The 276,322-nt window shown below is 33.9% G+C and overlaps 33 protein-coding genes, 1 long non-coding RNA gene and 2 pseudogenes across 72 annotated transcripts in view; 17 read left to right on the forward strand and 19 right to left on the reverse strand.

The window, feature by feature from the left end:
• Positions 1–291, forward strand: part of LOC123228855 (E3 ubiquitin-protein ligase UPL2-like) — a 16,252-nt gene extending 15,961 nt beyond the window's left edge. For both annotated transcript variants that reach the window (XM_044654338.1, XM_044654337.1), the window contains exon 17: positions 1–291. This exon is cut by the window's left edge and continues 225 nt beyond it. The gene's annotated coding sequence lies outside the window, so the exon portion shown is untranslated.
• Positions 292–580: 289 nt separating this feature from the next.
• Positions 581–6,202, reverse strand: LOC123228856 (kinesin-like protein KIN-14R). Of its 3 annotated transcripts, XM_044654340.1 has the most exons (19): positions 6,120–6,199; positions 5,905–6,008; positions 5,423–5,724; positions 5,167–5,338; positions 4,992–5,062; positions 4,728–4,911; positions 4,418–4,527; positions 4,218–4,317; positions 4,065–4,151; positions 3,793–3,969; positions 3,360–3,633; positions 3,103–3,264; positions 2,738–2,953; positions 2,627–2,664; positions 2,090–2,253; positions 1,673–1,924; positions 1,509–1,574; positions 1,274–1,381; positions 581–1,134 (listed from the first exon to the last, which is right to left on the reverse strand). In XM_044654340.1, exons 2-19 carry the CDS (start codon positions 5,996–5,998, stop codon positions 724–726), a joined length of 2,988 nt encoding a protein of 995 aa, XP_044510275.1. In that variant the 5' UTR covers positions 5,999–6,008; positions 6,120–6,199; the 3' UTR covers positions 581–723. The 3 variants fall into 3 exon arrangements, with proteins under 3 accessions (XP_044510275.1, XP_044510274.1, XP_044510276.1); XM_044654339.1 differs by having other exon boundaries at positions 5,905–6,202; XM_044654341.1 differs by lacking the exons at positions 581–1,134; positions 1,274–1,381; positions 1,509–1,574 and having other exon boundaries at positions 1,808–1,924; positions 2,116–2,253; positions 5,905–6,198.
• Positions 6,203–12,926: 6,724 nt separating this feature from the next.
• On the reverse strand, positions 12,927–15,111 carry LOC123228837 (coiled-coil-helix-coiled-coil-helix domain-containing protein 10, mitochondrial-like). Its single transcript, XM_044654305.1, has 5 exons — positions 14,855–15,111; positions 14,201–14,263; positions 13,952–14,032; positions 13,666–13,853; positions 12,927–13,148 (listed from the first exon to the last, which is right to left on the reverse strand). Exons 1-5 carry the CDS (start codon positions 14,874–14,876, stop codon positions 13,050–13,052), a joined length of 453 nt encoding a protein of 150 aa, XP_044510240.1. The 5' UTR covers positions 14,877–15,111; the 3' UTR covers positions 12,927–13,049.
• Positions 15,112–17,845: 2,734 nt separating this feature from the next.
• Positions 17,846–24,965, forward strand: LOC123229920 (GATA transcription factor 24-like). 3 transcript variants are annotated; one of them, XM_044655963.1, is made up of 11 exons: positions 17,846–18,002; positions 18,198–18,541; positions 21,569–21,655; positions 21,762–21,874; positions 22,001–22,111; positions 22,238–22,352; positions 22,938–22,997; positions 23,330–23,395; positions 23,485–23,556; positions 24,016–24,096; positions 24,544–24,965. In XM_044655963.1, the coding sequence occupies exons 2-11, from the start codon at positions 18,233–18,235 to the stop codon at positions 24,622–24,624; spliced, it is 1,095 nt and encodes a 364-aa protein (XP_044511898.1). In that variant the 5' UTR covers positions 17,846–18,002; positions 18,198–18,232; the 3' UTR covers positions 24,625–24,965. The 3 variants fall into 3 exon arrangements, with proteins under 3 accessions (XP_044511898.1, XP_044511896.1, XP_044511899.1); XM_044655961.1 differs by having other exon boundaries at positions 17,851–18,002; positions 18,195–18,541; XM_044655964.1 differs by lacking the exon at positions 17,846–18,002 and having other exon boundaries at positions 18,030–18,541; positions 24,559–24,965.
• A 1,717-nt stretch (positions 24,966–26,682) lies between these two features.
• On the forward strand, positions 26,683–29,676 carry LOC123229113 (neuroguidin). 3 transcript variants are annotated; one of them, XM_044654698.1, is made up of 9 exons: positions 26,683–26,843; positions 27,073–27,150; positions 27,360–27,447; positions 27,544–27,723; positions 27,825–28,013; positions 28,094–28,267; positions 28,363–28,517; positions 28,623–28,746; positions 29,222–29,676. In XM_044654698.1, exons 2-9 carry the CDS (start codon positions 27,101–27,103, stop codon positions 29,222–29,224), a joined length of 963 nt encoding a protein of 320 aa, XP_044510633.1. In that variant the 5' UTR covers positions 26,683–26,843; positions 27,073–27,100; the 3' UTR covers positions 29,225–29,676. The 3 variants fall into 3 exon arrangements, with proteins under 3 accessions (XP_044510633.1, XP_044510632.1, XP_044510631.1); XM_044654697.1 differs by having other exon boundaries at positions 29,270–29,676; XM_044654696.1 differs by lacking the exon at positions 29,222–29,676 and adding an exon at positions 28,902–29,115.
• Positions 29,677–29,939: 263 nt separating this feature from the next.
• LOC123229112 (protein CLT2, chloroplastic) lies at positions 29,940–33,015 on the reverse strand. The gene is made up of 10 exons (XM_044654695.1): positions 32,525–33,015; positions 32,294–32,439; positions 32,183–32,220; positions 31,583–31,698; positions 31,375–31,474; positions 31,257–31,292; positions 31,088–31,138; positions 30,825–30,948; positions 30,285–30,410; positions 29,940–30,182 (listed from the first exon to the last, which is right to left on the reverse strand). Exons 1-10 carry the CDS (start codon positions 32,938–32,940, stop codon positions 30,034–30,036), a joined length of 1,302 nt encoding a protein of 433 aa, XP_044510630.1. The 5' UTR covers positions 32,941–33,015; the 3' UTR covers positions 29,940–30,033.
• A 1,656-nt stretch (positions 33,016–34,671) lies between these two features.
• LOC123229114 (GATA transcription factor 25) lies at positions 34,672–39,248 on the reverse strand. 3 transcript variants are annotated; one of them, XM_044654700.1, is made up of 8 exons: positions 39,069–39,246; positions 38,646–38,916; positions 37,895–37,978; positions 37,677–37,810; positions 36,513–36,623; positions 36,167–36,272; positions 35,287–35,346; positions 34,672–35,187 (listed from the first exon to the last, which is right to left on the reverse strand). In XM_044654700.1, the coding sequence occupies exons 2-8, from the start codon at positions 38,901–38,903 to the stop codon at positions 35,080–35,082; spliced, it is 861 nt and encodes a 286-aa protein (XP_044510635.1). In that variant the 5' UTR covers positions 38,904–38,916; positions 39,069–39,246; the 3' UTR covers positions 34,672–35,079. The 3 variants fall into 3 exon arrangements, with proteins under 3 accessions (XP_044510635.1, XP_044510636.1, XP_044510634.1); XM_044654701.1 differs by having other exon boundaries at positions 37,916–37,978; positions 38,646–39,248; XM_044654699.1 differs by having other exon boundaries at positions 38,646–39,245.
• Positions 39,249–40,172: 924 nt separating this feature from the next.
• On the reverse strand, positions 40,173–66,576 carry LOC123230076 (BEACH domain-containing protein B). 8 transcript variants are annotated; one of them, XM_044656185.1, is made up of 41 exons: positions 66,353–66,576; positions 65,658–65,859; positions 64,979–65,042; positions 63,330–63,564; positions 62,442–62,588; positions 61,452–61,778; positions 60,639–60,861; positions 59,973–60,041; positions 59,258–59,707; positions 58,826–59,114; positions 57,224–57,652; positions 56,974–57,132; positions 56,734–56,883; positions 54,604–54,759; positions 54,366–54,407; positions 53,876–54,220; positions 53,200–53,373; positions 52,857–53,017; positions 52,419–52,734; positions 51,897–52,329; positions 51,388–51,724; positions 51,072–51,260; positions 50,474–50,735; positions 50,144–50,335; positions 49,846–50,064; positions 49,570–49,746; positions 48,631–48,746; positions 47,618–48,064; positions 47,252–47,462; positions 46,530–46,751; positions 45,926–46,399; positions 45,531–45,848; positions 44,993–45,445; positions 44,849–44,895; positions 44,657–44,750; positions 43,631–43,837; positions 43,309–43,434; positions 42,825–43,196; positions 42,443–42,674; positions 40,998–41,743; positions 40,173–40,561 (listed from the first exon to the last, which is right to left on the reverse strand). In XM_044656185.1, exons 2-40 carry the CDS (start codon positions 65,777–65,779, stop codon positions 41,046–41,048), a joined length of 9,684 nt encoding a protein of 3,227 aa, XP_044512120.1. In that variant the 5' UTR covers positions 65,780–65,859; positions 66,353–66,576; the 3' UTR covers positions 40,173–40,561; positions 40,998–41,045. The 8 variants fall into 8 exon arrangements, with proteins under 8 accessions (XP_044512120.1, XP_044512119.1, XP_044512115.1 ...); XM_044656184.1 differs by having other exon boundaries at positions 40,173–40,723; XM_044656180.1 differs by having other exon boundaries at positions 40,173–40,609; positions 65,658–65,811; positions 66,353–66,575.
• A 9,381-nt stretch (positions 66,577–75,957) lies between these two features.
• LOC123229000 (serine/threonine-protein kinase CTR1-like) lies at positions 75,958–84,493 on the forward strand. Its single transcript, XM_044654543.1, has 15 exons — positions 75,958–77,195; positions 77,668–77,966; positions 78,063–78,207; positions 78,587–78,702; positions 79,663–79,850; positions 80,190–80,636; positions 80,751–80,791; positions 81,784–81,852; positions 82,132–82,232; positions 82,316–82,400; positions 82,481–82,579; positions 82,672–82,740; positions 83,387–83,518; positions 83,651–83,745; positions 83,941–84,493. The coding sequence occupies exons 1-15, from the start codon at positions 76,455–76,457 to the stop codon at positions 84,035–84,037; spliced, it is 2,724 nt and encodes a 907-aa protein (XP_044510478.1). The 5' UTR covers positions 75,958–76,454; the 3' UTR covers positions 84,038–84,493.
• A 1,648-nt stretch (positions 84,494–86,141) lies between these two features.
• On the forward strand, positions 86,142–88,624 carry LOC123229820. Its single transcript, XM_044655798.1, has 2 exons — positions 86,142–86,993; positions 88,135–88,624. The coding sequence occupies exon 1, from the start codon at positions 86,346–86,348 to the stop codon at positions 86,982–86,984; it is 639 nt and encodes a 212-aa protein (XP_044511733.1). The 5' UTR covers positions 86,142–86,345; the 3' UTR covers positions 86,985–86,993; positions 88,135–88,624.
• A 160-nt stretch (positions 88,625–88,784) lies between these two features.
• Positions 88,785–95,473, forward strand: LOC123229813 (annotated as a pseudogene).
• LOC123229822 lies at positions 95,079–96,178 on the reverse strand. The gene is made up of 2 exons (XR_006504944.1): positions 95,699–96,178; positions 95,079–95,603 (listed from the first exon to the last, which is right to left on the reverse strand). It is a non-coding gene; the product is annotated as an uncharacterized LOC123229822 (long non-coding RNA).
• Positions 96,179–97,253: 1,075 nt separating this feature from the next.
• LOC123229821 lies at positions 97,254–98,175 on the forward strand. Its single transcript, XM_044655799.1, has 2 exons — positions 97,254–97,504; positions 97,601–98,175. The coding sequence occupies exons 1-2, from the start codon at positions 97,393–97,395 to the stop codon at positions 97,819–97,821; spliced, it is 333 nt and encodes a 110-aa protein (XP_044511734.1). The 5' UTR covers positions 97,254–97,392; the 3' UTR covers positions 97,822–98,175.
• A 622-nt stretch (positions 98,176–98,797) lies between these two features.
• Positions 98,798–103,214, reverse strand: LOC123229814 (geranylgeranyl transferase type-2 subunit alpha 1). The gene is made up of 8 exons (XM_044655790.1): positions 102,941–103,214; positions 102,691–102,853; positions 102,300–102,460; positions 102,104–102,208; positions 100,912–101,715; positions 100,643–100,823; positions 99,919–100,102; positions 98,798–99,330 (listed from the first exon to the last, which is right to left on the reverse strand). The coding sequence occupies exons 1-8, from the start codon at positions 103,054–103,056 to the stop codon at positions 98,945–98,947; spliced, it is 2,100 nt and encodes a 699-aa protein (XP_044511725.1). The 5' UTR covers positions 103,057–103,214; the 3' UTR covers positions 98,798–98,944.
• Positions 103,215–103,576: 362 nt separating this feature from the next.
• Positions 103,577–106,097, reverse strand: LOC123229818 (double-stranded RNA-binding protein 1-like). Its single transcript, XM_044655796.1, has 3 exons — positions 105,772–106,097; positions 105,053–105,315; positions 103,577–104,667 (listed from the first exon to the last, which is right to left on the reverse strand). The coding sequence occupies exons 1-3, from the start codon at positions 105,794–105,796 to the stop codon at positions 103,789–103,791; spliced, it is 1,167 nt and encodes a 388-aa protein (XP_044511731.1). The 5' UTR covers positions 105,797–106,097; the 3' UTR covers positions 103,577–103,788.
• A 214-nt stretch (positions 106,098–106,311) lies between these two features.
• LOC123229819 (protein SICKLE) lies at positions 106,312–108,478 on the forward strand. Its single transcript, XM_044655797.1, has 3 exons — positions 106,312–106,471; positions 106,838–107,159; positions 107,569–108,478. The coding sequence occupies exons 2-3, from the start codon at positions 106,844–106,846 to the stop codon at positions 108,279–108,281; spliced, it is 1,029 nt and encodes a 342-aa protein (XP_044511732.1). The 5' UTR covers positions 106,312–106,471; positions 106,838–106,843; the 3' UTR covers positions 108,282–108,478.
• A 170-nt stretch (positions 108,479–108,648) lies between these two features.
• LOC123229815 (VIN3-like protein 2) lies at positions 108,649–113,969 on the reverse strand. Of its 2 annotated transcripts, XM_044655792.1 has the most exons (5): positions 113,885–113,969; positions 113,665–113,719; positions 110,993–111,650; positions 109,933–110,255; positions 108,649–109,668 (listed from the first exon to the last, which is right to left on the reverse strand). In XM_044655792.1, the coding sequence occupies exons 2-5, from the start codon at positions 113,711–113,713 to the stop codon at positions 108,833–108,835; spliced, it is 1,866 nt and encodes a 621-aa protein (XP_044511727.1). In that variant the 5' UTR covers positions 113,714–113,719; positions 113,885–113,969; the 3' UTR covers positions 108,649–108,832. The 2 variants fall into 2 exon arrangements, with proteins under 2 accessions (XP_044511727.1, XP_044511726.1); XM_044655791.1 differs by lacking the exon at positions 113,885–113,969 and having other exon boundaries at positions 113,665–113,832.
• On the forward strand, positions 113,810–117,887 carry LOC123229640 (annotated as a pseudogene).
• A 363-nt stretch (positions 117,888–118,250) lies between these two features.
• LOC123229817 lies at positions 118,251–126,027 on the forward strand. Its single transcript, XM_044655795.1, has 9 exons — positions 118,251–118,808; positions 118,896–119,088; positions 120,801–120,887; positions 121,113–121,499; positions 123,172–123,319; positions 123,421–124,817; positions 125,196–125,278; positions 125,596–125,691; positions 125,875–126,027. Exons 1-6 carry the CDS (start codon positions 118,735–118,737, stop codon positions 124,125–124,127), a joined length of 1,596 nt encoding a protein of 531 aa, XP_044511730.1. The 5' UTR covers positions 118,251–118,734; the 3' UTR covers positions 124,128–124,817; positions 125,196–125,278; positions 125,596–125,691; positions 125,875–126,027.
• Positions 126,028–127,330: 1,303 nt separating this feature from the next.
• Positions 127,331–133,605, forward strand: LOC123229816. 2 transcript variants are annotated; one of them, XM_044655794.1, is made up of 6 exons: positions 127,331–127,858; positions 127,947–128,139; positions 129,861–129,947; positions 130,172–130,558; positions 132,239–132,386; positions 132,503–133,605. In XM_044655794.1, the coding sequence occupies exons 1-6, from the start codon at positions 127,785–127,787 to the stop codon at positions 133,381–133,383; spliced, it is 1,770 nt and encodes a 589-aa protein (XP_044511729.1). In that variant the 5' UTR covers positions 127,331–127,784; the 3' UTR covers positions 133,384–133,605. The 2 variants fall into 2 exon arrangements, with proteins under 2 accessions (XP_044511729.1, XP_044511728.1); XM_044655793.1 differs by having other exon boundaries at positions 127,334–127,858; positions 132,488–133,605.
• Positions 133,606–134,440: 835 nt separating this feature from the next.
• Positions 134,441–137,717, reverse strand: LOC123229081 (protein NETWORKED 2A). The gene is made up of 2 exons (XM_044654659.1): positions 137,586–137,717; positions 134,441–137,344 (listed from the first exon to the last, which is right to left on the reverse strand). The coding sequence occupies exons 1-2, from the start codon at positions 137,677–137,679 to the stop codon at positions 134,601–134,603; spliced, it is 2,838 nt and encodes a 945-aa protein (XP_044510594.1). The 5' UTR covers positions 137,680–137,717; the 3' UTR covers positions 134,441–134,600.
• Positions 137,718–139,099: 1,382 nt separating this feature from the next.
• Positions 139,100–143,029, reverse strand: LOC123229915. 3 transcript variants are annotated; one of them, XM_044655955.1, is made up of 3 exons: positions 142,882–143,029; positions 141,383–141,879; positions 139,100–139,718 (listed from the first exon to the last, which is right to left on the reverse strand). In XM_044655955.1, the coding sequence occupies exons 2-3, from the start codon at positions 141,843–141,845 to the stop codon at positions 139,669–139,671; spliced, it is 513 nt and encodes a 170-aa protein (XP_044511890.1). In that variant the 5' UTR covers positions 141,846–141,879; positions 142,882–143,029; the 3' UTR covers positions 139,100–139,668. The 3 variants fall into 3 exon arrangements, with proteins under 3 accessions (XP_044511890.1, XP_044511889.1, XP_044511888.1); XM_044655954.1 differs by having other exon boundaries at positions 142,738–142,976; XM_044655953.1 differs by having other exon boundaries at positions 142,754–142,975.
• A 4,567-nt stretch (positions 143,030–147,596) lies between these two features.
• LOC123228829 (kinesin-like protein KIN-4C) lies at positions 147,597–155,094 on the reverse strand. 2 transcript variants are annotated; one of them, XM_044654291.1, is made up of 13 exons: positions 154,942–155,094; positions 154,708–154,832; positions 154,103–154,216; positions 153,916–153,981; positions 153,741–153,821; positions 151,604–151,675; positions 151,344–151,437; positions 151,229–151,260; positions 150,553–150,626; positions 149,468–149,530; positions 149,219–149,360; positions 148,182–148,553; positions 147,597–148,047 (listed from the first exon to the last, which is right to left on the reverse strand). In XM_044654291.1, the coding sequence occupies exons 2-13, from the start codon at positions 154,825–154,827 to the stop codon at positions 147,913–147,915; spliced, it is 1,365 nt and encodes a 454-aa protein (XP_044510226.1). In that variant the 5' UTR covers positions 154,828–154,832; positions 154,942–155,094; the 3' UTR covers positions 147,597–147,912. The 2 variants fall into 2 exon arrangements, with proteins under 2 accessions (XP_044510226.1, XP_044510225.1); XM_044654290.1 differs by having other exon boundaries at positions 154,708–154,857; positions 154,942–155,082.
• Positions 155,095–156,483: 1,389 nt separating this feature from the next.
• LOC123228842 (kinesin-like protein KIN-4C) lies at positions 156,484–164,509 on the reverse strand. 2 transcript variants are annotated; one of them, XM_044654310.1, is made up of 28 exons: positions 164,450–164,493; positions 164,162–164,334; positions 163,878–164,024; positions 163,639–163,791; positions 163,302–163,555; positions 163,039–163,205; positions 162,830–162,954; positions 162,597–162,633; positions 162,412–162,503; positions 162,212–162,328; positions 162,025–162,138; positions 161,851–161,934; positions 161,555–161,762; positions 161,148–161,248; positions 160,656–160,754; positions 160,451–160,564; positions 160,264–160,380; positions 160,101–160,181; positions 159,616–159,687; positions 159,435–159,528; positions 159,319–159,350; positions 159,132–159,217; positions 158,844–158,915; positions 158,530–158,757; positions 158,040–158,184; positions 157,865–157,948; positions 157,204–157,773; positions 156,484–157,076 (listed from the first exon to the last, which is right to left on the reverse strand). In XM_044654310.1, the coding sequence occupies exons 2-28, from the start codon at positions 164,285–164,287 to the stop codon at positions 156,741–156,743; spliced, it is 3,855 nt and encodes a 1,284-aa protein (XP_044510245.1). In that variant the 5' UTR covers positions 164,288–164,334; positions 164,450–164,493; the 3' UTR covers positions 156,484–156,740. The 2 variants fall into 2 exon arrangements, with proteins under 2 accessions (XP_044510245.1, XP_044510244.1); XM_044654309.1 differs by having other exon boundaries at positions 164,162–164,509.
• A 6,295-nt stretch (positions 164,510–170,804) lies between these two features.
• LOC123229393 (mechanosensitive ion channel protein 3, chloroplastic) lies at positions 170,805–177,011 on the forward strand. Of its 2 annotated transcripts, XM_044655174.1 has the most exons (14): positions 170,805–170,952; positions 171,551–171,714; positions 171,828–171,887; positions 172,157–172,314; positions 172,532–172,655; positions 172,750–172,847; positions 172,933–173,046; positions 173,302–173,368; positions 173,808–173,957; positions 174,078–174,188; positions 174,402–174,569; positions 174,657–174,770; positions 175,346–175,402; positions 175,879–177,011. In XM_044655174.1, exons 2-14 carry the CDS (start codon positions 171,637–171,639, stop codon positions 176,698–176,700), a joined length of 2,121 nt encoding a protein of 706 aa, XP_044511109.1. In that variant the 5' UTR covers positions 170,805–170,952; positions 171,551–171,636; the 3' UTR covers positions 176,701–177,011. The 2 variants fall into 2 exon arrangements, with proteins under 2 accessions (XP_044511109.1, XP_044511110.1); XM_044655175.1 differs by lacking the exon at positions 171,828–171,887.
• LOC123229394 (O-fucosyltransferase 31) lies at positions 176,996–181,154 on the reverse strand. Its single transcript, XM_044655176.1, has 10 exons — positions 180,952–181,154; positions 180,805–180,867; positions 180,648–180,729; positions 180,492–180,562; positions 180,068–180,156; positions 179,767–179,970; positions 179,075–179,345; positions 178,136–178,363; positions 177,794–177,991; positions 176,996–177,484 (listed from the first exon to the last, which is right to left on the reverse strand). Exons 1-10 carry the CDS (start codon positions 181,081–181,083, stop codon positions 177,275–177,277), a joined length of 1,548 nt encoding a protein of 515 aa, XP_044511111.1. The 5' UTR covers positions 181,084–181,154; the 3' UTR covers positions 176,996–177,274.
• A 760-nt stretch (positions 181,155–181,914) lies between these two features.
• LOC123229797 (probable ubiquitin-like-specific protease 2B) lies at positions 181,915–190,080 on the reverse strand. 8 transcript variants are annotated; one of them, XM_044655755.1, is made up of 16 exons: positions 189,837–190,080; positions 188,542–188,852; positions 188,361–188,451; positions 188,215–188,282; positions 187,472–187,663; positions 187,308–187,386; positions 186,828–186,936; positions 186,107–186,163; positions 185,404–185,550; positions 184,911–185,111; positions 184,765–184,820; positions 184,600–184,693; positions 184,030–184,120; positions 183,658–183,777; positions 183,119–183,547; positions 181,915–182,803 (listed from the first exon to the last, which is right to left on the reverse strand). In XM_044655755.1, the coding sequence occupies exons 1-16, from the start codon at positions 189,973–189,975 to the stop codon at positions 182,087–182,089; spliced, it is 2,901 nt and encodes a 966-aa protein (XP_044511690.1). In that variant the 5' UTR covers positions 189,976–190,080; the 3' UTR covers positions 181,915–182,086. The 8 variants fall into 8 exon arrangements, with proteins under 8 accessions (XP_044511690.1, XP_044511694.1, XP_044511692.1 ...); XM_044655759.1 differs by having other exon boundaries at positions 185,404–185,535; positions 189,837–190,079; XM_044655757.1 differs by having other exon boundaries at positions 181,915–182,806; positions 188,542–188,843; positions 189,837–190,078.
• A 3,402-nt stretch (positions 190,081–193,482) lies between these two features.
• LOC123228816 (MADS-box protein SVP-like) lies at positions 193,483–201,400 on the reverse strand. The gene is made up of 9 exons (XM_044654268.1): positions 201,243–201,400; positions 200,748–200,940; positions 196,175–196,253; positions 195,778–195,839; positions 195,604–195,703; positions 195,470–195,511; positions 194,166–194,207; positions 193,926–194,083; positions 193,483–193,729 (listed from the first exon to the last, which is right to left on the reverse strand). Exons 2-9 carry the CDS (start codon positions 200,930–200,932, stop codon positions 193,711–193,713), a joined length of 687 nt encoding a protein of 228 aa, XP_044510203.1. The 5' UTR covers positions 200,933–200,940; positions 201,243–201,400; the 3' UTR covers positions 193,483–193,710.
• A 12,493-nt stretch (positions 201,401–213,893) lies between these two features.
• Positions 213,894–215,028, forward strand: LOC123230027 (transcription factor bHLH30-like). The gene is made up of 2 exons (XM_044656120.1): positions 213,894–214,370; positions 214,474–215,028. Exons 1-2 carry the CDS (start codon positions 214,125–214,127, stop codon positions 214,993–214,995), a joined length of 768 nt encoding a protein of 255 aa, XP_044512055.1. The 5' UTR covers positions 213,894–214,124; the 3' UTR covers positions 214,996–215,028.
• Positions 215,029–215,353: 325 nt separating this feature from the next.
• Positions 215,354–220,485, forward strand: LOC123228846 (AP-4 complex subunit mu-like). Of its 5 annotated transcripts, none has more exons than XM_044654318.1 (13): positions 215,354–215,611; positions 215,778–215,872; positions 215,966–216,169; positions 216,275–216,391; positions 216,487–216,615; positions 217,488–217,614; positions 217,867–217,970; positions 218,065–218,169; positions 218,341–218,435; positions 219,035–219,122; positions 219,266–219,323; positions 219,471–219,544; positions 219,643–220,110. In XM_044654318.1, exons 1-13 carry the CDS (start codon positions 215,554–215,556, stop codon positions 219,676–219,678), a joined length of 1,290 nt encoding a protein of 429 aa, XP_044510253.1. In that variant the 5' UTR covers positions 215,354–215,553; the 3' UTR covers positions 219,679–220,110. The 5 variants fall into 5 exon arrangements, with proteins under 5 accessions (XP_044510253.1, XP_044510251.1, XP_044510252.1 ...); XM_044654316.1 differs by lacking the exon at positions 219,643–220,110 and adding an exon at positions 220,175–220,485 and having other exon boundaries at positions 215,359–215,611; XM_044654317.1 differs by having other exon boundaries at positions 215,359–215,611; positions 219,266–219,326.
• A 5,702-nt stretch (positions 220,486–226,187) lies between these two features.
• On the forward strand, positions 226,188–227,790 carry LOC123228644 (AT-hook motif nuclear-localized protein 17-like). The gene has a single exon (XM_044654097.1). The coding sequence runs from the start codon at positions 226,680–226,682 to the stop codon at positions 227,565–227,567; it is 888 nt and encodes a 295-aa protein (XP_044510032.1). The 5' UTR covers positions 226,188–226,679; the 3' UTR covers positions 227,568–227,790.
• A 9,113-nt stretch (positions 227,791–236,903) lies between these two features.
• On the reverse strand, positions 236,904–244,682 carry LOC123229482 (ubiquitin carboxyl-terminal hydrolase 17-like). Its single transcript, XM_044655326.1, has 11 exons — positions 243,953–244,682; positions 241,492–242,935; positions 241,304–241,392; positions 240,739–240,824; positions 240,469–240,631; positions 240,240–240,360; positions 239,912–240,069; positions 238,775–238,859; positions 238,481–238,693; positions 237,976–238,037; positions 236,904–237,888 (listed from the first exon to the last, which is right to left on the reverse strand). Exons 1-11 carry the CDS (start codon positions 244,231–244,233, stop codon positions 237,189–237,191), a joined length of 3,402 nt encoding a protein of 1,133 aa, XP_044511261.1. The 5' UTR covers positions 244,234–244,682; the 3' UTR covers positions 236,904–237,188.
• Positions 244,683–247,216: 2,534 nt separating this feature from the next.
• On the forward strand, positions 247,217–251,089 carry LOC123228633 (universal stress protein PHOS34). 4 transcript variants are annotated; one of them, XM_044654069.1, is made up of 5 exons: positions 247,217–247,571; positions 247,722–247,825; positions 248,832–248,950; positions 249,894–249,987; positions 250,622–251,089. In XM_044654069.1, exons 1-4 carry the CDS (start codon positions 247,361–247,363, stop codon positions 249,979–249,981), a joined length of 522 nt encoding a protein of 173 aa, XP_044510004.1. In that variant the 5' UTR covers positions 247,217–247,360; the 3' UTR covers positions 249,982–249,987; positions 250,622–251,089. The 4 variants fall into 4 exon arrangements, with proteins under 4 accessions (XP_044510004.1, XP_044510003.1, XP_044510006.1 ...); XM_044654068.1 differs by having other exon boundaries at positions 247,219–247,571; positions 249,894–249,991; XM_044654071.1 differs by having other exon boundaries at positions 247,221–247,571; positions 247,725–247,825.
• Positions 251,090–252,275: 1,186 nt separating this feature from the next.
• Positions 252,276–253,157, reverse strand: LOC123229641. Its single transcript, XM_044655563.1, has one exon. The coding sequence runs from the start codon at positions 253,155–253,157 to the stop codon at positions 252,276–252,278; it is 882 nt and encodes a 293-aa protein (XP_044511498.1).
• A 4,874-nt stretch (positions 253,158–258,031) lies between these two features.
• On the forward strand, positions 258,032–259,258 carry LOC123229096 (mitochondrial uncoupling protein 5-like). Its single transcript, XM_044654676.1, has one exon. It carries the CDS (start codon positions 258,187–258,189, stop codon positions 259,171–259,173), a length of 987 nt encoding a protein of 328 aa, XP_044510611.1. The 5' UTR covers positions 258,032–258,186; the 3' UTR covers positions 259,174–259,258.
• Positions 259,259–259,470: 212 nt separating this feature from the next.
• Positions 259,471–274,110, reverse strand: LOC123229095 (rho GTPase-activating protein REN1). Of its 2 annotated transcripts, none has more exons than XM_044654674.1 (24): positions 273,841–274,110; positions 273,706–273,760; positions 273,492–273,611; positions 273,091–273,127; positions 272,623–272,699; positions 271,781–271,851; positions 271,580–271,658; positions 270,881–271,025; positions 270,577–270,693; positions 269,702–269,779; positions 269,334–269,389; positions 269,170–269,239; positions 268,644–268,731; positions 267,934–268,177; positions 267,009–267,218; positions 265,331–265,651; positions 265,130–265,179; positions 264,640–264,700; positions 264,479–264,562; positions 261,551–261,664; positions 261,317–261,477; positions 260,968–261,034; positions 260,703–260,876; positions 259,471–260,246 (listed from the first exon to the last, which is right to left on the reverse strand). In XM_044654674.1, the coding sequence occupies exons 2-24, from the start codon at positions 273,733–273,735 to the stop codon at positions 259,809–259,811; spliced, it is 2,892 nt and encodes a 963-aa protein (XP_044510609.1). In that variant the 5' UTR covers positions 273,736–273,760; positions 273,841–274,110; the 3' UTR covers positions 259,471–259,808. The 2 variants fall into 2 exon arrangements, with proteins under 2 accessions (XP_044510609.1, XP_044510610.1); XM_044654675.1 differs by having other exon boundaries at positions 260,703–260,873; positions 273,841–274,109.
• Between the last annotated feature and the right edge of the window lie 2,212 nt (positions 274,111–276,322).

Here is a 276,322-nt window from a genome sequence, read left to right on the forward strand (position 1 = left end):
ATAAATGACAAAATTCAGCAATGGGAGGGAGATGGGAGGATGTCATATACACATGTTTATAAATTGTACAGTCATATTGGCTACTGGAAATGCTTATGGCAGTTTTAAATTTGCCAACCTGCCCTTGTTTTCTTTTCTTATTTTGTTTAGCTTTATTTAAATTTATCTCAATTTTTTCTTTTTCGATTTAGTTTTCTTATCTTGTTTTTTAGACTAGGTGATATTGATGTTTCTCCAAGAAAATATTGGAAAAGGTACAGAAATGACAAAATTGAAGATTGTTGAGTATTAGCTGCAGCCAATTGTAGATGAAGTGTATTTGTCATGTGGAAAACATACCGTAAAAGCGAATTATTCAAGTATATTGATGTTGGCAATGTGCTTATCACCAATTTACCTCATGAGGTAGGTGTTAATACTCCATTTATATCGTCTATTTCAGTCCCTTTCCATGTCCCACGAATCAAGTTGCTTCGCAGCTTAATCCATCTTTCTTTTTGGAACTATGTAAGCTATCCCTATTTTTGCTAATAGTATTAGGCCATAATTCAAATAAACGTCACCAATGAAATCGTATGCGTCACTTCAAATATAAAAATGAATAAACATTTAATATATGTTATAAAATGATTAGATGATTTTGAAACTTATCTTTACAATTCATTCAAAAAAGATTTCTTATGAATCCCATCTAGAAAAGACAGAAATGTCTAAGAATAATTCTTATCTTAACCACATTTTCAACTTGTTGCAACTCTCCTTGCTTCCGGTGGGAAATGTCCTTTGCACGGTAGCACTCCTTGTCATCCTCGCCAATGCTTTAGATGAATCAACTTGTTTTACTTTATTTGATTCACCTGTCAATAGCTTCTTCTCAACTAACAGCACGTTGTTCTCTGCCCCTTTGCTTTGGATCTGTCTTTTCCTCCTTACCTCACGAAGGGGCTCTGTTCCTTTGAGTAAATCAGAACCCATACTCATTCTTCTGTTATCATAATTGGATTTTAAACTTCTAAGACTTGCAGGATCCATGTCCTGTATAATTTCCACTCTTGAATTAAGAGGTGTGACTTCAAACTTTTTAGAATCAGTTAAAGCTACTTGTCTTCTTAACTTCCCTTCTAGCTCTTCAATCTGTCCAAATATAGAACAAATTTAATTAGATGTTAAAAGGGTCATCTTTTTTTTGGTGTTAATATTGTGTTCTTATAAATACTAAATTATTTAGTACATATCACATTAACCCATATGATATTCTACCATGTTCAAGTACCTTTTCTTGAAGAATCCCTGATTGAATCTGAAATTCTTCTGTTTTTTCTTTCAATCTGCTCTCAAATTCTCGTGTTCTCTCTTTCAATTTGTTTTCGGCCCCCTTGACCTGCGGTGCAAGAAAAGCTTGCAGTCAATTTTTTATTTTTTTAAAAAAGTCACTAACATCAAATAACCTCCAATCAATTTCTAAGTTGCAAACAGACTTCCGTGAAAAACAAAATTTCTGCAAAAACCTTGTGTTGAAGAGTCATGGTATCTATTAGCTCACGCTGCTTCAGCTTGTTCTCAAGTTCCTTCACCTTTTGGCAACAATAAAAAGTAATATCATATGACACGATTTTAGTAACCGATTACAAGGAAAGAATATGATATCAAAATCACAAATCTGAAGAGCAACCTTTTGTTGAACATTTGAGCAAGTTTCTTCCTTCCCCTTCATTCCTTCTGAAAGTTGCAACAACTGTTTTTCAAGCTGTCTGATTAACTCTGTCTTTGACTCAAGTTGGCTCTCGAGTTCATTGACCTTTCCTTGTTGATTTTTTAAAAGTTGATCCTTGCCTTTGGCCTTAGCTTCTAAGTTTTGATAGTTCTCTTCCAACTTATGTAATGCATCATCCTTTGATCTTAATTCTTGCTTTGATTTCTCAAGCTTCAACAAGGGAAAAAATTTATAAAATAAGCAAGGATAAGAAACAAATATCTATAACTTTAGTACATGTTAAGATAACAGCACTTCGGTTAGGTAAAGATTAAAGATCTATACTTTAATCTATGTAACGAAAATAGCACTTCGCCAAGCCATCCATGAACATACCATCAACTTCAGCCTTTGAAGTTCACCTGTGTCTATTTGTTTTTTTGCAGGGCCTAACTCAACGCCCCGAGCCCGAGTTGCAAAATTTAATGAACTTAGTGTCTCACCCAAGTCCTGCTCTGAAGGGCTGATTTGCAAAAACATCAACGTTTTAGAATCACCACCTGCAAAACAATTGATGAAAGATTTAAACAAGAAATGCTGCGCATTTTAACTTCCAAACTACAAAACTTGTCAATGTCATTCTATTCACACGGATGGATGCAAGTACTTAGACTGTGCATAACAAGTGCAATTGAATTTTTGAAACCTTCGTAGCATTTCAGTCGGCTCTGTTTTCTTGCATGTAAGAATATAGTTTAGGACTTTAATACATAAATTTGTTAGTAAAGCAATACTTTTGGTGAAAGAGGAGGACGCTCATCTCACAGTGAAATAGAGGAAATCCTCATCGTAATATTGTATACTAATGCACTCTTTCATTTGAAACACTTATGGCAATTCAAACATGAAACTATTTTTCAAGCTGCTTCTTACCTAAAGAATCTTGAAGTAGATGCGTGAGCTTGGAATTCCTATAATGGCATAGTGAACAAATCAATACAAAAGAACTGGCAAGTCATGTCTAAATGGAAGAAAGATAAAAACCTGTATGGAATATGGCCACTTTTGGTTGCCAGAGAAGAAATCACATCCCCAAGAGCAGAAAGTGATCTATTGATATTCTGAGCCTCCTTCAGCCGTTCCCCTTGAACCTCAGTTTTTGCTAGCCTCTCACTACCAGCCAAGTCCACTAGCCACAGCTTGCTCTGGGTGCTATCACCGTTTACCAAATTCTTTGCTCTAACTAATATACGAAGCATGCTACACACAAAATATAAAAGACAAAAATATGTGGAGTGAGATTCAAATTTCAGGCTCTGGCTGTTAAGCATGGCGATTCAGAGAAGATTCAGGGTAGTACTCAAACAATATCTAAGCATAATAAAAATAAAGATTAGATGTATACCCACCAATGAGATCGGCTGCTATGTTCATTTACATTATTTGATCCAACAGCCCTTGCATTGCTTCCAGCCTGCAGGACATCCCAAGCTTCTTTAAGGTTTTCAACTTTGGCTTCAGTTATCCCTGGCACATGATGGACCCCTTCAGAAGCTTGCCTTATTTCCAACCTAAAGTAAACGACAAAAACACAAAACCATATCCTAGGCTTATCACTTGGAAACTTCAAAGCAATTGTATGGAGTGATCAAGGTTGTGAATTTACTTCTTTGATGTTGGAGAGATGGCCAGCAAATCCCTGATTTGTTCATTGTAGACTTCAAGGGCAGTGACAGAAATGCTACATGTAAAAGTTTCTTTCCTCTCTTCAACAGTTTTGAACAACTGCTCCAAAGTCCTATAGTTGACTCCTCGATTCAATTCTGTGCCCTCCATCGTGAAAGTCTTTCCTGTACCTGTTTGCCCGTATGCAAATATACAAACATTGTAGCCATCTAACACCGAAATTACCAAAGGTGAGGCATCCGCAAATACGTCAACTGTTACAACCAAAGAAAGATTAGAAAAAGTAACTATATTTCTCCCATTAAACCAAGAGTCTAAATAATTCTAATAACGTGTGATATATTTTTGCAGTTTGCACAACATCTTTTATAAGAATGGAAAACATTTTCAAAAATACAATTATTGATTCATGCCTTGATCATCTTTAGGTGTATAAACTCGATCAAATTTAAAACTTTTTTTTGTGGCAGCACCCGTAAGTATCCCAAGTTCTCCATCCTTCGCTGCACTAAAATCTACAACTGTTGCACATCCACTGGATCCCTCCTCCATATTTAATGGGCGGCACCTACAGAACACACGAATGTTCCCTGAAATGTAGAATTAGATAAACAAGGTTGAGTAGAATCAATCTACACGCCAATGATGTTGAAGAAAAACATCAAATTTCATGTATCAAACATGCCTTTTGCTTCTTGGACTTGGTTGTAGAGCTTCTTCCTCTTAGCATGCTCCTCATTAAACTTCAACTTTAGGTCATCACATTGTCCAACTACAAAATGAACTAAGTATTAGTCAAAACTTCAGACACAAAGTTTGGGTGTTGAGGCAAACTTACCTAGAGATTGAACTGCAGATACCATCTTATTCAATTCAGGAACTAAATCAGCACATTCATGGGCCTTGAGGGAGAGCTGAGAATGCTCTTCTTTCATGGTCTGTGATTGAAACCGACAAATAAAATAGGCCATTAAACGAATTTCTGAAGAGGTGCTCCAAACAAAAAAAAAAATTGTAACATGCGTGTAAATATCTGACCTTTATTTTCCTCTCTAATTCATTGATGGCAACAGCCCACCGCTGCTTATCACATTCATATTGACTAGAAACTTCTCTAATTTGAGCTGCCCTTTTTTGTAATTCTTGATCTAATCAAATCAAAGCATAATCAGAAGAATTTCAAAAACTTGTAACCACTAAATATTTAAGACACATCTTGAGTGACAGAACTGGTTTACTAATAAGACCACAAAAAGAATGTACATGGCAAGATTTTTTTTTTTTTAAATGTAATCAACAATAACCAACCATGTGTTAAAATGGCAGATCCAACCAAATCACACCTTACCTAGACACATGTTCTGGAAGAACCTATTGTCAAGGTCCATCCTGACCTTCTCTAGTTGCTCATTTGCGGCTGTCAGTGACATCCAGGCTTCATAGCATTCATCTGCTTTGTGCTGACACTGAATTTTCAGCTCTTCTATATTTTTTTCGTATTTGGTGATCCATTTCATCCTAATAAGTTTATCCTGAACATCAATTTCAAACCAATATGAGCATGACTCCTAGTTCTCAAAATTTTACCCTTAATTATGAAAGTACATCCAACCTGAGCAGATGAAATTTCAACTTCACTGCCGCATCTGTTACATGTGAGAAGACCATGTTCCCCTTGCAATGCTGCCATCAATTAACAAAATAAAGCACATAAATGTTGAGAGCAAGGACCACTCAAAGTATTAAAAGCATGCAAGTCAGAGGTGACTAGACACTTGAGTACATACCGGGCATATTTGTGGCACGCTTTATGCAAATCCCATTAACCATTGGGCTTCCACAAACTCCATCAAACCTTATGAATAATTCTCCATCCTTCTGAACGGAAACTGTAACATCCACCACTTGTAGCGGCTGGTTAGCTCCAACTATAGAGTAGATATCAACCTCCGATAATACCTACCATTGTCCCCCAATATAAATAATTTTTAGAAATTACTCGATAAAATGATTCAATCAAATGGAACAGCAAAATTTTCTCACCTTCTCATTTTGCATAAAGACATCAAAAACCCTCATCCCTTTAGGACCATTTGTATTGACAATTTCTGCAAAATGAAGATCGACCAAATAGTTTCCAGGACATAAGTTTCTGAACCGGTAACTGAAATTTCCAAACCTCGCACACTGATAAATGGTGGGCATATCACCACCATCAATTATACTCTCATTTGTTCTCAAAACCTCCCCTCCTTCAAAATAGCAATCCGACTCCAAGTCGACGCTAGAATCTCCTTCCTTCTTTACAGCCCCACCTCCGGCATTGACAAAAGTTACAAGGTTATCTGGTTAAAGAAACAAACAGATATATAAAAATTTGGCAGAAAATAAAATTACTCCTGATTTCTAAGGAACCAAAAAAGAATCAAGGTCTTGGTTTCTTTTTCCATCGTTTAACAAAAATCCAAAAATGAGAGATAAACTAAAATTGAGAATGAAAGAAGACGAGCTTAATGAATATAAACCTGTTATGTTTGTATTGAGTAAACCCGATTTAATCAATCTTGCACCTGAGACGCAGAGCACCGCATCAATTGAATCGGTATCGTAATTCTCCATCTCTTTTCAGCTTGTTGATGTGATTATTTTACACGGTGAAGAACAATGTAAGACAGAGAATTCGGAATTAGGGTTTTTAAGAGAAGAAATTTTATGACGAAACAGTGGGGTTGTCCTCTACCTTTTCTTTTTCGATGGGGAAGTAATGAGTCAAGCAAAAATGGCATTACTACGTTACATTGGTTTCGAAATTCAAATTGGTGACTCCCGCTCCGCTTCTATTTAATTTACCGTTACTTAGGTTAAAGGCTTCCAGTTGAGTCGTCTGGTCTGGTGGGCCGCTCCGTTGTTGGTGTATTCCGCACATGGTGAGGTCCACTCAAGCAAAAAGGCCGAAAAACTTAGTGCCACCCAAGGTTTACTCCACCCCTCAACTTTTATTCGTGAAATTTTGAAAATTCAAATTTTTACCCATCAATGATTAAAATTAATAAAATTTGTTAAATCTAAAGATATAATTTTTATTCAACTTTTAATATTAAAAAATAAATTTGATTTCATTTTTTCACCTTAGTTTTAAAAATTAAAATTCTCTCCAACTTAAGTTTTGAATAATGAAAATTTTCCCCCTAAAGTTTTCTTTTTCCTTCTACATTTCTAGCCACAAAACCATTTTTGGTTGCTTCTTAAGTAGGATCTCTCTCCCTCTCGATGTTGAGCAACACAATCTCTTCGACAATTTGGTTGCCTTCTTCAACATGAAATGAAGCGATGGAATGCATCTCTGCCTCTTCGACTTCGTTGTGTCGAAGCCATCTTTAGAGATGAATCTTGCACAGATCTTCAACCAAACTTTGGAAGTCTGACATAAATAGAGCTTTGATAAAAGTTTTTGGCATGTGTCTCTATTAATCAAATTGCGGTTGCATTGCTTCAATTCATGCTAAAAAAGGAGACCAATTAATGAGTTTAACAAAGTTTTTATCTAGTCAAATTGCAAATTAGGCAGCTTGAGGGTTAGATCACTATCCATTCTGATCCAACTACTACAACAAGTTTTATGATTTTTATTTGGCCAAAAGATTTATTCCCACCACAAGTTTAATGATTTTTGTTTGGCCAAAAGATTTATTCCCACCCAAGGTTTAGTATAATTCCAAACTCATACCCGTGAAATTTCAAAAACTCAAGTACTCATCTGTTAACCAATTTATGTTAAATTGTTCAGTTATGGTTAAAGATAAAATCGTTATTTAATAGTAATATTTAAAAAATAAAAGTTTATATCATTTTCTCCTATTAGTTTGAAAAACTAACAATTTGTTTCTATAATTAAGTTTTGAAAAGTGACATTTTTCTCCTAGGGTTTCAAATTTCTTCAACGATTTTTCGAGGAACAACCACCGCTTTCTCTCCCTTCAGTGTTTTCTCTTCGTCCAAAGTTCTCTCTCTTCAACAAACTACATCTAGTTTCATCGAATCTAGATGAAACTCTTCATTTAAATGACAACAACTCATCCAGACTAAGGTATCGTCTTCGTCTAATGACGTTTTCATCATCCAGATAAACAGTTTTGTATGGATTCAATAAATCTAGACATTGTCTATCAAAAAGAGAGACTTCAAACTGAGATAAAGTGTTAGAGGGAGAGACATTGCTAAGAGGAAGAGACAACGGTTGTCGTTCATTGAAAAATTATTGGAGAAATTTAAAACCTTATTGGGGGGAATGTTACTTTTTGAAACTTAATTATAGAGGAAAATTATTAGTTTTCTAAACTAAGAGGCGAAAATGATATGAACTTTTATTTTTTTTAATTATTACTATTAAATAACGATTTTACCTTTAACTCTAACTAAGAATTTTAACAAAAATTGACAAATATATAAATATTTCGATCTTTGAAACGGGTGGAAGTACAGTAAACGTTGGGTGGGAATGAGTCTTTTGGCCTTTTTGTCTTGCCTAAAAGTTGATAGTTAACGGTGTCGATTCGAAGATAAGATGCAGTTGAAAACTATTTGCTTACACCACAGTCCACAAGCTGAGGCTCAGTTAGATGTAGCCATTGGCAACCTTTTCAAGATTGTGGAAACTCCGACCAATAGAGGTTGAAGTCATCAGCTTCGCAGAGGAAGATGCAAGGTTGGTCCACCATTCACCTAATGAAGCCTTGTTATAGTCATCAAAGACAGTTTATTTGGATCCCAGTTGATAATGATAGCGCAATTAATATCCTATAGTAGACTTAGCCACAGGCCGGTTTGGCCCACGAATCAGATTGAAACAAACTTGTATAAAATTGAAATTAGAACTGATTTGAACCAGAATTGAAACTGAATTTTGATGGTTCGGTTTTGATTTTTCTATTTTTGAACCATCAAATTGTAGGTTCATAAATTGGTGGTTAAACTGCGATTTAAAGATTTATGAATCGGATTTATTAAATTTTTTTATTTTTTAAATTTAAAAAGGGAACCAATGGTTCCCTACAAAATATCCTTTTCCCTCCTCTTTTTTTAAAATTTTTAAAATTTCTCCTATCAATATTCATTCAATCTCTTAACTCTCTCACTCAATCTTTCAAACTCTCTTATTTATTCTTATTTTTCATTCTCTCAATTTTTAATACTCTTTCCACCTTTCAATCAAATTCAATTAAATTCTTTCTTTATTTTTTTATTTTTTTTTATTTTAATTTCTATTAGACAATTTATAATTAATTATAGAATTTATCTCTATAATTAATTTTATTTATTATCAAAAAATGATAAGTAACGAAAATTTTTCAGATAATAGAATATTTGACCAATATTCATATATATCAAATATGAATGAAAATTAATTTATAGAAGATTTTTCAACACAAGAAAGTGGAAGTCAGTATGTAGAGGTGGAGTAACAACAAGTGGGGATGAAACAACAACCCCAAAAAGTTTTTACCTACGATATTTTCAAAATTTATTTCAAGAAAATACAAAAAGAAGATGGTAATTTTGAAATTGTTTGCAATTATTGTAAGAAAATTTATAAATTTAAGCAAGAAGGTGGATATAGGACGTTCAAAAGGCACTTGGAGTTAAATTATCCAAAAACAATTCAGCAAAATAGAAGTCAAACACAAATAACCGAGTATAGTTCTCCACATAAATCTCCATTTATTTATAGTGATAATAAAAATAAAGAAGAATTTACAAAAATGATAGCAATATATCACTTAGCGTTTAGTTTTAGTGAAAATTTAGGTTTTAATAATTATTGTAAAATGTCATTAAATCATGTACATAAAACTATCTAAGAAACACATTAAAAAGATCATTATTAAATTTATATAAAAAAAATTAATTCAATTAATTACAAATTTTGATGAACATGTATTTATATGTAGTGATATTTGAAGTGACTATTAATAAGTTCACTCTTAAATGGATATAACTTATCATTGGATAGATGATGAATTTCAATCACAAAAAAGAATTTTAACATTTAAGGTGTTTGATGATCGACATACCGCTGATAATATTTATAGAATAATTAAAAGAATATTAATAGAATATAAAATAGTTTTTAAAATTTTTTCAATTTCATTTGATAATGCAGCTGCAAATAGGGCTAGATTCGAGCTGAGTCGAGTCGAGCCGAACTTGAGCTTGGCTCGGTTTACATATAGTTGAGCTCGAGCTCGTGAAAGTTAAACTCAAACTCGGCTCAAATTCGGCTCGACTCATTTTTCGTTATTAAAACAATGTTGTTTTAATACATATTAGTCAAAACGACGTCGTTTTGTATCAAAATTTTTAATTGAAAATTTTGGCAAGTAGCTCAAGCTCTATAGGGTTGAATCGTTTTGTGCTCGTTCGAACAGAGCTCGAGCTCGAACACGCTTGGTTTGAGTCTAGCCTTAGCTGCAAATACAACCTTAATTACTTATTTAACAAAAAATTGTAAACCCAATTTAGGTGGTAGATTTTTCATGTTAGATGTGCATGTCATATATTAAATTTATGTGTACAAGATTGTTTAAAATATCTAAATAATTATATTTGTCCAATAAAAAACAACAATTTTATTTTTATGGACACATCCCCAAACTATGAAAGAATGAGAAAAATTTTATAAACTACATAATAGAAGACTTAAAAGATTTTCTAAAGATATGCCGACTTGTTGAAATTCAATATATGAATTACTCAACGAGTCTTTTGATTATAAGAAATTATTGTGTACATTTATTTCATAAAATGTATCACAAATTACATTATATCCTCAATATTGAGATATTTGTAAAACAATTTTAAACGTATTAAGAAATTTTAATAATGCAACTTATACTTTAAGTAAAGTTTATTATCTCACTTCTCATTTGTTTTTAAATGAAGCTCTTAATATTATTAGGGTTTTACAAGAGGCCAAACAAGATGTTATTTTAAAATAAGCGATTTTTTTTTAATGAAAACAAAATATTTAACTTACTATAAAAAAATTTCAAATTTTTTTCTTGTTGCTTGTTTTTTTGATCATATGTTTAAATTAAATGGTGTTACAAATTATTTAACATTATATTATGAATGCATGCAATTAGATTATGAGGATGAAGTTAATATTTCATTAATTATAACTATCATTATGAATTTAATTAAAGAAATTTATGTTGAATATTCATTAGTTTATAGTAACTAAGGTGGTTCTTCTTCCCTTTACCATCTATTGCCCTATTATCAACCCAAAATATTAGTTATGGTGATCATATTATGATGCAAAAGGGCAAAAGACCAAGAGTAACGTCAGACTCTACCTCGGAGCTTGATATTTATCTAACCACTACTTTTGAGTTTGGTGATAGCAATATAGGTAAAAACTTTCCAATTTTAGAATGGTGAGGTCAACATGCATCAACATTTCCAATATTAGCAACTATTGCTAAACAAGTCTTAGCAGCATCAGCATCAACTGTTATAGTGAAACAAACTTTTAATCAAGGAGGTAATATATTGAACGAGAGACGATTAAGTTTGACTCATGAATCTATTAAAACTCAAGTATGCATAGACGATTGGACAATAACCAAATTATGCCAATAAGATATAAAAGTAGACTTCAATGAAGAACCCCTTGATTTAACTATCAATAGTTCGATAACGGAAACCAATAGTTAAGATAGTGGAGGTGAATGATAAGATAAAAAGGTATCACCGGTTATCGGATATGTGAAGGTAAGATAACTACATAGGTTTTGATTTTTCTAAACCCCAAGAGGATATGTAGGAAGCTTAATTGAAAAATTAAGTTCAAGTTTTTTTTAAAATTTTTAATTATTATAATTATATACTGATTCAGAGTTAATTTTAGATGGGAGTTGAATGCAATGGCGCAACTCCCAGGCTATATAAGGATCTGTTTTCTGGCTCTCTACAATTTCACCAACGAAATTGCCTTTGATGCTCTCAAACAACGAGGACTTGACATTATTCATTTCCTAAGGAAAGAGGTATGCCTCATTCTTTTTTTTTTTTTTTCCAGCTCCTTTGAAACTCATTACCACTACATAAGGTTTGTTCTGATATTTAGAATCTCTCTCTTTTACCTCTTAAACTATCATTTGAGACTATAATTCTTTTATTTTTCTACATAAAAAATTTTAACGAGAATTTAATTTTATATTCATTATAAGTTGTGTGCACAAATGATTCAGTGGGCAAATTTATGCAAATCCTACCTAGTGGAGGCAAAGTGGTTCCAACCCTTTATGAATACATAGAGAATGCATTGGTTTCAGTAGGAAGGCCTCTCATCCTTGTCCATGCCTCATTTTCATTGCCAACCCAACAAGAAAGGAGGCGTCTGAGTTCTTACAAGAATATCACAACATATTTTGCAATGCATCAATGATAATAAGATACGAAACGATCTCGGAACATCAACGGTAAAGATTCATCAAGTAGTTTAATTTTTAGATTTATGAATCTTATAATTTGTGGTGGTGTTTTCCTTGATTTGTTAGACTGGGTTGGATAAAGAAGACATTCATAAATCAATCCAGTGTCACATACATGAAATTGGAACTATAGAAGAAGAGGCTCGTCAACACATACAAAAATTAATTGCTTATACATGGATGAAAATAAACAAGGACAGAGCTGAAAACCCTCACTTGTCCGATGCTCTTGTTGAATATTCGATGAGCCTGGCTAGGATGGCCCAGTACATGTACCAACATGGAGGTGGGCATGGTGTTGAAGACTGTGAGACTGAAGATCGTGTATTGTCATTACTTGTTAATTCTTTTCCTTTTGGATGTAGGGTTCATGAGCAAATAGATGAATTAAAAACACCACTTCTGTATCATCAATCTCTGTTTACTATTCTTTGAAGTTGATAACACAAAAGTTTGCCTGTTTGATAGAGTAGCTGTAAAATCTTCTAAAGAGGAACATCAACAGGCTTGAGGGAAATCATTCCAATTAAATAATGTGTAAGTGATGGCTTCAAGAATTATTAGCTTTGGTAGCTTTCTAATGGAGAAAGGTTTTGGTGGCTGTGACTGTTAGATTTAACAGAAAATTATACAAAGATAATAAGAGTAAATTACAATATTCCACCAAAGGTTTGATTAGAGATGATAGAAACAACACTCTCACTCAAGAAAACTTTGATAACAACGGAAAAAGTTCTTTAAAATGGCAAATCGGTAACTTTGTTTTGGCCAAAAAGTCGGGTAACCCAGGACGGAAAAGTTTGTTTTCCATTGTAAACCGTCATCAACTCATCCAATTGTGTATGGAATTGAGTAAAACAAGAGAATGACTCAATTATGTACCCAACTCATCCAAAAGACAGTTGATGCCGGTTCAAAATGTACCCAATTGTGTACGCAACTCATCCTCATCAACTCATGCAAGTCATTTATGTACTCAAAAGTATCTGCATGACATTGCTCATTTGAAAATACATGTCATCAACTCATCCAATGATTACTGGCAACAGAAGTTAAGAAATTTTAGCCATAGCAGTAAATTCCCTTGTAAACTTTTTAACAGTCAAGTCTCTCATTTCTCGATAATATCATCAAGGCAATAGAATAAAGATTATTAATCTTATTCACAATAAAAATCAAGCACCCAGGGTAGCCCCAGAGCCCCTGCGACATTCTTGCAGCATATCCATGTAGAACTGGCACTTGCTGATATCACTTTCATAGTTGGCCAGACACTGCAATGACAGGTACCAACATCATTAACTGTAAAGCAGATACAACCATAACATACCAAAAACTTAAAAAAAAGAATCATCACACAGTTATTGACTTCTCATTTTCAGGAATCAGGTAAAAAAAGGGTCAATTTCTGAAGTTGGATATCCAATGGAATTATACCTAAAGCCATGAACTAGGACACAAAGAGATGATTGCAATCAGATCACCCAAAGATCCAATAAAATATAGATTTGAAACATCTTAAAAACTTGAGAGGCCTCAATAAAAGTAACAAAGAGTTCTGGTTGACAATGAGTATATGTTGTAATCTTATACATTTGAGTTGATAAGATCCATAACTTTGACTTGATGGGGCAAATAGCCTGAAATTTAAAACTATAAAAATTTAACCAACACCCAACACAGACCAGAAAGCAAAACATGGCAAAGGAAAAAGAGAAATCTTAATAAAAAATAATGCTATGCAAAACCAAAACCAAGCCAATCCACAAACTAGAGTAGAAAGATTCATACATCTTGCAGAGCCTTGAATTGACCACCACAAGCATTAGAACCAAGACCGCCAGTGTTAGATGCTGGTGCCGGTGCCGGTGTGGCTGCAGGGGCTGAAGAAGAAATGGTCTCATGATGGATAACACGAGGGCCCATCACAGCATCAACAGCCCTGTGAGCTACCGCACTGCCAGTACCAAAGGCCAGGCCTGTTAATCAACAAAAAAGAACAAAGCAATCAGTAGCTAGGTTACTAGAACCACTTATATAAATTTGTCCATTATACAATAGAGACTCCTGAACTCACCATCTGCAACAGCAGCGCCGAGACCTCCCCCCATGGATCTATTCACACTTTGTGCAGGTGGTGGTGGAGGAGCACGAACGGCTACATTAACCAATCCATTTAACCATCAGAATTCAGAAAAAAATAAATGATAAACAACTCTGAAAGTACCATAACTAGTTGAAACCACTGTTTTGCCAATGAAAACATGTTATTAAACCCCACAAATGAACAAAAAGTCTCAAATACCAGATCACACAAATATTTTACCAGGCTTCGGAGGATCATGCACAGGTGCATGGGCAGCAGGTCGGTTACGAGGAGCAGACCTTCCTGCAAAGATGAGATGCCAAGGGTTATGTTTAGCACTGACCAATAATATTCATAACTTGCTACACACAGCCTAGTTCGGATTAGCTCCAAAATTTCACATGAGTCTAACAACTTGGTCCTTAGGCTTTAAAAGGACACACTAGTAATACAAGGTAACACAACAAACAAACCAAGCACGAAATTTGGATATCAATTTTGCCCCCAATTAATTATCTTCTAAATGAACCCTTACACAAAGACGAAATTCTCCACTCCCAAGTTTAAGTCCTAGCTGCTTTGATGACATCAAATTGGCAATTATAATGGATTCCTTAATACATCATATGACCAAAAAACTGACGAAAAAATGGCCATAAACAGAGACCAGGCAGGGCCAGTTCCAGCAACCGAACTGGCCATATAAACTTTTCAAAGTAAACAAATAATAACAATTATGATTTAAGAACAGGCTACAGACAATATCTATCCAGCACATAAAATGAACAATTTAATAGAAAAGATTCCGTGATTGAAAACATGGATAAAGAATAAAAAAAACGAAATTAACTAGAAAAGTTGAGGACCGGGAAGATAATCGGGATCAATACTCACCTCCGGAGCTTCGTCGAGGCATTGTCTTAAGGCGGTTGGAGATGCGAAAAACTAACACGCAAAGAAAAGAGCACAGCTTCCCGCTATAAATTGTAGACGAGAGAAGGAATCTACGAACCGTTAATTATATAGGGTGAGGAGAACGCGCCTGGCTTGAGCTACAAGTTCTGTCTACAGCCACGTACCTGACAGATGCTTCTAGAAGCGGTTGCTTGGATACAAATAGTGATATATTAAAGCAAAGGCCAAAAAACTTATTCCAGCCAAAGTTTTATGAAACTAGAGTAGAGTGATAATAATATACTTGTTTATAAATTATTAAAATTAATAAAATCAATTAATTTAAAATAAAATCAAAATTTAATCCTAATATAATAAAAAAGTTATTTTATTTTATTTTATTTATTTAATAATTTAATAATTTTGTTTTATGATTAAACCTTAAAAATTCATTTTTTGTTTAAAATTTTAATTTCAACCTATCTTTTTTGGTGGCCAAAATTTGGCCGTAACTTTTTCATCTTTGTCATCGACATTACATTTCCCTCTCTCCTATCTGTTGTCCATCTTTGCCTTTGACCCGATCCCTTGCTTGCATTTTCACTTGTGTTAAAACCAAAAACAAAAGTATTAATCCATAAATTTCATACAAAGTTAGAATAACTTCCGAAGGGGTTTGGAAAACCACCGCCGAGGTTCAAAAATAGCTCGGCCATGAGATTAATTGGGACCTTGATCACTATTAAAATTGAATATTTGCTCTACTCCTTGCCCAATCTCATTTTCAACAAAGCGAGAGACATGATAGAGTAACAATAATATAATTAATAAAACTATTTGTACATATTTATGAATACATAAATAGATATATAAATAATTAACTATTATATGATTAAATAATTTTGAAGAAATAATCAAATAATATATAATTACATAATAACTTATCATTTATGTATCTATTTTACACAGATTAAAGGACTTATTCTTATCTAAGTTTTAATGCATTTCCAAAATCTCATCTACAAAGTTTTAAAAACTCAAACATTCACCCATAAGTATTAACTTTAACCAAAACCGTTAGTTATAAAGGATAAAATCGTCATTTTATCGTTAAACCCTAAAATTTTAAGAGTTTATATTATTCTCCCTTCTCATAGTTTGAAAAACTAACAATTCTCCGTTATCCAAAAGTTTGAAATTTTTTTTTTTTCCCTTAAAATTTTTTCTTCTAGTAAAGGGAATTCACTGCCATTATCGCTCAACCACCCCAAATATTCTTCTTCGACCATCGGCCTTCTCACCAAAGTAGGTTCATTAGACGAAAAGTCTTTTTGTCTCTTCGGTCAATAAATCTGCTTTAGTGGGAGGCTTGATGATGGAAGAAGAAGATGCTTGGGTAGTTGGCAATAGCAGTTAATTCCTGTTGCTGGAGAATGAAGAAAAAATTTTAGGGGCAAAAGTGAATTTTTTAAACTACTGAGTGGGAGAAAAATTGTTATTTTTCTAAACTATAAGGAGAAAATGATATAAACTCTTAGGTTTTAGAGTTTAACAATAAAATAACAATTTTATCCTTTATTTTGGTTAAGGTTAACAATCCATTGACGGGTATTTGAGTTTTTGAAATTTCGTATGTAAGACTTTGAAAACACATCAAAACTTGAGCGAGTTTGTCCTGCTATTGTAGTAGAAGAGCTAAACCTATGGGCCTCTTAGGTCTAACCCAAGACAAAAGGTTAGAGGGACAACGTAACTCGACCCATTAGTATTTTCATAATTATTAAAAAAATTAAATTAATAATTGATTAATATTATAATATAAAATTATTTTTTATTAAAATTAATACAACGGCCAATTATTATTAGGCCTGGTTTAACCTTACATATAAAATTAGGTCATAAGCTTCATATTTATTATAAGCTCGTCTGCTTGCATAATTATTGGCCTTCAGTCCAACCCTTTTCCACCTCTATCTCTAATAAATACTATGAGAACCTACCTTTACTATCAACACCACTTATTTAAAGACATCACATAATTAGAGTAGTTGGTAGTGATTAGGATAATTTTATCCTCTAAAGGTAGCATGAGCGACCAAAACGTGACCTCAAATATAAAAGTATAAATTCAAATTCTTGCCTTATTTATTATAATATTTTGTAAAACCGTTTTCCTTAATAAAAAAATTGTGTGCAATTTACTTTAACATTTAAAAATTAGCCATTTTGACTACATACGTTGTGCTGGGTTCGGTCAAACAAAAAGGGAAAACATTTCAATTTCCACTTTGGATGAACGAACAAGTGCCAAGAGCACTGTAGACTCCATTTCATTAAAAAAGTACAATCTACCTTTCAATATCCCATTTTAGAATTTTTGTTTACTGTTCATCATACTTGACCGTTCTTATTACAACACACCAGAGATGATAATAAGTTGGATTGGCTTTAACATGGCTTATTAAATCTATAAATTGAACAAAATTTAAGATCCGTATAATAATAAGTTGGATTGGCTCATAAAAAAGGTAAGACTTATAATCCGGTCTTATAGTAATAGATTAAGGTAGATTTTATAGTGATGAATCAACCTATTAATTTTAATAAAAAATATTTTTATATTATAATTATTAATTAATTTTTTAATAATTATAAAAACAATAATGGGTTAAACCGGACTGACCCATAAGTCTTGTGTTTAATCCAAAACTTGACTCGAAAGGCCTATTTGCTGGGTCCGCCCTTATCATTTTTTTGTGCATAATGATCCACTCAATTTATTTGATACCTCTACAACAAACTGTTGGATCAAATTCGAAATCAACAATTTTTCACTGGGTCCCACACTCATCAATCCCCCATCCTTAATCATTAGCATAGCTTCCCATGTGAACGAATCATCAACCCCATGGATCCGGCATTCCATAATAATATTAAGCTCCTTATAGTACCGAATCACATCTAACACCTCTTTTGTATGGATACAGTAAAATGTGAAGCCTCGACTCGACAAGCCGACACTCTTTCAATCCAAAAGTAACAATAGAAACTAAAATTTAGAAACCTGGATATTTTTTTAATTCCAATTTGAGCCTCGTCAAGGAAACACGAGCTAACGGTCTTCAAATCTTAGCTATATTAATTTAGGGTACTTTCCTTTTTTAATTTTAATTTTTTAAAATCTATTTTAGATTCTTAATATTATTTTTTATTTTATCTGTTTCTATATTTTCCATTTCCATTTTCGAAGCTTCTGCTATCTCTTTGACAATTCAATTTCAAAGTTAGGGTTTATGACCTTAACCGAAGCGTAAGCGATGATACTTCTTCCGTAAAACAGCAGGTAATAATCGGCGGAGAAGCTAGGGTTTATTTGTTATGGCGGCTGCGAATCCTCAGCCGCTGCAGGCGCGGCCTTTTCAGGAGCATGCGCGAATACCAGTACAGATCGAAGACGAAGACGGCGATTACGAGGACGCTGACGGCATGGACGACGTGGAAGAAGGAAACATTAATTCTATGAATATTATGAACAATTGCAATAATAATAATAGCAGCAATACTAGTAGTTCAGTGGTTAACGTGGCAGAGCATGGTGTTGTTGTGGCTGCGGCTTCCAGGACAAGTGAGCTCACGCTCTCTTTTGAAGGCGAAGTTTATGTGTTTCCTGCTGTTACACCAGAGAAGGTACCTTTTATTTTTTTAAACATTTTAGTTGATTATTGGTAGGTATTGATTGTATTGATAGTATGTTGGTGGATATTGTGAATTGTAAGGGTTTTTTTGGACCTTTTAGTAATTCGCGGTTTATTGGAGTTTGTGGACAGTTGTCTCAGAATCTTAGTTAGTTCTTTGGGAGGTTTCTGGTTGTATCTGCAGTGTAAATGATTGCGTGCTTTTTCAGTTTGTGGAATGTAGATTGTTAATGAATTTGATATATACTAAACTGAAATTCAATTGAAAAGAGAGAGTTCGCATATTGAAGAAGAAGAGAGAACAGTTAGAGAGAGAGAACAGGACTTCATTGAGAGAGCGAGAAGATTTTGAATCAGCTTTTACATAACAAAAATGATTGCTCTTCCCCACTTTTAAATCCGTTGTACACCTTAACACTCATAATTCCCTATTACGAGTGAATTTGTTACCATTTACAATTGGTCAAAACAACACCATTTGTTTCTTATTACAAAGTGTAGAAAGACATCTTAAAACAACATTGTCCCCTTAAGTGGTTTCGCCCCAAAATGCAATGTTTCTTCCAGCTTCTTTGTCCTCATTGGGAAAAAGGTGGGAAATTTATTTATGAATTCATCAGTGAATTCCCATGTTGCTGCTTCCTTTGGCTCATCTTGCCATTGTATCAAGAGCTTCACAGTTGGAACATTTCTTCTCTTGACCAATTGACAGTCGAGAATGGTCTGTTGGCTATGGAGAAATTGTTGAAATTGTGAAGGAATAAGAGAGGAGGCCTGACTATTAGCATGGATGGGTTTCTAGAGGGAAACATGGAAGAAATTGTGGACTTTGGTGTCAACTGGCAGATTGAGTTTGTTGGCCACTTTGCCAATAACATCTTGGATCTGGAATGGTCCAAAATACCTTGGCTGCAACTTCAAATTATCATGGTGCATAAGTGATTGTCTGTAAGTCCAATCCTCATTATGGAATTGGCAATATGTTCTCTTCCTCCCTGCCATCATTTTCATGCAATGTTGAGCCTTTTCTAGATTATGCTTAAGAACTTGCAATGTTGACTCTCTAGCGCTCAACATGGTGTCTATTGCCACTACTTTCTAATCATTAGGCAAATAGCGAATGTGTAGTGGTGGTGGATAACTGTATAAGTCCTTGAAAGGGGATATTTGAATGCTGATATGGTAGCTAGTGTTACACTAGCACTTAGCTAACAGTAATCACTAAAACCATGAATGTGGGTGGTCTCCAACCATACACCTCAAGTAATGTTGAGACAACGATTAACTAATTTTGTTTGATTATCAATTTGAGGATGGTACAAAGTGGAGATTTGCAAGCAAACTCCATACAATTTGAAGAGGTCCTGCCAAAATTTGCTGATGAATACCATGCCCTTGTCACTTGTAATTATGTTTGGTGAGCCATGAAGCTTATAGATTGTATCCAGGAACACATAAGCTATCTTATAGACTGAAAATGGATGGCTAAGTATCATAAAATGGTTGTATTTAGTTAGTCTGCCTACAACTGCCATAATGAAGGTTTTACATGGGACTAAGGGAGTCCTTCTATAAAATCCATGGTCAATTCAGTGAATACTTCCTTTGGAACTGGCAGTGGCTGCAATAGCTTGGGGAAGCAATATTCTCAGGCTTGAAGTTTTTACACACATGACAACTACTTATTTAGTTTATGACTTCCTTTCATAGGCCTTTCCAATAGAGCACAACAACCATTCTTTTTGCAGTGACTGTAATTCCTTAGTGCCCACCAATGGAGGAATCATGGAACACTTTAATGAGGCCATGTTGGAGCTGTGGAACTTTTCCTACTACCAACTTCCCCTTCCTCCTTAATTGCCCATTTAACCAAGTGTAATGCATATGGGAGTCTAGATTCTCCTTATTATGGATTGCAAGTGTTCATCCTATCTCCAATTCTCTTCAAACTTTTTTTTTTCCTGTTGGAATCCTAAATGCAGGGTATGAGTTGAATCTCATATTGAAAAATATAAGCTTCTAGTGTGAAATTTATGTGACTTTGGGCTCTCAAATCTTAATAGTTAGTTTTTGAGGTGTAGTTCTTCAAAGTTCATATATTTTGGTATCAAAGTCATCATTGCATCTGCTAGTTGAAATTGTATGACATGGGTGGTGATGTTGACATTGCAGTGTTTACTCAAGGCTAGTAGAGAGTTAGCACACAGTCAGCCCAACTGGGCACCAAGGCTATGGAGCGTGTTGATATGTTTGAATCTCAAGTGCAAGATATGAGATTTGGACATCACATTAGAAAGTATGATCTTTTAATATGGGACTTGTATGACTTTGGGCTATCTAATCTCAATAGCCAACTTTTGAGATGTGATTCTCTCAAAGTTTATACCATTTTCCAACAACTCTAAGGACTGTATAGTGGTAGTCAAGTTATGTAGCTCCAATTGTGAAACCTTGCTAAGGCATCAACAACAATGTTATCCTTTTTTTGTATTTAATGTCATAGTTGAATTGCATTAATTTTGCCACCCAAACCTGTTGAGAAGGAGCAGTCAATTTTTTCTCTAGGAGATATACTTAAGGCTTTAGCGATCAGTTTTGATTGTGAAATGTTGATTTCATAAATAATGCTTCTAATTCCTTGAGTTGATTGCATCATTGCAAGATATTCATATTGATTCCGTTAATATTTAAGGTGTTTTATTGGATACTCATTGACCGCATTGAAAGGAAGGATGAACACTGGAAAGTACTTTTGTTCCTTCTTTGTCCTTTCATTTTTGTGAAATGGGATGTCCAATTCCATGCTCTGGTGTGACGTCCTTTACATAAAGCATATAAAAAGTTTTTGGATTCTTGCAATTAAATTTTTTAATTTGCTATATCACGTTTGTCGTTCTTCTTCTTGCCTCTAATTGTGTTCCTGGTTGGTCAAGTTTGCCATCCATTGCTTTACTACAATTATTCTTTAAGTGGCTGCTGGTTTGGAGGTTTTCATGGGTTTATTGAATTCTAACAATAGGTGCAAGCTGTGCTCTTGCTTTTGGGAGGACGTGATATACCTACAGGTGTTCCTACAGTTGATGTACCTTATGATCAAAATAACAGGGTCAGTGCTTGCAAATTATGAAATTTGTGAGACTTTATTGGATCATTGGTTTTTATGTTCCTGTCTAACCTGCCATGTTCTGTATGGTTTTGGTGACACCCCAAAGTGCTCAAATCTTTCAAGACGAATTGCATCCCTTGTTAGGTTCAGAGAGAAACGGAAGGAGAGATGTTTTGACAAGAAAATTAGGTACACTGTGCGAAAAGAAGTTGCACAAAGGTACACCTTCTGTTCAAATTCCTAAATAATGCTTCCAAATAAACCATTTGAGGTGTTCATTTGCATCACTATATTATTGAATTTGAAGGATGAAATTATTGGATTTTTTGCTTATTATCCCTGTAGGATGCACCGTAAGAATGGGCAGTTTGCATCTTCAAAAGAAAGTTCTGGTCCTTCACATTGGGATTCTTCACAGAGTGGCCTTCAAGATGGCTCTTCTCAGCCAGAAACTGTGTGAGTTCTATATATTCTCTGTCACAACTATTTTTTACATTTGAACATAATTATCATGAACAATTGTTTACATGAGGTGTTTCTGGTGACATACCACTGATCTGTGTATCTGTTAATAATATCTAGTCTTCGGAGATGCCAACATTGTGGAGTTAGTGAAAATAACACTCCAGCGATGCGTCGTGGGCCAGCTGGACCAAGAACTTTATGTAATGCATGTGGGCTTATGTGGGCAAATAAGGTTTGGCTATTTCTGATTTGTTAAGTATTTTTTGTTTGAATCTCCTGAAATGTATGATATGATAAAAGATGTTTATTCTCAACCATGCATGTTCATGAAGATATATTGTAATCATGTTTTTCTGTCAATCCTCAAGAATAGTTGATGTGGATTAAGATGGAATGATCAGATTCTTTCCTTCTTTCTATATATGCACACAGTTCTTTTTTTTGGTAAGTTATGAACGCAGTTCTTAGCTTTGCCTAAACTTGTGACACTGTTGCACTCAGCGGTTCTTTAGAATTGACAAATGTTTAGTGTTTTCTTCAGTGTATAAGTCTGGACATTTTAATGCAATCAGGCTCAGTTACAGCTAGCAAAGCATCTTTCCTGCCTTATACTAGTAAATGCATTTTATTCCATCTAAAAATTCAAATATCTTCATGGAAGTTTGATCTATCCCACATGTTTGATTGATATTTTGAATTCAGATCAGGCATCACTGTTATCTGAACATGCCTTAACAACTTCTTTTTATTAGCATTGCTGAGTTACATTTATTTTCAGTGATTTGTTATTTCTTGAACCAGTTTATTGGACATGCAGGGAACACTGAGAGATCTCAGCAAGGGGGGAAGGAGTGTATCAATGGACCAAACTGAACCTGTATGTACAGTAATTATGATTAAAATATTTTGTTTCTCTCTTTTTTATTTTTATGTAGAAGCTAAGCCCATGTAAAATGGTATATTCTAATTTGTGAGCTTAGATTTTAGTTTAAATATATGTTTTTGTGGAGTTTAAAAAAAATGGATGTGTGTGCACACATTTGTTGTTACAGTTTGATGGCCTTCATTTTTTAATCCCTGTCCTTTTATGACTTTCTTTTTTTTCTTAAATTTCAATGATGTTTTGTGGGATTAGAAATGCTGTGCACTGTGATGCTTTTTGCCCAATTCCATCCTTGATTAATCTACTGTTATTTACGGGATCTGCAGGAAACTCCAATGGATGTTAAGCCGTCAATTATGGAAGGAGAATTCTCTGGAAATCAGGATGAGCGAGTAAAATCTAATCTCTATCTCTGTTATAATTTCCTTTCAAATTGGGTGGACTCAATTCTTGCTTCTAAATTGTTCTATCATGTGTGCAGGTAACTCCTGAAGATGCTTCTAAGGCTGTTAACAAAGGGTCAAATGATCCTTCATTAGACCCAGCTGAAGAAGTATGTGTCAGTTCCAGCATTAGCCATATAAACCAGTGAATTCCTTTGTGCAATCTTTCTGTCTCACATATAAGCTTGACTAGAGTCACCTGCGCTTCCAAATAAGGAGGTTTGCTAGTGTGGCTTCTGTAGGTTTCATGTTTATCATTTTTCAAGCAAGGCTTGGCATGTGGATACCCCCAAATATATTAACCTAAATATAAATGCTATCCAACTACAATTTTATATTGATAAAAGTTTTAATGGCTACATATTTAATGTTTCATTCTCATATAATTTGTGATTCCTGGCGGACAATGTACTTGAGGATAGGTAATTATCAGAGATGGTGTTTTAATTCTTAGGTTTTCCCATTTTCATTACCAATATTTGCTCTTAATAATTGATACAAGTGATTTTTCTTCCAATTCTATGAGGGATATTTGCTTTTAGGTAACTTTGCGTTTCGGTATGATGTAGGATATGGATGGAGCTGCTGAAGATCTCACAAATACCTTGCCTATAGGAATTGTCCATTCCTCAGCTGATGATGATGAGCAGGTAAAACATCTAAATTGATTGTCAAGTGAGATGACATGTAATTCTTACAGGGCTTTTTAAAAAATATATATATATATATATATATATATATATATATATATATATATATGATGATGAGCAGGTAAAACATCTAAATTGATTGTCAAGTGAGATGACATGTAATTCTTACAGGGCTTTTTAAAATATATATATATATATATATCAGGGCAACAGTTGTGCTCTAACATAGATGTTGCATAATATCTCCTTAAAGAATTTTAAAAACTATAAAAAAACAAGGAAAATGAACTTCAAACATTTTTATCTATGAAATTTGCCCACAATCTTCTTTACGTTCCCACATCCAGTATCTTCTCTTTTATTTTTTTTTTAGTACCATACTTTGGAGAGGCTTGCTTCACAATGATGAATCTCTTCAAATTGATATACATTATCTCATTTTAGTAGTTCTGGGATCTGCAGGAGCCTCTGGTAGAGCTTGCTAATCCTTCAGATTCAGATATTGACCTTCCTTCTAACTTTGATTAGAAGGTGATGATTTGGTTTGTTCCATAAATGTCTGGAGATTTGAGTTCTTCATAGGCTTCTTCATTTTAGTGTCGCTCACATTGAATCTTAAGTACATTGATGCTCTCTTGACCCATAGAAGGTGAACTGCTGCTTCCAGCTGACATTAGATAATGTGGTGATGCCGGTTGATGTAAGTGCTGGGATCTATTTGTGTACATTTTGATATGAGATATGCCTGAGTGCTTTTACCACTGTATAGTATGTGATTTATTTGCCTAGTCATGTTGAGATAGTAATTTACTGCAATCTTGACCTTCTTGTTATATGTTGTTAAAATGAACCGAAAAATGTGCTTTTCATGTTCTCCCCTCAAAAGAAAGCTCAACCTGGCAAAAACATGGTGATTTCTTATCATTTTCTAAATGCAGATGTCAAATGGTGTAATATATACAGAACATTCGTAATCAGTATTAAAGAGATCTAATGTAATATATACAGAAGATTTACCAAGAGGTATATCATACCCATGTTGCCTTTAAAGAGTCTGAATTCAAGAGGCACGGTATACGAACTTTCATTCTTTTCTTCATAATTGTTTCGGTAATTGTTGGAAGTCTTTGCAAATCATCAATGAGCTCCAGCTGATGTAATGGATCCACCACTTCGTCCAGCATCATACGGACATCTTTCTTGAGCTTTTCCGCTCTTTTGGCATCTGATTCTCCTTACACAATACAGATTATATCATATTCACTTCTCAACGGTTGAACATAGTCATATTCCCAAATGGCTGGCTGTAATTGGCAGATCGCCCAACTATCGCCATGCATTGGAGTACTGCTCCGCCAGATACGACAGCAATGCTGGATGATCCGACTGGGATGCGACTTCTCGGTGGCAAGCGCTATCTAGTAGAAGTGCATGCACCTAATGAAGCTCGAATGCATAGAAGCATATTTTAAGTAAATTGATCATTAAGTGGGCTACTTTGGTGATAATGTCGTGAATCCTTTCATGCTTGTATATTTATAAACGGGAAATTAGTTAAAATACCTAATTTTAATACATTTAAATGATTTCAACCAATTTTTATGGATGGCTGAGATCTTAATTTAATATCCGTTTTACCCTCATCCTTGACCTTAAGAATCGTAACCTTTTATTATCCGAATTTTCACCTAAAAATTATTAGTTCAAAATCAAAGATATCTTCTATTAATATCATTTTAATCTAAGTGATCATTTATATAAAATTTTAAAAACTTAAATACTTATAAATTAACTGTTGTTAAAATTTTCTATCAGAACTAAAAATAAAATTGTTATTTTATCAATAATATTAAAAAATATATATATTTTTTATTTTCCCCAGGTTTTGAAAACTTGCATCTCACCTTAATCTAAACTTTAAAAAGTAATTTTTTTCTCAAATCTGTAGGATTTGTTACAAACTCCGGTAACAATGATGGTGGCAGCTAATTGGTTACAATGTCAACCAATTTTTTGTGTGTCTCCCTTTGATGTCGTTGACAACACCAAATGAAGGCGGATGAAGCCTTGATGACAATGACGACGCTCAAAGACGAAGAGACTTCATTGAATTGGCTCCGAACAATGACAATCCGTCGCGTTTGTAGCTAGAGAACAAGACTTCATCGATGGTTGTCCAGATCTGAATCTGAATTGATGAAAAGGGCGATAGATTTTCATCATTTGAAGCTAATTCAACGAAACCTCTTCGTTTTTAGGCTACTGTCACTGTCATGACTTCGTATGAGATCGTCAGTGATAGGAGAGAGAGATGCACAAAAGGTACATCGTCGTCAGAGTTTACATTTTCAAAGTTGAGATTAAAGTAGAATGTGAGTTTTTAAAATTTAAAAGAGAAATCAGCTAAAATGATATATTTTTAATGTAATTAATAAAATAATATTTTTATCTTTAATTTTAATACAAAAATTTAATAATAATTTATTTATGATTAAATATTTGAGTTTTAAAAAACAAGTGACGTTGCATTTATCTTCACCACAAAACTTTGTGGGAAAATCTTTTGCCCTTACTAGGAATATGCTGTGATTATATATACCTAACCCAAATCGACGTAATTCATTGTTCTCTTCTCAAGCCGCTCAAGCTCCAGTGACCTAATCCTTTGCATATTCCCTCTTCACTTACTCCTTCACCGTCTGACTTTATCTTCGCCGTTCTCTTAATTTTCAGTCTCCATCTCCAAGGTAGTTGCCACCCCTATTTCCAGTAGATTTGCTTATTCTTCATATACATAGTACACCAATTTTTTCACAAATTTTCTCCTTTTCACCTTCCAACTCTTTCTTTATTAAATTTCAAATTTTATATATAAATATATATGTGTGTGTGTGTGTGTGTAGATTTATCTTTAACCAGTTTTGTCTCAGTTTACATGATATCAAAATATTTAAATTCTTTACCATTGAATTGCAGTATTACTGCTGATAATTACTTGTAAATCATGGAGGGTTCTACCGATAACAATTCGGGCTATGATGAAAGAGTAAAGAAGTAAGTTTGCATCTGTATTTAACTCCTTTGTTTAATTCTTATATATTGTTTATCAGAACGTTGATTCTGTAACGGATTATTTAGTTTACTTCTAATTTTTATTTTATTTTTTTATCGAAACACAAATTCTGTAACGGATAATTGGGTTAATTTACTGAAAATCATTTGTGTATTTTTTTGATTTCTTGTTTCGTGTATTGTTGTTTCAGAGAGGCGCCTCAGTTGGCAGCATTGTTGAAAGAGATGAAAGAAGGATTAGATGCAGTGAGTAGTAAAGTGCAAGCTTTAATAACCAAGGTAGAAATTGTTTTCATCTAATTTTAAGTTATGATAGAACTGTCGAAAGATCAAAATTTTATTCAAAAGTAACTTTATATATTTTTTGGGTAATAGGTGAAAGAGAATAATTATCCAACAGCAGATGGACTTAGCTATCTTGAAGCTAAACATTTGCTGCTTCTAAACTATTGCCAGTCCATTGTTTATTATTTGCTTCGCAAGGCCAAAGGTTTATCCATTGATGGGCATCCTGTTGTTCGGAGTCTTGTAGAAATTAGATTATTTTTAGAAAAGGTATGGAATTAATTTTTTTACTGTATCAATCAGTCTTTCAGTGTTTGTGATTTTTATGAGATTGTTAATGCATTTCTTTTTCTTTTTTTTTTTGTTAACAGATTCGTCCAATTGACAAGAAACTTCAGTACCAAATTCAGAAGCTTACAAGCACAAGCATTTCTGTTAGTGGATTGGGAAAACTTGATCCAAGTGAAAAGGAATCTGATGAGCCACAGAAGACTGAAGATCTATTCAGATATCGTCCTAACCCAGACATGCTTGTTAGCAGAACAGATATGACAGTTGAGGTGAGTCTGCAATGATAAGAGTACAGTCAAGGATTGAAATTCAAATAAATCTGTTTCCTAAACCATTTTAAATATTGTAGGACAATGAAGGCATGTATAAACCCCCAAAATTTGCTCCCACTTCTATGGATGAGGATAAGATGTCAAGAAAGGAAAGAAATGCTTTGCGAAAGGAGGAAGAGACACTGCGACAGGCTAGGCAGAGTACTTATATGAGGGAATTGATGGATAATTTGGAGGGGAGACCTGAAGAGGTTGGTTTTAAATTGTGACAGAATTGGACGATTTCTTGCATGGATTCAGCTGATTTGTTTGTTTGTTTCTTTTTGGTTGATGGCGGAAAATGCAGGTTAGAGAAACTTTTGGATCTGAGAGTCGAGAACTTACTAGATACAAGGAAAAGATGGAAGAGCGTGCACGGCAAGAAGAGGAGCTTTTTACTCGTGCTCCTCTTACAAAGATGGAGAAAAAGAAGATGAAACACTTGAAGAAGTCGAGAAATGGGTATGCAAAATATAAAATTCAGTAAAGGTTTCAGAAGTTTTCATACCAATTTGTGGTGGTTTGTGATTATCTTGCCTTGACCATTTGATCATTTGTCTGTTCCAGGTTGCTAGGTCTAACTGACAGTTTCTATGATGAAATAAAAACTTTACCCATGGAGGATAATGATGAACAACCAACAAGCATGAATTATGGTAGAGGTGGAATGGGGAAATTAAAGAAAAGGAAGGTATGTCATCTTGAATTGTGACAATATTTTCCCTTATTATATCCACATTGCTCCTGTGTAGTTGTTACTTTATGTGCACAGTACTGATTTTGATTTATTATCTTGTGAGTTTACTAAAACCAACCTTTAGAAAGTTTGATTATTATGTTATACAGATTGGATTAATCTCGTGATCAGTTTCATTATGCCAAAAATGTTGAGATTAGTCAATCTTTGAGAAGGGGCGGGGTTATTTTGTATTTAAAAGTGGCAGGGCTCTTTCTGTTCTAGCATACAAACAAAGACACATTAATGTTGACATCAAAATTGGAATCTAATAGCTTTCTGGAAAAAGGGAACTTCTTGTTATCACAAGAAACTTTAGTGGTATTTGTATTGTTAATTTTTTCTGCGTGTTCTTTATGTATCACCCAAATCCAGTCAGATATCCTGGATCGTTTATTTTAAGGTTTAACGTTTTTGTCCCTTTTGGCAGTGATATTGACAATCTGAATGACAAGAAAAATAATCTTTGGATTTACAGATCAAACAGATTTGAAGCTGTAGAACAGCAACAGCTCTCTAATTTGAGTTGTCTAATGGGGAAGTATTTTGAGCGTATGAAGGCTTGCATGATGCAATGTTGTAGAATAGTGAAACATTGTTTTGTTGCTTTTTCTTGGGCTCTACTTGAATGAAGATGTTTGGCTTGCAATCAAATTCAATCATTTAATTTCACTCTGAATTTTGCTGGTTGGAAATATAGATATTGATATTTTATTTTATGTATAATTGAGGTGATGTCATTTACACGTGTTCGTCATAGATTATCATTGTTTTACCTTTTGTAACTTCTAGTTGTTAAAGCATGTAAATACCAGATTTTGTTGCAGAATTTTAACACTATTCCATGAGGCTTATGTGCCCAATATCAAAACACTTTTGACTTTACATTTCACGTACTCCTATGCTGCTAAAATATACTTCAATTTTCTGCTATGCCTAAATCTTTTAATCTTCACTGTGTTAGAACCATATCGGTAATATTTCTTCACCAAACTTACTAAGCAAACTATTGAAAAATCTACATTTCATAGATGGTCCATTAATTTGTACAAGTTGAGTGAAAAAGCTGAATTATAATTTCCATTACAAAAGAAAAGGATATTTTTGTGGTGAAATAAGATGATAGAGGAGTTTGAGACCACTAAAAATATTAGAATCATTTATGATCTTTAACAAATCAAAATTCAATATGCATTAAAAATGCAATGAATCTTACGACCAAGAATAGAAAAACTTGGCGATTTAAGAACTTTGCTTGACAGGTTGCGGTATGTTGTATATTATGAGACCTAAAACAAGAATCAAACTGCCGAAGAGGAAAAAGGGGCTCAAGCTCATGCCATCGGGAAGGTATGGCAGCGGAAGGGAAAGGGCATAGATCGAAAGTGGCACTGCAAATAAAACAAAAGGGCCTATTAGTAAACAATTGTGCAGAAACAAGGTACAGGACTACACATACATTCATGTATGACCCAGTATGTTACAGAGAGCACCTGATAGCATCACAACAAGTGAAGCAACAACTGCCGAGGAAATCTTAAGTAGACTGAGCACTGATATGTTAAAAGCCATGTTGGTACTCATATACAGTAGTGGAAGTAAGGGAGCTCCATCACAGCCTGAACCATTTACATATTAATTGATGAGCAGAACGCCTAGAGAAGATCAGCCCTCATAAAGTCTCAAGTTTGTCAAAAGATTAAGAAAACAACTATAAAACGTTTTAACAGGATATTTTTAATTAAACTAACAAATTAACAAATATATGCACTTTGTATCAAAATTTCATGTCTACTCACTAGTAGTTAAGTTGGCAATGACAAAAATTAAATCAGTATTATCGCTTTCAAAGTCAGTATGTACAGTTTTCCTTTGAAGGTCTCTTCTAAATGAAAAAACAAAAGCTTGCTTGTCTTTTCACTATAGTTTCATTTTGTATTCATTGCAAATTAACCTATATGATAATATCTGTAATATACAAAGATACCCATATGCAGAAACATATCAACTAAAAAATAAGACTAATAACTTGCCTGTTGTAGTCCTTCCCATGTTTAGAAAGCAGCCAACACCGCTTTTGAGATATGAAGGAAGTTCAGCAAAAGGAATGCCTTTTAAGTTTGACAGAAGAGGTAAGAAGAAAAGAACAAACAGCGCCTACAAGTTTGAAGAGATGTTCAACTACCATGAAAATATCTCATATTCATATTAAGATACCTCAAGTTCATATAAAATGTTTGCAGAACAATATGTATAAATTCACAGAACAACAAATTCTAGTAAGGAGAATGATTACCTGAAATCCAGATCCAAAGGAATTTACAACAAATATGTCAAGTGATTTTCCCTGCATGCATCCAGACTGAGTCAGAAAATTTCCAATAATACGCAGAAACAGCTTGTCAGCTACAATAGATTCCATGGCCATTTGATGTTTAAACAGGCAATAGATAATAGGGCATCACCTTTAGGCGCTTTTTGGCATCAACGAAAACAAATTCCTGTTCAAACAAAGATTCAAGATTACTTATTTTCCTTGTATACAGCACACTTAAAATATGACCAGAGATTATTATTTGTGACCTTGATGATAGAAGCACCAGCTTGAAAAGCACAAGATGCTATCATTATGGCTGGCCATACAAATTCAACTCCAGATAGCATCTGACCAGCGTTAGACCCACTGTAATCACAGAATGCACAAATAACCATCACTGGCCTCCCACAGAATTAAATTACAAGGGCTTTGATTGTTGGAATAATAATTTAAAATATTTATGTATAAGGAAACCTGGCAACTGCCAACACTACACCAGTAGCCACAAGCAGGCAGCCAGCAATTTGGTTCAAAGAGTACTTTTTTCCCAAGAGACAAGCAGACAAAGCCAACTGCCACACTAAAAATGTCTGCCAAAAAAAAGAAAATCCTGAGGGCTTAACCATTTGGATTTGCTATGCACATTTAACATGAACAATGACATCCATTATTTTATATTCTTTTCCAATGAAAAAATATAAAGAAAAGAAATTGTATTTCTAAAAAATTTCCAATTCATTCCTTCATCAAGATCAGCGGTTTGATAATGACTTTATGGTTACACAATGTATTAAGTAATCAGTTGATTCAAAATAAAAAACTAAGCATTAGTAGTAATTCATCATGATCTAACATTACTTATGTTAACAAACAACGCACAACAAAGGCAATTAAGAACAACGGCAAGAGTAGTGTGTCAACCATGCACATAGTTTTGAAACTGAAAAGTTTTCAACTGCCAACAACTCCATATTAAAAAATTTATAAACAGAAACCTCAAAGTTCTTTGTCAATAAAAAACCTAACAACAACAAAAAAACAAGTTTGGTTCCTCATTTTTACCATGAAACATACCTGATTCAATATAGGTATAGCAGGCCCAGGAAGCATTGCTGTTAAAGATACATAACATTATATCAATAATATATTAAGCCCAGAAACAAACACCTCAACTATCAATTTTACCTGCAGAAGCCATTCCGCTCGCAGCTCCAAGAGCCTCCAGAATACCAATGGCCATAAACCGAGATTTGGGAACACCTATCATTTCATCGCTTACGATACCCATCCGGTACCGTGTATACAATATTGAAAAATAAATCACCACATACCTAAAATACAGATTTTCCCCACAAAAATAAGCATTACTGTCACGTCCATCACATACATAAGGTCATAGCAATAAGAAAAACTTACCCGAAAGTGGTGAGTTGAGCTAAGAAGAAAGGGTATTGTTTCATGGGAACGAGAGCTAGCTTGTAGAGCACGCGGTTGGCAACTGCTAGTGTCACCGTGACAGCAGAGGTAATTATGATGAGTTGACGGTTAGGTGACGATGGTGAAGGTGCTTGTGGTGTTTTGCTGGTTGACAAGCGGACGGTAAGATTAGAGTTTCTTGATGAGTTGCGAACAATATTGGTGTTTTTGTGGGTGAAATTAGAATTGTTGATGGAAGGTGATTTTGAAGGGAGATGATGAGAGTGTCTGCGAAGAGACAATGAGATGAGAGGATGAGAATTTGAACCATTGAGGATGTACTTGTGGCTACGGAGATGGAGGAGTGGATGTTGTAACGAAATGGCATGAAACGACGACGTAATGGAAAATCCCATGATCAGGAGAGACGAAGAAGAAGGGAGAAATGCTAGCAAAGGCGAACTTTCGTGCGGAGAAGACCGTAAAATTTGGAGCCAAAAATTCTGTTTGGCAATTGGGGGATAAGTATATCCTACGCTGGTTTAGTCTTGCACCCTTCTAAGATTAGTTTATAATTAATAACATTGTGTGTATAACTTTTACGCATAATCGTATAAGCAAATAATGATATATTATTATGTAATTATGTGTTGTTTTATCTCTAATTTTTAACTGTTTAATCACATAATAACACGTTATTATTTATACATAAAATTATACACAAAACTTACACACAAAACACTACTAATTAATAATTGTTTTCAAAATATATTAAGACATGTCATGAAGAATGAATATCAATATAAAATTTACAAATCTACAAGATCTAAATGGGCGATAAAATGTCTTTATGAATTATGTTGATGATGTGTACGAGTAATAAAGTTAAAGGGTTGTGACTATTTTTAATATTGTCGTATAGATATTAAGTACACATGGTAAAGAAATTTGATAATGGCATATCGTAGATAAGCATGGGTCTAGATATTAGGATAAACATTGAAGAACATTTGAATAATCATTTATGTTACCCAACTATTATCACAATTTAACATTCAGTAGTTACGAGACTATCATATATATTGAAACGGATGATGAACAATAGTTTAAGTATTTTTTCATATCAATGAGTTGATCTATTGTTAGAATTATATCCTAAGAGTACAATGATTTTATGAAATAATGTAAATTATTGTTTTATAAATAAAAAGTGTTTTATATATAATGTGATTTCCCTTACTATAACTATTCACGTGTCAACATCAATAATCTAAGTTTGTAAATATATATTTTTTGCGTTTAGATGAAGAAATCATATATAAGAGACGAGATTTTTTCATAACTTAAAATTATATTTACATCCATGAAATAAAAATTTGGGTTTTTTGGTTTAAGTAAGGTTACATCGTTGTTTACCTCTGTTGGGTTTAAGTAAGATTTTAAAGCAGAGACACTTGTGCGAAAAAAGATACATTGACAACTTAGACCATGTGAAGTTTATAATTATGTGTAACTATCCAAACAGAAATATAAACTTCATACCTTAACAACTTTGGCATATGCACTATAATCCTTCATTAATGGTGTACATTTGATTTACATACTACAATTTTTAATTAGAATAAAAGGTGAAATCCAGCCGATACTTTAGCTAGTTGGGATTGTAGTTAAGTGGGTTTGCCAACATTATTCCATATATATGAAATTCATGACTCTGAAAGATAAACGACAGAGTCTTATAGGGTTTTACAAAGGGGTGAATGATGAGTTTTGGCTGGATGTTAGTGATGAGTTCATTAAACATTGTAATTCATTAGATGTAAAATCTGATCACAAGATAAAAGATTTAATCAGAAGGCATATTAGTAAATTGACCTAGTTTTTTTAAATCAATGTTTAATGAGCATACATGTATGATCATTACCCATGGTCAATAGATTCTAAATGCAAGTGACATATGGTTTAATATTCAATATAATAGTGGGTTTAACTGAGAGATGATTACTCAAAGATGACTAGCGGAAGATGAATAGCATGAGAATCATGACAAGTTGGGGACTAAATTATGTTTAGCTAAATTCACTTTATGGGGGTGACTTTTCCATTTTCACAGGCGAAAAAGAAACTCATATCCATAAAGAAAGTAGTAAAACAGCTCAAAACTAGACTTACATGCAGGGGGTCAGAAGGAATATCTGCCATCTGGGACCTGCATATCTTTATATACTTTGCATCTGTTTCCGTTAACAAAATTTGATTTACTAGAACGTCTTTACTTGAGGGAAATGAAAGGAAGAACAACAGGGCTTAAACTTAAGGGCCCTACCTTTTACAAAGATTACCATCTAATTGAAGCTTACTTTTTTGATGTGAAACATCTGAAATAAGTTGCTTTTCAGGTGACCTCATGCAAAGTAGCAGCAGATAAGAGACTACCTCATATATTGAAGGGGCTATGATATCTGTACATATAGAACAAGCTAAATGAAATCACTAGAAAAACTTCAATGATATAGCCAACGCCCGACCACTGTAACCATTTTTTGTAAGAAGACTCAAGGCTCAGTTAGTAAAGCAGTGTCCTCATCATTTGAGAAAGAAACAAGTTCATTGTCTGTATGGATGGCAGCTCCACAGCCTGAGTCATTTGCTTCTCCTTCACCCTACATCAGGAAAAATGCCATTCCACATTTTTATATGGGAAGGAGGCCAGAACATAACAGTGAACCAAAATTTATGTACTTCAGCTAGATCATACATACCTGCTCAATTGGAATAAGAGAATGGTCCTGGGTTTTCTTGGAAAGATCCCTCAGAGTACCCTGCATAGTTCCATTGTCAAAAAAGCACATCAGCAGAGGATGTCATCAAAAACTCAAAAACACAATGGAAACAAAAATCTCCACTTGAGCCTTCTATAATACAACTTATAACACTAAACACAAGAAATGAAATGAGAAGTGAAATTTATTGGCATCTCTTAAAAATAGATTCAGCAAGTGTTGGAAGTCAAATGATGAAAATCAATAACTTCGACAATAGAAAGTCATGTTGCACAGGTGTCAAGTTACCACAACATTCACCCATGCCCAACAACTACAAGACACTGATGCATTAAGATCCAATAATTCCATTAATATGAACCATGCAAATGAGTTGATATTATATAAGGTAAATTAAACTATCATGTATCTTCGTCAACCAAGATCCATTCTCATGAATTAATATTCATTTGTAATTGTGGCTAGTCACAATGAATAACATATCTGATGGTTTTAACTCAACAGTATCAATCAACCCTGATCACATCAAATTAAGATTAGTAATGTGAGACAGCATGCATATTTCTGTAGACAATTACCAGCCCATAAATACTCCTGACCACGTATCGAGGAAAGAATGCCTAACAATGTTTTCAAACCAACAGCAAAATAAGGCAAGAGTATATACATATCAGGGATATGGCCAGGATAAAGTAAATTCTGTTAACATGCCAACTTTATAAGTACTGGCAAATATATTGTCAGAACCAGAGCAATACTTTTTTGAGAGCAAATCAAAATCCTCACAGAAAACAAGTACGACATATGCACAAAAAAATGCAATTGATAAAGAAAAGCATAAAAATCATTGAATACTGACCCTGTTTGCCCAAAAAAGTCCACATGCATTGCAGAGAGACCTTGGACCAGATGGACCACGTCGCATCATGGGAGTAGACTTTGAACTTATACCACAATGTGAACAACTAGGAAAACATGCAAAAGATAGAACTGGTGAAATTTTTAACATTGAAACTCGCTTGACTATTATAATTTCAAGCAACTAGATCGGTAGGAAGTACACCTCAAAATAGAAAGCCAATGGCAATAGAATAATTCAAAATGGTCTTCAAAGAAAGGGTTAAAGAAAACACAGTCTAGAGAAAACTCGCATTCGTGTTTCATGGAAAGAAACGGATAGAACTTGGAGATGGAATGAAACTCACGAGGTTTCTGATGGACTGTCATCCTGCCCTGATTCCTGGGAATTGCCCCAATTAAAGGCTCCCCCTTCAGACTTCTTGGCTGAAGTAAATTGACCCTTATTCCTCTGCATCCTGAAAACCAAAAAATATATATATATATTATTTTGTGAAAAGACTAAAATTGATTTATTATTTTATTTAGAAAATAGTTAAAAAAATTGTAGTGTATTAATGAAGGAAAACGAGAAATACATGAGTTGATTCAGTAAATAGAATAACATTAAGTATCATATGTAGAAATAATACACAAATCATTGACAAAGGTTGTTCACAAAACATTGTATTCTTCCATAGTGAAAACTGTCTTTAACAGGTAAAAAGGATACAAAAACATTCCACAAGGAAAACATGAGTACAATTCCTTTGCCATTGATATGAAAAATCATACCATAAAAGTCCATGTCTACTAGTGCATATAAAATCTGCACAGTAGATCCTAATCTCCATCCCTCTTTTCAACTTCCTCTTTCAAAGAGACCAAATTAAAAAATAAAATAAAAACCATCCCAATAATGGACTTGCATTGTAACAACCATCTACACAGAGCTCCATGCCAAGAATGCAAGAAGAGCTGATTTGTAACTGATATAAACCATTAATATAGCTTACTAAGGAATATGTAAAATCTTTGCAAAAGCAAATGGTATTAATGGTTCACTACCACTTTAACAGATGCTTACACCACACTAATGTCAATTAAGAAAACACTATGGCCAAGGAAAAAGTATTCATAATGATTTTCAGATGAACTAGATATCTTGGCTCTTCGCTTTACAAGGCTTCCTGGCAGCAATATCGCATATATACTTCACTTCTATACACCATAGTTTCAAAAGAGAATATACGCAAGTTCAGAGACAACCCAGAGTGTTATATTTGGAAGTCCTTAAAATGGCTGTGTTATCGAACAAGAGAGAAAATGTACTGGTTTGTTGGTCCATCCAAGAATAAGAGCAGATAGAATCCATATTTAACCAGCAATAAAAGTCAATAATACTAGCTTGTCCAATGACATAAATATTCAAATTGAAAAACAAGTACCTAGTGTGCATTTGCCAGCTAATTTAACTCAATACACAGAAAAACTTATCCAGAAGAAATATCAATTCAAATAAATTGCCAAACCTAAGAGCAACTTCTTGGCGGACACTATATCTGACTTTCTTGTCAAAACAGCGTTCTTTCCTCTTCTGCCGGAACCTATTTAATGAAGCAGCTCTCTGTGGTTGGTTACACCTTCCTGGAAAGTCAGCAACACCCTAAACACAATGCCCGTAGAGATGTAAAAGATAAAATAAAATAAACAGATAGAACATACATTACGCAGTTGAATAGTTAAATACCCTCTGATTTTGAGGAATCACCTCCATTCCTGGTGGGCCTGATGATAACTCGCATCCTCCCAGCAAAAGCAGCACAGCTTGAACCTATAGATACAAGATAATAAGAAAATGCACGAAATATACAATCAAAATCTTGAAACGTCTATAAGACGGACGACCATAACTTTAAAAATCTATTTGCCTGTCAAGATATTAACCATGAAACCAGTAAACTTGAAGTGTTACACAGTTTTAATTTGATATGGTTTGGAATTGTTTTGAATTACCAGTTTTAATTTCTCTTAAATTAAAGGGTAAATAGAAAGAACTGATTGGAGTTATTAATAGATACCAGGTATATGCAAGACGATGCCGTTTACATATTAAAATTGTAATTCGGAGAGTGAGAGTTTGTTATAAAATGTAAAGGGGCGCCACTATATACTCATGCTTATTGTGCAGATTTCAATTTGGGGAATATAAAATCAATTTTATTTCTCTATTTCTCTCCCAATGTATTCTATTTCTTCTCCTTCTCCTTGATTCTGGATTTTCTTCCTCTGGTTTTGCTCTCTATCTTTTTCTTCTTCTTCTTTCAGTTCCGTCCATATCATAATTTCATTCAAAAATAAAATACATCAAGTCCATATAAGCATCAATCAGAGGTCCAAACCAAAAAGATTCATAAACTTCAATATAATCATTTAATTCTAAAACCTAAGTAACACAACAGAAAAGAAAAGATATAAAAATGTGCAAATTGCTGTATTACCTTATCGGGAGTAACGGAGTCGAAGACATAGACCTGGCCGCGAAAGGAGAGGGTGAGCTGGCTCGAATTACCCAATTCGGAGCCAGAGGATGGACCGTAAACAGAATCAGGAGCAGCGTCTTCTACAACGACGCCGTTTCCGAGGGAATGAGTGTCGTAGGAGAGATGGTGATTATCAGCGCCAACGGAGACGTCTTCGTCGTCTGCGCCGGCGGACATTTGAGTGGGGATGTTCATTGGCTGAGAGTGACCGTACATTGCAGTTTTTGAGCTAAAATAAGGGGGTTGTGAAGCATTAAAAAAAAAAACAGAAAAACAAATAGAAAGATTAAAATTATAAATGAAACCCTAACCCTAAGTATAAGAGTGTGAAGAGTGAGATAAATAAATTAAAAGAGGGAGGAAGAAGAAGAGGGTTCTAACAGAGAAATAAAAGGAGCGTATGATTTTGTGTTGCGTTTGTGAGAAGAGCGAGAGAGAACACAGAGTGAAGGACAGGACAGGGACAGCTCAGGACACAAAGGAAAGTGACCAGGGTAAATTACCCTCAATTATGCCTATATTAACGATCAAATGCCCTTTGGCCCTAGCCCAAATCCATTTTTTATAACTTTTCCCCGGTTATACCACTTTTTCAGTATGAAAATAATAATGCCACCACATTTTAGGAAATTGAATATAAAACTTGGTTTTTATATATACGTATTAATTTATCATTAATTTTAAATTATTCAAATAATATTTAATTATATAATAATATATTATATATAATTATAAATTCGTTTATATATTCAACAGTAATAGATATTTGTATAATATAATATTCATAATTGAAAAATAAGTCATTGTCTGTGAACTGTTTATTTATTTTTAAAAATTATGAAAGAACGATGGTAGATTTTATATATACAACACACACACACGAGCTGCTAAAATGAAAATTTTGGCGATCATTTTGGATGCATAATCATAGTACATGGAGCCTTTTATTTATGGACATGACAGGGACCAAACCGGCCCACATCCAAACCCATGTCCCTCATCTTTAGTATGGCCTGCAAACTGTATGATCGTTAGGCGTCTAGGTCATACAAGCCTTGAAACAAGGCCAGCAGAATGGCATGGCCAATTAAAAATTAATAAAATATTTAAAAATAATAAAGAATTAGAAAAATATATATTTTTACGAACCTATCAGCAAAAAGCCCACAAAGACGGCCTTGATATTTTAGTGGGCTGACCTAATCTATTACACCTACCAATTGGCAGATCAGGGCACAACCCAACCCTATGACATAGTGGGTTGTGCCAGGTCGGCCGACACGGCCCATGGTCATGTAAATTGACAGATTATTAAGTAGCTGCTTGTATAATACTAGAAAACACTTCGGCGAAAAATCTGCCCACAAATATGGCATCGTAAGAAAAGGAAGGAAATAAGGGCCAAAAAACAAATGCCATTTACTTTAGACGAGGCACAATCGCCCATCAGTACAAGTAATTGATAGAAATAACAACAAAAGAAAATTTCTAATCAATTATCTGTTATTACGGTAATGATGATGTTATAGTTAATACACAACATTTTCTACTGACCTTACAAGATTACAATGTACATGTATGTGTTAATACCTGATTCTGAATCCTAACTCTGCCCACTATAAAGAGGATGAAACTTAAGAATTTAATCAACGTAGCAATTGTCTACCAAATTATGTTGAACAGAAAAAAAATAAAATAAAAGAAAAAACTGCACCTTCCAAATTATTCAAGCTGTATGTATATCGGACAATGAAGTTCCTCTGCTTCACATCTGTCAAAGTGAACCTCAGGAAAAACCTCTCAGTATGATCAAGTTCAAAAAGAATAATTCTTGATGGAGAGTCCAGGCGTCTGAAAATTCCGCTCTTTCAGCTCTAATAAGGTTTCCAGCAGGAGAAAATTAGAACCCAGCAATCATGAGTCTGGTTTTAACACACAAAGCTCATTACAATGTCAACGCAAAACCCCCAGCCATTAAGATGCTTAGTAAGATTGAAATGGCAAAGAAATCTTTCAATGTTATGTTCAATCAGAACCTGTGCATTTGAAAATGAGAATTATTATACATACCCACTTTGGATATATAAATATATACATACTTATATTTGTCATCACATGAGTAGATATTATTTTATCCTTAATTCAAAATTAATCAATCATGTGATGACACATATAAATGTGCACATATTTATGTATCCGAAATGGATACACATAATTTCATTGTTTGAAAATATGCTCTTCCAACGTATAAAACAATCATTTTCTTCATTTCAGGCAAAACAGTTCCAAAATTAAGTGCAGCAGATATACCTGAGGTTGAAAATGCCAATTTCATAGCTCCTTTTATGGAATCAAGATCTATCCTGCCCCAGAAGCTTTGACTTTGACGTTCCGAGGAAGAGTAGTTCTACGTTGAGGGTTGTCTATAGAATAGATCAGAAGGCATCCATCTTTGGTCCCAGCTAAGAAGCATTCTTCTGGAGTCACAGCCAGAGATGTAATTATCTTTCCAATTCCGCCATACTTGTGCACAACCTCAAGTGTATTCATAGACCGGACAACTATTTGTCCTTGGTCACCAGCACAAACCAAAAACTCACCACATGCACTGAGTGCAACACAGTTGAGGCGGCCATTGGACTCTGAAGTAGCAAGATGCTTCCCATTAATAGAAAATAGGTGCAGACTGAGATCATCATCACCATAAAAAACAATCCGTCCATGTGAAGAGGCAACAAGTTTTGTCAATGCAATGCCAGATGGGTGATGTAATGATCTCACGTATCTTCCCTCCCGCAGGGTATGGAATACACAAGTTCCATCTTTCGACCCACTGATAATTATATCAAGCTCCACACTAACATATAAGCACGTAATTATGTCATCATGCCCACAGAGAATGTGGAAGGGAGTTTCCACGATGACATAATCTTTACGGGGTAGTTCTATCTGTGTGTTTCGAACCTTCTTTTCTGAGGCTCTGGAACGATGAACCTCCCACACCATTACAGTTGTGTCATAACTTCCAGTTGCCAGCACACTTCCATCAGCAGTCACTGAAACAAATTCCATTTTAAGAGATTAAGCATTAAGAACATAACTTCCACAAGGAAACAGATAATTACTTAAAGGAAATTCAGCAACATGAAATAAACACATCAATATAACAATGCCACATTGCTTACAAGTGATTCACAGGTCCTTACATTTCCCCTTCCCACATCAGTGCAATAGCTAAACAGATGCATAACCATTTTTTATTTTAATAACAAAAATCCCTCAAACTTTTCACCACTCAATACAAAGTAGGGATTATTGTGACCTTACAACTTATAAAAGTAAAGAACTCAATGGGATATATATCCAAGTAGATGGTTCCAAGCAGTTCACATTCAGTAAGTATAACACTCCCTCTTTGATGAGAGTGCATTCTCTACACTACGAATGCCTAAGACACCACAGCCAAAATTCAAATAATGTACACACCCAATCCCTCAAACTGTGCACCTGATTTGAAAATGGAAGTTATTGTCAGACCTTATACCAGTCAAGAAATACGTGGGATACAATATCCCTAGTAGGTGGTCCTGAAGGATTCACATCAACTGAGTAAATAAGCACATGCAACACTTTGCCTTTGATATAGGCCCTATACTATTAATTCCAAAGTCAACACCATTGAAAACATTCAAATAATCCACAAAGCCAATTGGTGTTCACACTTCTTTGAGGGAACCTTTACAAATAGAAAGTACCTGCAACACAGCTGACAACATCTTTATGTTGTCGTATGCTTTGCACTATTTTTCCATCATTCAAAGATATTACTTGAAAACTGTTCTCCCAGTTCCCACATGAAATCAAAAAATTCTCTAATGGAGTTTGCATTGTTGCAAAGCATTGTGCTCCAACTTCAAAACTCTCAGCTAATGGGCTCCCAATATTACGGGGAGAAAGAATGTCAGAACCAATTCCAAAGAAAGGATCCTGCAACAGTTTGCAAGTTGTATTAATAATAGAATATCAGGATCCAGACACAAATTGTTTAAAAAAAGTGTGCACTTAGAAAATATTTCTATCAGAAAGATAATTCAAAATTATGATGATAAGATCCAGTGAACAAACTACAAAACTGACCTGGGAACCAGAGAAGGTAAGGCTTCCACCATACTGCAATTGTGTTGTCAGCCACATCTTAACTGACAAGGTAAGCCCCTGGTTCAGAAGAACAATGGTTGAATCCAGCATACCAACATACACAAAAGCTGATGGTTGAGTACTTGTACTACTAATGATGGAAGTCAAATTAATGGAACTAGGAGCAAATTTCAAGGGATGAGCAATTGGAATTGGTGGCCCTCTTCTAGGATGTTTCTTACGGAAAACCTGGATGGGCGTCTGGCCAAAATTGGCAATTTGGTCTTCTATAGCTGATCTTTGCAACTCATCTTCCATGGTATCCAGATCAACAGCACCTTCATAAGTTAGATAGTAAAAGATGTTTGCAGCCTGTAATCCAATTTTCGTTCAACATCTAAGTAAGTTGTTGAAACTAACAATCAATACCCAATTTACAATAACTTACAGACCATCCAATCAAACATTAATCATCAAAGGATACCTCAACTGCTGGTTTTCCACGTTGCTTGTAACCGAAAACCAGATCAATCCAGTGGTGAAGATTTGAGCTAACATATTCACTTTCAAGTGCTTCCCTGTTTCTATTTATAAATACTTCGGGTGAGCCCTACACAAACAATGAGAAGTAAAAATAACAAAGCAGTTACAAAGGAGCATCTAGTTGCAATAAATCAGTTCCAAACTACTATACATCCTATCTAGATAAATAAATTACAAACTCAAAAACAAAAGAAATGGTTCTGAATAAGATATTGTCCTCAATGCATTCTTAACTGAGAGATGCATAAAGTAACTACCAATACCTTGGCCCAGGGAGGGAGACCAACATCACCAATAGGTTCTCCATCTTGTTTCACTCCAAGATGATAAGAGTTTGAATTAACAAGAAACTCTGGAATGTAAAAGAACTCAGGGATTAACTCTTTCACATCACTTGTATTAGTGAGGCAATTCCTGTATGTACCTTCAATGCTTTGGAAAAGACGATCCGCATGGTCAAATTTACCTCCCTAACCAGCAACAGCATAGTTATGCTTTTGAAATACCAATTAAAAACACGCCACTTAAGCAATATGCTAGAATGAAAATTAGAAAAGCATACTGAAACTACATGGACCTTAAGATCAATATGTCACCATCTTGAATAGACGAGGATTAATTAAGTCAAAACGCTAGCTCATACTAATTTTTCAGAGAAAACCTGTTGATTCAATGGCAAATATTTTCTTTTTTGCATATACAACACCCATCATCAATAAATCTTTTCTTTTTATTTTAAACAATATATAAAAATGAAAAACTAGCACTTGAAATTTAAAAGGTACAGAAGCATATGAGTCTCATATCCTTAATCCTTGAAATTTAATTTAAGTATCAAAGTTCATATAAATAAATACAGTACACAAGCATGCAATTATCTAGATTGTACTTTTATATCCAATGTAAAATCTTTCAAGTGCCTTCAATATCGATAGTAGTTCAGTTATTTGGTCTTCATAAAGAGAGAGATTATTTTGTTTTTTCTTAGGCCAGAAAACATAGAAATAAAAAGCTACACACCTACAGCTCAATTAATAGGAAATTTTTTTCATGTGTATATATACACACACACACACTGTACTCAAATAACAAAACAAGAAATCAAAATAGCGAAAGTTTTTTAAAACTTAACAGAAAAAGGAAAAAAGGTCAGATGTTGATTTACATGTTGATTTTTACTGTAAATGTTACAAAGATAAAGATAGTTACCTGCACATGCATTGCATTATAACATGCCACATATTGTGCCAAAAAAGGGACTCATTATTACAATTCTAAGAAAAGAGTACCTGCAAATTACGGTGAAGAGATGTGAATGGTTCTAATCTAAGAAGGTAATAAAGCACGATCCCCATGCTCGAGTAATGAGACCCATAGTAAAAACTGCACAAAAGAAAACAAGTATATTGGACATGATAGAAATCAAGTTAAATTATATACCAGAGAAATTTTACAAAATTCAAAACGGGTCTGAAGATTACCTAGGTATATCAGGATCACAGAAACTACGATATCTGTCTTCAAACACCTATATAGGTAAGCAAATGCTTTTATTAGCGAAAAACTAATCCAAAGAAATCACATTTATTATGTAATTCAATAAACTAAAAACAAATAATTCTAACCTCAAATCGCTTTGAATCTAATGCTCCCACAGGTTTGGAAAGATCGCGAAAGGTTGAAGATTTATTAAAATCAAGAACGTCTGAAGAATAGTCAGCCAAAACCCAAGGAAAGACGGGATATTGTGTTAAGTCATTATAAGATCTTCCCGCAAGAGTGTTAAGAATCATCAAATATTCAAAGTTTGTTATATCCCTTCTCCTCCATCTCTCCTTAGCTGTTTCTGCCATTTCTAGTGCTACACGCCTATCAACAAAGGAGATAGCTCCGCTCTTGTCCCTATTACTTCCTTTAGGGAGTAATATTTCATTTCTGAGAGAAACCATCAAGGTTCCAACCTCTTTAGCCTCCCTCTGTGAAGCAAAGTTCAAAAATATAGGAGCAACTGAATCACTGAAGAAAACCTCTATCGCAGTGTATCTAAGCAAATACCGTGTCCAGTGCACAGCTCTTATCTATAATCAGCAGAATCAATAAGATTGAGTTAGACTTTGTGTAGAACATACAAATTAAATTCATATACAAAAATACTTTCCCAACCTTTCCAATATTCCATCTTCGGTGACGCTTAACATTTTTTAATGATTTCAGATTCAAGTTTTCTGCCTCTGCATTATCGGTTGGAAGCCCTTTCTCAGAATTTAAATCAATATACTCAGGCCATTTAAGAAATTTCTGCTTTTCAGACTTGTTTAAATCAGAACTGCTAGAACCATGGAAGTCCTTGAAAACAGATGACCCTCCAGTACCTTCAACCAAAAACTCACCAAAAAAATGTAGAACTGTCTTCATGACAGCCAAATGTCCGGCCAATTTTCTCTTTGGCGTTACCAGAACACATCGAACCGATAAAAGAACCTGAAACGGCAAGCCTAACATTAAGATATACATTATTGTATTTTAACTGCAGTCTCACAATTAAAGGTCAGAAGTACCTCACTAGTTTCCATCTCTGGTGAAGAGGAGGAAGAATCTTTCCTGTCAACAATGTCCTTGGGATCACAGCTACCTTTAATTTGTTCTGACCACTGACTGTCCAAGGGATTCTCTGGGACAGAGACCTTCTGCCCACTTGGTTCAGTATCACTCTCACTGGGTTCTGAGGTCTCTTCATCAGTTATTTGGCGTATTCCTTTAAGTAGAAACCGCTTCATTTGCTCAGGGATATGCCCAACAGAACTGGATTTGTTTTCATTAATAGGAACAGTGGCCTCATCAATAGGAGTGTTGGATGCTGGATGACACAGTTTTTCATCAAAATGATAATTCTGCCGTAACTTTGGTCTACGCCGCCATGCATCTTCTGTCTTGTCCAGTTTCCAATGAATTACAGAATGATTTGGAAAAGGATCAGCAGACCATGGACCCCTTTCATCAATTAAAGCACGGAACATATGTATCCATTTTTCCTATCAACAAAAAATGATTGTTGCAGCAGAAGATAAAAACTCTATGAATTCAAGAAGAAAAACTAGCCTGAGGCTATATCAAAGAGTAAAAAATTAGGATGCCCAACAAAAAAGAAACTTATACACATACGGCGACGTTTTGCTGCTCCTCCTCGTGAATAAGCTGGAATGAAGCTCTTCTGAAATCATCTGAAGCAAGAATAGCATTCAAGCCACTTTGTATCTCATCTTCAAAAGATTTTGCACTACTTAATTCTATAGAGGAATTTTCATCCACCCTAGCACGAAGCTCATGCAACTGCCTGTTGCGGTCCAATTTTAATGTCTTTACATATTTTGCCTCATCAGAAACCTGAAAAATGAAAAAGAGAGGTTGAATATTAATCAAAAAAATTAGACAGAAAGAAAAGAAACACAATCTGGACACATCAATTAACAACTATCTTATACTAGATGCTAGCAAAGGTAAGCAACCTCCATACTGTATCATAGTAATCCAAAACAAGATTTGCAACAATAAGGGCAGAGACACATTCAATGCAGATGTAAGATCTTCATTAGTATTTTCAGTACATTGTTAATATTGAACCAGATATGGAGAGTATGGATAGTCTTAAAACTATGACTGCATCCCAGTCATTTATCCAAGTCACCTTGGATCGACACTATGTAATGCATTTACAGGGAAGGTTCTCCACAAAAACACAGTTAGATGACATATCACCTTCCCTGTATTATACTAGATATTTATTTTCATTTTTGTGCAAAAAATTTGCCTATTAGCACAAAAATCTTCAGCATATAACAAAAATAAATACACATAAAGAAACCAAATTAAAATGCGAAGCATACTGCCGCAAGCACTCGATCCTTCTGAATTAGATTCCAAATGGAGCTTGTTTCTTTTATGTTGCTGCTCAACTCAGACTCATCTCTACCCACAATGGTAGTAGCAAGCATTGATTTCCCACAACTGACTATCTCTCGAATTAAGTGTGCAATAACATGAAAACGTGCACCATCATCCAAAGTACCAAACTTGGATCTCACAGCTAGCAGAGCCCTGGAAAAATATTAAAGAACAGTCAAATATTTATGGCAAATGCTGGAATGAAGGGAAACAAAACACCTATCTAAGAAATTGTAGTAAGCCAAGCTGTATAACATCAATATGCACAAAATATACAGACATTAATCAAATGTGTAAAGAAGTAGTACCAAATAAAAATCTGCAATCTACTCTTGCTTTGCTCATCATCGGCAGGAAGAAGAGAAGGCAATAGTGGAACAACCTGTTGGACACATCGTGAAGCTCTTTCCAGAGAAGCATGGCAAAGATATAGGACTACAAGTCGAAATACAATTCTTGGGCACCTCTCTCCTCTCAATAGCATGGCTTTGTCCACGTTTTTGTTGGGTTTTCCACCCAATGCACTCCCAATCCCTCCAGATACAACAACTGCAGCCATTTCAGCAGCAGGAATGTTCAGTGATTCTACCAAGCCACGCGCTCTTTGGCCAATTGACGGGGTCACTAATGCTGATGATTTGGGTAGCATCTTACTTGGTCCCTTCCCATTCATCTCACTAATGATGACCCATAAATTATCATATATATTCCACCACTTGTGATCGACTACGACAGCTTCACTTGTGATTGGCTGCCTGCAACCATGAATAATTATCAATACTTGTAAAATCTTTGAAGTTGACAAGCTTTCAAATTAATTATTTCACTTCCATTTTCTTTTTTCTTTTTTTAAAGCAAAGCAGATTTAATTCCAGATAATAACAGATAGCATAAATATTTATATGTATCTCACTCATTCAATAATTTAACTAATCATAGAACAGAAACCAGAATATTAAAGGGAAAAAAGGAAGCAACAAGAAAACTTTTCAGTGACTACACAAACAGCCATGCGTTCAAAGCAAAATAGAAAAAGCAGATTGAATTTCAGAGAAGTTAACAGACAGATAGCATAAATATATACATTCATCTCGGTAGCCAACTTCATTAGTTCACAAATCAAAACCAAAGTGGCAGTACTTAAGACTGACAGCAGATACAGGCCTTTGGCGAGAGAGAGTTCAAATTATCAAACCTAGTGAACCAAAAGAGAACATAGACCTAGTTCAGAACAAATTACAGAACAGATTTATGGTATAAACATTAACATAGATTTTATAACATCACAACACAACCAAAAAACAAAAAAAGTTGGTAGTACCTAGATGCTTGACCATCAGCTTCACCCTGCAAAGCCTCATATAATGCAGAGCTAAAATCAGTCACACCGTCTATTTCTAAGGAATCCAGAGAAAAACAAGAGATATTTGCTGGAAACTGCAAGAAAGACAAACAAAAAACTGTCACTTTATCTCATTGGCTTATAAGAGACTTGGGCAATAAAGCAATTCCATTCAGTGACTGATAAGAGAGTATGTAAACATGAAATTAAAAGCCTATTCATTGCATTCAAAAACTAAAAACTAAGGCATACCATTGGGTGCATGCATAGCAGCCAAGAAATTAACATGTCACTACAATACCAGATGTTTCCACAAGAGGAACTAAGTACCAACACAAGCAAGCAATATTGATAAGCACAATAAATGAAGGAAATCTCAACCTGCTAGGTACAGTCAATACTTCATTCAAGCAAAAGGCATCTCACACCCACAATATTATTACAACTGCTAGATTTATGTAGTATCAAAATACAAAAAGTTGAAACATGTAAATGAGTACAAGCAAAAAACCAAATAAAATTATATAATAAAAGAAAGTCACACTTTCTTGAAATCTAGCATAATGCATTAGAAGTAATAAATCCAATCATTTAAATGCAATTTATGCCCATATTATTGCATCTGCCAAATAAACCCTTCATAACACAAGTCATCAAATGACTACTCAGGCCTTCTCATCACAGATTTAAAACTTGAATGGTGTTGCATTCAGTCACAATCCAAGAACAAAAATAAAATGACTTTCCCTATCTAGGGAATGATCTAAGTAAGATATGGAGGAAAGCAAATTTGATAAAAACAGTGTGCCTATAAAAAGTCATATGATCATAAGTTCACAACCACATAAGATGAATTTTTTCAAAGATGGCTAAAGGCAATCAAGGACCCAGAAAAAATTTCAGAGATCAGGTGGATACCAGAAGTTTATGATCAATATCAGAGATTAGCATTTCATCAACAAGTCGTAGAAGAAATAATGTATTGTCCCGACATGGTTGCAATATAAAAATATTCTCCCCAGATGATAAGTCTGTCAGCCTCCTAATCAAGTCTTCATAAATATCATGGAGAAAATACCAGTATGAGATGCCTTCCTGTGTGAGGAAGATGTCGAGTTACCTTGGATTGTTAAACAGATAAGAAAAAAGAGTAAATGACAAATAGTTATTTACAGTACAGAGAAATAAACATACTTGCTCATAGTGCATCAGAAGGAAGTTAACTGTCTCCTCCAACTGTTGCCAGCCTCCTTTTACCGAATACATATAGTGACCAAGAACAACACAGAATAAACTCCTTACAAATGTTTGTTCATTAGTCTCATTGTCATCTAGCCTAGGTGACTCAGGTTTGTAGCCTTTTAACACCTCAAGCTTTATAGAAGCTGCTAACCAGGCATTCCAACCATGTTCCTATATACAACATTTGTTGGTCAGATAGTAGTCCAATAACTACACGTGTACAATAAACGTTAATAATAAGTATTCATACCATGAGAGCTTCAACATTTGAAGGGTTTGAATCAAGAAGATCAAGTAGATCACCCATTATTTTCATTCTCACTGATGCATCCTTACAGCCAGCTAAGAATCTAAAAATCAGAACCAAAATTTGAGGAAGGAAAAAGTGGGAGTCATTTCCTTTGCTTCGATGCCTGTCAACCTGGTTATATTTTTGCAACACCTACAGATATCAATTTTGAATGAAAGGACTTCAAAAACAAATTTCACATGGAATTGTTATCCAACACCACAGTTAGGAAGCTAAATAATATGCTCAATGAAATGAGAAAACTAATGCAACTCATATTTCATTAATAACCTGTTTAGGGCTAGCACCACCAAGAAGAACATCAAACAAAGAGGCACACAAATTGTCTGTCTGCTGAAATCTGAACAGCCTATCAGACATAGCTGAGAAAATAGGTTGCATCCTTAAATTGATTTTCTTGTTGACCTCTGAAAGAAATTTGGATCTTCCAACAGCAAGATTGAAAAACCTTGGCCCCTTCTTCTCAGACGGTATACCAACCAAAAGTCTTCCTAGAAATTGTAAGCCCAGCAATCTGACAGGTTCGTATTCCCTGTTCAAATGATGGAAATCCAATATGTTAGTTTAATATAAAGAAGTAATTCCACGATAATTCCCCATTTATTGTCCAACTCAATTGGAGCTACTCAATTTGTTTGAGGGGTGACAAGCACTAGGATTTCAGGTTTTTGAATATAGCCATTTCATACATGTTAATTTGCATAGATTTTATCCCCTCAGTGCTATTTGGTGTTATGTTTATACTCAGTAGACTCCTGTATATAGATATTGAAAAAGTAAAGCTATTCTAGAACTTGAAAAGACAAACATGGTCTTCGCCATGCTTCAAGGAAAAATGATGCATTAAATCCAAACATAGGAGACATACCTTTGAAGAAGATTAACAAAAATTTGACAGCCACCAACCAAATTGACTTGTTCAAGGAAACAAACAAGCACTTGTTTTTGAGAAATAGCACGAATAATCATATGTAAAGCATCCTCAATGCATGCCATATCCTGACTTGTTTCAAAAAAGGCTATAAGAGCCTTTATATCAGCTCCTGCAATGTTCTGCCTGCATATACCACATGACATTTCAATAAAACATTAAAAATCGAAAAGAAAATGCAAAGCTGCCATATCAAAAAAATTATTTTAACAATTAAAAAAAAAAAAAAGTTCAATGTTTAAGTATACCATACCTCAAGCTCATTTCACCAAGACTTAGTAAAAGAAGACGAATTTTATGTATTTCTTCTCTACTAGGTCTCTCTCCAATAACATGTTTGGTAATAGGATGCAAAAGAGGCTTGCTCCCAATAGCACATCGAGATTTAGCAGTATCCCAGTAATATTGGCGTATTATATCAATAACACGAGGAAGCCTACAAAAACTCTTAAGCAACCTAGGATCATTATCAAATTGCTGAATAAGAAACATGTACAGTTCTCGCTGCACCTTGTAAGCTGTGTAGAGCCAGATAAGAGGATTAAGAAAAATGCTTGATATGACCTCTTTCACAAGGAGCTCGGCTAAACCTGAAGGAGAAACAAAAATACTCTAAGAAAGAAACTAAAAGTTACATTATGTTCATTCAAAAGTTAATCAGAATATTAGGAAAACAGAAAAGACATGGAAAAACACAAACAAAAGATGAAGATTAAAATTCGCATCTCCATTAAAACTGACAGGGAAGTTCATGTTACATACCACAGTTTGATATGACGGAAAATAGATGTTTCAATGCTGAAAGTGTTTCTAAATTGAGTTGTTGAGGTGGAACTGATTGAAACAAAAAACCCAGCACTGAAAATCCGGAAAGAAGATGCATTTGTTGTTGATTTGATAAATTATCATCTAAGACAGATGCTATAAGCTCAATAACCTCAGCTGTTAGACGCTCTTTTGGGACAGGCATTAGCAATGTATTCTCAAAGAATCCACTTTCTTCATTTTCATACCTATCTGACTGAGCAATGAGAGGGAAAAAAACAGATACACCTCCCACACAATAGATTATCTGCTGAAGCAAGCGACGGGAACATAATTGTGCACCAACCATCACAGTTGCTTCAAATAAACTCTTATCTGATGCAAGATCCAATATGTGTGAGACATTGAACAGTTTTCTACCACTACTTGCCTGAAAAGGAAACCCAACTTCTTAGAGTTTGCTCAGAGAATAAATCAAATTTAGAACATCATTTTTTTTCTTTCAGAATGAGAGAGAACCTGTGCATTGATTCCAAAGACAATTTTTGATGCAAGTCCATCTTTAGCATCAAGAATCCCGCTTGGTAATGGGTTATCATAAAAAGGTGAAGCCTCATTATCTAGGAATGAGTACATGTAGCTTGGCCCTAGAGAAAAGATACCCTGCACTTGCTCTGAAGATATGGCATCATTGAACAAATAAACAGGACCAATCTGACCATGAAAAGGAAATGAATCCTGTATGAAGTCAGGGGCACTATCTCTTTCATTCGGTGTGATTTTAGGTCTTGTGCCAATTGAGCAGCTTGTTAATAATTCATTCACTTTCGCATAACTGAACCGTAAGAGATCAAATGTCAGAGAAGTTCTATCCATTTGAAGATTTATATTAATCTTGAAAACTTTCTAGCCTAAAAAACAATGAATAGTAGATAAAAGCCAGAAATAGCATAGGACCTGCATCTTTCAGATGAAACAAGATCACCATCAACATAGCACCTCAATAGGCTACCCCCAGAAAATGCTCTTCCAACACTATGAGTTAAACAAAGAAAATGCCATTTCTTTCCCTCTAGATTAACATGCAGCTGAACACACTGTCGCTTTAGATTTACCGACTGGAAAAGACATGAAAAAATAACAGTAAGTTAAATCAGAATAAATTATAACAGCTTGAAAAAAAAAGGACAAGTTGATGTAATAAATTTACTTTATTAGAATGATTCAATGAAATGCATCCTCAGTATGGATATAAACAAATCACCATGAGGAAATTCCTGAGCACAAATTTGTAATATACCTCATATATAAGCTTGTCTTTTGAAAGAACCGCCAAACATCCTCTTCCATTATCAGTAAGAAAACTAAAAAGGCCCATGGTTCCACTTCTGGGTAAGTTTTCCAGCCTAAGCCAACAAGAAAATGAGAAACCCTTATTGAGAGGCCACTGTAAAGGTGTTCTGATAATGATCCCCTACAAGAGTACAGAAAAGATGGACTATTAGCTACAAGAAAGACAATTTGTCACTGTCTCCACCTGAAGCAACTAATACATGAAAAGGAGACAAAAGACATGCCAATTCAACTTGAAAGAAAGGAAGAAATTCAAAATGTCCAACTCTTTGTTTGGAGTGAGAAATAAACACAGAATTATGGATCTGGTAACATATCCCATAAACACTAATGTGCTCTGGATTACGTATAAAAATTATAAGAAGTACTTTAATACATCAGACAATATTTCTCCTAACATAAGCAAGAAAAAAATTTATTATGAATTCAACTTCCATGCCCTCACTTTCTGACTGTTTGATAAACTAAATACCATAAACAATTCTCACTTGCATTTGTTTACAATGTTGCTAATTCTTTAAGATGCTCTGAAACTTGAATATAACTTTATTATGGTAGGTTTCATAGTCTTAAACAAGAATAGTTCACCCATAAATTGTCATAGATGAAGTATATGTACTTACAGAATCACTTCCATTGAGATCAAAAAAGGCAGTTGGTCCCTTCTCATTTAGCATTGACAAAATACTGCTCAACAATAGTGAGCAATACTCTTGTTGCATGCCTATTTTCTCACTTCGAAGGAGTGCAAATATTTTGCGGATATCCTTCCCAGATATGCTATGCCCACCTATAACCTGAATCAATTGGGCAATTTGCAAAATAATGTTATCATTATCTTCTTGAGGAAACCAATCAAGCAGAAAGTGAAGCATTCCAGCTCTGTCACATGAAGCTCGATTAGAAATGGAATCCCTGAGCAATTGCTGAAACACATTAAGCCCGTAATGCCGCAACGAGTCACTGCTCTGCCCAATCACAAAACAGCAAGTAATGATATATAAAACAATGAAAAACAAAGTAATTCACAGTGTGAAAAACAAAGAAGTGCAGAATTCAGACAAAATTAGGGATAAAGAGAAGCCAACAATCCATGGGATAGGAATTACCAACCTTCTGTAAAACACTCAGATAGACTATGATCACATCTTCATTCTGAGTCGAAACAGAGGAAGAAAATTATGTGAGAAGCAAGAACACAGCAGTCAATGACACAGCCAAGGTTAGACAACACTTAGAATGAATTAAGAACATATCAAAAGAAACAGGAACAGACAAGTTAATAAGAGTATGTTATTTGATAAATGAAAACTTATGCTAACAGTAAAGAATTTTCTAGAGAAAAAGTCACCTGCACAAAAGGGTTTTTCTTAATATCAAACTTTCCATCAACAAGCATATCTAGCAGAGCATTTAAAAGCCCTTCGCTTGGGTGCCATTGGCAAAAGTCCAGTAGCAAATTTTGCAATGTCTGATAACCCTTGCCAACAAGAGCTCTAAATGCAGCCTGCAATACTAAATTAGTTAGTCAATAATTAAAATGGATAGAAAATGGCATGGTGCAACAAAAATGAAAATGAAAAGAAATATAATTGAAAGAGCACCACGTAAGACTAACAACTGTAAGACCAACTATAGAAAACTACCAAACATGTATTTTTTTGGAAAGAAAAATAAAAAGTAAAATCCATTGATTAAATGAAAAACATGTAGAAAAGGTGAACAAGCTGCAAAAAACTAGGAACAGCCAGCAGTAAAGCTATGGATACCTAAACTTGTAAAACCAATTATATCAACTTAATAATGGAACGTTTTTATTTTTAATAAGAAACTGTATAATCAGCATTAATAATAGTTATAAGATTTACAGAAGTGAACAGATAGATCAATTTGAAAAGTAAACCCTGATAGGAATGGTCACATTTAAACAATACAATCAAGAATGCATTCCATCGCAAAATTGAATCAGCCCCTCCTTGAAAAAAATCTCAGCTTATAAACACAGAGAAAAGTCCAAACTCATGCCTAAGTTAAATAAAAAAAACAAAATAATAAAATAAGAATCTTGAAACTCCATTGCAACTGAAGCCCTAAGCGACACATAAAGATGAGCTTTACACCACAAATTAGCATCATTAACTCTTTTTTCAAAAAGTAAAAACCAGATGTTTCTAACTTCCTATTCATTGAGAAAAAGCTAACACTTCTTATTCCATACAATCTTGGCATTCTTCCTTTTTGCAGAAGCAAAAATTTTATTTGTAAGTAAAAAGTCGAATGTACATGGACAGACCAAACAATTTTAGCTTCTTTGCAAAACCTAACCCATCTAAAAGAAGTCATCGAACAATGTCAGAACAGGCACTTTGAAGTTTACAGATCAAACATCAAGACATAAATAAGTTTGATATGAGTCAATAATACTCTGCGCAACCCCTACATTAAATCCCTTAACCAACCATCCAAATAAAATAACAGTAAACACCTAAATGCCTTATAAATAGGACTTCAAATTCTTAAAATTCTAATTCAATTCAACCCAACAAAGTCATAACCCATTGAGTCATAAAGGTTAATAAATTCCCTTCCACAATTCTCCTCTATGTTTACGTTGGTCAGCCACGACTTGTACTCAAATCTAAAGGATACAATATGAAACATCACCCAAAACACAACTAAAACTTTTGTAACAAATTCCAATAAATAATGCAAATGACAGCAAAAGGTCTTAACCCAGCCAAAAACTGCAGATAAAATAGTATAAGCAAATTTATCGTTACCCTTCCACTCCAAAGAAGATTGAAGGCTACTACTGCATGCTAAAGCAATATTAAATCATTCTTTTATAATCCTAAATGTAAAATATAAGACTTAAATCACACATCGGAAAGTATAAGCTTTTGATGTGGGGTTTATATAATTTTGGGTTTTTCAATCTCAACAGCTAACTTTTGAGGTATGGTTGTCTGAAGGTTCATATCATTTGATCTCAAAGCCACCATTACATCTTTCAGTTGCAATCGTGCACCAGAGGTAGTAACATCGACATTGCAGCGTTTGCCCGAGATTAGCAAAGTACTAGCAAATATTCAGTCTATATGGACGTCAGGGCTGCAAAGTATGATGGTATGTTAGGATCCCAAGTGTAAGGTTTGAGACTTGGATCTCATATTAATAAGTATGGGCTAGTGGGGTAGGGTTTATATAACTTTGGATTCTCCAATCTCAACAACTAGTTTTTTAGGTATGGTTCTCCCAAAATTTATATCACATTCAATTAGGAAGAAAATGTTGAACACCCTGAATCAGTTTCCAATTTTCGATGACAGTTTAAATAACCAGCAAAGAAAAATAATGAACTGCATCCTGACAAGTTATATCCAACCAGTTAAACCTTTGAAAGACAATCAAACAAAAGAAACATTCAGTAATCTGAGAAATAATAACAGGATAACCATCCAACCAAAAGAGCAGCACATACCTTCGAGGCATCATTACTTGCAAGGAGACATGTGAGTGTTTGAAGGACGTTTATAACCAACTTTTCTCCATTTGCTTCATCAAGATTACCATTTAGCAAAGAGACAACATGCAAAAAACACTCTCCATCACGAAACAAAGTCTGATAATACTGAAAGAACAGACACTCAGTTAGACATAGAAAAACCTAAATCTCAAAAAAGCCAGCTTGTAGTAGGCAAAACAATAGCAGGATATATACCAATCGATCAGTAGAGATCATATCTCTCATTCCAACCAAAAGATCAATTGACAATGCTGCAAAACCTTTCTCCCGTTCCTTAATATGAGTAAACATTTCTAAATACTTTGAACATAATTGCAACTTTGCTGTCTGGTCTTCATCAGTCAATGGCACGATCTGAAAACATGGACAAAGAATGGGCATATCTTGTTGCAACAGCATGTTGATCATATGCTAAATATAAAAGTATACTTGTTACAACAAATACCTTCATGAGGTCAATAATATACTTGAGCACATTATTTCTCAAACTTCCCTCCCAAAATAAAACAAACAAGCAGTCAATACATGATGAACTATGCAAAACCAAACTTCTTGCATCATCTGCTATTGACCAGAACTTCATAAAGAGGTCCATGCATGTTTCCATGCATCGATGCCAGCTCTGAGCTGTCTCAAAAGAATCAGATATCTGATAACGATGAAAAGGACTTCTATTGCCAGACCTCCTAGATTCTTCGGCCTGAATGCAAGCAACTTTAAGCACTCGGGGAACTGCATCAAGTGTTTTAAAGGAAGTGATAGTTTTCTCGGCTGAAAGCTGTAATATGCGAAGAAGAGTCTTTGCAAGAACACCAGCAATCTCAGGATTACATGCACATTGTTCAAGGGCATCTAATAAAGCAGACAATTCCGGCTGCCAGAAAAAAGAGAAAATAAAGTAAGCAAAAATCTCAGGAAAAGATGATCGCACATTTAGCTTCAATAAACACAAGGGTAAGCAACTACGATGATATGAGAAATGCACCCTTGGAAATTACTTCAAAAAACAACAGTAGAAGCTTTGACAACGATGCTCATCATTACAGACGCGCACAACCATTATCATGCATACAAGACAGGAGAAAGCATGTAAGAATAGACCAAAACTTCATTGAGGATGGATCAATCAAATATTGGTTGTTTTGGTTTGATTGGAGAATATCCCTTTTTTAGGATTGTATTGATTGTCTTTCATTGTGATTCCTTTCTCAATTCTTTTTCCTATTTGTACAGGTTCTTAATTGTTTAGGTCTGAATTCATGGTATAAATTTCCTTTTTATATAATGGAAAAGTGTGGTTCAATTTACTCAAATGGAAAAATTTGTTTCACAAAGTAATCATGTTCCTTATGATATATGAAAGGAGAGATGGAATTATGCCTCCTCAAAATAGAAAAATGATACTACACATGTAGATAGCCTGTGGCAAGGAATATTCCACTTAGTAGTGATGTTAGAAATAATTTGATTAAATATAATCAATCAAACTAGACAGGTATGTGACAATTTTGCAGCCAATTGACCACACTTTACAAAGTATAATATAACATGAACACTTTTCTTGTTCTAAGACAAACTTATATCAACAATTGTCTTGCTTTCCTTGTCGAAGTTCACCTCTTATCCTAGCAAACCAAAAATTCATTTTAAGGTCCCCACTTTAATCTCAACTTATTATGAGCTATTAAAAATCAAATAATGTCGCAGAATTTGTTCCAGTAAGCTTAAATTTATGGAACAGATAATGTTTCAAGATGACATCAAAATCAGGTTAAACCCAACCTCCTCTATTTACATCTTCATATCACATCAATTAAATTATTACAAATAATAAAGAGTCCAAAGTTAAATCCACATGTATTATTGTATTTGTTCGAAACCATGTGACAAGTTCTTAAATTAAATTTGATCTAGCAAATTAAGCTTTGAGAAATTAATCATACTTCAATGTGCAGATTAAATCTACATCCATGATAAATAAAAAATGAAATTTATCATATAAAGCTTATTGAAGAAAGGATATTTTGTGAATGAAAAAAGAACATACCAAGTTATGAACAATCCCAATAGAAGTTGCAGCAAATTCAACGAATGAAATTACTTCCAGTTGAAGAACTTCAACTCCAGCAGACTTTACATGACTGTGTGAACTATTGGACGTAGAATACCCATCACCATAAAATTCCTCTAAAGTTGGCTCAAAATAGAAAAAATTCTCAGAGAAAATAAGATCCCATATTCCCTCCTCCCGGAATACTTCTAGTGAAGCAGGAAATGAAACAAGCACTCTCCTAAATGCATCAAGAACACAGTGCTGCACGGTAGTGACAAAGATCCTGCAGAAAAAAATTAACGATAAAGGTAAAAAGAATAAAGAAAAGGAGAAGCCAAGACAAACAAGAAAGATGAATGTTAAGCAAGCAGGAACCTTATCAAAGCTACCATAGATTCCTCAACAAAAATATTTATAAAGCTTCACCTTAAATGACTTGGCAATTCATTTTCATTTGAACAAGCCTTGATGCATGGAAAAACTGTAAGCAGAACCCTCATGACCCATTTAATTGAAAGGTCACAGTAAACTGAAGAAGAAACAGGTATGCCAACTCGACTAGTGGCTCCTTGGCCAAAATGAGATTTAACATCGTCTGTTGTTAGGAAAGAACAAAGAACTCCACTCAACTTGACAACATAATCACTCCAAAGTTGAGAATAAGAAGCATTTTCTGAAAGAACAGAAGGCTCTGTTATGCGCCTTTTCACGTCCTTGGAGTCAAAAACAAACATCTGAAAATCATCTTGCACATGCAAGTCCTTTCTCTGCTGCTTGTATTCTTGAACCATGAAAGCAAGTGAACAAAAACTATTTGCAAATTTATGAACTCTTCCATTTTCACAAAGAAACTGCAAATTGTTCAAATTCCCAAAGCTGAATACTAGTTAAGGGTATCACTAATTGGTAAAGCAAAATTTATAACACTGATAGTAAACTAGGGACAAAGACTGAGCATTAAAGTGAAAGCTTAGCCAAACAGAACATACATTTATTGCATGAAGCAAGCAGCAAGAGTACAACATGCACTTAACTAATTCCAAAAAGCATGAAAATAAAAATTTCAGTAGTCAAATGAGTTCTTTAGAAGCATAAAAGTAAGTTTCTTAAATTCGATAAAATGCTAAAATACAAAGGATACGCTGCATCTCTAAGAACCTCCAGAGAAAGAACATGGAGCTGTAAAATTTGTCGAAAGGGATTGTCAACTCTGCATAAAATTTAAAACAGTGTATTAGAATGAGTAAAAAAAAGGTTATACATGTCAAGAGGGAAAAAGTAAAGTCAAAAGTGTAACCTAAATAGAAGCATAAACGAAAACAAAGCCATTAGAATGTTCCATTAGAGGAAAAAGAATAGACTACAAAAAAATTAAAAATTAAAATTCTGCCATTGGCAACAGCTACAATAAATAGTTTAACTATCCATATTGGCAACAAATCAACTCCACTGGAGTCTCCAAATGGTCTCAAATTCAGGAAGCATACCCCACTGGATTAGTTTGGAATCAACATGGGCTCACAAGTTGAGGTGTTTTCAGATATAGCTCCTCAAACCATGAAGAAATTATGTTTAATTGCAAAATTTTGGTAAGTTAGACTTCTGAATTTTGAATTTTCAGACAAACACTTTCAGAGAGTTCAATCATTTCATCAGCTTCAACAACTATTTAACTGTAAAGGCAGCATTGTTCAAGGAATTAATTTCAGTATGTCAATCAGTAAATGTGCTATGTTTGCTCACAATCTACACAATAACAAGGCATAATTAACCATGTGATGCAAGCTTAAGGATTAAATTTATACACCTTTTCATATCCACCTGAGTGTCATTTTCCATTAGTAGAACATTAGTGGATGGTAGTCCAAGGCCATCCAATAGAACTTCAAGCCCACCAATGCTTTTAAAATGATTTTGACCCCTTGGATTCTCTGATAAAGCTAAACGAAGGGTTCTCAAAGTCAAATACTGGAGTGACATATCTGTCTGCAGTTCTTTCATACTCAGCCTTCTGATGACACGCAATAGCTCTGCAATACATATAAAGCTTCTGTCAATGATTTGATCAAAAATTCAATAATTGAGGAAAATGAAAAAGAAATAAAGAATAATTGCAAAAGAATAATCATTTCCAGGAAGTGACACTTCAGTTAAATTTAAGAAATGAAACACAAGGAAATGCATCTATAGTTTTTAAGTCAACTATTGAAAATCTCCCGAGAAAAAAATCAAGGGTACTAGTCTTAGGAAGCTTGAAATCCATCTTAATATTCAAAGAAGTCTAGTCAAGGTTGGAATTTGATCAAGGTCACCTTCTAGTCTAAAGTCCAACTCATTGTCCCATGTGAAATTATCTTGGACAAAAAAATACAAATTAAAAAAAAAGAGAATACAAATAAATGTCTAATGATTTAATATTTACCCTCTAGGCATTTGAATCTTCAGAAGTAAATTTTCAGTACAACAATTATTTCCACAAGGCAAAGTGAGTAACAATCAAAGGCAGAAAATATTAAAAATTGTAATTTACAAGATGATGCCACTGCTATGCAGAGATAAATTTTCTGTATGCATAACCAGTTTAATAAATGAAAATAGAAACTAAAATTTCCTACCTTACCTACTAACCAATTAAGGCCACCAGCTTCCATCACAGACACAACAGCTTTCTTATGCCAATTTAGCCTTGCTTCAGACAACGGAACATCTAAACTTTTAGAAGAATCACTTGAAGAAGCACCTTGCCTCAGAATAGAAAACTCTATGGTGTTACTGTATAACTGCACCTTCTCATTTACATTTGAATTCAAATCAATAAAGCTACACATTATTGATACCACATATACAAGTATTTTCTGTAAAACTCTAGTCTTCTCTACTATAAGATTAGAAAAACTTTCATCAGCAGAGAGTGCACCAGCTATTGTTTTGAGTTGTATAACAACACCTGAAATAAACCAAAACAAAAATGTAAAAAAGGAAAATATGAACACATATTTTAGCTACTAATAGACCCATAATAATGTTTAAAACATGGATAAAATTAAGAAATCAAAAATCAGAACACTTACATTTGTAAAGAAGGATCACAGAACGTTACAACAATTCAGATGATTTAACAGGCATTTAAGAAACATGATAATAAATTGAGGTACTATGAAAAAACAATAATGTCAGAGGAAACTTGGATATCAGTTTCCAAGGTCCAGAGAGTCATAAGTAACCTACTGACCTAAAAGCTTAATCGAACAGATACAGCCCTACAATAATATTTAAATTCCAACTCCTCTCACAAGCACTAGCACATGGACAAACATAACCACAACCTATCATTGAATCATAATAACAAACAAAATATAATTTGATTTATATGATAGAACAATTTGAAGATAAGATTGCATGACCAAATCAACCATGACACCATGTTAAATAACATGAGACATTAAAGCAAAAGCTGACAAGTAAATGCCCAATATCAGTGTTTAAGCGTTAACAAAGGTAAATCCCAAAATCTAATCACAAGTAAACAAAATATCTTTTATCAGTAATCCGAACCACTAAAATCAAAGAATGTCAATATCTACAGGGCAAAAGGTGATAAAAATCCTACCTTTCATCAAGGCAGTAAGCTTCTGAATCCCACCATAATAGCCAAAAACTCTGCAATTATGCATTGAACGGATTACAATATTCATAGCATCCAACACAAGAAGAGCTTCGGAAGTGCTATTGCAGCTTGTGGAAGACTCTCGTAAGTCTAGCATCAATCAATAAGGGCAAATTTTACTACAACTGAAGAACTTGGCATAAAAAAATAGGAGAAAAAACAATCGTAAGAAATAATATACAAAACAAAGTAACCCCATCTCATGATACTTCACAGTATTAAGTCACAAAATGCGTGCATCTCTTTTAATAAAAAATATCCGTATTCAACCCAACAATATTAATTTAGGTCAAACTCCAAAAGAATCAACAATCCACAAAATGCCTTTAATAAATTTAATAATCAAACCTTAATAAAAAAATAGGTTGACATTGCAAGTAAACATTTACTATCCCCAAAAATCTGAGGTTTGATGAGGTTTTTTTTGCCTATAATGTTGCAAGAGGAACTGCAATGATGGGTAATTTTTAAAACATTAAAATTACATGAATAGAAGAATGATAAAAGAACTAACTCTGATGAATTTAAAAATGTTGCTGATGAAGAGATTATAGTAAATAATGGAATCAATACTCTCAGGCTCTTAAAGGGATTTAACTGATAAAGATTTTTTCAATTCCAAATTTCAAATTCAACTACAAAATGAACAATTGACATTTTGCCAAGAATTCTTGCAATTAGGACTACTGAGGAAACTTTAAACAGAGAGCAAATAAAGGGACAATATTCAAAGAAACTTCTGCTGTAGCAGATAATTTATTGTAAGCACTTTATCAAAAGAGTAATCTGTCTATAACCATCAGCTACATTACAAAATAAATATGAACTTACACTCAGCAACAAATGCGGTCAATCGTGCAATCTCTTCAATTAATGTCAAAATAAGTTCAGCAGGATGTCCAAAAAGGCACCCAACTACTATATCATCATAATGTAACAAATCCTCTGTGGGTTGAACAGTTGTTGAAGAAGCCTCCAACAACTGATGATTATTAACCGGTTCCCAGTTCTTGAATACAATAAGAAATTGCTTGAGAAAAACATGAAACATCTTTCTCTTTTCCACCTAAAATTGAATGAATTACAGGGCAAAAGACACTTGTATTAGTATGAATATAATAATTATGCTTAACAAAAAGTGATGAGAACAAACATCACAACAACTAGCTCAGCAAATTGAAATCAACACAAAGAGGAATCAGAAAAAGGATGCAGGCTGAGTCTAGATAGGAAAATCTTAACCAGAGGATATCACAAAAATAACATTTCTACCCAAACCTTACATGTGTAGCTATCTTTAACTTAGTGGGCAGCAACATAACAAGCTTACTTTATGGCAAATGCAAAATGTGGTTTTTTCACTTGAAAATAAAATACATTGAAATAATCAAAACTTTTGCTTTCTTAATGGCTATAATGTGTGCCCTAACTACATACTTCGAGACCACTCTAATCATATAAGGATAAATCATGATACATCTCACTCACTGACGTTGATTTTTTTTTTTCAGTTGAGAGGAACTGAAGAAAATCCCTGTACATCTATCATAATTTCTTCTATCTTCCATTTCTTCCACCTCTTGTTATAATCAGTAACTCTTGGGATCAGAAAATATGTAGGCATAGGTCATTAAACCATGTCCCAATCAAAATCCAAGGTTTAAAGAAAAATAACAATGCAATTAATTTTATGGGAGGAGAAGGGAGCAGTCTTTGAATTTTGGGAGTAAGCAATTAAAGTAAAACATATATATACTTGAATGTTGAGGACAACATTAATAGCAGACTCGTGTATGGAACTAATTTTTTCCATCATAACAGAGAAGGAAAATGAACCTCCCAATGAAAAGCTGATACAATGAAGTACAGGAGAAGCAAATAAACAGAGTTTGGGAAAATGATTCTTAAATGAAGCAAAACGTCAGATGCAATAAATTTTAAATGGTTTTATCCTAGTTGAGTAGTTTTCAATTTCAAAAGAACAACGCATGCAGTGTTATTCTCTTCTTGTTAGGAAAACTTTTGAATTCACAGTAATAAAGCATAAAAAAAAGAAAAAGAAAAAATTTACAACCTAGCCTTAAATGAAACTTAAGACCTTCAAAATCTGAAATTGAAGAATTTGATAGCAGCTAAGGTTGTAGAACACCATTAAATTTGCTTACAACTCCTCTCTATATACTTTGTTCCCCTTTTTATTTTTACCTCTTCCCATTAAACTCAATACAAACTCTCAAGGATTGTAATTATATACTACAGATTGTATTTTTATTCCCAGCAGATTACCTTATACCTTCCCCTTTTTTGAGTAAACTACCAAAAAAAAGCACATTGAATGCATTTTGTAGAAAGAGAAACCTCTCACACAATTAATGAGAGTTGTCTTTGTTTCTTAAATATATCTTCCACATGTTATAAAAGCTAGACAAGTTTACATTTTTGAACTGTAGGAGAAATTTTATAAAAAAGTCCTGGCATACCTTATCAGTAGTGCTCTCATACCTCTCCCAAAGAGTATTTAGTACTGCTTGATCACCTACTTCACTGCAAAGTTAAAAAACAAAACAAAAACAATAGCGTGACAATCCAATAAGTGAATTCTACAAAGCCGCTGAAAACAAAAGAACATTATCCATCATCAGCACGCAAATGCTGGTGTGCAATAACAAATGTCTAATCACACAAAAAAGAAATACAACAAACCTCTCACTGAATAAGTCATAACTTGAATAAATGTATCAATTCCACTAAGTATATGGAAATCAAATCATACATCATTAATTAACTGAAATACACTTCATATTTTAAGTGTCATACAATTTTTTCATATTGGTGTCAGTAAGACAATATGGAAAAAGAGACTGCATATTTGAGCACACAGCTCTATTCCCCCATATACCAAGTATGGCCTCCAGGATTAATGCTGAATATAAAGACAGTTTATAGGCAATCATTATAAAATTGTCACAAAAGAGAGTTAAGCCAAAGACATGAATTTATCAAGATCTGGATGACATCACCTTCTCACAATTCTTAGCAAACCAGATTGACAATGTCAGGTGGCAATAAAAAAAATCTACTTCAAGAATTTTAGCATTAAAACTATTAAGTACAAACAAGCATCAGTAACTTATACTTTTGTTAAGAATTTATAATTACCTGTAGCGTATCTTTGGAGGAGGAGGAGCAAACCTCTCATGTTGTGACCCTAAAGAGGATTCCCCAGTTGAGCCACCGGATGTTCTCCGAATGAGTTCAGCAACACCTTTTACGATGTTCATGCTTTCCCACCAATATTGATCAAATATTGAGACTTCATAATACAATAAATTGAATCAAATGTTCCGTCACTCCAAATTGCCTGTTCTCACAAGGCGTAAGCCACTGTTAAGACCATATTTGAGATTTTATTGAAACACGATATTAATTTACAGTTACGCTCAGTTTGGTAGCTGAGAAATTAAATAAAAACAAAGGAAATAAGACAAATGATGATAATAGAAAAAAGCTCAATTTTTTTTCCATTTTTATTTAAGTATTAACAATATGAACATTAGAACTTCAATCTAAGATGAATCCTTAAATATAATTTTTTTCATTATGTAAACCTGAAATTTCCTTTTGTTAAGTATTAACGATACGAACATTACAACTTCAATCTATGATTACTCCTTTAATATAAAATTGTCAAAAAAAAAAAACACGTATCAAGAAATTCCCAAGCGATCAAAAAGAAGCCAAGAAGTAAAGTTTTCAGAAAGTCAAACGCACCGGTTTAAGCGCGAATATACAATTAAAGATTTAGAAACTTGAGATAAAGAAATCATACAAAATGCAATATATCTATTGCTTACCTCTTGAAATTTGCGAGAACTGTTGCAACTTATTGATGACAATAGAGTTTGAGGACTGAAAAGGCTTGTACCTGATCAGATCAAGCGGCTCCAATACTCAGACTTCTAGGGTTTATGATGTGAGATCCGAATTTAAATCTTTTATTCTTCGTTTCAGAAAGCTTCTTCTCCGATGGCTTCTGTCGGGGGGAATGAAATGAAAGATGTAGTACGTGAATGCAGAGTCAGACAACACGGTGAAGTATTTATATTGTGAATTTAACCCGCGAGATGTCGTTTATTTTCGATATTACCCCCATCGCTGAGATTTATTGGTCGGTGTTTTATTTCTTTGTTACTGTTGCACTTGACAAATGATTTCACTTATCTTTTCCTGAACGACGTCGTAGAAGCGATATCCCTAGGTGAAGTAGCCTCTGCCTGGCCACTTGTACTGAGTGAACCGGCCGAGGCAATACCTGGGCTGTTGACTGAAGGGGCCCAGTTCTCGTCATGAGATCTTGGGCTGCTTCAGTCATTAAAAAAATCCTGAAGCCCAATTTTTTTTATTTGATTTTAAAGACTATTCCCTACTTAAATTTAATTTAAAGACAAACAAAAAATCATTCCACATTTGTAGAATCTCTTCAAGCCTCTGTAAGTTTTTTTGGTCTATCGCATCTCCTATCTATAAAAGAAATCAATCATGTCATATCAAGTCCAAAAACAAGATCATATTATCAATGCAATTATATTGTTAATAGCCAAATTTGAGTTGTTGATTTAGTTTCAACTAACAGATAAGAATTCATTGTTGATATTATGATTGACATGGTCTATACTACAAATTTAGACCTTCCAATTCGTTGTTTTCATTTTTGATTCAATTAGTGTTGAAAGAATTTGTAACCTCAAGAATTATGCATTTCAGTCGACCACTACACTTTTTAATAAATATTATTTGGAAATCAAACTAGTTAATATATATATATATATATATATATATATATATATGTGTGTGTGTGTGTGTGTGTGTGTGTGTGTGTGTGCGCGTGCGCGCGCGCGCGTGGATGGTTAGGTAAAATAGCAAAGTAAAATTCAATGTGATCCATCATATCCATAGATTAGGCCAAACGACAATCATAATAAAGTTTGTGATATCGTCTAAACTCTTAGATTATATTAGACATTTTTTATAGGTTGATCTATCAATTTATTATTTGAAATATTTATAATTTTTTAATAAATTGTATTACATTGGTCTACAAGTCTCATCTTAAGGCTCTCAACACTTTGGTATGACTGGATTCGAACTAAACCAGTTCGAGTTTGGCTCGATCGAGCCTGAAACGAGCAGGCCTTAGCCGAGCTCGACTTGTTCGTCAGATTCTCTAATTAAAATTTTTGATACAAAACAATATCGTTTTGATAACGAAAAATGAATTGAGCAGAATTCAAGCTTGACTTTTACAAACTCGAACTCGAGCCAAGTATATGTGAATCGAACCGAGCTCGAACTCGATTCGACTCGAATCTAACTCTAACTATTGGTATGCCTTACAAACCTACTCTCAACACCATAACTCGATTCGATTCGAATCTAGCTCTAACTGTTGGTATGACCTACAAACCTACTCTCAGCACCATTCGTTTGACCTACAAACCTGATAGAACTTGCAATATTATGAGTTATGCTCTTATGAGTCATGGACAAAGGAGTCTAGACGGTGTCATGGTGGATCCAACTCTGTTGGTCATCAATAAAAATAGGAGATATTCAGTACATATGTATGTATGTATTTATATTTCCTAACGACGACGAGCATAAATTTATGTGAAATAAGTAGATTTTTGGTGATTTTAAGACAACAAAAAGTGGTTGTAGAGAGAAGCACCGCCCACTTTGGAAGTTGCGACCAAGAAGAGATTATGGGCCCGACTACCACTGATCGCGCGATGCAACTTGCATAATATTATAATTATTATAAAGGAGGAGGCTATTTTTTATCAATGTTTTGATATATTTTTAAAATTATATTTATAAAATATAAAATATTTAAAATTTTATTTATAAGTCAATTGAGTTAAAATATTTTATTAAAAGTATATATCAAATGTTATTTTATTTAATAATATTAAAAATATTTTATTTTTTTATAAATTATTAAAACTAATAATTTTATCTCTATTTAAAATCTTTTAATTTTAAAAAATTATATTTTTTTAATCAAAACCTGCAATTTTTTTTTTCCTCGACCACTATCTTTGATACCAATTATCTCTCCTCTTAACCCTAAAATATTGTCAATGCCTGAATTGTATCCAAGAGGGATGAAGGTAAAAACATTAGATTTAAGGGAAAAATTATAAATTTTCAAAGTTACTAAATTTTAGAAAGAATTAAAAAATTTTAGAGAAAAATATAATAAATGTATATTTTTAATATTATTAATAAAATAATAATTTTATTTTTATTTTTAATAAAAAATTTAATAATAATTAATTTATAATTGAGATTTTAAATTTTTTAAATTCAATAAATATAATTTTATAAACGTATGAAAACCTGGATTGAAAAAATCCTTGGGGCTTATTATAATAATGATATTTACATGCGATTGACGGTTGAATCTACTATTATTATTAAAAGTTAATTAATAATAAAGAATTAGTTTGTGAGATCGCGCCATTGTGCCCCCATTGGTAATTGAATTTCTAGACTGTTACAAGCAAGTATTTGAAATTTCTGAGAATAAAATAACAGACAAATATAAATAAAAGGGCTTTACTTTAATCGATGATGCAACTGGTCCCTTCTGAAAACTTTAGTCTACTCGAGATGACATGATTGACCAAGACCAAGAAGTGAAAGCGCCGCTGTATTCTTGGGATAAGAAGAAAGTTTGGGATACAATATGGACCATGAAGTAACGCTTACAAAAATATAGAATAAATTTGGCCAAGAGACTCACTCTCATCCAAGGTACAGTAGGATTTCAAACCCTTAATTTTTAATATTTAAATATCTAAATATTTATTTATAAATAAATATTTATTAAAAATTTCAAATAAAATTAGTGATAAAACTATTATTTACTAAAAAATTTTAAAAATTAAAGTTTTCTTATTTTTTTTTTCAGGTTTAAAAATTTTATAATTTTCCTCCTAACTCAAAGTTTGAAAATTAAGAAATACCCCTAAGAGTTTGTTTTTCTTTTCTTCAGCATCGATTTGTCATCTTCAACGGTCAACTGTCCTCTCTCCTGCCTTATCTCTCTCTTCGGTCATTTTTCCTTCCTTCTTTGACCATCTTTAATTGAGATAAAGACAACTAAAAAGAGAAGAGAGAGATAAGATGGAAGGAAGAACAATCCACTTCTGGAGAAGAGAAACAAACCCTAAGGGCTATTTGTCAATTTTCAAATTTTAGGTTGGAAAAAATTATAAGTTTTTTAAACTTATGAAGGAAAATATGATAAAACCTTAAATTTTTTAATAAAAACAGTTTTATCCTTAATCATAATTAAAATTTTTAATAGAATTTGGTTATGAATGAATATTTGAGTTTTTGAAAGTTAAAAGGATGAGAGTTTGAGATTTCACTATACCTTGGGTGGGAATAAATCTTTCGGCCAATAAATTTAATAAACCAACTTTATTTTAATAAAACAAAAAAGGATGAGATTGAACCTAACGAAGCAATGTCATATGATGGGCATTTAGTCTAAGCAAAAAATTGGGAATTTGAAATTTGTTAAGGCCAAATGACTATTTTTCAATTAAGTTTTAGTTTATTTTTAAAAACATATTTATAATATTTAAAAAATTCAAATACTTAGTTATGGGTGAATTTCTGTTAGAAACAAAAGTAAAATCGTTATTTTATTATTAAACCTTAAAAGTTTATATCATTTTTCTCTTTTTGTTTAAAAAATTAATAATTTTTTTTAGAATTAAGTTTTAAAAAATAATATTTCTATTTTTAGAACTTTAATTTTTTTTAACGATTTTTTTGTAAACAACAATCTCTCTCTCTCTCTCTCTCTCTCTCTCTCTCTATAATGACTGTTTCTTAAATATCTTCTCTCCATTTGAAACTCTTTATAGTCCAAACGAAAAATTTTGTCTAAATTTAAAGAATTCACATGATATTGGTTGAAAAGAGAGGGCTTCTTTGTTGTAATCCCTACGGAAACATAGCTCTAATTCATAGATCCTTTAGACTAAAAAATGATTAAAATGGAAAAAAACAAAACAAAAAAAACTGAGCCGTATAATATCTCAATCCATTGGACAGCAGTAATTAAATATTAAAGTGTCACTATCGTCGTCTACACCTGGTTAAGAATTTCCACACGCTAAATATAAATCTCACCTGCCGTGTCTAATCCATTGTATTGTACAATGTTTAACATTAATTACCCATAATCTAATTACCGCTGTCTCCGGCTAATAGAGTATTAGCTTCATTAATCATGATCCGGCATCTGATGCATGCCTTAATTAATAAATATATGTATTATTTATATTATTTACATATTAAATATATTTAATTTTTTTTAAAATTAAACAGATATTTTTTATTATTTTTTATAAAATACGAATTATATATCATATTTTATATTTATCATAGTCTTAAATTTTTAGCTAAATTTAAAATATAATATTATCACTTCTATTTTAAATTATTTATGAAAATACCACTGTTATTTAAAAAAAAATCCAATAACATTTATTTTTTAATTTTTAGCCCTAATTTTATGTTTTTCTCCTCTATAACCTGTAGAAAGATTTATTCTGATTTGAAGTCTGAAATTTAAACTGATTTATTTATTTATTTTTCTCAATTGACTGATACATTATTTATTATACAAAAATTTTTGATTGTATAGTATGTTATATTAGATTTAACAGTTAATTACATATTTTACATTTAAATTGTTATATTGATTTTCAATAAAGGATTTATAAAAAGTACTAAAATTATTATGATATTTTCATATTTTTAGAAACATATTATCGACGATGTGTTGTATTAAACTTCCATATATACGTTCTATACTTTACCTGTATGCAAATTTTATGAGCGTTTTTTGTAAACATATTTTTCGTTGTTTATCATATTATATCTGTATAATTCATATGTCAATTTTTTTCTGTTTTCGTATTTACTAATTAAGATACATATTTGACCCTTTCATTATTTTATATCATGATTATCCCTCATTTCATTGTAACAAATTATTTTAATTTTTTAATAAAATTAAGTATATTTATTATATATATAAAAATAAATATATTTTTAATAATATTATTAAATAATTAAATATTTTAAATTAATAATAAAATAATATTTAATCATATAATAATATATTATATATAAAACTTTGTAAAATTCGCAACAATTATTATTATCAAGATTCAAATTGAGTAGTAATATTATTCACACGTGAGATGTGAATTCAAACCATCCTTTTCATTTTCAGATATAGAATCGATTTAGTGATCCATAGCTTGATAGGTTTTGAAGCTAAAATTTAGACAATCACATTTCTATTATAATTGTGGGCCAACCAAAGGTTGACAAATGCACAACCATATTACACGAATTGGGAGAACCTTTTTAGATAGGCCAAAGAACTATTTTCCACCCTAGGTATAATGCATTATCAAGTATACTCTCTTTAATTTTAATAATCCTAAATATTCATTTATAAATAGTTAAAATAAATAATAGTAAAAATAAAATCGTCATTTTTTCTATAATATTAAAAATAAATTAAAATATAATTTCAGTCTGAATTTTAAAATGATAATTTCATCTTAGGGTTTTGTTTCGAGATCTTCGCATCATCTTTGACTTTATTGTTAGTGAACTCTTTTTTTCGAAACTTTCTCTCCCTCAAATGGTCTCTTTTCTCCCATTTAGACGTCTGATCGGTGTTGAGGAGAATGGGAAAATCCCATATGACCCAATATATTTCCTAAACGAGGTCTTCTTACACCCACCCTTGACAAAGACACCAGCCCTCCCTTGAGGGTTATTTGAATTCAATTGACTTACACCCACCCTTAGACAAAGACACCATGCATAGATCTCTCTAAAATCAAACCCACTGTCGGCGCTACAATTTGTCCGATTTTACAAGTCACACAATACTCTTTTAACATGTTGATTCAATTACTTAGGAACGGCCGCATTTTATCATTCCCTTAGTATTAAGTAGTAAGTTTATTATTATTTAGCTTGGTTTGCATTTCAAGAGACTCGGTGAAATTTTATGCATGTGTTGTCTCCTCACCTTTTACACAAAGCTGCAGCGCTGGGCGGGAGATCTATTCTATATTTTCTAATGCTTTCTTCAAATGGAAATACCTTTTGTTTATTGTACAATAACAAACCAGACCACCCACTTTAAGGCCAAGTGGGGCTTGTTTATTTACAAAATGGCCAAATAACTATTTGCCACCCAAGGAATAGTATAACCGAACTGATACCTGCTAACTTTTAAAACCTAAATTCTTATTTATGAACCATTTTTTGTTAAAATTTTTAGTTATGATTAGAGGTAAAATCGTTATTTTGATAATAATATTAAAAATATATATAATTCATTAATTTTCGCCCAAAAGTTCTAAAAACTAATAATTTTACCTTTGGTTAAAATTTTCTAATTTTGAAAAGACACATCCCCCAAAATTTAAGGTTTTCTTTCCACTCATCTCTGGCGATATCTTTGGCCATCGATGACCTCTATGAAACTCCTTAACCCATCTCTAACTACCACCTTGATTTGCATTCGTCTACATTTGTCAAAATTGTTATTTTGACAATAATATTAAAAATATATATAATTCATTATATTTTCATCCCAAAATTCTAAAAACTAATAATTTTACTCTTGGTTAAAGTTTTTTAGTTTTGGAAAGTCATATTCCCCCCTCCCCCAAAAAAAAAAACTCAGGGTTTTCTTTCCCCTCCTGTCTAACAATATCTTCGACCATCAACGACCTCTACGAAACTCTCTAACCTATCTCCGACCACCACCTTGGTTTGTATTTGTCTAGATTAGATGAACCTAGATGGTTTGGACGACGCCTTCGTCATCCAGACTGTTTGGATTTGTCTAATCTAGATGAATCCAGACCAAGGTGGTGATCGAAGATGGGTTAAAGAGTTTCGTGGAGGTTGCTAGTAGTCGAAGAGGATAGGAAAGGTTTTGGGGGGGGGGGGGGGGAGAAATTGCAATTTTTTAAAATTGAAAAACTTTAACAAAGGGTAAAATTGTTAGTTTTTAAAACTTATAAATAAAAAAATATTGAATTATATATATTTTAAATATTTTTATTAAAATAATGATTTTATTTTTTATTCTAATAAAAATTTTTAATAGAAATTAACTTATAAATGGAACTTTAAATTTTTTAAAATTATTAGGTATCAATTAGAATATTATACCTTGGGTGGGATAAAACATTTGGCCTTTACAAAATCCACCAATCAGAAACCAAGGTTTTGTTCTCCACTAGCGTGGCGCACTTATAAATTATTTTAATTTGGAAACCATTACACTCGGTACACAACAACTGATTTTTTCACTGCAGAAACCAAGGTCCTGTTGTCCCTCTTTTGGTTAGACGAGTTTAGGGTGTTTTTGTTCCATCTCAAAACTACTTTATTGGTTCTAATTTACTTTTATTTAGCCAAAAAAAAAAAAAAAAAAGAACACTTGGTCTGGTTTATAAAAACTTTGCTTGTAATTCATGAAAGGCTAAAAGACTTATTTTCACTAAGTAATAGTGAAATCCTAAGTTCATATTCTTTAATTTTTAAAAATCCAAACACCTATCATCTTCTAAAATTTGTTAAACTTTTCTATTAAAATTAAAAGTAAAATTACTATTTTATTAATAATATTAAAAAATTATAATTTTATTTCATTTTTATTTTAAAAATTAACAATTTTATTTATGTCTAAATATTTTAAATTTTAAAAAATGACTATTTCCTTCAATCTAGGTTTTTTCTCTTTTCTCCTATTCAACCACTACACTGTCACTGGTGTTATCATTTTCTTACACTTATTGTTAGAATTATTCAAACGATTATTATCGGAGGCTATCCGATGAAGACAATTGTTTTTGTCTCTCAGTCGATGGAGAAAAATAATAGTAAGTATTTAAATTTTTAAAACTATAAAGATATGGTTTTAAGATTTTATTATGCTTAGATGGAAATAACTCTTTTGGTTCATGAAATTACTTCAATAATATTTATAAGCCCTAAGACATAAAAGAAAATTATAATCTGACAACCATCAATTTCAATATAATATTGTTGTTAGATCTTATAACCTTTTCATAAAGTGAAATTTGTCGCATTTCATTAATAATGACACAAGTTTTCTAGTAGGGGGGTGGGCAAGTTGATCAATGCCAGAAGGTCAAATAAAAAAGGCAACAGATTGCGTAGGACCGAAGGAAAATAAAATAATTAATCATACAACATGTCTTATTTAATACAGGACCTTAATCCATGCAAGGATAGATTAGGAATAATAAAAAATGATTAATTAAAGTTATGTTTAGCGTCACGCTTTCCAACTGAACGTGAAGCGACGCCGTAGCTAAAACCCCTCCAACCACCTATTTACGGCACAAACGGCAAAAACCTTCGCACGCCGTTGGATAAACAGCCTAACAGAAGGGAGAGACAGGTCTAATCTCGTAATTTTTGACAGGATCTAAGGGTATTGACGTCTTTTCGTTCTCATTTTGACCGCTTATGATTACACAAAAAAGGATGATCTGGGCCCAGTCAGGAAAAGAAAAGAACATATTATAATTTTTTATGTAAGTTTTAATAAAATGATGAATATATATTTGTGATAATTAAAAATTTAAAAATTTATTAAATTTTAAATTATGAGAATATATTTATAAAATTTTTACTAAAGTTAAAAGAAAAAATTATTATTTTATTAATAATATTAAAATAATTAAAATTATATATTATTTTTTTAGGAAAATAATATTTTTTCTTTTGATTAAATTTTAAAAAATTTATCTTTTTTTGTTAGGATATTAAATTTGAAATTTAATTATTTTTTTTAACAATTGATGGATTAATAATAAAAAAATAAGATAGAATTATTCAAAAATAATAAATGTTATCTAAATTTGGATGGTACTAATTATTTAATAATGTGCCGCCCTAATCATTTGTGGCTGAAAAGACGGATGAAAAAAAAAAAGAAACTTCAAAATTTGAGAAAGAAAAATTACTTCTAAAAATTCAGGTATTACTTTTATATAAAAAATGAGTTTAAAGATCGACGTGTATTTAAATTTCTGATCTATTGCATGTTCATTATTGGGACGTAACGAAGAAATATCCCTCACAGGTTGTAAAACTTGCAGTTCCAAGAACATGCTAACGTACGCCTGATGTGTCCTGCAAATATTTGCCCCAAGTGCTTACGTGTCGCAAAGACTTTCGTACTAAATTTTACGCTTTCTCTTTCTACAAAATGTGCGCATTCACGCCCCTGCGCCCTTTAGTTTCTCTAGCGTATATATAATATATAAGTGTTTTTTTTTTCCTTTAAAATTTCCCACCGAGTCATCCTCTCCTTCACTCTCTCTCGTGCTTAAAATATTATATCAAACACACGGTTTCCTCTCTCTTGTGTCTCTCCACTCCTCTCCGCCGCTCCATTACCATAACAACCCCTAGTTTTTGGTTTCTGTGGGAAAGACCTTTTCATAGTCTCAAAACTTGCTACTTCACATGCTTCATATACATCAGCTTTTGGCAAGCTTTACTCAAAGTTACGTTCGTCATGGAGATATAGAGTTTAATATATCAGGTTTGCTTAGAAGCAATCAGTTCGGAAGTTGTGTTATATTATTGTTCTTGAGATTTTCGGGTTTGAATCAGAAGAAAGGTGGAGTATGTTTTTGATTTTGTTTCTTGAGTTTGATCATTGTTATTGTTATTGCTATTATTTGTATCGTGTAATTTGTTGTAAGAGGAACAGCTGAAGAGAGTTGAAAATTGTGGGAGCAAGTAGGTCGTCTAGTGTTCGTGGAGGTGTGAGTGCGTGGGTCTCGTGAAGAAAAAATGCCTCACAGAACGACTTACTTCTTCCCCAGGCAATTTCCAGATCGTGGATTCGATGCATCTTCCAGCAAGCAAGCAGTAGAGAATCACGAGAAGAAGACTGTGAAAGAAACTTTTAACATTGAAAATGACCTAAAGTCATCCTCAACAACCACAAAGAACTTCAAGACTTCAGCTCTGTCAGATCTATTCACGAGCGGTGACGAAAAGTTTCAAATAAAAAAGCAGCAATTTGCTGCCTTTTGCGACTGGTTGACAGAAAAAAAGAGATCAGAGAGATCTTCTCACGTGAAATCGAGGCCATATTCCAGTGGTGAAGATCGTGAGCCCTTGTTACCAACTCCTGAATCCGTCCCTGCGCCGGTACCAGTGTCCGAACCCGCACCCGTAATAGAGACTACTGCCATCAACAATGACAGGAACTTTGACCGCCGGGTATCATTGCCGAGGTTGTCAAGTGGAAGCAGTTATGCGGGGAGCTTATTTTCTGGGACTACTATGGATGGACATTTTTCTAGTGATGTTAAGGATACGTCCACCCGCGTGTCCACAACGAGACAGGAGGTGGAGGAAGAAGAAGAGAGTAAAGACAGCTTCGCCCAAAGGACGAAGGAGAGTTATTTGCTGCAGCTTACGTTGGCTCGTAGGCTTACTTTGCAAGCAAGTCTTCTTACTGAGCCCGTGATTTTACAGGAGTGCATCCAGGTTGCCGATGCTCAAACCGTGTCTTACCGTCTGTGGGTATGTTTTCACTCCAATTATGGAATGATTATGTTTCTGGGAGGGGAACATATCCGTTCTGAAGGAACCGACTTAGGCTATCTTGCTGGGTCAAACTGTACCGCCACCTCAACCTCTGATCACTTTCAGCAACAAATGGGTGATCCGGAGGTTGATCCGACCCTATAACCCAACTTTTTGGGAGGTCAACCAGGATCGAGTAAAGAGTAACATTTATATTTTAGCCTGTCCTTGTTAACCATTACTCTTGGGAGTTGCGCTCCTCGCCGGAGTTATATTATTTCATATCAATCACAGCTTTGCCCTGAAAGTTTCTGATAGCTTGAACTCTTGAAAGGGCGGTATATTTTGTTATTGACAGAAACAATGTTTTTGCCCAATATCTTCTAGCTGCCATTCCTCTGTGACATGCACTAGATACCTGAGGTTTTCTATGTTTCACTTTCTAATTCACTACCATTTCGCTTCTCAGGTTAGTGGTTGCTTGTCATACAGTGACAAGATATCGGATGGATTTTACAACATTTTGGGGATGAACCCATATCTTTGGGTGATGTGCAATGATTTGGAGGAAGGAAAGCGGCTGCCGTCTTTGATGTCGCTTAAAGAAATCGAACCTACTGAAACCACAATGGAAGTGGTTCTTATTGATAGACATGGCGACTCCCGCCTCAAGGAGCTTGAAGACAAAGCTCAGGAATTATATTGTGCTTCTGAAAACACCTTGGTCTTGGTTGAGAAACTTGGCCAACTTGTTGCTATCTGCATGGGGTAAGTTTGAACATCTTTCTTAATACGCTTCATGTTTGAATATTTTGTTTTTTTTCTTGTTGGATAGTCAGTGCATCGAGTTTGTTTAATTTTTAGAGGAAGTTTCTCGTTTGAGCAAGGTGATCTCCACAAACGCTGGAAAATATTTAGCAAGAGATTGAGAAAATATAGGAAGTGTATAGTGATCCCTATTGGCAGTCTAACTACGGGACTGTGCAGGCATCGAGCAATTTTATTCAAGGTAACATAAAACTTTCCTTTTTTCTTATTTGTATCGTTTATCTTTCGTAAGCTTCAAGCACATGAAAACTATTACTGAAGAAGGTAATGCAGTTGCTTGTTTATATATTTTCAAATATGATTTTGACGAGAATAGATATGGTGGCTAAAAATTTAATGTGAACCGCTGCTAGCTACTTTTGCAATAATCAAGTAAATAGATTCTGGCCTGTGAACGTAGATGTGCATGTCAGCATGTGCATTTGTGTAAGAATGGCATGATCATCCTTTGAACGCAGGTATAAGGAGCCACTGCACTGCTGTTCTTTAATACAAATAAAAAAAGACTTGTCATTCATCATGACCGATCACTAATAGGTGTTGTGTTTTCACTTATGCAGAAATTGGCAGACTACATTGGTTTACCATGTCGGATAGCTCATGGTTGCAAGTATTGTGAGGCAGATCACCGGTCTTCTTGCCTTGTTAAAATAGAGGATGAAAGGCAGACCTTAAGGTTTAATATTTTAGCTGCTGTTATTGGCTTCCTTTTCGAACTAAATGCTGAAGTTTTACTTGGAACTTAATTTTGTTGCTTCATAAGGTTTTTCATGGATGATTAATATACAGAATTTCAGGCCTTGTATAAGATAGGTTACACAGTGAGAATTAATTAATTAACTTTGTCATTCACTACAGTAAGAAATAATGAAAAAGGGGTTGTAAATTAGAGTTTTTAAGGTGGTTTAACTCATTACTTGAGAGTTTATGTTCATGATTATGTTTATAACTTTGGAAAAGTGTTCTAGAGTTCTACCAAAGAAGTATCTTGAAAAAGATTTGATTTTAGAGAATTGTCTAAGTAGTATAGTTGGAATTTTTTGAGAACCACCTCTCATGTATTGGGATAAAACTTATTTGATCATAAGTGTTGTATGTTAACTTAAAGAGTTGAATATTTGATTTGCCATTTGTAAGGGCTAACAAGTTGTTTACTAATGTGAGAGAAGTCTACATGCATGTAGTCCTATATTATAGTTATAGTCGCATCCTTAGCTGTCTTTCTGCTACTTCAGTCAAAGATGAGATATACTGTTTATCAACTACTATGGTTTTAGAATTTTGATAACCTCTTTTAAAGTTCTAAATTACATTACTTATTATCAAAAGTTTGTTATATGTTATTGTCTGCATGATTTGAAACCATTGCAATGGGATAATTTGTCTTAGGTTCATGAAATCCTTTGATTGAGATATAAATCATTAAAAAATGAATATCAGAGAAAACCCGACATTCATGATAACTTCCAATTTTGAGTTTAATATAACCAACACCTAAGACATCTGAAAAACGTCATGCACTGAATCTCTCTACAGATTTTATGTGTTTGAGGATTTTACTAAGCATTCCATCTATCTTCTTTTTAAATTATGTCTTTACAAGTATCTCTCCTTTACTTACATATAAGATTGACAGAGAGTATGTGGTTGATCTGGTTGGGGAACCGGGAAATATCCATGGTCCAGATTCCTCAATTAACGGAGGAATCTTTTCTTCAATGCCATCACCACTTCAAGTTTCCCATTTAAAAGGATTTCAACAACCATATACTGATACAGATTCCAAGAACTCTGGCGCTCTCCAAGAAAATCCTCTGTATTCAGGTATGTCAGATTTTGTAATATTAGAATTTTTTTTCCTCCTTTACTTCATGCATTTAAGAATGATGAAACTGACTGAGTGAACCGGCCTAGAGGCATTGCCAATGCCATAATTGTTCAGCTCCTACTAGTTTAGTTGGCATTACTGTGGCTGGTAATGTTTATTCGGTTCTTCCCTATGATAACACATTCTGTGTGCAGTTGAAAGCACAGATGAAATCTACCAATGGCTTTAAATTACTTTGGAACACTTCTTTATGTTGTCTAATCTATATAAGTAGTATGTACAAATTATGACAATCCTGTTAGTAGCCATCTGAATAGTGAATCTCTCTCTTGCAGTAAGCGAGGAAGGTCTACCGTTGAAGGATATTGGTTTATTTGAAAGTTCAGAGGGTTTTATTGATGCTTCTGTTGAACAGGCTAGTCCTGAAAAGGATTCATCTCTGGTGCCTTTGAAATTGGAAGGGAACCCTGCTGCTTTGGGTGTTGCTACTGGGGAACTAATTAACGAATATCATGGACTTTCTGAGGGAAATGTTATTGTACAACCGTCATACAAAAAGGAAATTAATGTGTCTGAAGGTTCTCTTAGAAATGAGGTTGTTAAGCAACCTAAAACAAAGTTGTCCAGTCTGCCGGTTAGAGAGGATCAGAGTAAACTTGAGAAACAAGGCAAATTTCCTGCAACAACCAACCCAAGATACTTGAATCTGGAACCTTCTCTTGCAATGGACTGGCTTGAGATTGCATGGGATGAATTACATATCAAGGAGCGAGTTGGTGCTGGTGTGTCCAATTCTTTTCTTATTTACTATAACACTCTTTTTTTAAGCAAATGAATCTTAAGCTTCTCTAAGAGAGCAATTGGTGAAGAACAATACCCTTCTTTTCTCCTTGTAGGATCATTTGGGACAGTACATCGGGCTGAGTGGCATGGATCGGTTAGTATTTCATACCTTATTATTAGATATTTTATTTAGAGTTTCATGGAAGCCAAGTTGATATGTGATTCTGGTGCAGAGTGCAATCACTGTACTGAATCTGTGATATTTTGAGCTCTAAGATGCCCAACCATGTGCTGTATAGCCAGTTGATTTCTTTATATTGCTTATCTGTTACTGGTCACTCTAAGGAATGACAGAGTCTTGACCCTTTATAAATCCCTTTTAGTGTCTCAGCTTAGAAGTGCAAAAAGGACTCCACTTCACATCAAAAAGTTGGAATTTTGTCAAAGGTTTTAGTTAATATTTTTTTGAACATCATAGAATCCCCTTACAAGAATAAATGGGTCTGATGCTGGGGGACCGTATAAACAATAACTGTATGAGAGAATAGAGAGCTGTGTATTTTTGTCACTAATAATCAGAATCGGGAATCCAGTTCTTGTTCCATGAAGAATTTATTGGCTAGTTATTTAGTTTGGTCATTATCCTGTGAAATTGAGGGTATAAACATCCTAGTCTCGGGGGTTTCCTTGTGGTATTATGCTAGTTCAATGATTGACTGTCCCTTTGAAACTGAATTATTACTTTCAAGTCAACATATGTTTTGAAATGTAAGTTCATACATGGTGTATCTCTATGTAGTTTTGTATTTACATTTAACGTTCAGGTTGCTTATGTAGATGTTTCAAAATAATAACTTCACGTCTATTTGTCTTTCTCCGGCTGAGTAAGGTCCTATAGAGCAATCACTTGCACCTTTACTGTATTTTGCTTACCCTTTTTCTGATTTTTTCCCTATTAAACTTCTTCTTATGCACTGACGAGAAGTAGAATAGAAAACTTCTGAGCAATCTTGCTTATTCCTTTACTGTGGAGATGCTGTTATCTCTTACTGAAATCTTAAATCCCCACTTGGTTGTATTTGTCTATGTTTCCTTTTGTTTTGTTTTCTTGATTTCTTAATTTATTTCATTATTTTCTCAATGCAGGATGTTGCTGTTAAGGTATTGACAGTTCAAGATTTTCATGATGATCAGTTGAAGGAGTTTCTGAGAGAGGTATGCACTGTTATCGATGTTTTGATTTGCCCAAGGTCCTTGTCATCATCCCCATGTTCCAACTTTGTCAACCGTTGCATTGTGGGTTTCCCTGTTTCAACTGTCAGATTACATTGGTGCATCCTGTATCAGTTGTCAATTTCAAAGCCATTAAATGAAATGTGCAGTATATAAATACTGAAGCATGTCCATATACATTTCTTATCAGCCATTCATTTAATTTTGTGCCCCTTTTCTAACAGTGTCTTTCTATGTGGCTATTTTTACAATATCCTTTAGGTTGCAATCATGAAACGTGTCCGGCATCCAAATGTTGTTCTTTTCATGGGTGCAGTTACAAAGCGTCCTCATCTGTCAATTGTGACAGAATATCTGCCAAGGTGAAAAGCTAAGCTTTCTACATGGAATCGATTTGATGTGTTCTGAACCAAAATGTTTGAGGTTCTTGATTTTTGTGGAGCAGGGGTAGTTTATACCGCCTCATGCATAGGCCGGCTGGAGGGGAAATGCTCGATCAAAGGAGGCGGCTACGCATGGCATTGGATGTGGTATGCAACATTGATTTGTCTTAATTCAACTGCTAGAATTCCTTCTGTTGGAAAATATTCATGTTGTGTGCTCAAATCAGGCCAAAGGACTCAACTATCTTCATAATCTAAACCCTCCTATACTTCATTGGGACCTTAAATCACCAAACTTGCTGGTTGACAAAAACTGGACAGTGAAGGTATGATGATTTTTCCCTTAATTTTAACATTCTTGGCAAATTTATTGGTTGGCTTATTAAATGCATAACTTCATCTTGCATTTCATTCTCAGGTCTGTGATTTTGGATTGTCCAGATTCAAAGCGAATACTTTCATATCATCGAAATCGGTTGCAGGGACTGTAAGTATCTTTCTCTATCAAAAGGCTAACTGATAGGTGGTTATCTATGGTTTAAGGGTCTTTGTGTCAAAGTCATAGGCAAGAACTGTCATCCTTGTCCTCTTTAATCTAAATCTAACCTTCAATCGTATGTCAATGTGCACCTGAAAACGAGCAATAATTGTCTTGACTAGCGTTGATTGTTGTGGTTTGAATTTCTTGATTTATCTACGTGAAAAATTCCTGTGCTGTTTGAATAACTGATAGGATGCTTGATTTTGAGCAAGCGACAGCATGCCCTGGTTTTGCTTGTAGAGGGAGAGGAGTAACGGGTTGGTTGTTCAGTGATGTAACAGCATCTTATGTTGTAGTACAGAAATAGCAGAATACAGAACTGGGGATTGTTGGGTTCCTATATGAGCTGAATGCATTGGAACCCAACATTAAGCTTGATTTATATTGTGAAGAGAGAGAATGATCCCATTTGTCACTATTGAGCCATTTCCTCTATTTTTAGATGATGGTTACTGAATGTTTATACTGGTCAACTGTAGGCTTCATTTTCATACTGCTTGAATAGTCAGAGATTTCCATCAATATCTTTCAGGTTGAAAGTTTTCTTTGCAGCACATCAATCAGCGTGTAACTCTGTTGCTTTTATTTTCAGCCCGAGTGGATGGCTCCGGAATTCCTTCGAGGAGAGCCCTCAAATGAGAAGTCTGATGTTTACAGTTTTGGAGTGATCCTATGGGAACTTGTGACAATGAAACAGCCTTGGAGCGGGCATAGTCCAGCCCAGGTATAATAAAGTAGCATTAGGAATTTTTACTCGCCCACCAGCTGCTGTATTATCAGTTTTTTTTATTTTTTTATTTTGTTTTAAAGTTGATAGTGACACTGACACAAATAAAATAACAATGAAATTTCTCAGGTAGTTGGAGCTGTTGCTTTCCAGAACAGAAGGCTTACAATTCCTCCGAACACATCCCCCGTGTTGGCTTCCCTCATGGAATCTTGCTGGTCTGAGTAAGTGTTACTTAATTTTCAGAGTCTTACTACATTAGACATTGCTAAGATTCTTATCATTTTAAAACAAGCAATATTTAAACTCTTGAAGAACTCCGTCTGTCTCGTTTTTGTAGAATTTAGCTTGTAGATATTGTTCAAGTTAAAAATAGATTAAGCAGAGCTGTGATGGCTGCTTATTTTTGTTTTTGACAGTGACCCTGCTCAGCGCCCAACTTTTGCCAATATAGTAGAGTCACTAAAGAAGTTGCTGAAGTCTCCAGTCCAGATGATACAAATGGGTGGACAATAGCGGCCGAGAAGCCACAATTACAAATATTCAAAACATATTATGCTTGTGTGGGAGATTTAAATAACCCATAGAAGCTAAAAAGAAGCCCTAGAAACTATACTTCTGTTATACTAACAGGCAAGACAACTGTAGATGTGTTGCTTATCTAACCCATTATGGAAGGCAGAAAAAACATGTCTGTAAATGTAAAATGCAGGGTCCTCTGTGTTTGCATGGGTATTTATTCTCTATGTGGCGGCCTCTATCGCAAGTTGTTCCTCAATTCCCGATCCGAAATATTTATAAATTCCGATTTAGTCATTTTATGTTTTACGGCATCTGGACTGTAATCAGTAGAATTCTGGTTCTTCATCATAGCCATCCCTCCATGTTAAGATAACGGGACTACATATGCAAGTAAGTTGTTAATTCTCTTGTATTGAGTGTTTAATAATCAGTGACTATCTTTTTATTATATTTTTTATTGAATTCTGTAGTCACAGTATTGAGTTGCAATCTTCCAAAGATAAGAACACTAACTGAATGCCGAGAATACAAGTGTTAACGAGCTGACAAGCGAAACTAGGGTTAGAGTCAGTCCGATCGATCAAGCCTGAACCAATTATCTTATAATCATTCAAGAGCATAGATAAAAGCGGAATTATTTCAAATCATATATGATAATATGTTTCTTCAGTGTCTGTATGATTTCTTTCATTTGCATCTTGTGTTTACAGATAAATTTGATCATCTTTTATCAAAATAGGATTACGCTGTAATTATCATGTGTTTGGAGAATCACATATTATATCCTACACTGGAAAAGGGCATCTAAAAAAAATCCAATAGAGATTCCCTAACTAACTCATTAAAAATTCTAGGTACAATGTCATTTTTTTATAATTATTAAATTACGTCTCCCGTGCAGTTCTGGCGAGATTTTTCTTGAACGATTTTTTTAGTTTTTCATAATAAAAATGACCAAAAAAAATTATTATATCATTTATTGTTATATTTTAGTTATATTTGTAATAGAATTTTATTGGTTGAATAAAGATTTTCAATATTTTTATTTAAAATATTCGGTTATAATAATTTAATTTAATGAATTAATTTTTACTCATTTTAAATGAATTAATTACAGATTATTATGTTAAAATATATGTAAATTTGTTTTTTTTTAATTGAAATGATAGTCAATAAAAGAGAAAAGGACTATTGTCATTCTCAAACCTACATCCACGGGAGATGAAAAACCTCAATTCTCACCTATGACCAAACTGCTGTCCACAATTTCAATTAGAGACAAGAGGTAAAATCGTCATTTTACTTATAAACTTTAAAACTTTAAAATTTATTATTTCCCTCCTCCAGGTTTTAAAAACTAACATCTCAATTCATCCTTAAAGTTTGAAAAGTTTTAGATTTCACCCCTAGGGTTTGCTTCCTTCTCCGGCCACCACCGACGGTTGATGCATTTCACCGATCTCTCATCTCCGACTGCAAAGGGCGATGAAGGATGACCCTTCGTCGCCCAGATCTGATCGTCCAAATTTGGAAGAATAGACGAAGGATGACGAATTATCTGGGTGGTGCGACGAAGAGACAGAGATCTCTTCATCGCACTACCACTGTTGCATCAAGAGAAGGGGGAGGTCGAAGACGACATCGGAAGATGAAGTTGAAGAATGGGGGTGAAACTGCTTTTTTTTTTAAATTTATGGGGGGTGGCTGAGTTTTAAAAAATATGGAAACCCTAGGTTTGAGGGTGAAAATGTTACTTTTTAAAGTTTAAAAACTTTAGGTAAAAGTGAAATGTTAGTTTCTAAAACCTGGGGGGACGGCGGGGAGAATAAATTTTATAACTTTTTAATATAAATAGTAAAATAACTTTTTTGTCCCTTTCTTTAATAGAAAAAATTAACAGAAGTTTAGTTATGAGTGAGAATTGAGATTTTTCATCTCTCATAAGTGTAAGTTTGAGAATAACCTAAAATTTGGGTGAGAAATAGTCCTTTTATAGATTTTGGGGGCCAATGCCACCCCGGGGGAAATTGTTCCGCCGCGGGTAACATTGGAGGGCGGAGAAATTAATGACATATTTATATACTTCATTGTAGTAATTTATAAGACTTAGAAATATGCCATCCGTATTGGGTGGTTTTCTAGCTTCTACTCTACTACGTTAAATCGGATACCACCGCTTCATCCCTTGGTCAACTAATCATCCCTTTCTAAAAAGCCCGATCAAAATATCAAACCCCGGAATTCAGCAGAAACCTTCTTTACGGTTTCAAATTAAATTTAGGGATTGAAAATTTTTTAAAAAATGTGGACTGATATTCTTCTTCAGGCAGTTCTGATTTTGGTGACAGTGTTTATGTTCTTAGCTATGCACGACATCCCCCAGAAGTTCTTAAACAAGCTGCGCTTCCGTAATCGCGCCGATATTCAAGCGAAACGCCATTTTGTTGTGGGCGCCCAGCTCTTAGCCCAAGCCAAATCTTCCAAGACTTCCCGATCTTCCGCTGTCTCATTAGCCAAACAAGCCATAGCCGAAGCGGACAAGGCTATATCTCTAGATCCTAAGGACGCCGCATCCTACATCTTGAAAGCTTTGGCGCTGGATCTCCAGGGTTTCAAGACCTCGGCTCTCGACTCGCTCGACGTGGCTCTCTCAAATCCTGCCGTCAAAAGTTTGACTGATAGAGAGAAGGGTGATGCGCTCTTCAAGAGAGCGGAGGTGAAGGTTGCGATGAGCCGGCGTGGTCGAGTCGACTCTGCGATTGAGGATCTGAAGGAAGCGGTGAGGCTGGGCTGTGACGGCGTCAAACTGTTTTGTTTGTTGGGAGAGTGCTACGAGGTAAAGAAGATGAGGGACGAGGCTAAGATGGCTTATGAAGCGGCTTTGAAGGTGGAGCCGAGTTCGACGGTGGCTGAAGCCGCGTTGGCCCGCTTAGGGTCATAGTGAAAGATGGTAAATCTTAGTGTTCTGCATAGTTCTTTTACTAGTTTGAAGTTATGGATGAGCAAAATTGATGAATATTGAGTATTTATAACATAATTTACAAAATTGATATGGAAATTGATTAAGTAATTGTTGTTGAATGCATGGATGATTTCTTCATCCAAAAATGGTCATCTTGTTTTTCAGTGTTTTAATCTAATCTAATCCCATTCCTTTCTTCACTTTCCACTCTTCCTCCCTCTGGCCTTTTCATTCTGTTGTAATTAGTCTTATGAGAGTAAATCAATTCTTTTATATTATGTATTGCTAGACAAAGGAGCTCATACCCATATCAATTTTTGCTTTCTCTTCCAAAAATGACCACTTCCCTTTCATCCAAGTCTCACTTTTAACGTCAGTCATTACCCATTTCATTCTCTACAAGTCTGGCTTATATTGCCTGTTTTTCAGCTCTTTATGCAGAGACTATTGTGACTAAATAATGCACCTACAAAGCACTAGCTCTTTTATAATGTTTCAAGTAGCTCCGATCTGCATTATCATCAAGGCCGAATGACTATGTCCCATCCGAACTTTCATTAAAGTCATCAATTTGTCCACCTTTTAGTTTGAAAAATCTATTTGTTCACAAAACCCAAGTCCCTTAATGAAAAATGTTTGGTGTTATTATAAAATATTAATTTTGAGTCTTATTCAAGTTAGGTTATAATAGTAACTCAATAAGAGACTTACAAGCCTACTATGATGTGATAAGAATAAAGTAAAAAGAAAAAAGTAAAATAGTTCAGCCCGATAATAAAAAAACCTATTATTAGCTAATATTACAAAATATCTTGAAAATGATGAGTTTAGGAGGGATTGATTAGCTAAATGACTTGTTAACATGTCTGTCTTTGTTTAACTAAGTTCCTCTCTAACCTTTTGTCCAATTTCCTTGTATTGAAACAAAGTTACATTCAAATAGAAATATTTGAAAGTTCCTAATGCAAATATACTTATGATGATTTATTTATATTTTATTTGAACTTAAAAAAAAATATTTACAATAATATAATTATCCTGATTAAAAATGAGGAGATAACTTTCCATTATTAACATGGAGGATAGAAAATTCCCATTGTTCATATTGGATAGATTTGTTGCTACGCAGGAGTCTTCTCACTGTTGCAAGATAGAAGATATATTCTCACTCTTGGATGGACGACACCAGGAGATGTGTTTGTTTATTAGTGTTGCAACTAGTTGCTAGTGGTAATTGCTTGGATAAGTTCCAATGCAATGATAATTTTCGGGGAGATATCCTGTAAGCAAGAAAATATTGTGTTGTATAACACGTCTCTAGATCTCCATTTGGCATACGACAACTTTAAATGGTAGTAAAGAAGGCCAAGAACTGATTGTAAAGTCCCCCAACCCTATTTGTAAAGTCTTAAAAGACTTCACTCATTTTCCAATCTTATATACAAGAGTGGTTTAACCTTAACTTGCCTGATTGTAATTGTCGATAAGTGTATGGCTACAATTTATCACACTCTATTGGGTCTGTTTCTGGCTTTTATCGTTATCGTTGTGTCATTGGACGAAGACAACAGAGGCCACTTTTGGGTTAATGAAATTTTAATCCTGAATTGTCTTCTTTATTGAGTTCTACAATGCATTATCTAGGAAGCACTGCGGTGTGCTACCACATTTTCGACACCGGTATAAAATGTTTTGAGGATGTTTTAGTAATTTACACAAAATAATAAATGTTTTCTGTGGAGAAACATATTTCTTCATTAAAAAAAGGGAAAATATTCCCTTTTTACATTAAAATACGATAGTCTAGAACCCTAATTCATTCCCTTCTCTATCGCTATCAAGAATTTTTCTCCGTCTTTGGCATCTCCACTCTCAATGTCTCTAGTGTCTCATCATTAGTGCATTGACGACTTCATCAATTCTCACATTTTGACTTGTTCGTCTTCGTTGATGGCTTCATCAATTCTTCCATCATTTATGTTTTGTCTTCGATGAAGTGACTATCTGTCTCTGACTTCGTGGCTTCATGCTTTAGGTTCATATGTTGTTGCAATTTTGAATTTTGATTTTAGCAAAGTAACACAATTTATTCTACACAACCTATGTACAACAAAATAATATAAGTATATAATTTAGTTTAAATTATAAAATTAGATTGAATCATTTAAAAATTACGGTTTGGTATAGTTTGAGTTATATAATAGCTCAATTCACGTTGAGAATTTTTTGAAAAACAATTTGGATTAATGTTTCCAAACAGTTTGGATTAATGTTTCCAAATCAAAACAAACTGTAAATCGGAATTATTTTTAAATAAATATTTCATATATATATATATAATATTTATTGTATTAATTTTAGCTTCAGATATATAAAATATTTATTATATTATTTTTGGCCTAATCTGAAGCCATCTCTATCTCCCCATCGCAGCTGTGCAACCACAACCCAGACACATAATTTGTCACTTGAGCTCTCCGGCGACACAGTGGTTGTTTCTTGCCGGAAAATAATCATAGCTGCGTCATTGTCGTTCTGGTCTCAGTCATCATCTCAGGCGTCAATAATAAACCAGCCGTCGTCAGACTCGTCTCAGTCGTCGCTCAACTCGCCGCCGTTGGTAAGTCATTTTTCTTCCCGATAAACTTGTGCTACTGATTCCACTATTTAATGTTGCAAGTGGGTAAAATGGGATCATTCCACTATTTAATATTTTGTCTTCTATCAAACCCGTAACTGCCTTTGAATGTGGATCTTCTGAAACTCCAGAATCGGATTAATTCTAAGTAGAGAGAAGAGAAGGGTGAGGTTTATATAGGTAGATTACAAGAAGAAGAGAGAAATACAAAATGGAACTAGTTGTGTGGCTTTTTGGGAGAAATCAGAAGTGGGTTACGTTGGTGTTCAAGTGACCAACTTCTCCTTATTGACTGGACTTTATTGTGTTATGGTGTGTCTCTGACTTTTTGTGGAAAATGTCTTTTTACCCTTTATCTTTGAGAATACTAATCAATCATTATGAATTGTCACTGAGAGTTACTATTATTATGAATGGTTTTACAAGATATTTTATCCTTACTTAGACCTGGATATTATCATCTTAAATGAATCAATAGCGTCGGTTGAACTAGTCTGAAAATTAAGTTGACATATAGATTAGGTTCGGAGGCACTTTGAATCCCATTAACTGAGGTAAGGAGAGAATTCGTAATGATAGTAAATGAACAACGTTTAGGTAATACCAGTTCATAAAATAAGTATGGTTCCAGTTGAAATTTGCAAACGGCAACTATAAAGTGCACATCATAAATGGAAAGAGCTGGAAAATGTTGGGAAAGCCCATGAATTGGCAGCTTGGGAATGGGATACGTTCATATCACACATGGGAAACTTATTTGTTTGTGTCAAACATACACTGCTTATCAATTTCAACATTCAACATTATGTAACTTTATTTTTGTTTTATTTGGACATGTCTTTACTTAAACTTACTTTGTAAAGTGTATGATGGTTGTTTGGCCACTTTTGTTATGAACTGTACTCTCAACTATGATGTTTATGCAGGGGAGATTCACAAACAATGTTTACACAGTATTTAGTCCTTTGTATTAGAGGCTATTGATTACGATGTTGTTACTATAAATTAAACATATTGTGTTTATGATGCTATTACTATATAATAAGCATGTTATGTTTAGCTATTACTTTTACATAAAGGAGACATTGTTAATGTCGTGTACATCTGTAGGTACAAGTGAAATATTATGTTTCACATTATAAATAACTATAATTCAATTATTTTTTATTGAATATGAAATATTGGAAGTGAATGATTTTTATTAGGTTCAAACCATAAACCAAACCGGATTAAGTTGTATTTTTCCAATTTGGTTTGTAATCTAAAATGGTTTAGCTTGGTTTGAAATTTTTTCAAACTCGTTTTTTCGGTTTGGTTTGAAAAATGACTTAAACCGGACCAAACCGGACTGTGTACACCTCTATATGAGTCACAATTTTTTATGCGTCAGTGAGACACATTATGTACAATGATCACCATGAAAAAGATAATGGATGATTAACCTTATGTACAACTACCATGAATGCACATTTTTAGATAATGGATGATTAATCTTTGTACTATGAAATAATATGAGTCACATTATGTAATCGCTGACCACCATGAACAGGTCACAATTTTATTATGAGTTTACAGTTGACTTAATTTCAGTCATGAATAATTATTGAATTCCTAGCTAATTAAATCATTAATTCAGAAAAGTTATATTTTCTTTCTTGTCTTTTCAGAATTTTGCTGAGCAGCTCAAGTGTAGTGTGACAGACTTCAATTCAATTGCTTAGTGCGTTGGTGGGTATGCTTTATATCTTTGTGATCTGACTGGTTGTTTTTTAGATTGTTTGACTCGTGGCTTGTTTATGAGATTTGGGTTTTGAAAGTTGTGAATTTGTGTTGTGCTTTAGAAGCCTTCATTTATTTTGCATTTTGTGACTTTGAGGATTTGATGTCTAATGTATGACCAGTTTTTTCTTCCATTTAGAGCTTCTTGTATGGTTAGGATCTTAAATATTTATGTGAAAAGTATGCAATTGTTGTTTTTTTTTTAAGATACAGGTTACCGTATTTTTTAATTAAAAAATTAGTATTTATAAAAAAAAAAACTCTATATTTTCTATATTTATACGTTTCCCCACATTTCAATTTTCTTTATTTTTTAGAAAAATGCATTTTGGCATTTTCGTTTCTGCTTTTGTGTTTTTGTGCTACATAGTTCATCATCTCTTTTCTCATGATTTTCACCTTATCTTTTCTAGCGTAATTTCAGGTTGATTTTCTCACCAGAATGCATCATTGGGTTAAGTGTTAAATGGGGAGGGGCCAAGCATCAACTCTGTTTCGAATATGTACTTTGGAGCAAAATGTTTCTAGGGCAAGATCTTTGTTGTGGAATCAATATTTTCATTCTGGTGGGCAATTTGAGAGGTTGGTATTGGAGAAAGACAAATTTAGACCCACACTGGACGTTCCCAAACGTGAATTCTCGACCTCCTTGATAGACTTGGTTCGTCTGCATTTACCTTCAAAGGACAGTAATTCTACGGATTTTAGTCATGTCAATGCGAGACTGTGTTCTTCATCTGGTAAAAAAGTTAATTTTGTTGATGATGATAGTGCTTCTGTATCAGAAATGGTGGAAGTGGAGGAAAATGACAGTTTGATTTTGGAAGAAAGTTTGTGTGATGATGGAAGTGGTGACAGTGATTTCAGTTTGAATATGATTGAATTGGAATGTACTAATGATGATGTGAGTAGTGGTGACTCTAGCAGGTTTCAGCTGGTTTCAACTCGGGATCCTGTGGAGTTGTATAGAGTGCTAAGGAATGCCGAAAAGGGTGCCAAGCAAAAACGGTCGGATTGGGAGGTCCTACAGGAAGTTTTTCAATCCTTTTCGAATTCAGGGTGGGCAGCCAATTAGTCTCTTGCAATTTACATTGGCAGGCCATTTTTCCCTACGGCTGCTAGCAAGTTCCGGAGCTTTTTCTTCAAGAAATGTCCTGATGAAGTTGCCAAGTATTTCGTGTGGCTTGGTCCATCTGATGAGGCTGTAAAGTTTCTTTTTCCTATATTTGTTGAGTTCTGCTTGGAAGAGTTTCCTGATGAGATTAAGCGGTTTAAAAGTATGGTGGAGTCAGCTGATCTCACAAATCCACACACTTGGTTTCCTTTTGCACGGGCTATGAAACGTAAGATTATATATCATTGTGGTCCAACAAACAGTGGTAAGACATACAATGCTTTGAAGTGATTTATGGAAGCAAAGAAGGGTATATATTGCAGTCCTTTGAGGCTCTTGGCTATGGAAGTTTTTGACAAAGTGAATGCCAATGGTGTTTATTGTAGTCTTCTTACAGGTCAAGAAAAGAAACGTGTTTCCGTTTTCTAATCATATTGCTTGCATGGTGGAAATGGTGTCAACAGATGAAATGTATGATGTTGCTGTCATTGATGAAATCCAGATGATGGCAGATCCATCTAGAGGTTTTGCATGGACAAGAGCAGTGCTTGGATTAATGGCAGATGAAATACATTTGTGTGGAGATCCAAGTGTTCTGGATGTTGTTTGGAAGATATGTTCGGAAACTGGAGATGAGTTGCATGAGCAACACTATGAGAGGTTCAAACCATTGGTTGTCGAGGCCAAGACCCTGTTAGGAGATCTTAAAAACGTACGATCTGGGGACTGTGTTGTTGCTTTTTCTAGGAGAGAGATATTTGAGGTGAAATTGGCCATTGAGAAACGCACCAGCCACCGTTGTGGTGTTATCTATGGTGCTTTGCCACCAGAGACTCGGAGACAGCAAGCTAACTCGTTCAATGATCAGGGTAACGAATTTGATGTGCTCGTTGCAAGTGATGCTGTGGGAATGGGTTTGAATCTTAATATAAGAAGAGTTGTTTTTTACAATCTCTCAAAGTACAATGGTGACAAGATTGTTCCAGTTCCTGCATCACAGGTTAAGCAGATTGCAGGAAGAGCTGGGAGGAGGGGAAGCATATACCCGGATGGACTCACAACAACATTGCATTTAGAGGATTTGGATTACTTGATTGAGTGTTTGAAGCAACCTTTTGAACTGGTTGAGGAAGTGGGTCTCTTTCCTTTCTTTGAGCAAGTTGAGCTATTTGCTGGGAAACTCTCAAATGTTACTTTCTGCCAGCTGCTTGACAAGTTTGGTGAAAATTGCCGTTTGGATGGATCCTACTTCCTATGTAAACATGACCATTTAAAGAAGTAGCTAATATGTTGGAAAAAGTACCGGGATTATCTTTGGAAGATCATTTCAACTTTTGTTTTGCTCCTGTTAACATTAGAGACCCCAAAGCTATGTACCATCTCCTGAGGTTTGCGACATCTTACAGTCAAAATGTTGCTGTTAGTGTTGCAATGGGCATACCAAAAGGTTCTGCTACAAATGATGCTGAACTCTTAGATCTCGAGACTGAGCATCAGGTGTTGTCTATGTGTCTTCGGTTGTCCAACCAATTCAAGGGGGACGTTTTCCCGTTTGTGAAGAAGGTTGAGGCAATGGCCATGAGTGTTGCTGAATTATTGGGTCAGTCTCTCGCCAATGCTTCTTGGAAACCAGAATCAAGCAGGCAGGAAAGCCAAAGCCTCAGGAGAAGGAAGTTGGTTGTGAGAGACCAAGATCACTCATCAAACCATATGAGAGGTAGGTCAAAATTGAATTCATTTAGTGATTTTTCCCCTCTAACTTGCTTATTGGAGGTTTCTCTGTAAAAGATTTTTGGCATGTAGTATGTTTCTAAATTGACTTATATTATGAAGGTGATTAGGCTACTGTTGCTTGATCCTGTTTAGGTTAAATGTGTTTTTGTTGGATTATTTTCGGTTGAATATGGGTGTGTGTGTGCGTGTGTGTTTGTGTTTGTGTTGAAAATAATCCAACAAAAATGCTTGTTCTGTATTTTTGTTTGGAGAAATGAGGGGATTATCTTGTTTTAAAACTTAGTTAATAGCCCTTTAAAACCACATTTCTATTTTTGTTCAGAGAAATGTGGGGATTATTTTGCCTACCCTGAGTGCTGTTAAATTGTTCGATTTGTAGGAAAAGGCAAGAAAAGACTCCAGTGCCAGAGCGTTCAGAGACAGTAGCAGCTTGATGATTTCCAGGTAGTTGGATTACACTCTGTATTTTAGATTTAATTACTAGGATGCAAAATCACTTTATTTGCTCCTCTTTTCTGCTGAGATTTCAGAAATTTGGAATCTAAAACAAACCGCACAGAGAAGAAGCTGGAATTTCTATCAAAAGGGCATGAAGCAATATACGGCTTCTTGACATCGACATCTGGGAATCATCAGAATTAGCAAAAGAAGGTTGGTCCATAACTTCATTTTTTTGCCTCTCCAGTGGTTCTTCTCAATCCATTTGTTTAATTTTCTCCATTCCTTTTCCTCATCACAACAGATACAGATTGTGTGTTATTACTGATAACTGCTTACTCCACTGTTTGTGGCACACATTCCATTTTTCCGCTGGTCGTAATTGGCAATTCTACACAACAGGCTCAAAACAAGTGTTCAGATCTTAGAAATAAGGCAGATAAAGAAGGTCAACTTATTGGTATTTTCCTTTTTAATTATTGCTCAAGTGTTTTGCTAATTGTAATGGTTAGAGCATTTACAACGGTAGTTGATCATTATTATTTGAAACTGAAACTAGGCAACTAGGTGATTTACGCAAATGCTAGTTGTGAATAGACTATTATAAAAGTTGCTGGTCATTTGCAATGCATCTGTGCAGTTGCTCGACATTTTCATTTTCGATTCCTTGTGAAATTCAACCATGCGCATACCTGTTATGCTATCTGTACGTTAAAAATAGAATAGTCAAAGAAATGTGTATAAAAAGTAAATGCTTCTGGTGCATTTGAAGCTTCTTTCACGGTTACTGGCACTGCTAATGATTTTGCTGGGAATTCCATCCCAGACTTTTTCATATATTGCGTCACAGTAATATATCTATTAGGCATGTCAAGGGAAATTTACTCGATCTAGACTGCAAAAGAAATGAGAAAAAGAATGTCAGAAATTAAAAAGAAGGCTAACATAGTCAGCATGCTTGAGGAAAAGTTGGGTTTGGGGATGCTTTACTTTGGTCTATTAGAATATTACAACGGAGGGAACTCCTCAAATTCGGGGATGGGGAGATCTTCATATACAGGCTGGGAGAATCGATTTGAAATGAATAAATTGATTTTGTGCACTACCATATTGCACACCACACATTTGTGATTGAATCTGCCAATTTGTTTAACTTCTTGTTTACAAATGCCACAGCACTGCAAGTGTTTACCGGGGACGTTCCCCCACATCATCCTTTGCCGGTTGCAGGCAAAGCATAATCCCGGGCAAAGGTTTGCCATGTACTTCTGCAAGCCACCCACAGCATAATAGACAAATTCACAACAATGCTAATTATAAATGAATAATGAGAGCTTTTAAGTGTAGTGGATTGCTCACAGGGTAGAAATCAAACTCCCGGAGAAAGAAAACTGATTTGTTCTTCCAACAAAGGTCATCTAACACTCAACGAAAAAGATTTTATTGGGATAGTTGACGTAACTAATATGGCTGTCAGTTGAATTAGATCGAATAACTATTACTTCTACATGTCAACTATTGTTTTGTTAGCACAAAATGATTGTCTTACCCTTTTGCATAATGAAATTTTTATTAACATTAGTGGTTGAGTGATGAACAAATAAAATTTTCAAACTTAAATATTAAGAAATTATGGTTTCATAAAGATTAGGTGGAAAATAGTCATTTGGCCTTTTATCTTGAATAAATTACCTTAAATACAGGGAAGATAGCACTGGGGAAATCCGTCGTTCGGCCTTTTATCATCAATAATTTACCTTAAATACAAGGAAGATAGCATTGGGAAAATCTAAACCCAAATGAGAAACAAGTAAAGGAATATGGAGCCCATTATTTGGGACAAAAAAATTTTGACAAGGTACGTCACAAGCCATAATTAATTTTAACGTTCTTTCCTATGCATGGCTGGCATCCGCAGCAGCTTATACACCTTCTTTCTCCTTACACATATTTGCCAGCATAGAAATCTTCCAGTATACTACAGCTCCATCACAGACAATGAACCTCCCCTTACCAATAAAAGATCACACCACTCGCATGATCACTGGTGAAAATCTCAAATTAGAGGGAACAAAACTAATCACTTTACATCCCAAATTATAGTTATTTTATACCATCAATAAACTTATGTATATAAATTATATGTATAATTACATATTATTATATAATTAGATATTATTTTATCTCTAATTTAAAACCATAAATTTATATGATAATATATTATTATTTGTACATATAATACTATTTTTATATCATTTTATTTAATTTTTCGGTCACAAGTATACTTTACAAAATCACACCTTGTGCTCAAAATTCCAGTTAAGATTATAAAATTTAGCCGGCTATTATATATATAAATAAATTGTATAAATTTATTAATAAAATTCAAAGTTAAAGGTAAACAATGACATGAACTAATTATAAATGTCATCTCAACGTCTAAAAATAAATGTATACCATTTGTTTACACATATAATTTTATTTTAAAATTTAATCCCACTCTTCTAGATTTTTGATTGGCCACAATACTACCAGGAAATTACCCAACCCATTCGTTAACTCTTAAGAGACTTCACTGTTTACAGTCTTGTATATATACGAGCGGTTTAAGCTCAACCTGTGTTAGTGTAATTGTCGATAAGTTTGTCAAAGGCGAAAAGCGAGGAGCTTCAAGCAAATTTATAATGGCATCAAAATTTAAGGCTGCAATTTACCACCCTTTATTGGGTCTGTTTCTGGCTTTTATCATTGTGTGTTTGGAGGAAGACAACAGAGGCCGCTTTAAAGGGAATCTGGGTAAGTTAAATTTTCTTCCTAAATTGTCTTCTTTGTTTGGGTTTGGATTTATTGCAGCGCATTATGGCTAATAACCCTGTTTACTTGAATATGCAGTTCAACTATATGGTGCTGTGACCAGAATGATTCGAGATGGCTTCATCACTTTGACGATCAAATTCCTACATTTCTTCGTTTCAAAATCTTTACAGTTCAGATTTGTATCCATTCAAGAGTCCTTGTCTTCTATACCATCCTTGCTATTTTGGGTTGCATTTACTCGATCAATCTCATCCATGGGAGATGATTGCTTATGTAATGCCACAAAGTCATTGTGACTAATTAACCAGTGTCAGCCTCAAGAACTAGCATTTGAATCTTCTTTTTCATTTTCTTATCCATTTGCCAGCTCTATTCTACTCCTAACTAGGCATCACATTTGCCTAAATATGCCTTTGACCAAAGTTGATGATGGCTGCTGTGGACAACAGTTGTGTGACGTTGCAAACCGAGATCTTCCAATAGGTATAGGCTTGAACTTGATAATCTAGACAACTAGTGTTAGTGTGTCCCTAGGAACAAATTTAGTTGTTTTGGGGTATTTCAATTGTATAAATAATTTACATTAGTGAAAGTAGCTTCCTGTTTTTACAATGTAAATTATGTTTCCGTTTGTTTATCTATTTGTTAAATATATTGTATGCATATGAATCTTTGGAGAATCAAATTATCGAAGAGTTCGCTACATTCATGATATCAAATAAATAATGACATTGTACAATAAACATACTAAATATCTCTATTAACTATCATAAAATGATATTAGTACTAGTAACTATAAAAGTCATATTATTATGACATTAACGTGGAGTATTAGTTATTGAAATATTTTCGAACATAAAAATGTAATTAATGATATATCGTAAGATTATATGAGTGTACCATTGATTGTTAGACTTGAGAGATGTCAAACGTTTGAAACACCATTTGTTTCATATGGTGTATGGATACAAGAGCATTCATATCACATATATATGTTTATCATATGCGAAAACAAGTGATTGTCAAGAGAGAATTTGTTAGTTCAAAATAATTTAATTTTGAGTTCTCAAACAGATGTCTATAAATATCCAAAACAAAAATTAGAAAAGGAGTTACACCAACTTCTCCCGTTTTATCCTTGTTATTATCATACAACTTATCATAAATGTTATAAACATACATGAATATTTTTCATCATCCTTTTTTAACTAAACCTGAAAGTCGGAGAGAGAGAGCAAAAATTAAATATTGAAGTACTCATACCCACGTAAATCGAGCTGAATTCCTATTGTACATTTCATGTCAAACATATTGGTAAAATCATGCATCCTGAGTAGCATTTTTAGTAAAATTCAGAACAGAAAACTGGTACACCTCTATCCCTTGAAAAAATAAAAATAAAACACAACCAATAAGCAATCAATGCATTTTTTCACCATCTAGCCACTTAAGTGCTGGAAGAACCTTGATGACAAACAGTTTAAACTTTTCACCAGCAATTGAATTCCCCACAAGATCTAATTGTGTCAAGTTCAAGCCTTTCAGAATAAAATAAGCTTCCCAATAATTTTTTAAATCATCATTAATCGCAGTTTCACCAAGATTCCATTCACTTCCAACAGAGTGAGATAATGGAGAAGAAAACAGATACCTTGTTGTGTCGATGGAGTGCGCACCAATCTCATTATAAGAAATACTGAGAACTTTCAATGATTTCAGAAGTCTAAGAGGCTCCAGAGCAGTAAAACTACCTAGTTTATTGCTACTTAAATTTAAGCAAGAAAGGAGCTGCATGGCCTCCAATCCTGTCATAAAAACCCAAAAAGGTCAACAATATAAGGAAGGTTATTCAGAACTAAAATGAAAACATAATGCAGAGATTTATGACTTTATCCCATATCGGAAAATGTAAAAAACCGTGAAATTAAGTGCTTCAATGGTTTATCATGACTAAATTAACTAACAAGTGGAACCCTTGAAAAATAATATTGCTAGTTACCACCTGAACATAAGTACCCGTCATCTTATTTTAATTCAAAAGTTTCTGAATTCAAGATGCAGAATCATACACTTGAACGATCAAACTGATAGATTTGGTGGTGCTCTACATATGTCATCACAGACAGATCTACTCCATTTGGTTCATTAAGCTATACAAGTGCAAACATTTCCATTCATGGGTAATCACAGAAATAACGCTCTCATGGAAAAAACTGTTTTCTCGTTAGAGAAAATCAAATGAGAAAGTAGAGCAATAAAGAAAAGGAACAAATTCAGCGGAGTGATAAGGACTTAAATGGCATAACAATATAAATGGAGTTGACTATTCAAATCAGTTTAACACCTGTCTAGTTCAAGAACCAAGGTCTAAAACAGCAACGAAAGTAGCTTACCTTCGATTGAAGAAAGATCATTGTGGCTGAGGTCTAGCATTTGGACCCACAACAATTTTTCAAAAGACCCTATTCGTGATAATGATAAATTATTCAATCGTAGACAGATTGGATTGCTAATAGAGCAAGTCAAGTCCCCATAACGGCAACAGTGCCTCAGCAAAGACTCCTGGCTGGATGTCACCTGTAGAATCAACAAATTATATGAAAATATGTTCTCATTCAAGTAAATATATCATCAACACAATAGTTTTGTGGACACTGAGTTCAATGATATGATTAGCCAAATCACGTTATGCAGTTCAGCTACTAACTTTTTCCAAAAGTTTCCAGAATTAAAAAAATAAAACATCTGTAAAGTTATGTGACTGGTTTTTATTAATTATTATTCTCGTTATTATTTTGATTGATAACTAAGTCTATTGGGGCAAATCCAGCAGCAGGACAAAGTTTATGACATATCCATAGACACCTTGCCAATCCAATTTTAGAAAAAAAAAAAAACTGCTTGTAAACTATGGAGACAGGGGTTATATCCCCATAGATGTTGATTCTTCACAGGACCTATTTCAATCCCAGATAAATCCCACAAACAGAATAGTTTGAATACAGACACCTTAAAATTGAGTGCAAAGCCTCATGCACATGTAGGTTATTAATCAATGCTAAAGCTAAAGTACTACACTTTTCTAAAAGGATAATTTTGAAGTGATGGAAAACCCACCTGTTGCATTAAAACTAAGCTGTGTTCTTCCTTGTAGTATAGAATATGTGATGGGTCCAACTTCATTAAGTCACTATATAGTTCAAGAACTTCTTCAAAATGGGAAACTTTTTTACCAGATGAATGCTTCATAGCATCATGAGCCATCAACAGTCTTGCAAGTGTAAGCTTCCCAATTTTACTACGAAGATAAAATATATTCAGGACAATGGGTCAGAAATATTTCTTTACTTAATTTTAAAGTTAGTTATCAAATGGATCTGACTTACCAGTTAATTAGTGACAACAGTTCACGGAAATGATCTATCTCACTGGCTACAGCCGCTACTTGCCACTCAGAAGCTGAAAGATCGTTGTCATTGTTGATGCTCAGCTGATCTAATGAACCAACCAGGCTTGATTCCTGATCATCTGCTTTATAAATACAAAACAAATCATCTCTCCATGAAATTCTCTGTTCACCCAGCTCTTCAGTGGGATCTGTTTCAGCAACCTTTGGACACACTTTAAATGTGAAACAGGAAGGATGGCTATAGTGAAAACCACTAGAAGAGACAATTCCCTGAGCATGTCCAAGGCTAACCTCAACTTGATATTCTTTTAAGGCATGAAGCTCTATGTTGGGGTAGTTTAATTGTGTAACCCAGACCTGAGCAGTCTGAGAGTTATTTCTTGAAATTGGTTCCCAGATAAGATCTTTACTTGTGTTAAATCCGTAATCAACTGTTACTGTAGAAGAATTTACACCATGAACTGCTTGATTAAAATAAAGAATGAGTGGAAATGTCCCTGAACCTGAATGAAAGCTTGTTAAGAAAGAAGAAGCAGAACCATCCAGGTGCCTATCTCCCAATAAAACGAGAGCAGAACCATTAGCCGGCCAAGAGGAAACAAGCAGGGGAGAATCAACTTTGACTGTTTGATCAAGAAGCCAAAGATGATAAAACCAACCACTTTGATCATCTGGGTCTGTGAAAAGAGCTTGGTGTACAAATTCATATTCCTCTGGTAAAACTTTCTCTTTTGAAAGAGATCCTTCATTCTTCTTTTTTAGCAAATTGGACAGGAGCACACTGCATAAGTCCCCAAAGTAGAATATATATGGTTATATATCTTTTCAGTATGCAGAAGAATATAAAAGATCATACATATAAACCAATGAATATGTGGTTATGCATGTTGCTGATTGCTCATAGGAAAAATGTATCAGTTACAACAATGATAAAAACAGCTTAATCAAACCATGCATGATGGTTGATGACTTCAAGAAGATTCACTAATTGTACAACTACCTAGCTACTTGAAAAATATACATCTAAAAATAAGACTTTGACATGGCACCTTTCAATTATAAAATTAATTCTTATTCAGCCAATGTTGGCTTGGTAGTCCCACTGTGCTAACTACAAAACAACATCATCACACTTCAACTGAGAAGCAATTAGGAAGCATCAGTCATACCTACGGTTGTGCCAGGCAGAATAATTACTAAAATTGTTATTAATCATATCCTCTGTATACTTCAATTCATCCTCTTCGGGTCTGTTCATCAAAGCTGCTACAAATCTGAGAAATAGTTTACAAGCCAGAAAAAAAAATGATTATTTTAAATATGCACTAATTTAAATGAAAACAAAGAGTAGAACAAGGTATCTACCTCCGGTAATTCCACGCATGAAAATTCCGAGAATCAGCCTTCTGAAACTTATCCAGAAGTCGCAACTCATGATCTACAGATGAATGCCCCTTGCTCAAAACCCATTTCCTGTGATGCCAGGCTCCATAGGACTTAAAATTTTGCCTCAATGCACTCTCTACCTTTAAAATACATTCAAAACTCATTGTCATGCTTGCACACAACTTACCTAAAAGGTAAAAATTATATGAAGCTTAATTGAAAATTTGACACTAAAACTTTCGTTTAATCCCACCAATGCCTATTCAGAAAGAAACTGATTTGTGCATGGTTTCAATTACTACAAGTTACTGAAACATATATACATATAAAATCTGAGATGCCAAATATAATTTGAAGTATAAAAACGCACCACACTAAGTTCTTCATCAAGAAGCGATTTAAAAGAGTCAGGATCGGTCTCACACTGACTCAGATTGTGCTCAACAGCGAGCTTCCGATAGTTCCAAGCGGTGTATGATTCCGGATTGATCTCCAGAAGCTTGGCGCTCAAGTCCACAGCTTCTTTAGTGTAACTAAAAAATTCCACAAATCAGTAAAAAGAAATGTTTGGATTGCGAGAATCGAATAGAAAGTGAGAGAAAAGTTAAAAAAGAAATTACATATTGTTGTGATGATTGTGGAGGAACTGAGATTGGAGGGCCCGAAGCTTCTCAGCCTTGGCAGCTGAAACTGCTTCATGTTCTGGTTTCGAAGGTTTGCGAGGTCTACCGTGCATTTTCGTAGAGTGGAGACTCCCAAATCAAAGTGGTTCCTCTTGTATTTCTCTTTCTATTTTTCAATCTGCAGTACGCCAGTAGGATTTGACGATTTGTGATGAAATCGGGCAGGATTGAAGTTCGGTGAATTTGAGATATTCGCGTGGGGCCACGTGTGTAATGCTCTTTTGTTAATATAAGACTACGGAGAGTAATTTTAATATTAAATTTAGGATTTTAATTCTTCTTGTTGTTTAATACCGGAAAAGTAAGTCAATTCCTTTTTAAGTCTTGCATATTTATCATCTTATTTAATTTCCCTTAGCTATTTCCACTTGGACTGCTAAAATTGTTGAATGGTATTTGCTTAAATCACAAACGAGTATGGCGGCGGAAACTTACTTAAATGGTAAAGTAAAAACTTCTCGGCGTATAGCATGAGACTAATTTCGCCATTAAGCCAAACTAAAAAGAAGTTTTCAACACGGTAAAACAACCAAGGAAATCAGTTCCGAATGAAGCCACTACAGCATACAAAGATAACAAGTAAATGACATCTACTATTCAAATATAAGGTCCATGCTCCCAGTCAGTATAAAAGCTATTACATTTCATTTCAAGATCTGGATACACCGAACCCTCTCACCCATCAACTTTTCTAACTGCAAAACAAATTCCAAGCCTTAAAAGGACACTATTTCATTGAGGTACTATTGCTTCAGAATGGGATTATTTACTGGTGGCGACACCAGCTAGACTCTAGTTGTCTCATTCACCTCCTTAGCCAAAACAGTAGTATCATCAAAAGATAAAGATGTTACCAAGTTTATAGCTTCACCACTATTTTGTTTAGAATTTGCAACTGTCGACTGCACATTAGCCTCTTTTTCCTCCTTCATCAAAGCAGTTGCGTCTCCATAAGACATTGAGCTGCTCAGACCTTCAGGATCACTTTGATTAGAATTTACAACTGATGAATATCCAGTTGCCTCATGAACACTTTGGTTACATTTTGTAGCTGATGAATGCCCATTTATAGTAGAAGGATCTTTCACAGAAAATGTTTCCCCCTCAGATGGTTCAATGTCCAGTCTCCCTCCTTGGAAATTCCTAGCTGCTTCTTCTGTAAACATAGCCTCGGAACCCACAACTTGAATGCCAGGTGCATTAGTTTGACCAATTTGCGATCCATCCAAATTAGCAGCTACATTAAGAGCCATGTTGCGACCTGTTTTGTCTCCAGAAAACTTTTTCAATGTTTTCTTTTTGAATCTAGCTTTCTTTGGCTTTGGAACACTTACAGTCTCGTCCACCTTAGGCTTATCAACCGACTCTGTTCCCCTCTTCCTGCAAGGAATTACAGTTAGCTGGGAATTGCCACTTGGTGAGCCAGATAACTCAGATGCACTTGATTGGATGGCTAATAGTGCAGTTCTAGCAGCTTTGATCTCTGCTTCTTTCTTTGTTCTTGCTGCAGCACCAATATACTGAATGCCTCCAATTTCAACAGTACATGAAAAATGAGGCACTCGTCCTGGTGCTTCATCCTTTTGGCACCGATACATTGGAATAGCATAGTTCATCTTTTGTGCATATTCCTGAAGTAGATTTTTGCATAAACCTGTTTCATGCTGAACCAAACACCCAAGAAAGGAGGTTAGCAGTGATTCAGACCAAAAAAAGAAACACAATTGGCTTCCTTAAGAAACAGAAGGAAAAGAAAGGCTTATGATAAACATAAAAAATAGGCATAGCATATGATTTTAACAAAGTTAAGCCTGTAATATCTCGAACAACTAAGCATCTGATGTCAGTAAATTTCAATCTGAAGGCATCTGACCATACAGACATATGGCATGCATATCTAGAATGCAATCACACGCTGTTCAGGCTCAGGGTTTTGCGTACAATACAAGCTAAAAAGTGAATTATGAACATAAAGAATATTTTCAATTTGAATACCACCAATAACTGCAGTTGTTAATTCAAATCTGCAAATTAGATATATATACTTACAACAGGCTGGGAGATGGAAGGATTCACTTGACCAAGTTTTGCTAATTCCATAAGTGCAACTTCAGCAGCTGACTGCTCTGCTGCCTTACGATTAAAAAAACCAGGCAAAGATTCATATCTGACATCATTCACTATCACAGCAGATCTGAATGAAGGCTCATGAGATGGCCCTTCCTTAGTAGTCTCATAAACAGGCGTTTGAAGTCCCATTTTCTGAGCGTATTCCTGTAATCGACTCTTGAATACATAACAATTTGAAACACCTGCCATACAACACTAAATAAGTTAACACCAATCACCAATAATAATAATATTCTCAGTGAGCTGCATTTATATTGCATAAAGCAATACTTTATTCAGAACCAATTCGTTCAAGTGGTATACGAATGAGATAAAATCTGTTCAGCTGAAAAATAATTTCCACAAATATGATCAAAATACAATAATATCATCAAAATATACGGGTTCGTAAGCTCTCCTACAATATTAATTTCCAGAAAAGCTTAACATGAACATATATAAAATCTCTAATTGCAATGCCAAAAAACACTAAAAGAGCTTCCTAAATATGCAAAACATAGCTAATTTTGTACAAAACAATATATCATCAACCCTAAAAATAAATATCTACCCAGGAATTTAAATTTAAAAAAAAAAAGAATAATCTTTTTCGAAGGCTTGTCGAGATAACCATACTTTTAGTTATGCTTAAAACACACCTGAGAAACCTTCGTTCGTAGGCATGGTTCTAGAGTTGCTCCCTGCTTCTTGTAATGGTGGACTGATTGATCCAGGAAAGCAGAAACTGCTTGGTATCTGATGAAACCGCTAGCTAAAGAAATGCGAGACGGAGCGGCAGCGTCTAGGTTAAGTTCAGCTAGGATGAATTAAAGTTGAGCACAAAAATTGGCTGTATTTATTTTTCGAAAGGGGAAAACAGGAGGCGAATTTTCTCAAACACGAGGAGAAAGTTTGTGTGTTCACTCGAATCTATCGCAGGCGTTCTTTAGAAATCACTATCCGTATGATATGAATGTACGTTGGGAGAACTCGCGTGCATTGTAGTTACTAGAGTGTAGTCATTACAGCCGTAGGATGTGCGCTTTGATGAAGATATTTGAAGGTTTGATCAAACGGTGATTCTGTAGAGGCTGGCTTTGGATTTTAAATGAGGTGACCGAAAAGCCCTCGTAAATAGTAATAGTATAGGTCACTTAATGTCGGGGCTCCGACCCGGCTAAACGTTTTGGGCAATCATGGTATTAATCAAAACAGCGCCGTTAATGTCAAAAAGGTGCCTTGGCCTTCATTTCTCTCTCTCGCTTGCGTTTCTCTTGTGAAACTGAATCGGAAATTTGAAATTTCAAGCGAAATACAAAAGAAGCTGATTTTCACGTGATATTCTGTCTTCTACTTTCGGTAAGCTTCCTGTTTTTGTATTCTTCTTGTTTTTCAAATTTCTAAGAAGTTATCCAGTTGTGTCTTCAATAATTTGCATTGAATTTAGGGTTTATACACAGCTTTTGTTTGTAAAATTCACGCGATGGAATTAATGGTTATGGATTTGTGATTTGTTTATACATGTTTGTTAGAGTTGATTGTTGATACCATGGTAGATAGTTTAACGCTTTTAACTTTTTCTTTTAGAGAAAAGAAAGAAACTTGGCTTTACGATTATTTGAAGCTTCGATTTTGCAAGTAGAATTACTATTATCTTTGACAATGACTCCATATGATTTTCCATCCGAAGATAATGGGATTGTGACTCATCGTTTTGGTTCTTAGGAGGTTATGGAGGAATCAGAGAAAAGAAGGGAAAGATTGAGAGCATTGCGTGTGGAAGCTGAACAAGCCGAAGTTTGTAGTAATGTTGAGACTTTTTCAGTGCCTGACTCCCTTTCTAATCCACTGCTTGAGAAGTCTGCAAGGCAACCAGCACAGAGGGAGTCTTATGCGACTCCAAGGTTTGATTTTTACACTGACCCTATGGCAGCATTCTCTGGTAACAAGAAGAGGGGTCAGCTGGATAACCAGATTGTACAAGATTACTTAACACCTCCTAGTTTTAGTGCTTCTGCGATGGCACGACCTCCATCATTCCTTCCAGGTTGAATTTTCGCTAATAGTATGATCAGAGTTGTGCTCTTATTTTTTTTTTAACTTGTATTTTTAGCCTATAAATTTGCTAGGTAATAACTGATCATTTGAGCTATCTTTTGGCCTGAACTATCAACTTTTGCAACCTCGTATTGTTGTACATATAGATACCTGTCTTACATTCTTTTGGACTTTCTTGTTTTGAAACATGGTTTAGCTTTTTAAATTCACGCTCAAAATTTTTGTTGAAATTAACTCAAGTTTCTTGTAGTCTGTTTTGATTTATCTTGATTAAGTTTTTGTTTTTAGTTTAGTTATAATCAACCACATGGAATTTTTTTCAAAAATGAAGTTCATTTCAGTAGCTGTCTCTTCATTTTATGTTTAGTTCATTAATTTTTTTTGTTCTAATTTATCAGGACCAAGAAACCCTGAGATGAGACCCTCGCCTGCTCATCAATTTCAAAGTAATTCTTCATTTGATCAGAGAATGTATGAAGCACAAGGTCCTTATAACACTGCTGGCGGCTATGGAAGCCCGAGGGGAATGGCAAATTCCATAACTGTGCAACAAGGAACTCCTGAAGCCTGGAATGGTTCTGGAGGCACAGCCATGTATAGTTCTCCATCTAGTGCATCAAGAGGTGGTCAGCCATTCAGCCCTGGCTTTCGACCTGTAAGAAGTCCTAATTTTTATTATGGTCAAGGAAGGCCACAGTGGTATGGTCGTGGTCCAAACCCTGGTTCAGGGCGTGGAGGCAGTCTTGGTCCAAGTTCAGGCAGAGGTAGGGGCCAATGGAATGGCAGCAGCACAAACTCCAGTTTTGGCCAGAGTGGTGGAAGGGGGCAAGGTTTTCATTCTCGTGGCTCAGGACCAGAAGGAAGACAGGGGCCACAGATCTTCTACCACAAGTCCATGGATGAAGACCCCTGGCAGCAACTGCAACCCCTTTTATGGAAGAGTAGAAGTGTGAAAAGCCCTGGCTCTTCAAGTTCCTGGCTTCCAAAATCCATTAGCATGAAAAAGCCTAGAGTTTCAGAAGCTTCCATCAAATCTAGTTCGCAGCAGAGCCTTGCAGAATACCTGGCTGCCTCATTTAATGAAACTGTTAATGATTCATCGAGCACATGACAATTTCCCAGAGTTTGATGAAGCAAATCTTTATATAATGATGGATAAAGGATATCATAAAAGTCGGACATACCTTCATTTGATAACTATGTGTATGCTGTGCTTCTTTTTTCCCAATTCTTAGATCACTTGATGCCCAAATGCACATTAGAAGTTTTGTACATTATCTTGTTTTCAATGGCATACCATTTTAGTAACTGTTTTACTCTCTAGTATATCTATGTTTTATTTAGTTTGAACTAGGAACAACAAAGATCTCCAACAAGCAGAGGATGTTGTTCCTTATTCAAATATCCGTCAATCTGTCCATTTTCTCTAATGCATTTTCACTTCTGGCATTGCAAGTTTTATGGATAATTATGGCTCCATTCAAGATCTTAGATATATGCATTTCCCCCTGGGACAACCGAACAAAAACAATTTAGTCAATCTCCCATACAAATGCTATTTTAAGAAAACAAAATCTAAGGAGCTTCATATTTAACGTTAACTGGTCAACTATGTTTCCTTGTTTCAAAAGTCTTGTCTTGACCATTTTTTAATCTGGCTCCTTAATGCCACAACTTGGTGCAGAAACCATTCCCATGAACTGGTTTCTGCTCACGATAAATCTCATCCTTGAAGGTGTGGACAAGTTGCCCAGCCAAACTTGTTGGATCATCGTTAAGAGCATCAACAAAAACACTGACCACCCTCCTCTCTTGCATTGTTGCTTTAAGGCTGAACCAAGTGAGAAACTTTACTCTGAAATATGCATCTATATGCCCTTCTTGCTCCAACAATTTCACTACTCTAACAGAATATTCGTAATCACTCTCTTCCATTCTTCTTTCACATCCCAAGCCTGGTACTTTCCGCATTCCATCACATTTACAAGGCGTGGAAGGAGAAATAGATTCGGGGCTCAATAGAGGAGGCTGCAAATAGATTGCTTCATCTTTGTTCTTCTTGATGTCAGCCAGTGATGGCAGACGCTTCACAGAGAGCTTGCTGGAAGCTAATTTAGTGTTGCTAGAATTAATAGATTCCACTTGAGAATGGATCTGAGCTATTGTAGTATTTTCTGCCTTTCTATTTTCTTCAAACTTTGCAACAGAGCTTCCACTTAATGCAGGTGTAATCCATTTAGCTTCCCAAACACCAAAACTTCCTGTGCTTTTGAACAGAGAAATCTTGCAAAAATATTCAGTTGAAGGATCAAGACCTGTTAGTGAGAATCTCTTCTCTGGCCTTAGTACAATGAAAGTAGGGTGTCCTGGATAATCCTTCACATTTGACTTACGATGCCACAGCCTGCAGCCTGCGAAGTCTTTTATTAAATGATCCTTGTATTCAAGTACAATGACAACAGAGGTTGCGGAGGATTCTTCAAACTGGATCAGGCAAGCTTCCAAAAGTAAAATAAAAACAGTAAGCAATAATACATGTGAAAAAGGAAGGAAGCAAGATTGTTTTACAACATCTGGAAGACTTTCTCAGGGGACCAATTAAAATTGAGTCTCTGTATTCTCCCACAAATATGATGACAACTATTTATGTAACCCAGTGCTCATATATAGTAATCTCAACACAAATATTTTTTTGGGCCACCTTGAGATGTAAACACTTCACAGATTGAACTTTAAATAAGAAGGTGTGTTAAGAAACTTACACATTGGCTCCATCTTTTCTATCTGGAGATGTTGAGGGTCATTTACAATCATGGAATCAAAAGTGTCCACAGCAGAAGCACACAATTTCTGAACCTCAGCACCACATGAGAGCCTGCTGACAATACCACGGGCCATCTTTGTGCATAAGAGGTTTAGAGGTCCCACTTCATTTTTCAGCGTTTGTAAGGCAGTCTCTACTATTTTCAGCAATTTTTGGTATTTCTCAGTTCCTAAAAGAATCTTGTGACTCAAAGAGATTCGTAGACAAAGAACATCCACTCTTCTGGTTTCTTTGGCAATCAACATTTGCTTTCTCCAGGTTCTGTACAAGACTAATCATCTAAGTGTTAGGTTTCTTTTTTTATTTAAAATCTCAGAAAGGCAAAATGCCGTGATCAGTCTATCAAACACTGAATTCTTCTGTGTCCAAATCGAGCCCAATTAGGCCACATCTTGAGATTAGGTAATACTTACATAAAAATAAGAAGGCAATTGCCTATGTCTTGACTCTAAAGTTAGTGACCTTAGAATGAAAGCATAAAATGGAAAGGACACTTTTTATCAAGGTGACTACCATGCACATGTATCTAACAGCCTTTTCATACATGTTGAGGCAGATGAATCTGGAATTACAAGACACAAATAACCACCATGACTCCTAAATGCAAATCCACATTTACATCCACATACAGATAATTGTCCATGCAGAGACATCTTTCTGTCTTTTTTTCTTTTCTTTTCCTCTTTCTTTTTTATTTTTTGGTAAACAGATAACATACTTTGCTTTCACAGACTTCCCCAGAAGTACCCAAAGAGAAACTACAAACTACTACATAACAACAATTATAACTCTACATGCAGTGGTCTTTGAGTGAGGTGTATGCATGCATGTGTGTACCTGTGCCAGTATTTCTACACACAACTATTTTCAAATAACTATTTGTGTTATTTAGGTTTGGCTATAATGATCAACTGTACACTATCAAATATTTAAATAGTATGTATGCAGTTGAAGATATAATGGAACTTCTCTTATCTGCTGAAGAAAAAGCTTTTTACCTCAGTAAACCATTAACTTTCCCACAAGAAACACAGTAGAAACTTCCATCCAACTCCGTGGAACAGCCAATCTTAAAGCTTGTTTTTTCTAAAGCACATTCCAAATGGCATGACATTCCACATGAGTTGTTATCATTACAGGAATCAGAGCCACAGGTCAACCACAAGCTAGGATCCTTGTTATCATCATACTGATGACAAATACAACAAGAGCATCTTTTGCAGAAAGCATCATTCAAACTTAATGATGCTCTGCAGGCAACATTCTGACAGACCTTACATTTAAAATTCTTTGCTTTACCGCTCTCTACAGTAACCTGGTTTAGGCCATTTAATTGTTTAGTCAAGGATTCTTCCTGCCGTTTCCTCTTACATCCAGTTTGAGTTTTGGCCCAAGAAGTGGGAATGTTTTCTGTGTTATTCCTCTGGGACTTCTGAGAAACTAACTTCAGAAGGTGCTCTATCATTCGAAATTTAGTATAGCCACTGTACTTTCTTTCCTTACCCATCTCAGCACAGATGATTTCAAGAAGCTCCCTGCGGCTAAATGAGCTAAGAATCTCTGTGGCATTTTTGGACCATTGGGCAATCTCATAAACCAGTTCTCTTTTCTCTCCCAATGTAAGTCGGCTGCATTTCTCTGGATCAAGTACATATCCTGAGAACAGCAAATCAATATATTAATTGCCAAAGTATGTACTCCAGACACCTATGAGTAGATATGGTAAAGTTGAGCATTTACTGAAAAAAAAAATTGTAAACAAATTCCAGGTAGGACCAACTAAAGTTCAAAACAAACTTCAATAGTGGCTGATGGCATGCAAGTAACACAACAAGGGGGATTCAAGAACCCCAGAGGCCAATACTAGAATGGATTAAGAGATGAACTTTTCATAAATTTACATATCTCTTCACATTAAAACCTGAATCACACAGCTGCAGAAAAAGTTCACTGCAACAAAGTGCTTACATAACTATCGAAGTTTTAAATATTTCGTAAGGGTTAACAGAAACTACTGAAGATTGTGACTAATGATTCCTGAAAAGAAAAAAAGAATTGAGTCCATGATGACATGTATTGTTACAATGAAATCTTCCAGCACAAACCCAATCAAACTGATCAACCTGTCACAAGGTAGTGTCATTGATACTAACTATTCCCACAATCATCAATCATGTATACCCTGAAAATTTTATGATATTTTATTGCTTATACCATGCATATTTTTGCCGGTTGTACTCTAGTTATATTTAGAAGACATTTCCCCGGCACTGCTGAGACATATGACCAAAATGAAGAGATCAGCAGCACAAAGTTACTAGTTGAAGATAATGCAAATGTTCATCTCCACTTATGACCTCCTTAGCCATACCATTGATCTGCCTTCAACATTCTCACCTTCACGGTGCTCGGTAGTCAATTCGCATTTACCAAAAATTCAGCTTTAATCCTCATGGTCAGCCCACATCATGTGAAATCACGGGTCACATTGGAGTAGTTAATTGTCGGAAATATATATTAGACTTACAAGTGTGGAAATTGAAACTCATAGTACACAAAACCAATTGGCTTTTGTTAAAGTTCAATCTACACACTTATATATTATTCATTTTACTAAAGTTTATTAGATGTGAGACTCTCTTTCTTTCTTTTTTATTTGAGTCTCAAACATCCTAACTTAAGTGCAACCACCTAAACTGTTAGACCTATCTTTTGACTCAGTCGGTTTTTGGCTGGATAAGTTATTACTTGTATTTAAGAACATTTAAGGGATTAAACCCGTCGTTTGACTCGTGCTCTGATACCATATCGAAAATATATATTGAGTTTACAAGTGTGAAGATTAAAACTCATTTTACACAAAACCATAAGCTAATTGGTTTTATGTAAAATAGGTTTCAATCTTCATATTTATAAATTCAATATATATTTCCGATATGGTATTAGAGCACAAGTCAAACGACGGGTTTAATAGTCTTAAGTGTTCCTAGATACAAGTGACAGTATATCGAGCCAAAAACCGGCTAAGTCAAAAGACAAATCTAACAGTGTAAGTAGTTGCACTTAAGCGAGGGTGTTGGAGACTCAAATAAAAAAAAAGAAAGAGAGTCCACATCTAATAAACTTGAGTAAAATGAATGGTATATAAGTGTTTGGATTAGACCTTAACAAAAGCGAATTGGTTTTGTGTAATATGTGTTCTAATCTCCACACTTGTAAACCCAATATATATTTCCGATATTAATGAATATTCTCAATAATTCCTCACACCAACGGTAACACTTATACCCTAAAGCCCATGCAGAACCCACACCAAACAAAAAAATTATACTTATCTACATTGTCTGTCCATATAAAAAATCACTATCCAACCTACATTGTCGTTTCTAGCTTTTGAACGACAAAGCCGTAGTGACAACATGAAAAACAACCAAAAAAAAAAGTTTTAAAAAGGAACGAGACTACATGAGGAAGACAGGCTACAAAAAGGCAAACCCAGGTGTAAACAGGCTTCATATGACAGACATTGTCCATAACATTTAAAGTAGATAAAACAGCATCATTAAGGGCAAGAATAAAAAAAAAAGAGTTGTTTAAAACCTGAACCCAGTTACCCAGATCAAACAAAAAACAAGGTAACTAAACTAAATGGAGATAAAATAACACAAACCCGAGAACATTGATTCTCTTCCCGAACACCGCTCCTCCGCTTGGCTCATGGCTCACTAAAAAGGGAAAAAAAACAACACTTTTTAATGTTATTGTAGTGAAGAGACAAGAAGATGATGAAACAAAAGAAGGAAAAATTAAAGCTCATGAAGCAGAACAGGTGAGAGAGAAAAAAGTGGCCATACCGTAGCAATACGATATAATAATAATATATATGTTACCATTAATGGGAGATTTGGTATGGGAGAGTTTGTGGCCCACGCGCTCCGTATCGCATCTGTGAGACAATCGAGAATTTCAGTTTTCTTTTTTTTTTTTTTTGGAAAGTCGAATTTCAGTTTTCTGTTTTGCCTCTCCTTTTCTATACTCTACAGTGAAAGCCGTGAGTGAGTGAGAAAATGTTTTTTTTTTGGTTACGGTTAAAGTATTACAGTGCGTGCACCCTCAACTTAATTCCTGCGGCTTTCATCATGACCGTCCGATTGAATCTGGCTTAGTTTCCATCATTGATATCTCGGAAAGATGGAATGATGATCATTAGGGTATTAGTGTAAAAGACAAGGATTAATTTAATTTATATCTCAAATTTAGCATGTTCTTGATAACATTGTGCAATCGGATGATCAAAATAATATACAAGAAATTTCTTTTGGGCCTTTTCACTGTTGCGTCTTGGATAGCACAATGTGGTAGCCTTTTCCCCTGGAATAAATACAAAGCCCATATTGTTTTATTATGACGACTGGGCTTTCTATGTGGGTATGGAGTCCACATATGTCTGAGAAGTCCATGTGGGTATGGACTTTCTTTCCTCGTTAATGAACATTTGGTCATGTTGGCCACGAGCTGGAGGACTTTGATTTAAGTTCACTTTTAATTTAATGGTGGTAGAGATGATTATTAAAGTCCAAGTTTAATCTTTTCAATGTGATTAGTTTCACTTTGAAAGACCGTATAATTTGGGTGAGATTACTTATTACCATAAAAAATAAAAAACATTTGGTCATGATTGTGTTACATGAACATTTTCTTGGAAGAGCTTGTTCCCGCCTTTAGCAGTTTCATTCATCTATAGGCCAAAGTACTTATTTCCATCCAAAGTATCCAACGTTTTCAAATTTTTATCTTTTAACTTTAAAAAGCCTAAACATTCAATTATAGATGGTTAAAGTTAACGGAACTCTAACCCTTTAAAATTTAATCTCTTCCCTCCCCTCCCCCCCCCCCCCTCAAACTCTGAAAACTAATAGTTTATCTCTTAGACCAAATTTAAGGTTTAATTTTCTATATTAAGTGTCAAATCCAATGTCATCATTGATGATGAAAAGTTCCCAATGCATCACTATGCTCTCGCAGTTTCTCTCCCTTCCTTTGGAATGTCGATCGACGAAGATCTTGTATGAGAAGACGTAAAACTTTGTTGAGGGGATTGTCTTCCCAAACATTTTCTTTTGGGAAGACAATTGTCTTCTTAGACAAAGACAAATCTTCATTTTCGTCTTCTAAGGTGAGATTTTTGTTAGTTGATTTTTCAGGGGAGGAGAGAGAGACTGTCATAATATGATGATGCGTAGGGGACTATTCGTTGTTAGTAATGACATTGGATTTGACATTGAAAATTAAAAACTAAACCCAGTTCGTTGTTCTGGAACATATCTTATTGTTTACTAGTATTAATGTTGCTTTGTTTGCCTTAAAGAGTAAATGTGGCTGTCCAAAGAGAGCTTCACAAACCAGAATCTGACTGCTCTTGCATACATCTGGAGTTTGACATATCTGAGACTGGTATTACGAAAGTTTTCGTTATTGTAGTTGTTATTGTTAGAGGTCTAAAAATGAGTAGCTCTATGTACCTTATCAGTTATTTATCAGAGAAAAATCTAATATGGAAAGGAAAAGGCAGTTTTTCAATGGCATCTTTATAATTATTCGTGTGCATTGATTTCTTGGATCATTTTAGCTAATATGCATGTGTTTTTATATATCATTTCGCTAATAAAGTAGTGAGAAAGAAAATACTTTAACTATTAGTAGTGTAAATTACATGGTGTTTATCGATCTTTTTTCCTCCCATCACTCTGATTTTCCATTTGATTGACATGTAGAATATCTCTTTCAAAATTTGAAGCACAGGCAGAAACTGTGTTTGCATGATCATATTGTACTTTAACAACTCCATAAATCATTTTATTTCAATTCTTCTCTCAGATATGTCACAGGAGATCATGTTGGTGTTTATGCTGAGAATTTTGATGAAACTGTTGAAGAAGCCGTAAAGTCATTGGGTCAACCTTTAGAGATGATGTTTTCTATTCACACTGATAATGAAGATGGTACTCCCCTTGGAAGCTCATTGCCACCTCCTTTCCGTGTTCCATGCACTCTACGCACTGCATTAGCACGATATGCAGATCTCTTGTACCCCCTCGTAAGGTGATGTCTTTTCACTTTGATAATTCATGACATCTTTCTTCCGGATCTGGGTTTTTTTTATTCTTTATTTATGATTAGATCTTTTGGATTCCAATATATTTCTGCCATCAGGCTGCTTTGATCGGTTTGGCTGCCCATGCCACTAAACCTGGCAAAGCAGAGAGACTGAAGTTCTTATCATCACCCGGGGGGAAGGTTGGCATAACTTGCGCCATCCTTTACCTCTTTCGTACCTCTCTGCTCATTTGAAATACTTCATTTTGTTTTATCTGCTCTTGTGTATGTCTGCCATATGTTTCCATTATCCAGGATGAGAACTCGCAATGGGTTGTAGCCAGTCAGGTTATGGCGGAGTACCCATCAGGAAAACCTCCCCTTGGTGTAATTTTTGCTGTTGTGGCCCCTTTGCTTGCAACCTCCTCACCTAGTTGTTATGCTACTTTACACTAGTATCATTGTGTCTATTAATTTCTGTGTAGTTCAATGAGAGCTAATTCTCTTTCTGTATCACAGATTTGCCCCCAGTAGGGTTCATGTAACATGTGCTTTAGTTTATGGTCGAACTCCCACTAATAGAATACACAAAGGGGTGTGTTAAACCTGGATGAAGGTAGTGACTTAGCTTTCAAATCCTTTGCCTCACCCTTCTCTATTGCATTTCATGGTGAATCAGTATTAAGATATACACTGGGCTATAATGGCATCTAACATTCATGCGTGTAAAAATATTCAGAATGCAGTTCCTGTTGAGACTAGTTGTGACTGTAGTACGGCTCATATTTTTTTCAGACCATCTAACTTTAAGTCACCGCCTGATCCCTCCATTCCAATTGTCATGGTAGGACGCCGGACTGGATTGGCACCTTTCAGAGGATTTCTACAGGTATGGGATCACTCTCTGCATTTTATGTTCCCTTGTTTTATTTTAATGAAACAAGGAAATCAGGGATTATTTCATTTACCAGGAAAGAATGGCCCTGAAAGAAAACGGTGCTCGACTAGGTCCTGCTCTACTCTTCTTTGGATGTCGAAATCATTGAATAGTTAGGATCTCTGCTATACGCGCTTCTGATACCAGTAAACTGTTGAAAACATTGTGAACTTGTGCCATATCATTTCTGGTCTTAATTTCATTCGTAGGATTTTATTTACGAGGACGAGCTCTACAATTTTGTGGAACAAGGTGTTCTCTCTGAGCTGATTGTTGCATTCTCGCAGGAAGGACTACAAAAGGAATATGTTCAGCATAAGATGATGGATAAAGTGAGTTTTAGCTGACACTAAAAGATGTTGCAGTCAATCTTTATTACTCTGAATTTGAATTTATCCCAATTGCAGGCAGCATATTTGTGGAGTTTAATTCCTAAGGAGGGATATCTTTATGTATGTGGTGATGCCAAGGGGATGGTGAGAGATGTTCATCGCACTTTGAACATCATTGGACAACTTATTCCTCTCCTGCTATTAAAATTCATGATCATCCAGTTCAGGGTGTACCACCTGTCCTAATTTGGAAAATCACCTGGATATCGATGGTCGATGATGCTAAGACTTGTGAAGCAATTCTATTGTTCTTGCCTCTAGTGATATAGTGTGCATTCATGAATTAAGGAAGGCTGTTTTTCCATTTGGCAAAAATTTCAGGAAAATGTGGACTCATCAAAGGCAGAGTCTATTGTGAAGAAACTCCAAATGGAGGGACGATATCTGAGAGACGTGTGGTGATGGTTCCCTAAAGTTGTTTAGGTCATGTTACCAAATGGAGTGGTGGAGATCAAGCTTCTTTGACTGCGACTAGCAGAGAAGTAGCAAAGATTGTGTAGTAATAGCAGCAATGGTGGAAAATGTCACTGGTTTCCACAGAAAATTAAAATGACTTGTTGTAACTCTATCTTACATTTTAATATTTGAACGGGGCGTTTGCATTTTGCAGGGCCAGAGAGATGTAAAAATTACATTATTTTAGAGCCAAAATAAAATGTTAAAACAATAATATAAAATTTGAAATTATAAATTTTATATTAAAACACGTGGTGGTGGGCACAGACATAGCAATGCAGTGGTTGTTGAGGATGGAGTGTTGGACCTCTGAAAAGACAAAAACGGTGAAATAGGAAGCTGATGAATTCCAACCGAAAATGAACAGCAGCAGTTAATGGCGTACAACTAGATTTATTTTGGATTTTTCAATCTAAATAAAATAAAATTATTAGTCACTACCACACGCCTTTGTCAAAGTCTCTTGTTATATTCCCCTGGACCGAAGAGAACCTGATGACTTCGAATCCAACCAGATTATATCCCAAGTCTCCTATTCCTCTCTACTCAAAGAAACTGAGGGCATTGTCGCCATTTTAAATTCGCAGTTTTTCTTCACCGCCTGGAAGCCCCGAAACGCCGCTCCACTTTCTGCCGTTTGTCTCCTCTCATATTTTTTCCGGCACTCTAGTCGACTTACCTCCGTTTCTTTCTCTCCAGTTCTCCAAGCGCGTGTTTTCACGCTCTTCAACGCTTGGTCACTCTCCTACTCTGTTCTTTCCCTTTTGGGTTTCTTCCCTCCTTATTTGTTCTCTCTAAAACCCATTCTAGGGTTTGGGTACTAATTTCATCACTTATACTATGCAATTGCACAAATACAATGGTTGAAAAGGCTAACAAAAAGCACAAGAAAGGCTTCATCAGCGAAGCAGACATTTCCTCTGTCTTACAAAGGTTTTCTCTTTTTTCTTTTTAATATCTTTAATAACAGAAGTTTATGTTTTACTTCTATTATATGATTCGGTGTTTGTTATTGTACAGATACACAGCAAACACTGTGTTGGCACTATTGCAAGAAGTTGCTCAGTCTCCGGGAGTTAAGCTCGATTGGAATGCGTTAGTGAAGAAGACTTCAACCGGGATTTCTAATGCTAGAGAGTATCAGATGCTTTGGAGACACTTAGCTTATCGCAACCCTTTGCTCGAAAAATTGGAAGATGGCGCTCAACCTTTGGTAAGATCTTACAACTTTTCTTCCTTACTTATACTTAAGCAACATCAGTTTGTTGAATTATCTGTTTAATATTGTATACTAATTCTTCTTTATTTTTAGAAATTTCCTTTGTAAACGCGATATTTATTTTTAACAAGATTAAGTTGTTACTTTTTATTAGTGTACCAGGGCATTTGGTTTTGTTACTTTTTATTAGTGTACCAGGGCATTTGGTTTAGTGTATATATCGGTATTGATGATGTTTTCTTAATAGTGATTAGGATGTTTGGTAAAGTCGGACAGTTTGCTGGTTAATTGTGTGTTAGGTCTTGGTTGTATTCAGATTGTTGGTGCTGGATACGACATGGATCAGTCTCATGGCTGTGCCAGGTGTTTTTTGGAAAAAGTGTTAATTGTTCACTTATCCTAGCATTGCTTTCATCTTCAGTTAGCTAATCTGGTTTGTATTGGAAATATGGTTGCCATTCATGGTGAAAAACCATTGTGAACATGTAGTGTTATCTCAATGTCTGTGAATTGACATAGATAATATCAGGTATCAAACTGAGGACAGATGAATTGCTACTTATGCATGCATACATAGGATGACAGGCACTCGCTCACACTCACAAAAGATTTAGTAGGGTAGGAATTATGAAGGTTTATTTGGAACAGAAATGATTAAAAATTTCTCACTCGTGAGATGTGTTTTTGTGGAGCAAATATTCAAGGAAAAAAACTGGTTGGTAATGGTGAATTTGTTGGCAAATCATTTTGTTTAAAGTTGCTGCTAATGGAATGTTGAGGAGGTGTACTAAACAACTGTATGACCAACTTTCGTAGAAATCAAGCCATGTTTGAAGTCTTTTCTTCCTGACATAAGTGGAATAGATAGAAGGATGAAATTTAGTGGTAATCATTCTCACTTTCTATGAATGGTTACCATATCGGGACCATAGTATCTGACTCAGTTGGAAGAAATGGACATTCTTAGTATGCAACGAAGTAATGTGCGTATTCTTGTCACATGCATTTATTTTTCCAAAAGGCAATCACAAAGGCATAGTAATGAATAACCGTGTGTGGAAATTGATAACTATAATTAGATATGCAGTGACTGTAATATTTTTAATTTTAATGTTTTGTCATGTCTATTGTTTCAGCTATTTTTGAAGCTACTGGCTGTTTATCGTTATTTTTACTTGTAATATTTAACTTCATGATTATTCTTCAGTTCATGATCAATAGTACAATTAGGGAAATTTATAATGTGTTATGTTGGCCCTTATATCAGAACAATTATCATTAGCCCTCATGCCTTATCCAGTTCTTTGTTAGAGTTGGTGTGATTGTCAAACTAATTTTTTGTTATTGTCTTGATGCTGAACAATGTATTTTTATTTAGCTTGTGATCAAGAATAGTATTATAGGATGTCGTTGAATTGAAACTGCTTAATTTGGCTCATTTGACCACGTTTCCTTTTTATTTTTGGTCATGATTGGTAGTCTTTGTCAGAGTTGACAAAGTTGTTTCGCTGACTTACTACATGGAGTGCTCATCTTTTGTAAATTCTCATATCTTCTAACTTGCAATGTGCATAAATGTATGGTTGTATAACCTTTTGTTCGTTGTCATGTAAACTATCCATGCTTTGAATACTTCTGAGTGTATTGTTAATCCTATGCAATACGGGGTCCTGTATCATGTTGCTAATTAACTTTTCATTCGACAGGATGATGATAGTGACTTAGAGTGTGAATTGGAAGCTTTCCCAGATGTTAGCAGTGAAGCCTTGACTGAGGCTGCTGCATGTGTAAAAGTAAGTGACAAACTTTCTTAGAAAAAAAATTGAACTGACAGTGCATAAACTCATTTTTTATCTTTAATTATTCTCCTGGTCTTATCACTGATTTTCATTGCCAATGGGCTATGGGTTAGATCTGATTCATTTGGAAATTACAGTCCTTCATCTGTTTTCTTTTATCTATTCTTTATTCACTTTCTCCAGTTTATTTGGTTTATGAGAATGGTTCTGTTTTGCCAGGTATTGATTGCTTCCGGTTTAGCAACTGATTCCAATCTCCCAAATAGCTCGACAGTGGAAGCTCCACTGACAATAAATATTCCTAATGGTCAGTCTTTTAGAGCATCATTAGAACATTCTCAGCCTGCTTGCTTAATGCAAGGAACAAACATTACAGTTCCAGTGTCGGTTCAGAAAATGCCCCTACCTATGGCGACAACTACAGAAGGAATTAATGGAAATGGATCAGTAGGGAGCAACATGCATTCTCAAAGGAAAAGAAAGACCTGGACTCCTGTAGAGGATGCAAAATTGATTGCTGGTGTCCAGAAATATGGTGAAGGGAAATGGGCAAATATCTTAGAAGGAGATGTCGAGTGGGACAGAAATACTTCACAGCTATGTCGGGTTGTTTTTATCACCTTGTTTTGTTAACTGTGCATGATTATCCTCAAATTCAATTTCCTTTTCTTGTTTTAGTTTACCCTGCTATACTATCCATGTCATGCATTTTGTAGATATTTAATGCACCATTTCATGCATTTGAGTCTCTTTTCTTTTTCAAAAGATGGTATGGGAAACAATGATTAGTTATGTAAGTTCTTTTCATTCATATGGTAATATAAAAGATAGACATATGCAGTCAATCAGATAATTTTTTTATCAACTGTATTCCTCATCCATTGACATATAAGTCTTCATCTGCAATCATATTCCATTTTCCCACATTTGACAATGTGCAGATTATTAGTCGAAGTGTCTGTATTTACTCCGTCTGATAATTTCTTAAGACATCTCTGTGATTCATTGAGTTACATTGGCCAGATAGTATTCTATTGCCTGTTGTTGCACTTGGTTATGGTGCCAACTGTTGTAATTACATTGTAGACAGGTGAGACTCGGAGGGCATTTCAGAAGAAAGTAGGCCAATCCTATTTTTTCATTAAGCTCTCTTCACCAGGATATTGAGTGGTTAGAGTAGAGTGGCGAGGAATATTTTCTGTTAGTCAGCTCTATTATGGCTTATTCAAGTTGAGTAGGGGCACGGTTCTCATTAGAAGTGTCAAGTTCCACAAGTTTATATGAATTGAGAATCTTCCATGAGGATCATTATGTTGATAATGCTTTACCCAAATACAGTTTAATAATTTGCAATGTCTGATCTGACTGTGTGTTTATATTAATATGAGTTTACTGTAAAATATCCACTGCCCATTGCTCTATTAAATAGGAAAAAAAAACTTATATTATATGTAGGATGGTAAATTGTGTGTATAGGATTGTAATCTGAGAGGACTAAGGTATTTGCTTTTCTTTTTCTTGGCCTTCACCTTTGGTTTTTTTTTTGTCATGGATGAATGTGTACTGGAAGTTTGTTGTTTGTGGTGATAGAAGAAAAAGAATAAAATACGATTAGGCTTTTTGGAAAGGATAGTGTGCATAAAAATGCGATTTTAATTATATATGGTGGGCTTAAAAGTTTCTTTCATGTCTTTGATAATTAGCTGCACCTTGTTTTGGGTTTTACTTGTGGCTTTGCTTCACCCATATTTTTTCACTATGTTGACACTGAGGTAGAATAATTGAATTCCATTGTCACTTAGTCTTATTGTCTCTTTTCTACCACCTCTCTTTCTGGGTGTAGGTGTTGAACTTTGCTGGTGGAAAATCATTTAGTAGCTCTTTCCTTGCTAAGAAATTAGCACTGTTATTTCACTTGATGTATTTCTGTGAAAATTTGGCAGTTTTGATGAGCTTGATTTATAGTTGATTTTCATTTATGGTTAAAAATTATTTTAAGATTATCACTATATATCAGCTATCTGGTGACATCTAGTCTGGTCAGGATGTCTGGGTATCAACCAGATTTCCCGTGTTCAAATCCCGGCAATGGATTTTCGTATCTCTGTAATGCTATTTATATCTATGATTAATCCCGTGAATCGAAATCATATTGTTGTATAATAATTGAATTTATGTATTCACCAAAACTTTATGACTCCTAGACAGTTTTTCTGATATGGCTTTCTTCTTGCTTCTTGTTCTACTAATTTTCACAAATGTATTCTAATATTTGCAGAGGTGGAATGCTCTTAGGAGGAAAAATGGTAACATGATCTCGGGAGCCAATTCATCTGGTTCACAACTATCTGAAACACAGCTGGCAACCCGTCATGCTATGTCTCTTGCCCTTGATATGCCAGTGAAGAACATAACATCCTCTACTGGTAAATCTCTTTCCTTCTATGGATGGTTCTTATTTTTGTGTATTAATGTGCCGGTTCATAGAATATTTATTCTTATTTGCCTAACTTTGACTGATTTCTAGTTGAGTTTGAAACGGCTGGGGTGCCTTCAAATCCTACAGCTAATAACTCTGGGCTTCCCACTTCAAGTGCTGAAGCTTTACCGGGTGGTAGCAACAGCTTTGTGCAAGCCCAATCTCAATCTCAACAAGTCCCCAATCAAACAAAATCTTCTCCAGTTGCATCACCAGGTTCTGCAGTAAAATCTCAAGTAGGAGTAGCCCCTAAGAAAATACCAGCAAAAACCAACTACAGTACAGATTCAAGTTTAAGGGCTGCTGCAGTGGCTGCCGGTGCTCGTATTGTTATCCCATCAGATGCCACATCATTGCTCAAGGTTGCTCAGGGGAAGAATGCAATCCATATCATGTCGTCAGGAGTTTCATCAATCAAACCTTCCATCACTGGTGGTGCCCCAGTCCATTCAGATGCTTCAACGGTACGCTATACACGAATGGGCCTGGCAGCTGCATCACCGAATGCTGCTGCCACATCAGGTGCCTCACAGCCTAGTTCTGTTAAAGCTGCCTCACCAAGAGTTCAGCAGAATACATCTTCTGAACAGATTAATGCTGTCAAATTTAGTCCAGCTATTGAACCTCCATTAAAGCCAGAAGTTAAAGCTGAAGAAGGCATCAAAGTTTCTGATTTATCCAGTGCTATTGGAAATGAACCTAGCAAAGAAGTTCAAGCAGATGTAGCAGCCATAGAAAAACTGAAGGAGCTCTAAAATAAATGGGCAGCCGTTTGATGAAGACATTTGTTAGTTCTATGTCTGCAAGCTAATAAATGATGCAATATTTGTAAAATAAGAGAAAAAAGACTGAAAAGTCAAGCAAATTGCATCTGTTAGTGTTGGTCAACAGTAAAACTCACCCAGAAGAGCACCTGCAATGATTAACTAAACTATAATAACCAACTTTCCTTCATTTTCATCTCACTTTCCCACTGCAAGCTCCCTCAAAACGTGCACTTAAATCCACAAAACGCAGACCCCTCCCCCTCTTAATTTGGAAAGAGAACCTTCTTGACTCTCTCTCTCTCTACAACCTTTACATTATATCTTTTTTTATAATTTCACACAGAGGGCCTTACCAGAAAATTGAAAAAAACAAATCGAAAGATGAGCTTGGATTTGGATTCTGGTCAAGTTTGTGGAGTCATTGCTTGGGGTGCCGCTGGGGGGTTCCGTGTCGGACACGATGATTATTGTAGTAACAGCGGCGTTTGCAGTGGTAATTGATATGTTAGTTCTCGTGTGGAGGATATGAGCGGATCGAAATAAAGGAGTGAAGCTAAATGTGCCCCTAAGCCAATGGTAGTCTCTGTTGACGACCACGAGGTCAATGTCGCTTCAGGCAAGACTAATGTAACTATATTTTACGGCACTCAGACCAGGACTGCCGAGGGCTCCGCAGAGGTTTTACTTTTTCTTTCTCTGCATTTTTGATTTGGTTTGGTTATTGAATTAGCGTGTTATTGTGATGAGCTTTCAGAATATGGTTGGATTTAAAGAGGTGCTTAGCGTATAAGTGTTGAAATAATTATTTCGATGAGTGATTGAACTTCAAAATCATGTGGTGTTGGGCGGAAAGGCATTTTGTGACTGTTAAATAAACGTGAACCATGAGCTGACTTTTACAACTTCATAATGTGGAAAGATTATAACCTTGTGAATTGTGACTGTTAATTATTGGTTGACTCATCAAAGAGTTGAAAATCTTTTTAATGATAGCTTCATCATGAATATTTTGATTAGTTGGTATTAAGTATAACTAATTTTGAGTGCTCTGATTAGCTGCTTTGATTGCTCTGGCTGCCCATGCCACTGAACCTGGAGAAGCAGAGAAACTGAAGTTCTTATCATCACCTGGGGGGAAGGTTGGCATAACTTTTGCTATCCTTTACCTCTTTTGTACCTCTCTACTCATTTGAAATACTTCATTTTGTTTTATCTGCTCTTGTGTATGTCTGCCATATGTTTCCATTATCCAGGATGAGTACTCACAATGGGTTGTAACCAGTCAGGTTATGGCGGAGTACCCATCAGGAAAACCTCCCCTTGGTGTAATTTTTGCTGTTGTGGCCCCTTGCTTGCTACCTGCTCACCTCGTTGTTATGCTACTTTACACTAGTATCATTGTGTCTATTAATTTCTGGGTAGTTCAATGAAAGCTACTTCTCTTTATGTATCACAGATTTTCCCCCAGTAGGGTTCATGTAACATGTGCTTTAGTTTATGGTCAAACTCCCACTAATAGAATGCACAACAGGTGTGTTCAACCTGGATGAAGGTAGTGACTTAGCTTTCAAATCCTTTGCCTCACCCTTCTCTATTGCATTTTATGATGTATCAGTATTAAGATATACACTGGGCTATAATGGCATCTAACATTCATGTTTGGGCTATAATGGCATCTAACATTCATGTTTGGGCTATAATGGCATCTAACATTCATGTTTGTAAAAATTTTCAGAATGCAGTTCCTCTTGAGACAAGTTGTGGCTGTAGCGCGGCTCATATTTTTTTTTCAGACCGTCTAACTTTAAGTCATCGGCTGATCCCTCCATTCCAATTGTCATGGTAGGACCCGGGACTGGATTGGCACCTTTCAGAGGATTTCTACAGGTATGGGATCACTCTCTGCATTTTATGTTCACTTGTTTTATCTTAATGAAACAAGGAAATCAGGGATTATTTCATTTACCAGGAAAGAATGGCCCTGAAAGAAAACAGTGCTCGACTAGGTCCTGCTCTACTCTTCTTTGGATGTCGAAATGGTGGAATGGTTAGGATCTCTGCTATATGTGCTTCTGATACCAGTAAACTGTTGAAAACATTGTGAACTTGTGCCATATCATTTCTGGTCTTAATTTCATTTGTAAGATTTTGTTTACGAGGACAAGCTCTGCAATTGTGGTGCAAGGTGTTCTCTCTGAGCTGATTGTTCCATTCTTGCAGGAAGGACCACAAAAGGAATATGTTCAACATAAGATGATGGATAAAGTGAGTTTTAGCTGATGCCAAAAGATGTTGCAGTCGATATTTATAATTCTGAGTTTGAATTTATTCCAATTGCAGGCAGCATATTTGTGGAGTTTAATTCCTAAGGAGGGATATCTTTATGTATGTGGTGATGCCAAGGGGATGGCAAGAGATGTTCATCGCACTTTGAACATCATTGGACAACTTATGCCTCTCCTGCTATTAAAATTCATGATCATCCAGTTCAGGGTGTGGCACCTGTCCTAATTTGGAAAATCACCTGGATATCGATGATCGATGATGCTAAGACTTGTGAAGCAATTCTATTGTTCTTGCCTCTAGTGATATAGTGTGCATTCATAAATAAAGGAAGGCTGTTTTTCCATTTGGCAAAAATTTCAGGAAAATGTGGACTCATCAAAGGCAGAGTGTACTGTGAAGAAACTCCAAATGGAGGGACGATATCTTAGAGACGTGTGGTGATGGTTCTCTAAAGTTGTTTAGGTCATGTTACCAAATGGAGTGGTGGAGCTCAAGCTTCTTTGACTGCAACTAGCAGAGAAGTAGCAAAGATTGTATAGCAATAGCAGCAATGGTGGAAAATGTCACTGGTTTCCGCAGAAAATTAAAATGACTTGTTGTAACTCAATCTTACATTTTAATATTTGAATGGGGCATTTGCATTTTGCAGAGCCAGAGAGATGCAAAAGTTAAATAATTTTAGAGCCAAAATAAAATTTTAAAAAAATAATATAAAATTTGAAATTATAAATTTTATGTTAAAACACGTGGTGGTTGGCACAGACATAGCAATGGAGTGGTTGTTGGGGTTGGAGTGTTGGACCTCTGAAAAGACAAAAACGGTGAAATGGGAAGCTGATGAATTCCGACCAATAATAAAAAGAAGCAGTTAATGGCGTACAACTAGCTTTATTTTGGATTTTTCAATCTAAATAAAATAAAATTATTAGTCACCACCGCATGCCCTTGTCAAAGTCTCTTGTTATATTCCTCTGGACCAAAGAGAACCTGATGACTTCGAATCCAATCAGATTATATCCCAAGCCTCCTATTCCTCTCTAATCAAAGAAACTGAGGGCATTGTCGCCATTTTAAATTTGCAGTTTTTCTTCACCACCTGGAAGCCCCGAAACGCCGCTCCACTTTTCCGCCGTTTGTCTCCTCTCATATTTTTTTTAGGCACTCTAGTCGACTTACCTCCGTTTCTTTCTCTCCACTTCTCTAAGCGCGTGTTTTTCACGCTCTTCAACGCTCGGTCACTCTCCTACTCTGTTCTTTCCCTTTTGGGTTTCTTCCCTCCTTATGTGTTCTCTCTAAAACCCTTTCTAGGGTTTTGGGTACTAATTTTCATCACTTATACTATGCAATTGCACAAATACAATGGTTGAAAAGGCTAACGAAAAGCACAAGAAGGGCTTCATCAGCGAAGCAGACATTTCCTTTGTCTTGCAAAGGTTTTCTCTTTTTTCATTTTAATATCTTTAATAATCAAAAGTTTATGTTTTACTTCTATTATATGATTCGGTGTTTGTTATTGTACAGATACACAGCAAACACTGTGTTGGCGCTATTGCAAGAAGTTGCTCGGTCTCCGGGAGTTAAGCTCGATTGGAATGCGTTAGTGGAGAAGACTTCAACCGGGATTTCTAATGCTAGAGAGTATCAGATGCTTTGGAGACATTTAGCTTATCGCAACCCTTTGCTCGAAAAATTGGAAGATGGCGCTCAACCTTTGGTTAGATTTTACAACTTTTCTTCCTTACTTATACCTAAGCAACATCAGTTTGTTGAATCATCTGTTTAATACTGTATGCTAATTCTTCTTTATTTTTAGAATTTTCCTTTGTAAACGCGATAGTTATTTTTAACAAGATTAAGTTGTTACTTTTTATGGCGTACCAGGGCATTTGGTTTAGTGTATATATTGGTATTGATGATATTTTCTGAATAGTGATTAGGATGTTTGGTAAAGTCGGACAGTTTGTTGGTTAAATGTGTGTTAAGTCTCGGTTGTATTCAGATTGTTGGTGCTGGATACGACATGGATCAGTCTCATGGCTGTGCCAGGTGTTTTTTGGAAAAAGTGTTAATTGTTCACTTATCCTAGCATTGCTTTCATCTTCAGTTAGCTAATCTGGTTTGTTTTGGAAATATGGTTGCCATTCATAGTGGAAAAAACCATTGTGAACATGTAGTGTTGTCTCAATGTCTGTGAATTGACATAGATAATATCAGGTATCAAACTGAGGACAGATGAATTGCTACTTATGCACGCATACATAGGATGACAGGCATTCGCTCACACTCACAAAAGATTTAGTGGGGTAGGAATTATGAAGGTTCATTTAGAACAGAAATGATTAAAAATTTCTCACTCGTGAGATGTGTTTTTGTGGAGCAAATATTCAAACAAAAAAGTAGTTGGTAATGCTGAATGTTGTTTTTGTTGGCAAATCATTTTGTTTAAAGTTGCTGCTAATGGAATGTTGAGGAGGTGTACTAAACAACTGCATGACCAACTTTCATAGAAATCAAGCCATGTTTGAAGTCTTTTCTTCCTGACATAAGTGGAATAGATAGAAGGATGAAAGTTAGTGGTATCATTCTCACATTCTATGAATGTTTACCATATTAGGACCATAGTATCTGACTCAGTTGAAAGAAATACACATTCTTAGTATGCAACGAAGTAATGTGCGTATTCCTGTCACATGCATTTATTTTTCCTAAGGGCAATTACAAAGACATCGTAATGAATAACCTTGTGTGGAAATTGATAACTGTAATTCGATGTGCAGTGACTAATATTTTTAATTTTAATGTTTTGTTATGTCTATTGTTTCAGCTATTTTTGACCATACTGGCTGCTTATCATTATTTTCGCAAGTAATAATTAACTTCATCATTATTCTTCAGTTCATGATCAATATTACAATTAGGCAAGATTTATGATGTGTTATGTTGGCCCTCATATCAGAACAATTATTGTTAGCCCTCATGCCTTATCCAGTTCTTTGTTAGTGTTGGTGTGATTGTCAAACTAATTTTTTGTTATTGTCTTGATGCTGAACAATGTATTTTTATTTGGTTTGTGATGAAGAATACTATTATAGGATGCCACTGAATTGAAACTGCTTATTTTGGCTCATTTCACCACATTTCCTTTTTATTTTTGGTCGTGATCAGTAGTTTTTATCGGAGTTGACGGGTTGTTTCACTGGCTTATGACATGGATTGTTCATCTTCTTGTAAATCCTCATATCTTCTGACCTGTAACTGTATTTACTTATAATTTGAGGGACAGGATAACTTGCAATGTGCATAAATGTATTGTTGTATAATCTTTCGTTTGTTGTTATGTAAACTATCCATGCTTTGAATACTTCTGAGTGTATTGTTAATCCTATACAATGTGGGGTCCTTTAGCGTGTTGCTAATTAACTTTTCATTTGTCAGGATGATGATAGTGACTTAGAGTATGAACTGGAAGCTTTCCCAGATGTTAGCAGTGAAGCCTTGACTGAGGCTGCTGCATGTGTAAAAGTAAGTGACATAAGCTTTCTTAGTAAAAAATTGGAACTGACAGAGCATAAACTCATTTTTTATCTTTACTTATTCTCCTGGTCTTATCACTGATTTTCATTGCCAATGGGCTATGGGTTAGATCTGATTCATTTGGAAATTACAGTCCATCTTTTTTCTTTTATCTATTCTTTATTCACTTTCTCCAGTTTATTTAGTTTATGAGAATGGTTCTGTTTTGCCAGGTATTGATTGCTTCTGGTTTGCCAAGTGATTCCAATCTCCCAAATGGCTCGACAGTGGAAGCTCCACTGACAATAAATATTCCTAATGGTCAGTCTTTTAGAGCTTCATCAGAACATTCTCAGCCTGTTTGCTTAATGCAAGGAACAAACATCACAGTTCCAGTATCGGTTCAGAAACTGCCCCTACCTATGGCGACAACTACAGAAGGAATTCATGGATATCAATCAGTAAGTAGCAAAATGCCTGCTCGAAAGAAAAGAAAAGCCTGGACTCCTGTAGAGGATGTAGAATTGATTGCTGCTGTGCAGAAATGTGGTGAAGGGAATTGGGCAAATATCTTAAAAGGAGACTTCAAGTGGGACAGAAATGCTTCGCAGCTATCTCAGGTTGTTTTTATTACCTTGTTTTGTTAACTGTGCATGACCATCCTCAAATTCAATTTCCTTTTCTTGTTTTAGTTTACCCTGCTATACTATCCATGTCATGCACTTTGTAGATATTTAACGCACCATTTCATGCATTTGAGTCTCTTTTCTTTTTCAGAAGATGGTATGGAGAATAAAGATTAGTTATGTAAGTTCTTTTCATCCATATGGTAATATAAATGATAGGCATATGCAGTCATCAGATCATTTTTTTATCAACTGTATTTCTCATTCATTGACATATTAGTCTTCACCTGCAATCATATTCCATTTTCCCACATTTGACAATGTGCAGATTATTAGTCGAAATGTCCTTGTATTTACTCCGTCTGATAATTTCTTAAGACATCTCTGTGACGCGTTGAGTTACATTGGCCAGATAGTATTCTATTGTCTGTTGTTGCACTTGGTTGTGGTGCCAACTGTTGTAATTACATTATAGATAGGTGAGACTCGGAGGGCATTTCAGAAGAAAGTAGACACTGATCCTATTTTTTTTATTAAGCTCTCTTCACCAGGATATTGAGTGGTTAGAATAGAGTAGCAAGGAATATTTTCTGTTAGTCAGCTCTGTTATGGCTTATTCAAGTTGAGTAGTGGCATGGTTCTCATTACAAGTGTCGAGTTCCACAAGTTTATATGAATTGAGAATCTTCCATGAGGATCATTATGTTGATAATGGTTTACCCAAATCCAGTATAATAATTTGCAATGTCTGATCTGACTGTATGTTTATATTAATATGAGGTGACTGTAAAATATCCACTGCCCATTGCTCTATTAAATAGGAAAAAAACTTATATCATATGTAGGATGGTAATCTAGTGTGATTATTTGTTCCTGAACTGAGAGGACTAAGGTATTTCCTTTTCTTTTTTCTTGGCCTTCACCTTTGGTTTTTGTTTTGTCATGTATGAATGTATACTGGAAGTTTGTTGTTTGTGGTGATAGAAGAAAAAGAATAAAATACGAATAGGCTTTTTGGTAAGGATAGTGTGCATAAAAATGTGATTTTAATTATATATGGTGGGCTTAAAAGTTTCTATCTTGTCTTTGATAATTAGCCTCACCTTGCTTTGGGTTTTACTTGTGGCTTTGCTTCACCCATATTTTTTCACTATGTTGACATTGAGGTAGAATAATTGAATGCCATTGTCACTTAGTCTTATTGTCCCTCCTCTACCACCTCTCTTTCTGTGTGTAGGTGTTGAACTTTTCTGGTGGAAAATCATTTAGTAGCTCTTTCCTTGCTGAGACACTAGCGCTGTTCTTTGACTTGATGTATTTTGGTGAAAATTTGGCAATTTTGATGAGCTTGATTTATAGCTGAGTTTCATTTATGGTTAAAAATTATTTTAAGATTATCACTATATAATAGCTATCCATTGTCATCTAGTCTGGTCAGGATGTCTGGGTATCAACCAGATTTCCCGGGTTCAAATCCCGGCAATGGATTTTCATATCTCTGTAATGCTATTTATATCTAAGATTAATCACATGGATCGAAATCATATTGTTGTATAATAATTGAATTTATATATTCACCAAAACTTTATTTGACTCCTAGACAATTTTTCTAGCATGGCTTTCTTCTTGCTTCTTGTTCTACTAATTTTCACAAATGTATTCCAATATTTGCAGAGGTGGAATACTCTTAGGAGGAAAAAAGGTAACATGATCTTGGGAGCCAATTCGTCTGGTTCACAACTATCTGAAGCACAGCTGGCAGCTCGTCACGCTATGTCCCTTGCCCTTGATATGCCAGTGAAGAGCATAACATCCTCTACTGGTAAATCTCTTTCCTTTTATGGATGGCTCTTATTTTTGTGTATTAACGTGCCAATTCATAGAATATTTGTTCTTATTTGCCCAAGTTTGACTGATTTCTAGTTGAGTTTGAAGCAGCTGGGGCGCCTTCAAATCCTACTGCTAATAACTCCGGGCTTCCCACTTCAAGTGCTGAAGCTTTGCTGGGTGGTAGCAACAGCTTTGTGCAAGCCCAATCTCAATCTCAACAAGTCCCCAATCAAACAAAATCTTCTCCAGTTGCATCACCAGGGTCTGCAGCAAAATCTCGAGTAGGAGTAGCCCCTAAGAAAATACCGGCAAAGACCAACTACAGTACAGATTCAAGTTTAAGGGCTGCTGCAGTTGCTGCTGGTGCTCGTATTGTTACCCAATCAGATGCCGCATCATTGCTCAAGGTTACTCAGGGGAAGAATGCAATCCATATCATACCATCAGGAGTTTCATCAATCAGACCTTCCATCACTGGTGGTGCCCCAGCCCATTCAGATGCTTCTCCAGTACGCTATATACGAACGGGCCTGGCAGCTGTATCACCCAATGCTGCTGCCACATCAAGTGCCTCACAGCCTAGTTCTGTTAAAGCTGCCTCACCAAGAGTTCAGCAGAATACATCTTCTGAACAGATTAATGCTGTCAAATTTAGTCCAGCTATTGAACCTCCATTAAAGCCAGAAGTTAAAGCTGAAGAAGACATCAAAGTTTCTGATTTATCCAGTGCTATTGGAAATGAACCTAGCAAAGAAGTTCAAGCAGATGTACCAGCCATAGAAAAACTGGACTCAGGATTACAACACAAAGCAATTATTGCGGAGGATCCAGATTGTTCTATGAAAAAGGAGGTAGTTGAGAATGACCAACTAAATATTGGTGATAACCAGGCTGAAGGGAATCAAAATGAAAATGTCAATATTGTGGTGGATTCAATGGTTAAGGAAAATGAAAATCTATCTGCAGTTGAAGAAATTTCGAGCTTCTGAACCTTGACAAGAAACTGGCAACAGATAAATGTATTCGAAATCTGGGGCCCTTTAGCAAAATAAAGGTCAGTGATGAGATGCAGGGACGAAGAGAAAGATAATCTTGTCCAAATTCGCTTGACTTTTTTGTCTTGGCGTATGGTTCTCTTGTTTCAGTATATTGTAGTGTAAATTTCTTTCTCAAGGAAAGGTACGAAAAAGTATATGAAAGTATCTTTGTCATGTCAGTTGGTAATTGTACTGTCTTTATTTATTTATTTATTTTTTCGTCTGGCCAAAGGACTAGTTTCTATTCGAATTATGTTTTTTTTAAGTTTTCATTCTTTAATTTTGAAAATTTTATTTACTTATCTATAAACGGTTAAAATTAATGATTATAAAGGTAAAATCGTTATTTTATCTATAATATTAAAAATAAACTTAAATTTGAATTCATTTCCTTTTTGCATAAACTTTAAAAATTAATAATTCTCCCTCTAATTAAAACTTTCAAAAACAATGTTTTCCTCTTCTAGGGTTTTTAAACTTTTAGACAAAGTTTTCTAGTAAAGAAGAGCTTTTTCGGCAATCTTTAAGAAATATACCCATCCTCCAGTGCATCCTCTTTTTGGTAGCACTCTTTCTGATTCAATGGGGGCGTCTTCGTCAGAGAATGAAGACGACTCATCTTCGTCCAGGGACAAAGACGAAGTCTTCATCGACGACAGAGACAAATCGTCTTCGTTCATTGACGAAAACAACCTCCAGCAAGTTGGAAGGAGGACGCGTTGAAGGGTGGGTACGTTGTCTGGAGATCGCAAAAGAAGCTTTTCTTCACTAGAAAACTTTATCCGAAAGTTTGGAAACCCTAGGAGGGAAAACATTGAAAAATTTGGTTTTGAAAGGAAATTGTTAATTTTTAGGGTTTAAAAAGGGGGGGGGGGGGGGGGTTGGTGGTGTGGTTGAGAATTATGAAAAGGCATACTTTGGGTGGGAAATAGTCATTTGGCCATTTTGTTTTAACAAGTTTAGCCCCTCGTGAGCAAGAAGGTACGGCCTTTGGCCTTTACACAACCCAGAAGCACAATGAGGTTCTATTATGCAATTAAGCTAATTTAGTGTTTAACAACAGAAGAAATTACATTATGGATTAAATAACATGCAACAGGCAATGATAAAAAATTATGGAAAATGTCCAGCCACAGCTAGACCATTCTACTGTTTCTGTAATTTGGGAATCATTTGGAAAAGGGTGATGGCTTTTGTCTATGCTTCTTTAGCTTGACTCCAAACAAGAAAGAATGCAGGGGAATTCTTGCTGCTTTACTGGGGCTCTTTGTGGCTCCTCGTCTTCGAAATTCTTCATCAAGTTCAGCCAGTATGGATTTCACCTCCGTCTTCAGCTTCTCAACACGTTCATGTCCTACACGCAATTGATCCGCGATCTTGGTGTTCTCCTGCTTCATGTTTAGAATCTCACCTTGGAACTCTGCCGCTTGGTAATTACTTAATCCATTCTCTTCAGCCTTTCCACCTGCGTTTGCTATCTCTTCTTGGATATTGCACAAACATGAATATCTTCCATGCAATTCATCTTTCAGAACTTCATTGTTTTTCAACCACACTCTTAGTTCTGTTTTTATTTCTCTCAAGTGTTTATATATGGCTCGAGGATCAGACGGAAGATCCGGATGTTTTCGATTATCTTCTTTCTTTTCATTCCTCTTCAGTTTTGTTAATTCTGCTTTCAGATCACTTACTGTAGATTGGAACTTGGGTATTTGATGATAAGAAGTGCTGAACCTCAACCAGAACTCCAGGTTTTCTTCCAGAAGTTCATCGATATTTGAACGGATTTTTTCTTCTCCAGTTGAACAAGTGGGATTCTTGAGGTTTGCCTTGAAATATTTTTGAGGTGACTTTTTCAGTTGGGTTGTCTCATTGAAATCGTAACTATATTCACTGCCTGGAACGGGTTGTGGCGAAGCTTGTGATGAAAAATCCATTTCTGGGGAGAAGCCTGCATGTGATATGCTTTCACGGCATGTTGATCCTCCCTGATGAGAGTCTGCCATGCTGCTTCGCGGTGAGCTGATTTTACTTCGTAAAGATTGAATCTCATCATCTCTGTAGGCAACAGCATTTTCCAATTCCCTTATCTGCAATGCCAATTCTAAAAATCCATCCCGGTTTTTCTTCTCTGCTTCACTCAGCTTTCTCTTCACATCCTGATAATTCTGAAGAACTGAAGTGTAGTCCTCTGGTAGACTTTTCTCTCTTTCCTCTAATCCAGGCGAGAGCATCCTCCTGTTTGGATTTCCCTCTTCAATTCCAAGTTCTTCAAGATCAGTATTAAGATTGCAGCTTCTTGTATCGGGCATTTCTTTCTTATCGTCTTTCTCCTCATTGGTCAATCTCAACTCCTCAGGCTTAGCCCCAGGCTTAACGTTTAGGCGGGAATCAACAATGTTTTCTTCTTCAGCTTCGATAGAATTCCTGAGAACCGAAGTATTATTTTCCTTCTCAGGTTCTGGGTCTGTTATGCTCATTGCACTGTCACCAGTGTCAGAAACCAGCTTTTCTTCTTCTTCTTCGATTTTACTTTCTTCTTTTGAATCTGAAGCTGCTTTCACTTGTGGGAAAAATCCTGCATCCTGGACATGCTCTTCCATGTCCACACTTTTTAGCTTCTCGGACAAGTAATCAACATTACAACTTACTTCAGTGAGATGTGTTTGGAGGTTGTTGTTTTGATCTGTAATGATTTGGTTGAGACTTTTTATTCTAGCCAACTCTTTCTCCAGCTCTACTAGCCTTTTGTTGGTCTTATCCGAATCTGCAATCAGAGCTTCCTTGTCCCTTTCAAGGCTCTGAATGTCTGCCTGAAACTGATCATTTTCTGAACTTAATCTCATCACCATAGCCGCATGAGAAGAGACTTGATATTCCAAATTAACAACTTTATCTGCAAGTTTATTAATCATGTCAACCAGTTTGCTCATTGAAAGGGACGAATTTGAATCAACTCCAAGCTGCTCCTTAAATTTATCCCTCAACAGTTTCACATTTTCACTATTTTCCATGCTACTAAACTCTGGATCTAAGCCCTCTAATTGTGAAGCTGATGCTGCACTCAAAGATACATTTTTCTTTGAGGTAAAGGGTTTGTGTTCATTATTTTGGTTGGGAAGAAACTGATTTTTTAGGCTTGCAAACTTCTCATGATACTCCAAGATCCTTTCGAACTCTACTCTTGCCATTCCAGCTGACCGCTCTCGTTTCTCTTGCAACTTAGACAAGGTCTCTTGGCATGAGTTGAGAGCTGTGGCGGCCATCAAAGTTCGAGCTTCATTGTCCTCTATAACAGTCCCAATTCCAAATTCATCCTGTAAGCGGCTCACATTGGCTTGCATTTCAGTTACCTGATTCTCGATGTCCCAATACTTTTCTGAAGCACATTCATATGAACTCTTAACAAACTCTTTCTCAGTTTGTAATGCCAAGATTCCTTTCTGAAGCTTGTCAATTTCCTCGAGTGCTTTGCTTTTGGTGAGGCCTGATTTTGATGGTGTTGTAGGAGGTTTAGCAGAAGCACTATATTTCTTTAGCCCCTTTCTTGGCAGTCCCATTGGAGGACTCTTCAGGAAATCTTTCATTGGAACTGCAGGGACTTTTGGGATGACAGCTTCGGGTGGTTTCTCATTGTCAATAGTAGATGTTTCACTTTTATCATCTTCATCTTCAGAATATATATCAAACTGAACTTGCTCAGGAAACACGGTTGCAATTGTGCGGTTGGCACTCTGCAACTCTTTCGAAAGGTAATCGTATCTTTCTGCTAATGCTCGATATGACCTGTATGAGTATTCTACATGACTTACAAGCTCTGGCCTCTTTCGGTAGTACATTTCCGCCCTTTGGGCAAACGAGTCCCCATCGTCATCGATGATTTTGAGCATCTCACCCACCTTTTCCTCCATATCTGTCATTTGTACCAAAATCATGTCAATGCCAAAATGTTCACAGATGCAATTATCTTTAACATCAAGCAAACATTCATAAGATCTATTTGTCTATTCCATTTTCACCAAAATTCCCAGAATGATATTGTTCCTCATGCAAAATAAGGAATTATAAAAACTAGAGCACAATTGAGAAATAAAGGGCATCATTCAGAGATTAAGCCATTAAAAAACAGAAAGGAAATGAAATATAAAGCTTACCCTGGAGGTTCTGCTCCAACCATTTTGACTGCTTTGTTCTGATATGGCTGGCCCACCACCATGTATACGCATTGCGTGCTGCTTTCTGCAACATTATTCACAGCAGTCTTTAAAGAAAACCAAAAGAAATGCATGGCAAGGCCATAAAGAAAGGATGGATGGTGATCGTGAAGAGGATAATAATTTCTCAAATATGGAGGAGAGGGTAGTCCGTTGTAAGATCCAAATATACAGGAAGCTTTGGATGTCTAATGTACATGTGTCAGTTGGTTCTAGTTGTGTCCTCAAATGTAGAGGATTTCTGTATACCTTTCACCAATTATTCAGTTATTTTTGCTTTAATTGTTTCATATTCACTTGGTGGCTCTGCCTCTCTCTGCTTCACGCATTATCTTTGTCACTCTTTTACATAATATGCTATTACCACACACTATTCTGTAAACTACATTGGACCAAGATTTTGTTTGAATCTCCGAGGAGCTATGATGCAAACAATTTACTTCCACATCAAATCAGGAGATAATTGATATAAACGTTAATTTCTTCATCAAGAAATAAATGTAATTATCTGCCCATAAGGGATAGCTTAACTAATTATGTGTGAAATCTCCAAATAGTCCGAGGAGAGTTTGGGTTTGATTACTAAATCTGAGATTTTACCTGTTCGACGAGTAGGGTTCTTGTTACTAAAAATAAATAAAAAGATATGTAATTATGACAATGGAAATTAACCAAGAACCCTTGACGTAGTCAATTTTTATATATAATTTTAGTATCTTTTTACTTAAATTATGATTTTGTTTTTAATAAATTATTTTGTTTGATTTAGTTTTATTGCAATTATATTAGGTGAGTCAATAAAAGTAAATAATACGTAAATAATGTGCAACTTTAAATATTAATGTGTGAAGAGGAGAAAAATAAGAATTGATAGATAAATTTTATTTTTAATTAGTTGAAAGTCGACTATAACAGTTTGATGAGTATAAAATTTTACAATTAAACGTAGACATTAAATTCCATAAGAAAATAATTTGGAGCGAAAACCATATAACTTTACTTGTGTGGATTGAATTGAATACCCATAAAACTTAATGAATTAATCGAAGTTTAATATTATTATTAAAAAATAAAATAATATATTTTGATTAATATATTTGTATGACTTGGAAGAGAATATTAATGAAACTAGGGCGGTTTAACTATAATGTGAATAATTAAAATAAGATTGTCAATGAAATAATTTAAATAGAATTGGCCGAAGTAAAATCAAAATACCTTATACCATATTTATATTGATTTATTTATAATTATTTAATTCTTGTTATTTTAAATAATAACAGGGGTAAGACAATTTTGGTATTTAATAAATAATCCTCGTGGAAACAATTCTTAACTCACTACTCTATTACTTGAACAATTTCGTGTACTTGCGAACTTTGCCATCAACTCTAAAGAGCAATCACAAATAAATAGCATTTTTGGGAGAGAGAGAGAGAGAGAGGAAGAGAGAGTTTTATAAAGTTCATATATTTACATAATACCATCAGTTATTTACAATAGGAAGATGGAGCATTAAACACCTTCCATATTTACAACTATGTTTACATTAAAGAATTAAAATCACAAGCATTCAGACCATACTTTCCTCTCTCTTTTTCTTTTTCTCAGTTTTTTTTTTTTTTTTTTTTTTTGTCTACCGAGAATACATACACTACACATTAACCTCCTTGATTCTGGGTACTCATAAGCTTCTCACAATATATTTGACAGAAGAAGCAAAATTGAGTGTTACTTCTGCTACTGAGACCACCATTAGTGCTTCAGTCATCACCATTTCTCCTCACCAAATACTTATTAGCTCCAAACCAAGAGACAGCAACCCTCTTCAACCGGTTACAATATGCTCAGGCTGACTAGCATTTTTTTTTTTGTTTTTTAAGGGGGGAATGTTTCTATTATATCTTTGTACATTATTTATCCATTTTTTAAAACAATAGAACATGTCCTGCCAGAAGATTAGGCAGCAGCCACAGAACTGGGATAATATAGATTTATGCGCAAGCATCAGTACTCAGCGATGTCAGCTGTTCTGGAGGGAAGAGAGCCATTGTTCCATATGCTTCTTGCTCTCTGCACATTTGAGAAAAATGCAGAGAACGTAGTATCAATAGTTCATTTCATGGTTAAATGAAGAAAACAGATATATTTGCTTTAGACAACCAATCAAAAGCTTTATTTATCTATTTGTTCCAAATATATATGTAATAAATTACATTAGTAGTAGGAGATATAACAGAAAGAAGCTAAGAGATAAAGCACCAAAAATTTGAAATAAAAAAAAATGTAGTCCTTATTTCTTATTGGCTATAGTTCTCCATTCAGTCTAATAATGTGATGATCAAAATGCTGAGTATGAGATAATATCACAAGATCAAGGTTAGAGAAAAAGAAAAAGAAACCAAAACTATTGCAGGGCAAACTGCAAAATGGTAGTTTAATGGGAATAGGTTAGCTATGCTATGATAATAGTCCATCATATCTGATAAACTATCTAATATGAGACAAAATGGGGCAATGGAACATAATTTAACAAATATAAACCATCCCACCAACAATTCAATGTTAGATTCCGCCATGTAGAAAGAAAAATTATGCATAAGACAAGTTTACTCAGAGAAATATATGTTGAACAAAGAATAAATTAAATAATTAATGAAACAATAAGCAATGCATGTTCGTTCTCCTACTAATTGCCCAAATAAATATTAAAAAAGGTAGTACCAAAAGTTAACTAATGTTGGTTCTTTCAAGGTTGACACTCCAGCACATTGCTCAGTAACAGAACAATCTCAAGGTTCTCTCAGAGAGTAACAGGTTATAGGACCTTACAACTCCAAAGTTGAGTAATTAAGAACAATATCAATGGGGGAGAGCTAATATCTACTTTTTGGTGGAAGAGGAAAGAGCGCTATGAAAATAGTGCTTCTGTTTAAAATAAAAGTAACATTTTACTCGAGCAGAATGTATCTTTGTCTTTGGAAATGAAATTTATAGCAACAACATTCAATGCAAAAAGGAAAAGGAAAAATGTGATACAAAAATCTTAGATTAAAATATGGAGCAGGGTCTTTTCCCCACACCCCACCCTCCTCTCCCACCCACACCACCCCACCGCGCACACCCCCCCCACCCCAACCCCAAACAATGTTCCTAGGACAATCTAGGGCATGTCAACTTGTAGATTATTTCCACAGTTCAACAACACAATTCCAGGAACTTCAATATTTTTGGAAGTTCATATTTTGGATATTATGCGATTCAAATAAACCCACGCTCAAATATATTGTCCACAAATGGTCATTCAAGTTCAGAAAATCTGTCTAGTCCAAACCTTCATGCTGGGTAATTTGTGTTCTACCTATTTATGACTACATATCACTGCCAGTGCACAATGTTTCCCTACCAAGCAAATCATAGATGAACAAAGGAAGGCACTTTCATAATCATTATGTGATATTTAAAGGTAAGTTAATACTATGTATACAGAGAAAATTGCAATTGCAATTCCAATAACTCTACAAGCTGGATCTAACTTTCAAATGTTTCAGTAATTACCATTTTCACAAACAATAAGCAACACGTTTGTTGACTATATGATGAACCGTCCAAGAGAAATCAGAATTCAGAGCGTGGTTTTAACATAACAAAGCAGACAAGGGTAAAAAGCTAATGCTCCAACAATCTGATAATCAGAAGACTACAAACAACATAAATAGTGCAGAAATAACTCTTACCAGCAAAGTAGCTATCGGGGATGTCAACAATAGCACCCAAAATATTTTTGTTTGTATCCTCCACCACGTTATCCTGAACATTCCCATAGCATGGAACCAGCACAGCAAAACTATTGTCCACATCATCATCACTCTGAAATCCAGGTCCATGAGGCTCCAACCATCCAATTGAGTAATCTGAATCATCAGACTCAGACACCGAAACACATCCACCATCAGATGGCACAAGAACAACATCATATTCCCGGTCAATTTTCCTCTGTTCTCGGCTTTGCCATTTTCTTTTTAACCTCCTAGATGAAGAGGCCATGTTAGCCCTCCTAACTAAGGGAAACTTCAGATTATCTGACTCCCACAAACCCGAATCTGGAGAAGAATTTAAAGAAGAATCATTTGAGATTCTAGGCTCCTGATGCTTTCCACTCCATAACCACCATGAAAGATGAGTAAATGCCAAAGCCATAAAGTTAACCAAAAATGGCCGTTGTTTTGCCAACCTGATTCAAGAATTAACCAATATACATGGTAAGCAACAGAAACAAATGTAGACAAACAAAATCAATTTAAGGAGGAAATGAGGTGAACAACTAATATGATGTTAACCCCTCCTTTTACAGGAGTCACATACAGCAGAAGTTAATACGGATTACATAGCTATACAATACTAGATAAAATAAAATGAAGAGAGAAAAAAAAATTCAAAACCTTACAATTCCTTTGCAGTAGTTGAACCAAAAAAACCCATACAATCATCTCAGCAAACTATTAAAACAACTCTTCAGCATAATCAATGTAACTTATTTTTAGAGAGAAAAATTATCATTCAAAATCAATTTTTTTTCTGGCTACCAAACAGAGAGGTATACTTCGAATTACAACTCATGTTCACCTGTATGTATACTTATACAGTGAATTAAGACAACCCCAAGAGTATCTTATCTTATTTGTCTCAAAAAATATTTAGCTTAGTGGAGTGAAAATTTCTAACAAAACAACAAAACGCGGATTTACCAAAAATAGATCAATCAAAAATTGTAACTAATCAAACAAAATACGAAATTAACCACAATTGAATTAAGCATATTCGAATTCAACTCATTTATTAACAACAAACCTTCGAACCCAGAACTCTTCGCTACAAGTACCCATCAAAAAGAAAATCAAAACCCATGTTTTAGTTTCTAATTTCAGTTTTACTTTATATCTTCATAATACATGATAAATCAAACAATAAATTAATCACACATTTAAAATGACAAAGAAAGTTGAAGTTTTTTCATATTTCTTCGTTGACAAAAACGCTTCTTAAAACCAATTAACCGCCTTTGAAAAGTCACAACAGAAGGAGGAAATACCAAAAAGAAAGCTTGCCTTGTAGCTTAAACTTGGAATGTTAAACGAAGATTCAAAGCACACCCAACAACAAATTACAATCCCAGAACCAAAAACAAAAAGAAAATTTCACTTGGACAAAGTCCGTTGCAAACCCAAAAACTTACAAGATTAATCACTGTAATTGAATCAAAGGATATCTCTCTCTCTCTTCACTTGGAAGAACAAGAGATAGAATCCTGTTAAAAAACTGATGTTGGAGAAGAGTGAAAGAAACTAAACAAATAACATATTGTTTTTAATCCTCTACACTCAAATCCATGTAGTTTCGTAACACACCACAACAAAATTGGGGTAAATGTGGCATTTAAGCAAAAATTTTGAGGATAGTTTTGTAAGTAAAATTGTGTGGTGCTGGAAGCGGGTGCAGGTGAATAAAACTGATCTGTGGACTAAGAATGCCAGGTCAGATTTGAGGTGCCCGCGGTGTCTGTGATGACGTGGCGCCGGGATTGACCATAGATTTGCGTGTTAAACTTGTCCAAGCAACTTGACGCGACACAATAAAACCCATTGCCACTACTTCGGAGTAGGTATTTTTTATCAGATGGATTTGTATTTAAATTGAGCTAAATTTAAATAATAATATTTATAATAATTTACTTTAAAATATTATTAAATTATTAAAATCCCAAAGCTGTGTCGTTTTGGTTGCTATCCTGTAAGATTTGTCTTCCAAGGGCTTGATGTTGTGTTGCCGTCCTTGGAGAAAACACGGGGCTGATATATAAGTTTTTTTATTTACAAAAAATAATAATTTTATGACGCAAGAAAATGACAAATGGCAGGCTCTGATTCATCCACCTAATCTTATCACTTACAGAATTAGCCATATGTAGAGGCCATTTGAAGAGGTGAGTTGGCAGATGCCATATAAATTTTTACGTGACAAGGACCATACAGGATGGATTTTAATGTAACACACAAACTTTGCACATATGAATAATTATTTGTGGTGGGTTTAGATAAAAGCAGCTCGTTTCCTAAAATATATAAATATAAGAATGACTGAGACCCAGTCAACAACCAGACTCAATTATTGGTTCTGTTGCGACAGGCACACGTCAGCTTCCCATCCCATGCAAGAGTCATGTCATCCATGTTAATTTATACAACAGTTAGGTTATACACAGCCTACTTGAATGCAGTTTGAAAATTTTTTTAAATTTAATTAAAAAATAATTTAATTTAATTTAGATTATAATCAGAATAATTATTATTTTTTAAATATATATTATTTAATAAAATTACTTATTAAAAATATTTCATATATAATTTTATATATATATTACGGTTTACTGTTTAATTTGATTTGAAAATCATCTAAACTAAAACTATTTTTTAAAAATTTATTAATTCAAATCAAACTATTTTACAAATCAAATCAAATAAAATTGTAATTTTTAAATAGTTTAATTTGATTTTATAGTTTAAACCGAATTATACATACGCTGATAACAATGATAAAAATTCAATTTTTCCTATGAATGAAGTTTCTTAGATGTGGAAGTTTAAATGAGAAAACATTGAAGAGGTGAGGAAAGTGTTTAGAATTTGCCTGGAAAACGCGTGGCAATAAAAAAAAGGAAATAGAGGAATCCCGGTAGAAACAGGCAAGCAATTGCAATGACGATGGCAAATGCATGCATTTAAACTGTATATAAATTTGAAGTCAATTAAGTCAGGCGGTGGCTTTGCCTTAAAGCAATGCATACAAAAATCTAATGAGTACTACGCATTTGGTTTGGTTAATGGCTTCAAAGGGTTTGTCTTGTCTTTGCCTATCTTATTGGACCTTCTTGTTATACATTTATTCTCCATTCTCATTTTCTTCTCATCTATTTATTTGGTATTAAATAGCAAATGTATTGGTTTTTGGTTCGATGAGTCTTGTTTTCCCTTTGATCTCGTCTTGAGCCCTCTTTTTGTAGGTCATGGATAGGATCTCAAGAGGAGTGGCCTTTGGGCGTTATTTCTAGCCTTTGCCTTTGTTAGTTTCATATTGTTCTGTATTTTGGTAAAACGAGCTTAAGTTGCGATTGAATGTCTTCTTTAGGTCTACATGTTTTTTCCTTACTAAATACTGAAAATTAATTACTTTTATGTTTATTTGAAGAATGCAATAATTTAACTTTTTTTAATTAATTAAAAAATAATAAATATTGAATAATATCAATAAAGTTTTACCAAGGTAAAAAGATATTAAAACGTACACTTTCACTGAACTAATAGCTATAAATTTCGATTATCATGCTTACAAGGTAATTACTACTCTTATGTCAACAAGATTTTCTAATATAATTAATACCCTCAAAGAAATATCAAACTTACTTTCACTTATTAATCCATTATTTCGATAACACTCTTTGAAAAATCGTGTATTGGTAAAGTATGAGAGAAATATTAAATATATATAGATATTTTATATTATTTTAAAATAATAAAAGTATATTGATTTAATAGATATTGGGTGTCTGAGTTGTCAAAACAGATTTTTGATTACCAAGCATAGAAGTAAAATTGTGACAAATATTGTATTTAAAATGAACAATATGTTAATAATGGAATGAGTTATTGTACCAAAATGTTACAATTTCTATGTGGATTTAGATAGACAAAAGTACATAAAGTTGAACACAATGTCTCTAGTTGTTCTTCGTCAAACAACCCTTCAAACAATGAATGATCATTCAAACGTGAAGTGTTCTCCCATTACTCATGTTCTATCGATAGAGATATTATGACATCAAGCGATGGTAATGACTCAATCAAAAGCTCCATAATACAACAAAATCAATTTGTCATGCTTTTCCATAGAATCGAAACCAATACAATAGTTATGTCCTCAATGCAACAATATTTGTTTGTTATCTACTCCCATTGAGTTGAAACTAAAACAACAATTATATCCTTCTGAGAATATATTTAATAAACTCAGTCATAAAAACTCTAAACCCTAAATAGAAACAATCAAAGGTATTAACTAACTTACAACAAACTCTTTGAACAATATATCTATCTCAAAATGTGAAATATGATTGGTTAACTTCTATTTTACTAAATTCAACTCCATCCAACCTTTTAGGTTGTCCATCGCCCGTATATCTAAATCCGCGTACATAAAGTCAAGAATACTCGGTCAATGAAAAGAATAAATTTAATTAAAAATTATAATTAATAATGGACATAAGTGATGTCACAGTCATATACCACACCGAATCACCCCGATGGCATTCATTCAATCATAGAAGGTTATGAGCAAATTGAATGATGTCAAAATCAATAGCAGTTTGATTGTTTGCACTTTGCACCCAATAATGCAACTTGAAGGGCCACTAGCTTGACCATGTCATCATCATTATGCCTCCATACCATAGACTTGAATGTCTCAATCAAGTTACAATGTCAATATCTACCTACTCAAAAAATATACCTTGTACAATGAAACCCAGTACCCTGTAGGGTTGGGAAATGGAATGTGGTTGAATCTCAGTTAGATTTTATTACTGGAAATGCAAAAGAAACTCAGTTAAAATTTTGAAAAAATCAGACAATGGACTACAAATTTTTATATATATATATATATATATATATATATGAGAGAGACATTTTTGTCAATCTAGCATCTTCCATCTATGTTAGTTTAATCTTTAAATTATTGAACAATTTTTAAAAAATAGTGTTATGTATATAATTTTATAAATAAATAATAACATGTTATTACATGATTAAACAGTTAAAAATTAAAAATAAAATAATATTTAATCACATAGTGATACATTATTATTTGTATATAAAAGTTGTGCACATAGTGTTATTCAATTTTAAAACCCTACTAAATAAGTTATTTTAATTAATTAACTTTAGGGTTTTATATAAGATTCAATGTTAAAACAAAAATATAATATAAAATTAATAAAATTTTGTATACTTATTTTAAGTATACAAATATGCATACATGTTATTATGTAATTAAATGATTTTGAATTAAAAGTAAAATAATATTCAATCACGTAATGATATATATAAATATATACTTATTTTAAATATATAAATAAGTATATATAAATAAGTATAAATAATATTACTCAAATAAAATATGAAAGCATATAGAAAGTATAATATTTATCTAATAATTTTAATAAAATTAAATTTATCAAAACAAAAAATAATTGATCTTGGCCTACAAAGCCCAAGCCTTCCTCTGCTTTAAAAAGGAGAAAAACAAATGACACTATTCTTTGGCACTGCATACGATCTGGCCCGAATCGGGAAAAAAACTAGCAAACCACTGCATTCTTTGTAGCCGTCTCCGGCGTGTAGATGGAGCCTCTTGTCTCTGCTTCTTCACAAACCCAACTCTTGTCTTCACCATCAGTTAATTTACTTAACCAAATTATGCTAAAAGTAGGAGTCTCACTCGCTTTCACAAACAGAGGCAAGCCAAAACAGAAGCTTTTATTGTGCAATATGAGTGCAGTGCGTCCAAGGAGGACAAGTTATGGGGTGGAAGATTTGAAGAGAGCGTAACCAATGCTGTTGAGAAGTTCACCGAGTCCATCTCTTTTGTTTTGCTCATGCTAGTAAAAAAACTTTTTATATCTCAGCTACTAAAAGAACTTATATTTCGTCAATGTCAAATGTTTTGCTCGGGCTGGGTTGTGGCTTGGAAGGAATTTAAGGCTATTTAGTTTGAATAATGTTTTATTATCAAAATAAAATAATTTCTTTTAAAGATAAATTATTTAAAATATTATTTAGTATAAATAATCATTATATTTAATAAAATTTAGTATGAGTATACGTTTATGACAAATGGAACTTTCAGGTGAAACTTTCTCCGTCAATTGAAGGGCAATTTCAAACATACTCATTTGACACAAACACATTTTACGTCTGTCAAGATTTAATAAGAGATATCAGTTGGGTTCTCCAGAAATTTTAGCAGAGGAAGGTGGCGGTATACATCTCAAAAACTGCAGGGATTTTGGCTTCACAGAACAAGAATAACTAACCATCCAACAGTCTCGCCAGACTCCATGGTAGCCGTCCCCTCCAGTACACCAAATTCATCCAGAATGCTTCCTTCATTGATTCTTAGATATCACAGGCACATGATTCTCATAAGTTCATAGGGCCTACACAATTTTCCCCGCCTTTCTTTGACTCTCAGTGTTTTCTGAAAGTGAACAAGGCATATCTGCGCTATCAGGTTCTATTACTGGTTTTTTACCCTTCTTTCTCTGTACAGATTTTCGAGAAATTGGTTTTATCTGCAGGAATTTAAATTAACTGTTAAACGAGCAATGAATAATTGTTGCATTGAATTTCAAGGCATTGGAAGTGCCCAACTTTGCAACATTAATTGCGTGGAGAGGAAAAAACTAAAATGAGTTTGAAGCAGTACCGGAATGTTCCCAATCTCTTTTAGAGCCTGCTTTTTTGGGCCACAATCATCTTTCATCTCTGAAGGTTTCTCAATAAGGGTATTCTGAAACAGCATTGCATCTTGAGAAGCCAAAACACTGCTCTTCTCAATTTCGTTTATCACTGCTCCTCTATTGCTGCACTTGGAGGCTGCACAGCCACAAGAAGTTCCACAACTGCCTCCAGCAGCACGGCATCCACATTTGGAGGTCTTGCATAAAGATTTTTTGCTACAGGAGCAGCACACTCCTGACACTGGTTTTGGAGCTATAACACCCTCAGAAGACTCCAAATGAGATGTGTCCGTGTCCAATATATCAATACCACTTCCAGTGGAAGCGGAAGACTGTACCTGATTGTCCCAGATAACATAATTGAAAAAAGTTAAGTATTTTTATATATGAGTCTCTAGCAGATTTGTGCTATTCAGGCTCCAGACAGAAAAGCATATTGTTTTCTCAACATCAAGACTGTTAGAGCCAAGGATTTAGGCGACTCACAGGAGCAGAGAATAGGGAGCACAGGTAGCCACAAGGGCATTTATGAAAGCATGGACAATGTTGGGCTGTTCTAAAAACATAGGAATGTAGGCACTCATGAAAACACGGTAACATAGAAAGAATGAGAGTGGCACCGAGGAAGGAGAGAAGTAAGAAAACGTGGAACATGGCAAAAGCATACATAGACAGTTATGAAATGAACAAGCATAAAAGATTGAGGAAGGAGAGAAGGGGGAGGAAACTGAGTTTCGTTTGGACAGTCTTCGGCTGATTGAGGGAGAGAGTTGGCCTCTCAAAAGTCAGCCGAAGAGGAAAGAATATAGCCTCTCAAATGCTAAACAAGAGCAGGGTAGGTCCCTTTCTGTATTCTTTTTTGGGTATTCTGCATTTTTGCTTTTATATTTCTGTTGGTTGGTTTTATTTATGTGTTGGCTTATTGTGTGGATTCCATTGGTTTTTGGCTTAATATTGGCTGGGTCCTTAACAAAGACACAACAGAACAACCAAATGAACCAACCTGAGACTTCTGATGAATTACTTCTGCCTTCGGTGTAGACAATTGGCTAACTAAACTACTCAGTCTAGCTACTTCTTCTTTAAGGTCTTGTAACTCTGAGTCCTTCACTCTGAGTTCATCTTCATTCTCCTCCAACAGGCACCTAAAAGAAGCAAAAACATCAAATTTGGTTTTCAAGCATTGGCGACCACATTATACTGTGAACAAGTAGCAGTCCTAATTTCAGGAAAAATCTGCAGCAAAACTCACCTAGAATTTTCATCCTTCAGTGTCTCTGCTTCTAACTTGAGTTTCTCAATTACCTCAGCCATCCTAACCAAAATTGATATTCAAATTTGAAATGAACAAGCATAAAGTATTTTGAAGCCAAAATTTTGATGGATTCAACATAGATTAACCTTCATATTTAAAGTTCATGCAAAGAATTCATAACTACCATGATAAGTGCATCCAACATTGATTATGCGCACATGTATGGGATATTTCTTTCAGCTAAATCTGCCTTAAACAAGAAAAGTAGGCAAACATATTTATAGGAATGAAGGGCATCCAATATCCTATTGGACATTCTTATGCACGTGAAATATGGATATTCAGGCATACTTAAGTTTATGTGACTTCAAAGCCACAAATTTTACATTTCTGAACAGATAAATTTCAGAAACATAATCACACTATATTGGCACTAGCAAATTCTTTTTCAAAAGATTTACATAATTGTCTTTTGAATTCTAAAAATATTAAAGGAAAACTATTCAGCAAAAATTATATCCGTGTAATGTTTAGTATCCATGTAACCCTTGAGAAAAGAAACCGGTTATGGGGTCAGAGTAGAAAGACTACACACACAAATTCTTGTTGGAAAAACTGGAACAGGTACCAGGCAGTAAATGCTGGTTGATTCTTGATATTTGAGAAAGAACATGCCTGAGTCAAAGATTGTAAACAAAAATGAAAAAAGAGCAACGTCTGCCATGAATACTACTAGAATAAAAAGTATTTTATGGCATGTACCACTCTCGGTAATCAAAAAAATCTCTCTGAAACTGCTGTTGAAGAGAAATCACTCAAAAATCTAATGGAGTTTATCACTATCTCCAATGAATGTAATAATAATAAGAAACTGAAAGGGAGATTAATTCAATAAGTCAAGATTAAAGCCATTTCATGGCACAGAAGGAAAATTTGAAGGCTGATGACTCAAGCTTCAGCAGTGTCGCCAAGCGAACCAAACAAATAAAGAATTAGGATGATTCAATATATACAAGAATAACTAGGACTCACTCTCCCATTTCACGGTGATTTAAAAATACAAAAGAACAACAAGTACTCACTCTTCCATTTCTTGTTCATATTGAGAACACACTTCCTGAATTTGTACTGTCACATCAAGCTCTTGGTCAATACTCTGCAACAGTGCATCCCATTACAGAAATAAATGTAGAAACCATCAGAATTACCTTATCTATAAATAAAATTGAAAGCATTTTATGATAGTTTCTATCCTAAAGATTTGGAACACAATCACCTTCCCCAAAACAAACAGTAATAATTTCTTTAAAAAAAAGATTAAATTTTAGTGAAAATGTAAAAGAAAGAACGTTGATTTTTCAATTTTAAGAAAATTGCACAGTATTATATAAGATTATTTCAAATGGTTACAATACAGAAATTTAATGATCATTGCAAACTTGGTTCCTGTCACAGCAATGACAGAGGAAACCAACATCCTTAAGTTGTTACAAGTCTTATTCATCTCTGAGTATTTCAGTCCCTAGATCAAACCATAGCAAAAACAGATTTATTCCCAAAACTAAAAACTTAACAATGAAAAAAGGTTGATAAATATTGATTGACAATTTGAAAAAGAAGTGATATCCACCAACAAACAATGAATATGCACAAAATTCATCACAATTCCCATCACAAGCATGCAAAAATGTGCAATGCACAAAACTAAATCTTATTGTCTATTCACAAATGTACAACTGCAAGATGTGTTATGCATACCTGATGTTGAGAATGATTGCCAGCTCTAGCGCCTAAAATACATATAAAAGAAAATATAAGTCTATCATGATAATGTATAACAACATGAACATGATGAAAGTTTAAGCCTCCAAACCAGCAGTTCTGCATTTCAAATCCTTTCGAAATTCTAATAGCTCTTTTAGTCGCTTTGTTGTCATGAAAACTTCTCTAGTCTTCCTCTGCAGAACCTGACAAAAAGAAAAAAGGTGAAAAGAAAATTATCAAAAGTATCCTGGCATAAGAAAATACATCAGTATTTCATTTTGAGCTCCTACAGGACAAATATGTGAATGAAAAAAAAGGAAAACTAGTGAGACAACAACAGATAACATAGCACAGAGAATATTGACTAACCAACTTCTGCCTCTGGTTTATAGCTGATAGAAGATGCATCTCATACTTAATTCTTCTGTTCTCTTTCTTCAGCTGTTGACAGGGAAATAAAATATTAAAAATGTTTAACATCTCGGCATAACAAACATTTCCAATGACTAAGACCATTAATAAACCTATCATTTTACTGGCTTAGATTTGCCTATTGCTGAAAAGTGACCAGTTCAAGGGATTGATAGTAGCATCTAATTGACACTACTCTACAGGCTTCACCCATTAACCGTGAAACACTCAGCACATTACAAAATTACTACTAGATACCAAGACAAGTGCTAAACTAATTGTAACATTTGCAGGGTCCAAAAAATCAAATATACATGGGAAATAGAAAATACATCCATTGACCAGCCACTTAAACTCTAAAGGGATATCACTGCATATAAGGATGGGCATGGTTGATATAGATACCATTTATACAATGCTAGGTCAAAAATTGTTGCTGTCGATTTTGGTTTCCATCTCAGCCTCATTAGTTCTGTTAGTCTTTTAAGAATTATAGAGAAAAGCTGATATAATCTTCAGAGAAATAAGGATGAAAAACTAAAGCCAAAAATACTTTCTCAAAATAGTTATCCTTCATATGGTAGTTGTATAATTTTACTGAGAGAACAAGAATAAAAGGAATCTTTTAACAAAATAAAGAGCATAATTATGTCAATATTTTCCAAGTATAATGCAACAGGCAAAAAGTCAATGTGCTAAATCCATTTTTATCATTTGTGTCAAAACCTAAACATTTGTCACCTATCATTATATGCCAATATGTCTGCAGTAACAACAAAAACTGCTTAGAAATAATTGATACAGATAATAAAATTTAAAAAGAGAAGAACAGACTGGTTAAGGAATGCCACTAAATAGTGTCACGACCTGATTTGAATCATGCAGCCTTAGTGCACAAACATGAGATTGATCACTAGTTAAGTCTTGTGAAGCCCACAACTCTCAATGAAACTCAAGAAAATGAAAAAAAAGGGAAGAACATGATGGAAACTTGCTAGGTCCAATGTTTATGTGTCCCATAATAGGAGAAGGCTGGAACAAAGGGGGTCAAGGGTGGAAGGAAAACAATTGCAAACTGAGAACCTGGAGGCTACAGTTGGCAGAAATAGGGCTGGTACAGATGGCTCACACTCAAGGGCAGGACCACAAAGATAAGTAGGGAGACATGGCATATCATGAAAGGAGATGGTGGTTATGCTGTGAAAAAAGTATGGAAAATGAGAATCAAGGGAGATTTTAGAAAAAAAGAGTGGAGAAGGGGAGTGTTGACTTCTCAAATGCCATGCAATCTGTTTAGCTTTCAGTATACCTTTGCAATGGTGAACTTGAGACATTTGTAGACTGAAATTCCATTAATATTAGTTGGCATTATTCAATCATTTCTTTGGTGCTCTGTTTCTTATGTTTGTGTGTGTGTTGTGTGGATATTGAGCAAGAGCAGATTGTTTGAAGAATGAAGAGTTCCCAGGGTGAATCAGTCCATAAGCTGAAACAGGGTCATTGAGTGTAAGTATCCATCAAAACTCAAGAACACGAAGAACAAAGGAAGAACACAATGGAGAGAGAAAACCCTGTGTATTACATCAATGCTATCTATACAAGTCTACAAGTGGATCCGACAGTCTAGATCTATACGCATTTCTTTAGATGGACTGCTAGATTTCCCTTACAAAGTAGGACTCCTAATACAAATTTTACTAGCCTCTTTGGGTTTTAGGACAGCTCTATTTTCCTCTTTTGTTGATGGGACATCCACAAGCTTCTAGAAAGATTTTTTGGCATATTCTTTGATACTTCTAGTCCAAGTACAGATCAAGCCTTTTGATCAACGGATCGGGTCACATACGGTCTTGGACTTGGACAAGACATGACAATAGGCATCAGAATTTTCTTGCTCCATATTACATTTTTATTATAAACAATGTATTACAAGGATTCAACATTGTGAATTCTAAGAATAAAAAAATATGCATTAAAGTGAAGCATTTATAATAATTCCATAGCTCCAATCTATGCATGAAATTGAGAGAAAATAACATAAACAACCAAAAATCAACATAAAAATAAAAAGATAGTTAATCACAGAAACTCATACCTGAAGAATTTCCTTCTGCATTGAAGACCGAGACAGCCTGAACTGAACAGACTCTAGCTTGAGCTTGCACTGAAGTTGAACCTGAATACAACAAAATTGCACCAATTGCAAACCAAAAAGAATTTTGTACACTGTAGTATATATGTGGGAATCATTTATATACAGAAGAAGCCACCTTTTGAGCCCTTAACCTCTGAATCTCATCCTGAATATTTTGTGCTGCCTCATCACTTGTGGGTTTCTGTGTTGAAAGATCAGACTTCGCTTTTAGTTTATAGCAACTTTAAAAACAATGACAGCATTATATATAGACCAACAGCATTACTGTATAACATGCCCTTCTCAGGGGAATCTGAATTCACCTGCTCTTCTAGGGCAGTCGTCTTTTGAAGATGCACCTCGTTGAGCTTTTGAACAATGGCATCAGGAGAAGAAGAAATGTTGGCCAGTTTGTATCTCACTTCCTCAATCTCCCTCTGCCAGGTAGTAAGAAAATATTATCCCCCTAGTTTCATTACTACCAAAAGAGGGAAAGAATAGAAATTTTTGAAGATTAAGAAGGATTGCTAGCTTTAAAAATGTCTATAACTGAAATGAAACTACACACTATCAAAACATGGTATCAACATATCTTTGCAAATATCATCCATCAGCACTTATAATTCCATACGCAAACTTTGCTTTCTACAATTATTTTCCATAAATCTTACTGGTATAAGATCCATATTTCCACCAAGCTAATTTTCATGTCAGTTTCCACATTTTTAATATTATCTCCAATTCATTTTTTATAGTTCCAATCAGCCGAACAGAGTCGAAGAAATTAGTACAAAGAAAAACATGACAATGACAATATGATCAGATCAATAAAAATCTTCTTTACTTATGGACATTTTCTCAGCATCCAAACAGATTCTAAATTAAATAAAAATATATAGAAGCTCAAAAAGCAAACAAAACAGTGAACCTTCAGCATGCTGTTTTCATGTTCCAGCTCACGCACTATATCATCAACGGTTGATGAAGATTGTGATGATGATGAATCAAAGACATTTGTTTGCTTTGATCGACGATTCGGCTTCTTCATCTTCTCTGCAATCAGGCCATGTTTTGTTCACTTTTAAGATATAATCAAACAAATTGTCGTTATTATTATTGAAAATAATCGATAACAGAATGAGTATGAGATGATTGGAGAAACCTAATCGGCGGCACTGCTCTTTGCAGAACTTTATCAACTCAGTTCGCAAATGCAAATCTCCGCGCCTCTATCTGGCTTTTGAATTTTGTTATTTATTTTTTCTGGTTTTATTGCATTTCCCTGCCAGGTCAACAGTTTGGAGATGTAGGAAAATTAAAAGGGCTAATTTTATCAGTATTTATAATGAGCATTAGTGTATTAAAATATAGGCCAAAAGGCTTATTTCCACCTAATATTTAAAAATCTAAATATTTATATATTTGTTAAATTTTATTTATACTATCAGAAATAAAATTATTATTTTTAAATAAAATAAAATTATTTTTTTAAATAAATATAAATTTAAATTTACACTAAACTTTTGTTGAGAATAAGTCTTTTGGCCTAAAAAATAAAATTAAAATACTCAAGTAGGTATGTTACTGTATATCAAAAAATAAATGTAAAGAAAAAAATAGATGGGATATATAATTTTTAATATGGTTCGGTCTGATTTTTAGTGTTGGAATGAAAATATGCACCAGCAAGAAGTATGCTAAACCAATAAGATTTGGGTGTAATAATATGATAAAAATATGATTCATAAACAATGGACAAATAAATTTTCGTATAGTTCAACTGAAAAATTAAAGGGGATATGTCCACAATATTACTATTGAGTTGGTAGAGTAAAATTACAACATTAGTAAGCTACTCAATATTTGTAATTTATTTTTCCATGATAGTTTCTCAAACTTACGTATGAGATAATATAGTAATAAATTTAGGAGGATGGTTCTTCAGTAATAGAAAATACTCATTTAATATCCATTATTATTGAGAATGAGGTATGGATGGTCTTTGTATCCTGCTTTTGAGGATTCTTTAAAATAAGTTATTTCTCAAGACTTGGGTTTTGAACTTATTATTTATATATTCAAATAATATATTAAAAATATATATATATAGTTTTATCGTTATAAAACTCACTCTCACTTTTGTATAAATAGGTGTCACTTTAGGATTGTACAACTAACCAGATGGTGATAGGTATTCTAAATGCACCATATTCATGAGTTGTGTGCCCATCGCATCATTTAAAAAGTTACTATGTCTTGTAAGTTTCGTTTCTTGTTTCGGATGGTTGACGGGCACTTGGGTGCTACTTCAAATGGTGCAGACATTTTTTCGGTTTTTCCTAAAATATTTATAAAGAAGTTTCCAAGTCTTTACGTAAGTCCAAAATTTTCCTGAAATGTTCTTTGAAGAAACCTTGATCTTCTCGGTTGGGAAATCGTTATTTACCACGTGCTTTCATCGTCTCTCTACCAAGACTTTTTTCTGTGTTGTACTGTTTATAGAAAACCTTTCAGACGTCTTAAGAATGCTCAAATGACCATGGTGTCTTGTCCACTTTTCTGTTGAGTCAAGAAAACTCGTCTCCTGACAAGGCTCCTCACTGAGTCCATGAAGGGAGGAGGACATCAATCTCAATTATTAAAATGCTTTAATTTAAAGATTAAAAAATCATTATGTAATAAAATGTGGCTATGAAGAAAAAAGTGTTTTTCAAACTAGGAGCAAAACACTTCCTCCGGGAAATTCATTTAATTTAGGGCACTTTCACATTCGAACTCAATCAAACCATTCTCTCTATCTATTGAAGCTAAAGGTAGCGATCCTGGTCTGTTCTTAAACTGCTTGAACATCAATCAATTTCGTATTTTACACAATAAAATGCACTACTACCAAGGCTCCAACTCCTGTAAGATCCCACGAATCCAGATAAACGATGACAAGGTGGTTTGGTTTGACTGAAGTCAACGGCTGAAGTTCTCTTTCTCTTCTGAAGTTGTTTTGGGCCGAGCAGGACTTCTTGAAGCGAGAATGGCAGTTTCCTTGTTAACTGATTCATCTGATTGATCAGCATTTCTATCCCTTAACAGGTTGCTACTATTTGATGCAGCTGAACGCATTGCCCTTGGTAACTTCAAAGGAATCTCTGCCTCACTTGCGCTATTATCTACCTTTTTGGGAACTTCGGTGGTGTTGCTGTTGTTTTCTGGCTGCATGGAATCTGGGGCAACAGGAACAAGCTGAATAACGGATTTCCGCCATTTCTTCCTCTGATTTGGCTTTAGTGCATTGGATTTAACCTGTTTGAATTGCAAAGAACATATGCTAAGGCAGAGTTGAAAGAAACAGCAACATGTAAAATGAATATAATCCTTTTGAAAGTTCTGTGGACTGTGTCCTATGAAAGACAAGTAAAAGGAAACTTACCAATGTGTTTCCAATGTCTGATAAAGGTTTCCTCCTCGGCCCGCCATTATTATTAGTCTCAGTAGGTGCCTCAATAAGTGCGCTCTGCAGTAGCATGGCACCCTGTGAGGCAAGGTGATTCTTCTGTGTATCATCAGTCCCTGCACCACCCACTTCGCTATTGGCCAAATCAGATTGTTGGAAGTCATGCTCCTTGTCAGTAACAGCTTCTCTGTTAGAGCACTTAACGGTTGTACATCCGCAAGATGAATTACAAATGCCTCCAGATGCTCGGCATTGACATTTATTTGTCTTGCATGATGAGCTCTTACTACATGAGCAACATAATCCAGAGTCATTGTTTTTCTTCTCAACAACAGTTTCTTCCCCTGAATACTCTAATCTCATTTTTTCCGAGTCGTTAACTCCAAACTGATTAAGCCCGAAACTTGAGCGACTTCCATTTTTAGAAATTCTTCTCTTAACGGGTTGTTTTCCTGACTCTACCCATTCTTCATCTTCATTTACATCTGAATGTTCAGAATCAGATGTGTCCATATCTTCCAAATGCATTAATGAGTTTCGGTATCCCTGGGCCATAAATAGAAATATCAGGGAGGAACTTATTTGAAAACATAAAAAATATTTGAAAAAAAAATTAAGAAGAGAAATTGACATCTACCGGCTTCCGCAAATCGTATTTATGTCCTCGATCAAAATTATCCAAGTTTTCTTCTTTCATAGATAACTTTTTTAAAGTTGAATTCTGTTACAAGGATAAAGGAAATATTAGGAAAGTTAGATAAAACTCTTAAAAGCATCTCCAATATTATTGTAAAGTAAACACATCCACTAACCTGCAACCTCAACTGATGAATCAGTTCAGCCTTATGTGTTTCGAGTTGTCTAGCAACACTACTGAGTTTCACTACCTTTTCTTTTAAATCTCTTATTTCAGCCTCTTTTTCTCTACAATCAACTTCTTTATCTCTTAACAAGCACCTAAAACAAACAGAAAAACATGTTGACTTGACTTCTATAAATTTGATCTTAATGTGGCAATTTAACAGAGATTTGAAATCATATTCAACATAAAGAAATCACAACAGTCCAAATGTTAAGAATAGTTTGTTTTTAACTAATATGTTTTGATTTCATAAGGAAAATGCATATTTAAGTTAGGTATATAAATTTCAATATATAGGATAATTTAGTCTCATGGCATACCGATTATTTTGTAAAAGTTAAAATAATTTATATTGAAATGTTGACTATCATGTAAATTATTTTAAATTAATTTTAGTATTTAAAATAATTTATATTAAAAGGTTGATTAGTATGTAATACCTGGAAGAAGAAGCTAAATTGAATAGATAATTCATAATATTTTTTGCATCAGCCATAGATCGAACTTGGTTCCAACGTCCTCTACCATTAAAAATTCGTTCACGTTCTTCTGCTTCTGACAATTGTGACGCCATTGAAACTAAGGTACTCGACGAAGATGAAAGCATGTTTTCAAGTGCAAAAATTCTTGAATTTCTTGCACCAGGAGACATTGTTTCTGGGCTATCACTGCATTTTTACAGTAATCAAAGATAGATTTTGTTATTGATATCCTTTTGATAATGTTAAAAAGATAATACAACCTCAAGCTCTACCTGAAATTAGTTTGCTTTAGCATTTGTGCCTCTTCCTTCAACTTTGCTATCTCATTCGCCATCCTTGCCCTCCTACAATACCAAAAAATACTCTGACTTGATTTACTTGAATACATGCATAAATGAAACCAATTCAAGACCAATATATTCAAGCTGGTACAGACAGAGAGTAAATTGAAACCCAACTGAATAAATCAAAACTGATGCTACAAGGCTTTAAAGTTTGAGTTTAATGTTGCATACTGTTCAACAAGCTTTCTAATATAAAAATCATAAGCATGGACTCACTCTTCAATTTGGCGCTCATATTCAGAACGTACTTCATGTACCCGTACTGTGACTTCAAGCTCATGCTCAACTGTTTGCATTAGAGCCTTCTCGTAGAAAACATTTTGTTAGTGTTAAAGAATCACTTCCTAAAGCATAGAACCAAATTATCCATCAACATAAAAGTTAGAACAAACAATTTAATTACCTGAATTCCAGGACCATTCCCATTTCCAGCACCTGCATAAAAGGAATTTTCCAATTAATTACAATTACCAAAAAGAAAAAAAAAAAAACACCCTCATAAGGCAGTATATTCAGAACTGTAATTGTCACGTGAGGAAGCTTTTCGAGATTCCAAAAGCTCTTTGAGTCTTTTAGTAGCCATTGAAGCCTCTTCTGTTTTTCTTTGCAAAACCTAAAAGGAAAATCAGCAATTAAAGAACATCACTCATTATTTAGGAAAACAATAGCCTCTTAACACCAAAAGTGGATATTAGTTTACCATTTTCTGTCTTTGGTTTAAAGCTAATAGTTTATGCATCTCATACTCATTCCTCCTTCCTTCTTTCTTAAGCTGACAAAACAACAACAAAAATATTTACAATAATGATAAGCAACATGAACAATTTAGATAAAAACAGGGGATGTAATACTTCTGCAAAATGTTCCAAAATTTTTTATAAGGATAAGTCTTGGTTGCCTGAAGGATAGCATCTAGAATGTTTATGCATCAAAACCATAGCATCTAAGAATAGTTTATGCATCAAAACTACATCTAAAAAAGGCCATATTATAACATTTGGGTTTAGAAAGCTCATTATTTTCATTTTTTTTCTTTCGTATACAACATATAAAATACTCCATAAGTACATACATTCAGCAATTATAACACCATCTATATTAAACTTTTTGACTCATCCAGTAACTATAGCAAATAGGATTTTCATATAACTATTAAAACATAAAATAACATAGTCCTTACTATACCTGAAGGACTTCCTTTTCTCGTGATGCCTTCCATAATCTGAACTGTTCGGACTCTTGCTTAATCTTTTGTTGCAATTGAACCTAAAACACACAAATTTATGTTGATACTCGGAGCAGTATATACTAATGTATCATATAAGTAAGCTTTTCCATAAAAAGAGACCTTGTGAGACTTAATTCTTTGAATCTCATCCTGTAGCCGTTTTGCTGCCTCGTCACTTTTTTGTTTCTGTCTCAAGAGTTGAGCTTGGGCATCCTGTTTTTTCTTCAACTCTGCAACCTGTGAAACAGAAAATCAATTTAGAAAGGATAACTGGAATTATAAAAAAGCAAGGTAATTTGAAGCATACCTGTGCCTCAAGGGCATTCAACTTCTGAAGGTACTCGTCCTTCAATTTTTTAGCACCATCGTCAGAATTAGATGATATATTTGCAAGATTGAGTCTCAGTTCCTCAATTTCTTTCTGCAATGTGATAACAATAATAAGAATTACTTGATCGAAACTACTTTTAAATTGCACCAAAAAAAAAAAGTGTTGCAGAAATAGAGTTGACCTGCAAAATTTTCTTTTCATGTTCAAGCTCTAGGACTTTCTTCTCATAATGTTGTTTAAGAACTGAAGTATCGCCACTAGAAAACCGCTTCATTTCAGCCTTGAAGAGATTAATGAAAAAGGAAAACAAAGCTATTAAACTACAGAGAATAAAAGAAACAGAATCATGCGGGAATTGAGAAAATCCTAACGCCAGGATGTATGTATTTATGTCAAAAGAAAGAAATTCTCTTAGGCATTAAAAGCAACCTATGAGAAATTTTGGAAGAATTATGTGTGGTTTATGAGGCCTTCAAAATATATATATATATATAAAGATATATATGTTCTGTCTAAGAAATTGTTACGCCTTTATCTTGGAGAGCAAACCAAGAAACGGCAAAAATTACTTCATAAAAAAAATTCTCTGGTAAGCCTGCATGTTGAAGCAATCTGGGAAACGTTGCCGGCAAAGATATATCTACCAGAAACAGTTAACTTGAGCAACATTTACCTCCTTTTGTTCAAGTTTCCTATCCAACTCCTTGAGCTCTTTGTCCAGTTTTTCTTGAAGAGAAGAATGTTCTAGCTCCTTTTCTTCATCTTCAATCTCATCTGCATATATTTTGAAAGACTTTAATCTCCATATATTTGTACAGCTAGCTCCTCGATTTGAAATTGAAATACCAAAATCAATGATATGATGCTATAAAAGATGCACGCAAAAATGTTATCATAAATGTATATTATCTTAAACACAACAATGGTGAGGGCACCAAAATTTGCATGTAGGGTTTGTCCCACTCTGTAATAGAGAAGCCAATAGCCTTCAGCCAACTTGGAATAAAAAAGGCAGAAGAACGTTGGTGTTCAGCAAAATAATCTTAAACAATTAAACCATCAAAACAACTCATATCTTACCAGAAATGTCCAAAGCTTTGGTATCACAATCAGAAGAAAACTCATTTATACATGGGAATAGTACATTCTTTGAGTGGAATCCATCATCATCAAATTCAACGTTATCAGCATTTCGACTACGTTTGGAGTTGCACGAGCTCTTCACACGCAACAATTCCCCTTCCAACTCTTGAATTTTTGACACATAAGTTTTTAACAAATCAAAGTCCTGAAATGGAAAATGAAAATATTACGTGTCACATTTTTTTAATTAAGGTAATGATAATAACACAAAGGACAGCAATTGACTCACTCACCTTAGTTGAACTACATTCAATCTCATCCCATGATTTCCCATTCCGAGCTGATTCAATTTGCATTATCAACTTGTCCTTTTCAACCTAAAATATTAAAAGTAGTTGACAGATAACTCAGTGCCAAAATAATGTGTAAAAATTTCATAAAACTGAAACACTTGAAAAAAGAAATACCTGAGCATCCAGAGCACATTGTGTTAAATGCTCACAGGTTACTCTGCGTTCTTGAAGCTCCCGTTGTAACTCACTGTTGCTTGCTTCAAGTAAAGATACTTTGTGTTTCAGAATCTGAAAAAGAAGAGTTGCCTGAGCAATTAAAGTCTGGAGAATAGACACAAAGACTTGTTGTAAGCTAATATACCTGAAGATCATCATAAGGTGAACTAGAATCGCCACGACAAAATAGAAGCTCAGCCTGCAACTGCTCAATTTGGCTTCGCATCCTTTGCATTTGAGCTGTCATTGGATCGCGGTTGATCTAATATCACAAAATAAACTAGGTCGTAAAAAATAGAAGCATGTCAATTAACGGTGGAGAATATTTCAATTGATAGAACTTACAACTGCTTTGTTCTGAATGTTACGTGCTCGATTTGCATACTTCAAAGTGTTTAAAGTCTCCTCAGCATTTGTGTCCGCAGGACTAACACAAGCTATAGTCAAACATATCAAATTAAGTTAATAAAATCAAGAACTTCAAATAAATAAGAATAAATTATTATCTTTAGCACTTATAAATTGCATACCAATCATCACTGTTTTGCTGTTTCCTCCAAGAGAATCCTAAAATTTTAGATTTCATTGTTAGATTAAAAAATTTTCTGCGAGACTAAAACAATTTCAAAGCAGTAAATTTCTACAAAAAAAAATTCCAAACAGTAAATTTTTATGATTTTTTTATCAAACGTGAAATAATGATATAACCCTAACAAATATTTGAAAACAATTATTCTTATAAGATTAAAGAAAACAAACATGCCTGTAACAACCGTGTCAACTTGCTATCACGATATGGAACATGACCTCCTTCTTTACGCTTCTTGTCATCACCCAATGCACTTATCACATTACCAAGAGCTAATAATCCCTTATTGATATGGATGCCTAAACCACAAATAACATGAATATTATTTATTTAAATTAGTAATGAAACCTGAAAATTTTTTAAATCAAATGCATTATGGATACCTTCTTTTAAACGCAAGCCATCAGCACCTGTTCGTTTAGCACGTTCTGAACCAGCAAGGTCCACTAAATGGAGTTTAGCACATAATATATCATCACCGATATCATCAGTTGTGCCATGATTAATTTTCTTTTGTTCCATGGTAACAGTAAAGATAGCATGCGAACGACTGTAAGATATTGCAATGAGTTATCTATAACAAAATTGATGGCTATTGTCAAATAATAATGAAAAAAATAAAAGATAAAATACAAAAATGTTGTACCTTGATTGACTATTCATGTTGGTACTTCCAGTTGCACGGGACAGAGAACCGCGAGATATATATGATGCCATCTCTTCTTTTGTCCTAACTTCTGCCTCAGTTACGCCAGCAAGTGTTATGCCTCCGTTCACTGTTTCTCTGATTTGGACAGGAGCCCTTGCTGGGACAACAGGCTTCGCCACAGATGACCCATCGCCTTTGTTCAAATTGGGCAAATTTGAATCAAGCAAGTCAAATACCTCCTCCTTGAAAATCTGCAATTCAGTCGGAAATCATATTTCAGCAAATACAATAACAAATAAATTACCTCAAAAGACTTTAGTATATCTTATCCTACCTCAATAAATGTTACTCTGATCAGGAATTCTGTAGATTCTTTTTCTGCCTCAACTCTTTTAAAAATATTGTCCGTTACTTTAGGTATAATTCCGAAGCTACTTCCTTCACCGCTATAATTAGTCCCCATTGTATAAGTCTTTCCGGAACCAGTCTGATATCAGCATATAAACGTAGTTAATATGACATTACATATAATTAGCATTTAGATAATATACTCTGATTTTAAACTACTCAAACCTGGCCATAAGCAAGAACTGTGGCGTTGTAGCCATGGAATAGTGCATCAACCAGAGGTGCCACACAATCATCATATATTTTAACAGAAGGTGCAGCTGTGCTACCATACACATAATCGTAAGTAAAAGTGTGCGATCCTATCTGAATCTGTTTTGAATAGAAAACAAAATTTCAGCATAAAATAATCTCAAAAGCAAAAGATATTCTTCTATCCGGAAATGTTGATAAAATTTAAAAGTCTATAATCAATCTGAAAAAAATTATGCAAGTTTACCATATAATACCTGAGGTTCACCAGGAAACACGGTGATGCAATCTGTACATCCGTTCAGAAGCTCGGAGGTGATGAGAGGCCGAATGTTGACGGCAACTCTAACACATTGAGACGAATCCTTTGCCTCTGAATCCATTTCTGATTTCGCAGCCTATCTTTGTTTTCCAGCCAATCTAGAAAAACCTAATAATAGGGAAACAAAATTCACTAAACCAACTTTTCAAGAAAATGTAATCGAGAAATATTTCAGCTAAATATAATTTTGATCCGACAGTAAATTGCCAAAAGGTGAGATTACGGAGATTGAATTGAGAAATTGAAATGTAGACAGAGATAAAGAGAAGCGAGAAAGAGCCAATAGAGACTGCGTTTTCGAAGATGAGGGTTTGAGAATAATAATTTTGTATTTGAAACTTTGAATCTGAGAAAAGGCGCTCGGCCGAAATTCAAATTGTGGTCACGTGAGTTGCATGTGAGTGCGTTAGTCCGTCCGTGGACCCTGCTGGTTGTGGGAAGTATTTTTTACCCAATAATATTTAATGAACCAGTTCGTTCGCTCGCTCAGTCACAGGATTTTGAAGCTGAGGGTCAAATTTTTTGGAATAATAATTTCATTTAAAAAAAAAGTCTAATATCACAAGAATTCCATAATATTTGATCCTTCAAATAATTCTATCTAAATTTAGTAATTAAGAAAATTGGTTGGTTGGCCTTGTGAGGTGCCTAGAGATATGGTTTTGGTTTTTGATATGGTTAAATTTGATAGCCTTGTACTCCTGATTATACATGTCTACTTGCAAAACTTGACTTTTTTTTTTCTAAGGCTAAATTACTATTTTCCATTAAATGTGTAATTAACTGATAGATTACCATGGTTAAAGTTTGAAAAAAAAAAAAACACTATTTTTCAACTTCTTATTCAGTTTGTTAAAATTAGATGTTAAATTTTTTATAAAATTACTGAAAATATGAAAAACCCGTCAAGCTGAATTATATTTTGTTTCGTAATTTTTTATTAAATAATTTTATATATCTCTAATTTATATTAATTTTAATTAAAAATAATAAAAAGTTAATTTAAAATTAACTATTAATAGGTATGTTGAGAATCTCATCGATCGGTATGATTCTAAACTTGATTGAAATTACATTGATTTGATATAATTTCAACTAGAAATTGCATCAGGTGCAATTTCGACTATGTTGACAATGAATATTGTTGACATTAGTTAATATTTAAATTTAAATGAAAATAGGAGGAAAAGATAAAAAGGTATAATGAGATAAAGAGTAATTTGTTTGTGTTATTAAGGATGTAAGTAATATTAACTATGTTATAATATTTGAACAAAATAATATAAATATCTATTTGATTGTTAAAATTAAAAGCAATATTATATATATTTATTTTGAATATATAAATAGATACATACCTATGTATGTCATCACGTGATTGAATCTTATTTTATTATTTATTTTAAATCGTTCAATCACATAATAACATACATAACGTGTATAATAAATAATTTATGTACTTAAAATAAGTATGTATAGTTTGAATATAAAACAGATAACTAACTTTGACTGACAGGTAATAAAATGAATGCAATAAAGAATTTAGATACAAAGTAGTTTTTTAATTTTGTTTGATTCATTTGTTTAAAAACCAATGATTATAAACATGGTATTAATAACTTGATAGAATATTCCAACAAAGTATAAACAAAAATTACAAATACAGTGTTCTGAAAATGACCCATTTTTTATAAGACTTAGGGGGGAGTTGTTCTTTGCTTAACTTATGATTATGTTTATCTATTTCTCTAAGTATATATATATATATATATATATATATATATTGTTTTTTTATCTCTTTTCTATCATTTTCTTGTTAAACTTGATCCTGCCCTTAGACTCATTATGTTGATCAACTCAATTCGGTGGTTCTACATCAGTCAGAACCCAATTTGAGAACCTTCTCTCATAAATTCCCTTCATCAAGTCATTGTGCTATTACCAATCTAATTGGTACTTTCCTTTTGTTGATTCTTAGCTCTTGTTATCAATTATGAATTCTTTAAGGCCAAAGGATACTGTTTTCTCAAGTGTGCCCCTATTAATTTTAAAAATCTCATTTACCTATCTATAAGCGAATAAAATTAATTTAGTTCGTTAGTTATATAATCCCCCCCCATAAACCATAAAAACTAACAATTTTCCTCCAATCCAAGTTTTCAAAAATAGTGTTTTCCCCCTAAGGTTTCTAAGTTTTCATATTCAATTTTTTGACAACGTTTCTTCCTCTCCAACGACCTTTAGGAAACCTCTCTTTCTCTTCAACGTAGCCTCCTTCTGACGGTTCTCCTCAATGTTGTCAGAGACAAAGACGACTTATCTTCGTCGATGAAGAGTCTTTGTCATTGACAAAGACGAGTCGTCTTCGTCGACGATGATACCAAGGAGAATCGTTGGAAGAAGGCCGCATCGAAGAGGAAGAGAAATCGTCTGAAGGTCATCAGAGAGAAAGAAACGTCGTTGAAAAATTGAATATGAAAACTTGGAAACCTTAGAGGGGAAAATACTGTTTTTGAAAACTTGAGTTAGGAGAAATTGTTAGTTTTTAGGGTTTAGAGGGAAAAAATAAAAATAAATTTAAGTTTATTTTTAATATTACAGATAAAATAACGATTTTACTTTTAAAACTATTAATTTTAATCGTTCATGAGTGAATAAATAAGATCTTCAAAATTAACAAAAAAAAATTTTGGAAAGCAGCATACTTTAGGTGGGAAATAGTCCTTTGGCCATTCTTTAATGATGTAAAGCCATCAAACAGTAGATCGACAAGGAATAGACTTTTTGTATCTACAGGGAAAATGTTACAATATTATAAGATACATTTTAAATTTAAATAATAATTTAACTATATATTACATTGGGGATAAGACAACAAAAGTTATTATTTTTTATTATAAATAAATTATAAGAAATGAATGTCAATTGACAAATTATATTATTTAAACGAGAAATGTTTATACAGGTTGAGACATAAATTTCTATTGTGTAACTAATCACTTATAAAAAAATGTTATATTGGTTCGAGTTTATTATAATAACAACTAAAATGATGTGAAGTTTATCTTGTACTTTCACATATCAATGTCTATATTCATTTTATTTGACCATATAATTTAAACTTAATTATTATTTAATCAAATTTTTTGTATTAACAAGAAAAGTGTATATTTTAGGTAATAAATAAGTAATGTTATAGGTATATATTTTTAATATATAAATAAAATGTCATAATATGATTATATATTATTTTATTTTTAATTTAAAATAATTTAATTATATAATAATATATCTATAAAAATTATATATATATATATATATAATTTTATTAATAATAAAATAATTTTTAAATAATTTTCACCTACTCTACACTTTAATAGAATAAAAAATAAATATTTTTTTGGTAATTAAGCATATGGTAGGGATTTTGAAGGGATTATAAAACAAAACAGTAAAGCCTTTGCGGCCCACTTCTCCAAATGGAAGTCGCGGGTCAATTTTTAAATTTACAACGGTTAACTAATTTTGTCAAGCTAACGCCTTTTTGCTAGCGTCATTATAACGCCAAAAAAAAAAAAGATTAACAAAAAATAAGACGTTACTTACGGCATAATAAGTTATAACGATCATCCGAGGAAGGGCTGCTTCTTTTTTGCTTTAAATTTGAATAAATGTTATTTATTTGATTCATTTTTTATCTGCTTATCATATGAAAACGCAAAAGGATTAGTCTTCAAACAGATGTGGTGTAGATTGAAAATAAATTAAATTATATAAGTAATGATTTCTAAAATTTATACTTGACCCTATGAGTACAAATCGATTCGCATGTTACTTTTTAATATTAATTTTTTATTATTTATCTTTTGTTTTTATTATTTTAATGTACTCATTTTATAATTTATAATATTTTATTTTCAAGTACATAAGTATTTTGTGGAAGAACAAAATTTTATCTTAAATTATAAAAATATTTTCTATAAATTTAAAGAATTTTAGCATTAAATACAAAATCAAAATAAAAATTTATTATAAAGTGTTCAGTGCTCATATTCTTTAAATTTGCTTTTAACACAACAATTTTTTTAATTTTATAGTGAATATAAGTTCATTTAATATTAAAAGAAGAGAAAATATATAAAATTTATATTGAGTATATTGTAAGTTTGATATTGGAGAGAAAGAAGAAGAAGAAGACTAATAGGAAAAAATAACCGATGACCTATTGACATATCCGACCGATTTATAAAAATTCGTTACTTATGGGTATGAGTCTAAAACAGATACAAATTTAAAAATCTAAAACTAATACTAATTTTTAGATGGGTTACTTGCAGGTATCTATCCGTCTTATTAAGTTAAAAAAGAATATTGATTAAAATACCCATATTTCAAGGGATGGATTAAAGTAACCAAATATCTATGGATTAAACTAGATACTTGGGTTGGCTCAAGGAGGTTGCGTCGACCCAAGGCCTAACCTAACTCCCTTTTTTAACTCAGTTTATAGACAGTATGACCTACTATAAAAAAAATTTTAATTAGGAGTAGAATGACTCTTTGGGGATTTTTAATCTTATTTGTTAGAAGCACTAAAATTTTATTTTAATTGGATATTCTAAAGATTATTGAATATAAATATTCTAAAATATTTTTGTTATGAGTCGCCATATTGATTAAAAATTATAATATTTTAGTCTTAAACAATAATTAATAAAAATAAAATTATAATAAAATTAAGATTTAATTAATAATATTTTATAATAAAATTGTACACCTATTTTGAGTACATACTTAATATGTATTATTATATGATAAGATGATTTTAAATTTAATAAAATTATACATACACATTTTTAGTATACAATTTGAATATATTAAAATGTGTCACGATATAATTAGATGATTTTAAATTAAAAACAAAATAACAATCAATCACTTGATAACATAGTATTTATGTATCTAAATTACGAAAAAAATATACACATATAATATTATTTTTTAAATTAAAAATAAAATATTATTAAATTATATAATAATAAATAAAATATATACTTATTTATATATTTAAAATAAATATATACAATATTATTTTATTTTTTATATAATCAATTAACCCCTATATACCCTATCAAAGAATCATCGCCCTTTTAGATTAGCCAAAGGAAGGAGAAGATAAGAGGAAATTGGTGTGCATTAAAAAATCAAGATAATGGTGAAAAGTTAAAGCGAAAAAGGAAAAAAAAAAAAGGCACAAGGAATTTGTTAACTTTAGTTGGAAGGTTTCTTGGCAACAACGGTCAACTGATTCCATCCAAAATTACTGCCTGAAATAAGACGCCAATAATACACGTATGCCATACTCTTGTCTGACTAATCTATTCATAGAACAGGACAACTAGTGCTATGCCGTGTTGTAATTTATCATCTCCGCTGAGTCCAACTTTTGTCTTCATCCACAAGAACGGTCCCCCGTCCAATCAAATTATAATACTCTATTTCGTTCTTTTATTTGATTATCCTAATTATATGGTTAAGTAATTTAAGTCATTATTTTCGAATATATTAGGACACGTGGTAGATATTATTTTTATTTGGCAGAAAGATTTATCCCCGTATAAAATATAGTGAATTTTTAAATTTTTAAATTTTAATTTAAAAATTATAAATACTTATTTTATAAATTAATTTTTATTAAAAATTTTAATTAAAATTAATAAAATCATTACTTATAAAAAAAATTTAAAATAAAAGTTTTATAATATTTTTTTTATAAATTTAAAAATTCATAATTTTTCTCTCATTTAAGATTTAAAAAATGATTATTTCCCTCTTAAATATCTAGATTTTCTTTATTCCCTTTCTTGTAATGGTGACGACAACAAATTAAAAAAGAAAAGAAAATATATCTCTTCGTTGATGAAGCTTTATCTAAAAAAAGATAATTAAAGATGTTGAAGATTTCATCTGTTTTTTTACTCTTCTTTAGCTTTACTTGTTGTTATTCTAAAATTTGATCTGTCAGACAAAAATGAACAAAAATAGAGAAAGGAGAAGAGAAACTACTCAAAGATTTGATAAAGAAATAGTCACTATTTAATAAACTTTTAAATAAATTATAAATGATTTTAAAGATGATGAAAAAAATATAATAAAATTTAATTATTTTTTAATAAATAATAATTTTACTCTAATCTTAATTAAAACTTAAAAAAAAATAAATTTACGAATAAGTATTTGAGTTAAAAAAAGTGGAAGTTAAGGGTTTAGGAATTCCCAGTTTTGGGGAAAAAAATAAAAAAAAGATATAAATTTGACGCGCTATTAAATTTAATACACCCAACGCTAAAAGATAAGGAAAAACCGAAAATATCACTGTTCACCAACACGAGCTGAGGTGTCAAAAGACGAGGACGAAACAAGGGAAGAGAATTACGCACGAGGCGTACGTTAGCCGGAAACAAGTCGCCACGGAAAGTACACACGGCAAAATAAATAATAAATTGCGGGTCCACAAAATTTAGAATTATTAACCACATCCATACTATTATAAATATGATTGGGCCACGTCAGCATCTAGAAGAACCGACCATCCGCGCAAGTTAGCGTTATGCCGATTAATTTTTAGCATCTTCAAACAAAGCCTCGCTTAGAAAGGAACGGTTTCTTATGGGGAAGCGAGAGAAAGAGCGAAGATTGGGCGGCTAGCTTCTGTTTCATTTCACAGTAAGAATCTTACTGCTCTCTTTTTGAATGTTGAGAAAATTTTGTGGAAAATATTGAAACGGTGATTGAATCATTTCTGGTTTTTTTAGTTACGGTTTATGATACTGTTATTTATTTGTTGTTAATTGAGGACAAAATGTAAAGGCAATTTTGTGTATAGGGTTTTTGGTTTTGTGAACTAAAATCATTTCTCTTTTTTCCCTTTATATTCTAAATCCTTTATTCTTTAATGTCTATTTTTCCGAAAGTTTGTTGTTGACAAATCAATAAGGAGTAAAACTAAAGATATGTGTTGATCACTGTTTTATTATTAAAAATTAATCAAATGTACAGTTTTATTTAAACTCCTGCTTTTCAAGGAGCTATAGAGAAATGTGAGCTTTAGAGTTTTGCAGACTTGTTAAGATGTGTTTGTGAGCTTTTTTATCTCAATGAATTCCTTGTAAAGTTGACTTTTGTTTTTCAAAGAGAAAGATGTGTTCTTAAGCTGGTGATGTAATTGGAAAAATTGAAGCATTTTACTAAGAAATGCTTTGACAAGTTTCATACATGCTTTGTAACCTCTAGCTCATTTCATCTCTTCACTCATTTTCCTTAGATACATTAGTGGGTCACGAAGAGGAAGCAAGACTGAACTGTGTTATGATATTGTGCCATTAATGGTAATTGCATTCCTCTGTAAAAATGACGTGTACCAGTTCTATGCAATTGTCTCCCCGTTTAAAATATTACGGAAATCTTGGATGCTGTAATGTTCATGCTGTAAGTATTTATTTATTTCTGAACTTTACGCTCTTGCATAAGAGATTCTTTCCAAAGTTTATACTGCCAGATTATATCTCAGTTCTTGTGCTTTATTGGCTTCATCTTAATAGGGTGTAACAGGAAAGGAACGATTACATATGGTTCATATCAATCTTTCATCACGTGTTATGGTATGCTTTCTTTGGATATACAAGGAATTTTAATGCATATATTTTTTCAATTCTTTTGTTTTTGAACCTTTTTATGTTATTTCAGTTGCTGTTATTGAAATGACGGTCATTGTGAGTGAATGATTTTTCCTTGTAGCTTGGTCTCAAATATCTTCACTTCAATTTGTTTGTTTAAAGGTTTTAGCGTGTCGGCATATTAATGCATTCATGCCCTTGTTATAGATTGATAGAGTCGGAGCCCTAAAAAATTACTGTTTGTTTCTCTTCAGCAACAGGATGCTTGGAGTCTTTATCTTCTAAGCAGGGTGTGTGGACCAATAAATCCTGTATCTTCCAGGGGTGATGTTTTTCTGTGCCGATCTGTTTTGGTACCAGGTGGAGGAAATGAGATTCCTGTTCTGAAATCTGCTGCTGTGATTTTGACAAAGTAATTTTTGTTTAAACTTTCTAGAGTTTCTCCCTTTTCTTGTTTATACTTTACACCCATTATTTGGCTGGTGTTTGCTCAATTTAAACTATGATAACACATGCAAACAATTTATTGCTGAAAAGTTAATTCTATTCTTGTTTCATTGCTTTGAATATACTTTTTCTTCATGCTAGTGAATACTCAATTTGAAAGATAATTCACTTTGACTTTTCAGGTCATATGATACATTACGCGGAAACCCTGTCGTACTTCAGCTCATCCAAGCAGCTGGAATTATTGCTTTTGCAGCATGGGGTATTGTGCCACTCATGCGTCTGGGCAGGGTTATATTCCTCAATGTAATTATTGTTTCATTTCACTACTTGTCTTTCCCGTCCATGCTGGCGAAATCCTGAGTGGTTTGTTTTGCTCCTTTAATGGCATTTTGTGCAGAGGACTGATAGTAGTTGGAAGAAAAGTAGTACAAACTATGTTCTGACCTCATATCTTCAACCATTGCTGCTATGGACTGGAGCAACACTTGTCTGCAGGTGCCCTCGGCAGTGCTAAGAACTATAGTTAATGATTTTGTCCTGCAAGGCATTATATTAGTACTGATGGGAGAGTTTATTTCAGGGCGTTAGATCCAGTCGTTTTACCTTCAGAAGCAAGCCAGGCTGTAAAGCAACGGGTTTTGAATTTTGTACGATCATTATCAACAGTGCTGGCATTTGCCTATTGTTTATCAAGGTAATTGTGTTCACCACAAATTCATTGCTTTAAGGAGCTGGAAATTGTGTTTAGCAATCAACTAAGGTACTCTGTTTCAAATAATGAATTCTATTGGTTACAAAAATGAATTACTCTTCACTTTTCTCTTAAATATGATTGATTGCAGTTTTTTGATTGCCTGCTTAGTTTTAATGTTGAACTGCTCTGGGGTTTTCAACTGTTTTGTAATATTCATATAAAAAAATTCTATTTGTAATATACGTCTGTTTGCAGCTTTATCCAGCAGGCACAAAAATTCTTTATGGAGAAAAATGGTTCTGATTCCAGTGAAGCAAGAAATGTAAGTTCCTTTTACTTTTCCTGTTTGGAACCTTCATCAATTTTTCATCTTGTCTTTCTCACTTTCTTAAGATAATTGCTGTGTAATTGTGTATTTTCTAAAATCTGTTGTGATGAATATCTTATCAATCTTTGATTATGCTGCATATCCGTGCCTGGTGCTTTTGCACTTACAATAGCTATTCCTTTTGAAATTCAACATGGCACTTTAAAAATTGTGTTATTTTGACAAATTTGGTAAGTTGGTAGTTTTCAGTAGATTTCTATAATTGCCAATATGATCTGCGTTGGTAACTTTGGTGTCATGGTTTTTCTTCCAACTTATTTTCAATGAATTTGACCAAAGAGTTATAACACTATAAGTAAGCTATATTGAGAGTACCAGTAGAGTGAAACTAAACAAATATTGTCTGTAACACAGTTGTTTCTTGCTGTGGCAGATGGGCTTCAATTTTGCTGGGAAAGCTGTTTATTCTGCGGTATGGGTTGCTGCTGTATCCTTGTTCATGGAGTTGCTTGGTTTCTCTACTCAGAAGTGGCTTACTGCTGGAGGTCTTGGTACGGTATTGCTCACACTTGCTGGTCGTGAGGTAAGCTCAGTTTTGTTCTGGGGATGTCAGTTGAATGCTCTAGAACTTTTTTATTCTTATTATGTTTTGGATTGTCCTTAATATTCCTTTGGCTTGATTTCATTTGTTTGATGCATTCAGATTTTTACAAACTTCCTTTCGAGTGTAATGATCCACACAACACGGCCATTTGTTGTCAATGAATGGATCCAAACAAAGATTGAAGGCTATGAAGTTTCTGGCACTGTTGAGGTTTGTTTTAGTTTCTGTTTTCAGTACCTAGGAGTCAGAGCTTCTTGTTAGGAAGAGAACAAATAATGTATATCTCATGCTGGTTTGCCTGCATCTGGACATGAGTGGGAGTGCAAGTTTTGGTTCTTTTTGCTGAACAAATCAGAAAAGTAATTGTTGTACTTGATCTAAAGTTTATCATTTTCTTTGAATTATGATCTTATATTGTACCAGCATGTGGGTTGGTGGTCACCCACAATTATAAGAGGAGATGATCGTGAAGCTGTTCACATTCCAAATCACAAGTTCACTGTTAGTGTGGTGAGGAATCTTAGTCAGAAGAGTCATTGGCGCATCAAGACCCACCTTGCTATCAGTCACTTGGATGTCCAAAAAGTTAATGTGAGAAGCAATTTTAGTTCATCTTGTTAGAACGTTTTGTTGGTTCATTTTGATCTTATAAGAACTTGGATTTCCCTGTTTCTTTAGAATATTGTAGCTGACATGCGCAAAGTTTTGGCCAAAAATCCTCAAGTAGAGCAGCAAAAGTTGCACAGAAGAGTTTTCTTGGAAAATGTAAACCCAGAAAATCAGGCTCTGATGGTAAAGGCTTATTATATATATTCTTATTCTTATAGGATTTATTTTTGTTTCAATACAATAAAAATTATTGAAAAAAAATTTGGATTGGTTTAAATTCTTTTGGATTAAATTAATATTAGGTTAAGATGCTCTATTCTTCTGCTATCTGAAATTTGAAATTTCTTCCCAATTTTCTGATGCTATATGTACAAGATGGCTTTTGAAAAGATTTTCATAATTTATTTTGGCCTTGTCTTATTTGTGCAAATTGAGTTGCTTCTAATTTATGAAAACTAGAAGTTAGATTATCAGAGTAGAAAAAAGATCTCTAAAGAGTTTTTGAGTCCATTTTTCTTCAGTGTTGAATTAATTAAGTGCTTAGTGCTTCATGTGGATTTCTATCCAGACTCCTTGTTGGCCTCAACCAATAATTTGGGTTTACCTTAGCTTTCATTTTAACAATTTTTTTTAAAATTGCGAAATGTAGATAAGAGTGTAATGACTGTTTCAGTATCATGATTTCTCTCCTTATTAGTTATGATAATTGCCTTTTTTCGAAGGTCATGATGTTTGTTCACTGGTCCATAATTTTACAGGTTCTGGTATCTTGCTTTGTGAAAACTTCACGCTTTGAAGAGTACCTCTGTGTTAAGGTACGATAAGCTACTAATAGATGCTGTGCAATTGCATGCTGTAAATGTGAAGTAAGATTTTACAGAGAGAAAAATATGTTACATCGAACTTGCACGATTGGACCCTATTGTTACGACAAACTTGCGCAGTCGGACCCTTGGCATTTATGATCATAATTATGTTTGTGTTGCTGTAATCCAACACAATTCATTCTTTTCTGAGATGTGAGACACCCCAAATGGTCCATGTACCATTCCTTTCTGCTCATCTGCTTTTGTTAATCAATTATATTCTTCTTGTGGGGGTGCGCCACTGTGACATTATGCAACTGTTTAGTGGCATTATTAATCTGATTTTGACGTTTCAAATGTAATACTATAAGACACACCACTCATACCCACACTCACATAGAGTCAGTCTGTATGATGTTATTTATTCTGTCAGTGAGGATCTCGAAGTTGAGCCCACTCAAAGATTTATTATTGCTCTGAAACAGGAATCAATACTCCTGGATCTTCTCAGAGTTGTCAGCCATCATCGAGCTCGACTGGCCACTCCCATCCGGACATTTCAGAAAATTTACAGTGAGGCTGACTTGGAGAATGCACCTTTTGCTGACACGATTTTCTCGCATTCTAGAGCAGCTACTGATCGCCCATTTCTTCTCATTGAACCTGCTTATAAGATCAATGGTGAAGAGAAAGCTAAAGCTTCAAGTTGTCCAGTGCAAAATGAGGCAAAAGATGCGAAGGTTGAAGCAGCCTCAACATCTGGCTCCAAGGTAGATTCGAAGGCCGGATCAGAGTCAATTCTTGAGTCCAGTGGAGATACGGTAGCATCAACAGGTGCCTCCAATGCCAGTACAAAGTTCCAATCTAGGAATGTGAGGCAGGATAATTCAATTAAAAACAAAAATGAGGAAGATCCAAATGAAACAATTAGAGATGCAGGGAAGAAGACAGGGGATGTAATTTCCGAAGACATTAATCAGGGAGCATCTGAGAAATCTCCACATACTACCAGTGAAAAAGCCGAAATTCTTTCAGCACCAGCGAAGCAAGATGTTGAGAGGTCTGTTGGACCACAACCTGCAGTAGCGAGGCCACCCTTGGAAGAGAACATTGTTCTTGGGGTTGCTCTTGAGGGCTCAAAAAGGACTCTTCCAATTGAGGATGAAACGGAAGCAGCTTCCCTGTCTGCAGAATCAAAAGAAATGACTGCCAGCCGCAATGGGAGTGGGTCTCCTGCTGTTGGCAAAGATAAGAAAGATGGTCAGATGTCGGCAGTTCCACTTCCTGGTGCCAATCAAATTGATTAGTAGGATATAAAACATGGAGAGATTCTGTTTTCGATTGATGTGCAGAAATATGCATGCTGCTGTGTTTTTAAAGCTGGTATGCTAGAGGGTGTACATGTCATCAATCGACTGACTGACACTAAATAATTGTGGAAACAAAAATTTGGGCAGATAGGGCTTATTACTTGGGATATTGATTTGATATTTCAATTGTCACAACGTTACAAATTGTCAAGAAATGATGGAAAAAAGTTGATCCTTAGAAAGACATCGTTAATACAGTATTATGTATACATAATTAGATAAATAAATGATATGTCATTGTACAAGTTTATCATTAATTTAAAATCTATGAACTTAAAAATGTGTGCATATAATTTTGTACAAGAAAATTTCACTTATCCTTTTACATAACTAGTAGCCCTGTTGTTTTCACTGAGTTCGATCTATCACCCAACACAAGCTCCTCCATTAATTTAGGCATTGATCATATCCAATGTTACCAAAATTGTTACCATAAGCTAACCAGAAATAACAGTAGCATTTGATAATCATATTCATAAAAAAACAGCAGCAGCCTTCTCAACCACTTTTATTAAGCTTGACACATGCAATCGGGAGCAGGATACGTATATATGGATTGTTTCGCTTTTCGTAGCCTTAGCTGCCCTTGTCTATTTTTATGCCCACCAAGAACTGCATGCTGAAACTCTGACCATTCCATGCTCTTGTTCAGGAAGAGCTTGCCCAATAGTGTCATATTTGGTCTTATGGTCTTCAAATTCAAGTAAGCTCGGTGTGCAACCTAACAAAAGAAATTCAATCTCAATCACAAATTTAGGCTTGTAATACAATAATGGAAAAACCTAGTTTGCAATTGCACTGCAGTTAGAAAGGAACACAAAGACCCCAATAAGGCAACTTTGGGAATAGACATGTTCCTTCCTCCACCTCTGACCCGAAGATACATTATTTACAGCAATGCACTATTTATTATGTATCCTAATAACAGAGGAGACTTATCAAAACACATTGCTTGATTATGCTAAAATGATTACTCCACAATCAAGGAGATAAACGCTTTAAAAACATATTGAGAAAAAAGATTCTTTACCAAAGCATTGTGCATGTTGCCTGGAGAAGCAGAAATGAAGACGTCACTCTGCATGCTTACATAGTAGTCAACAGCTGCCAACAAAGAAGCCTTGCCATCGACCATGGCCAGTTCCTCTGCAGAGGCAATACTCTTCTTATCTTCCATTAATGGAAACAATTTTTGTAAAGTTGAGATCCTGGCTTCTCCACCATAAACCTAAATTAAAAAATTGTCATTCCATGTCTCAAATTCTTCATAGAAAATAAATAAATCCAGTAGCAACAGGGACATTGACCTCCTAATTGTCAACTCTCTGATAAATATACAAAACATCAATTTCAACTGTGATAGAAGAAAAACCTTGTGTGAAGCAAGATAGAGGCGAGTGCTATTGTTGAAGCCCAAAGCTGCTAGCAGCAACCCAATTTCTTCTGGAGTTAATGGGCAACGCCCCTGATTTCTCAACTCTTCATCAGTGAACTGTGCGTTTAAGACTCTGCCCTGCCAAATTACCTGGCGGTATTTGGCCAATGCCAGTTTTTCGGCTTTTCCACCACCAAAATCACAAGCTGAATGAGCGGCCATATCCTACAGAGTGTTAGGTTAGAGACAATGTATATACATTTGCTCAAATTGCAAACATAAAAAATCATAACCAAATTTATTAAGTGATACCTAGAAATAGGGTTAGATTTGAGTCGAATTTATTTAAATTGAGTTTGTTCAAGCTCGAGTCTAAGAGTTCAATTCTTTCAAGCTCAATTTTTAGGGGTGTTCAGTTCGTTAAGTTCGTGAGTTTACAAAATTTGATATGAATTGACTAGAATGACGTTATTTTGACTAATACGCATCAAAACAACGTTGTTTTTGCACCGAGCTGAGCTCAAACTCGAGCTCGACTCCTTTCAAACGAGTCAAGCTCAAACACCTTTGAGATGAGCTCGAGCTTGGCTTCATTCAAACTTGATCTTAGCTTGAATTCAACCATACCTAGAAATGAATAATTTAATCCCTCATACTGTTAGACAGCTGTGATTGATATTCCATCAACTTCTACCATTTGAGACCCATAGATGATTACAACTGCAGTATGCACATAACAAAACCAGTATTATCTGATATCAGGTGTTTATGGTCAATGATAGGGTTTTTAGACTCAAACATCCCAGGATTTCATTTTCCGTAAACTGGAGTGATGATAAGGTCCAAGATTCACCTTAAAATAAGTTGAAAAGTAAAAAAAAAAAAATACTGCAGGATATGTTCACAAACTCATTTAGAAAAATAGGAGGTTCATACTTTATCAAAGCGAAGATGTAACACAACAAACTTCCCCGCTCCTGTGACCTCATCATCATCTATTCTCTCCCGAAGGAGCTCAGTCCCTGAAGTATGAAGTTTGGCAGGAGGATGACGGAGGCGATGAACAATGATATCTCCCAACACCCTAATATGGCGAACGAAAACTAATGCTTGAAAGTTGACTTTACAACGTAGGCGTTGGATGTCTGTTGGCAAGTTGTCAAAAGCTAAACGATGAGAGAATGGGGCTATAGCAGCAATGCCATAACTGCAAAAATCAAACTATCACTTCTTTGATGATCAAGTTTTTTTAAAAGGTGGATATGATATTAATGTATTCTGCACATTTATAGGACATTAGTGCATGAGCAGACATCCAAGGTAAGATCTACATTATAATAATTTAAGAAAATTTTAGAAGAAAAGTAACTGTTTAAATTCATATTAACAACTACTCTATTAAAGCCAAAAAGAGTTCTTCAGAAAACTAGTAGTTGTTGTTGATAAAAGAAGAGAATATTTTTTTAATAGTGGTGTACTTTAAATTGTATGATCTCATGAAATCGTTGTAGTAAGTCCTGAAGCTAATACCAGAAATAGATGGGAGAAAACGCAATGGCAGCTTATCAGTTGAAAAATTCAGACAGCAAATTTCCACAAAATAAATAGGGTTGGAAGAAATCACCAACCTCTGTAACACGGGCAGGACACTTTCCACATACCAATTAGGTGAAGCATGAACAGGTGCAGTTTTAATTCTTGTGGCTCGTATACCAGTAGCATAATACTCGCGAGAGCTCCAAGAGTATTCACTTGGCAGCTCTTTAACTATTGAAATTTCATCGCGCAAGGAATAAATAAAGTGTTCCACATCAAATATGTCAGCAAATGAGCTGCCGAAACAAACATAATTGAATTATAAATGTAACCCCTTTATGTAAGAAGCTAGAATGTAACATGAGTTGCCAAGATAGCTTACTCATTAAATACCTTGAATCTTGCCAAACTGGATTCACTTCGAGGTGTGGGATCACCAGGGTTGCATTTAATATTTTGGCAACAGCAACCGCATCGCATATCTTGATAGTAAGCAAAAAAATAAGTCAACAACGCAAGCACTCTGATTGAAGCAAACAGCTAGAAAATCATTCTAATAAGAAACAATAATCATAATAATAGCACAACATCCATAAACCAGTTATACAAACTGTTTTATATAAAGTGGTTGACACTTAGCACAATTCCAACATTATATCACTATCTTTGTATTGAATTATCATCTTCATCTGTTATAACTAAATTAGTAAAATTAATCAATACGTGCAAAATTGCTCCATTGAAAAAAATAAAAAAGAGGAAAAAGAAAAAGTAAACATAAACTTAATGGAAACGATGCAATTGTATGATTACTAACCCCCATTCTTTGCTGATTTAATCCACCATCAAGAAATACTTGAATATAACCTTGAGACTTTTTAGGCAATGCTGCAGAAGACAATTATCAATTACTAGTTTCAAAAAAAAAAAAAAAAAAACATATCAAGATGAGATCCAAGTAACTAATACTCACGAGGTGTAGTTGTGGATTCAACACAAGGTTTCCAGTCTTGATTGGGTAATGGAGACCAGACTTCAGATTGTCGTTTAAATGACTGAAAAAGTTAAAATTTCAGATTTTATGATAGTAAATGGAAATAACGAATAAATTAAAAAAAAATAGGGCATACAAATTGTCTACGTAAAGCTCCCTTTAGCAGAGACAAGTGTCTGGGTTTTGGCGCGTTCCACTCCTGCAAATGCGAGTATTAGATGATTAGAAACGGAAAAGAAAAAAGGTGCAAGTGAAATGAAAGGAGAAATGTTGAGAGACGTACAGAGAAGATAGAAGGAGAGGCACGACCTAAGGGGCCAAACAAATTAGGAAGAAAAATGGGGAAAAGGATGACCAACAGTCCAAGGAAAGCCATTCTCTGAGATTGATTCTGGTAATGGTACAAGAGTTTCATTGTTGTGTCAAAACAGAAATGGAGAAGACAACCCAAATTAAGCGTAAATAATAATTATTTTTTAATTAGAAATTGTTAAAAATAAAAATTCAACGAGTGTGAGTGCTCCATCACATACTTACGATACTAAGTATTCATATATTTTAGATATATAAAATAAATATATAAATAATATATTATAATATAATTAAATATTATTTTTTTAATTTAAAAACATTAAAATGTGATACATATTATTTATAGATAAATTTAAAATATATATACATAATTTCTCAATTATTCAAATTTATTTTGGATTTATCAAATTTTCTTTTAAACTTTTTTTGTTTTAGTACTAGTACGAAACACGATATATCACACATATCTTACGATACAATATGATATAGATAAAAAACGATATATATCATAAAATATATTAAATTAATACGATATAATAAATATAACTTATAATACGATATATATTACCAATATAAATTAACATATTTTTTTAAAAAAATAATAATATAATATAAATACATTAAAAAAATTTTAAAATAATATCGTATTAATTAAATTTTTTATTTTTTTATCATATCATACTATACGAAATAATATTCAGTACATAGTATCAAACATTAAATTTTGATATGTAATACAATATATAATTTGACTATCATCATAGTTTTGTAAGCTTTCCAATGAAATGTTGATGATACTTGTTCGATACTAGACTTCGAATAAAATTTGATGGTGTGCATAATTTGTAAATACACAATTAATTATACATATAATATATCATTTTATATAATGAAATATTAATTTATTTTTAATATTAATTTATATAATAAAATATACTCTATAATTATATATTTTTTCAATTAAGATTGACAGACACGACTTAAATGATTTCATGTTAATCATAACAAAAAAACTGCTGTACTGAAGCAATCTCCCTACTCCCCAATAGCTCATTCTGCGCTAATGCAGACAACAGAGCTACCAGTCCACTATTCACATGAATTTCTTATGTTAAGGTAAAAGGTGGTGAGAAAGACAAAAGCCATCTACACGTGTCACAAATGGAGATCTTTCGACAAGCCTCCGGTGACGACTCCTTCCTCCTCAATAGAAGAGAGCCGTGGCCTTTTTGCAGGTTGCTCTCCATATGATACTGCAAGAATTTCATCATCAATAACTTCCACTTCATCACTTGCAAACTCTCTATTTTCATCCATTTCAGACTCTTGATGCAACCTGTTTTCAACTGAATTAGTGTCCTCAGGCATTGAGGTAGTCGGAATTTCTCGCCGGAGGAAGGGCCTATATTTAATATACTATCAAGTGTTTTATCAGGCTCTGGAGAACCTTCAATTGTCGATGTCTGCAGCATTGCGCCAGAGACAGAAGCCAGGCCTCCGGTCAAATAACCAATATTCAGAGATATGGATCTGCGTTGATCTGTTCTCTCTACAAGACTTTGACTGGCATCCTCTGGAAGCGGATTATGTTCAATTATCCCCACATCTTCTGAGTCATCGGAAGCACACAATGATGTCTCTGGGGATGAGTCAACATCTTGCTCTCCTTGCATGGGGATCTCCTGGTTCCATGAAACCTCTGTACCAAAACCTCTAGATGGATACGGGATGGTACTAGCTTGAGCAGTGAGTTCAGCTATTTGCTGAAAACTATTTTCCCCAGAAGGCAAATACCCAAAATCCTCACCTGTTTCTACATCATCCTGCTGTAAATTACACGAAACAAGGAAAAAAGCATTTAATGTGCGGATAATCCAGTCAACTTCTGTGGATCTTGTAACAGTAAGATCCCTAAATACCAAACAGGCTATAAAATAAGCCTCTGCAAGGAAAAAAATGTATTAAGGAACTGTTTTAACCTGTTAAGTGTTACCGGCAAAAAATTCTATTTAATTTTATATTTCAGTAGTAGCATAAGATCAACAGCCAAAGTCCTAATTAATAATTATCATAATCACACTCACAATCATCTTGTAAATGAAAAGAATAACACAACAATGATGAAGAAAAATTAGTACCTCTTTTGCTGATATAGCACCATTGAGAGGGTAATAAGAAGATGGCTGGCCAAAAGATTGAAACTGTGTGAGTAATGCTCCTGCAGTAGCTCCAGGCTCAAAAAACTCCCTGAGAACCATGCCAGAATCGTTAACACACTGCAAATTCCTTGCAGAAGCTGCTCCCAATAGAGTGATTTCAATGCCCCGACTAGTCTGTGAATTTGATAAATTTCCATGTTGAGCTATTGAAGAACAGCATCTTTCTGATACATAATCCCCACCTGTTTCATTCTCACTGTTTTTGGGAAATCTAGAGGATTGGTGTTCATTATGACAAACATCTGATGTCACTTCCCGAGAGCGATTTTCAAGAAGTTCAAATATCAATTTCTGTATAAGAGTACGTTTAAGAGAAGCCTCGGAGGGTGGAAACCAATCAACATTAAGCTGGAAAATACAAGTCATGATATATGTGGTTAACCACCTAAAAGATTAAACAAATGACAGAACAGTCTATAAGACAAGAGTGGAAAGTTAACATTAGACAGACCACTTACAAAGTTAGAAAACTTGGTTAATTTGAATGGGCTGAAATTAACAGGAGCTTCAGCAAGAAAGAGCTCAAGATAGTGCAGCAAGAACAGGCCACAATCAAATGAATTTTCTTGCTGTGGCAGCTGATAAAGAACAAGACTTAAATTGTCAGAACAACAATAAACACCCACCAGATCCACACACACAGAGGCTATTAGGTTATAAACCAATATTAAGTAAATAATCAGCAAAAATATAGACATAACCAGTGAAATCAACCTTTTCCACTTTATTACTTCACTATTTACCAACCTAAAAGTAGTTTTTAAGGCAATCTTTTTGTTTTTATGACTCCATTATGCAACAGCTTAAAATTGTAAAAACAATAGCAATACCTCAAGTTGGACAAACCGCATATTCAAGAATTTTGAAGAAATATCTTCCGATGTGTCTTTGTGTCTCACTTTCCACTCCTCCCATAGGTAACTGTAATTTCAACATATAAAAGTGCATGTCAACAAACTTAAAGGTGTAATTTCCAATGATGTATTAAAACAGATGAGCTTTTACTGAAGACATTGCACACTAATGGTACTCATTGAGAATTAATGGAGTATGGTCTAACTACCAAGCAATAACAGTACAATATATTTCAAGAGGAAGTAAAAACAAAATGCTCACTCCCTTTACCACAGAATAACAGTTAATGATACTGAACTGTACATCACATGATAAAGAATTTCATATAAAAAAATTCCCACCACAAGTTGAACAAGCAAAGATTAAAGAAGACACTGAAACCTTTGCCAAGTATACACATTTTAACACTTAAAAGCCCCTTTCACACGGTAAAACAGAGTGATGAAAAGGGATATGACAGAGAGAAAAAATGTTTATCAACAAAACGAAACACTATAATTTAGAAAGATATTTATACATAACACGAACTAAAAGCCGAAGGATACCTTTGAACAAGATTTTTGAGACCTGCGTGAGTTCCTTTTATAGAATCCATATGCAGAATACATGGTACCTTCTCTGAGTTGTCCATGTCTTCATCTGGAAAGAGACAAAAGTACATGAACAAGGGAGATTTCCCAAAGGGCATCATTGATTCCAGCAAGACTTACCTCTAAAAGTGGCCACTTCACCAAGATGACATATGATTAGTAAACTCCAGTGTAAACTATCATCACATGCATATACAATTCATCAGGGCCTAAGTTAATACAGAAAGTCTCTGAAAAGAAACAGAATTTTAAAACTGATTTCTTACTTGAAGTTTACAGGAATAAAAATGTAATCTTTTCCAAATACGTCTACTTTTCTTGTCCACTTATGAACACGTAGAAAAGCAGCCTTGCCATCAGAAATACTGGATGGATCTTTGTCCAAATCCGCAAGCTTTCGAAAGAAAAAGCTGTTAAAAAAATGAAATCTATGCTTTTCCTCAGCTTGAATCTGATTCTTCAAATACCTGCCAACCAATTATATTTTCAAACTAACTTTTTTCCTTAAATAAATATGTAAAAGGAAATTCAATGTCAAAACCTAATTTACAATCAAAGCAAATGCAAGAATTTCTTTAAAATGTCACAGTAATGCACATTCTTCTTTTTATGTTTCTGATTTAGAATCATAAGCTAGTGGATACAAGAATAAAATAAATAACATAAAGTCAACAAGAGAGACTTTGAAGATCAAAATCCTACAGTGAAAATGATAGGTCACAATTAATGAAAACATTAAATTTACAAAAATAAACTTACTTGATATAAAAGTCAATGATTGTATCATTGATGAATGTTTCTGGTTGTAAGAGATCAACGTCTCTCTTGCTAATTGAAACTGCATCTGAATCCCCTTTTGGATAGATTACATCTTCAAAAGGCTCATCAAAACTGTAACACGATTCGCTTGAACATTTATTCAATTAGACACCATTAAGTGCTACCAAAACACCCCTAATAAATATGAATGTTAATCACCGAGTTTCAATTCCTTCACAAGTTTCATGTAATATATCATAAGGAAGATCAATGATTCACCAAAACTGTAAGATGTCACTTGTAAAAATTTTTCATGACAAAGTTAAATCTAGTTTTTAACAGTCCATACAGAAAGTTGATTCTGGCTTTTCTCCAGAAACAAGCCCTCATTCACTCATCCCACAAGCAAAAACATATTTACATCACACAATAAAGCCATTCCCAATTATCAGTTGAACTACAAGAAAAAAAATCTATTAGAGGGATGGAGCATCAAAATGTTACAGATCTCATTTGTATCTGACTCATGAAAAGAACGAGGGAATATATAAGAAAAATTATGAGAGAAGGTATCAAAGAAGCAAATGAAAGACAACAGGGTAAACAAATCATCTAACATCACTGCAAAAAGGCCAGTCCATCAAATAAAGCTTTATATCTACAAATGCGATTAAATAGAAGGGAACAGTTAGCTTTCACTCACTTGGGAAAATATTGCCTCCGTTCAAAGACATCATTTCCATTCGTTTCCGCAAGACCGCTGCAAGTTAATGAAGAGTTATGTTTAAATTGAATAAACACAATAAAAGTTAAAAGAGATTTTAAAAAATAGAAGATAACACCTAAAGATCTTTCAATGCACAGCTAATTCATGCTTTCGGTTCAAGACAATACTTGAAAAGTAAAAAAATGTTAAAATTTCACCATAAAATCTATATGCCATCAAGCAGACAAATTTTAAACAAAATATCTCAAATAGCAACGAGCAATGGGCTAAATCCGAAATATTTGGCTTATGCAAAATAAAATTTGAAATACTGCAACAACCAAACATTTCGTTATATGCACAATCTTGATCTATTTACGCAATTTTTAAAATTTCATCAACCAAGCAATTAAACTTTATAGAATCATGGGCATATCATTATTAAGACAGAAGGTACAAGGACCTTAATATACATCAATTATCATCATACACCCACACAAAGTTACACCGAAACATCAAAAAATTATGGCATACATTGCCACAAGGCGTAGAAGGATAATGTCAAACACAAAGAAGTAAAAATACTAAACAGCTTTAGACACCACTTTAACAAGCAGGCAACTCGAACATATATTGCTTATCTTCCCAGAACAAGGAACAATATTAATTTAAAAATAAATATAAAAAACAAAACTATAATAAAATTAATTTAACTTACTCAAACACAATGTTCCATACAGCCCTGTATTTATCGTTTAATGAGGTGATTTTTTCCTGTTTCTCAGACCAGTTCTGCTCAATAACTGCAAACTTCAACTCCTCAATGCCTGAATCAATTTAGAAAGGAGAAATAATAAGAAAAGTGTTTGAACTTCCATACAATTGTATAAAGACTCAATTAAAAGATGCAGAGAACATTCTACTTTTAATCAAATTATAGCAAAAATTGCAAAACAAAATTACTTGATGTGATTAAAAAAAAAAAAAAAGAGAATCCAATATGGATAACAACTTGAGGAAAAGTAGAACAAGATAAAAAAATTCAAAGGGATCAACAAAGTTGCAATAATTTAAGATGTTTTTGATAATCCTGGCAATAAATTGTCACCATCTCCCACACCAGGAAACAAAAAAACATAGAAACAAACACAATGGACTTCACGAAAACATGAGCACTAAATTTCCCAAGAACACAGACCTGAAGTTCCCTTTGAATCATCATCATCTTGGATTGAATTCTTAGATAGTAAGTGAAGCTTAACCACAACTGACGCAACCTACATGATGTCCACACAAGAAACCATAAATCTTTAAGGAAAAGCATATGCACAAACCAAGAGACACTTGAATGCATAATCTCACCTTTTGAAACCACTGACACTCAATATCTACAATATCATCAATTCCCCAACTATACCTTCCTTGATTTTCACTTGCAGTTGAATTCTTGATTTTAATACCAGTGCAAGAGAAAGTTATATGGCACACCGAACAAAGATCATCCCGATACACAACATAATCAGGACATATAACAACTGTCATGTTCGTGTCATCCTGCAAATTGCAGAGAAGGAATATACCATCAGGTTTCAAAGGCATTTCTAGGTTCTGGCAATGTTTTGACAGTAATAAAAAATGTGACATCATTAATAAAAAAAATATGTCCCACAGTTCACTTATGGGTAGATAGCAGCAGGTTCACTTACTGCAAAATATATGTTTTATTCCTATTGGGAGTGAAACTTTCTATCATTGATTAAGCCAACATGCATATAGATTAATCATAAAGGAAACCGAAAATTTCAAATTCATTACTAAACTGACAATAGAATCTTTTATAGAAACAATGAGAGATACATTGACAGCATAGAGAAAATGTGAACAAATGTTAGAAATAATAACAATACACACAAAACAATGTCTACCCACAGCAGTTAAAAGAGATAACAAGACATCTAAGATGCCAAAGATATTAAGCACACCAAAATGGAGATCCAAATTCAGATCAACAAGAAATTTAATACATTTAACAGGTAAAAAAATGTCTGTTTGATAAAAAATGCACTAAACACTTGAATAGTTTATCAAGAAGAAAAGAGAATTACCATTTCCATATCATCAAGGCAATGATCTGACACATGACCATTTAAAGCAGCTGAAGTTATGCAACAAGCTGTCTTTAGAACATTAAAGGATCACACCATAATATATCGTAAATGATTATACAAGATATCCAAATTAGAAATTATACCATTTTCTTCCATAGTATCAGAAAAAGGACTCAAAGGAGAACCCTCATCCATACTTCCTTCCACATCAGAATTCACAGCAACTGGTTCACCCTGTACAAATAAAAAACAATGTAAGCATAACCTAGATATCATTATCCATAGTCAGAACATATATGAGGAGATATATCAAAATCAAAATACATTTGATGGAGAATCTGAATAGCCACAATTGAAATGGCTTTTCCCAGGTAAAGGTTCCCGATGGAATGAATCTCCAGAGACCATCTCACAAGAGAAAATTTCAGTCCCACAATTATCCTTTCTGAAAGAAGGGTTTTCTTCACAACTTGTAGAATTCACTAAGGTAGCTCTGTTAACAAAATCCTCTCTATCTGTATCCATGGAGGTATATGTATTTCCATTGTCACAGCTAGGATCAGAGTCAACAGCATCAACATTTACACAAAGCACACCGCCAATTCCTTGTTTCTGAACATCGGTTCCTGGGGCAACTGGAAATTAACACAATTATTAGCATAGAATGGCATTTGTAACATTATTGTATGATCCTTTCTAAACCATAAATAACAAACACAGAAAGTAAGCACGATCAAAACTGCCCATCAAAACCTAAAACAAAATAGCACAAAGATGATCAGATAAATTGACATGTCAAGAAACCATCTTTTTCACTCTTTGATTTATCTGTATTTTTTAATAACCTAAAATTCTTTAAAACCAGTGCAATGAAGTGAAGTGAGAAACTGGGATTGGTTTCTTGCTACTTAGGTAAGCTGAGAAAAGAACCACCAAACCTCATGAGAGCAACCGGCATACCTCACCACTTGATTAACCCCTCAGGTAATAATTTCCAACTTCTCAAAGGATAGGCCATCTTGGACTTGAACACACTTATATTGAAAAGTTAACACTTTAGATCCTTTTCCAGGAAAGACAGCCATGAATGTTAATCAAAGCTTAGCAAAAGGTACTACCATGAACATGAAATTATAAGTAGGCAAACAAGAATTCAGCATTCAGACATAATTTGCCCAGGAAATATAGTTTGTCAAAGCCAAATCAAGGCTTAATCGACTGATTCACATACAATAAGGTAACACAGCTATTTATCATTCTTCTGAGCTTTATAGAACTCTTATTAAACTGGGTAAACAGTAGTCCAACACACATTGTGTTCCTACTTTTTACTTCTTAACAATTGAGCAGTAACAATTTCCAAATTAGAGATTCAAACTTAAACATCTAACACGAATTAAAAACATATAATCTCATTTTTTAATTAAAACTTCGCAGGAGTAAGGAAAATGTAATTATTTATTTCTACAAAAACAGCAAAAGCGTAAAACATCACCATCCCATATTTTCCCGGGGTTTCTCAAAACCAAATAGACAGGGAAAACGGTAAAAATATTAACAATTAAAAAAATCCTCTGCGTTTTCACTAACCGATCAGAGCACCAAAAAAAGAAACTCACCGCATTCAAGTAAATCGTACTTCAAAACCCCATAATTATCATGATTAGGGTTATGATACTTCGTCACAAAATTACCAGCTGCATATTCAGTCAACTCGTCCTCTTCTTTGAAGTCAAAGGATTGGTGCCCGTTCTCCATCTCGCGAAAGGATTGACTTACTCAGCGAGTCTAAACCGGTTCAGTGGGTTTTGAAGATCGAAGGTACTTTAGTAATCGATTTTGAGGCAAAAAGGGGGGAGCTTCCTAGAGGGCTTCCAATGTGAAAACCGCCTTATGTTTTTCGATAATAACCCTAAGGACTATATATTTAAAAAAGTAGCAAAATTACCCAGTTACAAACTTATACCCACTGGCTATTTCCCACACATGGATAGAAACCTTATACTTTAAATTTTAAAAAACCATTTTTCCTAATTTAGTTTTAATAGACAAATGATATTTATATAATTTTTCGAATATTATAATAAGATAATATCACTTATATTGTTTATATTATAAAAAGATTATAATTTAACTTAAAATGTTTTATTTTTTTCTTTCCCGTCCCTCATTTTTCACATCATCCCTATAACATCTTTTTTAATGAAAAATTATACTAGTTTGAATCGATTAGATTGAAATCGCATTAAATAAGTGTAAATCAAATTGAGAAATACATCAATTAAAAATCACATAGATTTAGTGTAATTTCAATAAAAAATACATTTATTGATATAATTCTAAATATCGTTAATGATTAATATTATCGGTAACTAATAAATTTTAAATTTATTTTTTTATATAATTTTTTAATTGAAATTAATATAAATTAAAGATGAAAATATATTTAATAAAAATTTGCAGTCCAAGTGTCTTTTAGTTTGAAAGATTTTTTATCTTCTAAAAAAATTAATAAAATTTTTTAATATATTTAATAGATAGGTGAGAAAATGATTGTTTTAAACTTAATAGATAAGAATATTATTTCATCAAACCTTGTGTGCCAAATATATTTGGCCTACAAACTTACCACTAGAATCGAGTTGACATTTAAAACTCAAACTCGTTTAAATCGAATTTAAATTTGAGTTTGAATAAATTCAATTCGAATCCAATCTTACTTATTATAATATAAAGTTACAATCAACACTACAAACTATCATTTTTTTGCTTAAAATTTTAAAATATTAATTTTTTTACTATTTTTTATTTAAAAAATCGTAACATTACATAGTATTTAATGACAAATAAGGTAATAGTTTTATCTTTTAAAACACTGATAGTAGTATATTATACAGAGACGTCAAGACAAAGATAACTAATAGAATAAGATAATTTATGACCAAATTCACTATTACTATCAAAACACATCATTTAAATATAATCAAATTTAAACACATAATTTAATTTAAAAAGAAGTTTTCTATCAATAATTTAAATTTGCAAAAAAAAAAAAAAAAACAATAGCAACATCAAATTTCTTAGGCCATGGAGTACAACAAGAATATCGATTTTAATATTAGATGTCATATGATATATGGTGTCATAGTTAAAACCTTAATAATAATAGCTACAAGAGACATGATCACATTGATTCTTTAGTAGACAAAGTTGCTTTGTTGGGAAAAATGTGAGCATAATGCCTATGTTTGTCACAAATATGACAAGATCTTCAAGGAAGAACACCAATCGAAATGGAAAGTAAAGGAGGTTGGAAGAAGGGTAAGGGTAGTTGCCGAGGAATAGACTAACCACCATGACCATGCTTGTAGTTATTACAACAACAAGAGCTAGAATTAATTTGGTTCTGAATGTCTACAAAGAGAAGCAAGTTGTAGCCATAACAACAATATAAGTGGATGAATCAAAGTTCTTCTATTGGAGATGTTGACCCAAAAAGATGAGATCAAACAACTCATCAAAGGTGGTAAAAGTCTAAAGATATGGAAAGGCGATGAATCCCTAGACCTAAACCATCCATGATATATTTAACTAAGTCTGAATCAAGAATTAAAAAACTGATTGCAATAGGAGAGTCAAATATAAACTTAACATCAATAAGAAAGTAAATCATTGTTTGGTTGAATGTCTTTCAAAAACTACATAACTAGTCATAAAGAGAATGAAGATTAATCCCCAAAAAGATAATACAATCATCGATCTTGGAAGGTTTATGGTTTGGCACTACTACTGGACAACAATGACACTGGACAATAAATGGCAACACAATGGATTCAATCCAAGTTAAAACCAATTTGTTGGTCTAACCAAAAGGAATGAGTTGGATTTAGAGTGTTATGGAGAAGAAATGACATTAGAGGATGAACATCACTAACAATGACTTGTTGCAAATCATAGCTGGTAAAGACATCAAGAAATTGGGACTAAGGAAAGAATCCACTCATAGTATGAGGGATTGCTTGAGATAAAATTAGTAATGACAAGAAAGAATAACTAAACTCAAAAGAGAACGACTAAGTCAGAGGCCACAACAGGAGATAAGAATTAGACTATAGTAATTGACTACACCACAAAAAGAGAGATGCACCAATCGAAAAAGAGAGAGTTTCGATCAAAGGAGAAGATATGACCAACGTCATTGATTGGCGAGGGAGAGTACACCAAATTTGAAAACACAACAAAATCAACGACAATCACTACAAAATTCGACTAATAATGAGAATCAAGTAAAGAAACAATAGTAAATGTATCACAATGAAAGAGACTCATAAGAAATATTAACAAAGATTAAGACGTCCTAACAAATTGTTAGGTGTAAGAATGAAAGGTAGAGATCATTATAATCAAATGAGCACTGATTGAGGAGCATCAATCAAAGTTCGAAGGAAACAATGACAGAGGCTTAGGAAATCAAGTTATGTCATGACAAAGATGAGAGAAATTATTATTAGATCACAAAGGCAAAAGGTAGCAACTCTATGAAGGGAAAAAAGAAACCCCAATTGCAAGGTTGAAATCGTCAATTTTAGAGTGCAAGGACACAACAAGATATGCTCTAATACTACACAGAATTGTGTGTAACTTTATTTAGTCATCGTTCAATCTAATCCCACTAAAAATAAATACATGAATTATATTCTAACTGAAAACAATAAAACCCTACTTACAAACTTTGAAAACAAAAAATGAATACATGTTTTATATACACAAAATAGACACCCAGATACCATCATATTGTTATTAGATGATTTTGAATTAAAGATAAAATAACACTTAATTACATGATGACGCATCTTTTATATGCTTATTTTATATACTCAAAGTCCTTACATAATATATTGCTCTACTGAAAATACATGTAATAGACTACATCCTCAAAAAGAATACTCATCATAATTATTGAACAGTATGATTTGTGAAAAATGCGTGTTACTAGCTTGAAATGAAAGAATGGAGTCCTTAAGCCGCCAGGTTGAATCAGAAGTACTGAAGAATTATACATTTACAGGAATTCTCTGGAGGCGTTTAAGAACACTTCAACTTGTGGCCGGTGCATGCAGAACTGGAGGATTAGGACAAGAAAGACGCCATTCAAGCATCCGAATGTAAACCATGCATGATCCGACTCCCTGACACCAACACTTCTTTGTTTTAGTTATACAAATAAATCTCATAAATACCTTTCTTCTACCTTGCAACCTTGAGTAGGCCAATCGTACTTTTTTATTAAAAGAAACGAAGAAGAGAAAGAGTAGTGCTCCTAGAGATGTCATAGGCATACAGACTATTATACAAATAGTAGTGCCACCAGCCAAGACGATATAGAAGAATCCACAACAAGTTCCATCGTTTTTACAAACTAAATAAAACACTTCTTCTCAAGATGACATTGGTCGGGCTTTAACAGCTCGAGAATCCGCTCCGTCATCCACTTCAGCTAGAGAAGGGAAGCCTACAAAATTGTTGAAGCAAGATTGATCAAAGAAAATTAAAAATGTCCGGCAGTACCTATGCATGTTGATAGGTTGCTTTTTCAGTCATCTCATTTATCAAAAACGCAGAAAGATTGTGATAAGCTTAAACTATTGAATTGGGGATGAGATTCATTTACATAATATGCACGACCCTATACTGATAATGAAGCTCACCCTAATTTGAGAGAAGTATCAGAACTATCATCCTCTAAAGGGGCGCCGCTGCCGCAGCTGCAAACATTAGTGGCAGATTCTGATGACATCCCTTCTTCCTGGATGGCAATTTCTGAATCAGCTAGGACAAGCCTTTTTCCGTTATACAAGTTGACCACCTGAAAGATCCCCCGCCATTTTCATATGAAATAAAATTAATGAAAACGTTGGAATATAGTCCACCAAAATGAATTCTCGTACCCTCTGCTTAAGTAGTCTATTCTCCTCCAACAGTTGTGCTCCCTGCAAATATTACCAAGTTGAAAACTCAAATAGAAATCTTGACTATGGTATTTTAACAATCAACAGCAAACAGGAGAGGTCTTTAACCAACTAGCCTTGAGATGTGTGTGTGTAAAGAACTTAAGCTATATACAGCTCATGTTTGTTCATAAAATAATGCAAACTGAAAATTTACATTTACATTTCAAAATAGTGTAAATAGAAAGATCTTTTGTGAAGGTTTTTGGCGTGCCAGGTTCAATACTGAACCAAAAAATAAGCCACCTTATATATATATACATATGAAACTCCAAATTTTTTAGTTGATTCATGTATTATAGATACATATTATTGTGTAATCAAACTCTTTTTTAATCAAACTCATGAAAACGACACTTGAAAGATGATCAACTATGTAAACATTATGCAACAACTAGCCACATCATATATTCGAAAATCAATCCAAGGCATGGACAAACATTCCTTCACCCAAAACATCAAGAAGGACAAATCCTAGTAATTTTGTAGTGTATTTAATCATATTTTATCATTATCTTTGACAAATACACAATACAAATCATGACATCATTATCTTCCATTTCATCAAGATAACATAATTGATAAACTTTTTTCAAATAAATAAATTTGATATACTAGAATCTACAATATAGCTCATGCAATTTTCTCAATTTGCCAAACATCTTAGTTCTTATAAATAAGGGCATAAATAGGGCTAGGGTTATTTAAAGAATCCTCAAACAGCTCTTTCCAACGTTATTATTGAATACTTTTTGCACTCCACTCAAAGACTAAATAGCATATCAATAAAAGTAAGCTCCCAATAATGGGCTGATCCACTTTAAAAACATTATCTCATTTATCTTACTTATTATTATTTACAAACAATTACACCCTCAATTCTACTAATGTGTATCCTCTTATGTGAGATCTTACCTCCAATTCTGCATACTTTTTATATATGTAAATTTTGCATAAGCAAACATAATTTTCATATTTACCATGTAATGAATTTCAATTCAATAAAAACATGATGTAATTCCACGAATATCTCCTCTCAAGCTTTGAGATGATTTCAATTAAATATATCCTCAAGAATAAGCTTGTTCGTTATCCTTCTAGTATACTATTAATTGCTTCTATGGCAAATTGTGATTACTACCTTTAAATGAGAAAGAAAGACCATTAACAATATGCATAGATTGATAGTTTAAGTCTTCCAAAAGATAAATCTCACTGATTGAATTAAATATTTGTCTTCTAACCTTCCTTTCAAGTGAAGAGATCTCGTTCTTAATCCGGTCACCCTGATAGGCAAAGTAAAACTTGTATGAGCACCTCCATATATCATGGTAGATTTATTCATAATAATTTGCAATAAAATTAAAGCAATACGTACCTTTGTTTCAATAACACGGGCAAGTCCTGATTCAAGCATTTTTTCAAGTTGTTGTAATTCCTCTATATTCAATCCTTGAAGATCTTCTCCTCTCATTTGTCTATTAATAATAAATGAATTTCAGCTAACTTGCCAAAGAAAAAAGAAGCAACATAACTACATTTAAATATATACCGTAGCTGATGGCTCTTATCAGCAACTTCCTTACTCAATTTGATGTAGTTGCTATTTTCCAGCTATAAAATAATGAAATTGCCGGTCAGAAGTGAAGTTCTGATTTGTTTAAGGTTGAAAATTTATGGGAAAAATAAATTTACATACGTGATGCCAACTTAGCCAATGCAAGTGACTGCAATCTCTTCCATTGCAGCTTTTGAATAATGTTAACTAGTTAAAAATATGCTTAATTATAAAGTTAAATTAGTGAACTCCCGGCCTTCTGGAAATGTTATCAAAGAAATTCTAATGGCAGCCAATGTCATTTTCCTTTAGCCATTTAAAACCTCTTAAAACATACAAACCAATCATAATTATATTATGATGATCTAACAAAACAGATCTAATAAATTACCTGGAGCTCAAGGGAGGGTTGGTCCAATTTTCCGATATTATTAGAATGCAGATTATACCTTGAAATCGTATCCTTCATGCTTCACAACAAGGTGTATGAACTAAATATGTTAGACAGGTCAAAACTCATAACAAATATGTTAGAAAAGAGATTCCATCAGCTAGGAAGGCATAAAACCATATTATTTATATATATGATTTATATAGAATGATAATGTTATTTTTATCTAACTGAAGTAACTATTCCCCAAATGATCATGTTTGTTAGTTGTCGTTATTTTCAATCATCCACCCCATATAAGCATGTGCAGTTCTTCAACTGGTGACATTCTGACCGAAAATCTTCAGTGAAAATCAAGAAAACATAGCCATTTGCGACTATACAATAGACATGAAAAATAATACCCAATTTATGTAATTCACTTTATTAAGTTCATTCACCTTAGTTTAACTTTATAACATAATTTTATATTCCAGTGAAAAAAAATCTGAACAAACGGTAAAATTAGAGTAAAAATTTGTCAACATGACTTATAGCTTATGAAAAAAGAACAAATTTCCCACAAAGCCTTTCAACGTGACTTAAACAAGAGAAGACTTTCTGTTACAAAAATCTATTGTCTAAAAGGCTATAAATGGAGGTGGATTCACATATCAAGAGGGAAGCCAGTTTGGAGAAAACTTCTTAAACATTATATCATTCATATTTTTATTTACAACAATTCACATCGAATGGCCAGGGCAGCAACTTCTTATTTATCAGTCAACTTATAAGTTTAAGACATGCATTCAACAGGCCAGCACATTGATTCATATGATAACATATGTCTTAGGTTTAATCTACAGTCAAAAGTTCAATAATGCAGCAAATACTATAGAGGAAACCTATGAAGAATATTGTGCAGGTATTGATAATGAGTTAAAAAACTAACTGGTAATAGAAATGGAGCTCTTAGTAGGATATATAATTTTGTATACAAGATATCACAATGTCATCGAAAACGTTTTCTTCATATTTTATTTAAACAATAATTATCTTCTAACAAAGTGATAACTTTGAGATTTAGGGGAAGCTTAACCTTACATTTAAGAGATAAGATTAATATCAACTTAATGATAATAATAACAGACATAGCATATTGTTTGTATATTCAAAAACCCTTTAAGCTCAGATCAATGAAGATCATGATCACAATTCACCTCTGTAAAAAGGCAACTCAATTAGAATTAGAAAAAACAAGTGATTTGTAATGAAACATAACAAACTGCCTGTTCATTGTTGTCATGTTGGAAAAAATAGTGTTTCATATCATCCATACAACAAACCAATGCATTTACATCACTAAAGAATATTCTCTCTCTCATCAATTATTATTAAGTATACAAATAATAGATATTAATTTTAAATAAGCAATATTATATGTATATACTTTTAGTACACAATTTAAGTATACAAATAATATGTCACCATTTGATTTGATATTATTTTATTTTTAATTCAAAATTTTTTAATCACATAATAACACATCATCTGTATGCCCAAACTGTATATCAAAAGTATGTACACATAGTTTCATTGATTTTAAAACCCTATATCAATACATAACACCTTTTGAAAACTAACCTAATGTCAATGTACCTTATTTTTCTTTAAATCGGCCTTCCACATTGAATCTGGTTTGAGGCCACAGAACCCTTTTCTTCAAAAGTAATATTAGAATTTACTATAGACTCAATCTACAATATGTCCATAACTAAGGTTGGATTCAAATTAAATTGAATTTAAACTTACTTCAATGAAGTCAAGCTCAAGCTCAAATTCGAGTTTGCCTCAAAGGTATTTGAGCTCAGTTTATTTGAAAGAAGACGAGCTCGAGTTTGACTTAAGTTTGAGCTCGAATCAAGTTTTTGAGCTTGACTCAATGCTAAAACAATGTTATTTTAATATGTATTGATAAAAATAATATCGTTTTAGTCTATTTGTATTGAATTTATTAAGCTCGCGAGCTATACAAATTGAACATCCCTAAAACTTAAGCTTAAAAATATAAAACTCTCAGGTTGAGCTCGAGCTCAAGTTCGTTTGAAACGACCTAGTTTCGAACTCATTCGAATCGAACTTCAATTTAAACTCAAACAAACTTAGCTCGAATCCAACCCTATCCACAACATTTCATCCTCCAAGGCCACATGTAATGGAAGTTCTCAAAAGCTCATTTATTTTTCCTAGTTTTGATACTCATGCATAAAATTAGCAGAGTTTTGAGTAAAATTAAATTCAACTTGTTCATAATAGTGACCATCATGCGTGCGTATATAAAACTTGTTAATGACTAACGTGGGGTGAGTGTAAAATTTGAACAACATTTTTTTATTACTAGAACCAGGCTCAAGCTTTAAGTACTTACAAATATTATAAACAAGTACAGGCTAAACAAATTCAAACCCTTGCATCATTAGAAGGTCGATTAGCTAGACTCTTCCACCTTAACTAATGAATTGAAGCCAAGAAACAATAATTATTGCTCGGTTTTGCTGGCCAACTTAATCATCTATATTAAAATGTTAACACTCATTATTCAAATCAGCTAGCCTTTGAAACCAAGAAATTTAAATGGCTGTCTACTACTGTGGAAACCTAACAATACAGGAGGATTTTTCACATGGAACCCTACATGATACCAGCTTTCTCCAAAACTCAAAAGGCTTTAAAATTGACAAAATGTATGGTTTTCTACTGCGTTTTAAGACACCTTATAAATTATAACGCATTCATAAACTACTACCAAAAAAACTAACAATAGTGAAAAGAAAATAACAAGTGGATAAATATCTAGTCATTAAAAGTACTATTTTCATAATTTTAATGACCAATTATTTATACTCTCGTTTAAAATAAGTAAATTCATAAATTTAACAAAGGAAAATAGTTGTTAAAAGTTTATTTCTCATTGTTAAAAAGTTTTAACGATGGGAAAACTTTTATTGTCGCTAGTTGTGATAGTTTCTCTTATTAAAAGTATTACCATCGTACAACAGACGACAACGAGAGTTTTTTTGTCGTTAAAACATTTTAACAAGAAATAAATTTTTAACAACCATTATTCCCTTATTAAAATCATAAATTTATTTAGTATTAATGAGAATATAAATAATTAGTTGTTAAAATCATAAAAAGAATATTCATAATGACTGAATATTTATCCGTTCATTATTTTCCTCTTGCTATTACCCTTTTTGTTTAGTGAACATTAATCATAAGTTGAATATTAATGCTTGTGAATTTGCTATAATATGCTTAAATAGAATCTCTATGCTGGTCTTGCTGAATTATGAAAGCACAAATTGTTATAATTAAGACAAGATAACGTTCAAATATTAGAAGCAAAATATATCAAATTAAAGGAAAAGCATTATATCACTGAATATATTGATATCTACTTTGCCCCTCAACCTTTAGAGGAAAATCCTTCTTTCTTATCAAGACAGAAAATGCATATTAAAATAAAACTTGTAATATCCATTTCAACCAGTACTCATAATTGCTCAGTTTTTAATGAGAATTTTATGCTTCAAATCTTACATTTCATCACTTAACCTAATCATGATAAATTTTCAATAAGTCCTTAAACCATAAAATGATAATATAATTCTGATTAACCCAATAAACTACTACACCTCTAACATGGACCCAGTACGTACATATCAATTAACATAAATCTTATTATTAAATAAACATTAAGTATTTATTAATATTTTATTAGTAAAATTATATATATACGTTACTTATATCTTCACTGATCTTGTAGTAAATACAATAGAGTTTTCGGTCACTGGGATTATATAATTTTATACAAATGTAGATGCTTATTAAGGAATGTGATTAAGACAACATGAAAATGATTACATCTTATAATTAATTTAAGACATATAATATAGCTGTTATTTATATTTCTCACAACTTGACACCAAATTAATGATTAAATAGAAGCGTACGTACATTCATCATAGGGTTGAAATATTAAAGTGGCTGAGCTCAAATACAGAGATGAAGTTATAGTACTAGTATTTATTTTGTTATTTTATGATAAAAAATTATTGGTCAATAAATTAACATTATTAAGAAAATTTTTGAGACGTTGATTTTATGCGATCAGTGAATCTCTCAAGAAAAGGCTGTATAAGTACAGGAAGCAAAGTTCTGGGTCTTATGCGAGGCTTCTGTTGACCAGAAAATCTGAAATGGCAAGTCAATGGAGGAGATGACCAAAATCTTGGAAATGGGCTTGAGCGTTTTCACTTTTAAATATCATAACTCTAAGAGTCCATAGAATCAGGAAGAACGATGTGTTTTTTACAGCAGCCATGGAGTTTAAGCAAAGAAGCTGCTTTGTTCCTTTCTGTAAAATTCTTTTCTTAATCATTGGAAGATCCAACGGGGAAGGGAATGAGTAAAAAGTTGAATCGCAGACACGGGAAGACAAAGAGCCAAAATAATAGGAGTAGAAGAAGAAAAGCTATAGATTTATCGTACGGAAATTTGATACATAGAAAATATTGGAATCGGAAAATACCTGGAGGCGCTGCAGTACTCAAAGAGCTTGCCGGTAGCCGAGAAAATGATGAGAGCAACCTCGGCATCACAGAGAACAGAAAGCTCTTCAGCTTTCTTGAAGAGACCTCTTCTCCTCTTAGAGAAGGTGACTTGCCTGGCCGTCACGTTATCAATCTTCTTGATCTTGATCTTCTCTCTCGCCATTCTTCACCCTCCAAAAATTAATCATCAACCCATAACTTTCACATTTTTGAAGTATAAGAAAGCAGGAATCCGAACAAATAAAACGGAACCAAAAAGGTTAAAAAAAGAAGCGGATTTTCTTCCAATTTATGAAAGAATCCCACCAAAAACCCTAGTTAAAGACCCGGTTCAGATCTAGGTTAAGAAACCCAGAAAAAGTTAAAAAAAAAAAATCACCAATCATAACTCATGAACATGCAAACAATTACAGCAGAATGACAGAATCATAAACATTTTTCTGTGTATATATGGGGGTTTGTTTCTTATTTACCTTAGTTGTATTAGGTCTGAAGACTCTGAACTGATCTCTCAGCTACCAAAAGCCACCAACTAGACTAGGGAAACTGCTCTCAAGAGAGAGAAAGAATTGGATGTGTGTTCAAGAAAGGAAAGCTCGCCTTCCCTTATTTAGCCAAACAGTATCTTTTTTTTTTTTTAATTATCATCTTCATTTCTTTTGTGAAATTTTACTAATCTAAGTAATTAAGACCACAATTAGCTAATATTCTGAGAGAGACTGAGAAATATGAACTGATTAAGACATAACTGATTGGACAAGGATCAACGCTAACTTTTTTTTTTTCAATTAAATTTTAAAATATCTGCTTTTATTTTTATGTGGACGAATGCTTTCAGTACCTAGCTAGCCATGCTGTCACCAGTACCACCTACCAGAAATAATACTTGTACGTCTTAGTTATAAAAGAAATTGGGGTCACTATTTTCAGTTCCAATCGAATGTTTTAATTTAAATAATAAAAAAATTATACATATAATATAAATTTAAGTTTGTAATTATCATATATTAAAATCAAATTTTTAAAAACATAAATTTAAATCTCTTTTATCTATATGTTAAGATTAATTTAATAATTATAAAATTGATCATTTTTTTTATTTGTCTTATTTAATATAGTTGATACAATTGTAATATAATAATCTGATTTGATAGGATTTCTCGTTATCAAAAATTTTTTTCTATAAATAAAAAAAAATTAGGTTAGGTTTGAATTTTTTTTTTATGAAATTTAGATCCCGTAATTCTAAAACAACTATAAAATTAAATTGAGTTGTGTTATAATTGATACAAAACTAATAGAAAGTAACATGAACTAACCGAATGTTTAGAAAAATATTATCGTTGTAGAATTTGTTAGTGATAGAATGAAGAAATGTTAAAGGATAAATATTGAGAATGATTAAAATATTTATCTACTATATATATTGTTGTGTCTCTAGACTGTGGTATTTACTCTAATTATTTTTTTTATTTAAATTTTTATTTTATTTTTGGATAGTAAAAATAAATTTTAAATAAAAAAATTCAAACCAATTATATAAAAAAAATTAAATTAAAAATTAAAAATAAAATAATATTTAATTTTATAATAATATATAATTTATATATATATAAATTATATAAAAAATTATATGACAATACTATTATTTTTATTTTTTTAATTATTTTGTATTGTAAAGAATTTGGGTTAAGTTTTTATATTAATTTACTTTTTACCAAATTAATAATTGACTAGCGGTTTAATTAATATTCCATTATAAATTGATGTGATAGATTTTACTAGAATTATACATGACTTTAATATGAATACTTTTTGTTAAAAGCTATTGTCACATCAGTGAAGTCATCAATATTGTTTGTGCAAGAGACTTATTCCCACCCAAGGTTTTTTTCTATATTTTAATTTCTAATTGTAAGTTTCTAATCGTGACTTATGTTAAAAATATTATTTAATTATTTTATTTAAAAAATAAAAATAATCCTCTTTTTTACTTTAATTTTAAAATTTGATAATTTTTTTTTATTTTTAAAATTTATTTTTTTCACTTACTATCTAAAATTTTTATATTTTACAGTTAATAATGGTTTCTCTCAAAGTTTAAAATATTATAGTTATATTCTTAAAGAATATATTCTCATTTTTCAACGCTCATTCTTCTCAATAGTTCACTCTATGACGTCGTTAGCCTCACCATCGACACCCTCTTCCTCTCTAATGGTTTATCGATTTGAAAACCATGTCAAAATTGAATAAGAGATATGACTCAATTTTGTGTCATTGTTGATCTCTCCTTCAATGATCGATGGTGGTTCGACTATCTCCATCCTTCGATTTGTTGATTTGAAGCGGGAAAGAACATTGATTAATTGAATCAAAGATGAGTCATGCGACAAAACTGAAATCCTAAGTTATGCACCTAGATCTCTCAATCGATTTTAGAATAGTTTCTACGACAGAGGTAGATGTTAGACTAATGGTGGCTTAGAGCTCGAGGAGAGAAGTGGCTAGAGATGAAAGGATATGATGTTAGAAAAAGGACAACAAACAGAAAAATGTAATGAGGTGAAAGAAATTTCACAAAATTTAGAAAGTGACTGTAAAAAATAGATTTTGAAAAGTATAAAACCTTAAAAGGGAGAGATAAAGTCATTTTTCAAATTTGAAAAATAAAAAATCAGGAGATAAATTGTCAATTTTTAAAATTAGGTGAAAATTTTAAATAAAATTATTAAATAACATTTTCACCATTTATGCTAACAATAAGATTTTACAAAAATTTAATAATATACAGTGAGTGAAAGTTGGAATGGAGTAAACCTTGGGTGGGCATATTTTTTACCCACTAAGAGATGCATTAATTATTCTTCATTTATTCTCCAGCATCTCTCGAAAGTAGTTTATGTTTTTTTATTTTCACGCTATAATTTCTCAATATCGATTATAATTATATTTTAAGTCTATTTAGAAAATATGGGAATAAAAAAAATAATATAAAATTTTTGTCAAAATCAAGTAAAACATGTCATATCAAAATATTTAATTGACCATCAAGTCTACCCTAGCACAATATATAATTTATTTTTAAATTATAATTTCAGAACCTTCCCTACATAATACCTAACCAAAATTTAAATACAATCTCTCCAACAGATAATATAATTAATAAATAAATTAAAATAGTTAATTTTTTAAAATTTTACATGAAGAGATTTTTATTTTTTAATTTAATTTGACAATAATAGATGATTTATGTCACACATTTATCATTTATACTCAAATTTGATTCAAATTATGTAAATAGATTTGGATATGATTCGAGCCAGCATGGTCTCAAAAGTCAATTTAGCTCGACTTAACTTCGTTTGGTTAAAATTTAAATCGAACTTGAGTCAGAAGATTTAGTTCGTTTTTTAATTCAAACCGAACTCGAGCAAGGGGTTTTGGCTTGGTTTGGCTCCAATCTAACTTAAATTCATGACTTGAATAAGTAGTCCAAATTCATGACTTGATTCAGTTTGAATTTATGGCTCCAATCAGTTCGAATTTAGTACTTTAAATTCGTAGTTTGAAAATACGGCTCGGTTCGATTCGAATAAATTTTTTTGAATATTATTTAGATAAAACGATATTGTTTTTTAATGAACCATAAACTCAAACCATGAATCCGAGCTGTACATTCAAGTAGTCAATTATAACCATTAATTTGAACTGAATCAAACTACAAATTCAAATAATTAATTTAAGCTAGAAAATCAAGTTAAATTCGAATTGAACCAAACTGAACCATTTTTTATTCTAGTCAAACTCAACTCAAATTTAATTTTGGCTCGATGAACTCTAGCTGAATTTCAGTCAGACTATTTTTTGTTCAAACTGAACTTGAGTCAAGAGGTGTTTGGGGTCAGCCCGCTTAAATCCAGTCCTTCATATTGTAAATATCATTCTAAAAAATTAAAAAAAAAGAAGGAAAAAACAACACTTTACAAGCAGTAAATATTGATAGGACAAATCTAAACCTTAAATTAAACAAATTTAGAGAAATTATATTATATATTTAAATTTTATACCTTGTCTTATATTGTTTGTTCTATTAGAAAAAGCAATTTCAAAAAAAAAAAAAAAAGATTTAGCCCCTTAAAATTTTAATGTTATAAAGATAAATGGGTATTTTCATCATCTACAAATTAAAAAAAAAAATAAAAAAATTAAATTTCTATTACACATCTTATTTTAATGTTATAAACATAATATTATAACATTTTTATAAATTTAAAAATCTATAATTTAATTTTTACGATTATTTAAAAGTTTTAGTCGTTGTCATGAGTTCAACGCAGTCGCATAACTGGCTCCTTCTCACTTGCTAGTCGTTATGCCCAAGGTAGCTTTGATTTCACCTTTCATAACACCCACCTGTGCTCCTCCTACTTGACTCCTCAACAAATGTAAAGCAGAAAAGATTTCTCCTCTTTTTTATTTCCTTTCACCCTCTCGTCTTTGCTTCGGCTATTAAATTAGACAATCATCTCATTTTAGTACTCAAGTTTTTAAAAGCATTAATTTCTCCCTACTTTTCTATATTTTCTCCTTTAATGGCCGAATCATTTTACACTGAAAAAGCTATGGAGGGATAGTGATTTTAAGGATGAGTTAATTTTAAGAGGGTGATTTATAAGATTAGAAGTACGGGATCACTAAAGGGTAAAGTATAGAGATAAAAATGATGATAAAAGTCGACTAAATCAACTAAAAAGAAAAAATATATGATCGTAAAAAAAAAAGAAAAAAAATAATGTTGATTAAATTTAATATCTAAACAAATTTTTAAAAATAAATTTGTTAATTTCCAAATACGGTAAATTTGAAAAATGAAATAGTTTGATATAATAAATAATTTAATTTTTTGATTATCTCAATTTTTTTTCAATTAATAAAATTAAGTTTTAGATAAAAAAATTATTTATACATTTAAGAAATGAAAAATAATTTTTAAATTAAATTTTAGTTTAAAAAATATTATTAAATTTTGGATAGAGAAATATTATTAATTAGGTGCTAAGTAATACAAGCCAAATCCTTATTTGAGGGATCGAGAAGCTTCAGGTGGACACGTGAGCAGATGGATAAAATGTTCGTGTCCTTTTTTAAAGCACGAGTCAAATTAACAAAAAATTGTCAACCAACTAAACTGGGAGCTTGTAATAAACTAATTAATTGTGAACTTTTTGGTGATTCTTGCGGTAACCAATATGACCATTCCCATTATTCAGAGGCCAGATGTAAGCGCACGCGTCATACCAGTGTCTTTTTAATTTTCCCATGATATTTTTATAATAATAATAATTTTATACATGAATAATAATAAATTAATAAATAATTATAAAATAATAGATAATTTTTTATATATAAAATTATATATAAAATTTTATTAATAAATATATTATGGATTTTAATAAAACCTCGAAGCAATCATTTTGATTTCTCTTCGACAAATCCAATGTTTGCTATTGGGGTAACATTTACTCTTAACAAGAAAAAGAGAATCAGATTTTTTAATTATTATTTAAGGATGATTAAATAGAAATAATAACATGTGGTCGTGTATAAGTTTTAAAATGGAATGCCCATTATCTCTGAAGTAGCTGGCCTATCCAAAGTTAGTAGAGCCTAACTTGACATCAAGGCTTGATCCAATTAACATGGGCCCATCTACTCCTCACAAAAAGTTCAGCAACCTCCTATGTACCCCCAAACCAAGAATGACTCAACAGAAAAGACTAAGAAGTAAAACTAATAAAATTCCCATAAAAGGGTTTGATTTAAACTGAGTTTATTTAAATTTAAATTTAAGTTTGGTTTGAATAGACATAAACGAGGAGTTTAATAGTTTGAGCTTAAACTCTAACTTAAGTTTTAGGGATGTTTGATTCGTAAAACTCATAAATAATATTGTTTTAAGATCAAGTTAAACTGAAAGCTGAAATTTGAGTCAAATTCAAACTCAATTATTTTCAAATAAGTTAAATTTAAATTCGATTCGATTTAAATCTAACCTTACCCATATCCTACTCTTACAATGTCCCTAAAGATGTCATTAAGATAATCTGCTATGATAGTTGGGTTATAGGGCTCAACTCCTTAAATGTTTCTTTCAACTTTTTGTGGGTTTTTTTTTTTTCTTTTTTCATTTAGGGTCGTATGGTAAAATCCTAGGCTTTTGATGTTTCAGGCAAAATATATTTTTCTCTATTCTCTCTTTAAAGGCGTTTTTACAATTCTGTCTTATATGCATGGTTTAATTTGATATATAAAAGAGTTGGTTTCAAAGAGCTTGTGAGCTGAGACTGAATGTACAACTCTTAAGTATTTGGCAAGACTGAAGTTGCTTGGTATATTGTCATCTAACGAGTTCAGAGAGTGAAATAAGGCTGGTTGAGCCACATGTGAATGATTGAGCAGGTAGATAGAACATTTAAACGGTTCCTTCCCCTTCACACGGAGTCATATTAACTGGAAATTATTGTTAATTTATATTGGTAGATAAGATAGTTAACCATATTCTGCTTCATCCAGTTACATCATCTGGGTTTGTTTAATGATTCATTTCGATGAAGTCACTGGAACTTCTGGTTATGCTATTTCTGGTGATCTGAACTTGTTAGAGAAGTTGGTTTTGAAGACAAATGCAAGTACATTTTTTTAGTGGAAAAAGTAATGTATCTGCCAAAGTTCCTGACAAAACACCTTCTAGTGGTTCTGGCTTTCCAATCATCAAACAAAACCTCTTAGACATATGGGTTTTGTTGCATGCAATATTCCATCGGCTGCTTGAGAATCGTGTATTTGATAAAATTCCAAGGATACCCAGATATTGCCACTGGGTAACTCTGGAACATGATAGGCTGATTTTGTGTCAACTCAACAATTTGACGAACCTTGCTTAAAATAAAATTAAAGTGAATTTAGAGCTCCTATATTAACTCATGCTATTCTTTGGTATCCTACAGTTTTATTCTTCACAAAATGACCTGAGCACAGAGTATGGGTCTTTGGTACCTACTTTTGGGCAGTCCTGTCCCTGCAATTGGAGCAAATGAATTTGCTGCTACAACTACTGCTACAGGATCAGCTGCTGGTTCAGCTGCCGTTGCTGCTTCATTTGGAGGTATTTTTTTTATAGGATTGACTAGGTTGGCTGCATAATCAATAAATTTAAAATTTCTTAAATATTAAGGAACTTATTAACCGAGTAATATATCTGAACTATGTGCAAATATCTTTAGTAATTTGAATATAATGAAATTTAAGGAATTTATTAACCAAGAGGTTTTTTATGTTGTTTTCTCTCCACAATTCCTTTAAAAACAATTATTGTAAATCTTCTCCGATTTTGTGGGGTTGCTTCTTTCTGTTAGTGGTTCTCCAATCTGTGGAACTCCATATGTTGTCACTAGATAAGAGGTGATACTTCCCATGTTGATGCTGTGGCAAATTCTGCAGCATCTGGAGTATTTCTGCTGGTCTAAATTCAGGTTGGTTTTGTTTTTGGTTTCAATTAATGAATTGGATTCTTTCTCATTGCAGTATTCAAATTTAACATGGTTAGCTGTACGTAAGATGATAGAGTAAAGTTATCATATTTCTATAGTATGATATTACATGAAAGGGAAAAATTTACATTATAAACTTGCCATAAATTCAGTAATGTAATTCAGTGAAATGAGAGCTCACCACCTTCAAATATAAATTGTCAAATTTGTTTTGAAGAATGAAACAATCTATTGGGGAGTGGTGTTTCAATTGCTTAATCGTGATGCTTGAACCATGCTTTCTTCTAGTGTTTTTGAAACTAGATAATGAGGTGTCAATGTGGCAAACAAGTTATTGGTGGTCTAACTCAGGAGTTGCAGCCATGCGGTTGGAAAGAGTTTGGTGAATTGAGCTCTAAAGTAACTCATGGTAATCAAAGATTATTCCAAACTAAACACTCCCTTAACAGTGTAAGTAATAGAAGAGATGTCCCAACCCACACGAACCCTTTCATTGCCATCTATAAATTTGGTATTTATAGTAGATTGGTTTAGTGTTTATGTGGTGAATTATGAAGAAGGGTAATCTTTCATCTTTCTTCTCTTCTTAAACAATATTTGGATTGTGTTGCAGAGATTGTTTAATGGGTGATTAGATCAGTTCTTTTGTTTTGTATATGATCTTGTTTATTTTGCCTTATAATAGGCGTCACAAACGTCTTCTTGCAATCTAAAGAACAACAATCCTCCGTAACTTGCTCTGTTATCATAAAGAACAACAATATCTCAGAATGAGATATGTTGAATATGGTGATGTATAAAATCTACGTCTTAATTTAGACAATTTCATTCAATTATGTAATTACAATTAACTACAATCAAACAAAATAGCCTCAGCTGTAAAGAGTTGCGGAAAGGTTAGGGCAGGGAAGAAGTGCATCAACTTTCAGTTCTCCCAGTGCTTTGAACTTGTATGAGAACTTGGGATGGGAAACAGTTCTTCATTCTCGGAGGATTGGTGTGGCATTGTTTCATGGGGAAGAACCAAATTAAGAAAACAGCATTTTGTGGAATATATTATTGGTTTAACATATTCCTTAACCATTTTTTCGGTAATTAACATATTCCTTACTTTTCTCTTCTTGTTGGGTGGATGAAGGTTGTCAATTGTAATTTTCTGGAGAAATTTCAGGTTGATCTTGAAATATTTTGGGGGCACCTCGGAAATATAAAATAAATAATTCTATTTGAGTTTGACCTTACCTTCGAAGCTAAACTAACCACGCTGAATATATAAAACCCTAGGTGTTGATAAAATTCTAATCTTTAAGGCGCTTGCTTCTTTCTTCCTTCCTTCCCTCTAAGATTTGAGTTGTTAATATTGATTAATTATGCTTTCAGGGAACAAATATATTGAACAACTCTCATGAACCAAGTGGACGGAGACTGAGACTGATGCAAAGTGTCGGTCTGATTGCACCTTCTGGGTCTCCATTCAGTAAAAAATGAACAATTTCTGTGAGCTTCTGATAAATTTGATTGCAGGAAGTTATAACGTCAAAGATGAAAACACACAAGCTGTATTGCTTCGCACTGTAACGCAAAGAAAGGATAAAAAATTATACTATCCCTGTAATTAAAAATAAATAAATAAAATGGAACAAGTTAGTAAATTTAACTGATTGCATTTGGGGTCTGTTTGTTTCCAAGGAATGGAAGCCTTTTCCAGGAAAACTATTCTAACAGGCAGCCACCGATCAAACAACCAACATATAAACTACCGAGCTGCTTCAGTATCCAACTTGGTTTATTACAGAGTCAATCACATCCAACAGATCAAATCTGTAAATATTGTCCAAATTTCCAGTAAAAAGGGCCTCTGTGTGTCTTGTTTCTCTCCTAATCTCAATGAGATAATTATTAACACATTTATAAATTATATTTTAACCCCCTGTGCACTGCATTTCCTTTATTTATCCGCAAGCCGTACATATTATCTCTTGATCTTTTTGAATCATCAGCAATGAAACCATTAACCGTTCACCATTGATTTATGTACTCGCATTCTGTCTCGTCAAAGTTAAAACTTAAGACGTGTAACTGAATCCCCAGCTCTTTCCCCTAGCAGTGGTGAATTCACATAAGCTAAAATGGGACCAAACATTTTAGAAAAAAAGTGATAAAAGAGGTGTTGAATGTACATAAATGACGGGGCACTGGCAGCAGCTTTTTACAATACACTTTTTACTGTTCGGAAGCAATGCCATTAAAGGACCTCCATTTTTGCTCCCTTCTGAAACCTTGGTCGACTCGTCTTTTCTCTTTTGCTTACCTCGTTCTCCATGAATTCCAAATCTCTACTTAATCACTTAAAAGCAGGAACATCACAAGTCAGGTTTAGGTCAGTTTTCTTCCCTCCTTTTTCTTCAAGGTAATTCAAATCTTCATCCCGGAATATGATCTTCTACTAAAAAACAGTGGCTTTAATTTAAATAAATATTACTAATTTGAAAAATTCTCTAGCAAGAGCGCCTGAAATGGCAAGACAGGAATCTGAATATTATCTATCTACATGGAGCGACAGAGGCTGTCGTGTAATAATCAGTGACTGTAATAGCAAGAGTAAAAATGACAAGCAATAAGTAGGGGCCCAGGTGGAAGCGAAGCGTGGGACTCACTGAGACGGAAGGGAAGGAAACACTGAGGACTTGTTTTTCATTTTTATCTCCACCATAAACATGCCAATTGCTTCAAAGGAAATGTCATCTTCATATACATAGTCGTAGACAGCAATGGAATTTTTATTCGCTAATGTTGTCTGCTCTGTAGCTCTGACCGGGGGTCCACCCAACACTTTCACATGCTAATTTAAGCCAACCCCTTAAAATTTTTCTCTATAATTGTCCCATTTCATGGCACATATGCTTTACAAAAAACTAATAATAATAATAAAAGGCAAAACTCTTATTCCCACCCAAAGTTTATTGCATTTCAAAGGCCAAAGGACTTATTCCCACCCAAAGTATACTCTAATATCAAGTATTCATCATTTAACTAACTATGAAAATCTCAAATACCCACTTGTCCAAGGTTAAGTCTATTAGTTTTAAGGACAAAATTATCATTTCATATATAATATTAAAAATAAATTAAAATTTAATCTTCTTTCCCACTTCACAAACCTTTAAAACTAAAAGTTTACCTCCTAGAGGAAGTTTTAAAAATGATATCCCCCTTAAAATTTAGTTTCCAATCCTTGGCATTAAATCTAATTCCATTTTCGGTGATGAGGATTCCTCAACATAACACCATACTCCAATAGTCTCCCTCCTCTTCTCTGAAATGCCAAGAAGATGAGATATTTCTCTTCGTCTTCTGATGAAACTCATCATTTTTTTCAGACCAAATCTGCTTCGGTAAGCATTCCAGAGGAGGGGAGAGAGACCGTTGAAGCATGAGGATGCATCAAGAAATCTTTGTCACTGACGATAGTGTCAGATTTGACACAAAGATTAAAAACTAAACCTTAGGGGGAGAATATTATTTTTTAAAACTTAGTCTATTAGGAAATTGTTAATTTTTACGGTTTGGGGGAAAAAAAAATAAAATTTCAAGGAGTTAGAATTTTGTTAATTTTAACCACCTATGAGTGAATATATGAAATTTTCAAAGTTTAGAGGAGACAAATTTAGATTAGAGGATATTTTGGGTGGAAAATAGTCCTTTGGCCCATTTCAAAATTACTATCTATGTACTAATAAAAATCCAAACGTCTATCTATGAGAGGTTAATATTAACAAAACCAGTTAATATTATTTATTTCTCTTTTAAATTTAAAAAACTAACAATTTTCTGTAAGATTAAACTTTAAAATATTATATATTTTTTTTTTAGGATTTTTTTTCTTTTTTCTTTCTTTTCTAGCGTTATCACGGGTCAATTTCATTCTCTTCATCTCCTTTTTTGGTGTGTCTCTAGATGAAGAGTGTCTCCATAACTAGACAAAGATAATATTTTTAAAATTTAATAGATAGAAAAGTATTTACATTTTTTAAAATTAATAAATTTAAATTTAAGTTTATACTAAACTTCGGTGAGAGTAAGTCCTCTGGCCAAAATAAAAATTAAATTCAATCCAGCTTAGCTATCTCCAACCAAGTCGAAGATTATTATTAAAATGGTGGCTGGCGGGGGCAATGTGGAAACGGTTTCTGACTTAATCTGTGGAATTTTAAAAGAATGTGAAAGTGAAATGACAATCAAAAGCAAAGACAAAAAATAGTCGCCCGTTAATAATAGCTTGGCGGCACTTTGGAGTTGCTTTTGGAAAAAAAAAAAAAAAGGCTATGAAATGGCGCCGCCGTGAGCTTACAAAGAGCTTGGTAATGCTTGGAAAATGATGGTGCCACGTTTCGCTTTCTCACGCCTACACCTGCATTTCCACCACCACTATTTATGGTGGAAATTAGCACTCGTGAGTTGTGACTCACCCCACTACACGGAAACCATTTCTTCACGACAGCCTCACATGAGCAAATGAGGTGCGCATTTTCAATTATATTATAATAATAATAATAATAATAATAACTTATAATTAAAAAAATATCGAATAAATGGCCGCGTGATAATGGAATGGAATAGGGCATGGAATGGAATAGGGCGCCCATTAACATTTCATGATCTTTAATATTAATTTCCATAATTTTCCCGTAGAGTAAAAACATTTTTTTAAATAAAAAATAATAACTTTTTATTATCTATTAGTTTTAAAATAAAAAAATAATAACTTTTTATTTGATCGAAACTTTTTAAATATGATAATTTAACTTTTAAAATACTTTGTTGCATTTTATTTAACTTTTTAGGGTGTAATTATCTTTTTTGAAATTATCAAGGAATAAATTGATATTTTAAAATTTTAAAAAGACCTTCAATGTTTTTACAAATTTCCAATAACCTCCTAAAAGTTTTATGAGAACTACCAATAGTTTTAAAAATTACAATGTATCATTGATATACAATTATATAAGAAAGATATCATATTTATATAGAGAGAAAGAAAAGAGGTGAGAATTAAAGATTTTTTAAAAAGATTATTTTTAATTTTTATTAATTTAAAATTATACAATAATTTTAAAAAATAAAATAATTAGGATAAAATAATAAATTTTCCTTTTAATACTATTGTTTTATTACCGAGTTTAATTTTGGGTAAAAATGAAAAAATGTTAATTTGATCAACTAAGGGTAGACAAGGGTATTAAGGCCAAACCTTGGGTGGGAACAGTGATTCACTTTTCCCTGCAATATTAATTAGATGTGGAAAGTTGTTAGGATGTTAAAATAAAAGTAATGACTGAGTTTTGACCACTATTCTGTTTTTATCTGTATATATATTTTTATATAATTTTGACTATATAAAATAATATATTATTAAATAATTAAATATTATTATATTTTTAATTCAAAATTATATAATTATATAATAATAATTCACTTATTTATTTACATTATTCACTAAAAATATATTAAAAATATATAAATAGTTTTTATTGCCTTTTTTAACATCCATCGGCGGCAAATAAGATGTCACAGTCTCTCTCCTCTCTTTTGCAGCTATACTTCCACTTCACCTTCAGCGCTCAGTATTTCGTTGTTATTTTCTTCATTCTACACAATCTCTTCACTTCTATCTTCCAATTCTCTTGTTTTTCCGTACGCTTGCTGCCTTAAACTACTACTATTGCTAGCAAATAGCAGTAGCATTAAACAAAGATTGCCCCATTTTCTTGTTTTTATGTTTCTAATTCTCTCAGCAACAAGATGTTTCCATTTCAGAGTTACGCTGGATTCGAGAACTGGTCGAATCAAAGCTCCAGGTTCGTTCAAGAGCCAAACTGGGTGAGATTAACCCACGGTGAAGATTCAGTCGTGAGTTCAGCGTCAAAAGTGGTTGAGAAGAAACAAACGGAAGCTTGCAAAAGTCATAAGGAAGCTGAGAGGAGACGTAGGCAGCGTATAAACGGTCATCTCTCTACACTTCGTACTCTTCTTCCCAACACCACTAAAGTATTGACCTTCTCCTTCTCTTTCTCGTTCAATTCCTTTATCACTGTTGCTTTTGTAAAATTTTGAAGGCTATTTATTCTCTTCTGTTTTGACACTGAAACAGACGGACAAGGCTTCGTTGTTAGCGGAGGTGGTGCGCCACGTGAAGGAGCTGAGGAGGCAAGCAGCTGACGTGGCAAGACAGGATGGGAGCTCATGCAGCAGCAGCATCAGCGGGTCATCGGAGACGGAGGCTTGGCCGTTTCCTGGTGAGTCAGACGAGTTAAGCATCAATTACTGTCACAATGAAGGGAGAGTTGTAAAAGCGAGTATATGTTGCGAGGACAGGCCGGGTCTGAACTGGGATCTAAGCCGGGCCATTGGATCAGTCGGGGCAAGACCAATCCGAGCTGAGATGATGACGGTTGGTGGGAGGACGAAGAGCGTCGTCGTGATGGAATGGATTGGTGGTGGCGGAGATAAGGAGATGGGATTATTGAAAAGGGCTTTGAAAGATGTGGTGGAGAATCGGGCCTCCGCTTATAAAATGGGCCAGGCCTTCCAGGGAAATAAACGGGCTCGTATCGGTGGTTTGCTAAACGAGAACGATGATGAGCAGCTTCTACTCTCCGGTGGATTGTTGTAAATAAAAAAATTTTAATAAAATTATATTTACTTACATTAAATGTATAAATAAATAAATATTATTAAATAATTAAATAATTTTAAATTAAAGATAAAATAATATTAAATCACATAATAATATATAATAATATGTATTTATTTATATATTTAAAATGAGTAATATACTATTATTAGGCTAAAATGTTTTTAATTGAATAAATCAGTTTAATGGTGAACTCCTTTTAATTTAAATTTAATTTGATTTTAAAAATGAATTAAATATTTTAATTTAAATTTAAATTAAATAAATTTAAATTATACTAAATTAAATTGAACTGATTTTAACATCAAACCGGCTTGGATAACTCCTATACATACGGTTTGTATACCATGTTTACCTACAATATTAGCTAAGTTCGTTTGACCGATAAGAAAACAAGAGCATTACTAGAACTTTGTAGTCATTTGAAGTTTCTAAATAAATCTAAAATGAACCTTCAACCGAAAGAATAGAGCAGCTAGAAAAGAAATATCAGGCCAAGAAAGGGATCAGATCTTAGTTCAATTTTGCAAAGCAAAAATGATCTCGCAGTTCTTCGTACTGTCTCAACGAGGCGATAACATCGTCTTCCGCGACTGTGAGTTTTATCTCTCTAATAGTCTTCCCTAGTCTACAATCTACATTGTAATTTTCAAGACATCTGTAGCTCGTTGATCTGAATTAAATTATATAGATTTCGCATTAATTTTTACATGAAAAAGCTCTAAACTACTGATTAGTTACCAATTTAATTGTTACTGCAGATCGAGGTGAGGTGCAGAAAGGATCTGCGGAGATATTTTTTCGTAAAGTGAAGTTTTGGAAAGAAGATGGACACGAGGAGGCGCCGCCTGTCTTTGTAGGTATTATTTAGTAAGTAAGTGTTCATCGGTTTATTATTTGGATCAATGTGGTTAATTATTTTTAATTGATTTTTGTTTTTGATTGATAGAACGTGGACGGTGTGAACTACTTTCATGTGAAAATTGTTGGATTATTGTTTGTCGCAACAACAAGAGTTAATGTTTCACCATGTCTTATGTTGGAGCTTCTGCAAAGGGTCGCTCGTGTGATCAAAGATTATCTTGGAGTTCTCAATGAAGATTCATTGCGTAAGAACTTTGTGCTTGTGTATGAGTTGCTTGACGAAGTCATTGTAAGTTTTTGTGATTCTGCATTGACGTCAATTTGTTGTTTGATCATCAATGTATTGTTAGTTGTTACAGCGTCTTGACTGACTGACTGTGATCTTTTGTACCAGGATTTTGGTTATGTGCAGACAACTTCTACTGAAGTGTTGAAATCCTATGTGTTTAATGAACCAATTGTGATTGATGCTGCACGCCTACAACCTCTTGGCCCTGCTTCCATTTTTATGGTATGATGTTATTTAATTAATCATGCTTTTGAGTACGTGGTTAACTTGCACATACCCTGTATGTTTAACAGTGAGAATTTTGGATTTTAATGTAGCAAGGTACCAAAAGAATGCCAGCAACAGCTGTCACTAAATCTGTTGTGGCAAATGAGCCTGGTTGTAGGAAGAGAGAAGAAATTTTTGTGGATATAATTGAAAAAATCAGCATGACATTTAGTTCAAGTGTGAGTATTGTGATCAATTTTGTAATAATTTTTTATGTTAGTGTTATTGCTCCATTTGTGGTGTAACTTAGATGAATCAGCTGAATTATTTACAAAAGTTTAGTCCAGAGTATTTATCAACATTCCTAAAGAGTATAGGAGCAAAATAGAAACATAATAATTTAGTGTACTTGATCCTAAAGCATATTATTTTTTATTGATTTTTCATTCTGGAAACCTTTATACCTTCGTGCTATGCCCTCTGTATCGAATACCCCTATAAAGCAGGAAAGAACTGAAAGCCTTTTGCTTTCAGTCATTCTTACTCACATGTAGATATATTACTACAGAGATAATGAAACACTATTGATGAGTACCATTTATTTTAATTAGAATTGCACAAATTACAATGCACATATACTTGTGTGCTGTTGGCTTTGTGAATCTTACATGGCTATAGTCTGGTTTGATGTCATTTGATGTCTTTGTATGATGAGGTCATTGTCACTTCTATGGCTATTGATTTTGGTTTCCTTGTAATGTTGAATAGTGTATAATCTTTAATTTCACTGCTGGTTTTTCTGCTAATTATAGTTAATGAGCTTTCATAGGATATTTGTGGGATGTACCTTGGATGCCACGGTATTTTTATGACATGTGATGTCTGTCACCCTTATTCACGCCCTATAATATCTTCAAAACATGTAAATACTCACATGCTTGATGTCTACCATAATGTCTATTCACATTGTGTTTACAGTGTTTATTATAAGATTTTCTGTTAATATGTTTGATTAGCTTAAGTATATATCAATTTACATTAAGTGATTACATTTTTTATTTGTTCATTTTTAGTGATACTCCCCTAAATCAATCCAATGATGTTTATACAGGGATATATACTGACTTCTGAGATTGATGGCACCATCCAAATGAAGAGCTATCTTACTGGGAACCCAGAAATACTATTAGCTCTTAATGATGACCTGAGCATAGGAAAAGATGGGAGATCGATATATGGTACAGGCTTTTTCACCTTTCTGGTGCATTTATGGTTACATCTCTTGATTGACTTTTTCCTTAACACAGCACTTTAAAAAAGTTGCCAAAGTTTAGCTTTAAAGTTTGTAGAACGATGGTTATTTCCTTGTGCATGGTGCCTTTGTAGGTTTATATATATCAATATATTTTTCAAATGCTCTGAGTAATTCAATTCCATATGCTCTCTCTTCAAGCATTTCCCAAACTCATCAGACACTGCTTGCTTGACAGAGTATAGGAGTTCATCTGGGTCAGGAGCTGTGATACTTGATGACTGTAACTTTCATGAATCTGTACGCCTTAATAGTTTTGATCTGGATAGAACTCTGTCTCTGGTGAGTGAAACTAAGATGCTGTGATCTGGATAAAGCACTATTTATTTATATCCTGTTGTTCAAAATAGTGTCTCATCCTGCTTGTCTTTGTCAGATTCCGCCAGATGGTGAATTTACTGTCATGAACTATCGTATGACCCAGGAGTTCAAGCCTCCTTTTCGTATTAACACATTGACTGAAGAAGCAGGAGCCCTTAAGGTGACTATTTTCTATCATTTCATAGTTTTCAAAATAAGGGATGATGATGCCAATTTATATGACCTCTATCTTTGGAAATTACTAGACAAATATAAGTTATAATTCCGATCAACACTCCTATTATTTAGTGTCCAACCTCTGCTTCTATTCTGTATGCTTGTGATTTTATAGGTTGAAGTGATTATAAAAATAAACGCAGAATTCTCTTCCAACATTACAGCAAACACAATTGTAGTAGAAATGCCCCTTCCAAAATATACTACCAGGTATTATTATTCCATGCATTACATTTTATTTGATGTAGTAAACTGATGAGATTTTGTTGCATATCCTGGAATTATTGATTAGATATATATTTATCTGATGTATTTAATTTTTTTCTAGGCCTCTAATATGTTTCTGAAGTGCACTCATAGGCAGTTATTCTTAGTTTATATCATTTACTAGTAGAAATTACCACCTACTAATATAAACAGAAAAACTGCCATGAATATAATCCAGAAGAGGCAACAGAGTCTTGTTTCGTTGTCTTTGATGCCTTTTACTGCTGCTTTAATGTGGAAACTTATTTGTAAGAATATTTGGTAAAACTGTAAACTTCTGCTATACTCTGCTGCAGTTAAATAGATAGACAGATTGTTTCTGCTTGAATGGATGAAATAATAGGAAGGTAACATATGTTATCATATTAAAAAAGGTTTAGAAAAAGTTGCTCATCTATCTTTATATGAGAAATGGCCAAAAATTGTCTACAATTTAATGAGTTAAGACAGATAGATTACACCACTTCTGCATGAATGGTGTTTTGCTTTTGTTTATGTTTCATTGTATACATTTTGACTGTTTTGAATCAACATTTCCACAGAGTGGGATTTGGATTAGAACCTGGAGCAGTTGGGCAGAAAACAGATTTCAAGGAAGCTACTAAGCGACTTGAATGGGGTTTAAAGAAGGCAATAATTTTTTATGAATTCCTGCATCAATTTGCTTTTCAATAATTTTAATAAGTTCATTGTTGAGGGGGGTTGCACCTTTTCATTGCAATTATCAATGCATTATTCAAATACATAATTACTTATGGGCACAGTCTTAACAGATTGTTGGTGGATCTGAACACACGCTACGTGCAAAGTTGACATTTTCACAGGAATCACGTGGTATTACCTATTGAATTTCAGAATCTCTCTTACTGGAATTATGATTTTTATTTTGGTGACGAGTTCTACACTAGCATTTTTTAGGTGTTACTCTTTTTACCCTTGAGCACTTGTTTCTCTTACTATATTTATTGTTCAATACAGGAAATATCATAAAAGAATCTGGACCCGTCAGCATGACTTTCACAATCCCAATGTACAATGCTTCAAGGCTTCAGGTAAGACATCATGTTAACTTTCTAGTTGTCTCTGCATTTCTGCACTTTGGTAACAAACTCAATTTTGTTAATTTTTAAATCTGTTCTAAACATGGAAGGAGTTTAACAGACTAGAGAATCACCGTAATCTGTAACAGTCAACCAGATGATAGTTCAGATTATGATTTTTTGGAATCCTTTCAAATTATGATTTTTCCGCCAGTTTCTGTTCTCTGAGCAAGTCATTTTGGAGTCATGATTGAATTATGGGCTTCTTGGTAGAAATGGCCCAACTTGGTCACTGCTTTGAACCTTGATGCTAATAGCGTTGGAACACCAGCTAGTAGGAAGTCTTTAGTTCTGAGAAATATTTTATTTTACGGGAGTGTTTACACCAGAAATTGCTAATTTTGTAATAGTTTTAGTAACTACGATGCTTTTATTAGAGTTAAAATCTTGTAGCAAGCCCACTGGAGGCTTCTCCTGTTTATGAGGGAGGAGGGCTTTATGCCGGTATCTGTCACTGACTGAATGACAGTTTACCAAATAACAGGAGTTAAGATTATTACTCTGTGTTGAAGTCAAAACCATCTTGATCTTCTTCTCTTAGTGGCTTTGAGGAAAACCAGTTTTCATGATCATTTGATGCAGGTGAAATACTTGCAGATAGCAAAGAAATCCAGTACTTACAAGCCATATCGATGGGTGAGATACGTGACTCAGGCAAATTCTTATGTTGCTCGCTTATGAAAGTAGAATTTTCGTTTTGTATCTTGTTCAAGTGCGGCCAATTATTTATTTATTTATTTGATTTTTTTTTTTACCACCTGGTATGGTTCTAGTTTAAATATTTACCGGGAAATGTACCGTTGGCTAAACGGAACCAATTCTTCTATTGGTTGTTATATTGACCAAGACAAATTTACTTTCCGACAGCCACCTAGGGCTGACATAATTTCTTAGTTAAAATCTTCATCATAAAACTAGGTAGACAAACAATGGCTACAAACAATAATATCTCATCAATAATATTTCATTAAGAGATTGAATAATATTTTATTTTTAATTTAAAATTATTTAATCATACGATAATATATTATTATTTATGTGTATATATATATATTGTTTAAATATATAGCACTATTCAAGTTTTTATGTTATTTGTTGGAGTGAATAAGTAATAAAAAAGCATTTTTGAACGGTACCAAATCTGCTGCTACACGTTAGTGTTGTGGAGAAGATAACGATTAGTAGTTTATTCAAGTTTTTATGTTATTTGTTGAAGTGAATAAGTAATAAAAAAGCATTTTTGAACGGTAACAAATCTGCTGCTACACGTTAGTGTTGTGGAGAAGATAACGATTAGTAGTTTAATTATTGTTTGACAAATGCAAAATTTGAGCTTTGCTGGGTGGCCCATTCATTAAATCCGATTTAAGATGACGAACGAAATCAACGGATGATTGAACCATAAACAGCCGTGCCTCTCCATTGTCCCTCAAGCAATGTTGTCACACACGGATTGTGCTTGATCGGGTAAGGGGCCTGAGTGGGTTTTCTTTATTGGCCTAAAAGCTTTTTCCCACCCAAGAAATAGTGAAACTGTAAACTTTCATCCTCCAATTTTTTAAAACCTAAATATTCATTTATAAATAAATTTTTGTTAAAAATTTTAATTAATATTGAAGTAAAATTATTATTCAATAAAAAAATTAAGTTTTATTATATATTTAATTTTAAGTTTAAAAATCTTATAATTTTTTCTAACTCAAAGTTTAAAAAATAACAAATACCCTCTTAGGGCTTGTTTTTCTTTTTTTCGATTTCAATCAGTGGTCTGGGACCGTCGACTATCCTCTCTCTCACCTTATCTCTCTCTCTCTGGTCTCTCTTCTTTCCCTCTCCCCCTTGCCTTTCTGATTGCATTCGATTGAGACGAAGATGAAATTGTTTGAGATGAAGATAATTTGGTCATTTCTCTTGGTCAAAGATGACAAGAGAGGCAAGGGAGAGAGACTGAATGGAGAGATAAAGTATGAGGGAGGATGACCAAAGGTTAGAGACTGTTAATCAACGTTGAAAAAGAGAGAAATAAACTTTACAGGGTATTTGTCACTTTTCAAATTTTGGATTAAAAAAATTGTGAGATTTTTAAATATACAGAGAAAAATCTAATAAAATTTTAATTTTTCTATTAAATAATAGTTTTACGTCTAATCGTAACTGAAATTTTTAACGAGAATTTGTTTATGAATAGATGTTTGAGTTTTTAAAAGTTAGAGAATAAAAGTTAAAATTTTATTATACCTTGAGTGAGAATAAGTCTTTTAATCCTTTTTATTTGATAGATGACTAATTCAATAAATTATTTAAATTAATATTTAATCAATCTAGTTATATAATATATATTTTGTATAAGATGGATTTGATGATGTAAGCTCTCAAAATTTAAAATAAAAATTATACTCAAATGAAGTGTGACGTTGAGGTTGCAAAATTTTACGTTGACGTTAACCTACCCAATAAAATCACTCCAAACTGTAGGAAGTTTATGGTTTTAAATTACACAACCGAGCATTTATTTATGAGTGTCAAATGATAAGGAAGGAAACACAGAAATAGGTAGTACAAGTATCCATATATATGCCATAATAGCCAAGCCAATATCGAGAAAGAAGGACAATAGTTCATAAATAGTCGAAAAGCTCCATGCCATGATTCATGTCCATCGATATGTCAATTGAAGTAAACAAATGATGAAACTCTTAATTCATCCCAAATTATTATTAAAAATCAATGTATTCCTCTGTTGAAGGAAAGAAGGGGCAATGAACTGATTTAGATATATATATATATAATGTCGTATTGGGTTCCAACCATCAAAGTTACTTTATTCCCTCACCTTTTTTTCTTTAGTAATTGAAGGGCCAAACGACTATTTCCCACCCAAGGTATGCTGTAATGACAAGTTTCCCCCCTTTAACTATGGAAATACCAAACACCCACCCATGACCAGTTAAATTTAACAGAACCCTAACGCCTGAAAATTTTATCTCCTTTTGCCCCCCTAAAGTTTGAAAACAAAAATTTCCCCCCAGCCTAAGTTTAAGAAAATGGCAGTTTCACCCTAGGGTTTGGTTTTGAAATCTCCGACGACCTCTCCGGCTCCGTTGCCGACAGCTTCTCCCTCCCGAAGAATCCTCTCCTTCCGGTGATCGGTTTCCTCCCATTTGGAGGCCCGATCGTCGCCGGAAAAACGGTGGGAGACGAAGAACTTCGTCGGGGAAGACGAAGTTCTTCGTCTTCCCAGAAGAAGACGGTTGTCTTCCCTGGGAAGCCGATCGTCTTCCCAGACGAAGACGACGGCTTCGTCTTCGTCTGGGAAGACGAAGAACTTCGTCTTCCCCGACGAAGTTCTTCGTCTCCCACCGCTTTTCTGGCGACGATCGGGCCTCCAAATGGGAGGAAACCGATCACCGGAAGGAGAGGATTCTTCGGGAGGGAGAAGCCGTCGGCAACGGAGCCGGAGAGGTCGCCGGAGATTTCAAAACCAAACCCTAGGGTGAAATTGCCATTTTCTTAAACTTAGGCTGGGGGGAAATTTTTGTTTTCAAACTTTAGGGGGGCAAAAGGAGATAAAATTTTCAGGCGTTAGGGTTCTGTTAAATTTAACTGGCCATGGGTGGGTGTTTGGTATTTCCATAGTTAAAGGGGGGAAACTTGTCATTACAGCATACCTTGGGTGGGAAATAGTCGTTTGGCCTAATTGAAGTGGCAAAGGAATTAGATGAAAAGATTAGCTTACAAGTAATAACACCCCATTGGTTAACTCTATTTACCCTCACTAACTCATGACCCATTTCATGATTTAACACAAGAATATGTCTTCCATGATGATTCTTCTTCATTCAACTTGGTTAGGGTTCACACTAATTTCCCAACTTATTTCAATGGTAACCCAATTAGGTAAGAGCACTATTATAAGAACCCATTTTGGGTAAATAATTTATGCACATATTTATACATGTTATCATATAATTGAGTGTTACTTTATTTTTAATTCAAAATCACTCAATCATATAATAATACATATAAATGTGTAAACATTTGTATACCTAAAACGAATTTATGTAGGTTTATTGCTTAGGTAATTAAAAAGTGAACTGGTTTTACTTGCTTTTACTGTTGTGGTGAATGACTAAAGTTAACTCTAGTAAGACGACGACATTTGATTCCTCTCCATTTGTGACTTTAATCTTTATAAACTCAATACAACTTTTAGGAACCCAGAATCAGTTTTTCTTGCGTTCTTAATTTATCAAAATTATTTATTTTTTAATAATTCACTGCCCAGATTAATGTCATTACCTCTTTTTAGACTTAAAAATAAGTTGAACACTGAATATGTGTGGAAAGGAATCAGAGCTTTGAGATCATCTTCTCAAAAACAAAATAAGGTAATGTTTCTGAGACAAAATGATGAGTTATTTTTATAACTGATCGAAGTCGTAATTCTTTTTTGTTTGATTTGGAATTGGGCTCCATATTTTTTGTTTATGCACATGTGAGTTAGCTGGTTAACGTCGCGTTGAAGTTTTTTTTTTCATTTTTGACATGCCAACTAAACTCCAAAGCTTACCAAATTTTCCTTTTTAAGGTACAGAGAGCTTCACTTTCGGCAACCGTCAAATTCTGTCTTGAGTAGCCAAAGTGGCAATTATGCTTTGAACCCATGCTTGCTCCTCTCTCCTCCCAGATTAGATTATTCTGTGATTGTTTCTCAAATATGACTATATGCTTTTGGTTAATTGCACCAACAAACTAAGCAAATATTGGTTAAGGCATATCACTAACTTTAGTTATATATCTTTATAAAAAGAAACACAGTTAAATTTGTCTTCTTACTACAGGATTATATGGGCTGATATTGCAGTCAGCTTCAGCTTGCTAATCTACCCTTGTCTGTCTTCAAATCCAATCAACGCAACTGCACTTGTTTGTTGGCAAGAGTAACCCTTTCAAACACACCCAGCTGCTGCTTTTGCTTGCGTGCTTGGGAGAGTTTCAACAAGTTTTCTTTCTTTTTTACCTTCCTTCTCTTCCGCAATTCTACCGACTCTGCGAAAACAAAATGAACTAAAGCTTCTAAGAAATACCGGCAACAAGCACCAACAGAGGTTTTTTCGTATATTCTACAGTATATCGACCGAACCCACAATGACTATATTAGATTAGGAGTCTAAATTTCTTTCATAAGGATGGCTCTCTTCACTCATACTGTTTGAATTTAACTTTTTACAAAAAGTCTTTCATTGTAACCATATAAGGTCTTTCCCTCTAATCACTCAAGCTAACATAAGGTCTATGTCGGCTTTATTAATTGTCATCTTTTGATTACTAAACAGGGACAGTGGAATTGTTGAATTCCAATATCTCACCTGCAACGTTGAATAGAAAGCTATTTCAAATGTTAGCACTGCATGTTTAAATTGTGGAGATTTCTTAGAACTTATAACCCAGTAATTAAATTCTCAATCATTATAACAGATCTTAAATTAATCAGTTCAAATTTTTTGTATGTGCTTTTCTTTACTCATACTATTCGAATCTTGACTTTTCACAAAGAGTTTTTACTCATATTATTCGAATCCTAACCTTTCTTAAAGATCTTTTGCTCTAACTACTCAAGCTAACCTAAGGTTCATGTCGGTTTTATTAGTTGTCATCTTTCCTTTACTAAACATGGACAGTTGTATTGTTGAATTCCAATATCTCACCAGCATCGTTGAATAGAAAGCTGTTTCAAATGTCAGCACTGTATGTTCAAATACCTTTAACTAGTTGGATATCCTGATAAGTTTCCAAAGTGAAATATCAAAATATGCATACTTTTTTTCCCTGCATATTGATGTCAACATGGATTTTTTTTTTCTATACACTAGAAAATTACTATAAAGGATCAGTTGCCATCTGGGTATGCTTACTGCTTGCTTCAGTAATAATCTCTTTGGTAATTGATATTCCATACTTCTTTTCTTTTTGTGAAATTAGAGTGCCTATTTAAGGCTAGAGGGTCCACTTTGAACAATGTTTTAAGTTGGTTACAAAATGGGAAAAGTAATAGCAAACAAAATCTTTCTCTTAAGACTTTTTAGATTTAGCCCAAATCTAAATGTGTATCCTAAGCAAAAATGATTAATTTTTTTTATGGAGGCTAAACATACATCCCAAAAAGAGTCCTATTGAAAAGTATGGTCCTCGTCAAAGTAAGTGAGCTAGGTGAGGTGAGGTGAGATAAGAATTTAAATTTATACAATTAAAGTCTAGATTGGTTGATTGATGAAGATGAAATAAAGCCTACATTTTATAACAAAATTAGAGAGAATATTTGAGGAAAAATACAACATAACATCACATCAATTATATACTTAAATTATATATAAAAAAATATTAAAATATCATACCCAAATTGATTCATCTATATTAAATTTTGATAAATCCTATTAAATAAATAAATAAATAAAATTTTAAATTTAATAATTATTTAATTATTAGATAAATTAAAATTTTTAGTTTCGTTAATATCAATTAACCTCAAACTCACACACCCTTGTAAAAGAGCAGGAAGATTCCACTTCCACAGCTTTTGTCAGGCACAGATTGGGGCAAATCTCTTCCTATTTGTTTCTCACTCTCTTTCTCTTTTAAGAAAAAAAACAATGGCGGTGTAAGCCTGAGCTAACCAATACCCTAATGTCAGCGACAATGACATATCTGCCCTCATGAATGGACCCTACTTTTAGTCTACAACCAGCGGCGCAATTAGTCTTTACGTGGTTTCCAAGCTCACCCACCACCCTACTCCTCCTCCTCCTCCTCCTCCTCCTCCTTCTTCTTCTTCTTACTCATCTTCTCTCTCATCAATCTTCCCCTAACTCAACAACCTCCCAATCTCAATCTCTTTTACTATAAAAACAAATCTACACTCAACTCTTCCTCCATATTTGTATCTCTCTTTCTCTAACTCTTCCCATTCCACCTTGTCAAATTACCTTTTATTTTTCTCACCAGCCAATCACCTGCACATACATAGATCTCCTCTCAATAAAATATAATAAAGATCTGTCACAAACAAATATTATTTAAAAACCAAAACATGAAAGGTGAATATTTGGAACCCAAAACCGCGAACTCTCCCGGCATGTTCTCAAAGCTTCATCATCAACAACACCATCAGCATCCTTTCTCTCATCACTTTCAGCTTTCGCGTGACTCTCCGACTTCTGAAGAAGAAACCAACAGCCACAACTCTGCATCTGCAGCCACCCCTGCGCCTAAACTCAAGCAACATGAGCCCGGCGATGGAGCTACTATTGAAGTTGTTCGGCGCCCAAGAGGCAGGCCACCGGGCTCCAAAAACAAGCCTAGACCCCCTGTTTTTATCACACGCGAGCCCGAAACTGTGATGAGCCCTTACATTCTTGAAGTCGCTGGTGGGAACGACGTCGTTGAAGCTATTTCAAACTTCTGCCACCGCAAGAGTCTTGGAATCTGTGTCCTCTCCGGCTCTGGAACCGTCGCTAACGTTACTCTCCGTCAGCCTTCCCCAACTCCTGGCGCCACGATAACCTTTCACGGAAGATTTGATGTTCTCTCCATATCCGCGACGTTTTTGCCGCAGAATGGTGCATGTCTTCCGGTACCAAACATATTTGCGATTTCTTTGGCGGGGCCACAGGGGCAGATCGTGGGAGGATCCGTGGTGGGCCCACTAATTGCGGCTGGGACGGTGTTCTTGGTCGCAGCTACGTTTAATAATCCATCGTATCATCGACTGTCTGTTCAGGATGAGCCAAGGACTTCGGTTTCCGGTGGTGGTGAAGGGCAATCGCCAGTTGGTTCTAGTGGTGGTGGTGGCGGCGGTGGGGCCGAGAGTGAACAAGTGGCGGGTGGAGAGTCATGTGGTATGTCCATGTACAGTTGTCATTTGCCTGGTGACGTGATATGGGCACCCACAGCTAGACCACCGCCACCGCCTTATTGAGTTTTTCTCTTTTTTTCTCTTCTACTGTCTCCCGTGAATTAATTAAACAATAGATTTACGTTTAATTTGGTGGCTAGTGCTTCTTCATTGTGAAGATGCTCCATGTTCAATTTCAGAATTCCATGTTGAATGTTAATGATCTAGTAATATTTGTTTTTGTTGAATATAAAAGAGAAGTGATAAGCCAGCTGGTGTCTTTAATGCTGGTAATCTTACGTCAAAATCAATCCCTCTTCTGATTGAATTATTACCCATCAAGATATTTGGTTGGGATTTTGTTTAGATTTATGAAGAAGCAATGACTAATGGGGGTGGCTAAGTTTTAAACACAGCTCTTCTTTCAGGTTTGAAACTGAACCTATATCAGTGGTAATTGAAATAGGGGGCTGTAGCTGAAGCAGTGGGTGAAGAGATGGCTAATTCTGGTTCATAACTTGTATTGGGTTATTGAATGGGATAAAGCTTATGACAGTGGAGAACAAGGGTAGGGTTATTCTTGCCACTTGCCACTTGCCACTTGCCACTTGCCACTTGCCACTTGCCAGTGCAGCTGCAGAGATAAGAGAGAGACTCTTTGAAAGAATTGCTTTATCCAATACGTTATTGAAAGCTCTCAAAAACCCCATCTTAATATATATATCATCTGATTCTGATCAAATCTGTACTTTGGTTTGTCTATTTCGTCTGCCTTTAATGGGCAAAAAGAAAACACATCGATAGCAAGGTAGCTCTCTCCTAGCTGTCTTATCTTCTGCACCACCATTTGTTTCTGTAAGTTAATTCTTTTGCTTTGATAACTTTTTTTTTTTAATTAAAGAAAAATCTATGGTATAAAAATTGATTGATTGAAGTTCATCTTCTTCTCTCTCTCTCTCTGGGTCCACGTTGATTTATTGATTCTGTGGAGCTTCTGTAACATCCGTGTGCTAGCAGTAGCTCCTGCCTGCTAGCCCATCAACTTGTTCATTTCTTTTCTCGACTTGAATTTATTTATTTATTTTTTGTTATTCATATACCAAACAAGTCGTTTAGTGAATACTGTTAATCATTTTTAAGAATTTTTTTCCCAAAAATATAATAAACTAGATATTGATCTTCATTGTACCCACTCTAATTAATCAAATAATAATAAAATTATGAAAATATATTTTTAATATATAATTTAAGTATATAATTAAATAATTTTAAATTAAAAATAAAATATTATTTAATAAAATATTATCTAAATATTTAAATTATATATTAAATATAAAGGGACAACAGGAGACAAGTTGAATATTTTATTTTCCTCTCATAGGAATAATCTCTTTCCCATCTTTGTATACGTAAGAAATTTTTTTTTTAAACACAATATAAATATATAAAATAATAAAATTAAAATTAACTCTTTATTTTAAATGTTAGAAATAAAAATATTAACCATCTTAATATATATACAAAAAAAATAAAATTTAAAAATATAAATATTCTAAAACTATTAAAATATGTTAGTATTTTAAATAAAAATATTAATATAAAAAAGTAAGAATAGAAACATGGATGAGGTGGGGATGAAACATATGTATCCTCATCTCCAGTTTGTTTTTAATTGTGAAAATATTTTTCTTCTTTGTCTCTATCTGTTTTTTTATTTTTATCAAAAAACTTATATTTATTATAGTTAAAGAGGATCGAAAACTTTAATTTCCGTCATAATTGTTATCTCTAATTAAATATATATACGGGTAATATTGCTATTCATCAAATCCTGCCAATGTAACAACAAAGAAATAACAATAGTAATATGATTAAGGCAAAATGACTATTTCACACTTAAGTTTGGAAGGTTCATTTTACATATTTATGTAAAAAACATTTTATCACTTTGTATAATATATTAAGACAAAATGATAGATAAAATTATTAAATTATCAAAATTTTTTATATTAAAAAGAATAGATTTTCAAAATTTTCTAATTAAAAGATAATACTTCCATATTTTTTATTGAAATGACAAAATTTTTACGATTCTTTATGAAAAATATTAAACTAATCATCTCGTTTTTAAAATAAAAATAAAATAAATTATTCTAATTATATTTGGTTAATATCTTCAATAAAAAATATTGAAATTTTGGTTAATTTCATAAATAAAATTAAAAATTCGATTTTTAATTAGAAAATTTAACTGTTCAATCTCTTCAATTAAAAAAAAAAAACAAAGTTTGATCATCGTAACAGAAATAATATAAAAGTTCAACATATCTAAAAATTAAGTTTTTTTAATTGAAAAATATAAAAGTTCAATCAATTTAATTAAAAAAAATTCAATCATTTTTCAATATAAATAATGTAATAATTTAATAATTTTAAGTGTTGTTTTTTATTATATATTATTCTAATTATTTTATATTTTTCTTCTCCATCCCGATCCTTTGGCTGAAAAACATTTATGGGTTGGACATACTCCTAAACACCCTGAGCAAAACTAGTGCTAAACTTTCCTTATTACAAAACACAATCAATCGGCCAAACAAATCTTGCAACAATCACACATGTTGAATCAACCCAACACAAACAAACTCATAAAAGGCTGGAGGCGTCGAGGTGTAAGTGAAAGCAGAGGATTGAGGTGGGAGTGAGGTAATGGTGAGGTTGATAGAGTTAGACAATGGTGTTGCGAGTGTGGAATGGAAGAGAGTAATAATTGTGAAAAGCAATGGGATAGAAACCGGAAGAAAACACAATGGGAAATTAAATAAGAGAACATTTCTCTTTCATTTTTCTTGTGGGTCAGTCACATATAATATTTGTGTCTTCATAGTGGATATATGTTGAATATTATTATTATTATTAATGAATTTAATTAAGATGAAGATGAGATCAAATTATTTGAAAATGGGTTCAGAATCAAACTCTACTACTATGTCAACATCAAAATCAACACCATCTCCAAGTTCAAGTGAAAAGGAAAGTTAAGATGCTGAGGTTGAAGTTTATCTTGACAATTTTCACTCTCTCAAACATTAACTCAATGAGCTTTGTGCCTTAATTTTCAACTTCTCTTAGGGTTTTCAAGAGACTTGCATTGTGAAGTCATAATCTTGAACGCTTTTGTATAAATCAAAATTCTAATGCATTGTCCTCAATTTCAAAAGTTTAGCCTACTTTCATTTGACTTTTCAATTAAAATCCGAGAACAAACCTATTACATTCACCCCTCCAAACTTTATCGGACAAATTTCATTTCTATTTTCTTCTTCTTCTTAGTCATATTCCTCTCTCTCTCTCTCTCTCTCTCGTTGTAGTTCATTGCCATCATTACCATTTGTTATGGTTGTTGAGGTTGTTTTCAAAGTTTCTAATCACATTTCAACCTAAAAATAAGAAAAAAAAATGTTAGTTTTCATATTTTATTAAAATCATTTTACGAAGAGTTTTCTCTCGAAGTTATTATTTAATACAATTATATATCTAAAGAGGATCTTTTTTTCCAAATTGTTATTCAAAATAAGTGCAAATCCTCAAAACTTTTTGTGAAATAGAAATGGTATATTTCAAGTTGTCATTCAAGCACATATAACCCGTAACAATATTTGACATTTTGATCAATTATATAATGATAATGTGATTTATTTTAGAATATATAAATATAGTTTTAAAAAATTTGTAAAACCTTACATAAATCCTTTCTAACTTTAAAATCTTATAATTATCTTAGAATACATAAAACTTCTAAAATTTTTAAGATTTCACGCTATTAGTGAACACTAAATTTTACAAAATTTCATACATTCTAAATTCTAAATCTTACAATTAGCCATCCAATTTGAAGTTTAACTTACTAGTAAAAGTTTAGCATATACATTAGTTAAACTTTTGAAAAATCTTTAACTTTTATATTTTGCAAATACAACCCTAGGAATTAGGGATGACAATAGGGAGGGGCAGGGAGGGGATATCAATCCCCGTCCTCGTTAAGGGGATAACAAAGAATCCCCGTCCCCTCCTCGCAAAGAAAAATCTCCTCCCCGTCCCCGCAAGGAAAAATCCTCTGCCCATATCCGTAAATATAAATTTTAATTCCTTCATATATTTCAATAAATAAAATAAATCATATTTTTCCAAAATATTACTTGCTATAAGAGCTACAAAATATTTATTGTTATTTTAGTTCAAATAAAAAGTTTTCACAAAATTTAACAATATACAATAATCAATCTCTTCATTAATAGCTCTTCATGTTGATACAAAACAACATTTTAAAAACTAACATGGAATAATCAATTTTAAAAGCAAAATTAATTTAAAAGCAACTTACATAGGAAATACTAACGAAATTGTAATTAAAAATATTAAACTAATTAAAATATACTATAAATTATTATATTAATATATTATATTTAGGGGGTGGGGTGGAGAGGGGAGGGGCAAGGACATATATATCCCCGTCCCTAGCCCGTCCTTGAATACAGAGATTTTTTTCATTCTTATCCCCGCATCTTTCCTTGTTTTTATCGGAGAATTTTCTCCCAGTTAAGATCAGAACCCCTAAAATCGGGCCTAAATTGATATTCCTATTAGGAACTCTATTGAAAGTTTTATAAGCCCCTTATAATCTAAAATTGAAAAACTTTAAAACCCCTTGTAATTTAAAGTATTGCCCTTAACCACCCAAATCAAAATTTGGCACACTAGTTTAAAGTTTAACGTATGCACCAAACTTCTAAAATATGCCTAAAACTCACGAAGGTCCTACAATATTGGTTTTTTTTTTTTTGCTACAACAATTTATCAACTTAAGAAGAAAAAACAAATACAAATTGACCTTGTTACCTATATTTGACGTTTCGTTGCTTGAATTTGTGTTTTTTCGTTCATACGATTTTAGATATGAGTTTGTGAGATTAAAAAAATAGTAGTTAATATTATCGGTATAGGGTTTTATTGAAAAGTTAGAAATAAGAGCATAATTATATTTAATTAAGTTATTTGGTTATATCGGTTCAATCTTGTTTAATTTCATATACCCAAAAAAATATATTTGTTTTAATTAATAACCACATGTGCACACACAAATATGTGTGTGTGTATAGATAGAGTAATGTTATGTGAATGATTTTTTTATATAAATAACGATACATTATTATATGATCGGATAATTAAAAAATAATAAAATAATATCTAATTATATAAAAATTATACGTATAATTTTATTTTTATATATGCACTATCAAGATACGAGACAACTTATATTTTGTAATAATTCTGCATTATTATTATTATTTTTCTTTATCCATTACAAAGCACGAGCAAATTATAGAAGATGGTAATATTAAGTGGGAAAATGAATTTCAAACCCTAATGCACAGATGAAACAAAACAAAAGCCGGTCAATTATTGATTCGCAATTTTCTGAAGTACAGTATAAGGTAAAATGGCACAAGATTTTAAAAGGAACCGTGAACTCAGAATGTTTAAGCGCACGCTTGCAATGCAACAACTTTTTCAGAGTTCCCAAGGAAGCTTGGATGGTTGATGGGTGGACTCTCAAAGTGCAAAGTTTGGGTTAAGCCTTTTATAGAATAGATATATCAAGATAAAATTTTTGAGTTTATTGGTTATAAAATTAGTTAATAAATTTAAAATTTGATCTATACGATCGACCTCAGATGAGATTTAGCGGTGCAATTTTTTCAAATTCAAAGTTGGTTGGTGGCCTGCTACATTTCTGATAGCTGGCTAGCTAGCTTCTTCCCACCCTTCATTGATGGCGGTTGTTACGCACGTCAAGTCCTCAGTACGACTCTCCCTTAAGCTTTCTGTTTTCACCATTCGTTAGGTGGTGCAATATATAACATGTGGAGGAAAGTTAGTTTGGATTCAATGAAACTGGATATCCTGTCAAGTTTCAGTGATGGAAAATTTCAGCCAAGTTGCCTTTGCCATTGCATCATGCACATCTTCTTCAAAGACACGGCGCCCCTTTTCTTGACCATTTCTTGCAATTTGTCCTTCATTGATTTACCTTAATGATTATGAAAATGCTGCACCCATTTGATTCTTTTCACCGGTAAAAGTTGATTTGTTGCTTTCATTTCTGTCGGCGATTTCTTAATGTACAGTGTTTCAGATTTTCTTAGCAAGATTCATGTGTGTTGATCATTTGTAAAAATGTCCAACTAATTGAAAGATCTCTTCAACAAAGTAATCTTATATAAGATAGCTTATTGGCTGAATAAGGACAAAAGAATCTGACTGTTCTTCCCTTTTGACTTATGTTCCTAATTATACACTCTTATTAAAACTTAATTGATTTTTTTTTTTTGTTGTTTATTTTCAGCTTTAAAAAGAGGAAAAATAAAAAAAGTAGTTTCCTACAAAATGCATGGTTAAGGACTGATGATATTTAGAACTAGAAGTAGATCCTGGGTGATCTTTGAAATTGAACTTGAATTTGGCATATATATATATATATATATATATATATATATATATATATACAACATTTCTCAATATTGATGTGGAAAATTGATGCGAAAAATTGAACCAATGTGATGATTTGATAATTTGAAAATTATTGATGCGGAAAATTGAACCAACGTAATGATATAATAATTTGAAGATATTACGCTAGAGATGCGGTGAAAATATATGTGAATAAAATGTGTAAGGATACACAATGCAATAAAATGATAATCCAGGATCGGTTGTTAGGGTAAAACTTATGTCTGTTTTTTTTATAGAGTTTTTGTGTATTCTTTCTCTTTTAGTGAGTATGAAAGATTAAAAGATGCTAGAATTCACAAATATTTTCATAAATTAAATAAGGGATCCAAAAACGATCCTTTGCTTTTGTCTCCGTCTTTTTTCTATAGTCAAGCGATGAGGGCATTTTGATGATTCAAGGATATGTGGAGTCTGAATATTTTGCTAAGTTTGCATATCCGCTTAAAGCCAAGAGCACAATAGATGTTGTTGGGTGTGGTGTCACCACTTTGCATTATTGTCTGATTGACTTAATCACACTTTACATTTAATATACCATTCTAATAGCACAACTATTTTGCACTAAACGGAACTCAATTGGCCTATTGGTATGGTCATTATATTGTCCAATGCCTATTTTGGTAATTTGAGTATCTTATTCAATGTTAGATATGTGGTCACAATCAAAAAATTTAAATCTCTCCTAATTTAAAAGAGACTCTCTCTCTCTATTGTTTCGGGGTAGGAGCTTACATATTCAGAATATAAAGTAACATATATCTTGGTGGTATAAGTTAGCTACATGCTCTTAATGTGAGTTATCTCCACGTTTTTTTATGATGTGTCAAAGTGTTAAGATGCTAGACACACCACCATGTATCTAACACTTAGCAACTAAGCCCTGCTTGAGGCATAATTTGGACGAGTAATTGAGTTTATCTGCATGACAATGAACAAGAACTATCATTCATTCATCCATTTATGAAGTTTTGAATAGATTAAAGTTAGGGTGAAAGTAAGAAAAGATTTTTGACAAGATACTTGGGTTTTTAAAAGTGTGGAAAATACCAGTGTTGGAGCTGCTTTCTTCGACATCTCCATCTAAAGGGATTATTCCATGTCCATCTACTCATCTAAAGCCATCTGTAACGTCGTAGGTAAAAATCAATGTCTACATGCACTGAACGAAACCATTTCTGCATCAATCACTTTCCTAAAATAGAGTGCCTAGGCTTCCAGCATATGGTGCAGGTGGGGCAGCCCGGTTTAGCGTTCTCATCATGGGGAGATTCAGTTGTGGGATGAATTTGACGAACAAGGACAAGACCAACTAATTGAACAACTTGAAAGCTGAGGGGTCCCATAGATCATCTTAATTGTCTATATCAGTTAATTGGAATAAAAAGTGGTTATGGGATTAAGTTGCATAGAAAGTTAGAGGAGTTTTTGTGGTGGTGGCCGGTGGGCCTTTTCTTTTCCATGGAGCTGACTTTTGCCTCTGCCGCCATCTCCACTGTCATTTCATTTAATTTGTGCATGCACCCCAATTAGTCCAACATGCTATTAATTCCTGTGCTTGAAGATTCTAGGTCTCTTGTGGCGGCCATCAAGGATCATAACTATAGTCAATTTGATTGACTGTCAGAACAAAAATAGAACAGACCCCGAATTGCCGGAATCGGTTACTGGGTATGGCATCCTGTTTGGTAGAGATGAGTAGATTTGGGTATCGTTTTAGAAATCGGGATAGGAATCGAAGCCTATCGGTTCCTTAAAAATAGAAACTGATTTTGTGATATTTAAATCCAATTTTATGAATCCCTAAACCCCCAAAACTCTTTATATAAACTTGGTATAACATATGTTGCACTTCCAATAATTCAAACATTGACAGTAGGAAGAACACATGGGCATGAAATTAGCATTAATCAATCATAAACCTTCAACAATGAGTAGATTTCTAAATCTAACATAATTACAAGTAAAATTGACCTTAATATTTAGATTTAATAATTTTTATGCTTGATTATGGGTTTGAAGTGTGACAAAATATTATAACGAGTTTTAGTTTGAATGAGTTAGGATATTATTTACTTGCATATAACCATATTCGGAAGTGATATTTTATGGTATGTATTTAAAGATATTATGTGAAAGCACTCAATTGAATTATTTATCGTATCGTATATTAAAAATCTAATTTTTTTATCATGTATTAAATATCATATTGTATGTTACAATTTTTAAAAATATAAAATAATAAAATATTAATAAAATAATAAATAATTCTAATTGACATATCATTATTTTAGATTATCAAAAATATTCTTAAAAAGTTTAAAATTTCTCACATATATCTTTATTATATTATTATTTAAAAAAAATATATATATTATTCACATTAATAATATATATCATATTATACGATAAAATATATATTATATACTATAAAATAATGATATTTATATTTTGGTATACATCAAGTCTGACATGATAAATCAACCAATTAAATTCATTTGCAAGCTGAGTGGCTGAAAAAGGCAATGTCAGCAGCGATGGTGATACACATGCGAGGTGGCGTTTGTCGAAGTTAGGAATGATTAGAAAGTACACGTGTATGGCATTGATTGTCCAATTGGTTGAAATGGAGTGGTTTATTAAACGTCATTTTAAGGGGCCCTTGTGCAAGTGCAGAGTCAACGGACAGTAATGTATGTACGTATGTATGTATATCTTAATAAAGGCAAACGGGGGAGCCAGACAAGTATGGGACGGCTGTCGTCTGTGTCGTTTTGGTTGGATGGCACCAAGGGCCAAAAATGCCTCATTATTCAAAAACAAACTCGACTTTGTTCATCGAGAAAAGCAAACCCAAAATAGTAGAAGTCTTATTCATTCTTGGCGAACGTTACGAAGAGTTAACTAGATTTACACTACTTCAGGGTCTCCACCATGGGAACTCCCTTTCCAACTGTACACTCTTTTTATAAAGATTTCTATATCACTTTATTAAAAGGGAAAGACATGGACAAAATGGTGATAGCTCATTCTTCAAACAAGGCCAGCTACAGCAGTACATCACATACAGCCTCTCCCCTATTCGTATTTACCCCCCACCCCCCTTTTAACTCATTACCTTTAAATAAAGATGCCTTAGTCTGTACTTTCCTTGGGTGTTTTTCTAAAATTTACCTCAGATTTTACAGCATTTAAAGGGCTAACCCGTCCTAAGCTTTCTGAGTCAGTCTCCCTACAACTACTACTAGCTAAATTTCTACACTGTTTAGTTGTGTCGTAATGCAAAATCGATATATTTCCCCTACCTTCTGAATCCACCGGCTTGCTACTCCTACTATGACCAACACCTACCATGCCAGATCCTGTGAGATTGGCTCGGTTTGAGTTAGAAAAGGTTGAATGCCTTGATGCCAAAGGTGAGGAAGAGGACAATGAAGAGGCGTCGGAATCAGAAGAATTCCTCCAAGGACTATTCCAACCACATCCTGACTCCCCAAACATACAATCAGAAATGTCATCAGCGCTGGAAGAATCCCGAGTGCTATCAGTGCTGCAGGAGCCTTCATCGGAGTTGCTGCTAATAAGCGATGAACTGTCACTGGAATCTTCTTCGAAGATCTTTTGGAGTTGGTGAAATCTTGAATAAAAAGATTCAATGCCAGCCCGACCATCAGGAGGAATTGAGCTAGGGTAAAACTGAATGCTAGAGTGTGTGGAAGAGGATCTTAACTTTGATGTAGTGCTGTTTCCAGTTACCCAGGAAGGAATCACTTTACTTTTCAGATCATGTGAAATTATTCTGTTCCTTATCAATCTAGGAGCCCTGGGAGAGCACCTGTAAGACAATTGCTGAGTCAGACACACATACAAAGTTACAGAAATCTATCTTCATCCAAATAAACCTATTTCTAAGATCACCTACCTTGCATAAAGGAGCATATATGCCCCCTCTGTTAGCACCTTTTCGCATTCCACAGGTGTTACCTAAAGATGGTACAAAGTTAAAATTCTGTGAATGGATTGCCTCCAATGCTTTCAGTTGTTCACAATAGCATTTTAAAAACACAAACACAAGCTCAGTCATATATACTTGCTTAAAATTCCTGAATTTCTTTAGTTTTGCAGAGCATCTAACTAGTTTTTTGCATTCCACAAAGGGACAAAAAAATCCATAATAATAAGATGCATCTTCACAGGCATCATTAAAATTAGACACAGTTTTTTTAAATTGACTCTAGAGCAAGCACTTAAACGAGGGAGGGAAGAGGATTTGGGAAGAGCAATGCTCTAAAGAAGATAAAAAAAAATCTTTTTCTTTGATAAGAAATATAAATTCAAATTCATGATGTCCAAGCATAAAGTTTGGATACATTCAAAAACTACTAGTGAAGGCAGAAGGACAAAATGATAAATAATAGTTAACATACCGTGCTGTCATCAATTTTAAACCACTTGTTTTGGATACTCTTTACATAGCACACATAGTGTCCAGAAAACGCAGTATTCATAACATCCAAGTGAACCACAACTCCATAAAGCCTATAAATAGGTGACTTATCACTTGTTCCACTCATATATGGTGCCAGGTCCAGAATTTCCGGGAACTGAATAGATTTATTGAGCTTTCCAAATTTACCAGACTGTAAGATAATGCAGCATCAAAAATCATTAAGAATCCGTAAACAGCAGAGCAAAGGATCATCATTCACCAAAAATATTACCTGAAAACGCTTTAATGCAATTGTAAGAATATTAGGAGCCTCCAGTATTGTCAACTTCTTCTTGGCCTTTTCATAGGATTTGCATCTAATAAAAAATAGTAGCAATAAAGTGAGAAAAATGAAAAATTTGACAGCAACCTCACAAAAACATATTGGAAAAATGTTTCCTCCGCAAGAAAATGGCAACCAAGGCCCATGCTGAATTTTGTGAAAGAACAAAACACCCATGCAATCCTCCTTAAGCAAAGCAAACACATGAACCACATACAGAAAGTAGCTTCCCAGAAAAAGAAAAATGCAAATCCATTGGTCATTCATTTTGGAGCCTGTGCACCTCTATTTGTCTTTCATTTTGAGTATTTTATGATATTTACTTAGGGTTTGCCCCTCGTGTCCTCGTACGATATTTTTGTTCTATATAATTCTTAATTTCTCAAAAAAATAAAAAAGAAAAAAGAAAATCCACTGGCAGATTATGTCCACTAAAAATGATTTAACAGTTAGAACTAAATTTGAAGAAAAAAAAATCTTGCTGCAAAATTCTCAAATCAGAGTGAAGTCTGTGGAAAGGAAACCAATTTGCTAAGAAAACAATAAGACAGGAAGTGAATAAAAAGGATGGTAGCCGGATTAGAAATGGAAGACTCTAGGGATGAGTGCCAAACCAATCTTCCACTTGGCAATACACAAATTTTTAATAATCACAGGGCAAAATTATAACTATAATATAATATACTCAAAACCCTAAGAAATAATAAAATCCTAGCCACAGATGAAAGCAAATCACAATGAGAGTTTTAGGATATCTAGCTTTTGGTTCTGAAGAAAACATTCATTTTCCAATCATCATGAATACTAGTTGTATCAAATTTGGTCCAAGTCAACAAATTTGAAAGAAATTTTAACAAGCTCAGTACTTTGAAAGGCCTTGACAGAGCAAGATAATTTAAAAGGATTTAGCTAAAACATAAACTATCTGCAAAATAATGTCCACATCAGGCACCAGATAGTCAAATTTAATCAGCAAGTCAAAAACGAATAATCCGTGCTAGGTAGCTAATGACCGCAAGCTATAAAAGTTCCAGCAAACCTAAATTTCTCGCAAGTTCATACAAAAACAAAGTGAATATGACTTACCTTCCACATTGGTACTTATTTTCCCCATCCAGAATCTCTGTACCGGAAAATCGTCGAAGAGCCTCTTCCAGGCTTTTTATATCCCCTTCTATCTCAACAGTAAGATCCATCATCCTCTCCTGTCGTTCTGACTTGCCTTGGCATTTCATGCATTTTATCTGCAGACAAGAACAATACAGAACATGTATCATTTACAGTACAATATGAAATTCATCTTGCATAAGTCAGTTATAGAGGCAACAAGACATCACAACTTAGAATAGAAACAAGGAATGAAGAACAGCCCAGTCACTTAACTTTAGACCAAAATTTCTGGAAAAAAATATACCTTCGATCTAAGGTAGCCACCAAATGTAAGGCCTATGAGGGTTGTTTCCTCTTCCAAAGGGCTGGAAGCATTAACCATAGCTTCCTTAAGACATACAGATTGCATTGTATCAATAGCATACCTGTAAAACAAATCCAAAAGCATTCCTTTCAGCAGGAGATAAAATCATAAGAACATAGTAATAGACCTAAATTCAAAAATGGGTTTCAGAATTAAAAGCCCATCTGACCTTAGAAATTCATGAGCATCTTCTTCTCTCCCATTACCAAGTTGGCTTCCCATACTTTGAAGTTGTGATAAAATCCCAATGGGAGACAAAGGGGATTTTCTTTCTTTTGCCTTCAATATTAGATTTTCAAACTCACAGGTAAAACACCATTCTTTCTTAACACCTGGAATTGATAATAATTATGAAGACTTATACACTGTAACAAATGCTGCAAAAAATACGAATTAGAAACAAGTAAAATCAAAGATAAAGATCATGAGCTTAGCATACATTCTTTGGAATGGAGTCCCTGAAGAAAGTAAGCAGTCAGAGGAGGAGTAAATGTCAAGCACTGAAGAATAGCATTGGCATAACAGCTGCAAAATTATATTGGCAGTTAACAAAAGCAAGAGAAATTCTCTACATAAAAGATAACTACTACACTAGGCCAAAAACAAGCTAATAGTTGACAGCCCTGTTGGGCCGGAATTGGTGAATGAGAAAATACGCAGAACACATTGCTTACCCTGTCAGAAAGTGAAATATTTGGAAACATTGCACTTTACAAATCTCATCAACTTACCATAAAAAGATCTATTACATAATGTGGACATGGATTTGTCAAGTTAATTGACTAAAAGAAATTATACTATGCAAGAAAAAATACCATGTAACTACTTAAACTAATCACCTAAGTAACCCCACACACAAAATCCACATTGCTTTAAAATAGATAGAAGTTTTGTTTTTCATTTCCAACAAAAGAAAAAAGAACAGAACTGCCAAGAATGTGCCATTACTATAAACCATGCATCAGTCATTATAACTTATCAATAGGAAAGAACCATAGCCTTACCTATTCCCACAATTTACGAGGCCACATGGCTGCAGTTCGACCTTGTTCCAATTATATAGTTTGACAAACAATTCATATGAGAATAGGCCCTGTAGAAACAAAAGAAAAATGAGACAAAATTAATGTGCATTCATTGCAAATGCAAAATGTTAAACCCACAAAAATGAAACACAAGATCCAATCAAAACCTTGTCACTGTATCTTCCAGCAGTCTCACTTACAACCCCATATGGAGATTGGTTCAATGATTTAGATCCTGTGAACTGATTGACAGCTTTCCATAGAGACGTTTTTAATCCATTCTTATCATTTGAAGAGCAGCTCTCAGCCACAGAGATAAACGGAGAGCTTGCCTGAACATCATTGATTCTGTCAGATCTCACACTTGGAACTGAATGTTCTTCAACATGATGTGAAGTGCCCACATTGTCATTAATCACATTATTTGACTTTTCAGAGATAGAGGATTGCAAGCTACTGATATTTGAAGGATCCACACTTGTTGAATCTTTTCTAGCACTAGAAGACAGAGGAACATGAGAAGACAAAGATAGTGAAGCTTTCACTTCTGGGGACTTTGATGCATGTGAACCAATGTTAGTGCCATTTACTGCAAGACTGGATGATTTGCAGTTCAAGGATGAGAAGCTCCTGACCTCTGGAAAATCAACATTACTAGTTTTAGCTGCTCCATCTTTGGGACTTCCTGAAGCTGCAGGAAGAGCATCATCTGATACAATCCCTTTCACCTCAGAGCCCCTGGCAGACAATGAGGGGGAAGGGGACAAATTCGACAAACACGAAGGGGAATTGGACAAAGAAGAATCATCACAGGCATCTGTTCTGGACTCCAGAGTTCTACCCCAGAAACCAGAAGACACTGTTTGATTTTCAGCATTTGAACCCTCATGCATGCGACTAATTCTCAAACCTGAAGAACTAATTGATGTGCACTGATCCTCTCCACTACCACCAAGTTTAATCTGACTTAATTTATCAATATTAGTGAAATTATTGACAGAATCAACCAAACTAGCAAATTTAGGGGATAATGGCTTGCTATTATCCAGATTCTTGACAATGGAAACAGTCTCAAGCATATCAACAGAGGTACCAGCAGATAGAGGTCCATCCAGTTTCTCAGACTCGTTTGAACTAATGCTCTCACAGGCAGAAACATCATCAGATGATTCATTGCTTGTATGGGAAGCAGAGAATCCAGAGAATGAAGTATCAGAATATTCACAAGTAGATCTAACTCCTTCCCCATCTGCATGAAGCTCGACTTTTACTTCATCATCCTTCCCATATGGGACTTCAGGAGAGGTACTGGTATAAGACATTGCAGATTCCTCAGATGTTGTATCAATCGATATTGGAGGCCGTTCATCATCCTTCCCATAGGGGAATTCAGGAGAGGTACTGGTATAAGACATTGCAGATTCCTCAGATGTTGTATCAATTGATGTTGGAGGCCGTCTGCCTTCAAACTTAAATTTGTCAACTTTAATTTCACGTTGCTCCTGGCCGGTAGAATTGGCACCTTTATCATTATTGTCTTGAGTGATGCTGGGAGGATGACATTCATCCTTGTGGCCTTGTCTCCAGTGAATAATTTGGCACTTACCAGAACTACAACATTTTAAATTCCGAAGTAAATATCATGAAAAGACAATACTATATGAATTACAAGAGCAGGAAAAAAGGTTGGGAGAATTACAGTCACTGACACCAAACATCTTGGTTTATTTACATGATAGGAGAATGTAACTACAATAGTGATAGCAGACTGATACTCTAACACTTTGTGCTTCAACAAACGGAGAATCAGCATATAGTACAGAGTAATAGGAAGCTCCCAAAACATTAAACCATCTAGCAAGAATTGCATAATAAACATGAATCCCCAAGAACTCATTCCTCCGTTAAATCATAAACAAATAATCAACTGAGTGGACCAACTTATACCCACTTGAGGCATAGGGAAGTTTGATAGTGTGTATAAATCTTGATCATCATGCAACATCTAAATTGTAAAATGAACAGACATGTAGTATTGTTACCCAATAAAACATATATAAAACTAACAGCTATTCTTCATAACAAACTAGACCCTGATATTAAACGATGGAACCTTAAATTTATTCATATCTCTATAATATGGATGAAAGGTACTAATGGTAAACATACCAGTAGGATAACATGTTACAGTCTTGTGTAGGAAGATTATTACCTAGTCGACCTCGTGTTTTAGAATATACTACTATAAACTGAGTACCAAGTAGCCTTCTGCATCATTTTAATAGATCTTTTTTCCTACAATTTTGTATCTCTAGCAGATAACATGATTCATATGAGTAAAAACGCAACATAAAGAATCAGATTCATCACAAACACTGTTCAAATCATTGCGCCTACTTTTAAATTTTACTTGAATATAATTTTAACTCATCAAAATCCCCAAAAACAATCTTATACAAAGATAGCAATCTTTAAATAAAAGAAGCCTCATAGATAATAGATCCCTCATATGAATTTGGAATTTTATATTTAAAGGATATAGCAACACATAATTAATTTTAAAAATTAATAAATAATTAACAGAACCATATAACAGGATAATCAATTTCTAAACCGTAATTAACATACCAGTAACGAACCGCTTTGCACTGGGCGCAGCGCGTGGTGGTGGGAGAGAAACAAACAGCGCATTGAGGATACTGCGGAACTGAAACGGCACCGTACCCAATAGTCGCCTCGAGCTCCGCTCTAGCAGCCTCCTCGGAGGCCAAAATCAGCAGCCTTTTGATCTCCTCCCTTCTGGCTATAGAAAGCCGCCATTTCCGGCGGATAAAAAAGCCGATCACCGGAAAAACTAAACTAGACACAAGGACCAGGATAGAAAACCCAAAATCCCCGGTCACATGCATTTATCCTGTTCCTAATACCACGCATCCAGAGAAATAATAACGCCTAATCTCATCACTAAACATAGATTGACTAGTCGTCGTTGCTAGCGATTTGTGCATGCAAAGATTGGTGTGATCAGAGGGCTTGGTGGTTACTGGGGGTATAAATTTTCAAATAAAAAATGTCGATGTCTTCTGTGTATTCAAAATAGCCACGTCAGGCTGCGAGTGAAGTCGATGATTTTTCAACGATGGAAAATTTTGCTCACAGATAGAGAATTTAGGGCTTGTGTTTTCAGAGTACTAGAAAGAGAAAGTGGAGCGGAAAAACAATAGAAATTAGGCGTTGCTTATTTTGGATTTAATTATAATTTGATTAAGAAAACTTTTATTTTTTGTACGTAAAAAAAGAAATTCATGTTAAAGAGAAAGGAATTTAATTTTCGAGAAGCGTGAATTCTTTGCTCATCAAATATTCGAGTCCTCGGGACCCACCGGTCCGGAGGAAAAATTTTCCGGTTCAGTTCCTTATTTAATTATTGGACAAATATAGTTACGCTTGTATTATTATCAGTAAAAGACACCAAATTGGACGGTTGCATGATGGTGGCATGTGATGGGGTACTTGTGAAGGAGTGCGGGATCTGACGGTGGAGAGTGTTCTCCTATTCTATTATTCTATATACATTAGTTAGAATTAACCATCCCACACGTAATTGCCCGTGCCTACAATATTCCGGTCGGAAGAAAAGGCAGAAGCCATGACATTTTTATCTTTCAGCAATACTTTTCGAATCTATTTTAAATATATATATATATTTATTATTATATAATTAACTATTATTTTATTTTAAATTTTAAATTATTTAATTATGTAATAATATATAAAATATATATATTTACATACTCAAATAAATACATATAATTTTATCATTTATCATATTTATAAAATTTTAACTTATTTAATATAATAATTATAGATTTAATTATTATATTTTAAATTATTTATATAATTTTATAATGATTAGCATTAATTACAATTAGGGATGACAAGAGTGAGTCAATGGGTGTTAGTCCAATGTCATGATTTTTTATAGATAGGGATTAAAACCACTATCAAGCGTGCTTACTTTTCTTTGGCGGAAAATGTGAGACAGCAAATGTAGCAATAACGTGGATGACTATGTACATCTGAATTTTGATGGAAGCAAGCAGTTTCTGAAATCTTCTCCATTCTTTTTCATTTTTCTTATGTAAGTTGGAAGTTGGAACAACCTTTGTCATTCCTACTTTGCTGCCTTTGGGAGCGTGACTCGCATGATGTTCACATTGAAATTTTAGGTCTACTAGTGTGACAAAGTTTCTGGCCATTTTGATGCTTGATTGGCGGCATTCGTACGTTTTCCCTCAAAGCATTGTACGGACCGAGAAGAACATTGGTGCCTGACTGGCTGCTTCGCTACGGTATTGACGTGTGATTTTGTACGAACGAGCCTGTTCAATGGACGTGATAATACAGTCAACATGATCCTTCTATGCAAGATCGTGCTTTTGGCCGACAATGGCAAGTGTTTTTCCTTTTGTTCAAAGGCTTTGAGAGGTATAATCCAAAATTTCTGTACAGGGATGTTTAACATTAAACAATATATGAGGTATGTTTTATGATTGTTACATAATAAAAATAAAAAAATTATATATATTAAATTAATATGATATAATAAATATATTATATATAAAAATATATAATTAATATAAATTAATATATTAGTTAGCCGGTAATGATCAGGATGGTTTAAGAGAGAGGAAAGCCAGAGGGAGAGATTTATAATTAGCAACTGTTTAATTGTTCAGTGGCAAGTTACACCAACAGTGATTTATAATTTGTAAAATAATCATGTTTAAATATAATAATAACCAATTACAGCCAAATCCACGTGAAGAAGGAAATAGAGAGAACGACAATTTGTCGTTTCATATTTGTCTGAAAGACTTTTTTTTTTCTACCTTTTAAATTTGAGAATTAAGTTTTTCCCAACCTCTATCAATTTTGGACGGTAACATTGACTACTTAAGGGTGTATTAGTAATTTAATAGTTTTCACAAAATTAAATTAAAATATATATTTTGAAAAGTTGGAAGCCTTGACTCATCAATGACGAGGGCTCATTGAACAAACTGAGCATTAGTGGACAAGGGCTGATGTCCAATTGATACACGAAATGTATAAGCAGAGGCTGATGAAGCTTTACGGCTACGCAACGGTGACAAATAGGGCCTGGATGTGATTTGAATTGGGTTAGTCTTGAAAATTAATTCAGATTAATTTAATTTAATTGAGTTAAATTTAAATTAAAAGATTTAATTTATTTTTTAATTTAAATTGAATTCAAATTAAAAGATGTTCGACTCAATTAGATTTAAATTTGAAATTTGAATCAGTACTTTAAATTTATAACTCGACTTTACTTGAATTTATTACCACATTATTGTTAATAATAAAAGATTACTTGAATATTTCATTACTTAATATACTAAACAAAATAAATATATACTAGCTTAAAACATATATTTTTTAATAAAATTATATACATAAATAATATATACAACTAATAATATGTTATATTGTGATTAAATATTATTTTATTTCTAATTTTAAACTATCTAATTATATAATAATATGTAATTAATTACGTATAAAATTGTATAAATTATTTATATACGTATATTTTTTAATAGTCATAAAAGAAGTTTAAGGGTTTTATTGACGATCTTATTGAATGTTGAAATTAAATATATCTTAATTTAAGTTAAATATTTTAAATAATTAGTTTAAATTTAATTGAACTGGCCAAAAAAATAATTAAAAGTGATAATATCATAAATAAATAATATTATTAATATCATCGTAAAATTAATAATATTATCGAGTGCATGAACAAAATCTTTAAATAAGAATTTGGATTGAATTCAAATAGATCAACCTAATTTAAAGTTCCAATTTAAATTAATTTTGAACGACAATTTAAAGACAGTGTCGGCTGTTGTCGCGCCTTAAGAGCCGCAACATTCTAGTAGGGAGAGAGAGTTATCAATTACTGTTACTTCTCGGCATCACTCTGTCAACTGACCCGAGTCAACTCAACAAATCATGACAGGTAACTTGAGAAGTGTGATCGTCGCTGTTGATGGCAGCGAGGAGAGCATGGACGCCCTAAGATGGGTGCTTGATAACCTCAAGCTCAGAGCCCCTGCCCTCGATTCCACCGACCCTCCCGGTTGCTTCACCATCCTCCACGTCCAATCTCCACCGTCCATCGCTACCGGGCTCAATCCCGGTGCCATCCCATTCGGTGGGCCCAGTTAAGCGCTGCTTCCTCTCTCTATCGCTAACATACTTCTATACTTCTGTAATTGTTTCGTAATTTCATTTTATTGGAGTTAAATTGGTCAACTTAAATGAGTGAATTCTTGAATCTTATTGACTTTGCTAGTTCAATATTTATTTTCAGCAGATTTGGAGGTACCTGCCTTTAGTGCTGCGATTGAAGCTCACCAGAGGAAAATTACAGAGGCGGTTTTGGAACATGCTTTGAAGATTTGCTCTGAAAAGAATGTGAGGATTCATTTATCACAATTTCTTTTTTATTGTTCAGGCTGTATTACTTTACTTTGACTCCGTTTGAGTTACAAATATGAACTAAAATCTTTTTAAGGTGTGGTTGAAATGAGAAATTTATCAAATGGCAAGATGACTTTGAATGGTTGGAAAAAAGGGACGAAAGAAAACTGTTCGTCATTTAATGGAAAATACTATTTGTTTTCTTTTAAAACCAAAAAGAAAAATTAGTATGGTTAACTATTAAAATTACTTCTATGAAAGTTAATAGCAAAGATTCACTTTGTAGGAATCATTAATAATGATAAATGTTGGGTTTCTCAGGGTATATATCTAATGGAAATATTCACAAAGTGACTCTCCATGGATAAGTTGTATAGAGTGTCTTTCGAAGTAATTTTGGTTTATATGATCATAAAAGTTATTTAATATGATTAAAAGGAACTTTTGTATCTGTTTTTGTCTCTTTGAATTAGACAAAGACCCCTTAAAAAAAAAAGAACTTTTTCGTGAAACACATTATTTAACAAAATGATTACTAATAGCGGACGGGGAATTGGCTTTTCAAAAATTGGTTTGTAGTGTTTCTGTCTATAAAAGTGCTCTTACTTGAAACAATTTGCTACAGAAGTACTTCCAGACGCTGTCAATGTTTAGTGTATTATTTGATCAATGAGTGCAAATTGAAAAACCAAATACCACGCATATAAACCGAAAAACCATCAATTTTCGGTTTCTTTTACAAGACAAAATGGAAATTGCAAAATATAAAAATTCATATGATACCATATTACTGATCAAGTCCTTGAATTCCTTTTATCTTTTAGTGCTGCCATGGTGAGGTTTGAATGGCTCGTGAGCATTGGTTAGATTGTATCTGTGCTGTACCAGTGGATAGGAGCCAAGCGTTTGCTAGTATTTACAGAAATCCTTGTCATCAAATTTAGTGATAGTGTATATATACTTTCATTTCCAAACATTATGTGTGTTAATATTATTTCAGGTGAATGTCAAAAGCCAAGTAGTGGTTGGGGATCCAAAGGAAAAGATTTGTGAAGTCGTTGAGAAATTACATGCTGATTTGCTCGTGATGGGCTCTCATGCCTTTGGCCCTATCAAGAGGTATTCAACTTTGGAAGATGGTTTTACTGTAAATTAATTAATAGCAGCATCACATTCTAGTTACAAACTAACTTGTTTCTTTGGCAATCTGTTAAATTGGTAGTCAACCGGTGCTGGTCATAGGATTGAAAGTCCCATTTGATGCTATTTCTCTTTAAGATATTATGTTCACATCTGTTCACTCTAAAATGGTGTGGGAAAGGTTATCTAGGCATGTGTGAGAACCATGCCTTCTCTGTTCTAACAAAATATTTAACTGGTTTGGTTCATTTGTTGTAGTAATTTGCCTTTACATGTAAAAGAATCTGCCTTGTAACAAAACGTTGCTGTCCTTTCTTGAACAAGCCTTGCTGAGTTGCAGGCTTGATCAGGCCTTTTATTCTAGGGAACAGGGGAAGGTTCTGTGAAGTCTCTGGAAATCATTACTGAACCATATTATCAGTTGTTCAACGTTACCGTTCAAAAAATGAAACAAAAGCCTCTCCTATAGCATGGACTAAATAAACGTGGGTCCATGTGGTTTAAAATCAATTAACTTCTGAAATTTGTTATAAACATAAATGACATGCTCAGATTTCTTTCAAAAATCTCCACTGGAGTTTGTTAAAGACTTCAATGTGGGAAAGGTTATTAACCTTTTCCAGATTGAAGGTTCATGCCATACAATAGAGAAGGTTAGCGATACTTTCTAAAACTTTTTTTTTTTGGGTAAGTAATTCAAATCAAGGTTTCACAAGTGTGACAAAGACTTGAACTTAGGTTTTCTCCTTGAAAGTTCTAATACTCTACCAGTTTTGCTAACCTTTGATATTTTATATTTTCTAAAACTTGTGTATAAGTTTTTTTTAGTATTGTAGGACTGGGTTCAACTTAAAGTTGTATTCAAGCAACCAATAATATTTTCAATATGCGAAGGACTTTTGAACTGTCTGAATGTTAACAGGATGTTTTTGGGAAGCGTAAGCAACTATTGTGCCAACCATGCAGCATGCCCAGTAATTGTAGTTAAGGGAAAGGGTGCAACCTCTTAAGCATAAGTAGGTATGTTCTGGCTTCTCTATTTGAGAAATTCTTACACCATTTCACATGTCTTGTCTTCTGTTGTGGACACGGTTTACGCTGACATCTATAAGTCATGAAGTGAGGATCAACATAGTTTGATAATTACTAGGCAACTAAAATGAAAAAGTGGGGATAAGTTTGGTTTGTTGTGATTAGGAAATTATGATGAAAAGCCATGCAGCAAACCAAAATAAGCTTTTGAGAAGTAATGGAAGAAATTCTGGAACGCTTATCTAATCACAAAGGGCTTAATAAACATGGGAAAACAAAAGGAAACTCAGTGAACGCTTGTCTTCCAAAGATGATTATTTACACCACCTATGAAAGTGGTACATGTTCTCTAACTGTTTTATTCACATTTTACGTTAAAGTTGTGAGAGCTTGCATTTCTGAGCCCAGAACTTGTTTTCTTGCCTGAGGATAAACTTTCTGGTGACTTTGTTGGAACAAAACTATATTTTGTCTATGCCTTTGTATGTTAGATGGGCTGTGCTATGTCTTTAATGTTGCCTTGTCTTCCAAACAGTGAATTTAGTCCAAACTTAAGGACTTGTGTATACGTTTGATCTAGATTTAAGCTTATGTTAATCTGCTTACATCTTTGTACAGGGTGATACTGGTGAGTGAATTCATGTTTAATGGAGTGCTAATGTGATGGATAACCAGGATTGTTGGGATTTTGTGTGTCTGGGTTGTGGGCTTGTAGTTTGGTACCTGCTTTTGAGCTACGCAATATGCTTGCATTTGTGTATCATATGCAGTGGTTTTAATGAGGAAAATTTGGGTATGATGTCTTTCTTGTCTGTGTTGTTGTACATGTATGTAAAAATGTCAGATTTCATCTTTTTGTATTCATTAATTCAATTCTGGTGACTATTGTTGCTGTAAAATTAGTTCAAGGTGGTCATAAGCTTTCTGTGGCTATGGGGGCTGCGGAGTGGTGGCTCTTCCCTGGTCTCTGTGTTCCTTCATTTCTTTAACGCCGGATGAGTTCCACTATCATGATTAAACATAGACATTGTTTATAGTGAACGCGTCAAGTCATTCAATAAAACTATGTGTATACATTTTCAAATACATAATTAAATATACATATAATATGTTATTATATAATAGAGTGATTTTAAATTAAAAATACAATAATATCCAATCATATGATGATATATTATCTATATATCTAATTGTGTATTCAGAAATGTGTACATAGCTTTACTCCAAGTCATTACCCAGTTTGCCTATCTTCAAATATGAGAATTGTTACATACGGTCTTAATGGCACACTTTATAATTTGTGGAGGAAGCATAATTTTTTTTTGAAATTAAATTTTAACAATTTTAAAATATGTGAGAAATTACAACCAGTGAGTGGTGGAAACTTGATTTTGTCTTTTTTTTTTTTTAAATCCCTGTTTTTCCCTCTTCTTTTCGCTCTTATATTTCTCATTTTTCCCTTTTTCCTTTCAAACTGTCTTTCTTCTCATATAATGGTGTGAGTTCTATCAAATTGCCGTAAAATCAGAGTGTTGCCAATGGATAATACTATAATATGATTGATTCACCAAACTACAAATTTAAACAATTTGTTAATGGAAATATCATAGGAAAGAATGGTAGTCAAATTATGTATCATATTATGTATCAAAATTTTAATTCTTTATATCATATATTTATCGCATTATACTATAAGTTTTTTAAAAAATAAAATATTGAAATATTAAAAAAATAATTAAAAGTTTTAGTTAATATATCATAATTTTGAAAAATATTATAAACATCTTTAAAAATTTAAAATTTCTCATATACAATTTTATTATATCATTATTTTTATAAAAAATAAAAAATGTATTAATATATATCGATAATATGTATTGATATATATGATGTGATATATTCATTGTATATTTAATTATATATTTTTTATTTATATCATACCAAATTATGTCGTAAAATGATAATAACTATGTATGAAAGGTTTAATGGTATATACTAGATCGATATCAATTAAATCAATTATTGCTATAAGGATTATTTTGATAATTTCTTTTTTTTTATCAGTTCAATTACAAGCGGTTTCTTTATTATTTTTTTTCCCTTTCTTTTCTTTTTTTTTTAAACATTTTTCACATTAAACAAATAATTAGCCATAAATTCATATGCATATTACAAGATTTAACTTATACACATTCTTTTGCCAACAAAACTTACAGAATAATTTTAACAATTGTTTTGCAGCTTGCTCTGGTCAACTCGCTCTCTCAACGGCTCAACCCCACCATTGATGGACTGCAACACCCTCGTCCGTCAGCCTCCCATACAAAGCCAAACACTCCCAGTAAGCCCTGCTTCCCCCTTTTTCTTTGTTTGATTGTCCTTTATTTTTAGTCCTGCACTCCAAGAAAAGTTCATCTACCAACCTAATAGCCTTGCTTTTCAGCATCTCCTCTACTACTTCTGCCTCTGCCTTCATCACCACATACTCTTCCTCCTTCACATTATTTCTCAACCAGCTCGACATCCCTCCTTCCTCTGTTGCTTCAACGCCCTCCCTTGCTGCCGCCGACAACTCCTCCGTCATTGTCTCAATCTTGTACGTCTCAAAATGAAGATTCCTTGTTGGGTAATTCTTCAAAAACCATTCTGTGCCTGTTGCTTTTTTATCGTGCCAAGGCAAAACGACGTCGATAAACACACGTCGAGGGTAGCTCTCAAGCGTGTCACCTGTTAAATCTGGTAGATATCTTGGTCTATTGAGATATCTTCTCGATCTTCCTGAGGCGGCTCGTGGGGGTTCCAGGAGGACATCTTCTAGATTCCTCAATGCAGCTTTCTTTTCATCTAATGTGGACAAAAGCCGTCTGCTTGTTGCAGAGTTTGCTTCAGTCATATTGTCTAGTTTTCTCATAGCTATAATGTTCGAATCAAATCGTCTTACGTAAACAATTTTGTAGTGCAATGGCTTATCAAATACAAAGGACGGATTTTGAGTCATTTCAATGGCAGCAAGACCCCCTATTGCGAGGGTTCGGTCAATGAATTCTGCATTTTCATGGAAGTTATTCGCGAACACAAAGTCAAATGATTCATTTGGAATTGCTTTTTGTCTCTCAAAATCGTTTGCAGAGATGACATCCAAATGATTTTCCATTACGATGTGAAAATTATAAATAGCATCTTCATCACCGTTGCCCAAAAGGAGAGCTTTTTGTCCTGGTTTCAAGGATGCCTTCATTCTTCAAATCATGGAAGAGCGATGACAATAGTTCAAAGTTAAGTGAATCAGAGGCGATCTGAGGACCAAGTAGACCGGCTAAGTCAAAATTTAAGGATCTTCCTAAAATGGAGCCTATCCAAGGGAATGAACCAAGGAGGCATAACAAAAACAACAATGGAGCCACCAGCTTCAAAGCCCTTAAATCAGACAGCCTGATGATCAAATATTTATCTCTTTGCTTACCAGCATTATCACCAGCACCACCCAGCAATGCTCCATACTTCTTTTGGCGTTTGGCTTTGACGCCTTGCAGAAGTTGTATTGCCATGTTGAAAACACAAATTTTTTATATTTCGAACCGATAATTTTACTTAAAACAGAGTATTTATATCACAAAAAAAAAAAAAAAAATCAAAAGACAAGATTAAAAAGAAAGCTATTTAAGAATTGGACTTGAGGTGAAACAATGCAAACTTAGCGAGTGCAAAACCTGGCTGCTGTGTGATTTCCACCCACAAGAGCCACACGGTTGCTTTTTAGTTTACAGCATAGTAACATCAACTGATCCATCCTCTCCACCTCCATTATTATTTTCATGCATGCCCAGATCGATGAACTATTTTTTACTCTTTCTATTTATTTTCTCATCATCTGGGCTTATTATGTAAACCACTAAAAAATCATGCAGGAAGGGAAACCCACTAGAGAAATGTTTGATTCTTTCTGTTTATTTTCTCTTACTGGGATGGGTTGATTGAATGCGATGATGAAGAATTTATGGGAAAGGAAGAATTCATATACAAGTTTAAAAACAAAAAGGGCATAAATTTGTATTGGTAAGATTAGTTGAAGTTGGAGCAACAACAGATGAGTTTTACCATTATTTTTAGACAATTGTTTCTGGTTAAATAAATGAATGGAGCATAGCTATCCTTCTAAGAGTTTGGCGTAACCTCGCGAATTTTGGGTTGTCACTGCTGATCAAACAGATTTCTATGGATGATGGATTCATGGTATATGTTTTTGTCCCATTCATAAATAGCTTCAGAGTGAATCACGATGCCCACCCAAGGTTTAGTTTAAAAGCGTTTTCCACCCTTAGTTAGCATTATTAACACTTTCCTGCTTAAATCAAACATAACTAACATCTTTTCACGAAACAACAATTTTAGGAAGTGAAATTACTATTTTATCCCTACTATTTTATTTTCAAAATTATTATATAATACTAAATTAACAAGAAGTTTCTTATTTTTTCTTTGTCATCTTCCTCCCTTCTCTCTTTCTATAGATATGGGCATTTTTGTGGTATGATCGTATATCAAATGATAAAATATAATTTTTGAAAATATTGAAGATCTTTTTTAAAATTTAAGGGGTTATTTAAAAATTAAAAAAAGTTTGGGGTCTTTTGGAAAAATTTGAACTATCATGTAATGTGTTATTTACACTTACTAAGAGTGAAAAATGTTATTAGTTAGACTACCAATTATATCATTTAGTGATGCCTCCACGCATCCAACTATCAGGGTAAGTTGGTTTTTAGCAACATGATTAAACTATCCCATAAGAGACTCATTGTGATATATTTTGGTAGCTTTACAATCCATGGTATTCTTCCATCTTCTTCCACAAGGAGCCATAAAAAAAAGTGTTTTATTGGTAATTTGGTGAAAGAAAAGTGTTTTTGTTAAAAAAAAAAGGGTTACTTTTCGAGTTCCAACATCGAATTATTGATATGAAAAATCACACCAAAGAGAAGTACACCAAAATTTAGGGTACAATTCAACACAAGAAACAATTAAGACAATAACAAGCATAATTTTTTATAACCTGGAAGTCTACATTCACCATTATACAATTCAACATCTTATAAATGCATACAAGTGGTATGTCTAGTTGCTAATTGTGAAGTTGGTCAATTTTTCAATACTATTCCCATGCATTTGGCTATGGCAAAGTCTACTTGTACAACACAACACAACACATTCATAATTTTTTAAAAGAATCATACACCTTTCTTTCAGAGGTGGTTTTGATATTTTTTTTTTAGGGATAAATGATAATTTCAAGGGGGTATACCTATTTTTTTAAAACTCGTGGGTGTATCCAAATTTTACATTTCTCTTATTGATAATCTTGGGTAGCTAACAAATTTTAAAGGAGACATCATCATCGACGTAACATGTCACTTTGGCCAAGTGGGTTAGGCATGTGCCTACTAAGTGCATACATAATAAGGTAATCATACTTGTGGCGTGCACAAAAATCAGATCGATGCAATCATCAAATACCAATTCTGATTTCTACTTATAATCAAACTTAACAAGGTGGGTGTTTTTGTTTGAAGGTGGTGAAACTGATACTATGCAGATATGTTTTAAAGGAACTAAAACTAATTCAAGAACTAGATCCAAAACCAAAGATACTATTCTGGAAGAATGGAGAGAGAAATGAATTTGATTAAAATGACTTATTAAAAATCAAGATATTTTTGCTTATTATTTATACTACGCTAGAAAATTACACACTGGCCCTTTTACATTTTACATACGACAATTAAGTCCTGTTGACTTAACAAGGTCCTCAACATTTGATTTGGTGCATTTTCACTCAAAGTACTCTAATATTCCCTCTTCTGCTATATTTGAAGTCCAAAATTGATGGATTTTGACAACATTTCAAATAATATTGAATTGGTCGGTTGAACCGGTCAAAACAAAAATCAGTAGGACAACCGATTCAATAACCGATCCGATTTTAAAAACCTTGTTTAAATCAACCATATATACATGAGAATCATTATTTCTGTTGTCTCTGAAAATGAGAGGAAGATGCCTTTCCACCAATGAAATAGGCTTCTACTACGAAAGCGGGCTCTAAAACTGTAGATACGCGCAGTTCATTTCGTGTGATTTATTTGTTTGCCCTCTTTTATGGCCCATGCTTGACCTTTGTTGCTGCTTTCATCGCTCCTGTTGTTGGTTCCCCTTTTATTTTGCAATAACTACAACGCCAAATGACTATTTCCCACCCAAGGTTCTCAAGTTTCCACCATTTAACTATAGAAACACTAAACACCTACCCATGACCGATTAGATTTAACAAAACCCTAACGGTAGTAAGGGTAAAATAGTCATTTTCGTTATAATATTAAAAATAAACTAAAATAGAATCTATTTTACCCCCCTAAACTTTAAAAACTAAAATTTTTCCCTAGCCTAAGTTTTAAAAAATCACCGTTTCACCTTAGGGTTTAGTTTTGAAATCTCCGACGACCTCTTTCTTCCCATTTGGACGTCTGATCGGAGTCGAAGAAGTCGTGGAAGACGAAGAACTTCGTCATTCGTCTTCCCAATCGTTGTCGTCTTCGTCGTCTGGGAAGACGATTTCTCTTCTCAGACGACTTTTCTCTGTGTCGGATGCATAGTGCAAGAGTTGAGAGCGGCCGTCGGTGGAAGAGAAACCGTCGAGAGGGGAAGACGACCGGTGATGGCGCCAGAGAAAGTAAAATGGTTTGGAAATAAACCCTAGGGGGGGAAATGTAATTTTTTTCAAACTTAGCTTATGGAAAAAATATTAGTTTTTAAACTTTTAGGGGAAAAATGAGATTAAATTTACTACCGTTAGAGTTTTGTTAAATCTAATCGGTCATGAGTGGGTTTTTGGTGTTTCCATAATTAAAAGGTGAAAACTTGAGAAAACATCAAACCTTGGATGGGAAATAGTCGTTTGGCCTAACTACAATCATGGAAACTCACCTTTTTTGAATTTCTGCAATTGATTCAACTTACTTGGGAAGAGAAACATTCTCACTGGTGTTGCTAAAACCATAAATGAACACTTTCTGAAGTGGAAGTAAAAAAACAATTATGGGTAAATGAAAGAATCAAACATGATAAATTCCGGACACACATTTTGAATAAGGCTCCTGACTCTTATAAATTAGCCAATTTCAATTTTGATTTTGGATACTCAGACGCCCTCACTACAAATCCCCTAACTCATTATTGCTTTTTGGATGTTTATTTGGCCTTGGGGTTTTAGGGAGTCAAATTGTAAATATTAACACCTTAAATAATATTACATGTTTAAATAAATTGTATAAATTTATTTATGTCCAATTAAATGACTTTAAAATTAAAAAAAGTTATACTCAATTTCAAACTGTTATTTCAGTTTTAATTGATAAATTTATGTATCTACGTAGTTTTATTCTAACACCTGTCATTTCTTTAATTGGTGTATGTTTTTTTTCTTTAAATTCCAAATACAATTGAGTTTCGCTTTTTATAGTATCTTATTATTCTATCCAAAGTTAACTAATCCAAATTTTTTACATGAGATTATGTTTCTCGGATCATTACCATACAACAAAACATTCTTAGAATCAATCCACGTGTCCTACCAATAACACTTCCATCTTCATTTCTTTAATTTAATTTCAATGGTTATGTATGAATATTATCCCCGCGGACGGTAAATATACTTGGAGACCACCTTTTATTCCAAATTTTTAGAGTTTTACCTTTAAACTGAAAACATCCCATAAAATGGGATTTGTTTTCAGATTGAATATTTTTTAGCCAAAGTTATGGGGGCTTAAGATTCTGATCTGATGGTTAAGACTTAAGACTAAAGTCCAGTCCTGACAAGAATGTTAACAAAACTAATTGACGGCAGTTGTGATTAGGCCATTTTAAAATCACAGATGCTGTGAATGTAGAACCATTAGTCATAGATTAGGGTTTGAGTCAAACAAACACGTACCTGTGCTGTAGACCACCAAACAGCCGCGTATTCGTCCTCTTCCTCCCTCTTTCCCCTTTCTCTCCTTCTCACTATAAATAATTTTCAGATCTCTTCATTCTTCACAACCCCATTAACCACCCTTTCAACGTTTTACTCTTACAGATCTTTGCTCAGTTTTCTCCTTTTCAATTAATCAAAAGCTTAAGCTAAAATGGGTGCCAAAGGTTTCGTTGAAGGCGGTGTTGCCTCGATTGTGGCTGGCTGCTCCACTCACCCTCTCGATCTCCTCAAAGTTCGTATGCAACTCCAAGGTGAAAATCTCCCCATTCCAAACCTTAACCAACAACACGTCCATTCACTCCGCCCTGCTTTGGCTTTTCAATCTACTTCCGCCGCTAATTCCTTTCATATTCCTCTTTCAACTCCTCAGCCGCGGCCTCCACGCGCCGGCCTCGTCTCTGTTGGCATGCGGATCGTCCAAACCGAAGGCGTTGCCGCTTTATTCTCTGGTGTGTCCGCCACCGTGCTCCGCCAAACACTCTATTCCACCACTCGCATGGGCCTCTACGATGTACTTAAACTGAAGTGGACTAATAAAGACACAAACAATATGCCTCTGACTAGAAAAATAGCTGCCGGTTTAATCGCCGGAGGAGTCGGAGCGGCAGTTGGTAATCCCGCTGACGTGGCGATGGTTCGAATGCAAGCCGACGGTCGGCTCCCTCTCGCTCAGCGCCGTAACTACACGAGCGTGATCGACGCCATTACGCGAATGTCAAAACAGGAAGGAGTTATTAGCCTGTGGCGCGGATCATCGCTTACAGTGAACCGAGCGATGATCGTGACGGCTTCACAGTTAGCGTCGTACGATCAGATCAAGGAGACAATATTGGACAAGGGAATAATGAGTGATGGATTGGGCACTCACGTGACGGCGAGCTTCTCGGCGGGCTTCGTGGCTGCAGTTGCGTCGAATCCAATAGATGTTATAAAAACGAGAGTTATGAACATGAAGGTTGACGCCGGAATGAAGCCGGCTTATAGTGGGGCAATCGATTGCGCGTTGAAGACTGTTAGGGCTGAGGGGCCTATGGCCCTATACAAAGGATTTATTCCGACGATTTCCAGACAGGGACCATTTACTGTGGTGCTGTTTGTGACACTTGAGCAAGTCAGGAAATTGACCAGAGACTTTTAATTATTTACATTGTGATGATGACGAAAATTTATTTATTTAATTGTTTTATTAATCTTTCTTTAATGGCCATTCATTCAATTCTTGACACCGAGATTTCTGAATATTAAGCAAGTTATATAATACAGCTTAATCAAAACGGGACACATTTACACTAGATTATACTAAAGCTAGATTATACTAAAGCAGACTCAGACTCCCCAAGTTAAACGAGCAGACTCAGACTCCCCAAGTTAAACGAGCAGACTCAGACTCACCAAGTTAAACGAGTCATAGGCAGACTAGAAGCTTGATCCCAGGTTAGATTTTCCCAGCATTCAGCCAAGCAACTTCAGTTAATTTATAATATGAATTTGTCCATACAAACGATGCAAATTACTATACAACACTGCTCGTTCTCTAACCAGGGAAAAATCAAATAGACATGATTACTAACAATAGTAAGTTGGTGATCTGCACATACCAAGCTTTTTTGGGGAAGAATGGGGTCTCCGGACTTGGCACGGAAAATGTTACAGTTTTGTTTTCTATAAACATCCTCGTCTTCTACCAGCTTTTATAGACGTTGAGAATTGTTGAGGACATAATTCATCCTGTCTGTGCACAAACAATGACTAAGATACTTAGAAGACATGGTATCATCTGGAGTAGGTACGAGAAGGCATGATAGATCCTCCAGGTCCTTGACTTTGTTCACCATCATAGTTCATATGACCTGCAGATCTTCCTCTTTCCAGCCCATGCTGACGTTGGCCTTCTGATGTTCTATCTCCATCCACATTCTGGTCTGATTGGCTATTTGATTTCCTAGACTTTTCCGGTTTCTGTTGTGACCGGCCTTCCCGTTTGTCCACGTTTTGGTGCGACTGGGAATTGTCACCTTCTCTGCTGACTTCTGATTCCTGAGACTTGTCTGTCTTCTGAGCTTCTGATCCTTTACTTTTATCTTGATTACGGACAGCTTGACCAGAATTTCGAAGATTTTGGAGTTCACATGCTATTTGACTACGCCGTTCCTTTAGAAAGTTGAGTCTAGTTGTCAACCTTGCCAATGATAAAGAACTGGAGTTGCTTCCCTGTGGTGCACACAAAATGATGGAGATGTAACACTGGCTACCACATCATAAAAAATGAGGCTACAAGATTAATTCTTCCATTTTAGATGAAATAAGCAATGAGCTTCCAATCATTAGGATAGAAATCAAGTCATACAATAGGCAATAAGATTTTGAAATATCATGGAGCGTTGAGACATCACCCCCTCATCACAACCAATGAGTCACAAGGCATCTTTTCTTTTCCCTTTTTTCTATCTTTTTGACAACAGAAGAGAATAAGTTGAGATGATATAATGATAAGATACATGTAGTCTGTAAGAGATGATATGTGAAAGTAATTCATTGACTTGTTGCTCTAGAGCCCTTAAAAAAAAAAAAGGAGAGAGAGAGAGATTGGAAATAGTTTGATGTTTATTTCTGCTACAATCATATCAATTAAACTAATGTCATAAGAAAAAAAATAATAGAACCTACCTCACCCTTTGAACCAGATTTCTTGGAATTGCTTGGAGCAGTAGGCTTGGAGTTAATATTATGTGTTGCATCCAGCTGCTGGTTATGAGATGAACTTTTATTTGGCTTAGAAGTTGGTTCCCGCTTCTTCTCATGATTGTTACTTTCTGCAGCTCTATCCAAACTAATATCCTGCTAAATTATTATTGAGTCAAGAAACAAGTCAGTAGGTTTCACGTTGAGACTATTACTCAACAATATGCTTCTAATTGCAACACCAATTTACCTTGCTTGTTGACCTTTCGGAAACATGTGAAGGAGCAGAAGCTTCAGTATCCCTTTTTTTGTCTCCCCTGTACCAAAATATAGATTTAGTGAATAAATAGGAAAGAATATAAGAAGGAAACAACCTTAGCACAACCCACAAAGTAAAAGACGATTGCCCTCTCACTCAGATATAAGCATAAACTATATTTGTGCACAAACAGTGCTGTTACATATACAAATAACTCAAATATATATAGCTGACATCTAAGACTGACAACCTTAATAGAGTCATTTAAGATTATGAGGAATTATAACAAATTCCCAAAGGGAGATGCAACCAGAGAAGAAAATTTAAGCAAGGAACATACAACTTGGGTAACTTTTGTTGGAGCTGATTGCCTGAATCACCGGTGGAACCATGGTTTTTTTGGAGTTGTTGATTCAGCTGCATTTCAAGATCAGCAAGCTTCTGCTGCAAACTGCCAACTTCTGATTCTGCTTGAGCTATTTCTTCAATCTCTAGCTTTGTCTTTAGCATTTTTACATGTTATTTTAATGCATGATCAAGACAAATTATAATAGTCAATTTGAGAGGGACTAACCTTTTCATCAATTGTAGCTGGAATAGATGTAAACCCCTTAGATGTGTTGAGTACTGTTTCTAAAACTTTTTTCTTCTCTCTCTCATTTTGCAACTGATCCTGTAGTCTAGCCACCTAAAAGCACAATCAACACTTAGGTTTCTCCCAGATTCCCCTCAAAAGTCAATAGACAGTTGAATTTCAAAACTACTTGTGTGGAACTTATTTCCGAAGAAACATACAGAAGCAACTATTGACCATAAGTTTCAGGATTGAAAATTATTAAAATAAAGAAACATAGATTACTTTCATTTCTTAAGCAATTACAAGTACAAGCTTCAATGCATCATATGGTAGTTCTATTTCCAGTAATCCTTTCCTGCAGATCCATTGACATTTGTTTCCTCTTAACATTCAACCCATAAACATCAATGGGTTGTAAAGAACATATTCCCGTGCCCGGTAATGAAATAATCAATCCCGTCACTTCAAACATTATTAGAGTTTCAACCTCTGGCTACATCGTTTTACCATTACAAAGAAAGGGAGAAGGGATCAACATAACATGTTTTAGAAGGGAAGGAAAAAAAAAACTAGAAATTACGGGTAAAGAAAAGAATGGAGCAATAGGAATCACTACTGCTTATCTTTCAGTTCTCAATGGGACAATATTATAGAGTCATTCTCTTTTTACAAACCCAGGAACTTCTAAGAGTCTCCGTGCTAAGTTTCTCTTGGAAAACGGAACAATAATATATTAGGGGAATTGATGCAAAATCTATGAAAGAGTTAAAAACCAAATGGATATGGAAGGGAGAAGCAAGACATTAGTTGGTATTTTGTTAGGATAAGGGACAGTTGCCCTAATTTTAGAGATTAGGTTTCATTATAGGCCAAAGGACTATTTCCCACCCACACTATGCTGAATTTTCAAAGTTCCTTCCGTTAACTTTAAAAATCTCATTTATCCACTCATGGGCCGTTAAATTTAATTGAGTCCGTTGGTCATATTATTTTCTCCCCCAAACCCAAAAACTAACACTTTTTCCCCAACCAAAGTTTTTGAAAACTGCATTTTCCCCCTTAGGATTTCCAAACTTCAAATCCAATTTTTCCGGCGATCTCCAAGCACCTACTCTCCCTCTCCGACGGCCCCTCCTTCCAGTCATACACTTCCAACGCTATATGGCGTTGTCGTCGATGAAGACAACATGTCTTCGTTGAGACGAAAGGGAAGACGCTGCACGGTCGGAAAGAGGAGACGCTAGGGAGGAAAAGACGTCGCCTGAAGATCATTGGTCGTTGCTAGAAAATTCAATCCGAAAGTTTGGAAACCCTAGAGGGGAAAATATTGTTTTTGAAAACTTGGGTTGGAGGAAAATTGTTAGTTGTTAGGATTTGAGGGTAAAAAGGAAATTAAATTTAAGTTTATTTTTAATATTACAGATAAAATAACGATTTTGCCCTTGAATCCGTCAACCTGACTTTTTTTTAACAGCCCATAAGTAAGTAAATAGGCTTTTCAAAGTTAACGGGTGGGAATTTACAGAAAAAACATACCTTGGGTGGGAAATAGTCCTTTGGCCTTTATTATATAAAGGGGTGGTTGGGGTTATCAAGGGGTAAAAAAAGAAATTTAGAGATTTTTGGGCAATCCCAATGGTGATTGTAGAAATGGGAGGCTTTAACTAAATTGTATAATTTATCCACGTGAATACCCTTTCATGAATAAAATAGTTTTTGTTTGTATTTTTAATTATTATTTGTGTTAAAATTGGGAATAATATCCTCGGTTTCCAACAAAATGATATCTGAGTGGTGACATCTAGTGAGAGAGGTTATTGGAAAAGAGAGATCAACAACGAGAAGCTTGGGAGGAAATAAATTGGCCTAAGGGAAGTCAAATCAGCTTTGGTGGAAGTAGAGTGAAACAAAAAGGCGGCGGAATGGGGCATGGAGGGACAAATCAATGCAAGTTAATGGTTAGAAAAAGTTTAATGGAATATGGAAAGCCACAAGATGAATAGATTAGCACGAGATAGACCAAATCGGAGCTAAAATGATGAAATTGATAGTGGAAGATGAATTGACACTAGAAAAGTTGTTGGAAGAGCTAGGGAAGACATGAAGAGAAAGAGAAGAAGAAAAAGTCGATGGAAGGGCTGGGGGAAGATGACTGGAAAAAAGGGAAAAAAAAAGAAAGGAAGATATGAAAGAAGAGAAAAAGGAAAGAAAAAAATATATTCTAAACACCATTGGCATGATTGAAAAGAAAACAACTCGCAAATGAATATGTATGAGTTGTTGTATGATTATTGGTGTACGATACAAAGAAAAAAATATCATATTATGACAGTTGCCAGTCGGAAAAAAGAGAGAAAAATAATAGAAGTAACAAATTTATATATCGACAAATAACAATAGAAAAAAAATAAATAAATAAAGATTAATAATATTAACAACAAAAATAAAAAAAAATTCAATTTTCTCATCTGGTTAAGGCCAGGTGGTTTTACAACAGAATGATATTATTATAATAGAAGGACATTTGTTCTAATTCTAAATATAGGTTTTATTATATAAAGAAATGATTAGGGTTATTAAGAGGAGAATGAAGAAAAATTATAGACTTTTGGACAATCTTAGGGTTTTGAGCAGCCCTAGGACTAATTGTAGGAAATCTTCAATCCCTCAAATGATTGAAAATAAGAGTTCTTGATTTCTCGAATTGTCCAGTTTACTCATGTAAATACCCTTTCATGAATAAAAAACTTTTGTTTGTGTTGAAATGGAAATAATGGCCTAGGTTCCTAACACCTTTGAACAACATACTTAAGCAAAATAGTCATTGCATGCACCTTTACTATTCTAGAGCACATAAACATCTTGGCATGAAATAAGAAGAGAAACGAAAACCATAAAATAGTTACTATCCAAAATGAAACATACATCTTTCTCAAGAGTTAGACGACGCTCATGCAAGGCCTTCTTCCGTCTTTCCAAACCCACTTGTAGAATCTCATTTCCTTTTACCTATAAAAGAAGCGTAAACCAAATTAAAAACAGATCCATGCATAATGCCTCATAATAGACATATTTAATGTCTCCACCTCATCTGCAATTCTGTTTTGCAACTTAGATTTAGTGACCTCAAGCCTTTGGATCTCAGCCCTACAGATGGTTCAAAAGATTAGATGCATACATCAGATATAACAAAATTTGATACCACTACAGGACAAAAGTTCTGAATAAATTTTTAAATGTTGTATTTCTATCAATTGGGACAAAACTATTGTGTATGCATCCTAAACTTGGAGGGTTAATTGCCACTTCCTGCACATGTACACAACCATACACACAAAAAAACACCACATCATCCAAAAAAAAAAAAAAAAAGGTTGTCTGAAGACATTATGGGTCCATTCCCTTTTGACTCGAGTTCAAAAATCATTTGAAATGTTGAAACAAACAAACTTCATTTGTGGAGCTAATTTCAAGTTTGTATCAGATCCTACTAAAAAAGATCCAAAGGCCACAAAAATGTCAAATAGTAGAAGTGCATAAAGCTGTTATTTCACTGAGCATAGATGCATCACTTACTCATCTTCAAAGGATAAGTCAATGGATTCCATGGAAAGGTTCTTCCTTGCCTGGACTCATTGGTTGAAAAAGAAAAAAACATGAGTAAAAATTAAAACTCATGAAATTTCTTTAGTAGCTTTGCAAGAGCTAAAATCAATCTTATTGGAAACATTATGCCAAACTCAGAAACCTATGCCACAGATTCACAATGATACTCACAGCAGTTCGTCCCCAAACAGTGCCATGCCTGGCACCACGCTCATGTCCATATGATATGCTTGTAGATTTCTGCATGCAAGCAGTTGGATTATTACTACTTAAATTACAGTCTGAACTTGTTCCTTTAGATGCATCCTCCATTTGCCCAGCAGTTTCGTTAGCCTGTTTTGCCAAATTGGTTTCACCCTGATTTAGAATAGTCTCACTCCTCTTTACATCTCCTTGTTGAGGCATTGAAATCTGATGTGTACTTGATGATAACTTCGGACTGACTTTAAGATTATCACTACCTTCTGGCGACTTGGAACCCAAGTTGGAATCCTGCATCAGCAAAGAAGTAGGATCAAGACACTCAGAACCTAAGCTGAAATCCTGCATTTATAAGTAATATAAGAATGGCACTTTTTTATTCATTATAAAAGGAAACATGTTATAATTGGAAAAAAAAATGTAGTGTATATCAACCACAACACACGGTGAAACATAAATATTTGAGATTAAATTTAAGAATAGACAACATCAGATGAGAAAATCTGCAGCTGTTGAAATACTTGCAGATTTTATTTTCCACTTTGCAGGCTAGAATCCCAGAAGTGGCAGGAATTACAAAATAAATTAAAAATAATTTAGGTTTCTTCCAAGTTTTTCTCCTAATTTATTTTCATACAGATGTACCGTACTTCCCACCATGTTAATAGCTATGAAACTCAGTGAGGGATATCTAGAATATACTTGTTTCAGTTCTGACTTCAGTAACCATATAGAAATTGAGGTTACAGATGAATTCTTGAAGTGAAGGAAGAAAAGCCTGTAGTTCCGATGGCTGAGAAGCCATGGGGCACTTCTGAATGATTTGCACTATTCCATCCCTAAGGAGGGTCAGAAATACCTTTAGTAAAAAAATGACAATATAAAAATATGAAAGGAAAGGAGTATGATGAGAAGGCTTTATAAACGAAGATTTAAATCTTAAGAGAGGAATAGAAGTGCATATACTTTAAGACATCAAGACCATATATATCTGCGACCTGGGGATGCAGAGGAGAATATAGACAAAGGAGACAAACAGAGAGTACTGAATATATTACTTTGTCCAGTCAAAGCTGAGCAAAAAGCAAGACCAATGTAGACATATCATGCTTAGGAAGCATGAAGGTGAGAAATATGAAACATATTAACAACTAAGCTGTATGTTTAACTCAATTATTTATTGATGGCATAGAGGGTGCGAAAAAATTGATAGCACAGGAAATGAGCAGTGCCAAAACAATGAAGGAGAAGAATGGAGACTGCATGTGGTTATTCTCAGTAATTCATAAATTTAACAATTCATTGTAATAGTTGTCCACTGACAGGGAGAAAACATATGATTTTGTAAAAAGAAGTGCTCTGTGTCTTTGTCTAAAGGTTCAAGAAACTAAGTTGAAAAATATTTGGTGTGATTTCTAAATAGAATTAAGGAATGTCGAAACATTCAATAAACGATATCCTTAACTCCCAATTGATACACTCCAGCTACAATATCACATAGATGAACAAAGAAATCATAACCATATATCAGACAATCTGAGTAGATGTCGATTATTCACCCTGGGTAACAAAAAGAAGTCTGGCCATATGTATATGGAAGGCCTCAGTAATCTAGGATTTTAATATTACGTTTATAAGTAAAAGATACCTTATTATTATCCTGATCACTGTCTGCAGAACCACAAGTCTCAGTGCATGATCCACTTGAAGCACTTTCTAGATCATCATCTGTACATGCATCAGAATTGCTTGTTATATCGTGGTTTTCATCATCTTCATAAGACCCATCATCATCAGAAGCCTCCTCAGTTTCACTCCCGCTTTCTTCTGAGTATAATCCAGGAGACAAAGAGCCTTCCTGCAAACACAATGCTAGTTAATATAGTAAAGCTCAAAATCACAGAGAAAACAGAGACTAAAAGAAATACTGACAATACGAATATGGAAAACTATGATTCCATAATGTAATTTTTTCTTTTTGTATTTTCCATGAATATTCTGTTGCTATATGACATAAGTTTATATACATTTATTAAGCCTATGCTAGCTCACCACCCAAGGATTGCATTAAAATTTTCCATATAATTCTTTCTAGTTTCATTGAGCCTGTATTTTAAATTTACTAGTCCAAAAAAATATCTTGCATTTCTTGTTCCTTTTAGAGAAGGAAATATCACACTCTAGTAGCACACCAAACATACACATACACACACACACACACACACACACACACATATATGTGTGAATTCAAGTTAATGTTCTAAGCAGGATAAGAAAAATCAGTGAAGAAACAGTATAACCAGTAATGACTTATGGCATTCAAATATAGAATGGAAAGCAAAAGGATGTCTTCAAGTTGATTTAGACTACAAAGTAACTTGTCCACAGTTGACCGTTCCAAAGAGAAATATAGAAGACTAGGAACATCAAAGGAGTTCCAATATGTAATCATGATGATGTTATAGTAAAACAAAGATAAATTCAACATGCTGATGAAGAAAAGACAGTCTTACAGCCCAAACTTGTATGTGTCACCCATATAAGAATTAAACAAACAAGTTGTTACAACTTACCCCAAAGATATTATCATACTCTTCCAATAATGTTATGACAATGGCTTGAGCATGATTGGCTGCAGCAGCTGCTTGCAAAAGTTGAACAGAACTGTCAACACCCACATCAAAATCACTTTCTATCTCACAATCACCAGCTAGGAGGGGACGAAGAAGTAAGGGTGCCATGCAAGCCGCAACAGCAGAAGTGCTCATTCGATTTACAGTTTTGTTAGAAGAAACAGTTCGCATCATTGTAAGTATTCTGAACAAGAAGGGAAGAATTAACAGATTGAGAAATGGAAAAATGCAACTTGGTGCCAAATCAAAATATGATACAGAAAATATGTAAATTGATTACTCAAAAGAAAATAAATTCATACAAAAGTTGGTCATTGATTTCAATAGTAATTATTGGCAGTTAAGAAATATATTGCAGATAATATAATAAAGTGAACTATTGCAACAGCTTTGCATTATTCAACATTTTCTGCAGCATTAAATTATCTGCTTATTGCCTTTTCTTTCAAGAAATAATGATTTGTAACTGGATAAATAAGAACAGATGCAAAATAATGCTCACAAGATTTACAACAGATTCATGTAATAGAAAAGAAATAAAAAACAAGAGAACATTCTCTCCTATCTCCACCCCAACTCACAGTGAAAGTAATGACAGAGAAAAAGAGACCATAAGTTTAAAAAAAAACAAAAGTTAATGAATTCACAACCTCTGCAGTAAGCGACGATTTGGCTCAGGGAATGTTTCACATATTGCAGTACGTATAGCATTGACTCTACTACCGCTGCGATCAGTTCCTAATTATTGTAAAACAGCCAATAAAATATCAAATATAGAAAAGGAAACAAAATGCTAAACATTATTTTCTTAAGAAGCCTACTAATATAGTAGTGAAAACCTAAGCTGGTGTATCGTGAAGAATAACAAAATTTTCTAAACCAGATTGCCAGAAAAATTAATCCTGCACGCAGTCTCATATAAAGATTAGCAGAGTGAGAACTAAGCTGGTAGATGAGTATTTGTTTCCTGGATCAAACCATGCAGTTCAGAGTCAGAGCTGTCTGTGGATAAAGGCTCTATATGTAACACATGTAAAGTAATTTGCAGAAAATAATGATATACTTCTTCATAAGGGCCTCTTCACATTATTAACAACTATTGTACAATACATATTAACTTAAAATTGGGACGAAAAGATGAAGATAATAAGAACAAACACTTAATAGCATACTTACGACGTGCTTCCAGAAGAGCATTGCAGCAAGATGCAGGTACTGGAGAGGAGGGCAACTCTCGGATAAAATACTGGTAATTATATCAAGGACAATAAATAACAAGGTACTGCATGCTGCAACCAACACATGATTAAAAAGTATATTGTTGTTACTTCAGAGGATACCTTGACACAATCAGCAACAATATGTGCATCTTCCTTGGGAGAAAATTCTGTTTTTCCTGAATCAGCAAACATAACCCAGAAATTTTTAGAATAAAGAAGAATGATCTGAATGACAAATATTTCTGATCCAATGACCCAATAGTTTTGACTTCTTTATTTACACTACCAAACAAGAAATGGGGGTGACATAACAGAAATGCCATATCAAACTCAGTTATCGTTGAGTCTGTATTAAATTTAGAATTCATAAATGACAAATAAATTCAAATTCCAGCATAACAGAATACAAAATTTTAAAATTTGACAAAAGGCACAACCAATGATATTAAGAGAGAACTATTCCATGAACACAGTGTGTCTGAACAAACCCTGCTCAAAAGCTCGAATTCTGCATTCAACATCATCAACATCTGCAGCTTGTCTCAGGATCCCTTCTACTTTGACGCCTGTTATGTAACTTTCAAATCATCAGATGTATCTATGTAAAATAGAGAAAACAAATGATGACAATTTTCCACAAACAAATTTCAGAACAAGACCAAAGTAAAAGCAAAGTTTGAAAATTGGACTGATGATGACAATTTTCCTAAGTTCCCGTCAATGAAAAAGAATATAGTCTTGACTATTAGATCATCACAAACATAGCCCATTAGCATAGCAACAGTTCAGACTAGACATCGCAACTTTAAAAAATCCATCTTGTCCACTGCAATCCACAGATCAGCCTCTAAATTAACCTCCTAAGTGAATTTAAAGGTCTTCATAACTGGTTTCTCTGAGGATCACAATAATAACTAATCAGTTAAGAGAATGATGATTGAGGGTTCAACATCCAGGCATTAAACTTCTGGAAATCCAAGTAAAACAGTTAAATATCAACATTCTCAGCATTTGACCTGCAATGTTAACAAATTGAAGAAAAACTCTGGTGATTTTACTCGCTTCTCATCATGGTTCCCTACCCTTTAAAAGAAAGAAGATTGTATCACTTTATGGTCATTCATGAATTATAATATTATAGCTTATAAACAATGGTTTAAACCAAACTGTTTCAAAGGAGCTCTAATGATGCTCCCACTGTCCCTCCAGGACAAAATAAAGGTGTCTACTGAAAAAACAAGGAAAACAGTTTTGACAATTACCAGCAGATAGTATATGCATCAGAATTATTAAATTCACTTGGTTAGATGCTTAAATACCACCAAATTACAGCACAGAAGATAATGGGGAAAAAAGGGCTCACCATGCTCTTCAATAAACCTAAGGGCTTTTTCCAAAAAAGACGGAGTTCCATCAACATCTTCCAAAGCAAGTAAAATTGGTCGACCAATGACCGTAAATTTCACAGGTTTGTCATTTGCTACAAAGAAATATATTACATGAAAATCATTATCTGAAAAATGGAAGAAAAGAACCACAAAGGAAGTCATCCAAATTCAAACCATTATATGAAGAGACATGACATTGAAAAACTCATGCTCATCATGAGCAACAGCAAATGTCAAAATGGTTTACAAGAATGTAAATATGAAAAAAGAGTAGCATACACTGCTCTAATGAACCATTAGGTGACTCAGCCTGATCATTCTTGAGGATGCCATTTTGCCCCATCACAGAAGCAGTACTAGGTGCCTGTGCCAAAGCATTCTCCAGTGCAGTCTTCCACTCATACAAATCCTCTAAATTTTCAGCCTTTAACACCAAAAAAATTTTAAAAAAAATGAACACATTTCATTAAAAGATGGCAAGGATTGAAACCAAGACCAGACAACCCTTTGTTTGTTTCCAACTATTGTCCAAAACATTTTCAAATTTGCCAAGTTTTTTTACAAATTTTTTAATGTTTTTATACACTATAATATACCATTGAATCCCCCCAAGTTATTGCTAAATGCAAAATTAGTCCTTATACATCTTCATTTCTTGTTTTTGCCCACAAGCCTTCATTTCTTATTTTAGGTGTTCATTTTTTGAGGCCGAGAACTTTAAGTCCCAATGTCATTGAATTAATATTGACCGAACTCAATTGCTCTTAATTATCTACTAAGGAAATTCCTGTTGATATTGACCCTTTAAGCAAAGATAACTTCAAAATTTTCCATTAAGACATTGGTAGTTTGACAACCCAAAGGAGGCGATAAAGACTAACATGAAATATGTACAAGAATGCTTCCAAATGAAATAGCAAAGATATGTATGAGAAAAGGAAAAAATATTAACAGAAAAAAAAAAAGGAAACAAGGCACCTTCAGCGTGAAGGCTCGTCCATCACGACCATCAGGAAAGAGCACTGTCAATAGTTTTTTTTCTGCTTTGACAACCACACTACAAATTGTCAAAACAAAGTTTTATGAGGTTAGTAAGCTGCTCTTACCTCCTTGCATTTACAACTGTAAGAAGAAAGCCAAAATAAGAAATTAACATCAATTTTCAAAATGCAAGCCAACCTGCCTGAATTGTTGAGGTCAATACCACCAAGGGTCAAATTCACTTCACTCCCCTTTTGTGGAACAGCACTCTGAAAAGTAAAATGATAGGAGATCAAAGGGTCAAAACCTTAGAAAAGCAACAACCATGGGAAAAAAAAGCAAACAAAGAAGGTAAAAAGATCATAACAACAAAAATAACTATCATAACTCACTGAATATACAACACAGATAAAATATCCATACAAATAATCAATACTGATTGATGTAGCACAACTATGTAATCGAAAACATCATCTATATTTATTTTATTTTATTTTTTCTTTAACATTGCTCATTCATTTACTTTATTCTACATCAGTTCATTCAAATTATTTTGCATGTGTATATCATTTTTAACCTGCAAACAGTCATAATCCATAGAAATTTTGCTATTTTCCTCATCCCTAAACAATTAAAGTTCTTTTTAAAAATAGGTAATAGATCCCATTGCAGCAGCTGCCTTTCTTCCCAAACCATCAAAATTGTGATGAACTAAATTGCAAATGCACAGGATCTACTGTATGAATTGTTTTTCCTTCATTCTAATACAAATTATTGCTAGAGAAACCCAAACAAGGTTCAACACTTTTATTGAATGATTAGTCCAGTATCCTTTTCAATCGCAATTAACTGCTAGAACATCAAAACGACAACCATTGCCACTAAACAGAAACTACCATGGGATATTAACAATTGTCTCTTCTTCATAGAGCTTTATATAATTACATTTCTGACATTCTTTTAGCGTTATATCAAATACATAAAATAAAAGAAAATTGCATGTATATAAAGACATTATTTACTGAAACATAAGTACTTACTGGATCACTTCTGAAGAAAACCAGCGAAGTCTGTGTTAAAATAAACCACCTCTTCTTCCAGGATGTCCATCCAATTCCTGTAATAAGAAAAATAGTTTCAAACAGTGATGCGTTTAAAAGAAGCCCTTGAAACATTAATATCTGTGTCACATCTACAGATGATGATGCCACTCACCTTAGAAAAGGAATTTCCAATTATTACAGTAACATATATAGCGGCAAGAACATCATTCATGACATAAAGCAAAACGTTTTTCAAATCATAAACAGTAAAAATTTTCTTTCTTGTTAAATAACAAACTATCTAGTTTTGAGTGAACATTTGTTACCAGAAAAGCAGCAACTACTCCCAGATAACAAATCATTGTCACAAAATTAGAGAGATTGATCAAAACAACACTTATTGATTCAATGATTTTGCCTGTTTGCCATTGTTAAATTTACAAATAAAAGGCATAAAACATATACCTTTGGATTGTATAAACAGTGGTCCACTCTTGAAAATCTGCAAGAAAATATTTTAAATTAGAGAATGCCTCTTTCACATCATTTGATAAACGAAAAGCTCTGAGAACAAGAAACTAACAGCAAAATTTAACAATGGACTCGATTAACGAGCAATTCTATGAAAATGATGAAATTCATTCACTCTTGTGCATCCCAATTCATCTGTTAGTACAATATTCATAGAAATAGACTCTTGATTGAAAATAGAAGGCCAAACGGTGTTATGGATCATACCATAATGATGATTTGATAAAATACTAAGGATAATGACAATGATTTTTTCACCATTTTTTATAGATTTCAGCTGGCGTAGCATTGCAAACCAAATTAAATTCGGAAACAAAAATAGAATTTATAATTACCGCATTGCCGGGACGAGAACCAGGTGACGAACCAGGTGGTTGGCCTTCTGGAGGTCCAGCTCCAGATGGAGAAGGAGCCGGGGCAGAGACTGGAGCTGGAGCAGGTGGACCTACATTTACCTAATATGAAAATTACAAAAACTATTACAATTACAATGTACGTTCAAATTTTAAACATATACATTCCCCAAGACAAATAAATAAACAACCGTACCTGAGACGAATCAGTGCCTTTCGTAGCCATCCTCTGATCCCAAGATCAATGGCCGCTGTACAATTCACATCAATCAAACAAACTCACAATGCTGAAAGAAATATGTGATAAATATAACGTGCAGGTGAAGCATACCTTGAATTGGAAATTTGAAAATAAAAGCAAAAACTAAAAGCAAAAACTGAAGAAGATGAAAATGTTTTGATTTTGGAGGAAAAAACAGGAGGAAGCGTAAAGATCAAACAGATAGAATAGAATGTTTTCTTTCCTTCTTCCTTTTTTTTTTTATTTCGTTGCGCAGAAATCTTTGTACACAACGGAAACACGCTGGTCAAGCGAAAAAGGCCCAAAGAGAGCGGGGCCGTCCATTATGCTGCAATTGTCCACGTCAACCGTGATTTTAGTCGGGAGGGAAAACTTGGAAATTTTGGTATTTTCAGTTAATGTTATTGTCCAATCCAATCCAATGTCTACTTTCTTAACGACGTGGGGTTGTCTTTACACGTGTCTCTCATCTGTCGGTTTATCAAGTGAGATCCTATTCTTTGATCATATCTAAACTATTAAAGACCCGAATACATTAATTTCTGGTTTGAAGTACATTCTGACTGCAATTGTATCACATGTGAGTAATATTATGAGAATCAATGTTTTTAAAACTGAAAATTAGATATTAATTCAGTAGAAAAGATAGTTTGATTCATTGGGTAATCAGATCAGTTAATCCATAGTTAAACCAGTTAATTATTTTAAAATAATATTTAAAATTTTTAAATTTATTATTAAATATATAATCTAATTTTCTATACATAATTTGATATATAAAAAATATATTATTATAAATATTATTTTATTTTTAACTAAAAATCATTTAATTAAAGGATTATTCATTATTTTTATTATAAATAAATAAATAAATAAACATAATTTTATTAATCATGTATAGTCAATAGGGATTATCAAACTCCCATTGTAAGCAAATATAATGATTCGTTTTAGAATTTTGGTTTTAGGTATTAATTCGTTTTCTTTTTTCTTTACTGCCAAACAAATCCTTAGCTACTTTTATTCAAAAGGGTAATTGATTGCAGTGATGCAGTGGATGGTCACCATGCCACCAATAAATCATTTATAGAACTTAAAAGGAAGCACGACATAGCCAAAATATGTCTTGGCTTTCCACTAGCTTAGATTTTCACCATTAGTGCCGCTAATGGGAGTAATCAATGAGAACATAAAAGCCAAAACCGTACCAATTATAACGTGCCTTGCACATAATTGCATGAAAAGCTCCCCTTCAGCAAGTTAACGTGGTAACGAATTGCTTCCATTATTATCAGTTTATAGATCTTACGTCTGACCAAGACTTTTGAATACTGTGTGTGTTCCCGTCTAGACGCTCAATTCTCATGCATTTACTGCGATTGTCCCGCCATTATAGGCTGACTTTGACCACTGATAACAAGACAGTATCTTTTGGGTTGGGCTCTCGTGCCTTGCTCAGGCTCACAGGCGTGACGTTCACGACGATAGCTAATGACTAGCGAATAAAATTTCATTTCACAACTCAAAGAGAAGCTTTAGAAATAATTGTCTTTCTTTTAGAAGTCATAAATAAGAAGTAAAAAATTGAGGGTAAAATTCGTCGTAACTCCTGCAATCCACTCAATTAAATAATTTTTTTTTTGTCACAAGCGGTCGTGTGTATCCTTTATATAATCATCTATAAATCATCAGAAAAACTTGAGACATTATACGTACAGGCATACATGTTTTTTTGTTGGAAACATATAAATCATGCTCTAAAAATATATTTTGTAAAATTCTGTAAACATTAATAAATACTTGAATTTTCAATTTTGTTTACGTTATTGATTTAAATACGCTTTAAAGGTTTAACGTAATTTAATTTTCACAACCTCATTTGTCTAAGTAGTACAATTCTTGGGAGACATGACCTTTTTGTTTTCTGTGCATTTTTTGTTCTAAGAAAAAAAAAAAAGAATTCACTTTTTCTAAAACCGTTAACTCTGAAGAGATAGTTTTTGGATATATTTATAACAGTCTAATTATCTCTCAACTACTCGCTAACTATCTTTTAATACCTTTTTTAATCTCTAAATCGGGTCAATCTCTCATGAACAGACCTGAACTCAATATTTTTACACATACCTATATGTGAGATCATTTCATATGTTCTTAGACATATCATAATTGTCTCTTATCTTTGAGATGATCGTTTCAAAATGTTCATAACGCATCTCCACCTTACAATATTAGCATCTTTAAACCAGAAATCTTTTATAAAAACTCAAACATATCCATATCCATGTGCATTCAAACCAATTGGATCTAATCGCCAAGGCCTTACAAAATCAACAGGCTTAAGTATTATCATATCAACTGATCATACTAATTCTTTGGTCAATATTTGTATCTATGTTATTATAAATCCTCATACCCATTTCCTAATTCTGTTAACCAATGTAACACCACTCAAGCACCATGATAACAAGTCCATGTATAGAAATATAAATAGAGTCGGTCAACTTGCTTGGGCGCCTACACTTTTAGATTTGATGCAGTCTCATACTCTTCTCTTCTTTTCTTCCTTCAC

Source organism: Mangifera indica, chromosome 11 (genome assembly GCF_011075055.1).
Source record: "Mangifera indica cultivar Alphonso chromosome 11, CATAS_Mindica_2.1, whole genome shotgun sequence".
NCBI lineage: Eukaryota > Viridiplantae > Streptophyta > Magnoliopsida > Sapindales > Anacardiaceae > Mangifera > Mangifera indica.

Bases quoted from the DNA above. Each gene is read 5' to 3' on its own strand.
- LOC123228856 (XM_044654339.1), bottom strand. From the start codon at position 5,998: ATGGAGAATTACGATACCGATTCAATTGATGCGGTGCTCTGCGTCTCA. The intron at 2,954-3,102 runs GTGGGTATACAT...TTTTGTGTGTAG, and splicing joins CATAGCAGCCGATCTCATTG to CATGCTTCGTATATTAGTTA. The intron at 2,665-2,737 runs GTTTTTATCTTT...ATGCCATTATAG, and splicing joins AGTGGCCATATTCCATACAG to GAATTCCAAGCTCACGCATC.
- LOC123228837 (XM_044654305.1), bottom strand. From the start codon at position 14,876: ATGCCTCGACGAAGCTCCGGAG. The intron at 13,854-13,951 runs GTGAGTTCAGGA...GTTGATTAACAG, and splicing joins CGGCGCTGCTGTTGCAGATG to GCCTGGCCTTTGGTACTGGC. The intron at 13,149-13,665 runs GTATGAATCTTT...CTGTCATTGCAG, and splicing joins AATTCAAGGCTCTGCAAGAT to TGTCTGGCCAACTATGAAAG.
- LOC123229920 (XM_044655963.1), top strand. From the start codon at position 18,233: ATGGCGGCTGCGAATCCTCAGCCGCTGCAGGCGCGGCCTTTTCAGGAG. The intron at 22,353-22,937 runs GTTTGGCTATTT...TTGGACATGCAG, and splicing joins GGCTTATGTGGGCAAATAAG to GGAACACTGAGAGATCTCAG. The intron at 22,998-23,329 runs GTATGTACAGTA...CGGGATCTGCAG, and splicing joins CAATGGACCAAACTGAACCT to GAAACTCCAATGGATGTTAA.
- LOC123229113 (XM_044654696.1), top strand. From the start codon at position 27,101: ATGGAGGGTTCTACCGATAACAATTCGGGCTATGATGAAAGAGTAAAG. The intron at 28,014-28,093 runs GTGAGTCTGCAA...TAAATATTGTAG, and splicing joins GAACAGATATGACAGTTGAG to GACAATGAAGGCATGTATAA. The intron at 28,518-28,622 runs GTATGCAAAATA...TGTCTGTTCCAG, and splicing joins TTGAAGAAGTCGAGAAATGG to GTTGCTAGGTCTAACTGACA.
- LOC123229112 (XM_044654695.1), bottom strand. From the start codon at position 32,940: ATGGGATTTTCCATTACGTCGTCGTTTCATGCCATTTCGTTACAACAT. The intron at 31,139-31,256 runs GTGATGCCCTAT...GGATGCATGCAG, and splicing joins ATGCCAAAAAGCGCCTAAAG to GGAAAATCACTTGACATATT. The intron at 30,411-30,824 runs GCAAGTTATTAG...TAAATGGTTCAG, and splicing joins CATGGGAAGGACTACAACAG to GCTGTGATGGAGCTCCCTTA.
- LOC123229114 (XM_044654700.1), bottom strand. From the start codon at position 38,903: ATGTACGGTCACTCTCAGCCAATGAACATCCCCACTCAAATGTCCGCC. The intron at 36,273-36,512 runs GTGAGTTTCATT...ATGTTTTCCTAG, and splicing joins GACAGTCCATCAGAAACCTC to TTGTTCACATTGTGGTATAA. The intron at 35,188-35,286 runs GTATGTATGATC...TTCCTGATGTAG, and splicing joins CTCTTATTCCAATTGAGCAG to GGTGAAGGAGAAGCAAATGA.
- LOC123230076 (XM_044656185.1), bottom strand. From the start codon at position 65,779: ATGAACATCGTAAAAGGTGTTGCTGAACTCATTCGGAGAACATCCGGT. The intron at 61,779-62,441 runs GTAGGATTTTTA...GGTTTATTTCAG, and splicing joins GCTTACTGCCTTGATGAAAG to GTGTTGTTATACAACTCAAA. The intron at 60,862-61,451 runs GTAAGGTAGGAA...TATGTATTGCAG, and splicing joins TGGCCTTAATTGGTTAGTAG to AGCTATTGCGTGTCATCAGA.
- LOC123229000 (XM_044654543.1), top strand. From the start codon at position 76,455: ATGCCTCACAGAACGACTTACTTCTTCCCCAGGCAATTTCCAGATCGT. The intron at 82,233-82,315 runs GTGAAAAGCTAA...TTTGTGGAGCAG, and splicing joins GTGACAGAATATCTGCCAAG to GGGTAGTTTATACCGCCTCA. The intron at 82,741-83,386 runs GTAAGTATCTTT...TTTTATTTTCAG, and splicing joins CGAAATCGGTTGCAGGGACT to CCCGAGTGGATGGCTCCGGA.
- LOC123229820 (XM_044655798.1), top strand. From the start codon at position 86,346: ATGTGGACTGATATTCTTCTTCAGGCAGTTCTGATTTTGGTGACAGTG.
- LOC123229821 (XM_044655799.1), top strand. From the start codon at position 97,393: ATGGCATCAAAATTTAAGGCTGCAATTTACCACCCTTTATTGGGTCTG. The intron at 97,505-97,600 runs GTAAGTTAAATT...TTGAATATGCAG, and splicing joins CCGCTTTAAAGGGAATCTGG to TTCAACTATATGGTGCTGTG.
- LOC123229814 (XM_044655790.1), bottom strand. From the start codon at position 103,056: ATGCACGGTAGACCTCGCAAACCTTCGAAACCAGAACATGAAGCAGTT. The intron at 102,209-102,299 runs GTAGATACCTTG...ACTATTTCTCAG, and splicing joins CATGCGTGGAATTACCGGAG to ATTTGTAGCAGCTTTGATGA. The intron at 100,824-100,911 runs GTAAGTCAGATC...TTATCTTCGTAG, and splicing joins CTGTTGTCACTAATTAACTG to TAAAATTGGGAAGCTTACAC.
- LOC123229818 (XM_044655796.1), bottom strand. From the start codon at position 105,796: ATGCCTACGAACGAAGGTTTCTCAG. The intron at 105,316-105,771 runs GTGTGTTTTAAG...GTTGTATGGCAG, and splicing joins TACGAACGAAGGTTTCTCAG to GTGTTTCAAATTGTTATGTA. The intron at 104,668-105,052 runs GTAAGTATATAT...TGTTTGGTTCAG, and splicing joins CTTCCATCTCCCAGCCTGTT to CATGAAACAGGTTTATGCAA.
- LOC123229819 (XM_044655797.1), top strand. From the start codon at position 106,844: ATGGAGGAATCAGAGAAAAGAAGGGAAAGATTGAGAGCATTGCGTGTG. The intron at 107,160-107,568 runs GTTGAATTTTCG...CTAATTTATCAG, and splicing joins ACCTCCATCATTCCTTCCAG to GACCAAGAAACCCTGAGATG.
- LOC123229815 (XM_044655792.1), bottom strand. From the start codon at position 113,713: ATGAGCCAAGCGGAGGAGCGGTGTTCGGGAAGAGAATCAATGTTCTCG. The intron at 111,651-113,664 runs GTTTGTGTTATT...TGCTGTTCTCAG, and splicing joins AAGAGAATCAATGTTCTCGG to GATATGTACTTGATCCAGAG. The intron at 110,256-110,992 runs GTAAAAAGCTTT...AGTCTTGTACAG, and splicing joins AAAGTTAATGGTTTACTGAG to AACCTGGAGAAAGCAAATGT.
- LOC123229817 (XM_044655795.1), top strand. From the start codon at position 118,735: ATGGTTGAAAAGGCTAACAAAAAGCACAAGAAAGGCTTCATCAGCGAA. The intron at 118,809-118,895 runs GTTTTCTCTTTT...GTTATTGTACAG, and splicing joins ATTTCCTCTGTCTTACAAAG to ATACACAGCAAACACTGTGT. The intron at 119,089-120,800 runs GTAAGATCTTAC...TTCATTCGACAG, and splicing joins AAGATGGCGCTCAACCTTTG to GATGATGATAGTGACTTAGA.
- LOC123229816 (XM_044655793.1), top strand. From the start codon at position 127,785: ATGGTTGAAAAGGCTAACGAAAAGCACAAGAAGGGCTTCATCAGCGAA. The intron at 127,859-127,946 runs GTTTTCTCTTTT...GTTATTGTACAG, and splicing joins ATTTCCTTTGTCTTGCAAAG to ATACACAGCAAACACTGTGT. The intron at 128,140-129,860 runs GTTAGATTTTAC...TTCATTTGTCAG, and splicing joins AAGATGGCGCTCAACCTTTG to GATGATGATAGTGACTTAGA.
- LOC123229081 (XM_044654659.1), bottom strand. From the start codon at position 137,679: ATGTTGCAGAAAGCAGCACGCAATGCGTATACATGGTGGTGGGCCAGC. The intron at 137,345-137,585 runs GTAAGCTTTATA...TACAAATGACAG, and splicing joins GTTGGAGCAGAACCTCCAGG to ATATGGAGGAAAAGGTGGGT.
- LOC123229915 (XM_044655955.1), bottom strand. From the start codon at position 141,845: ATGGCTTTGGCATTTACTCATCTTTCATGGTGGTTATGGAGTGGAAAG. The intron at 139,719-141,382 runs GTAAGAGTTATT...TCAAATGTGCAG, and splicing joins CCCCGATAGCTACTTTGCTG to AGAGCAAGAAGCATATGGAA.
- LOC123228829 (XM_044654291.1), bottom strand. From the start codon at position 154,827: ATGAAGAAGCCGAATCGTCGATCAAAGCAAACAAATGTCTTTGATTCA. The intron at 151,261-151,343 runs GTTTGGAGGCTT...TATGTATTTTAG, and splicing joins TTTGAAATGCAGAACTGCTG to GCGCTAGAGCTGGCAATCAT. The intron at 150,627-151,228 runs GTATGCATAACA...GCACTGTTGCAG, and splicing joins GCAATCATTCTCAACATCAG to AGTATTGACCAAGAGCTTGA.
- LOC123228842 (XM_044654309.1), bottom strand. From the start codon at position 164,287: ATGGATTCAGAGGCAAAGGATTCGTCTCAATGTGTTAGAGTTGCCGTC. The intron at 164,025-164,161 runs GTATTATATGGT...TATTCAAAACAG, and splicing joins TGTTTCCTGGTGAACCTCAG to ATTCAGATAGGATCGCACAC. The intron at 162,139-162,211 runs GTATATTAGCTT...CTTCTTTTTCAG, and splicing joins CACCTTATGATGATCTTCAG to ATTCTGAAACACAAAGTATC.
- LOC123229393 (XM_044655174.1), top strand. From the start codon at position 171,637: ATGACGTGTACCAGTTCTATGCAATTGTCTCCCCGTTTAAAATATTAC. The intron at 172,656-172,749 runs GTAATTATTGTT...CATTTTGTGCAG, and splicing joins GCAGGGTTATATTCCTCAAT to AGGACTGATAGTAGTTGGAA. The intron at 173,958-174,077 runs GTAAGCTCAGTT...TGATGCATTCAG, and splicing joins TCACACTTGCTGGTCGTGAG to ATTTTTACAAACTTCCTTTC.
- LOC123229394 (XM_044655176.1), bottom strand. From the start codon at position 181,083: ATGAAACTCTTGTACCATTACCAGAATCAATCTCAGAGAATGGCTTTC. The intron at 179,971-180,067 runs GTATTTAATGAG...TTGTTTCGGCAG, and splicing joins CCAGTTTGGCAAGATTCAAG to CTCATTTGCTGACATATTTG. The intron at 177,992-178,135 runs GTTTTTCTTCTA...TTTTTAATTTAG, and splicing joins TCTATCTTGCTTCACACAAG to GTTTATGGTGGAGAAGCCAG.
- LOC123229797 (XM_044655754.1), bottom strand. From the start codon at position 189,975: ATGGAGAACGGGCACCAATCCTTTGACTTCAAAGAAGAGGACGAGTTG. The intron at 187,387-187,471 runs GTGAGATTATGC...GACATCATGTAG, and splicing joins AGTGTCAGTGGTTTCAAAAG to GTTGCGTCAGTTGTGGTTAA. The intron at 186,164-186,827 runs GTAAGTTAAATT...ATTAACTTGCAG, and splicing joins GTATGGAACATTGTGTTTGA to CGGTCTTGCGGAAACGAATG.
- LOC123228816 (XM_044654268.1), bottom strand. From the start codon at position 200,932: ATGGCGAGAGAGAAGATCAAGATCAAGAAGATTGATAACGTGACGGCC. The intron at 195,512-195,603 runs GTACGTATTGCT...TTTGCCTATCAG, and splicing joins CCCGTGTTATTGAAACAAAG to GGTGACCGGATTAAGAACGA. The intron at 194,208-195,469 runs GTTAGAAGACAA...TAATATTTGCAG, and splicing joins TCTCTTCACTTGAAAGGAAG to GGAGCACAACTGTTGGAGGA.
- LOC123230027 (XM_044656120.1), top strand. From the start codon at position 214,125: ATGTTTCCATTTCAGAGTTACGCTGGATTCGAGAACTGGTCGAATCAA. The intron at 214,371-214,473 runs GTATTGACCTTC...ACACTGAAACAG, and splicing joins TTCTTCCCAACACCACTAAA to ACGGACAAGGCTTCGTTGTT.
- LOC123228846 (XM_044654315.1), top strand. From the start codon at position 215,554: ATGATCTCGCAGTTCTTCGTACTGTCTCAACGAGGCGATAACATCGTC. The intron at 215,612-215,777 runs GTGAGTTTTATC...TTGTTACTGCAG, and splicing joins TAACATCGTCTTCCGCGACT to ATCGAGGTGAGGTGCAGAAA. The intron at 219,545-220,174 runs GTAAGACATCAT...CATTTGATGCAG, and splicing joins ACAATGCTTCAAGGCTTCAG to GTGAAATACTTGCAGATAGC.
- LOC123228644 (XM_044654097.1), top strand. From the start codon at position 226,680: ATGAAAGGTGAATATTTGGAACCCAAAACCGCGAACTCTCCCGGCATG.
- LOC123229482 (XM_044655326.1), bottom strand. From the start codon at position 244,233: ATGCATGTGACCGGGGATTTTGGGTTTTCTATCCTGGTCCTTGTGTCT. The intron at 240,632-240,738 runs GTATGCTAAGCT...TATCAATTCCAG, and splicing joins GGGACTCCATTCCAAAGAAT to GTGTTAAGAAAGAATGGTGT. The intron at 238,860-239,911 runs GTAAGTCATATT...ATTTTTTATTAG, and splicing joins AATAAGTACCAATGTGGAAG to ATGCAAATCCTATGAAAAGG.
- LOC123228633 (XM_044654069.1), top strand. From the start codon at position 247,361: ATGACAGGTAACTTGAGAAGTGTGATCGTCGCTGTTGATGGCAGCGAG. The intron at 247,572-247,721 runs GTTAAGCGCTGC...ATTTATTTTCAG, and splicing joins CATCCCATTCGGTGGGCCCA to CAGATTTGGAGGTACCTGCC. The intron at 247,826-248,831 runs GTGAGGATTCAT...ATATTATTTCAG, and splicing joins AGATTTGCTCTGAAAAGAAT to GTGAATGTCAAAAGCCAAGT.
- LOC123229641 (XM_044655563.1), bottom strand. From the start codon at position 253,157: ATGGAAAATCATTTGGATGTCATCTCTGCAAACGATTTTGAGAGACAA.
- LOC123229096 (XM_044654676.1), top strand. From the start codon at position 258,187: ATGGGTGCCAAAGGTTTCGTTGAAGGCGGTGTTGCCTCGATTGTGGCT.
- LOC123229095 (XM_044654674.1), bottom strand. From the start codon at position 273,735: ATGGCTACGAAAGGCACTGATTCGTCTCAG. The intron at 270,694-270,880 runs GTATGCTACTCT...ATTTCTTTGTAG, and splicing joins TAATGGTTCATTAGAGCAGT to CAAATGACAAACCTGTGAAA. The intron at 268,732-269,169 runs GTAAGTATGCTA...TACAATAATTAG, and splicing joins TGCTCTTCTGGAAGCACGTC to GAACTGATCGCAGCGGTAGT.